This window comes from Salmo salar, chromosome 21 (genome assembly GCF_965601325.2).
Source record: "Salmo salar chromosome 21, fSalSal1, whole genome shotgun sequence".
NCBI classification, from domain to species: domain Eukaryota; kingdom Metazoa; phylum Chordata; class Actinopteri; order Salmoniformes; family Salmonidae; genus Salmo; species Salmo salar.
In genome coordinates this window covers 28,297,411-28,585,768 of record NC_138311.1, presented here as the reverse complement: position 1 = coordinate 28,585,768, position 288,358 = coordinate 28,297,411, and the positions used below count along the sequence as shown (strand labels likewise).

At 43.7% G+C, this 288,358-nt stretch overlaps 3 protein-coding genes across 10 annotated transcripts; all 3 read left to right on the top strand.

The window, feature by feature from the left end:
• Positions 1-21,600: 21,600 nt before the first annotated feature.
• On the top strand, positions 21,601-24,251 carry LOC106582128 (protein ABHD13). Its single transcript, XM_014164885.3, has 2 exons — positions 21,601-21,788; positions 22,880-24,251. The coding sequence occupies exon 2, from the start codon at positions 22,921-22,923 to the stop codon at positions 23,980-23,982; it is 1,062 nt and encodes a 353-aa protein (XP_014020360.1). The 5' UTR covers positions 21,601-21,788; positions 22,880-22,920; the 3' UTR covers positions 23,983-24,251.
• Positions 24,252-27,525: 3,274 nt separating this feature from the next.
• Positions 27,526-32,849, top strand: tn13b (Tumor necrosis factor ligand superfamily member 13B). 5 transcript variants are annotated; one of them, XR_001323232.3, is made up of 8 exons: positions 27,526-27,664; positions 27,904-28,184; positions 30,652-30,775; positions 31,352-31,408; positions 31,559-31,683; positions 31,762-31,912; positions 32,006-32,189; positions 32,315-32,849. XR_001323232.3 is itself a non-coding variant. In NM_001141760.1 (7 exons), the coding sequence occupies exons 2-7, from the start codon at positions 27,957-27,959 to the stop codon at positions 32,116-32,118; spliced, it is 798 nt and encodes a 265-aa protein (NP_001135232.1). In that variant the 5' UTR covers positions 27,634-27,664; positions 27,904-27,956; the 3' UTR covers positions 32,119-32,849. The 5 variants fall into 5 exon arrangements, 3 of the variants coding, with proteins under 3 accessions (XP_082823017.1, XP_082823018.1, NP_001135232.1); XR_014381980.1 differs by having other exon boundaries at positions 31,559-31,912; NM_001141760.1 differs by having other exon boundaries at positions 27,634-27,664; positions 32,006-32,849.
• Positions 32,850-47,856: 15,007 nt separating this feature from the next.
• LOC106582129 (unconventional myosin-XVI) lies at positions 47,857-273,627 on the top strand. Of its 4 annotated transcripts, XM_082967087.1 has the most exons (36): positions 96,999-97,356; positions 111,675-111,947; positions 127,694-127,764; positions 127,925-128,068; positions 139,722-139,830; positions 145,194-145,318; positions 145,777-145,902; positions 150,540-150,615; positions 154,842-154,992; positions 155,139-155,286; positions 155,461-155,571; positions 158,209-158,274; positions 162,837-162,964; positions 166,478-166,583; positions 167,868-167,985; positions 169,038-169,185; positions 170,401-170,521; positions 172,684-172,801; positions 179,166-179,237; positions 179,420-179,561; positions 181,858-181,930; positions 185,125-185,277; positions 185,553-185,753; positions 185,875-185,950; positions 188,925-189,112; positions 197,105-197,185; positions 205,776-205,981; positions 236,812-236,914; positions 239,597-239,693; positions 239,903-240,164; positions 251,739-252,118; positions 252,314-253,570; positions 254,910-255,065; positions 257,385-257,470; positions 260,238-260,326; positions 273,195-273,332. In XM_082967087.1, the coding sequence occupies exons 1-35, from the start codon at positions 97,329-97,331 to the stop codon at positions 260,283-260,285; spliced, it is 5,748 nt and encodes a 1,915-aa protein (XP_082823213.1). In that variant the 5' UTR covers positions 96,999-97,328; the 3' UTR covers positions 260,286-260,326; positions 273,195-273,332. The 4 variants fall into 4 exon arrangements, with proteins under 4 accessions (XP_082823212.1, XP_082823211.1, XP_082823213.1 ...); XM_082967086.1 differs by lacking the exons at positions 96,999-97,356; positions 260,238-260,326 and adding an exon at positions 47,857-48,087 and having other exon boundaries at positions 273,195-273,627; XM_082967085.1 differs by lacking the exons at positions 96,999-97,356; positions 260,238-260,326 and adding an exon at positions 79,320-79,464 and having other exon boundaries at positions 273,195-273,627.
• Positions 273,628-288,358: the final 14,731 nt, after the last annotated feature.

Sequence of the window (288,358 nt, the reverse complement as noted above, 5' to 3'; positions counted from 1 at the left end):
AGAAGAGGATGTCTTCCTTAATTGACCCCCATAAATGTTACGGACATATACCAGGAGCTGTGCCAGGTCCGCCACGTCTGTTGACTCATCCAGCTGTAACGCATAGAATTCACAGGCTTGTATGCAAAGCAGTAATTGTTTAAAAACACCTCCTGCCATGTCACTGATGCGTCGTGAAACAGTGTTGTTTGATGAAGGCATTGTCTGTATTATTTTTTTAACTTTTTCCCCCAGCATTGTCCCAGCCATATCCACGGTATGGCTGGGACAATGTCCTCCACAATAGTATGGGGCTTGCCTGTGCTAGCCACTCGATAGCTCACCATATAAAACGCTTCTAGACCCTTCTTATTAATGGTATCTGTGGCTTTATACATGTCTTACTACTTGAAAGTCATCTTAATTCTTGCTCAAAAAACTCCTGTGGCTTATTTTTCAAATTGGCATGTTTTGTTTATAAATGTCTGCGCAAGACTGAAGGTTTCATCGAGTTGTGAGATAGTACTTTTGCACATATAACACACTGTGGCTGAGGAAAGGCACTACTCCCAATTTAAGTGAACCCCAAATCAATGTAGTTCTCATCATATTTGCGCCTCTTTGATGGTCCAACTTCCCTGTCTGTTGTTCGGTGCTTTCCTGGGTAATGGGGCAGTAGCTCTTCGGCTGCATCAGATTCACAACTGGCAGTGTTCATGCTAGCTGAGCAAACAACAAATGAAGAATTACTGATGCTAGCATTGGATGTGCTCGTGGAAGCAGAAATACTTGTGTTGTCGACAGATGCAGGTGTAGTACTGCTGATAGTAGCAGCACTACCAGTAGAGCTGGTATGCGTCCCTACAGACGCGGGCCTTACCTTTTTTCCATTTATCAATTTTCGAGCAAACGGAATGAGCAGCAGCTACGTTTGGCTACATACAGACCGTTAGTGGAATTCCCGTGAGAGAGTATCGGTTAATGTGATTGGATGTTAATTATTTGACTAGGCTACCTGTATTTGACATTGTGTTGTTATTTCACTGAACACTAGATGGTTTAATTTTATTTTTGGCAGTGAAACGAGGCTACTCCGGCATTTGCGCGTACCCCTGGAAATACCCCTGGAGAAGTGGCTTACCCATACATCTCTGTTTTGGATAGATAACTTTTCGTGTTGTTGTTTGTTTAGTGTTTTCCAATTTTCCCAGAAGTGGTTAGAGTCTATGGATTCGTCAATTACATTGAGCTGATTTCTGACGTGCTGTTCCTTCTTTTTCCGTAGTGTATTTCTGTATTGTTTTATTGATTCACTATATTCAAAGTGTAGGCTCAGGTTTTCTAGCTCTCTATGTTTTTGGTTGGATAGGTTTCTCAATTTCCTTCTTAGGTTTTACGTTCTTCATCAAACCATTTGTCATTGTTGTTCATTTTCTTCGGTTTTCTGTTTGACATTTTTAGATTTGATAGGGAAGCTGAGAGGTCAAATATACTGTTTAGGTTTTCTACTGCCAAGTTTACACTTTCACTATTACAGTGGAACGTTTTGTCCAGGAAGTTGTCTAAAAGGGATTGAATTTGTTGACAAATTGTTTTTTGGTAGGTTTCCACATTAATTTCCTTCCATCTATAGCATTTAGGTTCCTTTGGCTTTGACGCCTCATGATTGAGTATTGCTCTGTTCAAGTAGACTGTGATTTTGCTGTGGTCTGATAGGGGTGTCCGTGGGCTGACTGTGAAGGCTCTGAGAGACTCTGGGTTGAGGTCAGTGATAAAGTAGTCTACAGTATCACTGCCAAGAGATGAGCTATAGGTGTACCTACCATAGGAGTCCCCTCGAAGCCTACCATTAACTATATACATACCCAGCGTGCGACAGAGCTGCAGTTGTGACCCGTTTTTATTGGTTATGTTGTCGTAGTTGGGGGGAGGGAATGCTGTCACCTCCAGGTAGGTGTTTGTCCCCCTGTGCGCTGAGGGTGTTAAGTTCTTGTCCAGTTGTGGCATTTAGGTCGCCACAGATTACATGTACATGTCCCTGTGCCTGGAAATGATTGATTTCCCCCTCCAGGATGAGAAGCTGTCTTCATTAAAGTATGGTTCTAGTGGGGGGATATAGGTAGCACTCTGCTGTTCGCCTCACTCTCTCAGCATTTCCCCCTCCCTCTCTCTGCTATTTCTCCTCCTTTTTTCACCTGAACCCCCCTCTCAGCCATGCCACCCCCATTGTCTCTGTCTTTTCCTCTCTCTATTTCTCTCACTGCCTCTCTCTCATGCTCATTACCTCCCCGCTCACTCTCTTTCTCTCTCACTACTTGTCTCCCACTCACCTGACCTGACTCTCTCTCTCTCCCTCCCTCTCTCTCTCTCTCTCTCTCTCTCTCTCACTCTGTTCGTCTTATCTGACTGACATTGCTGGAGGGGCGGGACCAGGCTTGCCAGTGTCTCTCTCAGGATTGGTCGGTGAGAGCCGACACCCTCCGGCCTCCTCCCGTCAGGAAGCGACATGGAAGAGGGGTTTACTGGCCGACTCCTCATTAACTGAGCTCCCACGGTGGATGGCAAATCTCTCTCTCACTTTCTCTCTCTCTTTCTCTCTCTATAATGCTCTGTCCTCTTTCCTCCCCCTTTTTCCCCACTAGGCTGTGTCTGTGACAGCTGAAGCATCATATTTTGTCTCCTATAGTAGTGAAATGAACTATCTAGTATTGTATTTTATTGCATGTTGTAATATGGTTATCCGATTCAGGCATTCAGAGGAGATATACTGGCCACGTTCCCATTCCGAGAATTCCAAGAATCCATCTCATTCCCATTCCGGGGAAGCTTCCCAGCAGAGGAGGCTGGTGGGAGGAACTATAGAAGGATATGGTTATTGTAATGCCTGGAATGGAATTAAATGGAACAGTGGGAAACACATGAAACATATGGAAACCACATGTTTGATTCCGTTCCATTTGTTCCACCAGCCATTACAATGAGCCCATCCAGCTCTTCCCACCAGATTCCCCTGCTTCCCAGGAAACATCCGGAATATCAATACCGGGAAGGATTTGGATTTGTAGATATCCATGTGGGAATCTCTCTGCCCTATAGGTATGACATGGATTCTTTAGGTCAATTAATTAATTCACACTCTGACTCAATCATGCATAAGGTTTGCAACATTCCAGTAAGCTGATTGGAGGATTCCTGGATTTCCTGGATATGCTACTTATTCCCTTCTGATTCTTGGAATCTTCCAACCAGTATTTTACCAGAATTGCTTTGTGTTACTGCAACTAATATCCCACAAAAAACAATTCAGTATTGTATCTAAAATAGGAATTCTTCCATGTCATGTTTTTCGAAATATTGATTTCAGTCCTATCAACGTTTGAATTAAAGTAATTTGAATTATTTGAATAGTGTTGGGGTATGTGCTGTTTGGTTCTGATATGCCTTGTGTTTATTGATTCATGTTTTTTTTCTGTCAGGAAGTATCATGGCCTCTTGGCTCACTGTCTTACACAGAATATAGAGAGACTCGGAAAACACTCTGCTTTGAAGTAGGCCTACTCCCTCACATATCTACATCCACAATATACCAATGTTTGCAAAAGCATGTGGAAATACAGCACTGAATGCCTACTGAAAGCCAAATGTGCCCATGTTCTCTCTCTCTCTCTCTCTCTCTCTCTCTCTCTCTCTCTCTCTCTCTCTCTCTCTCTTTCTCTCTCTCTCTCTCTCTCTCTATCAATCTATATACGAGCAAAGGTCTTGCCTTAGTGTTTCATCATGACTGCTTGAATCTGTGCATCCTCCTCTCACTCCCTCGGTCTCAGCTAGTCTCCAGCACAGGAGCTGGAGTAGACAAGTTAGAACAAAGGTGTACTAAAATGTGTACGTACGTGTGATGATGATGATGGCTATGATGATGTCAATGATCGTTGGAATATTCCTTTCAGAGTTGGCTTCAGAACATATTATAAAAGCTTGATCAAAAAAGTTATTTAATCAGCTCAATGATCTTCCATTAGTTAGATCAGAGCTTCCTTTGTTCGTGTGAAGAGGTCTTCAATTCAAACGGTCTCTTGAACATCACCATGACCACAAACATGAAGGCTGCCTATTCCCACTCTCCTTAGCCCCCAAACAACCACACACACACACGCACACGCACACGCACACGCACACAAACACCTCACCACCCAACATTCGCCCACACATACCACACCATACCACTCAACACACGTCCTTCTCTGCCAATATTCCCCAGGACGCCAGCCCCCCTGAGGCGGTGGTCTGACGTCTGATTCCCATCGTCCCTTCCCCCTCCCACCTCCACTCCCAGGTCCAGATGGAAGGAGCAGGCCCTTGCTAGCGGTAGCGTTAGCCCCAGTGTAAACAGCAGAAGGCTGGCGCTCCAGGGGCCCCAGGCTGAGACTGAGCCTCCATACCCCAGCAGAGATAGCTGGAGCCCAGCCCAGAGCTCTCAACCTGCCCCCCTCATATCCCCCGACCTCTAGCCTGGTGGCTCTCTGGAGATGTCACCTGGATAATACAAATAGAGTGCATCCACAATACATGACCAGTGAGGCAAGAATCAGGAAAAGATGGAAGGAAGGGGAACAGTATTTCAGCTTCTAGCGTGTAATCAACTACAAAATACAGTATTTTGTCAATGTATGCTGAAGACAACTGATCATGTTTAGACTTGTTTGACTTCCCACAACCTTTTTCAGTGGTCTTTACTTTTTCCATGAGCATGCTGTAATTTGAATTCTTGTCCTTATCACTGTTACAGTAGATTCTACCAATGCAGCGATTAAGAGGTAGATTTCTATCGTCGTGATTCAATTAAAGTTAAAACAACAACAGCAGTATAGCATTACATTCAATGAGCCATTTAAACAGAGTATAGTGAGTGAGTGCTTAGTGTGGGTAGAGATGATGGGCCAGTCTGTTCTAAATGCATTCCCCTCTCCCTTGCTAATCTGTTCTGTCAGAGAAAAGCCTGCTCTGATGAAAGGGAGATGTTTGCCTGCCCCTGGAACCAACACAGGAAACCCCACAGCACTGTCTTCGAAGGACTGGGAGCTCAGTCAAGTCCCCATGTTGCTAGCCTGGCTTAGCTAGCTGCCACCGAGCTACACTAGGATGCTACACTAGGATTCACCTCTCATCCAGTCCCAGTGGTAGAGTGGCAGTCACTGCCACCGGAATAAACACGCAACTAATTCCCAGATCTCGCCCGGGGCTGTGGTGGCTGGAAAGAGGCCAGCTCAGCTCCGCTCCGATGCTATGTCTGTCCCAGCCGGAGTGCCTTGCTGAGCTTCAGAACACTACAGACGATTCTCTTACCCCCGCAATCTCCCCCGTCGCCCCCTATTCCCGCATCTCCCTTTACCCGCAAGGCAGCCAGCAGGGGTACTGGCAGAGCTCCACCACCATTCCCTCTCCATCTCTCTCTGTTCTGTCTGTCTCTTTCTCTTTCGCTCGCTAACTTCTTCATTTTCCTATTCCTGCTCGCAAAGCCAACTAAACTACAAAAGAGCAGGAGTGGACGTGAGGTGACAACAAATTCGGTCAGAGTAGAAATAGTATATGGTGACTCTGGCTATGAATTAAAACATCTTCCCCAAGGCTGCACTTTACCCAACAACACACATCACAATCTCCTCTCCCCACATCTCAATGTTCCCATTCTCCTGGCCTGACACCTGAAGAGAGCGGTTAGCTCCTTGGCTGGAGGCATGTAGGTTACATCAGCATTTAGATGATCCAGGAACATTCTTCTTCTTGGTGTGTGTGCTGTGTGTGTTGACAGCGCAGGGGCTCAATACCTAGCCACTCACATATGCAGACCGAGTGTGCTTGTGTGCACATGGGCGTGTGTGAGTATAGCTGCATGTGCATTTGTGTGTGTGCTCATATATACATGCAGAGTGTGTTCTTGGTGCGAGCCTCAGTGGCATTGGTACTAGGCACCACAGGCAGGCCTCTGCATCAGTGACATCATCAGTCGAGGACTAGCTGGGTTGGTGACCTCAGATGACTTGGCAGACACAGTACTCTGCAGTCAGGGAGGGAGTCACGTGCACACCTCTGTCCCTGTGGTTGCCCATCATCTGACCTTAGAAGCTTCCATCAGACAGTTGTGCTGATTGATGGGGTCACGGCGGGGTCATGACTATGTGTGCTGAGAGACTCTAATCAGTCAGGGTCCTTCAGAGGGAGGGGTGCAGGGGGATGTAAATCGACCACTTGCAGTCATATACTGCTGAATATATGTGATAGTTTACAGACACATACACAGGCATGCATGTAAGCACCCTTGGGTATACACACACTACCATACAAACACCTATACACACTTCTCTCTTTTACCTTCAGGAGACACCTAAACAACAGTGACCATCACACATACTGTACCTTCTCATACACACTATTTATACACTCTACCTACATGTACATATTACCTCAATTACCTCGACTAACCGGTGGTTATTTTTTCTTAAAACTTCTTAAAGCATTGCTGGTTAAGGGCTTGTAAGTAAGCATTCCACGGTAAGGTCTACAGTACACCTGTTGTATTCGGCGCATGTGACAAATAACATTTGATTTGATTTGAACAGTAAGAGAGTCCTACACACATAGATACAAACAGGTGAGCACAGACAGACAGACAGACAGACAGACAGACAGACAGACAGACAGACAGACAGACAGACAGACAGACAGACAGACAGACAGACAGACAGACAGACAGACAGACAGACAGACAGACAGACAGACAGACAGACAGACAGACAGACAGACGCAGATAGGGCTCTACCTGTGCAGAACACATGCCCCTTTGCCCTTAATGTCTCCAAAGTGCCCTTTTGGGTGGTGGTATAATTTTAAAAAAAGCGTTTGCTACCCCCCACCCAGTCCGTTGGTTACGCCTGTTGATCTGCCCTGTACGGAGCTGTACGGAGCTCGTAGTAAACAGATAGTAGATGTGACAAAGAATATCAGTTTATACCAAAACTTCTGTTAATAATTAGGTAGCATTGTGTGGTTGTTGTTAGATGACAGATGTATCAATTCACTGTATCAGATTGCTATCAGTTCCGCTTTTCCCCAAGTGTGACATGTACGTGAGAAGCTATACGGACATGCCTGGTGCCCAAAACTGATGACGTACAGTATGTCATGTAGAGAGAGTTGAGTGGGGACAAACGAATTCGGTTCAGTCAGTTCAGTCTGTCGTCCTAATGAGCCCTTCCCAGCTAGCTAGTTTATAACAGTGGAGCTGAACAGATTGGGTTCAGTCAGTTCAGTCAGTTCAGTCTGTCGTCCTAATGAGCCCTTCCCAGCTAGCTAGTTTATAACAGTGGAGCTGAACAGATTGGGTTCAGTCAGTTCAGTCAGTTCAGTCTGTCGTCCTAATGAGCCCTTCCCAGCTAGCTAGTTTATAACAGTGGAGCTGAACAGATTGGGTTCAGTCAGTTCAGTCAGTTCAGTCTGTCGTCCTAATAAGCCCTTCCCAGCTAGCTAGTTTATAACAGTGGAGCTGAACAGATTAGGTTCAGTCAGTTCAGTCAGTTCAGTCCGTCATCCTAATGAGCCCTTCCCAGCTAGCTAGTTTATGCTTGTGGCTAGAAATTTCTATGAGAATTTGAAACTTGTCTGCCGAAGCTGGGACTTGGGAGACTCTCCAGATTTATTCATTTTTTATCTGATATTTTAACATTTTTACAAAAATGTACACATTAATGCCAAAGTTGTACATTTTCAGTGAAAATCACTACAATAAATGTGCTGTAGCGGTCACTCTGGCCTGATATTGGCTCCATAATCTAGCTACATTCCTCTCCTTACTGCAGGACAGTGCTCGGCATTAGTCGGCAAGCAGGAACGAAAGACACACTGTGCCCTGTGTTGTTGTGTTGCCGGCTCGCAGCGCAAACTCTCCCCAATGCGTATGTAAATGTGAAATGTAAAAAAAACTGTTTTTGCATTGTCATTATGGGGTATTGTGTGTAGATTGATGAGGGAAAAAATAATTGTATGAATTTTAGAATAAGGCTGTAATGTATCAAAATGTGGAAAAAGTTAAGGGGTCTGAATACTTTCTGAATGCACTGTACACACATACTTCTTCACATAGAGCGTTCGTTCATCATCAGCGTCCTCTGTGTTGAGTCCCCCCTTTTAACAGTGACATTAAAAGATGTCTCCCTGGCTCACATCTGCTAGTGTAAAGTGCCTTTTCATTAAGCTCTTACTGTGCCGGCCTCAGGGGGCAGTGTGTGTGTGTGTGTGTGTGTGTGTGTGTGTGTGTGTGTGTGTGTGTGTGTGTGTGTGTGTGTGTGTGTGTGTGTGTGTGTGTGTGTGTGAGAGAGAGAGAGAGAGCGAGAGAGTCAGGGGAAAGAGTGAGACGGGAGAGAGGGAGCAACAGAGGGAGGGGAGTGATATACAACTCTGATGTATGGGTTTAAATTCTTGTCTTTTAATCGCAGGGCTCCCTGGGCAGTAGCCATTCCACTGACTTACTGCCAGGTCATGGGGTCTGCAGGGGGTGGTGAGATATGGGGGGCAGACAGACAGCTACGCAAAGCTTGCATGCTGATCTGTCTCCATAGCTCTACACCCACTCTGTCTTTCTCTCTCTCTCTCTCTCTCTCTCTCTCTCTCTCTTTTCTTGACCTACCACACTCGCTCTTTCTCTCTCTGTATATTCTTTCTATTTTTCTCTCCTCTCCCTTCCCTCGTTTTCCTTCCCCTTTCTCATTCTTTACCCCCCCCACACACACCTTTCTTTGACTTTATCATATTACTCTCTCTTCTGATGAGATCATGCCTGCATTAGCCTATATGGATTTTTACATAAACATGATATTTACTTGAATAACCTCCTCACTACATGTTCTTCCCCATCTGATGAGTAGTATTCCAGGGTTGACTAGCTAGGTGGCTCACTGGCTGGTCAGTTGGTTAGTAAGAGCTTTCTGTCATTCTCTGTGTAGTGTGTAGTGAATGGGCCATATTGAATGGTTGATATGACTTGTTTACGCTGGTCAGCGGGTCGGCTGATTGGTCTGTTGGGCAGGTGATTGGTATGTTGGGCAGGTGATTGAATGTCTTATTGATTTGGTTGGATGAGTAACTGATCAATCAGCTTCCCTAGTTTGGTTTGGGAACTTTTTAATTGCTTATCTAGTGTCCCTAGTGATTTGTTTTACCGGTTATGTGGCTAACGGTTAACCAAATAGATATGTGATTGACAGAATAGTCCTTTACAGTAAAGTTTAACAACCATGGTATCGTGTGCCTTTATAGCCTTTATAGCCTGCCTTAATTCTATGCTATTACATACAGTTGAAGTCGGAAGTTTACGGACATCTTAGCAATTTAGCCAAATACAACATCTTAGCCAAATACATTTAAACTCAGTTTTTCACAATTCCTGACATTAAATCCTAGTAAAAATTCCCTGTCTTCAGTCAGTTAGGATCACCACTTTATTTTAAGAATGTGAAATGTTAGAATAATAGTAGAGAGAATTATTTCTTTCAGCTTTTATTTCTTTCATCACATTCCCAGTGGGTCAGAAGTTTACATTCACTCAATTAGAATTTGGTAGCATTGCCTTTAAATTGTTTAACTTGGGTCAAACGTTTCAGGTAGCCTTCCACAAGCTTCCCACAATAAGTTGGGTGAATATGCTTGGGGTAATTGTCCATTTGGAATACCCATTTGAGACCAAGCTTTATCTTCCTGACTGATCGCTTGAGATGTTGCTTCAATATATCCACATAATTGTCCTTCCTCATGATGCCATATATCTTGTGAAATGCACCAGTCCCTCCTGCAGCAAAGCACCCCCACAACATGATGCTGCCACCCCCGTGCTTCATGGTTGGGATGGGTGTTCTTCAGCTTGCAAGCCTCCCCCTTTTTCCTCCAAACATAACGATGGCCATACTGGCCAAACAGTTCTATTTTTGTTTCATCAAACCAGAGGACATTTCTCCAAAAAGTACGATCTTTGTCCCCATGTGCAGTTGCAAACCGTAGTCTAGCTTTTTTATGCCGATTTTGGAGCAGTGGCTTCTCCTTGCTGATGTAACAGTATAGCTTCCGTCCCTCTCCTCGCCCCAACCTGGGCTTGAACCAGGGACCCTCTACACACATCAACAACTGACACCCATGAAGCATCTTTACCCATCGCGCCACAAAAGCCGCGGGGAACAACTACTTCAGGTCTCAGAGCGAGTTACGTCACCCAATTGAAACGCTATTAGCGCGCACCACCGCTAACTAACTAGCCATTTCACATCGGTTACACTGAACGGCCTTTCAGGTTATGTCGATATATGACTCGTTTTACTGTGGATGTAGATACTTTTGTACCTGTTTTCTCCAGCACCTTAACATGTCCTTTGCTGTTGCTCTGGGATTGATTTGCACTTTTCGCACCAAAGTACGTTCCTCTCTAGGTGGACAGAACGCGTCTCCTTCCTGAGCGGTATGACAGCTGCGTGGTCCCATGGTGTTTATACTTGCGTAATATTGCTTGTACAGATGAACGTGGTACCTTCAGGCATTTGGAAATTGCTCCCAAGGATGAACCAGACTTGTGGAGGTCTACAATATTTTTTCTGAGGTCTTGGCTGATTTATTTAGATTTTCCCATGATGTGAAGCAAAGAGGCACTGTGTTTTAATGTAGACCTTGAAATACATCCACAGGTACACCTCCAATTGACTCGAATTATGTCAATTATCCTATCAGAAGCTTCTAAAGCCATGACAACATTTTCTGGGATATTCCAAGCTGTTTAAAGGCACAGTCAATTTGGTGTATGTAAACTTCTAACTCACTGGAATTGTGATACAGTGAATTATACATGAAATAATCTGTCTGTGAACAATTGTTGGAAAAATTACATGTGTCATGCACAAAGTAGATGTCCTAACCGACTTGGCAAAACTATAGCTTCTTAACAAAAAAAGTGTGGAGTGGTTGAAAAACGAGTTTTAATGATTCCAACCAAAGTGTATGTAGACTTCCGACTTCAACTGTTGTTGAACCCATCTTTCAGGTGGGTATTTTGCCAAGCTATGTTTCTATCTGTTTTCAGGCAAAACCATGAGCCAGGGCAATGCCATCCTGCATTATAGTGTGGCCTGGTAACACTTAGTGATAAAATGCTCCTCTCCTCCCCCATGGCACCAAATGAAGCACCAGTCTAAATGAATTAATGGCTATGATCAGCTAAAGAACACAGAACTCAGACCACAGCTCTGATGCACACACACACTGCCACACACTGCTGCTCTGCTCTGGATCGTCCTCTACCATTAAAGCAAAATGCCATGGTCTGTGTGTGTCTGTGGGTTTGTGTATGTGTCTATGCGTGTGCATGTGTGTGTCCCTGCCTGTCTGAGTGTTTCCCTGCCTGTGCATGTGTCTGATGTGTGTGTGTTTGTGTGTGTGTGTGTGTGTGTGTGTGAGTAATGATCTGAGCTGTGTTTTTTCCCTCCGTAATTTCTGTAAAAAGCCTTTGAGTGGAACTGCGCAGAACACATGCAGAACAGCAATTATACTGTGGTCAATTATTTCATTCAGATAAATGGATTATATCTCATCAACATGAAAGGAGTGGGGAAATCCAATATCACAAAACACAGAATGTGAGGTGAAAATGCTCAAACTCACATTCATAAGAATGTACAGCAACACATACAATATATAACATATAGACACAAGACAGTTTGCATGTCATAGACTGTGGGGCATCGTCCATTTTGCACACATGCGCACACACACGCAAACGCACACACACATACATAGTGATGAGTGATGCGAGATGGCATTTTATTCCACAGGGTAGCTCAGTAACCTTTAGTGTGGACTGCAGGCCTGTCCGTTACTACTGGAGACCAGAGTCTGTGTGTCCCCAGACATCAAGTCAATCAGAGGAGAAAAACACAAAACAACTCCATCCATCACTTATTATCGGGCTGAGTGACCTTCACAAAGTGACTTGCTTTGTCCGAATAACCATAATTGTGTTCTAAGTAGTAGGCATTTTGGGTTTTCGAAAATAAAAAGTTGTAAAAAAATGTAGTATGCTTTTAAAGCTGCAATATTTTGCTTTTTGGGAGATCAAACACAATTCACATAGAAATGTGAGTTATAGAGCTATCATTTTCATTGAAAGCAACTCTAAGAAGCAGTAGATCTGTTCTATGTGTGCAATTTCTATTCTTCCCATTTTTAAGTTTTGTTTTTGCGTCTTTTACTTTCATTTTTGTACACCAGCTTCAAACATCTGAAAATGCAATATTATATTATAAAATATTTCATAGCGGTTTAGATGGTACAATGATTTTGTAACATAAACTCAAATTTGCGAACTATTCACATTTTTGCCACCAGGAAGTCGCGGAGCGATTTCTGCATAGTGCATGTTTAATGACAAGATGTTACACTAATTTAGGGTTTTCATCTCGTATAGTTCGCTGCACACTATTGAGGAAGAGGATTTCCAGACCCATGTGTGTTTGACAACAGCTGATAATCAGAGACAAAGGTGATGCACTGTATCAAAATGAAAGAATGGTGGGAATCAATGCAATTGTTTATTAGATAACACATTCTAAGTATGGTTAAGCCTACTATGTTGATATGTGCTGCTTACTGCATTATTTTTTACTAAACAGTACGTTCTAAATAGTATGTAGTATGATTAGTACACAGTATGTAGTTTTAATAAGTAGTAGGCAAGACAGACGTGACCACGGCCACTGTGTCCTCAACAAAGTGACTCTATGTTCCATTTACATGACAGTAGACTGTGCATTGTATGAGATTACCATCCCAACTACACACAAAGAGATTATGCTCTACAGAATGAAATTGTTAACTTTGTAACACAAAGCTAATCATAAGTACAGTATACCATAAAAACAGTATGGATTTTACAAAAGCGTATGGATTTTTCACAAAGTGCATACCTTTCATGAAGTGAGTGGATGTGCCCTTCGCAAGTACAGTATCCTCCAAACACTCTTATTAGAGTGAGTATAATTCTCCACAGAGTCCACTCTCCACACAGTAATTAACTATGCCCTTAGCACACTGAGTGTCCCCTTCAAAAAGAGAGTATCACAAAACCCTACAAAACAGTACCATATCTTATCCTTTAATAAACATCCTAAACTCTAGTGTGGACTATAGAGCACCGGAGCGATCACGACTCGAAAGGTCAACGTGTAACGAGGTCATCTCTAATAGTGCGTGGGAGTGAAGAGATGATAATGATGGTAATGACAACAACTGTGATGGCACTATTGATAATGATGCTCGGGGATGTAAACAAAGCTAGGCTCCAGTCCAGACGAGAGTGGGACTGAGTCCAAGATGTTTAGTGACTGAAAAGGACCAGACCGCACATGCATGCTCTTGTGAATTCCATATTTATTTAGGTGGTAGGCCGAATCTGAAGAATGTGAAGTTGATTGATCCCCATCGAGGGAAGAGCTGATGTTTTTGTATATGACAGTAAAACATTCTAATGATGACTATAACATTTGTTGGTACCTTCAATTGCCGAAGTGCTAAACTTGGAACCAATCAGAACTACCCTACATACACCTCATGATGAAGGCAGCCAATGGCCTGCTTCTATCTAAGATGTAAACACAGCCTTAACTATGAAGCGGTAACTCCATTGACCACTTAGCCAATTTATTGAAAGCTAGCCAATGTTACAGTTTGACTAGGCTAGCCAGCTACTGTAAATGTAAATTTGCTTGCTCAGAAAACGAGTGTTTCATTAGCATACAATTTGTTGTATAAATACATTTTTGAATCATGTCTTAGCATGGTTATATGTCTCATTTCAAGTAACTAGCTGCAGGCATAAAGAAACATTCAATCATATAATTGGCGTAGAAACCCAAACAAAAGCTTGTAGATGGAAATATGTGGATGTATGCTAGAATGGAGGTTTAAAAACTACAGCTGCATATACGTATTAGCCGGCACGGCATATCCTACACATATACTGTACCTTGAAATACAATATTCTCTAAAAACAGCTGGGCAAAATGTATACAATGTGCTCTGCAATAAGATGACCACAGTTTGATTTCTAAAACAGATGACTTCTCAAATGTTAGCAGCTGCCCAATACCATGGTGGGCATGTATAATGTTGGATGCATTGGAATACAAGGAGAATGATAAAGAGCCTGCAGAATTATAGAAATTAATGTTTGAGTTTCAAAATACTAAATGTTCAGTGAATGTGATATACACTGCTCAAAAAAATAAAGGGAACACTAAAATAACACATCCTAGATCTGAATGAATGAAATAATCTTATGAAATACTTTTATCTTTACATAGTTGAATGTGCTGACAACAAAATCACACAAAAATAATCAATGGAAATCCAATTTATCAACCCATGGAGGTCTGGATTTGAAGTCACACTCAAAATTAAAGTGGAAAACCACACTACAGGCTGATCCAACTTTGATGTAATGTCCTTAAAACAAGTCAAAATGAGGCTCAGTAGTGTGTGTGGCCTCCATGTGCCTGTATGACCTCCCTACAACGCCTGGGCATGCTCCTGATGAGGTGGCGGATGGTCTCCTGAGGGATCTCCTCCCAGACCTGGACTAAAGCATCCGCCAACTCCTGGACAGTCTGTGGTGCAACGTGACGTTGGTGGATGGAGCGAGACATGATGTCCCAGATGTGCTCAATTGGATTCAGGTCTGGGGAACGGGTGGGCCAGTCCATAGCATCAATGCCTTACTCTTGCAGGAACTACTGACACACTCCAGCCACATGAAGTCAAGCATTGTCTTGCATTAGGAGGAACCCAGGGCCAACAGCACCAGCATATGATCTCACAAGGGGTCTGAGTATCTCATCTCGGTACCTAATGGCAGTCAGGCTACCTCTGGCGAGCACATGGAGGGCTGTGCGGCCCCCCAAAGAAATGCCACCCCACACCATGACTGACCCACTGCCAAACCGGTCATGCTGGAGGATGTTGCAGGCAGCAGAACGCTCTCCACGGCGTCTCCAGACTGTCACGTCTGTCACATGTGCTCAGTGTGAACCTGCTTTCATCTGTGAAGAGCACAGGGCGCCAGTGGCGAATTTGCCAATCTTGGTGTTCTCTGGCAAATGCCAAACGTCCTGCACGGTGTTTGGCTGTAAGCACAACCCCCACATGTGGACGTCGGGCCCTCATACCACCCTCATGGAGTCTGTTTCTGACCGTTTGAGCAGACACATGCACATTTGTGGCCTGCTGGAGGTCATTTTGCAGGGCTCTGGCAGTGCTCCTCCTTGCACAAAGGCGGAGGTAGCGTTCCTGCTGCTGGGTTGTTGCCCTCCTACGGCCTCCTCCACGTCTCCTGATGTACTGGCCTGTCTCCTGGTAGCGCCTCCATGCTCTGAACACTACGCTGACAGACACAGCAAACCTTCTTGCCACAGCTTGCATTGATGTGCCATCCTGGATGAGCTGCACTACCTGAGCCACTTGTGTGGGTTGTAGACTCCGTCTCATGTTACCACTACAGTGAAAGCACCGCCAGCATTCAAAAGTGACCAAAACATCAGCCAGGAAGCATAGGAACTGAGAAGTGGTCTGTGGTTACCACCTGCAGAACCACTCCTTTATTGGGGGTGTCTTGCTAATTGCCTATAATTTCCACCTGTTGTCTATTCCATTTGCACAACAGCATGTGAAATGTATTGTCAATCAGTGTTGCTTCCTAAGTGGACAGTTTGATTTCACAGAAGTGTGATTGACTTGGAGTTACATTGTGTTGTTTAAGTGTTCCCTTTATTTTTTTGAGCAGTATATTTAGGTGGTTTAAAGAACAGGCTAACTTTCCTACTAACCTTCTAAAAGTTGACAGTGCCAAATTATTGTCAATCCATTATTCTACTACTGACTGAGTGAGACGTTTCCCATAATGTATGTTTCATGCATATATATTAACAAAATGTGGAAAAAGTCTAAGGGTCTGAATACTTTCCGAATGCACTGTATAGAGAGAAGTGCCGTGGGTTGGAAAATCGTACAATGTTGTAGTCTATAAATGAGAGCTTTACCATCTAAAGTATTCAGACCCCTTGACTTTTTCCAAATTTTGTAACGTTACAGCCTTATTTTAAAATGTATTACACATTTCTTTGTACTCATCAATCTACACACAATACCCCATAATGACAAAGCAAAAACAGGCTTTTTGAATTTCCCTCACCAGAGAGCGATCATCTCGAAAACTAAAGCAGATACAAGGCTCTGGCCCACCGCCTACCTGTTGTGACGCATTTTCAGCACTGAGCTATTACCACATTAGCCATCACCATAGTTACAATCAGGTGCAGTTACAGTAACACAGAGAGGATTTAGTTAGACGGAGAGGATGATGATGGTGCTGTGTATGGATCACACAGAGAGTGTAGTGTGCTGCGACTTAGACTTTCTATGTTATTCTTCAGATGACTTTAAAGGTTCGGTTTGGGGCGTCCCTTTTATCTACCCTGAGGTCACCCATGCCCCCCCATCTCTCCTTCCCCCATCCTCGGGTTAAGGGAATGATATGTATTCATCTGCTCGGGTGGGTGAGGCGGGCTAGAGAGAGAGCTGGATGCTGGGATGCTCATTTGCAAGGGAAATGTAGCCTTTATTAGTTAATGTCTGCCTCTTCGCCACAGGAGGCCCTCTAATTGCCGCCTGAGACATGCAGCAATTTCCACCCAATTTATTCCTGGCAGGCATGGTGTGGAGCAGCCTAGTGGGCCCAGATAGGACCAGCTATTACTCTTAGCTATTAGGCCCTCACTGTACTGGACACACTGGCGTTAGCCTTCAGTGATTGGCGTTGAGAACAAAGACATCAGAGCAGAGTTGAGCAGCAGCTTCTGTTAATTATAAATCTGGAGAAAATGGAGGATGCACTTTACCGCTCTGATGTCTCTGTCAGGTGAGTTCTGTGTCATCCGCAGGTTGTCTCACACACACGTACTGGGCCTGGGGCTAGGTGTGGGCAGTAGTGGATGAAATTTCTAACTGAGTTGTTGCTATAGCTGTACTCTCTGACTCAATGCCATGCTCGTCTCCAAGGTGACCACTCGTCTACTGTACTATAGTCACAGACTTCAAATCTGTCACCTTGAGTATCACAACCAATGGCTGGGTAGTATCACATCAATAACACAATATTCAACATATAGTCATCTATACAAATAAGCAACAGCAATCAAGACCAATACCATAACATTTAAGCCGAAATTGTGTGATATGTGTGACAAAAATGGATAGAGGGGATGCTAAGCACATTCTATTACTTGAAAAGAAATAGAGAGTATTTCTTTGCTTGAAATATTTTTCACTCACTTGATTCAAGAGGCTGACATTTTATCTCATTCATTGCGTCCTACTGTATGGTCCAAGCACTCCTCTGAGTGACGTGAGGTGAATGACAAGCGTGTCTCTTGGTGTGATGCTATCATATCCCCAGCCAGCCCGTCCCAGCGCCTCTGTGTTATATTAACTGTTATTGAGCAGGGGGCCGCCGGCTGTTTAGACTGCTGCCACATCTAAAGTAATTGAGTCGTGGGATTGGGGAAAGTGCCCAGAAGAGTGTGTGTGTGTGTGTGTGTGTGTGTGTGTGTGTGTGTGTGTGTGTGTGTGTGTGTGTGTGTGTGTGTGTGTGTGTGTGTGTGTAATAGCTGTTTTGACTGGCATGACTAAGGTAATTGAGTCGTAGGTAGAAAAAGTGAACTTGCCAGCTGTCAATCTCTTATAAACTGCACCCAACACAATGTCAGTCTCCTATAACCCAAGACAAACATGTGTGTGTTGTGCATATATGCGCTTGAGCGTGCATGCATGCATGCGTGCATGTGCAAGCCTGCGCATACTTCGGTGGGATTGGGTGTGTCCTCATATGCATTTATGTTGTATTGTTGGCTTACTCATGTTAATTACTTTTCTTTGCCTAACAGTGAGGGCTATCTTGAATATATCTTTATAGCTTATACATTACTCATTACCCATTGACAGAAGTGAAGATATGCTTGGATCCATCTCTACTCTACCCTTGATGCCGATCGGGCAGAAACACACAGCAAGCAGCTTAGCTCTTCCCACGAGTCCATTTCAGTAAACAATCTAGACATGAGACTGTCTTTCAGTCCTGTGGATAAAGGACTTCCAATAGGGTAATGTCGACATGAACAGATACACCGTTTCCAGGAAGTTAATGTTGCTGTGAACACTGATCTTTGACCCCCTAGCTGTCATCCTGGAGTGACAGCTCCTGACCACTGGTGACCCCACCTCTTAGACACAGCTGGGGCCTATAGAGCGTGAACGACAGCAGGGAATCTTGTTGACAGGGGTGATTGTCTGTCTCTCCATGATTAACTTCTATGACTGTATGGTATCATGCTCTTCACACACCTCAGTATCAACAATGTCATGTGTTATTGAACATGTACTTTGATGCACATATCTAATTTACATGTTTTATTCATTTACTCAATACTATACCTTAAATCTCTCTCTTTCTGTCTCACATTCTATTCAATTTGTCTTACAAGATCCAGAGAAAACCGACTCCTTCTCAAGGATTCTGTTGTGAGTTAACATCTGTGAATCAGATAATCAGATAAATCAAGTTGAAGGACTGAGGAGCAGAGTGGTCAAGAGCTGTGTCTCAGTCTCTACACATCATCTGTCTGTCTGTCTGTCTGTCTGTCTGTCTGTCTGTCTGTCTGTCTGTCTGTCTGTCTGTCTGTCTGTCTGTCTGTCTGTCTGTCTGTCTGTCTGTCTGTCTGTCTGTCTGTCTGTCTGTCTGTCTGTCTGTCTGTCTGTCTGTTCCTTCCTATCAAGGTCCTCCTGCGGAGGAGGACTAGTTAGTAACATTAAACACACCAGAACCTACCCTCAGAGTCACCCTGTGTGTCTTTTTTGGGGGGGAAACAAAATGCTGTATGGTTGTTTTATTGTAAGTCCTGCTTTTATTGTTACATACATTCAGCTGTAGAACGGTAGCCTATTTATATGTTTGGTTTATTGAGCTCTCTGTGGCTAACCTAAACCTCTGGTATAAAAGCAGCAGAGTCACTCTTGCTAACGTTCTCATTGATCAGCAGAATATGGGGTGAGATGTGTATGCTGTGGGGATGCAGTTTATTCTTCTGTAGCTCTGCCTTTCATTACAAGGTCACTGGGGTGGGAGTCGAGAGATGGAGCAATTGATGTCAGCAGTAAACAACACTGTGCTGTTTCTCATCCATCACCATCATTTTAAATAATTATGTTGGATAGAAATTGATACCCTGTGTATGACACCGCTGTTTGTGTACTCAAATACGTGCTGACATAACCATGTAGTTGCATGTTTGTTTTTGTTTGTACAGTATATGTCGTTAGACACACACACCGCGACCCTATCGAATTTCCTCAGTGTCACTGTTTTTGAGGTGGATTGAGAATTAAGTGGTCATGATGTACAGTACCAGTCAAAAGTTTGGACACACCTACTCATTCAAGGGTTTTTCTTTATTTTTACTATTTTCTACATTGTAGAATAATAGTGAAGACATCATAACTATGAAATAACACATCTGTAATCATGTAGTAACCAAAAAAGTGTTAAACAAATCAAAATATATTTTATATTTGAGATTCTTCAAAGTAGCCACCCTTTGCACACTTGGCATTCTTTCAACCAGCTTCTGAGGAATGATTTTCCAACAGTCTTGAAGGAGTTCTCACATATGCTGTGCACTATTTGTCTGCTTTCCTTCACTCTGCAGTCCAACTCATCCCAAACCATCTCAATTGGGTTGTGGTCGGGTGATTGTGGAGGCCAAGTCATCTGATGCAGCACACCATCACTCCCCTTCTGGTCAAATAGCCCTTAGACAGCCTGGTGGTGTGGTTTGGGTCATTGTCCTGTTGAAAAACAAATGATAGTCCGACTAAGCTCAAACCAGATGGGATGGCGTATCGCTGCAGAATGTTGTGGTTGCCATGCTGGTTAAGTGTGCCTTGAATTCTAAATAAATCACAGACAGTGTCACCAGCAAAGCACCTCCTCCATGCTCATCCATTCACCTACTCTGCGTCTCACAAAGACACTGCAGTTGGAACCAAAAATCTGAAATTTGGACTCATCATACCAAAGGACAGATTTCCACCGTTCTAGGTAAAAATCTGTCGTTCTGCCCCTGAACAATGCAGTTAACCCACTGTTCCTAGGCCGTCATTGTAAATAAGAATTTCTTCTTAACTGACTTGCCTATAAGGTTAAATGTTGTTTTTTTAATAAAAAATGTCAATTTCTTGTGTTTCTTGGCCCAAGCAAGTCTCTTCTTCTTATTGGTGTCCTTTAGTAGGGGTTTCTTTGCAGTAATTCGACCATGCAGTCTCCTCTGAATAGTTGATGTTGAGATGTGTCTGTTACTTGAACTCTGTGAAGCATTTATTTGGGTAGCAATCTGACATGCAGTTAACTCTAATGAACGTATCCTCTGCAGCAGAAGTAACTCTGGGTCTTCCTTTCCTGTGGCGGTCCTCATGAGAGCCAGTTTCATCATAGTGCTTGATGGTTTTTGTGACTGCACTTGAAGAAACTTTCAAAGTTCTTGAGATTTTCCATGTAATGATGGACTATCATTATTCTTTGCTTATTTGAGCTGTTCTTGTCATAGTATGGACATGGTCTTTTACCAAATAGGGCTATCTTCTGTATACTACTCCTACTTTGTCACAACACAACTGATTGGCTCAAATGCATTAAGAAGGAAAGAAATTCCACAAATTCACTTTTGACAAGGCACACCTGTTAATTGAAATGAATTTCAGGTGACTACCTCATGAAGCTAATTGAATGTCAAGCGTGTGCAAAGCTGTCGTCAAGGCAAAGACCGTGTACTTTGAAGAATCTCAAATATAAAATATATTTTAAATTGTTTAACACTTTTTTGGTTACTACATGATTCTATATGTGTTATTTCATCGTTTTGATGTCTTCACTATTTTTCTACAATGTAGAAAATAGTAAAAATAAAGAAAAACCCTGCAATGAGTAGGTGTGTTAAAACCTTTCACTGTATGCTGTTCTATCATGAGATATTCTGACAACGTTTTAGTGCTGACACATTCTGCTTAAAATATTTTCAACTTCCACGGGGGTCCCATGATTCTGCTTTATCACCATCAGTCACTAGATATTTTAATTGTTTCTCAACCTTGCAGTTGATAGCACTACTGCTTTTCTACAATGTTTTATGAAAATAATAACTGAACAGAGGTTTTCTCTTACTTTGCCATAATTTAGAGGTTTTGCATTTTTCTAAATACATGTCTGCTCATTTGTTCTTCTTATGCCTGTTACAATGGACCATGGATTACTGTGAGATGCTCCAGTTTTGCATCACTCAGGGGGCCTTGGCCAGCAAAAGCCATATTCACACATTACCATCTAGTGGAGACCAGTGGAGCTACATCTGTTTTTTACACGTTTAAGTTAATGTGGAACCCTGTTCTTTGTTTGCCACGTTCTACACGGAATGTATCAAAGTGACATGAGTGAAGAAACACTATACAGGAAGTAGCTAGCTACATAGCTGCATTAGGTTGTCTGCCGGGTTGTTTATTTATAGCTGCTCATATCTGAATATACATTTTGTGTGAGCTTCTGGACCGAATGATATTCACTGCGTTTACTGTGCAATTTGTTTACCTCGCTGCATGCAGTTGAATCGAAAAATTATGAGAGAGAGGTAAGTGTGTAGCTCGCTAGCTATACGTGCCAAATTGTTGCTAGCTTGTTAGCCAACAACAAGGTGGCTAATTATGTGGCTAGCTAACTGGCATTTTCCACTGTGAATTGCAAATTGATGTTCACAAGGATATGAGCTGCATGCTTGCTTGCTTGCTAGCCAAGGTAATGTAGCATTTCGGTGCATACACATTTGCAAACTTGTCAACTTGGTGACTTTTACATAGTTAATGTTAGCTAGCTAACGCGTTAGCTAATGTTTCTGCATGCACTGCCTGGCTACCACTAGCCACCCATTTTCAAGTTAACTTAGTGTAGTAAATAGTTAACTAATTGTTCAAATAGTCTTTGTTGTTGACAACTACATGTCAACTTGTCTGACAATGATGATGTTGACAAAGCTGCATTCCTTATTTGATCCATTTGGCAGTTTGGCATGTCATGCCTCGAGTGTTTTCAGCTCTAAAACACCATCTGTTATGTGACATGGAGGGAATTTATCAGCAAATCTATGTTCTATTACAATTATTTATTCAGATGTGCATTAGAACCATCCATACCATATTTTGTATGGTGAAAGACCTGTGTCATATTTGCTAACCAATTCACAGTGGTGCTGATTCGCAGTAGCAACCAGGTTTTGTGTAACTGAGGCATGTTTGGTTCTAATCCGTTTAATGGCCTGGCAGATTAAGGCCAAACGTTGGAATGATGCAGGGAAAGTACTCTCTGCTCTCATATAGTCCATTGTTAATGACCCAAGGGTGAAAAGCCGTCAGCCTAATTCTCCAGTTTAACCACCACTGAGACTGGAGTTATTCCAAAGACACGCATACTTTAACATTGAGGCCAGGCAGCATATCGGCTGATTGATAGTGTCATTTTTTTGTGTGTTTTTCTCTACTGGTGTCTCTCATCTCTAAGGTTTACATTATTTATTTAACAACTTTGTTACCACCTGTGGTAGGCTGGCTAAGCTGTAAATTGTGAGAGAAGGTGAAGAACCTCAAGCGGTGTCGTCTAGTGTAGTGCATGTGTCACGACTTTCAATCTCTTCTCCCCCAATCCACTTCCTCCTCTCTCTCTGCACAGAGTGTGTGTGGTGGTGTGATCCTGTGTGTCTTCTCTGTGCCATGGAGAAGCCGTGGAGGCTGTGGGGCTCGGTGGAGCGCTGTGCCCTGGCCTTGGCCTCCTGGTCCTGGGGTGCCTGTCGCATCTCCCTCCTGGCCCTCATCCTCACCTTCCACCTCTATGGAGGCTTCTTCCTCCTGGCTCTCATCCTGGCCTCGGTGGCTGGCATCCTTTACAAGTTCCAGGATGTGCTGCTCTACTTCCCCGACCAGCCCTCCTCCTCCCGTCTATACGTGCCCATGCCTACAGGCATCCCTCATGAGAACGTCTACATCCACACCAAGGACGGCGTGCGGCTCAATCTGATCCTGCTCCGCTACACCGGTGGAGACAGCCTGGGCAACCCTGGGGTCGCCCCCGGCAATGCATCTAACCCCTGCTCCACGGCCCCACCCACCATCCTCTATTTCCACGGCAATGCGGGCAACATCGGGCACCGGGTGCCCAACGCGCTCCTGATGCTGGTGAACCTGAAGGCCAACGTGGTGCTGGTGGACTACCGGGGGTATGGGAAGAGCGAAGGTGAGCCCAGTGAGGATGGCCTGTACCTGGACGCCCAGGCGACTCTGGACTACGTGATGACCCGGCCCGACCTAGACAAGACCAAGGTGATGCTGTTCGGCCGCTCTCTGGGGGGGGCGGTGGCGGTACGCCTGGCCTCAGCCAACCCTCACCGCGTGGCGGCCATCGTGGTGGAGAACACCTTTCTCAGCATCCCCCACATGGCCGCCACACTCTTCTCCTTCTTGCCCATGAGGCTACTGCCTCTATTGTGCTACCGGAACCAGTTCTTGTCCTACAGACAGGTGGCGCTGTGCCGGATGCCCTCGCTGTTCGTGTCAGGCCTGTCAGACCAGCTCATCCCACCCGTCATGATGAAGCAGCTGTACGAGCTGTCGCCGGCGCGGACTAAACGGCTGGCCATCTTCCCAGAGGGCACGCACAACGACACGTGGCAGTGCCAGGGCTACTTCGCCGCCCTCGAGCAGTTTGTCAAGGACCTGATGAAGAGCCACGCCCATGAGGAGAGCGTCCAGTCCACTGCCAGCGTTACCATCATCTAGTCTAGTGGGGAGGGAGGAAGACTGTCTGGTCTAGAGAGAATCCTGCATTCCATACTCCCTAGGCAGTTGTGTAGATCGAAAACGATTGAATAAGTGTAATAAGCAAAATGGAAAAGCTAGGGCAAAATGCAGCCAACCACTACCATATTGCTTATACCTGTCCAGTTCCTTATGATCTACTTTAAGTACCTATGGTGGGTTATGGGTTGTTCCTGGACCAGGTCATGGAGTTGGTGTGATTAGTAGGATACAGGAGAGTGGGTATTGACTCCTCCATTTGAATGAACAGGAGTAACTAAACTGGGCTCAACTACTAGGGTCAGGTTGGACAGAATGTACATTTCTATGTTTTTTGGGGGTTTGGTTTTTCTATTATCTGTTTCCGTTGGTGTAATTGTACCAGATCAAACAATTGGGGAGTATTTTTGGAGGGGGACAGTGTTGGATGTGGGGGGATGATTAACATGGATATGCTTTTGTGTTTTAACTATGAATGCATGGGTGAATATGTACTTGTTATGGCCTTCTTTGAATGGCTTATACACACAACCATGTTCATACTGTCAGACACAACACAACCACAGTTTTTACAAAGAACATAACACAATTTCAGTAAATCAATACAAATGTTTGATAAGCGTAATAGTATTTCAGTAACTCAATAAGAAATGTTTGACAAATATGATAGCTTTTCACTAATTCAATAAAAGTTTTGCCTGTTGTAAGGACGTAAGACCCAAGATCTTGGCATTTTTTTTAAATGATATAATCTATGCTATTTCAGGACACGCTGTTTGAAGTTAAATGTGTGAGGCTCTTAAAGGCTTCGTAATATAAAATCATGTTCATATCAGCCAGTAGATTACCATATGGGCTGTATCATATTGGTTCTCTGTAGTCTGTGTGGCACATTGAAAAGCTGCATGCACAAACTGCAAGTTTCACTCCCAAACTGTTTTATTGTTATAAATCCCTAGATTATATTCCTTTTTCGCAAAGGTCCCGTTCTTATGTTCTCTGACAATAAATATAAACTCGGATGTGGCCGGAACTGTTTGTCAACTCTGCATAGTTTACCCATGACCGTTTATCTTGGTCGGCAACACTAGGGCTTTCAGTTGGATGTAAACTTCAGGTTCTGACGTGAGCCGTGTCTGTCTGTACAATACACATCTATCTGCAATGTTCCGCACACTATTAAAAATCAAAGTACACTCTCCCAAATGCCTGAAAAAACACCTGGCTGTATTTTATACTTCCTGTGAGCCAGGTACACACAGGCTTTGGTTAGATGGAGTGTGTGTTGGGTATGTAATGATTCTATTCTGATCCCTGTGTTATTGCCTTGAGACTTGAGTGGGACTAAGTTGTATTATTATTTTTGTTAATCTATTCTTCTCAACATAATTGTTCTGTCAAGTAGGCCATTGTCTCATCTCACCCCATGGCTCTTGTGGAGAAATGGCTTTATCCTATTGGAGTGCTTTCCACAAGCTAATTAACCTTTCTGGCATGTCTCCCAGGGACTGAAGGTGAGCTAGACCGGTGTTTCCCAACCCTGGTCCTTGAGTACCCCCAACAGTACACATTTTTGTTGTCGCCTTGGAAAACACTGCTCATTGAGGGCTTGATGATTAGTTGACAAGTTGAATCAGGTGTGCTTGTGAGCTCGACAAAAATAAACTCTTACTGTGCTGGGTACTGTTCATTAGGCACCAAACAAAAGGAAAGGTAATGAAACATGTCCAAAAAGAAATGCTAATGTTTAGTTGTCCATTGTAAAATATTTTGCTACGGTGTGCCCTAATGAATATGGCCCTGTTCTCAGCCTCAGTGCAGCATGCTGCAGTGCAGTTCTACAGTATCAAAGCCATTCTGACACACCAGACAGAGACACACTCAGCATCAGCAGACGTGTTGGCTCTAGAGTCTAACTTCAGACAACTCTTTCCATCACCGTGAGATGAAAGTCTCAGTGTTGGTGACGTTTCTGTTTTTAACTGTTTTAACTTTTATATAGCGCACTTATTTTACAATATATTGGCAATTACCTACTGAATGTGCAGTCAGTGTGGATGTGAGTTGACCAGTGTGCTTTACATGAAGAGAAGCTCTGTACAGTGAGATCCCCAGCATTATACAGCGTTATGTGGGACATTTTGTAACCCAACAAGGGGTGCATGCTTTGTCTGCAGTGGTTGGCTTGTTGTGTGTGTATGATGGACATACACTTTTACTGAGTCTGTGTTGATGCATTCGTGTTTATAGACCTCATAGTACCAGTCTACCCTCTCTGAGAGTAGACTGCCAAAATATTTCAATGGCAGGAACTGACTGGCTTGCTGCCATATCAAAGTGTGTGTGAGTGGAGTGTGTGCTGTGCTGTCACAATCAGACCCTGTCAGTTACACACACCACTACCTGTAGACAATGACCTGGCAATGTGCCATAAACAGTGGGAGTCAATACTCATTTCATTTAAATTACTGTAAGATAACTTGGACATGGTTAGACATTCGAAGAGTGCAATGCAATTTCTGAATTGGCTGGAATTGGCTCAGACTCCCACCAAAGTTGTTGATCGAGTTGATAGGCGCGGGACTTTTTTTCCAAATACTTTGCTGATAGAATCTTTGGCCCTGCCCAATTACCAACCACCGACGAGGTCCCAATGTGAAATCATTTAAAATTTAACTGAATGTTTTGTCTCAAAGCAATTGCTATTCTACATGTTTGCACTGGCATTGTGTAAAATAGCCTTTGTACAGTTATTTGATTATTAATGCTTCTCAGAATGGTGTGGGAGCTGACAATATGCAGGAGAGAAGGATGCATGGGTATTATTGATGAACTGAAGTGTTCATATGTTAACATACTGATATGTTGAAGCACTAAATGCATGATGATGATGGTGATGATGAATGTTCACTCTTCTCTGAACCGGAGGCTTATGGGTATTGTAGTTGAGCGCTCTGTACCTTTTCAATAACTGAATTTGTACTGTTCATCCATTCTGTTTAGGAAAATAACCATTGCACTCATTTCCCTACTCTAGTGATTATGTTTTTTTTTATATTCATTCTTCTTTTCTAAGTACACAATCTCACTTTCTATTCTCTGTACAGTAACATGCAATAACTGAATAAACCCAAGATTCTGCTAAACTGTCTGTGTAATGTTTAGACAAATGATTTTGTCTGTAAAATGTATGGTTCCATATTCCCTGAAAGAAGTTGGCTGCAAATACTTTTTGGTAATGCAGTTTAGTTTTGCTATGCAGGTTTTTAAGAGGCAAGGGTGATTTCTGCACTTCCTTTTTTACTTAGCCGTCTAAGAGTCATCATATTTGTACCCTTTCCTCTTCCACTCCACATTGTGTGATTTGACACATTTTAAAGCTTGGCATATCAGCTGTGACTTTAATCTGGATCAGATGTCTCTCCCCTGCTGTGCCCTTTCAAACTAATGTGGATGGAGCAAGCAGAGTTTGTCGTTTAGAGTGAGGAGGATGGACAGCGCGTAGACGGGTAAAAAGAGAGGGAGAGTGGTTTGGCTGGGCCGTCATCAGAGCAGGAAGTTCTGAGTGTGGTTAATCAAGCGGAACAGAGGAGGGAAGCTGCTGATCTACCCTTCCTTATACAACATTACAGTGCAGGGTGCAGACACTGAGACAGGAGAGAAGGTAAGACCGGAGAGAGAGTAACATTAACTAAAGGCTAAAGATCCAGCATTACTAACCCAAGAGGAGTGTTCTTGTTACTTTTTTCAACGTTTTTTTAGTTTAGTTTATTTAGTAAATATTTTTTTCTGTCTATTTCTTCAACTGCATTGTTGGTTAAGGGCTTGTAAGTAAGCATTTCACGGTAAGGTCTACATCTGTTCTATTCAGCACATGTGACAAATAAATGTGATTTGATTCAGAAGGCAGGTCATGCAGCCTGTTTGACTACAGAGGAGGCTGTCTGGGCCCTGTGATGGCGTCTGCAGGTCCAAATCCCGAGGGTGGTGGACCTGCTTCTGGGCAGGAGTCTGGGGGTCGGAGGCTGTCCTGGCTGGTACTGCTGCTGACTCTGGCAGCGGTCACCTCGTCTCTCTCTGCTCTGTCTCTGTACCACCTGCTGGCCCTTAGGGCCGAGGTTGAGGAGCTCCGGTCAGAGGTCTTCCGCAGGAGAGAGGAGCAACAAGAGGCTAGGCATGGAGAGGTAAGATGTTTACATGTTCATATCTGATGCTGTGGTCTGTAACCTATATACATACATAATATACAGTTGAAGTCGGAAGTTTACATACTTCGTTTGGAGTCATTAAAACTAGTTTTTCAACAACTCCACAAATGTATTTTTAACAAACTATAGTTTTGGCAAGTCGGTTAGTACATCTACTTTGTGCATGACACAAGTAATTTTTCCAACAATTGTTTACAGACAGATTATTTCACTTATAATTCACTGTATCACAATTCCAGTGGGTCAGAAGTTTACAAACACTAAGTTGACTGTGCCTTTAAACAGCTTGGAAAATTACAGAAAATTATGTAATGGCTTTAGAAGCTTCTGATAGGCTAATTAACATAATTTGAGTCAATTGGAGGTGTACCTGTGGATGTATTTCAAAGCCTACCTTCAAACTCAGTGCCTCTTTGCTTGACATCATGGGAAAATCAAAAGAAATCAGCCAAGACCTCATAAAAAAAATTGTAGACCTCAACGAGTCTGGTTCATCCTTGGGAGCAATTTACAAACGCCTGAAGGTACCACATTTGTCTGTACAAACAATGATACGCAAGTATAAACACCATGGGACCACGCAGCCATCATACCGCTCAGGAAGGAGACACGTTCTGTCTCCTAGAGATGAAAGAACTTTGGTGTGAAAAGTGCAAATCAAATCACAGAACAACAGCAAAGGACCTTGTGAAGATACTGGAGGAAACAGGTACAAAAGTATCTATATCCACAGTAAAACGAGTTCTATATCGACATAACCTGAAAGGCCGTTCGGCAAGGAAGAAGCCGCTGCTTCAAAACCGCCATTAAAAAAAGCCAGACTACGGTTTGCAACTGCACATGAGGACAAAAATCATACTTTTTGGAGAAATGTCCTCTGGTCTGATGAAACAAAAATAGAACTGTTTGGCCATAATGACCATCGTTATGTTTGGAGGAAAAAGGGGGACGCTTGCAAGCCGAAGAACACCATCCCAACCGTGAAGCATGGGGTGGCAGTGTCATGTTGTTGGGGTGCTTTGCTGCAGGAGGGACTGGTGCACTTCACAAAATAGATGGCATCACGAGGTAGGAAAATTATGAGGATATATTGAAGCAACATCTCAAGACATCAGTCAGGAAGTTAAAGCTTGGTCGCAAATGGGTCTTCCAAATGGACAATGACCCCAAGCATACTTCCAAAGTTGTGGCAAAATGGCTAAAGGACAACAAAGTAAAGGTATTGGAGTGGCCATCACTAAGCCCTGACCTCAATCCCATAGAAAATTTGTGGGCAGAACTGAAAAAGCGTGTGCGAGCAAGGAGGCCTACAAACTTGACTCGGTTACACCAGCTCTGTAAGGAGGAATGGGCCAAAATTCACCCAAAAAAGTGTTAAACAAATTCAAATATATTTTATATTTGAGATTCTTCAAATTAGCCACCCTTTGCCTTGATGACACTTTGTACGACTCTTAGCATTATCTCAACCAGCTACATGAGGTAGTAACCTGGAATGCATTTAAATTAACAGGTGTGCCTTGTTAAAAGTTAATTTGTGGAATTTATTTGCTTCGTAATGCTTTTCAGCCAATCAGTTGTGTTGTGACAAGGTAGGGGTGGTATGCAGAAGATAGCCTTTTTGGTAAAAGACCAAATCCATATTATGGCAAGAACAGCTCAAATAAGCAAAGAGAAACGACAGTCCATCATTACGTCAAGACATGAAGGTCATTCGATGCGGAAAATTTCAAGAACTTTGAAAGTTTCTTCAAGTTCAGTCGCAAAAACCATCAAGTGCTATGATGAAACTGGCTCTCATGAGGACCGCCACAGGGAACGAACACCCAGAGTTACCTCTGTTGCAGAGGATGAGTTCATTAGAGTTAACTGCAATGATCTTCAGTTAAAAAATGCAATTAGCTTAAATCAGGTGTGTTTGCTGGGGGTGGGGGGAAAGTGTGACACCAATCGGGCCCCCGAGGACTGGAATTGCCCTGGCCTGGGTGTTGTGGATGATTGCAAACATCTACCTTTGGTTCCAAAGGTTCCATGTTTGAATCCAGTGCTAGAGAGTTGTTTTTGATAATTTTGTTTTAAGCTTATCCCAAACCTTAACCATTACCCTTACCAATCAGAGTTCATGCCTAACCGTAAGAATTCTGAGTTAATGCCTAAACTTAACCTTGGAACGATACAGAGAAGTATCCAAACATTTAGAAATTTGACTTTGGAAAAACTTCGAAATTTGACTTTTCAGAAACATGGATAAATGTCTTCTGACAAACTGTGAAAGCTTGTTGCGATTTGAGAAGGGCGTTCCTCCCTCACTGCTTTTGCTTGTTTTTGTCACAGGCCGATAGCTTGTTGCATTTAATCGAACTCCCTCATTGTAAGACATATCACTCATTATCAGAGAACCTGGGTTACGAAAGTAACCTTCAGTTTCTGATGCATTACCAAGACACTGCAGCAGATGAGCAGCAGAGCCAGAAGGAGCAGCCCAGACCCTCCACACCCCCCTGACCCCCAGCCTGGGCTGTCTTTCGTCAGGAAGAGGAGTGTGGGCACAGGAACTGAGAACTCAGGCAAGACTTCCAATACTATTCACTGGGACTGTTTGTGTCTGTTTGACATGTTGAAGTGGGTCATATAGCACGTTAGAAAAATATGCACATGAAACTTATCTGGTGCAGGACAGAAGAACGTCTCAAAGAAAAAAGTAATGTCCGCAACTCTGGTATGATCCCATGGTGATTTAACCTGACGAAGATCCACCTCGTATCAAAACGTTGTCTTATTGTGCGTTTGATTAGATCACCATGGGACCATACTAGAGTTGTGGATATTACTTTTCTCTCATATAACACTTTGTCAGTGTCAATGCTGTGCTATTTTTAGCTCATATTCTGTGAAACGAGTCTGTTGCTTTGAACATTTGAACACTGAACTGAGTTATTTCTGGCAAGCTGCAAAGTTTCATGTTTCTAATCTTGCGCACTCTCTCGCTCACTCTCTCGCTCACTCTCCTCTCTCCTCTCTCCTCTCTTCTCTCCTCTCCTCTCTTCTCTACTCTCTCTCTCTGACTAGAAATAACTAATCTTGTACATGGTGAGGTTATTGAATCAATGCAAAACTGTCCCTCTGTCCTCCCTTCCCGCTAGTGTCTCAGCCTTGTCTACAGATGCTGGCAGATAGCAACAGGAAAACATTCCAGAAAGGTACTGAACCTGGAAATGCAGTCAGACACATTTTTTTATGTTTTTTACCAGAAATACTTAAGTTGATTGAAGGACATACAGTCTGAGGCTAGGTAGTTCATCATGTTAAGATTGACTGATGCATGGTGTGTGTGTTCTGGTGTTGTGCAGAGTTTGCGTTGGAGCCTTACACAGGGATCCCCTGGCAGGCGGGACTTAGAAGAGGCTCCGCCCTGGAGGCAGAGAGCGACAGCATCGTGGTCAGAGAGGAGGGATACTACTTTGTCTACAGTCAGGTGAGAGCTAGTCTCCTTCACGTGGAAAATAGGTGTATCACAGACAGCTCACAAGCCCCCCCCCCCCCCCCCATGCAGGTGTACTACATGGATACGACCTTTGCCATGGGTCATGTGGTGATCAGGAAGAAGAGGAACGTGGTGGGAGATGAAGCTCAGCATGTCACATTGTTCCGCTGTATCCAGAACATGAACCCTGTCTACCCATACAACACCTGTTACACAGGGGGTGAGTCTGTCTTTGTGGGTGCGTGCACATTTGTGTGTGTGCATGCGTGTGATGGTGTGCTGTTTCTGAGTGTGTTAACTGTGTTCTCTGTAGGTATAGTGAAGCTGGAGGTCGGGGACAGTGTGGAGCTGTTGATCCCTCGCTCTACAGCCAAAGTTTCTCTGGATGGAGACTCCACTTTCCTGGGTGCTGTCAGACTGGCCTGACCCTGACCAGGGGAGTTGGACTGGGGGCACTAGGAGATACAATTGCCATCATGTGGAAATGGACACTGCTGGTACTAGAAGTTTTGATCTTGGATATACTGGTGGTGGTGTACAAGATAATTATTTTAAATGAACTATGGCTTGTGGGTCTGATAGCTACATTATCTATTCTACTATGATGCCATCTGCTTTACAGTGAGACTGAGGGATGGACGGACAGACTCAGAATCATGGCCTATTACTGGAGAGCCTGGCTGATGATGCCAGTGATGATGATGATGATGATGATGACGTCAGTGTCAGCCTCTGTCACTGTGTGTGTGATCTGAAATGTTTGATGCTTATACTGTCAGGTGTCTCACCATTCACTCATAAACTTCTTAAATGTTATGATCATATACAATACATACAGTCAAGACACAGTCCCAGCCATGACTACACAGCCCCAGCCATGACTACACAGCCCCAGCCATGACTACACAGCCCCAGCCATGACTACACAGCCCCAGCCATGACTACACTTTGATGCCTTGATGATCATTTTGACCACCTGCATACTAGTAAAATAGGCCCTGTTGTATTTCATTGTGTTGTATCCTGTCTATAACAATGTTATTGAATGGTGCAGAGTGAGTTGTCATCATTCTACCAGAAGGGAGCAGCAGCACTCAATTAATTGGTTTCCCAAGCAGCACCTGACCATGTATTACAATAAATGCAGTTAATCACTATGGCTGGTGGTAATGATAGTGATATTATCCCATCCTGAGATGGGGTTAGTTGTACCCCGTGTGACCACCAGAGGGAAACGTTCCCACAGGAAACAGCAGTGTAGCACAGTACAGTACTGGTGCTTCTATGGTGCTTCTCGCTCAGATTCAGTGTTTAATAGTCACATGTACAGGGTTGCAGTTGTGATTGTCTTAGGCTTGTAGCTCCAACATGCAGGACTAAGTGAAATAAAATAACTAAAATTGTAATAAAAAAACTATAGAAACAGCACTATATTATAGCGCTCCCGAGAGGCTCAGCGAACAAGGCACTGCATCTCAGTGCAAGAGGCGTCACTACAGTCCCTGGTTCGAATCCAGGCTGTATCACATCCGGCTGTGATTGGGAGTCCCATAGGGCGGCGCACAATTGGCCCAGCATCGTCTGGGTTTGGCCGGAGTAAGCCGTTCATGTAAATAAGAATTTGTTCTGACTTGCCTAGTTAAATAAATAAAAAAATATGTATATGCATATTAATTGAGGCAGTGATGATTAAATACATTTCCATTGGTGTGGAGGCAGAGTAAAGATTGTTGAGGGAGTTGCTGTACCAGGCTGTGATGCAGCCCGACAGTATGCTCTCGACACCACCGCCTCTCTGTAGGCTGTCTCGTTGTTGTTGGTAATCAGGCCTACTACTGTAGTGTTGTCAGCGAACTTGATGATGGATTTGGAACTATGTGAGGCCACGCAGTTGTGGGAATAAAGGAGGGGACTGAGGAAGCACCGTTGTGGGGCCCCCGTGTTGAGGATTAGTGTCGAGGAGGTGATGTTGTTTACCTTCCCCCCCTGGGGGCGGCCCGTCAGGAAGTCCAGGACCCAGTTGCATAGGGAGGAGTTCAGACCCAGGGCCGTGAGCTTTGTAATTAGCTTATAGGGCACTTCTTTGACACGTGTAGGCAGGATGCAGGTCTGTATATAATAGAACACTCCCAAAAGTAGTGCTGTATCCACCGTGTGTAGTTAGAGTGAAACAAATTGACATGAAAGGACGTATGCCTGCACATGGTGCTGCCAGTTATGTTAGCCCGCTATGGCTGTATTATGATGTGCAAGGAGAAACTAAAGCACTTTAACTATGAATGTAGAGGTAGGCTACCACACTCCAATAACCTTCAATCTAGCTAGCAATTTCCTCAACTGCAATGGCAAGACACAGATGGAGAGATTACCATTTAAAATAGCTATCAGATCAATGTAGAAAAAGATGGGGGCAAGGTTATACCCTCTAGATGTAGCAGCAGTGTGTCTATAATAATGTAAAAAAAATATATATAATTATGCTGGAGGGTATAAGAGATGAGGAATCTAATTTGGTGTTTTACATAATCTGACATACACACAACGATAAGGAATAACAACATCCTAGAACCAGGAGGGAAGGAGACGCTTGCTCACTGTGTTGTTGTGCCCCCTAGTGGATTACACAACACAATGCTCCTAGGCGTTTCCATGTGGCCTAGTTCTGCGGTCTTTGGGGAGATTTGATTCACAAACATCACATTATCTATAGGAATATCCATACTGCTTTATGTTGAATTGGACTGGCCTTAATTCTGATGAAGTCTGAATTTTTGTACAGGTGTAAAAATAGTTTTGACTCTCAATAGAAACTGAATGACTGTAGCTGTACAGGAAGGGACATGGCTGCTGTGAAATCCCAAAGCACCACAGGTTCTGTTGAAAACAGGGGGAGTTAGTTGTAGTCTTATTCTGAGCGAGAATGTTGTCAGGACATCCTGAGAGTGGGAGAATAAGATACACAAGATGCACAGGAAAGACTGGACCTGTTGGTGGAATGTTATGTTCAGAGGATACAGTGGTATGCCTATTTGTTTAATTCACAGCACCTGTTTGCAAATAAATAATGTGGGTCTAGCTAAACAGCCCAAACAGACATGAGGCTACCCTTTCCAAATAAGACAGGGAGTCTTTCACCCCCCATAATTCATACATTCATTTGGATAGGACATCCTGTATCTACCACTGAACTACCATGTATACAGCTAGTGTATGATAAAGTTGTTTGTTCAGATAACGCAATTCCTAACAGAGGATTGTGACAGTGAGTGACTCATTAATTAATGTCTGTAGGTTACAGTATGTGTCCGAAAAGCCTCTGAAAAGACCTTGAGAGATTTCATTTGGATTTTTTTGGATCCCCATTAGCCGACGCCAATGGCGACAACTAGTCTTACTGGGATCCGACACATAACAAAAAGACATTACAGACAAAAGGCTTTACAATTTCCATACATTTAAAAACATGTAGTGTGTGTGCGCGCATCTATTAGTTACACACGCAGTACATTCACACAAGTAGGTCACATGGGTGAGAGGTGTTGTGCAGTGAGGTGTTGCTTTATTTGTTTTGAAACCAGGTTTGCTGTTCACTTGTGCAATACAGTGCATTTGGAAAGTATTCAGACCCCTTGACTTTTTCCACATTTTGTTATGTTACAGCCTTATTCTAAAATTGATTAAAATAGTTTTTCCCCCTCATCAATCTACACACAATACCACATAATGACGAAGCAAAAACAGGTTTAGAAAAGTTTCTTCCAGACGTGACGCTTGGCATTCTGGCCAGAGACTTCAATCTTGATTTCATCAGACCAGAGAATGTTGCTTCTCATGGTCTGAGAGTCCTTTAGGGGCCTTTTGGCAAACTCCAAGCGGGCTGTCATGTGCCTTTTACTGAGGAGTGGCTTCCGTCTGCCCACTCTACCATAAAGGCCTGATTGGTGGAATGCTGCAGAGATGGTTGTCCTTCTGGAAGTTTCTCCCATCTCCACAGAGGAACTCTGGAGCTCTCTTAGTGACCATCAGGTTCTTGGTCACCTCCCTGACGGCTCTTCTCACCCGATTGCTCAGTTTGGCCAGGCATCCAGCTTTAGGAAACGTTTTGGGGGTTCCAAACTTGTTCCATTTAAGAATGATGTAGGCCACTGTGTTCTTGGGGACCTTCAATGCTGCCTTGACACAATCCTGTCTCGGCTCTCTACGGACAATTCCTTCGACCTCATGGCTTGGTTTTTGCTCTGACATGCACTTTAACTGTGGGATCTTATATAGACAGGTGTGTGCCTTTCCAAATCATGTCCAATCAATTGAATTTACCACAGTTGAACTCCAATCAAGTTGTAGAAACGTCTCAGGATGATCAATGAAGACAGGATGCACCTGAGCTCAATTTCTAGTCTCAGAGCAAACGGTATGAACACTGATGTAAATAAGCTATTTCTGTTTTTTATTTTAGCACATTCTTTATCTTTACAACAGGAGTATAGCCTACCTGGCTGGCATGAAAATGAACCACGGGAAAAGTGTCCTCCATTCGCTATTTAAGTGCATAGATGACATGTATTTTTTCCCGCTGCCCCTGTTTCCAGACAGGTGCATGATAATGGTCCATTCTAAATAAATAAATGTCATGCATATATTATTTAGTATATTTAAAGACAAGATTAAATCAAGAATAGTGTGATGGGTGACAATATTAATCTATCACTTGTGAATGATATATTATCACTTATAGGCCTGTATGTTTATATTTTTTTACATTTTATTTAACTAAGCAAGTGAGTTAAGAACATATTCTTGTTTTCAATGATGGCCTAGGAACAATGGGTTAACTGCCTTGTTCAGGGGCAGAACAACAGATTTGTACCTTGTCAGCTCGGGATTTGAACTTGCAACCTTTCGGTTACTAGTCCAACGCTCTAACCACTAGGCGGTTGTTGTATCACAACTAAAGTGACCAAATAACTTCTTAAAATGAAGCACATTAATCTGCTTTACAAGGGATTTTCAGCCTAACTGGCATACATAAGCAGCGTGTGAGTTTCAAGTTTGGGGAAGATGATTTTCACCATAAAAATGCACCTTTATAATAAAAACATTACATGCATAATTGCATTTACGGTCACTTTTTATAATGCCGTTTTCCCACTAATGGAACATTCGCGCTCCTAACCTGCTTATAATGTGAAGAAATAGCCTAATAGTTTATCAAAATTTTAAGCTAAATGTTCTGATCTGTTGTGTCAGCCACATCGCATAAAAACGTTTTTTTGATGCTAGTGGTTGTATTAATGTGGGATCTATTGCATCCCACCACTGTCCCAGACTATGTTTGGAATATTTATTTCTTGCACAGAATAGAATAGGTAAACTTTTTTACTATCGGGGATAGTAGATTGACATAGGCTATTGTTTTTGCTGTTTGTTAAGGCCTACTCATCTTGTTGGCTGAAGAAAAGTAAATGTGGGCAGTTCTTTCAATATTTTCAATATGCACCTGGGAATTGGATAAGGAGGCGGGCAGTTGCGTCCCTGGTGTGTCTGGCTTCACTTGTAGCCTGTGAGAAAGACCCGATCACGTGATGGAGAGCCATGTGAGTGAGAAGTGATGGAGAGTGAGTGAGAGGTGCTTAGAAGCGTGCAGCACTCTGGGAGAAGGGCACAACGCAGCAATCCGGGCCCAGGGCATAATGACCAACGGCCGCAAAAGGAATGGACAAAAGGCATGGATTGTTTTTAGGATGCATTACGGCCACAAAGGGGATGCCACTGGGAAATTTGAGGGATTATCAAGTACTTGTCAAATTGTGAATCAGAGACTAATAAACTGTGTACAGCCTGCGCAAAAAAACAAAGCAGAGCTCATGCCTTTCAAGCAACTTTTTTCAAATCATCATTATAGTTGCATCATGCATCCTTACAATGTACAGTATCTCACAAAAGTGAGTACACCCCTCACATTTTTGTAAATATTTGAGTATATCTTTTCATGTGACAACACTGAAGAAATTACACTTTGCTACAATGTAAAGTAGTGAGTGTACAGCTTGTATAACAGTGTAAATGTGCTGTCCCCTCAAAATAACTCAACACACAGCCATTAATGTCTAAACCGCTGGCAACAAAAGTGAGTACACCCCTAAGTGAAAATGTCCAAATTCTTCAGTGTTGTCACATGAAAAGATATACTCAAATATTTACATAAATGTGAGGGGTGTACTCACTTTTGTGAGATACTGTATTAAATACCAAAACATATATAGCCCAACGTTTGTAGAACAACTAAAGTTACATTAATAACTCTAAATTAAGCATATAGGAATACCTATTTCTTTGTCAACTGCTCAACACAGAATATCCGCATGTGCACACTCCCTCATTGTTTTGAGAAAATAACTATATTTTTTCAGCTTTGTTCAATTGTATTCTTCATACTATAAAATAATGTAAAATAATGCCATGGAATTCTAAGCAAATCTTGTTTGCTAAATGACCTAGTGTAGCTCACAGCCATGTGGCATAGCCAGATCAGGACCTAACATAAGGACAACTCAGAGTATGCTATTCTTTGCTTCTGAAATAGACTACATTTTCTTCATATCATGCTTCTTTAGACCTGTCTAAAATAAATACTGGATTTATTGTGAAGGTGTAGGCTATATTACATGGATTTATTAGGCTTTTTAAAATGTAGATGTTCCAAAGGTCAGCATCAGTGGCTTGTAGCCTGTGTGTGGAAGCCAGCAGATGCTAAATGTGTTTGTGTTCATTTACAGTAAATTACCTTAAGACCAGCAGTTATTTGCTGACGAAATTTCGTGACCGCCACAGCCCTAAAGCGTTCAATGGTTTTCTCTCATAGAAGTATCAAAATGCCACAGTTTTCTCCTCTGAGACTGTATCATCATACTTTGTACGCCACCCTGGTTTGTCAGAAGAATTGGGTGACATTTAAACTCTTCTCTTCCTTATACCCTCAGCCAGATATATGTGACAGGAATTATGTCAGTGGTTTGGGCCAACTGGCCTGATTATACTGATAATGATGGTAGTGATGATGTTGAGTCATGTAACATTAGTAATATCAGTATGATATTGGTAATTTCTGTTTTTTATAGAGTCAATACTTTTACTGGTTTAGATTAATCTAACTGACTTTATCTATTTCCTCTGAATGCAAAATATATAGATCTTTTTCTCAGTATAATGTTTCTCAGAGTCATTATTTTTCACTTTCACAGACTGTCTGGAGAAAGAGAGATGTGCGGCATGCGTGCCTGCCAGGCAAATCGTAAACTCGGTTCCAGTGTCTGAGAGAGAGGAGAGAGAGGAGACATACCCCTAGGGAGAGGAGAGGGGTGAGAGTTAGGATATTACAGGTAGAGAAGAGGACAGTGACAATTTTCTGTGTGGCAGATGGCCACAGAGAGAGAAAGAGAGAGAAATACAGAAGCAAAGAGACGTGTCAGAATTATACTTACAGAATGTGCTGTATTGTTGTTTTATGTGTTGATTGTAGAAGCCATTGTAACAAACACGGCTCACTAAGTCCTCCTCAGGGATCAGAAAAAAGGACACACGGGTTGTATAACTATCTCTTCCCTGGTTCTAGCATTGTATCATAGTGTTTTGGATTTGTGTTGTAACCGTGATATATCTGCAATGATTTTGTCCCTTTCCAGTTCCAACTAATGTTGCCCTCCCTCTGTCTGTGAGGGCACCAGGGAGAGAGACACAAAGCACCCTGGTTAGTCACTTTTTAACTGGGCGTCCTGCCCCTGGAGTCTGGGCCCTGTGTCTCCCGCTCCCCTCCCCATCAGACCATTGGCATCGCGCCCAGCTACTACTACTGAGAGAGAGATTCACCATTTTAGATAAACAGAGCAATGGCGGTTAGTAAGCAGTGTGCGAGAGGGAGAGCTAGAGAGAGAGTGGTGGAGGCAAATCTCAAACAAATAAGGAGAGCTAAAGCTCTTTGATGGCTTTACAAACACCAACCGGCTGTGCAAACGCCAATGGAGGAGGAAGAGAAGGGGAGAGGGGGATCGGTCCTCCTAATGGGCGAATGTGTCAAGCAAGATGCTCCCCCTCCCTCTCCCCCAAAATATATTTCTGTAGCGCCATGGCAACGGCTGGTGTGTTGGCGGAAGCCGATTTTCAAAGAGAAATGAGTGGCAGGGTGGAAATCAGGAAATGAAACCTGCTGTGTACTTGCTGAGACTGTGTACACAAACACATACATTGAAATCAGTTTTACCTAATTTCTAATAGCATGTTACCTGTGCAACTAGAGGGGAAAAAAACTCTAGATCACCTTTACCCCAAACACAGAGACGCATACAAAAGCTTTCCCTCACCCTCCATTTGGCAAATCTGACCATAACTCTATCTTCCTGATTCCTGCTTACAAGCAAAACTCAAACAGGAAGTATCAGTGTCACGCTCAATTCGGAAGTGGCCAGATGAAGATAATGCTAAGCTACAGGGCTGTTTTGCTAGCACAGACTGGAATATGTTCCAGGATTCATCCGATGGCATTCAGTCAATGGCTTCATTAGTAAGTCCATCGACTACATTGTCCCCACAGTGACTGTACGTACATATCCCAACCAGAAACCATGGATTACAGGTAATATCCGCACTGAGCTAAAGGCTAGAGCTGCCGCTTTCAAGGAGCGGGACACCAATCCGGACACTTATAAGAAATCCTGCTACACCCTCCGACGAACCATCAAAAAGACAAAGTGTCAATACGGGACCAATCCTACTACACCGGCTCTGACTTTCGTCGGATGTGGCAACTATCACAGATTACAAAGGGAAATCCAGCCACAAGCTGTCTAGTGACACTAGCCTACCATACCAGCTAAATGCCTTCTATGCTTTGAAAGGCTGGTTATCATCATCCCAAACACCCTGGACCCACTCCAAATCGAATACCACCCCAACAGATCCACAGATGATGCAATCTCTATTGCACTGCCCTTTCCCACTTGGAAAAAAAGAACACCTACGTGAGAATGCTGTTCATTGACTACAGCTCAATACCATAGTGCCCTCCAAGCTCACCACAAAGCTCACAGCCCTGGGACTGAACTCTTTCCTATGCAACTGGATCCTGGACTTACCGACGGGCCGTCCCCAGGTGGTGAAGGTAGGCAAATTTACCACCTCCACACCGATCCTCTCCCTCAACGTCAACAAAACAAAGGAGCTGATTGTGGATTTCAGGAGGAACCAGCCTGGACACGCCCCCCACCGTGGAGATATTTATAATTGCTAAAGTTGTAAATATGTATTATTCATCCACTTCTCCCCCCTGTTGCTCCCCCTATGGACATTTCCTTCGGGACATTCTAATTCACTTCTCTTTTTGACCTGCACTGTTGCAGCTCGGAGAATAAGAATCTCACTGTACCCTGCGACTACATCTGCTACCCTGCTCATGTGACTAATAAACTCATCTAATCTCACACAGTTACAAAAACATAAGTGCCTCTGAGATTGCCCAAATTCTCTTCCACAGCCCCTTCCGTACCCAATCTATCTATGGTCTTTCCAAATCCATCTCCCTCTCTACCACCATTTCCATGTTTCCCACCCACCTCTCCCCCTCTAATTTACCCCCTTCTCCTATTGGTCATGTCTGGCTGATGATAGGGGCTAAAGTTGATTCCTGAATCTGGATCATACTCCAGCACGCTCTCTCTTTCTCCATCATGCTATCACACACACTCCACCATGCATCATGCATGACATACAAGCGCACGCAAGCATGCACACACACATACATCTACACACCTACAGTACACAAACGCCTCCCTACAACACCACACACACTCGCTCTGCACTACACTTGTATTTAGGCAGCTTTACTTTGATCCGAAGCAAATCACCATAATCAGGTTGATCCAAAGAGCCTCTAGCAGAACTGGCAGAGTGGAGTGTGGATTTTTGATGCAAGTGGGGCTTTGACTTGTTACCAACCAGACCGGTTAGAACTAGTCTGATTGCAAGTCTAAACACTGTGGGACTGTCCGGCAACTCTTACTATCATCATTATAGTGCCATTAACATTGCCTCTTCTGTTGTGATTTAATTTGATAGTATGGATACTAATTGATACTCGCCACAGCATGTGACTGATATGGTTGTTTGTTTATTTAGGAGCTATTTGTAACATTACCATTTCATAGAGTTCTCCAGACTAACTGCATGTTGGGATCTGTTCAAATAAGGTGATCTATAATTCATATGGCGCTAGCTGCATTTGCCTGGAATCCAACTGTGGAGCTGGAGAAACAAGACAAGCTGTGTGTGTCTGTGTCTGCGACTGTGTGACAGAAAAGTGGAACCAGATTATGTCCGTTTGATAAATAATGCTTTATATTCTGGCCTTCCTTCAAGGCCCTCAGCTTTTTTTGTGGTATAAACATCTCCACATCTGCTCCCCCATCCCTCTCTTCTCTTCCTCTATCTGCTCCTCCTCCTTCTTCTCGTCTGCTCTCTTCCCCACTCATACCTTCTCTCCCTCTCTTCCCCCCTTCTAGCTGTATCCCTCAATCCCCCTCTCTTCCTCTCCCCCCTCTCTTTCCCTCTCTCCCCTCTCTACATCCCCTGGTTTCTGTAGTCCTGTTTTAAGGGTCTACGCTAGAGAACTGGCAGATATACAGTAAACACATAAAAGCTAGTGGTCTGTGTATAGTTTAGTTGCTGGTGTCACATTGAAAGAGTTCCCCCCTGAGAGGAACTGGGGTTGGATTTTTCATGGTAGAGTCGATAATAGGGCAGTGTCTGACCAGCTCAAACTGAACATTCTGAGAGAGACAGCTGGAGATAGTTCACAAACGTTGTGTTTGGTACTTAGATTGAATTGATGTTGCTATGTTTAGTTTTACTCACACAAGTTTTAAACTGGTGTATATCTCCCCTCTCCTCCTCCAAACTCACTCACTCCTCCTCCTCCTTCCGTCATCTCTCTCTCTCTTAACCCCCCGCTCTCTCACTCCTGCCCTCTCTCTATTTAACCCACCCCCCCTCTCTCTCTGCAGGTCAGCCAGCAGTCTTTGTCATGTTGATGAAGACCAGGGAGGGCAGAACCAACAGAGAGAGGAGGAGAAAGAGACAAGGCCCCTGAAAGGAGGGAGTAAAAAGAGGAGGGGAGAGAGCAGAAGGGAGGAGAGCGTGAGGGGAGGATGGCATGATGAAGGTTCCTTTGGCTCATTACCTCTGTTGCACACACCTTTTGTTCTCCTATGTTGTGCTTTTCATCATTAGTTCAGTCCCTAACTGCCTCAGTTCCTGTGTCTATTGCTGTGTGTGTGCGTATGTGTGTGTTATTTTGTATGAAGATTTTCTGAGAGTGTTAGAGGCAGATCAGAGACTCAATATTAATGACAACCCCTGAGCCTCCAGACGTACTTAAGCATACACACACACGCTCACACACTCACACAAACACAGAATGTCGGGAAGTTCTGTCACTCACTCTCACCAGCTGCTTGTGGGCTTTAGATTTAGACTCCTGTTTTTCTGTCTCTCACACACAGACTCAAACAGACACTCTCTCTATTTAGCTCTCTCTCTCTCATTCAAATCAATTCAAAGGGGCTTTATTGGCATGGGAAACATATGTTTACATTGCCAAAGCAAGTGAAATCAACAAAAAACTATCAGAAATGAACAGTAAACATTGCACTCAAAGGTTTCAAAAAGGTAAAGACGTTTCAAGTTTTATGTTATTAGCTGCAGTTGAAGTCGGAAGTTTACATACACTTAGGTTGGAGTCATTAAAACTTGTTTTTCAACAACTCCACAAATTTCTTGTTAACAAACTATAGTTTTGGCAAGTCGGTTAGGACATCTACTTTGTGCATGACAACATCCAAAATGACAACATCCAACAATTGTTTACAGACAAATTATTTCACTTATAATTCACTGTATCACAATTCCAGTGGGTCAGAAGTTTAAATACACTAAGTTGACTGTGCCTTTAAACAGCTTGGAAAATTACAGAAAATTATGTCATGGCTTTAGAAGCTTCTGATAGGCTAATTGACATAATTTGAGTAAATTGGAGGTGTACCTGTGGATGTATTTCAAGGCCTACCTTCAAACTCAGTGCCTCTTTGCTTGACATCATGGGAAAATCAAAAGAAATCAGCCAAGATTTCAGAGAAAAAAATTGTAGACCTCCACAAGTCTGGTTCATCCTTGGGAGCAATTTCCAAACGCCTGAAGGTACCACGTTCATCTGTACAAGCAATAGTATTCAAGTATAAACACCATCAGACCACGCAGCCGTCATACCGCTCAGGAAGGAGACGCGTTCTGTCTCCTAGAGATGAACATACTCTTGTGCGAAAAGTGAAAATCAATCCCAGAACAACAGCAAAGGACATTGTGAAGATGCTGGAGGAAACAGGTACAAAAGTATCTATATCCACAGTAAAATTAGTCCTATGTCGACATAACCTGAAAGGCCGCTCAGTAAGGAAGAAGCCACTGCTCCAAAACCGCCATTAAAAAAGCCAGACTACGGTTTGCAACTGCACATGGGGACAAAGATCATACTTTTTGGAGAAATGTCCTCTGGTCTGATGAAACTGTTTGGCCATAATGACCATCTTTATGTTCGGAGGAAAAAGGGGGATTCTTGCAAGCCGAAGAACACCATCCCAACCGTGAAGCACAGGGGTGGCAGCATCATGTTGTGGGGGTGCTTTGCTGCAGGAGGGACTGGTGCACTTCACAAAATAGATGGCATCATGAGGGAAGACAATGATGTGGATATATTGAAGCAACATCTCAAGACATCAGTCAGGAAGTTAAAGCTTGGTCGCAAATGGGTCTTCCAAATGGACAATGACCCCAAGCATACTTCCAAAGTTGTGGCAAAATGGCTTAAGGACAACAAAGTCAAGGTATTGGAGTGGCCATCACAAAGCCTCGGCTGTCAATCCTATAGAAAATGTGTGGGCAGAACTGAAAAGGCGTGTGTGAGCAAGGAGGCCTACAAACCTGACTCAGTTACACCAGCTCTGTCAGGAATGGGCCAAATTTCACCCAACTTATTGTGGGAACCTTGTGGAAGGCTACCTGAAACATTTGACCCAAGTTAAACAATTTAAAGGAAATTAATTGAGTGTATGTAAACTTCTGACCCACTGGGAATGTGATGAAAGAAATAAAAGTTGAAATAAATAATTCTCTCTACTATTATTTTAACATTTCACATTCTTAAAATGAAGTGGTCATCCTAACTGACCTAAGACAGGGAATTTTTACCAGGATTAAATGTCAGGAAATGTGAAAAACTGAGTTTAAATGTATTTGGCTAAGGTGTATGTAAACTTCCGACTTCAACTGTATGTACTGTGTTTCAGCAATATGCAAATAGTTCTAGTATGTTAGCGGGGAAAGATGAATAAACAGTTAAGTATTGGTGGTATTTACAATGTTTTTTGCGCTCCATTGGTTGCCCTTTTCTCATCGCAACGGGCCATAAGTCTTGCTGCTGTGATCGCAGATTGTGGTATTTCACCTAACAGATATGGGAGTTTATCAATGTTGGATTTGTTTTCAAATTATTTGTGGGTCTGTGGGAAATATGTCTCTCTAATGTGGTCATATATTTGGCAGGAAGTTAGGAAGTGCAGCTCAGTTTCCACCTCGTTTTGTGGACAGTGGGCACGTATCCTGTCTTCTCTTGAGAGCCATGTCTGCCTATAGCGACTTCTTTCAAGAGTTTGTACATAGTCAAGGATTTTCTTAATTTAGGGTCAGTCACAGTGGTCAGGTATTCTGCCACTGTGTACTCTCTGTTTAGGGCCAGATAGAATTCCAATTTGCTCCGTTGATTCTTTCCAGTGTGTCAAATAGTTATCTTTTTGCTTTCTCATAATTTGGTGGTCTAATTGTGTTGTTGGCCTGGGGCTTTTGGGGTCTGTTTGTGTTTGTGAATAGAGCCCCGGAACCAGCTGGTTGAGGGGACTCTTCTCTAGGTTCATCTCTCTGTAGGCGAGGGCTTTATGGTGGAATGTCTGGGCATCGCTTCCTTTTAGGTGCTTGTAGAATTTAACAGCTCTTTTCTTGATTTTGATAACTAGCGGGTATATACCTAATTCTGCTCTGCATGTATTGTTTGGATTTTATTGTACATAAAGCATTTTAGCAGAATTCTGTATGCAGAGTCTCAATTCCATTTTGTGAATTATTGGTTGGTGAGTGGACCCCAGACCATAGAGGGCAATGGGTTCTATAACTGATTCAAGTATTTTTTTCCATATCCTAAATGAGATGTCCAGTTTTATGTTCCTTTTGATGGCATAGAAGGCCCTTCTTGCCTTGTCTCTTAGATTGTTCACAGCCTTTTGGAAATTAACTGTGGTGTTGATGTTTAGGCCGAGATAGGTATAATTATTTGTGTGCTCTAGGGCAACAGTGTCTAGATAGAATTTGTATTTGTTGTTCTGGCAGCTTGACCTTTTTTGGGACACCATTATTTTATTTCTTACTGAGATGCACTGTCAGGGCCCAAATCTGACAGAATCTGTACAAAAGATCTAGGTGCTGCTTGGTTGGGGACAGAAGCACCAGATCATCAGCAAACAGTAGACAGTTTATTTTCTGGTGCAGTAGGGTGAGGCCGTGTGCTGCAGACTGTTATAGGGCCCTCACCAATTCATTGATAAAAACGTTGAAGAGGGTGAGGCTCGAGCTGCATCCCTGTCTCACCCCACGGCCCTGAGGATAGAAATATTGTGTTTATTGCCAATTTGAACTGCACACTTGTTGTTTGTGTACATTGATTTTTTATAATGTTTTTCCTCCAACACCAATTTCAATCAATTTGTATAGCAGACCCTCATGCCAAATTGAGTCAAAAGCTTTTTGAAGTAAACAAAGCATGAAAAGACTGTTTTTGTTTTGATTCATTTGTTTGTCAATAAGGGTGTATACGTGGTCTGTCATATGGTATTTTGCTATGAAGCCAATTTGATACTTGCTCAATTTGACATTGTTTTCACTGAGGAAATGTTGCCGTCTAGTGTTGATGATACTGAAGAGGATTTTCCAGAGATTGCTGTTGACACAGATTCCACAGTAATTATTGGGGTCAAGTTTGTCTCCACTTTTGTGGATTTGGGTGACCAGACCTTGGTTCCAAATATTGGGTCCTAGAGATCCTAGAGCTAAGGTATAATGTTGAAGAGTTTAAGAATAGCCCATTTGAATTTGTGGTCTGTATATTTTATCATTTCGTTTAATATGACCATCAACACCACAGGCCTTTTTGGGATGGAGGGTTTGTATTTTTTTCCGTAGCTCATCCAATGTAATTGGATAATCTAATGGGTTCTGGTAGTCTTTAATAACTGACTTTAAGTTTTTTTATTGATTTAACCATTATTTTACAAGGCAAGTCAGTTAAGAACAAATTCTTATTTACACTGATGGCCTACCCCGGCCAAACCCTAACCCGGACGACGCTGGGCAAATTGTGCGCTGCCCTATGGGGTTCTGTAGTGACGCATCTAGCACTGAGATGCAGTATCTTAGACCGCTGTGCCACTCGGGAGCCCCCCATTTAGTAAATGATCATGTATAGGTTTTTGTTCTTTGTTCTATGGCCAAAAATGTTGGAGAAGTGGTTTATCCGTACATCTCCATTTTGGACAGTTATCTTTTTGTGTTGTTGTTTGTTGTGTTCCAATTTTCTCAGAAGTGATTAGATTCTATGGATTCTTCAATCACATTGAGCTGTTTTTTGACATGCGGTTCCATATTTTTTTCTGTTCTTTTTCTTACTGTATTCCTGTATTGATTTAATGTTTCCACATAGTAAAATCTCTGGTTTTCTGGTTGTCTGTGTTTTGGTTGGGAAGGTTGCTCGATTTCGTTCTAAGGTTTTTGCATTCTTCATCAAACCATTTCTCAGATTTTCTGCATGAATTTATATTTGATATGATATGCCTCTCTCTCTCTCTCTTTGGTACACCCTTCTGGTGCTCTCTCCTTCTGTCTATGCCCCCATCTTCCACACTCACCCACATGCTTACGGCTTCGCTCTCTCTCTCGCTCTGTCTCTATCTCTCTCTCTGCTGAGCGAGGGACTCTGATGGGTTAGTAGTGGAGGTTCTTAGCCTATGGGAGTAGATGCAGAGAGAGCTGTTACAGAGGGAGTTGCACTCTCTCTCGCTCTCTCGCTCTCTCACTCACTCACACTCTATTTCACTCACTCTCTCACGCACTGTCTCTCTCGCTCTTGCTCTCTAGCTCTATCGCTCTCTCACCGTGTTCATCTCTTGGGAGAAGCTACCAGCTAGTTCCTGGATTGTACTTCCCACCTGGAGAGAAGCATCGAGCAGCGCACGGATCTGTCACTATGAGGTATGTCAGCGTTCACCGCTCAAGATTGTGTGTGTGTGTGTGTGTGTCAGTGTGTGTAAGAATGTAGGCTCACTTCATTTGTTAACTTCATGAAGTGTACTAGATGGTCCCTTCATCAGCTATCTGAGCAGCTAACCGATCGCTGCAGCTGTACATAGCCCATCTGTAAATAGCCCACCCAATCTACCTACCTCATCCCCATATTGTTTTTAATTTACTTTTCTGCTCTTTTGCACACCAGTATTTCTACTTGCACATCACCATCTGCTCATCTATCACTCCAGTGTTAATTTGCTAAATTGTAATTCCTTCGCTACTATGGCCTATTTATTGCCTACCTCCTCATGCCATTTGGACACACTGTATATAGACTTTCTTTTTTTTCTATTGTGTAACTCTGTGTTGTTGTTTGTCACACTGCTTTGCTTTATCTTGGCCAGGTCGCAGTTGTAAATGAGAACTTGTTGTCAACATGCCTACCTGGCTAAATAAAGGTGAAATAAAAATGAAAATCATGCCTGAATGTAGTGAACATAATTGTTAAGAGTTTACGGAACATGATTTTGTAGAAATAGGAAATCTATTTGTTAATCGTTGTTCTGCATATCTCTATGAAAATCATCTAGTATTTACAGTATGTTGAGACCGTTTTTGTTGTTTTCTTTTCAAAGGGAGGGTTTTTCTCTCTTGTTTCAGACGTTTTGTTGTTGCTGTGTGCTGTTGTTTGCTCTGAGACCATGCCCGCGGCACCAGGCACAAGGGAAACCAGGTTTATTGGCACACACACACACACACACACACACACACACACACACACACACACACACACACACACACACACACACACACACACACACACACACACACACAGACACACCCCTCTGGCGGTACAACATTTGGGAATCCTACCATTTTCAGAGGTCCTTGGGCTGCTCCCACCCAGATGCTGAGAGAGAGAGTGTGTGTGTGTGTGTGTGTGTGTGTGTGTGTGTGTGTGTGTGTGTGTGTGTGTGTGTGTGTGTGTGTGTGTGTGTGTGTGTGTGTGTGTGTGTGTGTGTGTGTGTGTGTGTACCCTCTCTGGATGCAGTGCTTGGCTCTGCGCACTATGAGTGAAGTGCTGAAAGATTAATTTTTAGAAGCTCACAGGCATAGAAGTTGGTCAAATTAACCCGAAACTCTACTGAAGTGTGACTTTGTCCTGATGTTTCTTGGCTATTTACACAATTTTGTTCACACGTTAGGTTGTTTTTCAATGTTTGAGTTGGAAGCAACTGCTAGTGAAGAGACGTCTGAAATTCTTGTCTCTCATTCAGACACCACTCTGGCAGTGTTGCCAACTATTCCAGTGAGAATCGCTGTTGGCTCCTTGATTTGTCACTAGAAGACGTTTTGCCATTGCCACGATGATGTCATAGCACTAATTTGCTTGCTGCAGCACAACTGCGGTCCCCGAAGTAGCGTTTTGGCCCCCTCCCCAGCCGCACACCATCTCCCCTTGTCATTCTCTGCCTGTTTGTGCACCTTTGCTGTGACTTCCGTTGCACGGACAGCTTCTCCCACTCTAGTTTGCAGCAGAATTGAGTGGGAAAAGTCCCTAAATGCTATCAAAACCATAGATGTCAAAACTCCCCAAAGGCAGCCTGAAAAGTAACTGAATTTGTCACTAGCCTCTTTTACCAATAAACGTTTCTGGATGGGTCTGAAAACTCACTAAATATAGAGACACATTTTTTTCCCATCTTTATGTTTTTGGCGGGGATATCGTTTTGGTATTGAGTTTTGTATTACTTAACCTGGTATCAGTATTGAAGTCCAAATTCTGGTATTGAGACAACACTAGTTTGTGTGAGGGCTTGCTCAGATGTGTGCGAGTGCATGTATATTTGTGTGTGTATAGATTTGAGGTTGCTGGCGTTTAACCTGATTAGAATGGGCTGTATAATGTGGGCTGGTCTTGGAGAAGTTTCAGTAACTGATCCATCATGGTAACTTGATTTAAGAGGTCCTCTTTCACTGACAGCTCCCTTCTGCTATCTCCCTGTTGCCTCCTTTCAACAGGGAACTCCCCTTCTCAGTGTGTGTCCGTGTGTGTGTGTCCGTGTGTGTGTGTCCGTGTGTGTGTGTCCGTGTGTCCTTGCATGTGGGTGCGTGCGTGCTTGTGCGTCTGTGTGCATGTGTGTTGGGTGTGTGTACCCATCTGGCTGCTTGCTCAGTCCAGATTGGTTGAGGGTGGTAGAGGGTGTGGGCTTGTGGCACAAGCAGCACAGCATGGAGCCTCCTCGTCACCAGGGAGACATCACCAGCTCCACTCACTTACTCTCCTTCCTTCCTTCCGTCTGACTCTCTTTTCATCACATTCTCTTTATCTTCCTCTCTCTCTTTGACACCCATCTTTGTTTCTCCGTTCCCTTGTCACGTGTAGTCTACCCCCAGAGGAATAGTTTGTTTGTTTTTAGAAGTGGTAAGAAAGCAAGGGAAAAGCTTCTTATTTTTTCCCTGTCTGCATTTTGAGTGATCCCATACCATATATTTCCTAATACGTTTCTTCTAATATTCCATTTTTATTCTGAATTTTTATAGATGTTTCCGCCCAAAAGTCTGTGCCAACTGATGAGGTCCGAGTATAGCCAGCTTGAGGCTAATGGTGAGAGCTGTAGACCGTTCCCTCTCAGTCCACATTGTTCCTAGGCCCTCTTAGACCCTGGCTTAGGTCAGATGTTGGGACACATGTTGCCAAGTCTCAACCCCCTATGATAATTATGGGATGATTTATGCTGTTGGCTGTCCTGGAAACCGGATAGATAAGGACGGATATGTGACAAGGGTTCCCCAGAGGAAAGCTTGATGGATTGGCTGCCATTGGAACTCCAGAGGTGTTCACTTAAAATAATTCCCCCGTTGTGACATTATTGTAAAGTAGTTCTCCCATGTTGAGATGTTCACCTACCACAGTTAATGATCAGTATAAATTAGCTCCTTTTTTCATGATTGATTACGGCAGCAGTTTTTGAAGGATATGAGAAAAGTGTTCAGAAGTATGATACTTTTGGATGGATGGATGTGGCTTGGATCTACAGTATTTGGCCTCTGACTCTTGCTGGGTATTTCTCTAATCTAACTAGTCTGGGTCAAGATATTCTGGGTAGGGTTGGGTGATATCCAGAATTCAGCCACTTACTTAGATAACTAGCAGAGAAAAAAGATAAAACGCATAAGAAATGTCTTTCTGCGTTTTGTAAACGCAGATCTAAAATGCTTCTTGCGGTAATTTCTGCTCGGCACAGACACATTTTGTACTTCAGTTGCACTTCTCCACTCAGATGGGAATTCAGCAGACATTGCAGATTTTGTCAGCTGGTAATTGTCAAGCAAATAACTGCCGGTGTCATGGATTTGACCGTTAATTAACACAAACACATTTAGCATCTCCTGGCTTCCGTGAATAGCCTACAAGCCACTGATGCAGACCTTTGGAACATCTACATTTTAAGAAGTCTAATAAATCCATATAATATAGCCTACACCATCACAATTAATACATTTATTTTAGACAGGTCTAAAGAAACATGATATGAAGAAAATGTAGTCTATTTCAAAAGAACAAAATAGCATATTCTGAGTTGTCCATATGTTAGGCCCTGATTTGGCAATGCCATATGGTTGTGGGCTACACTAGTTCATTTAGCAGACAAGATTTGCTTATAATTCTGAGTCATTATTTTATATTATTTTATAGTACGAAGAATACAAATTAACATAGCTGAATAAAATAGAAAGGATATTTTCTCCAAACTATTTGAGGGAGTGCGCACATGCGGCTATTCTGTTTTGAACAGTTAACAAAGAAACAGGTACACCTATAGTTGAAGTCGGAAGTTTACATACACCTTAGCCAAATACATTTAAACTCTGTTTTTCATAATTCCTGACATTTAATCCAAGTAAAAATTCCCTGTCTTAGGTCAGTTAGGATCACCACTTTATTTTAAGAATGTGAAATGTCAGAATAATAGTAGAGAGAATGATTTCTTTCAGCTTTTATTTCTTTCATCACATTCCCAGTGGGTCAGATGTTTACATACACTCAATTAGTATTTGGTAGCATTTCCTTTAAATTGTTTAACTTGGGTCAAACATTTCGGGAAGCCTTCCACAAGCTTCCCACAATAAGTTGGGTGAATCCTGACAGAGCTGGTGTAACTGAGTCAGGTTTGTAGGCCTCCTTGCTCACACACGCTTTTTCAGTTCTGCCCACACATTTTCTATGGGATTGAGGTCATGGCTTTGTGATGGCCACTCCAATACCTTGAATTTGTGCTTAAGCCATTTTGCTAGAACTTTGACAGTATGCTTGGGGTCATTGTCCATATGGAAGACCCATTTGCGACCAAGCTTTAACTTCCTGACTGATGGCTTGAGATGTTGCTTCAATATATCCACATCATTTTCCATCTATTTTGTGAAATGCACCAGTCCCTCCTGCAGCAAAGCACCCCCACAACATGATGCTGCCACCCCCGTGCTTCACGGTTGGGATAGTGTTCTTCAGCTTGCAAGCCTCCCCCTTTTCCCTCCAAACATAACGATGGTCATTATGGCCAAACAGTTCTATTTTTGTTTCATCAGACCAGAGGTAATTTCTCCAAAAAGTATGATCTTTGACCCCATGTGCAGTTGCAAACCGTAGTCTGGCTTTTTTATGGCGGTTTTGGAGCAGTGGCTTCTTCCTTGCTGAGGGGCCTTTCAGGTTATGTCGATATAGGACTCCTTTAACCATGGATGTAGATAGTTTTGTACCTGTTTCCTCCAGAATCTTCACAAGGTCCTTTGTTGTTGTTCTGTGTTTGATTTGCACTTTTCTCACCAAAGTATGTTCATCTCTAGGAGACAGAACGTGTATCCTTCCTGAGTGGTCTGACGGCTGCATGGTCCCATGGTGTTTATACTTGCATACTATTGTTTGTACAGATGAACGTGGTACCTTCAGGCGTTTGGAAATTGCTCCCAAGGATGAACCAGACTTGTGGAGGTCTACAATTTTTTTTCTGAGGTCTTGGCTGATTTCTTTTGATTTTCCCATGATGTCAAGCAAAGAGGCACTGCGTTCGAAGATAGGCCTTGAAATACATCCACAGCTATACCTCAAATTGACTCAAATGATGTCAATTAGCCTATCAGAAGCTTCTAAAGCCATGGCATCATTTTCTGGAATTTTCCAAGCTGTTTAAAGGCACAGTCAACTTAGTGTATGTAAACTTCTGACCCACTGGAATTGTAATACAGTGAATTATAAGTGAAATAATCTGTCTGTAAACAATTTTTGGAAAAATTACTTGTGTCATGCACAAAGTAGATGTCCTAATCGACTTGCCAAACTATAGTTTGTTAACAAGAAATTTGTGGAGTGGTTGAAAAATGAGTTTTTATGACTCCAACCTAAGTGTATGTAAACTTCCGACATCAACTTTATATGCTTAATTTAGAGTTATTTATGAATCTTTCAGTGTGATACAAATGTTGGGCTATATGTTTAGATGTTTTATACATTCTAAGGCTGCATGATGCAACTCATAATCATTTCAAAAATGTTGCATGAAAGGCATGAGCTCTGCTTTGTGTTTGCGCATTCTGTACACACGTCATCGGTCTCTCATTCACAGTTTGACAAGCACCTGATAATGCCTCGAATTACCTGGCTGCATCCCCTTTGTGTGGTTGTAATGCCCCCTAAAAAAATCTATACCTATTGTGGCCAGTGGCCATTGTGGCCTTGGGCTGAATATAATAATTCTATTTCAATTCTCCCGGCTGTGTGCTGACACACCTTTCTGTCACAGGCTACAAGTGAAGACAGACATATCAGACACATGCTCTTCCTTGTCCAATTCTGAGGTGCATTTTGAAGATATTGGAAGAACAGTCCACATTTACTTTTCATCAGCCAACAAGATGAGTAGGCTTACTGAACAGCAAAAGCACTATCCTATGTCAATCTACTATCCCCCATAGTACAAAGTTAACCAATTGTCCTGTGTGAGAAATAAATATTCCAAACATAGTCTGGGATAGTTGTGGGATGCAATCAATCCCAAATTAATACAACCACTAGCATCAAAAAACCTATTTTAAGCAATGAGCCGGCCTCAACAGATGAGAACGTTTAGCTTAAAATATTGATAAACTATTAGGCTGTTTCTTCACATTATAAGCACAGCAATGCACACACAGCACGCTGTAAGCGTGAATGTTCCATTAGCAGGAAAACACCATTCTCAAAAGTGACCACAAATGTGATTATGCATGTATTGCTTTTATTATAAAGGTGTATTTTTGTGGTGTAAATAATATTCCCCAAACTTGAAACTCACGCGCTGCTTATACATGCCAGTTAGGCTCTACACCCCTTGTAAAGTTGATGAATGTACATCATTTTAAGAAGTTTTTTGGCCACTTTAGTTGTGATATGAACCTTATCAAAACATATAGGCCTACGGGCTAGGCTACATGAGGTGTGAGACTATGATTTGAAAAAACCGCAAAAAAATAATGCGCTGTTTTCCTTAAGCTGGGCATCATTCACAAGTGATTATATATAATTCACAAGTGATAGGATAATATTGTCACTCATCACACTATTCTTGATTTAATCTTGTCTTTACATGTACTAAATCGTATATGTGTAAAATTTGTTTTGATTTAGAATGGACCATTATCATGCACCTGTCTGGAAACAGATTTTTGATTACATTTGAATTGATGTCAGAGTGGTTAGAGGGACAATAGAGTGTGGGCAGTTAGCAAGTTTGATAGGCTACTAATGATCATCAGCAGCATCAGAGCTTGGAAAAGCCAAATTACCGTGATTAAACGGTCACGTGGAATTTTACTGCCGTCATGACTCTGGTGTTGTGGTAATATGGTCACCGTAACAGCCCTATAGCCTACTATTTTCTCTGGTAAAATGCAAGATTACCTTTAAGCAAAACATTAGAAATAATGTAACCAGCTACATTTCCTATGATAAACATTAGAAATATGATGTCCATGCATTGTTTTTGCAAAGAAATACCTTGCTTTTTCATTGTACTCTCATTTACTTGTGTGGCTGCCAGCCAAATAGCGTTGCACTTCTGTTGTCATCTGATGTAAATTAAGCTATTTTCTGCATAATATGTTGCGCTAATTTACTTTCTGTGGAAAAAAAACTATAGTTACACGCCCCTGATAACTCTATTGTATCAAAAAACCACTGTTGACTTTCAACCTAAAATGTGACCCCTGTCGATACACAGCTGGACTCACCTGCTCCCACTTTCTTCCGTTGTACTATTTCCAAACAAACACTTGACTGGCTCAACTGTTCTGGGGAACTACAGTAAGCTTCATAATGTAAAATAATGTGGCAGGTGAAATTAAGAACACGATCTGCTTTACATCCTAACATATTGCACATGTTGACTGCAGGTATTTACTTAAAAAGTAGCTACAAATATGACCATTTATTGAAAAACTTCAAAGAGATAGTTACCAGTATTGAAAAACCATCCTGTGGCTATTTCCAAATACCCCAGTATGCGGTATACCACCCAAGCCTAAGTCTGGGTCTACTGTATCTTAAGCCTGCCCAGTCTATAGTTTATTCTTAGATCAGACGGCTGGCAGGGTTAACCTACTTATTGGATTTCCTGAGAGGCTTGTCTAAAATCTCTGCAAAGACACACATGCACACACACACACACACACACACACACAAGAGATGGATCCATTTCATGTGGCTGATGTCAGAGGGCTGACAGCTGAGGGGACAGACAGACATATGAAATAAGAAGGGGAATAATGTGTCTGGAATACTGCCAGGAAAACCTGCACCTTACCCTGTGTTTGGACTGGGAATTCACATTAGCACATTATCCAGGAGTGATGATGATGATTATGTTGATGGATTGGATTCACAAGGGGCTTTTTCAAAGGGCTTTTTAATCAAATCAAATCAAACTGTATTTGTCAAATGCGCCGAATACAACAGGTGAGGACCTTAAAGTGAAATGTTTACTTACAAGCCTTTAACCAACAATGCAGTTTCAAGAAAAATACCTTAAGAAAAATAAGAAATAAAAGTAACATAATTAAAGAGCAGTAAAATAACAACACCGAGGCTATATACAGGGGGTACCGGTACAGAGTCAATGTGCGGGGGCACCGGTTAGTCGAGGTAATTGAGGTAATATGTGCATGTAGGTAGTTATTAAAGCGACTTATTCCTAGATAGTAACAGAGAGTAGCAGCAGAGTAAAACACGGGGGGGACAATGCAAATATTGTTCAGGAGTTTTATGGCTTGGGGGTAGAAGCTGTTCAGAAGCCTCTTGGACCTAGACTTGGCGCTCTGGAATGGCTTGCCGTGCGGTAGCAGAGAGAACAGTCTATGACTAGGGTGGCTGGAGTCTTTGAGAATTTTTAGGGCCTTCCTGTGACACCGCCTGGTATCGAGGTCCTGAATGGCAGGAAGCTTGTCCCCAGTGATGTACTGGGCTGTACGCACTACCCTCTGTAGTGCCTTGCGATCGGAGGCCGAGCAGTTGCCACATCAGGCAGTAATGCAACCAGTCAGGATGCTCTCGATGGTGCAGCTGTGGAATTTTGAGGACCCATTCCAAATCTTTTCAGTCTCCTGAGGGGGAATAGGTTTTGTCATGCCAATTTCATGACTGTTTTGGTGTTTGGACCATGTTAGTTTGTTGGTGATGCGGACACCAAGGAACTTGAAGCTCTCAACCTGCTCCACTACAGCCCCGTTGATGAGAATGGGGGCGTGCTCGGTCCTCCTTTTCCTGTAGTCCACTATCATCTCCTTAGTCTTGATCACGTTGAGGGAGCGGTTGTTGTCCTGGCACCACACAGCCAGGTCTCTGACCTCCTCCCTATATGCGGTCTCGTCATTGTTGGTGATCAGGCCTACCACTGTTGTGTGATCGGCAAACTTAATGATGGTGTTGGAGTAGTGACTGGCCGTGCAGTCATAAGTGAACAGGGAGTACAGGAGGGGACTGAGCACGCACCCCTGAGGGGCCTCCGTGTTGAGGATCAGCGTGGCGGATGTGTTGTTACCTACCCTTACCACCTGGGGGTGGCCAATCAGAAAGTCCAGGATCCAGTTGCAGAGGTAGGTGTTTAGTCCCAGGATCCTTAGTTTAGTGATGAGCTTTGAGGGTACTATGGTGTTGAACGCTGAGCTGTAGTGAATGAATAGCATTCTCACATAGGTTTTCCTTTTGTCCAGGTGTGAAAGGGCGGTGTGGAGTGCAATAGAGATTGCATTATCTGTGGATCTGTTGGAGCAGTATCCAAATTGGAGTGGGTTTAGGGTTTCTGGGATAATGGTGTTGATGTGAGCCATGACCAGCCTTTCAAAGTACTTCATGGCTACAGACGTGAGTGCTACGGGTCGTTAGTCATTTAGGTAGGTTACCTTAGTGTTCTTGGGAAGAGGGACTAGGGTGGTCTGCTTGAAACAAGTTGGTATTACAAACTCAGACAGTGAGAGCTTGAAAATGTCAGTGAAGACACTTGCCAGTTGGTCAGCGTGTGCTCAGAGTAAACGTCCTGGTAATCCGTCTGGCCCTGTGGCCTTGTGAATGTTGACCTGTTTAAAGGTCTTACACACATCGGCTGTGGAGAATGTGATCACACAGTCGTCCGGAACAGCTGATGCTCTCATGCATGTTTCAGTGTTACTTGCCTCGAAGCGAGCATAGAAGTAATTTAGTTTATTTGGTAGGCTTGTGTCACTGGGCAGCTCTCGGCTGTACTTCCCTTTGTAGTCTGTAATAGTTTGCAAGCCCTGCCACATCCGACGAGCGTCGGGGCCAGTGTAGTACAATTCGATCTTAGTCCTGTATTGATGCTTTGCCTGTTTGATGGTTCGTCGGAGGGTATAGCGGGATTATTTATAAGCTTCCAGGTTAGAGTCCTGCTCCTTGAAGCGGCAGCTCTACCCTTTAGCTCAGTGTGGATGTTGCCTGTAATCCATGGCTTCTGGTTGGGGGATGTACCTACAGCCATTGTGGGGACAACGTCATTGATGCACTTATTGATGAAGCCAGTGACTGATGTGGTGTACTCCTCAATGCCTTCGGAAGAATCCCGGAACATATACCAGTCTGTGCTAGCAAAACAGTCTTGTAGCTTAGCATCTGCTTCATCTGACCACTTTTTATTGACCGAGTCACTGGTGCTTCCTGCTTTAATTTTAGCTTGTAAGCGGGAATCAGGAGGATAGAATTATGGTCAGATTTGCCAAATGGAGGGCGAGGGAAAGCTTTGTACGCGTCTCTGTGTGTGCAGTAAAGGTGGTCTAGAGGTTTTTTTTCCCTCTGGCTGCACATTTAACATGCTGGTAGAAATGAGGTAAAACTCATGTAAGTTTCCCTGCATTATAAAGTCCCCGGCCAGTAGGAGCGCCGCCTCTGGATGAGCATTTTCCTGTGTACAGCGGTGTACAGCTTATTGAGTGCGGTTTTAGTGCCAGCATTGGTCTGCGGTGGTATGTAGACAGCTACGAAAAATACAGATAAACTCTCTCGGTAGATAGTGTGGTCTACAGCTTATCATGAGATACTCTACGTCAGGCAAGCAAAACCTCGAGACTTCCTTAGATATCATGCACCTGCTGTTGTTTTCAAGTATACATAGACCGCCACCCTTTGTCTTACCAGAGGCTGCTGTTCTATCCTGCCGATACAGTGTATAACCCACCAGCTGTATGTTATTCATGTCGTCGTTCAGCCACGACTCGGTGAAATTCTAAGATATTACAGTTTTGAATGTCCCTTTTGTAGGATATACGTCCTTTTAGTTTGTCCAATTTATTATCCAGTGATTGTACATTGGCCAATAGTACCAATAGCAAAGGAAAATTAGCCACTCGTCGGCGGATCCTCACAAGGCACCCCGATCTCCTTCCGTGATAACTTTTCCATCTCTTTCTCCTGCAAATAAGGGGTATGAGGGCCTGTTTGTGTGTCTGTAGTAAATCCCTCTCGTCCGACTAATTAAAGAGAAATTCTTCATCCAGTTCAAGGTGAGTAATCACTGTTCTGATTTCCAGAAGCTCTTTTCAGTCATAAGAGACGGTAGCAGCAACATTATGTACAAAATGAGTTACAAACAATGCAAAAAAACGAACCAAATAGAGTGCACTCAGCTGGACCCTCGTTCTGAACTGCCGTACTTCTTCATTTCTCTAAAGAAAAACATCAACCAATTTCTAAAGCATATTTCTATTGAAACGGGCTTACCATAGAAAACCAATGGAAAACAGATTGACCTCAACAACAAAAAATTCCCTTGATCGATTGTGCTCGGAGTTTTGCCTGCCCAATCAGTTCTGTTATACTCACAGACATTATTCAAACGGTTTTAGAAACTTTATATGCATATCCTAGGTTCTGGGCCTGAGTAGCAGGCAGTTTACTTTAGGCACACTTTTCATCCAGATGTGAAAATAGCGCCCCCAAGCCTAGAGAAGTTAAGTGTCCATAAAACGGCAGTCATCCCCTCCAGCGCCACCACTAATGTTTATGTCCTGGTGTTCAGTATGAAGGAAGTTAAAGGTAGTGCGAGCCAATGGTAACTGGTGTTAGCGCAATGACTGTACCTGCAGCCTTCCAGTTATTGCGCTAACACTAGTTAGTGTTGGCTTGTAAAACTACAACTTACTTCCTTCGTACTGCACGCAGAAACATGAAAATGGTGTCCACAAGTTCATTTGGTAAGTATAAAAACGTCTTAATTGCCTGAATCTCACATTATCCCTTTAATCACTGCCAAGTCAATATAACACATCAAAGGCTGCTACAGTCATGAATTTCACCCCCTCACAGTGAAAGAGTGGTTATTTTGAGTAGAACACTTCCTTGTTTGATCATCAGCCGCCTGTTCCTGCCACGTGATATGTGGACTTCCAGACTTTGTTTATTTTCCCTGGGCTTTAACTGGCTGCTGTGTCAGTGGGCCATGTGTCAGGGTCAATGTCTGGGCTAGTCAGGACCTGTGTGTGCTCGTGTGCATGCTCGTGTGCATGCGCTTGTGCATGAGCGTGTGTGTGTGCTCGTGTGCATGGGGTAAAAGTAGTGGTATTGGAAACAGGGTGGCAGAGAGCAACTGAGAGATAAGGTTGGAGTGTGTGGTGGTGTGAAAGAATAGGCTCCCTGAACATTTAATGTGTTGGAGGAGGACTGTCACTGAGTGTTAGGAGTGTTTGAGAGGGAGAAGTTTAGGGACTGTGGGGTGTGTGTGGCTGTTGGGATTGTAAGTGGAGTGTGTAGAATGGGGCTTGAGTGGGGTGTGTGTATCTGGGGGGGGGGGGGGGGGGGGGTGTTAAACACACACATGAAAGATAACAGCTGTGTGGGTGTGTGCAAGATTTCAAACATATCATGTCTAATATTAAACCATAATTAAATTTGGTCATTGTTAAATGATGCATGCTTTTCCCATGGAATAATATGATGATACAGTAAGGACCCCCACTGGTCGGGGGGGGGGGGGGGGGGGGAGAGCGAGAGAGAGAGAGAGAGAGAGAGAAGGGTGAAAGAAGAGAGTAAAGGTATGAGAGGAGAGGGAAGGTATGAGAGGAGAGGGAGTAGAACTAAGAGATGAAGATATTAAGGGGACAATGAAATAGAAAAAGAGGTGAGAGTGATCGAGAGAGGGAGAGAGACATGGTTTAAGAGTGGGAGTGAAAAAGGGTTGAGAGATGGGGATGGGAGAGGGGGATGAGGAGTGAGAGAGGTGGTGTGGATTATGGAGTGATATGGGAGAGCAGAACTGCAGAGGTGGGGAATCTGAAAAACTGAAGGGTTGTTCCATTTGATTTCAATCACTTTTTGACTGCACCCCTTTTAATTTGACTGAAACTGGTCAGAGTGGTCAAAAAGTGACTTTTTGAACCTGAATGACAAAACCTTCTGGAGATAAGAGTTGTCTTTATCACGGGAAAAGATTAACAGTTTAGACTGTTATCATTTAAAAGGTAACAAACCGGTTTGTCAAAATATTTTTTTATTTCATGAAAAATTGTGTTTTAATAAAAATATATAATTTTTTACCATTAACCCCGGTTGTCTTAACGTTTAAACTCAGATTTAGTTAATATTCACAAAGCTTCTGTCTTAGACCCTAATTAAAATAATCGGAGGTGCTTGTGTTGCGCCCAACATTGGTTGAGACACAGCATCCTCTTGAATAGAGGGTAGGTCATTTCAGTCATAGAAGTAGGATTTACAGAATGGATCTATCCCTTCAGACTCCTGCAATTTAGCTGGTACACCATTTACATTTTTAGTGAATTTAAATGGTAACTTCCAGTTACTACCACAAAGATGTCAACTTACATAAATAATAATTTATTGAACTTTTAAAGCACTTTTCATTACAGAATCTCAAAGCACATGAAAATCTGAATAAACGACAAGTAGTAATACATAGGCTTCACCTGCAGTTAGATCAGTTAGATCAAGTTGGTTTGAGTGCTTCTTGAAGCCTCCAGCAGACGGGTGGCCGCAGTCATGAGAGGATCTGTGAATGTTCTATTCTATTATCTATATTTCTATGATTTCAATAGGTTTCCTATGAAAGATTCACAGTATAATTTATAACAACTGATATTCCCATTCAAGTCAACATTCTGTGATGTGTGGACCTCCAAACCATCTTTGTGGTACCATTTGAAAGTAAAAATGTTAATTATATTCCCATTTTAGTATGTCTTTTTTTTGTTTTTATTTGAGTTTACACATTTTTAGATCATTGACATTAAAGTTATATAAAGAAAAAATGTTTTCTTCAGGAAATTATAAAACAGTTTGACATCCCTGTTGGTTATCTTTTCAATTATATCAAACTCAACGGTTTATCTTTTCCAGTGATGAAGTAATGAATGTCTCATGGTATGGTGGTCTATGCAAAATCTCTATATCCTCAATGTTTTGGCATTCAGGTCCAAAATGTCACTTTCTGACTGCAAATATGTATGGAAAGTTTTGTTCAAATCAGGGGTGCGGTCAAATGGAATGATCCTGAAGATTGACCTACTTAGCTACAGTATATAGAGGTAGTCATCGTCACTGATACATGGAACAAATAGGAGAGGGTAAAAAATGATGAAGAGGAAGGAACAAGGAGACTATGAGATGAAGACAGAGTGAGATAGGAAGAAAAGATGTAGGGCAAAACAGCCTGAGAAGGAGAGAGATTTGCATAATATTTTTCAGGTCACAGCAGGAGTCTGTTGGAAACCCACCAATTTCCAAACAATGGGTTTGAGTCCACTGCTGTTTTAATCATTTACAGACAAAGTTCTATTAGTGGCTCTTCACTAGTCAGGCCCATATATACAGATAACTACCCAGAAAAGGAAATAGCAACATAACGTGTCTTAATAGGGTGTTGGGCCACCACAAGCCAGAACAGTTTCATTGCACCTTGGCATAGATTCTACAAACGACTAGGAACTCTATTTGAGGGATGCGACACCATTCTTCCATGAGAAATTCCATAATTTGGAGATTTGTTGTTGGTGGTAGAAAACACTGTCTAAGGTACTCCAGAATCTCCCATAAGTGTTCAATTGGGTTGAGATCTGATTGATTAGTTGGCCATGGTATATGATTTGCATCGTTTTCATGCTCATCAAAACATTCAGTGCCCACTCGTGCCATATGGATGGTGGCATTGTCATCCTATGGGGGCATAGCCATGATAGCCAAAACAATGGCCAAAATAATGGCCTGCCCAGTATTTACAGTTGAAGTTGGAAGTTTACATACACTTAGGTTGGAGTCATTAAAACTCGTTTTTCAACCACTCCACAAATTTCTTGTTAACAAACTATAATTTTGGCAAGTCGGTTAGGACATCTACTTTGTGCATGACACAAGTCATTTTTCCCTAAATTGTTTACAGACAGATTATTTCACTTACAATTCACTGTATCGCAATACCAGTGGGTCAGAAGTTTACAAGTGAAATAATCTGTCTGTAAACAATTTTTGGAAAAATGACTTGTAGATGTCCTAACCGACATGCCAAAACTAGTTTGTTAACAAGAAATGTGTGGAGTGGTTGGAAAACGAGTTTTAATGACTCCAACCTAAGTGTATGTGAACTTCCGACTTCAACTGTAAATACAATACCTACTGTAAGCATGATGAGATGTTAACTGCTTAATGAACTCAGGAACCACACCTGTGTGGAAGCATCTGCTTTCAATACACTTTTTATCCATCCCCTTACGGAAAAATCATATGGCTTACATTACATTTTCACATGTTGTGCACATCTGAAACCATGTGTTTTTGGAACACTTCATGTTTCAGGTGATGATATTTCACTTGAAGTATTACATGTGGATTTTCACGTGATTCATTTTTTCATGAGATTTCACTGCAAACAAAAAGTAGTCATTATGATACACAAACTGTGCTTTTATCATTGCTTTCAACTTAAATATTTGACACATTTGGCCTACATTGCATATGTTTATTTATACAGTAATTATTTTTCTACATGTCCTTACCTGGGATTTTAACTAAAAACCTATTGGTTCACAGCATTCCAATCTTCCTGCTATGTCACCATGTCTGTGTCAGTAACTGATTTCGCCTGTATACCTACACTTTGGACCGCAAAGTAAGTGTCAGCCTTGTGAAAAATACACTCAAGAAAACCATTAGATTTATCATAGTGATTCAGGTGAATCATTAAAACAGAATAATATGCCCAACCAACATTAAACAACTCTACAGAAAATCAAAAAATTACTGAAATAAGTAAATTAAATCAGTGATTAGGGAATAGTTAGAATAACTGATAACTAAAATACCAGTGCAGATGGCACTCTTTTGCTAAGTGCAGAGATGTATTATACTGTATATAGTTCATGTTTTGGGGAGTGCTACAGAAGAAATATCAGTGTACCTCAAAACTAGAGGTTGTGAGTTTGCATCCCAGGAGATATCATAATTTAGCTGAACAACAATAACACATGGAATTGCGCATTTGAAACCATGATCAGATGTGAAGTGTTTCAAAAACACGTTTTCACATTTGAAATGTTCCAAAAACAAGTTTTCACATGGAAATATCACATGTAAAGTGTTCTAAAAACACATGTTCACACGTCACATGTGAAGTGTTCCAAAAAACTCATTTTGACATGATTTCATGTGAAAGTCACATGTAAAATGTTACATCAAATGCACCAAAAACAAGTTTTCACATGATTTCACGTGAAATTTCACATCACGTGTGAAATCTTGTGATTTTCCACATGTGAAATCATGTGGTTCGACGTGATTAAAATGAAACTACGCTGTTAGCCATTGCTGTTAATTGTGTGCTACATTTTACAGTCATTATAAGGTAAATGTCTACACTAATAGGATACTATCAATCGCAATGCACTTGGATACTTCTTGACCATCCTGCAAATTAACTTGGCATAGCTGACTTGCAATTGCATTTAAACTTATAGAATACTTTACTTTGCTTATGGCCCAAACTTAAAAAACCTTCCTGTACTTTTATTGTAATTTACCCTGGCTATTGAGTTGCAGTGAAAATAGTGGAACCAACTTTTAATGTATTTCTACAGCTGAACTGTATTTTGCCAGTAAATATACAACAACAAACTGTACTCAGGAAGTACACAAAAAATAAAATGTTGAATAGAATTAAAAGTAGGAGTTGGGTTTACTTTCTGAATTGACTGGAACTTAAATGGAATTGACCTCAGCATTGGTTAGCATACTTGGGACGCAACCCCACCTGGGATTTGAACTCTCAACCTCTTAGATGACATCAACCTGAATGTCCTGCTTCGCCACCAGGTCTATGGCCATGACAAAGATCTGCCACATATTTATTGGAAAGAATACATTTCTGCACTTTGCTAAAAGCTGCCCGGAATCAAGTCAATAATTGTGCGATTATCTGACAACACCAACAAAAAAGTAACAGTGCTCAGGGACACTTGACATTAAGGCCTAGATTCAATAAGAGTACCGTTACAGTACGGTGTTGTTTCCGGGTGTACAAAAAGGTCAAAGGTACACATAGGAACTCGCATGATACTGGTCGATACCGTTTAGGGTACATGTGCAGATAATCTACTATAATGGTACATTTTTCTACCCAATATATTAAATATAAATCTGTGTTCGTAACCATGTGTGTGGGAATTGATCAGTTGTGAAGTCATAAATACCAGTTGGATGCATTCACATACTTTGCAATTGTTGGGAAACACCAATTGGCTAATGGCAAACAAGCTGTGTCAACCATAAACTAAAAGTACATATATCATGCTTGTAAACAAGTTATAGAGTTCAGAAACCATACTAATAGATTGCTTTTCATAAATAATGTTTTGTTGTCACATTTAACTGCCGCAAATTCTGTTATGTAGGTAATTTCCTTAGTAGGTGATGTTAGACGTCAGCATGTGTGAGAAGTCTGAGCTCAGGGATAATGGACATGTTTCCCACTATTAATTACCAGTTGGAGACCTGTTCAAGTGGATTTTTTCCAGTCGTTTGTGGTAAATTCCCTCTTCTCACTTGGTTACAAACATAGCATTAGATACACTCATTAACACACTTTGAAATGTAAGTGTGGGCAATGTGCTGAAGGGGGTCATGAGTATATTTGTGGGCATTGTCTAAAATATGTTGTATTTGTGCCAACAGTCAGTGGAAATGTTGTAACAGTTTAATTGATGTTATGTTGATGAAGGTTGAGTTCCTCTTTTGACATTGTCAGGTCTGCAATCTTCGTTAAAACTTGTGACAATCAAGAGGTGCACTATTAAGAGGTTACTGTGCATTTTCCAGTAGCTTAATGGCAGCTGGTTAACAGGCAGTTCATATTTAATAGCTTACAGTCAGCTAGTTGCAAGTCGGTTATTCAAAAATTCACAGTAATGTACCGTAGCTGATCTATCATACACACTGACCTGATGGTCTGGCAATAAATTGAGTATTACAATTACATGGTGACTAGCTATAAATGTTAATAGTTAAATGTTAAATTGTTATTTGCTATCACATGCACATGCTTCATTTGGAAAAATTTTATTTAAAAAATGTCCTTTAAAAACAGTACATCATTTTTACACAAAAAAATGGCATAAAGGCATTAAAAACTGCATTTGAATATTACATTTATATTTGTTAAAAAGTACACTTTTATTTAAAACAATAAAACAACCATGAATAAAAGTACATTTTCTTGTAAAAAATCCAATCTGTAAAAGCCATTTAAAATGTGCTCAAATTATTTAACAAAGGTAAAACATTTTTAAGACATGGAAAACATGTTAAAAAGTAACTTTGTTAAAAATCTGTCTGGAAAATCTACAGGAATGGGGTGAGTCGTTATCAAACTTACCTCCTCCTGCTCTTCCGAATCAACTACCGTCTTGTCCTTCGGGGCCCAGAAGAGATCCCTCCCCTAGGCGCCGCAGCGCTGTCGGGCCGTGGCCGCTGGGACCTTGGGGTCGAGGCCCCCTTTCTTCTGTACCACCCCAGGGCTTCCATAGCTACCATGGCCACTGCCTGGGGGGAGGTCTCTACTTGATTCCCTACCAGCAGGTTGCAGGAAGACCACAGTGCATCCTTCAGGCACATGGGGGTGGGCCAGAGCTTGGTGAAGGCCTTCGGCCCACCCCATACAGCACGAGCTGGGGCATTAGGTCCTCCCCTGCTGGCAGACACAGGGAGATCAGGGGGCCTGCTTCCTCCCACAGCAAGTGCCTCACCGACTCCACTTGGCCACAGCCTGGTCGGTGTCATACGGATGTCCTTGCTATGCCACAGGAGTGCATAACGGCCCTGACCGGGAGGATCTCATGGGCAACCATCCAGGACCAGTCCCGCTGCCGATTCAGCAGAACAGGATGGGACACATTGGGCCAAACCGTTGTGGGCTCGGCTATAGCAAGCCCATGGACTGGACACACTGGTTCCCGCTCCTGCACAAGAGAGAAAAGAGAGAAAAGAGAACAGTGTTTAGTTAAAAAAGTGACTGATTATTTTTCCTGTTTAAAATGTCAACTTCTGGAGCTGGAGGTAGTGCATTTACATCAGCCTTTAGCAAGGTTGCAGAACTGACAATGTAGAAGCTTAATGTTTATGAATAGACCAGAGGAACTGGGATGACATTCCCACTTATGGGAGACCAAAAATGGCAAGCTGAAAGCCACACCTTGAATAAGCCACACCTGCAATCTTCTGATAGGCTGCCACAGTAACCCTAGACTGCCAATCAGCAAGTGATGTGCATCTTGACTACAGAAGAATCAGTGTCCTGTAAGTTACTGGCAACATTTAAAAATAACTTAATAACAAGTACTTTTAAATAACAAAATTACAAATTACCATTAAGTTACTTGAAGAAGCCCACTAACCTCTTCTTAGTGCATCTCATTACTGACACAATCTCTTAAGCTTGCAGAACAAACATTGTCGAAAGAGGTGCTTTACTTCTATTAGCATAACCATCAAACACTTCCACTGACGGTTGGCAGAAATGCACAGATATTTTGACCATCCCTCCAAATATTCTAATGAGCCCCCACCAGTACATTCAAAGCTCAGTGAAGATTGTACATTATATAAAAAATATTGTGAAGAAAGATTTTCCATTATACAAACAGGGTACCAGACTTTACCATGTGAGTTCATATGTGTACCTGTGAAGTGTACCCTTTTGATATTTGTTTACCCCAGGTAACAAACTGTAGTGTACCCTACCCATTTTAATCGTTCCAAGCAATAAGTATGTGTCTGTTGTCAATGCAGAAACATCGATGCACTCCCAACCAAGAAGTTCAAGTTCAAATCCCCAAAATAATAATGTATGCTCTGGGTCAAGTGTCCTTGAGCACTGTCAGTTTTATGTTGGTGGGGATAATTGTACAATTAATTACTTGATTCTAAGCAGCTCTTAGCAACGTTCAGAAAGGCATTCTTGCCAATAAGTCTTTGGCCATATCTCTTTCATGCTCACAGATCTGATGGTGTAGCTGCACTGTAGCAGGACATTTCAGGTTTCTAACGACCAAGAGGTTGAGTTCAAATCCCATTTAATAAGGCCTAAGTACAATATCTTACAGTAATTGAAATCAGAATACAGTAGAATACTGTCATTTTATAGAAATAACTTCAAGTTTGTGTACAGTGCCTTTGGAAAGTATTCAGACCACTTGACTTTTTCCACATTTTGTTACATTACAGCCTTATTCTAAAATAGATTAAATACATTTAAAAAATCCTCAGCAATGTACACACAATACCCCATAATGACAAAGTGAAAACAGAAATACCTTATTTACATAACTATTCAGACACTTTGCTATGGGACTCGAAATTGAGCTCAGGTGCATCCTGTTTCCATTGATCATCCTGGAGATGTTTCTACAACTTGATTGGAGTCCACCTTTGGTAAATTCAATTGATTGGACATGATTTGGAATGGCACACACCTGTCTATATAAGGTCGAACAGTTGACAGTGCATGTCAGAGCAAAAACCAAGCCATGAGGTCGAAGGAATTGTCCGTAGAGCTCCAAGATAGGATTGTGTCGAGGCATAGATCTTGGAAATGGCACCAAAAATGTCTGCAGCATTGAAGGTCCCCAAGAACACAGTGGCCTCCATCATTCTTAAATGGAAGAAGTTTGGAACCACCAAGACTCTTCCTAGTGCTGGCCGCCCATCCAAACTGTGCAATCGGGGGAGAAGGGCCTTGGTTAGGGAGGTGACCAAAGACCCGATGGTCACTCTGACAGAGCTCCAGAGTTGGTTGTCCTTCTGGAAGGTTCTCCCATCTCTGCAACTCTCCACCAATCAGGCCTTTATGGTGGCCAGATGGAAACCACTCCTCAGTATAAGGCACATGACAGCCCGTTTGGAGTTTGCCAAAAGGCACCTAAAGACTCTCAGACCATGAGAAACAAGATTCTCTGGTCTGATGAAACCAAGATTCAAGTCTTTGACCTGAATGCCAAGCGGCACGTCTGGAGGAAACCTGGCACCATGCCTACAGGGAAGCATGGTGGGGGCAGCATCATGTTGTGGGGATGTTTTTCAGCGGCAGGGACTGGGAGACTAGTCAGGATCGAGGAAAAGATGAACAGAGCAAAGTACAGAGAGATCCTTGATGACAATATGCTCCAGAGCACTCAGGCCCTCAGACTGGGATAAAGGTTCACCTTCCAACAGGACTACAACCCTAAGCAAACAGCCTAGACAACGCAGGAGTGGCTTCAGGACAAGTCTCTGAATGTCCTTGATTGGCCCAGCCAGAGCCCGGACTTGAACCCGATCAAATATCTCTGGAGAGACCTGAAAATAGATGTGCAGCAATGCTCCCCATCCAAGCTATCAGAGCTTGAGACTATCTTCAGAGAAGAATGGGAGAGACTTCCCAAATACCAAGCTTGTAGCATCACACCCAAGAAGACTTGAGGCTGTAATATAAACTGCTCAAAAAAATAAAGGGAACACTAAAATAACACATCCTAGATCTGAATGAATGAAATAATCTTATTAAATACTTTTTTCTTTATATAGTTGAATGTGCTGACAACAAAATCACACAAAAATAATCAATGGAAATCCATTTTATCAACCCATGGAGGTCTGGATTTGGAGTCACACTCAAAATTAAAGTGGAAAACCACACTACAGGCTGATCCAACTTTGATGTAATGTCCTTAAAACAAGTCAAAATGAAGCTCAGTAGTGTGTGGGCCTCCACGTGCCTGTATGACCTCCCTACAACGCCTGGGCATGCTCCTGATAAGGTGGCGGATGGTCTCCTGAGGGATCTCCTCCCAGACCTGGACTAAAGCGTCCGCCAACTCCTGGACAGTCTGTGGTGCAACGTGGCGTTGGTGGATGGAGCGAGACATGATGTCCCAGATGTGCTCAATTGGATTCAGGTCTGGGGAACGGGCGGGCCAGTCCATAGCATCAATGCCTTCCACTTGCAGGAACTGCTGACACACTCCAGCCACATGAGGTCTAGCATTGTCTTGCATTAGGAGGAACCCAGGGCCAACCGTACCAGCATATGGTCTCACAAGGGGTCTGAGGATCTCATCTCGGTGCCTAATGGCAGTCAGGCTACCTCTGGCGAGCACATGGAGGGCTGTGCGGCCCCCCAAAGAAATGCCATCCCACACCATGACTGACCCACCGCCAAACCGGTCATGCTGGAGGATGTTGCAGGCAGCAGAACGTTCTCCACGGCGTCACCAGGCTCTGTCACGTCTGTCACATGTGCTCAGTGTGAACCTGCTTTCATCTGTGAAGAGCACAGGGCGCCAGTGGCGAATTTGCCAATCTTGGTGTTCTCTGGCAAATGCCAAACGTCCTGCACGGTGTTGGGCTGTAAGCACAACCCCTACCTGTGGATGTCGGGCCCTCATACCACCCTCATGGAGTCTGTTTCTGACCGTTTGAGCAGACACATGCACATTTGTGGGCTGCTGGAGGTCATTTTGCAGGGCTCTGGCAGTGCTCCTCCTGCTCCTCCTTGCACAAAGGTGGAGGTAGCGGTCCTGCTGCTGGGTTGTTGCCCTCCTACGGCCTCCTCCACGTCTCCTGATGTACTGGCCTGTCTCCTGGTAGCGCCTCCATGCTCTGGACACTACGCTGACAGACACAGCAAACTTTCTTGCCACAGCTCGCATTGATGTGCCATCCTGGATGAGCTGCACTACCTGAGCCACTTGTGTGGGTTGTAGACTCCGTCTCATGCTACCACTAGAGTGAAAGCACCGCCAGCATTCAAAAGTGACCAAAACATCAGCCAGGAAGCATAGGAACTGAGAAGTGGTCTGTGGTTACCACCTGCAGAACCACTCCTTTATTGGGGGTGTCTTGCTAATTGCCTATAATTTCCACTTGTTGTCTATTCCATTTGCACAACAGCATGTGAAATTTATTGTCAATCAGTGTTGCTTGCTAAGTGGACAGTTTGATTTCACAGAAGTGTGATTGACTTGGAGTTACATTGTGTTGTTTAAGTGTTCCCTTTATTTTTTTGAGCAGTATATTTACTGCAACTTTAGGCAAAGTGTAGAAAATGTATTCTTGCCAATCTCCATTATGTCCACAGACCTTGTGGCGCAACAGGAACTTCAGGAAGCAAGAAATCAAATTCCAAGTGAGGTTGAGTCCCAAGAAATCAGCAGCAAACTGTCCTTTAACATTAATCCCTGAATTTAGCTATTAAAAATAGTAGTAACTAGTTGTAGATTAACCATATTTTCACCACAACTAGACACAAACCTCCAGGGGACCAATGTTCTTAGAATGTGCCAGGGGATGTGCCTGGAACAAACTGGGAGCTAGACAAAACATGTAGGGGATTATAAATGTTTAAATGTAATTAATGTAAATTATGCCTTTCAAAGTAAAATATTCATGTAGTATCATGGTATTACATTTTGACATTTTGCATCACCATGTTGTCACATTTACACTATACAGTACCAGTCAAAAGTTTGGACACACCTAAAAGCGTGTTTCTTTTTTTAAACTATTTTCTACATTGTAGAATAATAGTGAAGACTTCCAAACTATGAAATAACACATATGGAATCATGTAGTAACCAAAAAAGTGATACACAAATCAAAATATGTTTTATATTTGAGATTCTTCAAAGTAGCCACCCTTTGCCTTGATAACAGCTTTGTACACTCTTGGCTTTCTCTCAACCAGCTTCATGAGGTAGTCACCTGGAATGCATTTCAATTAACAGGTGTGCCTTGTTAATAGTTAATTTGTGGAATTTCCTTCCTTCTTAATGTGTTTGAGCCAATCAGTGGTGTTGTGACAAGGCAGGGTGGTATACAGAAGATAGCCCTATTTGGTAAAATACCAAGTCCATATTATGGCAAGAACAGCTCAAATAAGCAAAGAGAAACATCATTACTATAACCATCATTACTTTAACCTCTACGGGATCAGTGACACCCCCCACCCACCCACAGCAGGTTTAAGCTAAAGTGCGCTAATGTGATTAGCATGAGGTTGTAAGTAACAAGAACATTTCCGAGGACATATACATATCTGATATGGGCAGAAAGCTTACATTTGTGTTAATCTAACTGCACTGTCCAATTTACAGTAGCTATTACAGTGAACGAATACCATGCTATTGTTTGAGGAGAGCGCACAGTTATGAACTTGAAAATGTATCAATAAACCAATTAGACACATTTGGGCAGACTTGATACAGCATTTTGAACAGATATGAAATGCTTCATTGGATCAGTCTACAACTTTGCAAATACACTGCTGCTGTCTAATGGCATAAATCTAAATTGCACCTAACCTGCAATAACACATTGTGACCTTTCTCTTGCACTTTTACCAGATCTAATGTATTATATTCACCTACATTAATTTCACATTTCCACAAACTTCAAAGAGTTTCCTTTCCAATGGTATCAAGAATATACATATCCTTGCTTCAGGTCCTGAGCTACAGGCAGTTAGATTTGGCTATGTCATTTTAGGCAAAAATTGAAAAAATGGGTACGATCGTTGAAGGTCAGTCTGTCCAGAAAATGTCAAGAACTTTGAACGTTTCAAGTGCAGTCACAAAAACCATCAAGTGCTATGATGAAACTGGCTCTCATGAGAATCGCCACAGGAAAGGAAGACCCAGAATTACCTGTGCTGCAGAGGACAAATTAATTAGAGTTAACTGCACCTCAGATTGCAGCCCAAATAAATGATTCACAGAGTTCTAGGAACAGACACATCTCAACATCAACTGTTCAGAGGAGACTGTATGAATCAGTCCTTCATGGTCGATTGCTGCAAAGAAACCACTACTAAAGGACACCAATAAGATGAAGAGACTTGCTTGGGCCAAGAAACACAAGAAATGGACATTAGACCGGTGGAAATCTGTCCTTTGGTCTGATGAGTCCAAACTTGAGATTTTTGGTTCCAACCGCTGTCTTTGTGAGACGCAGAGTAGTTGAACAGATGATCTCCGCATGTGTAGTTTCCACCGTGAACCATGGAAGAAGAGGTGTGATGGTGTGGGTCTGCTTTGCTGGTGACACTGTCTGTGATTTATTTAGAATTCAAGGCACACCTAACCAGCATGGCTACCACAGCATTCCGCAGCGATACGCCATCCCATTTGGTTTGCTCTTAGTTGGACTATCATTTGTTTTTCAACAGGACAATGACCCAAAACACACCTCCAGGCTGTGTAAGGTATATTTGATCAAGGAGAGGGATAGAGTGCTGCATGAAATGACCTGGGCTCCACAACCACCCAACCTCAACCCAATTGAGATGGATTGGGACGAGTTGGACCGTAGAATGAAACAAAAGCAGCCAACAAGTGCACAGCATATGTGGGAACTCCTTCAAGACTGTTATAAAAGCATTCCTTATGAAGTTGGTTGAGAAAATATCAAGAGTGTGCAAAACAGTCATCAAGACAAAGGGTGGCTACTTTGAAGAATCTCAAATATGAAATATATTTTGATTTGTTTCACACTTTGTTGGTTACTACATGATTCCATGTGTTATTTCATAGTTTTGATGTCTTCACTATTATTCTACAATGTAGAAAATAGTAAAAATAAAGACCCTTGAATGAGTAGATGTGTCCAAACTTTTGACTGGTGCTGTATATACAAAAGTATGTGGACACCCTTCAAATGAGTGTATTCAGCTATTTCAGCCACACCAGTTGCTGACAGGTGTATTCATGAAATGGGTTTCCATGGCCAAACAGCCACACACAGGCCTAAGATTACCATGCGCAATGCCAAGCGTCGGCTGGAGTGGTGTAAAGCTCGTCTTCATTGGACTCTGTAGCAGTGGAAACGCGTTCTCTGTAGTGATGAATCACGCTTCATCTGGGTTTGGCGGATGCCGGGGGAATGCTACCTGCTCGAATGCATAGTGCCAACTGTAAAGTTTGGTGGATTGTGAATAATGGTCTGGTGCTGTTTTTCATGGTTCGGGCTAGGCCCCTTAGTTCCAGTGAGGAAAATCTTAACGCTACAGCATACAATGACATTCTAGACAATTCTGTGCTTCCAACTTTGTGGCAACAGTTTGGAGAAGGCCCTTTCTTGTTTCAGCATGACAATTCCCCCTTACACAAAGCGAGGTCCATACAAAAATGGTTTGTCGAGATCACTGTGGAAAAGCTTGACTGGCCTGCACAGAGCCCTGACCTCAACCCCATCGAACACCTTTGGGATGAATTGGAACGCTGACTGCGAGCCAATACTAATCGCTGAAAATCAGTGCCCGACCTCACTAATGCTCTTGTGGCAGAATGGAAGCAAGTCCCCTTAGCAATGTTCCAACATCTAGTGGAAATCCTTCCCAGAAGAGCGGAGGCTGTTAATAGCAGCAAAGGGAGAACCAAGTCCATATTAATCAAATTAAATCAAATTGTGTTAGTCACATGCGCCGAATACAACATGTGTAGACCTTATAGTGAAATGCTTACTTACGAGCTGCTAACCGACAGTGCAGTTTCAAAAAATATGGATAAGAATAAGAGATAAAAGTAACAAGTAATTAAAGAGGAGCAGTAAAAAATAACAAGATATACAGGGGGTACCAGTACAGAGTCAATGTGCGGATGCACTGGTTAGTTGAAGTAGTATGTACATGTAGGTAGAGTTAATTGAAGTGACTATGCATAGATGTCAACAGAGAGTGGCAGTGGTGTGGAGAGGGGAGGGGGGGCAATGTGAATAGTCTGGGTAGCCATTTGACTAGATGTTCAGGAGTCTTATGGCTTGGTGGTAGAAGCTGTTTAGAAGCCTCTTGGACCTAGACTTGGCACTCCGGTACCGCTTGCCGTGTGGTAGCAGAGAGAACAGTCTATGACTAGGGTGGCTGGAGTCTTTGACAATTTTCAGGGCCTTCCTCTGACACCGCCTGGTATCGAGGTCCTGGATGGCAGGAAGCTTGGCCCCAGTGATGTACTGGGCCGGACGCAATACCCCCTGTAGTGCCTTGCGGTCGGAGGCCGAGCAGTTGCCACACCAGGCAGTGATGCAACCAGTCAGGATGCTCTCGATGGTGCAGCTGTGGAACCTTTTGAGGATCTGAGGACCCATTCCAAATCTTTTCAGTCTCCTGAGGGGGAATAGGTTTTGTCGTGCCCTCTTCACGACTGTCATGGTGTGCTTGGACCATGTTAGTTTTTTGGTGATGTGCACACCAAGGAACTTGAAGATCTCAACCTGCTCCACTGCAGCCCCATCGATGAGAATGGGTGCGTGCTCGGTCCTTTATTTCCTGTAGTCCACAATCATCTTATGATTTTGCCCATGATTTTGGAATAAGCTGTTCGAAGAGCAGGTGTCCACATACTTTTGGTCATGTAATGTATTTCACATGAGATTATGTTTTCACATGTGCTCACATTGTCACGTGTAGTTTTATGTAATCCCATGTCGCTTCACATGTTGTCATATGTTATCACATTAACTTCACATTAAATCACATGAGATCTCATGAGACCACATGTTCACGTGGTTTTTCCTTAAGGGTAATTTACTCAAGTGTTTCCATTATTTTGGCAGTTACGTGTGTGTTGAACAAGTCTGAAGCTCTTCCATTTTGCAGGGTCAGAACTCTGACCTGTCTTTGCTATCTCTAGTCCTGAAATGTCATGCTTCTCATAGACCAAATTCCCAAGGTTAAGTACCCACTCAACCTTAATGTCTCTCTCTTCTCCTTTCTTCCCTTCTTCCCCTCCACCTCTCCATACCGCTCTTGTCTTCCTTCTCGCCACCTTCCCCCATCTCCCCTTCTCTCCAGTACGTGTTGTTTTCCAGGCATCCTGGTTTTTACGCATTTAATTGAATTCCATACCCTATATCCTCAAAACAGTAGAGTATGTGATAGTATTGAGTCTATCTGGAAAACAGACAGATAAATGTTCGATTAGTTCCCAATTTGTGAGATCTTGCCACCATGTCACAGCTATAGCTCCATGTGTGAGTTTAAGCTGTAACACGGACAGCATCAGGAATAACTGATCACACATAAGCTGTCAGTCAGAAGCGATTGATTAATGATGAGGTAGGGAGACGAAGGGATGTTGGATTGATTGAAACAATAAAAGAGAGATGGAGATGGTGAGAGATTCAGTAAGAGAAAGAGAGAGAAAGCTGATGAAAGATGTGACAGAGGAGATTCAATCAAACATTGTTTTGTTCCTTTATTTATCTGGATCTGTTATTCCTTACCTCCCTGCCCCCTCCCCTTTACTCTCCCTGTATCCCCTTTACTCTCCCTGTATCCCCTTTACTCTCCCTGTATCCCCTTTACTCTCCCTGTATCCCCTTTACTCTCCCTGTATCCCCTTTACTCTCCCTGTATCCCCTTTACTCTCCCTGTATCCCCTTTACTCTCCCTGTATCCTCTTTACTCTCCCTGTATCCCCTTTACTCTCCCTGTATCCCCTTTACTCTCCCTGTATCCCCTTTACTCTCCCTGTATCCCCTTTACTCTCCCTGTATCCCCTTTACTCTCCCTGTATCCCCTTTACTCTCCCTGTATCCTCTTTACTCTCCCTGTATCCTCTTTACTCTCCCTGTATCCCCTTTACTCTCCCTGTATCCCCTTTACTCTCCCTGTATCCCCTTTACTCTCCCTGTATCCCCTTTACTCTCCCTGTATCCTCTTTACTCTCCCTGTATCCTCTTTACTCTCCCTGTATCCCCTTTATTTATTTGTGTATCTCTATTTAACTAGGCAAGTCAGTTAAGAACAAATTCTTATTTACAATGACGGCCTACCAAAAGGCAAAAGGCTTCCTGCGGGGATAAAAAATAAATAATATATAGGTCAAAACAAACATCACGACAAGAGAGACACCACAACACTACATAAAGAGAGACCTAAGACGACAACATAGCATGGCAGCAACACAGCATGATAGCAACACAACATGGCAGCAGCACAACATGGTACAAACATTATTGGGCACAGACAACAGCACAAAGGGCAAGAAGGTAGAGACAACAATACATCACGCAAAGCAACCACAATTGTCAGTAAGAGTGTCCATGGTTGAGTCTTTGAATGAAGAGATGGAGATAAAACTGTCCATTTCGAGTGTTTGTTGGAGCTCGTTCCAGTCGCTAGCTGCAGCGAACTGAAAAGAGGAGCAACCCAGGGATGTGTGTGCTTTGGGGACCTTTAACAGAATGTGACTGGCAGAATGGGTGTTGTATGTGGAGGATGAGGGCTGCAGCAGGGATCTCAGATAGGGGGGAGTGGGGTCTAAGAGGGTTTTATAAATAAGCATCAATCAGTGGGTCTTGTGACGGTAACCAGAGATGACCAGTTTACAGAGGAGTATAGAGTGTAGTAATGTGTCCTTTAAGGAGCATTGGTGGCAAATCTGATGGCTGAATGGTAAAAAACATCTAGCCGCTCGAGAGCACTCTTACCTGCCGATCTATACATTATGTCTCCATAATCTAGCATGGGTAGGGTGGTCATCTGAATCAGGGTTAGTAATGGCAGTTGGGGTGAAAGAGGAGCGATTACGATAGAGGAAACCAAGTCTAGATGTAACTTTAGCCTGCAGCTTTGATATGTGCTGAGAGAAGGACAGTGCACTGTCTAGCCATACTCCCAAGTACTTGTATGAGGTGACTACTTCCAGCTCCATACCCTCAGAGGTAGTAATCACACCGGTGGGGAGAGGGGCATTCTTCTTACCAATCCACAATACCTTTATTTTGGAGGTGTTCAGAACAAGGTAATGGGCAGAGACCTTTGTTTTGGAGGTGTTCAGAACAAGGTTAAGGGCAGAGAAAGCTTGTTGGACACTAAGAAAGCTTTGTTGTAGAGTGTTTATCATATCCGGGGAGGTTCCAGCAGAGTATAGTACTGTATCATCTGCATATGAGAGCGCTTCCTACTGCCTGAGCTACGTATATTGTTGATGTAAATTGAGAAGAGCGTGGGGCCTAGGATCAAGCTTTGGGGTACTCTTTTGGTGACAGGCAATGGCTGAGACAGCAGATGTTCTGACTTTATACACTGCACTCTCCCTGTATCCCCGTAAACTCTCCCTGTTCCCCTTACTCTCCCTGTATCCCCTTTACTCTCCCTGTATCCCCTTTACTCTCCCTGTATCCCCTTTACTCTCCCTGTATCCCCTTTACTCTCCCTGTATCCTCTTTACTCTCTCTGTATCCCCGTAAACTCTCCCTGTATCCCCTTTACTCTCCCTGTATCCCCATCTATTTCTGTCTGTCTGTTTCTTCTGTCTGTTTGTCTGTCTTTGTCTGTATATCTTGAACACACATTTCTTATTTCTCTCCCTAATGCAATACCCCTCGCCAGGCCAGTACCCCTCAACTTGTAGATGAAGGGGTGGTCAGTGAATAAGTAACGTATGGACCGATATGTCTTTGGGTGGGGGGTGTAGGTCGTGTGTATATCGGGGGTAGATGGCTATAATTAAGATCACAGATTGGTCTGGGGGAGATGTTGGGGTGGGTGGGATGGCGGGGGCGGGGGCGGGGGCGGGGGCTCGTAATTAAATAACGGGTGGAACCCAGACTGGGGGTGGTGTTTGTGCGTGCGCTTGTGTGTGCGGCTGAATCAGGAGGGTCCCCAAGGGCAACATGAGGATTAACACAGGGAGTATAGTAAATATGGGGGAGGGGGATTACCATGAACTATTCATTAGTACCTGCGTTGGACTGACACAGGGCTACAATCAGACAACGCTGCAGGGTGTGTGTGTTCTTGTGTGTTTTGTGTGTAGGCAGTAATAGCTGTGGAAGAGACAGGTGGCACATGTGTTTCTTTGTTTCTTTGTGTCAGACATATACAGTATGTTCAGTATGTTAGTAATAATCCTTAGGACACAAGCACAGTTATCTGAGCCTCTAGTGAAGGTGACTTCCCCTTCCCTGTTCTGACTTACACTCCCATCCCTCCAAACCTGTACCCTTACCCCTGTCTAGGACAGGACAGAAATTATGAAGGGAGGGAGGCTTCTGGGTGGGACGTTTCTGCACCCCTCAGAATGGGTTGGAAGGGGAGGTGGGGGTTGGACAGAGAGATGGGGGAGAATAATGTAAAGAACCGACTCTCCAAGCGGCGGCTTTGCCATAGCAACGGGGAAACGGATGAATGAATGACATCATAGTGGTGGGGAGGTGAGAGAGTGTGAAATTGATTCGGTGAAAGAGTGTGGGAGGCGGGCGTTTCGTTCGTTTGGTGGACAGGCACGTTTTCTCTCCTTCCTTCATCCCTTGTTCCCCGTGGACGGGGTCCTCCGGTAGGGCTCTTGGTTTTCTTTTTCTTTCTTTCTTTCTTTCTTTCTTTCTTTCTTTCTTTCTTTCTTTCTTTCTTTCTTTCTTTCTTTCTTTCTTCTTTCTTTCTTTCTTTCTTTCTTTCTTTCTTTGATGTAAATGTTCCTGTGTTTCTCAGATCATGTAGGGTGAATGGTGGAGGTTATTTTATCTGTCTTTCTATCTTTCCGTCTTTCGTTAGAGCAAGTGTTTGGGAGTTTCTTAGAGAACATGCCGGACTAGAAGAGAGAGAAAGTGTGTGCATTAGTGTTCTGTGAGTCTGAACTGCAGGTGTGTGTGTGTGTGTGTGTGTGTGTGTGTGTGTGTGTGTGTGTGTGTGTGTGTGTGTGTGTGTGTGTGTGTGGTGTGTGTGTGTGTGTGTGTGTGTGGTGTGTGTGTGTGTGTGTGTGTGTGTGTGTGTGTGTGTGTCAGTGGGTGGGTGCTCCTGGCTATAGGGAATGAAAGGACAGGCAAATGTGTGTGCAGTTGTCATGGTTTTAAATATACCATGAAATACTAAGGATGTGTGTGCTGTGCAGAGTTTCCCCCAGGACTTTTTTCAGAAGCGGTGGGGGGCGGGTCTTAAATGTGCAATTTTAAAAGCGTGTCTATGCAGAAAAAAATAAATAAAAATGGAGGCCGCAATTAGATAGAGGGACACACAGATCAGTACATGGGAATCTGTTAGCAATTACACTGATTTAAAGTGTATAAAATGGGGTAAAATTAAGCTGGTTTACTGGTGCTTTGATGCATTCAACCCGCTGGCATTCAATAGCAACAACACCACAATGAGAGTTTCATTTTATATGGAGTCACTGACCTCCAAATGATGACTAGCCTGGCCTGCCTTGACCCCAGACGGACTGCCAATCAGGGTTATAGGTTAGGGGTTAGAGGTCATGGTTAAACCAATCAAAATGCTCAATATATTTAGGGGAAACACAACATGGCTGAGATGATGGAAACAAAACAGAAGGGACATCACAGCTGAAAGTCATCATACAGCCACTTGAACATCTCTGTGGGCTATTTTGGAATAGTTTTTAGTCTATACATTTCTCAGTGTATGTTATGCTATGCAGGAAAAAACATAGCATTCCAATGGTGTGCCATTTTCATGTGTTGATCAAATGCTATAATGTAAAGATATGCTATCAGCTTCAAGGGTTTTGATGCTTTTGTTTTAGGTTTAGGTTTCAAGAACATTCTGAAAAGCTTGCTATTATTATGGAACGTTATGGAACATTATGGGAATGTTCTAGAACCAGCCTGTGGTGGTGTTGATGTGCAAGGTGTGTGACGAGCCAGACAGATCTGTCCCGACTCAACCCCTAAGGGTTCTCTCATCCAATATTAATGTTCTGCATGAATATATACGGGCCATTTCTGGCAGTCTAAATTGAAGTTATAGCAGATAGTCCCAGTCAATGATAGGTACGGGTTAGGAGGGTGTGTCAAGTTCACATGAAGAGCCAGTAAGTGGTTAGGAGAAAGGTCCCGTTTGAAAGATGTATTTTGAATGACTATCTGGCTAGCTAATACAATTGAATAACTAAGAAGATGGTAAATGAAGAGAAAGGTGGTCTTTGAGGACAATAAAGTCTACCTATCTAAATCGGTGAGGAGAGGGCTGACTATGTGTGTCTCAGTGTAGTGGATGCCAGGTCTCTTCTTTCCTCCCTGCAGCCCAGCTCAGTGAGAGTAACCCTCCACACTCAGATACTTATACAGTTGTAGCACTATGCTCACACTAAACATTTATATTGGATTTCCAGAAGGATCAGAGGAGTAGGTAATTATTTAAGCTTTGCAACTTTGGCTTGCTCTCTTCCCCCCTCTCCTTATCTTGGCTTAACACTCTTTGCCTCCCTCTCTGTCATTCTGTCTCTCCTCTGTCATTCTCTCGCTGATCTCCCTCTCCATCTCTCTCTTCTTCTGTACTTCCCCCTTCCCCTGTCCTCTTTCCATGCCTGCTAAAGAGGAGATGGTTGTAGCTGGTTACTTAGCGACCAGAGAAGTCTGTTTACACTACAATGAGTTTAGCAGGGGTGGGATAAAGGAAAGATTTTGGTGTGTGTGTGTGTGTCATCTGGTCTGCATGGTTGTGGTCAGATGGATCCTCTGTCTCTCTGGAGACACACACACGCCAGTGGAGTCAAGCCTCTAATAGAGAGGAGCTGCACATTTGTGCTGTTGGAAAATGTGTGTTTGTGTTTACAGTGGGGGGAAAAAGTACTTGATCCCCTGCTGATTTTGTACGTTTTCCCACTTACAAAGAAATGATCAGTCTATAATTTTAATAGTAGGTTTATTTGAACAGTGAGAGACAGAATAACAACAAAAATCCAGAAAAACGCATGTCAAAAATGTTATAAAATGATTTGCATTTTAATGAGGGAAATAAGTATTTGACCCCTCTGCAAAACATGACTCAGTACTTGGTGGCAAAACCCTTGTTGGCAATCACAGAGGTCAGACGTTTCTTGTAGTTGGCCACCAGGTTTGCACACATCTCAGGAGGGATTTTGTCCCACTCCTCTTTGCAGATCCTCTCCAAGTCATTAAGGTTTCGAGGCTGACTCGAACCTTCAGCTCCCTCCACAGATTTTCTATGGGATTAAGGTCTGGAGACTGGCTAGGCCACTCCAGGACCTTAATGTGCTTCTTCTTGAGCCACTCCTTTGTTGCCTTGGCCGTGTGTTTTGGGTCATTGTCATGCTGGAATACCCATCCACGACCCATTTTCAATGCCCTGGCTGAGGGAAGGAGGTTTTCACCCAAGATTTGACGGTACATGGCCCCGTCCATCGTCCCTTTGATGCGGTGAAGTTGTCCTGTCCCCTTAGCATAAAAACATCCCCAAAGCATAATGTTTCCACCTCCATGTTTGACGGTGGAGATGGTGTTCTTGGGGTCATAGGCAGCATTCCTCCTCCTCCAAACACGGCGAGTTGAATTGATGCCAAAGAGCTCCATTTTGGTCTCATCTGACCACAACACTTTCACCAGTTGTCCTCTGAGTCATTCAGATGTTCATTGGCAGACTTCAGATGGGCCTGTATATGTATTCTTGAGCAGGGGGACCTTGCGGGCGCTGCAGGATTTCAGTCCTTCACGGTGTAGTGTGTTACCAATTGTTTTCTTGGTGACTATGGTCCCAGCTTCCTTGAGATCATTGGCAAGATCCTCCCGTGTAGTTCTGGGCTGATTCCTCACCGTTCTCATGATCATTGCAACTCCACGAGGTGAGATCTTGCATGGAGCCCCAGGCCGAGGGATATTGACAGTTCTTTTGTGTTTCTTCCGTTTGCGAATAATCGCACCAACTGTTGTCACCTTCTCACCAAGCTGCTTGGCGATGGTCTTGTAGCCCATTCCAGCCTTGTGTAGGTCTACAATCTTGTCCCTGACATCCTTGGAGAGCTCTTTGTTCTTGGCCATGGTGGAGAGTTTGGAATCTGATTGATTGATTGCTTCTGTGGACAGGTGTCTTTTTTACAGGTAACAAGCTGCGGTTAGGAGCACTCCCTTTAAGAGTGTGCTCCTAATCTCAGCTCGTTACCTGTATAAAAGACACCTGGGAGCCAGAAATCTTTCTGATTGAGAGGGGGTCAAATACTTATTTCCCTCATTAAAATGCAAATAATTGTATAACATTTTTGACATGCTTTTTTCTGGATTTTTTTGTTGTTATTCTGTCTCTCACTGTTCAAATAAACCTACTATTAAAATTATAGACTGATCATTTCTTTGAAAGTGGGCAAACGTACAAAATCAGCAGGGGATCAAATACTTTTTCCCCCCAATGTATGTGTGTGTGTGTTCATGTACATTTGCATGTGTAGAGTGTGTTAAGCAGGGAAAAGCTGTATATTTGGATGCCTGTAATGCTATGGAATGGCATGTAGGTCTGGCTGATTCGCAGAACAACTTGGACACAGTCCTGGTATTAGACTAGAGTCATTTAGAATGAAACCCACAGATCAGTTGGCTCAACAGCCCTTCTCCCTCCCTCCCTCCCTCCTCCCTCCCTCCCTCCCTCCCTCCCTCCCTCCCTCCCTCCCTCCCTCCGTTGTTTCATGGCCAGCTCTGATCTGACAGCTGAGTGAGCTGGGATGGGGGAAGTTTTGGGAATGTTATGACTTCAGCAGTAACAGCTGACATAGTGACCTCACAACATAACCAACATCATCTGCATTCCTGCCATGTGTAATTCTCACTGTGTGAGGGGCGATGTGCGAGTGTTAGACTTTGCTTGTGAATCAGTGTGTTAGTGGGGATATGTGGTTTTGTGCTTGCATTCGCTTGTATGTTCAAGAGTCGGTGTGTGTTTCATTGAGAGTGTGTGTCTATCAGTATGTGTGTGTGTGTGAGTGAGTGAGTAAGCATCAGTGGGTAGCAGCAGCGGTCATGGTTCTCAGTCTTAGACGAGCTGGGGCAGGGGAAGGTAAGTTGAGGAGGCCGCTCCACTCAGAATTCTGCATTGTGGGACTGTGTCAGGGGCTTGTGGGTTTGCGTTGTTCCTTTGTGTGGTTGGTTATTGATTGTCTCTGGCCCAGGATGTGTCACCTCCTCTATTCTATACTGTCCTTTGTACTGGCTGGCTGTTCATGGAGGGAGGAGGAGGATGGGGGGGGCAGGGCAGACAGAGAAAAATAAGAATGTGTGGAGAAAGAGTGTAACTGGTTGTTTACCCGGAGTGAGGTGAAGAAGGTAGAACGGAAAAGGAGCGATGGAGATAGAAAGATGGCTAGTTACTGGTGGGTGCTGCTTTAAAGTTATTTACAATTCTGGCTTTTCTGTCTCTTTCTTTCTCTATCTCTCTCTCTCTCTCTTTCTCTCATTTTCTTTCTCCCCTTTCCACCCTTTTCTCTACCCTCCAACCCTGACTCCACTCTCTCTCTCCCTCTTCCACCTCTCCCTCCCTCCCCTCTCCCTCCCTTCCTCCCCTCTCCCTCCCTTCTCTCCCCTCTCTCCCTCCCCTCAGCTATCAGTGGTAATGACCTGAATCATTCTCCTCTCTGTCATTGCTGCTCTGCTGCACTCTTCCCTGTCTGCTACACTACATATGGCCTGTTTCTGCTCCTGCTTTACCAGGCAGATAGTCACGTTAGGAAATTATAGACTTGATTTCCTTTAGTTGGGTTAGTATAGTTTGGTTTTGGAAGTCAGAGATGCTGTTTTTGCAAAATGTGTAAACTGTTTGGTTTCCAGGGCTATTTATTTAACAGTGGGATATCACCGGTTGATCCGTGTTTAGCGTAATGCTAACGACTTGAATGTAGCATTCTCACTCAGATTAGCATGATGCTAATAGTGGCACAATTTATGTATTTGACGGGGACAATGCACATCAATTAACAATTCTGTAAATGTGATAGGTAAAAAAAAGCATCAATCAGTCTCACATTCTCAGAATGTAGTGTTGGGTTTCAATTGACCTCTGAACCCTCTGTCAGGTTATATTTATAGGAGCCCCTGACTGTAGCTGATCATGTACTCATAGTGAGGTGGTCTCATCAAACATTCAGCAGCCATACTGGAGTGGAATGGAGATATATCTGTATCTGTGAGCTGTATCTGTCGCTGTTCCTGGCAGCAGGCTGGCAGCCTGCAGACTCCTAGCTGTCTACTCTGACATGGACAGGAATAATCAGGAATACTGGCCTAATTGGTTCCTCTGACGTCACACTGGAGACTGGCAGACTGGCACATGGTGTGAAGAAGCAGGGCACTTTCCTGGAGCACTTTATCAGACTGGAGTTACTGTATGGTTTGTGTGTTTAGGATGTGTGTGTGCATATTTGCATATCTGTGCGAACATGTTGGTCCTAATTTGTCGATGAATAAATATGAGTGTGTGTGTTCCTTTCCTCTAGATGTTGACCTATAACAGTCTACCTTGTCTCAACTGGGTCAATATCACCATTAGTTGAAGCTGTTATGTACTATTACGCCTATGATCTATTATTTATGCCTCCAGTTCAGTGGAACACAGGGTTGAGCTAGTCTTTTGGAGGGGAAGATGGAGGGATTATAGGTTGTAATCCAGGATGATACTGAGATTAAAACAGATTACACACACACTGAGGAGATCTGTGGATTTAGACCAGGTATCTGTGTGTGTGTGTGTGTGTGTGTGTGTGTGTGTGTGTGTGTGTGTGTGTGTGTGTGTGTGTGTGTGTGTGTGTGTGTGTGTGTGTGTGTGTGTGTGTGTGTGTGTGTGTGTGTGTGTGTGTGTGTGTGTGTGTGTGTGTGTGTGTGTGTGTGTGTGTGTGCGTGTGTGCGTGTGTGCGCATAAAAGTGTGTGCAGTAACAGTGTGTTCGACTGGCTTGGTTCTGTCTCTTGTCAAATGTGTGGGCAATTGGTGCTTTGCTGGAATTTGTTTTTCAGAGGAGAGCAAATGGAGGGAGCTAGAGGAAACTGAATGATTCTTCTGCCTGTTGTCCCTCTGCTGTGCTGTGAAGCGTAGCACGCTCTGATACAAGAACACTCTCTCCCTCATCTTAGACCAGGGAAAAACATCAATCCTTTAGTGGGCTCTCTCTTCCTTACATAGTACACACCCTCCAAAACACTCACTCACTTAGACATGCACTTGTACACCAAATATTCCACAATAACAGCCTCCTACACACACACACACACACACACACACACACACACACACACGGATATACACTGCATGACTTAAAGTATGTGGACACCTGCTTATCGAACATCTCATTCCAAAATCATGGGTATTAATATGGGGTTTCCACTAGATGTTGGAACATTGCTGCGGGGACTTGCTTCCGTTCAGCCACAAGAGCATTAGTGAGGTCGGGCACTGATGTTGGCCTATTAGGCCCGGCTTGCAGTCAGCGTTCTAATTCATCCCAAAGTTGTTCGATGGGGTTGAGGTCAGGGCTCTGTAAAGGCCAGTCAAGTTTTTCCACAACGATCTCGACAAACCATTTCTGTGTGGACCTCGCTTTGCGCATGGTGGCGTTGTCATGCTGAAAAAGTGAAGGGCCTTCCCCAAACTGTTGCCACAAAGTCTGAAGCACAGAATCGTCTAGAATGTAATTTTATGCTGTAGTGTTAAAGTTTCCCTTCACTGGAACTAAGGGGCCTAGCCCAAACCATGAAAAGCAGCCCCAGACTATTATTCCTCCTCCACCAAACTTTACAGTTGGCACTATGCATTCATGCAGGTAGAGTTCCCCTGGCATCCGTCAAACCCAGATTAATCCGTCGGACTGCCAGATGGTGAAGCGTGATTCATCACTCGAGAGAACTCGTTTTCACTGCTCCAGAGTCCAATGGCGGCAAGCTTTATACCATTCCAGCCGACACTGGGCATTGCTCATGGCGATCTTAGGCTTGTGTGCAGCTGCTCGGCCATGGAAACCCATTTCAAGAGTTCTTGTGCTAATGTTGCTTCCAGAGGCAGTTTGAAACTCGGTAGTCAGTGTTGCTACCGGTGGCATCCTATGACGGTGCCACGTCAAAAGTCGCGGACTTCTTCAGTAAGGCCATTCTACTGCCAATGTTTGTCTATGGATATTACATGACTGTGCGCTTGATTTTATACACCTGTCAGCAACGGGTGTGGCTGAAATAGCTGAATCCATTAAGTTGAAGTGGTGTCCACATACTTTTGTATATATATATAGTGTACTTTCTAGGACAACATGTTGTATGAAACAGACACTTAATGAACCCCATAAACCTAAACAAGATCACAAAATGACATCACCATATTATTACATCACTACATTAGGGCCCAGAATCACAAAACACTTCTTCCGCAAAAACAAGAAGCTTCTTATTAAAGAAAAAAATAAGAAGTTCATAAGTGCAATTTCTCAACAATATCTTATGATTTAAGGATTTTCCTACGAATTTCTCAAATATTTTCTTACGAATCTTTTTAAGATGTTTTTTGCTAGTCAACTGTTTTAGCTAGCTATCTGTATCTAGTTAGCAATGGCAATCATGTTAGCATATTTCCTACTGAGATTACTGTTCTAAAACATGTTATTGGGTTTAAATAATCAATACTGAAACTTTCAGATGAAGTTTGTGAGTGAATTAAACATGTTAAATTGCTTTCATTAGCTTATTCTCTCTCTGCCCTTAGTTTAAGACAAGGGTTTAGCTATCTTGGAATTAACAACATTTCCAGTAACTTTATTTTCAAAAATCTAATTTCTTCTTAACTTTTTTGCTTAAGGAGAAACAGAAGAAATTACAGATTTTTTTTTCCATGAACCTTTTTTGAGGATTAGCAACTTTGCTTAACTTTCTTCTTAAGTTTATAGTTAAGGGAAAAAATGACACTTAATAATACAATTATTCTTAAGGTTTTGTGAATCTGGGCCCAGCTTCTTATTATTACATCATCAGTTATCGCCCATTACGTCATCAGCATTGACATGCAGGCCTGATGATGCCCTAGGCCATCTTGCTCTACCATGTTCTCAGAATGCAGTGCACAGTGAGACTTATGAGAGCTTTGATATGGCCAAAGGGATACGTCAGGATTTTTGGCAATCAGGCCCTTTATCTACTTCCCCCAGAGTCAGATGAACTCGTAGATACAATTGTTATGTCTCTGTATCCAGTATGAAGAAAGATAGAGGTAGTTTCCCGAGCCAATGTTAGCAGTTGTGCTAGCACTAGTTAGCAACTTCCTTCAAACTGCACGCAGAGACAATAAACATGGAATCCACACGTTCTTCTGACTCTGGGGAAGTAGATAAGGGGCCTGATTGCTAAAATCCCAAAGTATCCCTTTAATATGACCTTCAATATGTAGGTGAGAGTGACGGAGAGTCAGTGACAGTGAGGAAGAGACGGGGGAAACAGAGGGAGAGAGGGGGGCATGATAAGAGAGGGGGGAAACAGAGGGAGAGAGAGTGGGATGATGGAGAGTGAGGAAGAAAGGGTGAAAACAGAGAGTGATGGAAAGTCAGTGACTGGGGAAGAGAGGGGGAAGATAATACCTAATCCAGTTAATAATAGAGCATTGGATTAGAGGGGTATGTGTGTGTGTTTGCATGTGTATGTATGTGTATGTGGAATTTCTCATTAACAGAGAGAGGCTCTAATCAGACCAGTCCAGATGGACACGAGAGAGAGTTTGTGTGAATACAGTATTAACCAGAAAGTGTGTCTTATTCTCCCTGAATTAGTTTTGAGGACACACCCCTGTATGTATTTCATTTTATATAAATTGAGATTTAGCCAATTGGTTCGTTTGCCAATCCGCAGTTCAAACAGCCAAACCCTAAAATATGGGAAATTTGGGTTGTAAAATAAATAAATATTTATTTGTGTAAATATATCACAACAAATGAATAATTCATTTAAGGAGGTCCCACCTCATGGTTAATTCATTAATGTAGCCCAACATTCCCAGAGCCACGGGAAGAAAGGGTTAACAGCGAGCGTTGGTTCAGGGCAAGAACACAATGTATTACTTGGCAACATTAATCTGTATTAGAGCTCATCTAACTTTTGAAATGACACATACACACAGGGCAGTGCACAGACCCTTGGTGGGCATGTGCTCAAACCCTTTTGTTTTTCTTCAGCAACCGTGGTCACATACTTGTTGAGCAATTATTACAAGAAGAGGGAAAAGCAGCACAATCTGATGAGGAAAGTGTTTTGCTAAACTATTTTGAACTGGAATAAATGCTGCACTCATAAACAATGACCAACACAATCCCAGTCAAAATAGAAAATTGTCAGAAATACTATAGCCTACCATGACTATAGCCAACCTAACTCCATGTGTTGCCACTATCATGTATCCCAGTGGTTTTCAAACTTTTTCACCTGCAATCCCCAAAAAGTACTGGTACAAAACTTGCAAGACCCCCGCGCAAACACATGCACGCATGCACACGTGAACATACACACACAATCTCAATGTAGCCTGTCATTCCAGCCATAAACGGTGATGCATTTTCAAAACGCAACATAGCTTACAAAAATAAACGAAGTCTTACACCTGCATTTCGAGCTGAAAGTCATTCATGTTAGCAGCCAATATCAATTAGGGATATATCTTGTCACTTCCCTGGAGTTCAGAGCAAGCAGAATCATACAGCCTCCTTGTAGCAGAGGTAGCAGGACCAGATGGAAAGCATGTTCTGTCTGCACAGCGCCATCACTTTGGAGGGCAGCCTGCCTGCAGAGTGCTCATGGCCAGCCAGATAGCCCTGCTCTTCCTCACAAATATCTTCATAAATTTGCCAGGATACGTTAAATTTTCATCCCAATATATTGAAGGAGGCACGAGTAGCCACCCAAACTAGTCCTATCTGAAATATATGAAAATGATCATCAAATCGCCAGGTAGCATATTGTTCTGGCAAAGATGAGATTGCTAAACTATATTTCATATGAATGATAAACTTGCCTGGCAAAACTGGTTATTCTGGTCACAAATCTGGATATGCGCACCTGTTTTTGGAGACTGAAAGGGCAAGGGGGCATGTACTCTGCACAGGTGGAGCCCTATCTGTTGTTGTCAGGATAAGGTTGTCTCAGTATTGATTCCCATCAGAAGGAAGGTGTCGATTGTGGTGATACTATGGTGATATTGATGTGTGTCAGCAGGAGCATCAGTTGACAGCTGGCTGACACTAAACCTCACTCCGCTTAGAAAGCATGCATTCTCAACACCACACACACACACACCACACACACACACACACACACACACACGCACACGCACACGCACACACACATACCCATGGCATAGTCTACCTATGTTTTACTGTAGTATTTCCATGCAATTGTGAGATGTGATTCTAGCTGGTTGATACAACACAGTAGGAGTCTCTGTCAGTACTTGACCTGATTACAGTCATGGAGATTGACTCAACATCAGGATGTGCCTGCATAGCAACACAGATTCATAGGTTAGTCTACTAGTAAGTTCTTTAAATTGGGACCAAATTTCACAATTTGTCATACTGTTAGAATTATTCTCACTGTCGTTGTGTTACTAACTCTACTGTGACATGGTGCATTGCTAGTGTTACGGTCACAAATACACATTAAGAAGATAATTATACTGTACATCTTGTACATGTTGGGGTCTTTTGACAGTACCACTAAAGCGTGTTATTGATGAATATCAGCATCAATGGCCAATGTAAAGGTTTGTGTGCGCTGTATTTGTTTGTTTGTGCTGTAGGCCTACTGCTTGTGTTGACCAAAGTAAAATGCAGTGGATCCTCATCAGCTTACTATGTGTCTGTGTGCTTGGGTGTGCGTGGGTGCGTGAATGTGTGTTGTGTATGTGTGTTATGTGTGTGTGGGTGCGTGTATGTGTGTTGGGTGGGTGTGTGTTATGTGTGTGTGGGTGTGTGTATGTGTGTTGGGTGGGTGGGTGTATGTGTGTTGGGTGGGTGGGTGGGTGGGTGGGTGTATGTGTGTATGTGTGTTATGTGTGTGTGGGTGCGTGTATGTGTGTTGGGTGGGTGTGTGTTGGGTGGGTGGGTGTGTGTTGGGTGGGTGTTGGGTGGGTGTATGTGTGTTGGGTGGGTGGGTGTTGGGTGGGTGTATGTGTGTGTGTTGGGTGGGTGAGTGTATGTGTGTTGGGTGTGTGTATGTGTGTTGGGTGTGTGTTGGGTGGGTGTATGTGTGTTGGGTGGGTGTTGGGTGGGTGTATGTGTGTTGGGTGGGTGAGTGTATTGGGTGTGTGTTAAGAGTGGAGGAGGAATAAAGAGTGTCAACAAACCAGGCAGGTCACCCATGATACAAGTCAGTGTTCGACGTCCATCCATGTCTGAGGACATTGGGAGTTGACAAGGAAACCCGCCACTAGCGGCAACAGTGAGTGTTGTTGACAGGGATGGCGAAAGGGTGTAAGCATCTGAATCCAAAGGTTGTATGTTCAAATCCAGCGATAGAAAGTTGTTCTTGATATTTTTGTTTCAAGCCTATCCAAAACCTTAAACTTTCCTGTGGTGTATTGAGAAATGTATTATCTGTTAATGAGTTTAGATTTGAAATGGTTGCAAATAGCCAATGGGATTTTTATGCAGGGGTTGAGTTATTTGAATAAACAAATGACAATGGGGTTTCCGTTCTTACATTGACGTGATTGGATTACGAGATGAAAGGGTGGTTAAAGCTCAAAACACTGTAGAGAGTAGTCAACTGGGATGTGTTAAGGAGAACATGAAATAAATCTGTTCTGTTTATTACAATCACGCTTCGGAGTCTTCAGTAAAAGAACCCATCATTTTAGGATGCAACACTTACCTTAACCATTTGGAGTTAATGCCTAACCTTAAAAATGTGTAGTTAATGCCTAAACGTAACCTTAAGCACTTTGACATTTTAAGTTTGAAACAAATATGAAATTTGACGTTTGTGAAACATGGATGAACGTCTAATTCTGACATGAGACTGTAAGAGCCAGTAGGAATAAACAGTGTCACCGTGGTGGCAAGTTGAGACATTCACAAGCGATCCGCGCCTGGTGTGAAGCAATGTGCCTTAGCCAATATCAATCACAGTGTGGCCTTTACACACATACAGACGCACAAACACACACAAACTGAATGACCTCTCTGGTTCTGGCAGAGAGGTGATGGTAGAGTGAATCCCAGAGGGAAAGTCTAGACATTGTTGTTACCATAAACACTGAGCTCTCAGCTGTCATATGCTGCTGTATAAATCAGAGAATAGATGGAAGGTTCTATTCCACACAATGGTAATCATTAATCATAAAAAAATTATATGACATACATGATGTCATGTTTGGATGACTGTGTGTAAAGATGCTTTGTGGTTATATGTAATATCTACTCCTTTATATGAGATAGAAGTGTATTGTTTGGATGCTTCTGAGTAAACATCTTCCATGGTGCGTTGTGTGTAGTAGTGTACTTCCTCCTCTGGGGTTTAGCAGTGACACTGGCCTCCTGTTAGAGTGTTTAGTGACAGGTACAGAGCCTTCCCCTGACAGCCGTCTACAAATCTGTACTCTACAGGACCATCGCTCACTGACGGTCAGGGGTCAATGTCAGCTTAGAGACTGACAGACGGACACACAGACAGTCAGAAAGACACTTCCTGAAAGGAGTCTCACACAGAGACAGAGCAGTCTATGCATCAAATTAACAGTGTATTTTGAAATGATAACCAAAGACAATCTCAGGGACTGTTCAATAAACCATACAACATTGTAGCCTTATTAGAATCCCCAAACAAGGTATTTTGTTTAAAAGTTATTACTACGTGATTCACTGCTTTTTTGAAATGGTAAAAACAGCTGTAGCCATGAGAAAAAATGATGACATTTCAGTGAGTAAAAATTATGACATTCTAGTTTTATCTGATAAGTGTCACACACTGACCTTAGAGAGTCTGTTTTATTCTCTATTTGGTTAGGTCAGGGTGTGACTTGGGTGGGCAAATCTATGTTTATATTTCTTTGTTGGCCTAGTATGTTTCCCAATCAGAGGCAGCTGTTTATTGTTGTCTCTGATTGGGGATCATACTTAGGCAGCCCTTTTTCCCACCTGAGATTGTGGGATCTTGTTTTTGCATTGTGCTGTCTAGCCCTGCAGAACATTATGTTCAGTTTTGCATTTTCTTGTTTTGTTGATGTTCATCTAATAAAGTAAGATTTACGCTTACCACGCTGCACCTTGGTCTCCTCATTCAAACGACGAGCGTAACAGAAGATCCCACCACAAACGGACCAAGCAGCGTGGTCAGGAGGAGAGGACACGACGGAAACCCGAGAGGCAGCCCCCAATTATTAATTTTTTTTTGGGGGGGGGGGGCAGATGACGTGGGTGTCGGTGCTGAGGGGTGAGTCTGAGACCGAGGAGGAGTTCTTGGATCCTTGAGCGAGGAGTGGTTGGCAGTGGAGAGGGACGAAAGAGCTTGGAGGGGTTGGAGTCTGGAGCAAGACAGTCGCTTTGAGGAGTGTGTGACTCTTCAGGCATCATGTTTTGCGGAGATATGCAATGTGTCTCCAGTGCACATCCATTGCCTGGTGCGTTCTGTGCCAGCTCCTCGCACATGCCGTGCGAAAGTGAGCATCCAGCCAGGACGGGTTGTGCCGGCTCAGCACTCCAGGTCTCCAGTACGCCTCCTCGGTCCAGGATATCCTGCGCCAGTGCGCCTTCACAGCCTAGTGCGTCCTGTGCCAGCGTCCCGCACTTGCTGGGCTAAAGTGAGCATCCAGCCAGGACGGGTTGTGCCAGTTCTACGCTCCAGACCTCCAGTGCGCCTCCACGGCCCAGTATATCCTGTGCCAGCTCCGCGCACCCGGTCTCCAGTGTGTCTCCCCAGCCCGGTACGACCTGTGCCTGCTCCACACACCCGGCCTCCAGTGCGTCTCTCCACCCTGGTACGCCCTGTGCCTGCTCCACGCACCCGTCCTCCAGTGCGTCTCTCCACCCTGGTACGCCCTGTGCCTGCTCCACGCACCCGTCCTCCAGTGCGTCTCTCCACCCTGGTACGCCCTGTGCCTGCTCCACGCACCCGTCCTCCAGTGCGTCTCTCCACCCTGGTACGCCCTGTGCCTGCTCCACGCACCCGGCCTCCAGTGCGTCTCTCATTTTCTTGTTTTGTTGGTGTTCATCTAATAAAGTAAGATGTACGCTTACTACGCTGCACCTTGGTCTCCTCATTCAAACAACAAGCGTAACAATAAGAGAGCAAATTAGTGATGTGACAAATGTACAATGTTAATGTTAAAAGTGCCATTTTTTATATTTTAAACAATAAGAAAAACTCAGAAAATGAAGTGAATTCACAATTCAGATATTATCCTGCGTATGAACGCTAGGGGGCAGTGCAGTTCAATCTATCACAGTCCTGGCAACTTACCAGACGCTGCTCACCTTCCTGCTGTCCCCCACCCACTCACCAACAATGGTAGTTAATATCATTTTAGGTTCTCTGCAGTGCCCCTCTCCTCCATGTTATCAGTTGTCAGCACATGGGACTTCTCATTAATGTGATGGATAGTTGCAGTGATGTATGACATGTTCATAGACGTCCAACAATCTGTTGTTAATGCCACATATGTTGTTTAAGAGCTGGCACTTTGTACTTACTTCCCTTTATGATGATGATCGGGACCTGTTAGTACTAGTTTTGTGATAACTGAACTGTGATAAAAAAAACATTTGGGTTAGGGATTTTGTCTAAATGTTAATGATCCCAATGTCATTCAAAGATTCACACCCCTACAGCGAATACATTCAAGCAGCATATCAAACTTGGATAATGTTGTAGGTTACACTGACAAGTATACAAATACATACCAGGGCATTTTATTTATAAATCTGATTATGGGGGAGATGTGGGAAACTAGAAGTCTAGCTTGCTTGCTTTTGTAGCCAGCTAGATAGCAAACTGCTAGCGGAGAAGCCTAAGGCAGGCACAAAATGAGGTAATGTAAAACAAACCTAAACTTTCATTACATGTAGCTATTATTACACAGCTGGAACGCTAATAATTAGAAAGTTTGCTCAGAAAACCAATATGCTCACTTCGATCTTTGACCATACGCCAATTACGATAAGTAGAGTAAGGTGTTAAAATGACTATTTTCATACTCGGCCTACTGCCATAATCAGTTTAATATTGAATGATTAGTGTGCATGTAAACATACATAGACAGGGGTTTCTTGGGGGGGGGGGCATGTTGTTACCCTCCAGAGAATCAGGTGTTCCCCGCTGGCCCTCTCTGTGGGCTGACATTCTCAACAGACAGAGAGTAGACCAGACAAACAGGGTTTCCGTCTCTCCTATATTCTTCCTTTCATCTCTATACCTTCTTATCCATCACTCCCGATTCCTATCTCTCTCTCTCCTTCTCTCTCTCTCTCTCTCTCTCTCTCTCTCTCAATTCAATTTCAATTTAAGGGCTTTATTGGCATGGGAAACATATGTTAACATTGCCAAAGAAAGTGAAGTCTCTCTCTCTCTCTCTCTCTCTCTCTCTCTCTCTCTCTCTCTAACTGGGTTGTTGATATTCATCATTAATTTACTACAAGCACAATGCACATAAACACATGCTACTCTCTAAGGGTGATGTGCTGGATGTTGAAGGCATGTTGTGGCTGCTGTTTTTGGCTCCTGTGTTGGAGGAGAAGGAAAGAGTTTGTGACCTGATTTCATATGACAGGATTTACTCTAGCATGTCTCAGATGCTTCCCCTCTCTCTCTCTCTCTCTCTCCTTCAGTCTCTTACTTTCTTTCTCTCTCTCTCTCTCTGTCGCTCCCTCTTTCCCTCTCTGTCTCTCTCTCTTTGTCTTGCTGTCTTTCTACCCATCTCCATTGTTCTTACTGTCACTACACTGTCATTCTTACTCCCCCTCTGTCCCTCTCTCTCTCCATCTGTCAGGTGTGTTACATGTAGTTTGGAGTAGCAGAAGTTGACAGGATGGTAGAAGAAAAACAATCACTCTCACGATATACCAGCCCCTGCGCGCACAAACACACACACAGAGAGAGAGAGAGAGATACACCAGCAGACCCTGTAGCACAGTGGCACAGATTCAAAATGTCAAAATCCAGATTTAGTCACACAATCCATAAACTTTTACGCTATTGAAGCTGCACACATACAGAGACACCTACACTGGCACGTACACACACACACACACACACACACACACACACACACACACACACACACACACACACACACACACACAAAGCCTCTTTGCTATGTTGCAGCTAACATATTCATACATGCAAATCAGTCTCTCCTCACCGGCTAAAAAAATCACACAGTCACATACATTATGAGGTAGCTGTATTCACAGTAAACGTACAGACACACTCACACAGACAGACACACTCACACAGACATACACACACACACAAAACACACTGCTTCAATGGTGCTGTGTGAGAGAGGGGGTGACAGAGGTATGATGGAGGGTGTGACCTGTTGTTAAATGGCAACCAGGCTTATCTAGAGCAAATTTGTGGCCAGTTAAAGAACCGTTGGTGGACACTTAACCTGTCACAGCACTAAGAACAGAGCAGAGCCGCACTGCTGCAGCTGAACATCCCTCTCTCCTCTCTACCTCTCTCCATCGTTTCCTCTCTAGCTTGCTTCCTCCCTCTCTCTTGCCATCTTTCTACCTATATCTCTCTCTATTTCCCCTTCTTTCCCTATTGTTTCACACTCTACCTGTCTATCCCTCTCTTTCTAAAGCTCTCTCAATTGCTTTCTACCCTTTGCTTCCTCCTTTTCCGTTCTCCCTCTTTCTCCTCTCATTATTTATCCGCTCTCTGTCTCTGTCTCTGTTTCTCTCTCTCTCACTCTCTCTGTCATTCTCCAGATTGAAGAGGCACAGCAATTCATTCCGTCTCTTTTGTTTTCAGCTTAGGAAAAGCAGTAGGAGGTGTGTGGGTGTGTGTGTCAGGCACATTGCATGTGTGTCTGTGGTGTGTATCTCTCTGAACGTGTGGAGCATTGCGTCAGGGGGGTGTGTTGCGCTGGGGGTGGGTCTACCATGCTGTCAGTCAGTGACGCACACTGAGCACGTTTGCCGGTCATGGTTGGGGAGAGGTTGTGTGGTGGTTATCTGGCCGATGGCTGGGAGAGCTGCAAGAGCTGCAAGCGTTGCAGCCCTGCGATGGTGTGTGTGCCTGCTGAGTGTGTCTGTGTGCTCTGCTGCAACCCGAGTCCTATAGTGAATAATGCAGAGCAGCTGAATGAATAATGCATTGTGCAAGTTTACTAGCACTGCTGTTAGCTTAACCCGAGCTGGAAGGAAGGAACCTGTGGCTGACTGTCTGTCTCACTCTCTGACTATCTGACTGACTGACTGACTGACTGGCTGGTACAAGGAGAACATGTCCCACTACCATTTTCTCAAATGCTGTAAGTAAGCTCTGGACAGCTGTCCTCCCTTTTCTGTCTCTCTATCTTTTTCTCTCTCTATTTGCCTAGTAGTTGCTACTGTTGTTAATGTCAGTGTGTAGCAGATGCAAGTGTGTGTGTGTGTGTGTGTGTGTGTGTGTGTGTGTGTGTGTGTGTGTGTGTGTGTGTGTGTGTGTGTGTGAGAGAGAGAGAGAGAGAAAGTGAGAGGTGTGCCTGTATTAGCTCATGCTCATGCCAGTCTTGTATCTATGAGAGCATGATGTGACTATCTCTAGCAGTTTATAATGTAACGTGCCTGTGTAACATTTGGTATGATAGTGTCATGCATAGTAATGGTGAGCCAACGTGTCTCTGATATTATATTCTGATGTAGCCAGCGTGTGCCATTTGTGTGTGTGTAGTTGTGTGTGGGAGAGAGAGTGGTTTTTGCCTGTGTGGGTGTGTGCAATTATGTTTTTGTGTGTGTGTCTCTGCAATGTGTTTGTGTGTGTGGGGGATGTGTGTTACGTGTGTACTGTGGGTGGGTGTGTGTGTGAGCTTGCTGCAGACAGAGTGCTGTAGCTGTGTGCTGTAGCTGTGTGAAGTTGACCGGTGAATGCGGCAGGTAGTGGGAGGCTCTGGGTAATTCAGCTAGAGTGACAGACAGAAAGGTAGAGCAGAACAGCAGGGAGAGAGATGGGAAAAGAGAGGAACGGCTGGAGAGAGTGAAGAGCGAAAGAGAGGGATGCCGAGAGAGATGAGAGGAGGAGTGAAAGAGAGGAATGGAAAGAGTAATCGAGAAAGCGGGAGAGGGATGGGAGAGAGGCAATATTGAGAGAAATGTGAGGATGGGGACAGGAAGACGAGACGTGGATGTAAGGAAAGGAGGATAAGTGACAGTTGAGAAAAGGAGAAAGAGGGACAGATTATGAGTCAGGGAGAAGGTGAATAAAGGAGATAAAAACGGATGATGGTGCATGACTAAGAGATTAGGAGACAGAGGGAGCCGGGGAGGTAAAGAGAGATGGAAGGAGATATATTTGGGAAAGCGGTAGAGGAAAAAGGCTGCCAGGGAAGGTGATTGGTTAGTCATTTCCCCGATCTATACCTTTCTCCTCTATTTCCCTGTTGTTTCTTTGCCCTGCTTTTTCTCCTTTCCTCCCTCTCTGAATTATTATTTTTTATTATTTTGAAATGTGAAATGTGTTGGTTATTTAACAAGTGTGTGTGTGCGCGTGCGCATGCACGTGCGCATGCTCGTGTGCATGTGCGTGAGTGTGTGTGTGTAAGAGAGACAGAGTCCAGATTAGGGTTGAAGGTGAACTCAAAGGGCAGATAGAGAGAAATGAATGGAAGAAAAAGGAGAGCGAGTGAGCGTGAGAGCGAGAGGGATATGAATGAGGCAGGTGTGTGGGTTCTCACGTTTGATGTGTGCTGAAGCAGACACATGAGTGGGCTCATAGGTCAGTGGAACAGCCCTGCCTCAACCCATCCTTACAGAACTGTGCGTGCATGAATAGACACTGGAAAACAGTTCATGTAAGTAATTTACTGGCAGCAATTGGCCAGGAAATTACTGTAATTTATTTTTACAGTACAGCTACTGTAATCCATTTTACGTTACCACATTTTTTACTGTAATATAATTTACAGTATATTACTGGCTACAGCAACGTATTACCCAGTATTCTTTGTAGGTTTTCATTTTTACATTTATATTTACATTTTGGTTATTTAGCGGTTGCTCTAGTCCTTAGCAACTTACAGTCCTTAGCAACTTACAACTTACAACCAAGGTTGATAAAAAAATAACATATTACAGTTATGGCAAGTAAAACATTTCTGTAAACTGTAACAGACAATTTTGTTGGAGTTCGTCCTTTCGAGTCGATCGCAATTAACATAATAAATATCCCCATCAAAATGTGTCTGTCTGAACGAGATATATCTATCTCAATCCACTGCATCCGTCGATGTTGGACTTCCACATCTGTGGTGGAAAGTGGCAGTGCTACAGCGCTGTTTGTCAGACCAGGATATATCCCCAAAATCAGTCTTCTGACGAAAACGTCTGTAAAGTCTGAATGTATGTCTATTTATTCTGGATCCCCATTAGCTGCTGCCAAGGCAACAGCTACTCTTCCTGGGGTCCAAAACGGTTTAGCCTACAAACTAATTTAGAAAGATGACACTCTCACAAACATGATGGTGTTTGCAGTTTTGCTCTACAACCCCCACAAGTGTCACAGGATTTGTTTGAAGGTAACCCGGTACCATTTAAAAAAATGAATGGAAGTATGGAAGTAGTTTTGTTACCAACACACTTTCTTATATCTTCTAGAAATAGGACTGACACTTTGCCTATGTTTTGCCATTTATGAATGTGCTATTCAATGTGTTTCTATGGGCTATAGTAGTAAAGGACAAATTCAATATTTTCTCAAATATTGGGGGGGATACCTTCAGGGGTCATAAAACTCTAAATCAAATAGCTAAATGAGCCATGGTGGGACCATCTTTAAACAATTCCATATGTTAGCTTAGTAAGGCTTACACTTTTAGGGGTTAAGAATGCATTGGTCTTCAAAGTAATTATAATTACAACAAGAGACATTGTCTTCATGTAACAGTATAGCTTCCATCCCTCTCCTCGCCCCGAACTAGGGACCCTCTGCACACATCGACAACAGCCACCCTCAAAACATCGTTACCCATCGCTCCACAAAAGCCGCGGCCCTTGCAGAGCAAGGGGAACAACTACTTCAAGTCTCGCGAGTGACATCACCGATTGAAATGCTATTAGCGCGCACCACCGCTAACTAGCTAGCCATTTCACATCGGTTACATTCAGAAAGTATTCATAGCCTTTGACTTATTCCACAATACAATTCAAAATGTATTAAAAAAAAATAATCTTTCACCCACCGACACTCAATATCCCAAACTGACAAAATGATAACTTGTTTTTAGACATTTTGGAAAATGTATTTAAAATGAAATACAGAAATATTTAATTTATATATGTATTCATACCCCTGAGTCAATACATGTTAGAATCACCTTTGGCGGAGATTACAGATGTGAGTCTTTCTGGGTAAGTCTCTAATTGGATTGTACAATATTTGCACATTATTCTTTAAAAATATTATTCAAGCTATGTCAAGTTGGTTGTTGATCATTGCAAGACAGCCATTTTCAAGTCTCGCCATAGATTTTCAAGCCAATTTAAATCAAAACCGTAACTAGGCCACTCGGAAACATTCAATGTCATCTTGGTACGCAACTCCAGTGTAGATTTGGCTTTGTGTTTTAGGTTATTGTCCTGCTGAAAGGTGAATTTGTCTCCCAGTGTCTGTTGGAAAGCAGACTAAACCAGGTTTTCCTCTAGGTGTTTGCCTGTAGTTAGCTCTATTCTGTTTATTTTTATCAACAACAAAAAATCCCTAGTCCTTGCTGATTACAAGCATACCCATAACATGATGCAGCCACCATTGTGCTTGAAAATATGAAGAGTGGTACTCAGTGATGTGTTGTCTTGGATTTGCCCCAAAGATAACACTTTCTATTCAGAACATAAAGTTAATTTCTTTGCCACATTCTTTGCAATTTTACTTTTACTTTGAAAACCTCCCTGGTCTGTGTGGTTGAATTTGTGTTTGAAGTGCACTGCTCGACTGAGGGACCTTACAGATAATTGTAAATGTGGGGTACAGAGATGAGGTAGTCATTAAAAAATCATGTTAAACACTAATATTGCACATAGAGTCCAGCTTATTATGTGACTTGCTCAGCAAATTTTTACTGTTGAACTTATTTAGGCTTGCCATAATAAAGGGGTTGAATGAATACTTGTTGACTTGAGACAATAACGCTTTTCATTTAAATGAATTTGTCAAAATGTATAAAAACATAATTCCACTTTCACGCAATGGGGTATTGTTTGTTGGCCAGTGACACAAAATTGCAATTGTATCCATTTTAAATTCAGACTGTAAAACAACATGTGGAAACTGTCAAGGGTGTGAATACCTTCTGAAGGCACTGTATCTTATGATATATCTCTGACTATTTCTGGATAGTGCCAATACAATACTGAGATATTATTAACGGTAACTTGATGCCAGAACAATGAAACACAGTATAACACAGTAAAAGTGACTATTAAACTGTAGTGAAGGGAAACCCAGGCTTTCTGAAGGCTTTGAAGCTTTTACCAAATTGAGCCGGAAAATGGTTCAATACTTGGAGCTTCATTTTTCGTTCACATCTGCTGTTCAGCAATAAATAGCAGCGTGTGATTATCAGATGCATTTTTTTCTCCACTGTTTTTGTCTGAACTCTGTGGCGCAGCATTAAGTCGATGGCTTTACCAGGTTTGCCTCTTACATCATGCTTCCCTTTTTTTCTTTAAGTTTACAATTTTTTTTTAATGGAATCTATGGCATTATTTAAGGGATTTGAGACAGAAGCTTATATTATACTAAATAAAAAAAATCTTTGAACAACAGTGCAGAAAGTGTGGTTTCGAATGAATAAAAAAATAATTGTGTGCCTTCAACAGGATTTGACCTCTAACCTCAAGTCCTTGAACGTTCCATAGTTCCCTACTCTACCTGCTAAGCTACAGGTCAGGTAAAAGTACATGTACAAAATCCTAACTGTATCTGTAAGTACAGTGTCCAGCAGAGGTTGGTGTTTGAAGGCAGCTTGGAATGGAAGAAAGCATCGGAACCACGGCGAAATCTTGCATTTTGCAACACACGGTTTGAAAAAGCACGTGATCAAACAAATCTTTAGACGTCATTGATGACGTACTTCTGGTAAAGTGGTACGCACATCAGCACACTACTTCAAATTTAGCTGCTTAGTGATTTCGACGCATGTCTTGACGTTCCGTTATCTAACGTAACGTCACTATTAAACTTTAAGAAAATTATTTCCACAGTATTTTACTGTAATTACAAGGGATTAGAGCAAGCAGGTTGACTGTAGTCATTTGCATATTACAGCATATTAATGAATACTAGGTGTTTTATATCACTTGTACTTCTTGAGGCCTGAACAAAGGCTTCCAAACCGGTTGTGATTACAGGGCAAAACAGATCAAATGGACATGGGTAAACACTCAACCATTAAAAGGTCTGATCTATTCCCTATATACATTCAATTAATAGGAACTACTACATATAACTTCAATTGGCACAGCACTCTCACTAATGGGTGCAACAAATACAGCCTCTAACAAGAGAAACAACAATGGCATGCACCCACTAGTGTTCAAAAGGTTTTTGGTGCTCCAAAAATCCAGTATGGTACTGTATTTTGAATTACTGTAAATTACTAACAGCAATTGGCCAGTAAGTTACTGCACAGTTTCAGGACAAGGTTTGTAAAATTCCTAAATTACAGTATATTACGGTATTCTGTGGGGTACACCATTCTCACTCACTGGTGCAACAAAATAGCCTCTTACATGGCACCCATAAAATATGTTAATGAGCCAGAAACTCTTTCCTTGCCCACAAGAGTTTCCCACAATGCACCATCATTGATACTGTAAAACACATTCAAAGTATTTTACTGTGCATTTTACAGTGTTTTACCTTTGAAATTACAGAAAGGTATTATAGCGTGCTGTAAAACAAATGTATGATATTTTACTGTGCATTCTACAGTAATCTACTGTATTTGGTTTATACAGCATTATACTGTTGATTAATGCAGTAAGTTACTGATAAAATTACAAAAACGTCTAACATTGTGTGCTAAAACATGTTCACACTCACATGATTGTGGTGGTCAACATGTCAAGCTGTGTGTGCATGTGTGTGTGTGTGTGTACAGTATATATACTCTACATGTGTGTCTATGTGGATGCTGCGGGCTAATTCACAGCCCAGTGCAGTGCTGTCAGTGTTAATAACTAGAGCCTATGAGGGATATTCCCCAGTAAATCAATATCTGACAGCCAGGAGATGGGAAAGCAGGAGCTTCTCAAGCATGACAACTATAGTATCTCTCTCTCCCCTGCTCTCTCCCTCCCTCCTTCCTACTCCCTACCTCCCTCCTACTTTCTCCCTCTTCCCTATATCTCCATCCTGACCTCTGCCGGTCCCTCTTGGTGTCTTTGACCTTTCCTGTCTGTCACTCACTCACTCACAATTTCCAGCTGTCCCTTTACCATTCTTTCTCTCTTTCTCTCTCACAAGAATCCTCTCTCCCTCTCTCTCACACAACCTCTACCGTTCACTTCATCTTTATTGTCTTGCTGAGCGGATATGAAGAATATGGTTTTACATTAGCATCACATTTCGAGAGGCTAGACTGCTCAGCTGGATCAGTCTGAGGTAAATCTTTATGGGTGACATATGTCAGCTGTGACACATGTGTGATATGTGTCATATAACGTGTGTTTATGGCCAGACAATGTTGCTGTTCCTCTGTCTGGCTGGTTATGATGCCTGATTTATAACGCTGACAACACAGTTAAATAGAGTCTGCTGGTGGCAAATCAAGTATTTTGGTAGAGGTGGAGTGTATGTGTGTGTGTATGTTTGTGTTATTGCTCATGGCTAGAGTGACAATGTTGTGTGTGTGTGTGTGTGTGTGTGTGTCACTGTGAGTTAAGACTCCTGAAGGAGGACTCATCAGTCCTGTGTCCCTCCTCCATGAAGTCAGTTATGATGTCTCCCTGAGTCTGCAATAAAGCTATCACAGCTGAGAACAGCACAGGGGGGGGGGGGGGGAGAAGCTGCACTTCCTAACCTCCTGCCAAATGTATGACCATATTAGAGACACATATTTCCGTCAGATTACACAGATCCACAAAGAATTTGAAAACAAATCCAATTTTGCTAAACTCTCATATCTACTGGATGAAACACCACAGTGTGCCGTTACAGCAGTCAGATTTTTGATCTGTGGCCTCAAGAAAAGGGCATCCAGTGAAGAACAAACACCGCTGTAAATACAACTCATATTTATGTTTATTTATTTTCACTTTTGTACTTTAACTATTTGCACATCGTTACAACACTTTATATATACATAATATGACATTTGAAATGTCTTTATTCTTTTGGAACTTCTGCAAGTGTAATGTTTACTGTTAATTTGTATTGTTTATTTCACTTTGGTTTATTATCTACTTCACTTGCTTTGGCAATGTTAACATATGTTTCCCATGCCAATAAAGCCCTTAAATTGAAATGCATTGAATTTAATTGAGAGAGAGGTGTGTGGGAGAGAGGGAGGGGGGTGTGGGGGAGAGAGAGAGAGGTGTGTGGGAGAGAGAGAGAGGTGTGTGGGGGGAGAGAGAGATTTGTGTGGGGGAGAGAGAGAGAGAGGTGTGTGGGGGGGGGGAGAGAGAGATGTGTGGTCAGAGAGAGAGAGAGAGAGAGAGAGAGAGAGAGAGAGAGAGAGGTGTGTGGGGGAGAGAGAGTTGTGTGGGTGAAAGAGCTCTAGGTCTGATGCTTTCAGAACCATGGGGAGCACCCCTCTCTCTCTCTCTCTCTCTCTCTCTCTCTCTATCTCTGGTTGGCTTTCAAAAGGATTGATGAAGGGTTGATGAAGTCAAGAATCAGTCTTCAAATGAACAATCCCTTGGGCTTTGACAACATTTATGATGCAACAATTATGTCAGAGGAGAGAATCTAATCGGTGGGCGCAACCTATTTGTTTCATTAAGATGTTTCCCTTTTAGTTTACAGTAGGCCTGTGATGCTGTGTCTGCAGCCTTTGAAGCAAAACAATAATACAGATAAGAGAGAGAGAGAGAGAGATGTCCCGGGGGAAGGGATAGAGTGGTAGGGTGTGATATAACGGAGTGGTACTAACGGGAATGAGGAGAGGAAGTTTTTCTTTGTTGCTGGATGCATATTGAGTTCAACTCCAGGTTCATATCTTTCCATGCTGTGTTTGTTATAGTTGGCACGCACGCACACACACACACACACACAAACCATTAAACTAGTGACTTTGCTCCACTTCCACTGATCCACTCTCACACTGTCTTTTACTACTCTCTATTTATTCCACTGTCTGAACTGCCTTCCCTCTTTTCTCCCTCTCTCCTCCTTTCTATTCCTTCCCTCTGTCTGTCATATACAGCCCCCCTCTCATCCCTCTAATATGCAGTCTCTCAGTGTGCCAATGTGTGATTGTTCTCAGTAGTGCCGCAGTCTATACCAAGTAGTGGTAATTATCCTTTGTTTCCTGTGTCCCTGGATGGAACTCTCAGTTTAAGCCACTTTGACTCAGCTAGCCAGTCCTAGGACAGATATACCCATCTATAGTCTATATACACATATATACTTAAGCAATAATGCACAAGAGGCAGTGCTGTATCATGAATATAGTCACAGGTAAATGGCGTTGTTTGGCCCGACGCGGTAGCACTGCCTCATTGCTTTTATAAAACTGTTACCAACATATTAAAATAGCAATGAATTTCATATTTTCATTAAAACTTTATTTATAAGTCAATTCATACAGTTTAATTCTTCCACCAGAAGATATAGTCTGGACAAAAATCTGCTAGTTAGTTCTTTTGGCCATGTTGCCACAGACAAGACCCAGTCTTTAATTATTTTTGCATAGTTGCTATGCAAAAGGACTGGTCGTCCGTTCTAAACAAAATGGTTTCTACGCAGGCAACGTTCTTGTCGCTGGCTAGCTAGCCAACTTTGGATTGACAGTACACCAGGTGCATTTTTGTTTGTTTTATATTCTTTTCTATTGGCATTGATGCGTGATTTGACTGGCTCAGTAAAAGTTGTCTAGTCTCGTCTGGGCACCGTTCACTCTATGTATGGTACTACAGAGATCTAAATTCAAAAGTGAAACATTGGCAGACAGCGAGGCTTGTATTAACCTCCTCAGTACCAAACTAAATGCTAGGCTGGAAGTGAGGGGAAATAATGTGCTAGTTGAGTACAAGAGATGATTCAACAACATGAGCATGATATTCTTGTGGAGGCACAGTGATCCCTTTCAGATGGAACCGTTAGCAGGCATAGTGTGTCTGTGACGGCCAATACAGCATGGCTTGGAATGCTGCTCGTCCAATCAGCATGCAGGATGCAAGCAACCAGTTTTATAACCAGCTATAGTCTATAGACACAGATATTCCCAGCTATACTCTATAGATAATCTACTGTCAGACTGGGCCAGCTGTAAAAACTAGCTAGCTAATCCAGTCCAGATATGGCTGAGATTTGTGCCTGTCAGTAAAGGGTTGGGGCTTGGCTTTGGATTAGGCTATGTGTAATTTGAACCGAAGGGCTGTAGTGTATATGCTTGTGTAATGTACAGTACATGTGCTCCGCTAGCTGCAGCACTTGTGTGGGTGTGTCCTGAGAAGAATGCACTCCTCCTTTTGTCACGACAGTGGTTGGCTGCACTTCTTTTCAAAATCCCCCAAGACTCAGGGGCAAGAGCTGGGACGATAAACCGCAAATGATCGACACCAACCATACCGATCCCTTATCACAGGCATTTTGCTCATTTCGTTCATTACAATAAGTAGCCTGTACTAGAGAAATTAAGTAAGTTTGCTAATATGTGTGATTGTCAATGGGACAGTCGTTGGATACGACCATCTCACCAGTAGTAGTAGTAGTTTAAAGGAGAATATAATAGCTGTGGTGCACATTCATGTTATAAAATGATCGTTCTATTTATTCGCAACATGGATTTTTGTCCATATCGTCCAGGTCCATCAGGGGTGTTGTGATACTTGACTTTGGAGAGAGTCGTGTTTGGGGGAGGGGGGATGGGGAGGGGGCAAGGCGGGCAGTGTAACTAGTTTCATGGTTATCACGGTGTATTGTCTCTCTAACTCTGCCTAGTCAGCTTAATAAGAGGCTGTACAAGCTAAGTAGTAGTGAATGGTATAGTGAGGTATAGTGGGGATGGTGGTGTGTGTACTGACACAGGGCTGGGCACACAGAGCAGGTCTGGGTTTAATAGGGTAATTGGTTTCTGCGCCTGGGAGCAGCTTACTTCACTGCAGCACTTCTAAAGTGTCTTTAATCTGCATCCTGGCTTATCAGAGCCTAGAGACAGGGTCAGGAGGGAGAAGAGGACGAAGAGAGGAAGGAAATAGAGGGGGTAAGAGAAAGTCAAAGGAGAAGGAGGACGTATAGTAGAGAAAGGGGTGAAAAAGGGAGCGAGAGCAGAGAGGGAGTACACACTCAAACGTGTGCACAATCATGTGCGTGTTTGTGTGTATATGCATGCGTGTGTAAGTACGAGCCTGTGTGTGTAGACCAGTACAAACCTGAGGCAGTTTCCCTAACTTAAAATGTTGAGGCAGACACCTGGTTTCAACAATATTCTAATCACCTCCCCATTGTCTCAAAGATCATTTTCATGTTGCCAGCCCAGGCCGATATCATACGGGCGTTTTGGCCCTACTGTCTGGGAGGCAGGCAGGTGTGTGGTTGAGTGTGTAGATGATTATCTAATGCAGTTAAAGAGACAGTAACATCACTCATCAGCCTGATAAGGATCTACAGCACATACAGATTCACATAAACATTGTCTCAAGTAGAGACAACATGCTGGGGGATAAACACCTCTCAATTCCCGTGCCATGTCCGCTATGGTTACAAATGTGTCTCTTTTTGGCATGTGTGTGTATTCAGGTCTGTGTAGGTGCTTATGGGTCTCTGAAGAGATTATAATGTGAACAGCGTCAGAGAAAAGACACACACACACACACACACACACACACACACACACACACACACACACACACACACACACACACACTGACACACTCAGACAATGCAGCTCTTATTTCCATAGCTGCATGACAAAGTGAACTGCAGTGATTCCTGCTCCTCTTTAAAAAGCGTAACAGGCGGAGAGGAGAGAAAAGAGAAATTAAGGGAGAGAGAAGAGAAAGTGAGAGAGATGGGCCATTAAAAAAGGCTGCAGTACTTCAAAGGCATCCCACTGTCAGTGGTTTAAACCTCACCAGCAGACTGCTGCACCAGTCTACTGAATCACACACACGGAGGGAGGGAGGGAGGGAGGGAGGGAGGGAGGGAGGGAGGGAGGGAGGGAGGGAGGGTTACAGGGGCGAGAGGAAGACAGACAGGCACATAGTTATGGGGCAGTGAAGGGACAGGGTCAGGAGACAGGAGGAGGAGGAAGAAAAGGAGGTTAAAGACCAAGTGAGAGTGATGTGGAGAGGGCTTAAAAGTAAAGAGACGGCGAAAGACAGTCAGACAGGCAAAGTGACAGAGTGAGGGCGAGGAGGAAAGGAGAGAGAGGGATGAGGAGGAAGTTAACCTGAAAAAGAGAATTAGAGTGGGTTAAAAGGAGAGGGAAGGAAGGCAGACAGATAGACAAGCAGAAACATAGACAAGCTGACAGATAGGCAAGCAGACAGTTAGGCAAGCAGACAGTTAGGCAAGCAGACAGTTAGGCAAGCAGACAGATAGACAAGCAGAAACATAGACAAGCTGACAGATAGACAAGCAGACAGATAGGCAAGCAGACAGTTAGGCAAGCAGCCAGTTAGGCAATCAGACAGATAGGCAAGCAGATAGATAGACAGATAGACAAGTAGACAGATAAGAAAGCAGACAGTTAGGCAAGCAGACAGATAGGAAAGCAGACAGATAGACAAGCAGACAGTTGGACAAGCAGACAGTTAGACAAGCAGACAGATAGACAAGCAGACAGTTGGACAAGCAGACAGTTGGACAAGCAGACAGATAGGAAAGCAGACAGATAGACAAGCAGACAGTATGACAAGCAGACAGTTAGACAAGCAGACAGTTAGACAAGCAGACAGTTAGACAAGCAGACAGTATGACAAGCAGACAGTTAGGCAAGCAGACAGTTAGACAAGCAGACAGATAGACAAGCAGACAGTTAGGCAAGCAGACAGATAGGAAAGCAGACAGATAGACAAGCAGACAGTATGACAAGCAGACAGTTAGACAAGCAGACAGATAGACAAGCAGACAGTTTGGCAAGCAGACAGTTTGGCAAGCAGACAGATAGGAAAGCAGACAGATAGGAAAGCAGACAGTATGACAAGCAGACAGTTGGACAAGCAGACAGATAGACAATCAGACAGTTTGACAAGCAGACAGTTGGACAAGCAGACAATTAGACAAGCAGACAGTTGGACAAGCAGACAGTTAGACAAGCAGACAGTTAGACAAGCAGACAATTAGACAAGCAGACAGTTAGACAAGCAGACAATGAGACAAGCAGACAGATAGACAAGCAGACAGTTAGGCAAGCAGACAGATAGGAAAGCAGACAGATAGACAAGCAGACAGTTAGGCAAGCAGACAGATAGGAAAGCAGACAGATAGACAAGCATACAGTTGGACAAGCAGACAGTTGGACAAGCAGACAGTTAGGCAAGCAGACAGATAGGAAAGCAGACAGATAGACAAGCAGACAGTTAGGCAAGCAGACAGATAGGAAAGCAGACAGATAGACAAGCAGACAGTTAGACAAGCAGACAGTTAGACAAGCAGACAGTTAGACAAGCAGACAATTAGACAAGCAGACAGTTGGACAAGCAGACAGTTAGACAAGCAGACAATTAGACAAGCAGACAGTTGGACAAGCAGAGAGTTAGACAAGCAGACAGTTAGACAAGCAGACAATTAGACAAGCAGACAGTTAGACAAGCAGACAATTAGACAAGCAGACAGATAGACAAGCAGACAGTTAGGCAAGCAGACAGATAGGAAAGCAGACAGTTAGGCAACCAGACAGATAGGAAAGCAGACAGATAGACAAGCAGACAGTTGGACAAGCAGACAGTTGGACAAGCAGACAGTATGACAAGCAGACAGTTGGGCAAGCAGACAGTTGGGCAAGCAGACATTTAGGCAAGCAGACAGATAGGAAAGCAGACAGTATGACAAGCAGACAGTATGACAAGCAGACAGTTAGACAAGCAGACAGTTGGACAAGCAGACAGTTGGACAAGCAGACAGTTGGACAAGCAGACAGTATGACAAGCAGACAGTTGGGCAAGCAGACATTTAGGCAAGCAGACAGATAGGAAAGCAGACAGTATGACAAGCAGACAGTATGACAAGCAGACAGTTAGACAAGCAGACAGTTGGACAAGCAGACAGTTGGACAAGCAGACAGTTGGACAAGCAGACAGTTGGACAAGCAGACAGTTGGACAAGCAGACAGATAGACAAGCAGACAGTTGGACAAGCAGACATGAATAGAAGAGGAGTATGTGAGAAAAATAGAATTGTCTGTAATTTATCTGCAAAGGCAGCCTTTCCAAAGTTCTGTTTCCCTCCCCTGTGGTCTAGCAGTGACCTGAATTACTGCACTAATCACTGCTGTCTTTGTCTCTGTCTAACAGACATACACACTCATTACAACACACACACACACACACACACACACACACACACACACACACACACACACACACACACACACACACACACGCACACACACACCATGTCATTGAAAACTTTCTGTATTGCATCCGGGGGCAGACTTTGGGTATTAGATTGTCTGGAATTCAATTCTTTTTGATTACTTTTTATGCCCTTGGAAGCATCATGGTCTCTGATTGCCTATGAATTGCAACTTTACTTCTGGTTGGTCTGATTTTCCAGCCTTCATCACTGAACAATGCTATGCATATTTACAATTTTATAAGTCTGGAACTATCTTCTTAAATAAGCATGGTTTGGTCCTGATGTGTCGTGATTCATTCCACTGCAGTCACTGAGGCTTAGCTCTGCTGCAGCAGCAGTAAGCAGACAGGCCGTAATAGGTTCAGAGACTGGGTAGTGAGCAGAACTCCTGGCTCTCTTCCACTGGGACAGACAACATGCTAAGTCATGATATTCACTACAGCCTTTGGGATGCGGAAGAGAAGACATTAAACAGTGTGTTGTTTTTTTCAAAACACCCAGAGGATAAAGGCAGTGCAAGTGTAGTCCATTATAAACACACACAAACACAAATAGACACACACACACTTGCTTGTGGGTGAAACAGACAGCACTGGTGTGCTTTATCATCCAAGCGTTGTCCTGTTCGCTCAATGTCAGACTATATTTAAATAAACATGGAGTGGTTCCAGTTATTTACTGTATCTAACAGCAGTGTCTGTGTCTCTCTCACACACACACACACACACACACACACACACACACACACACACACACACACACACACACACTAGCTGTTTTACTATGTTTAACATCAGTCTGTTTTCAACTTGTATGAACTGTTGAGACAGATTCTCATCACAAAACATGATATGCTAATGTTTTTCTCTCTCCTTTTCCCTTCTCTACCTCCCTCCCTCCCTCTCTCTGCAGGTTGTTTTCAGCTATGTAACGTGTTTCGTCAGAACATGGAGATCGACCAGTGTCTGCTGGAGTCTCTCCCGTTTGGCCAGCGCCAGCGGCTGGTCAGGAGGATGCGCTGTGACCAAATAAGGGAGTACTATGAGCGGGAGAAGACCCTGCAGAAACCGGGAGGAGGAGTCAAGGTAAAAGCCCCACCCACCAGCCACATGAAGAAACACCGCATTCGCTTCAGCCTCGGTGACATCATACAGGACGCCATCATACGCCACGACGACAAAGAAGGTTTGTGTTTACCTATGTCTCTGTGTCTGTCTAGCTGCATGTCTGTCTGTCTGTCTGTCTGTCTGTCTGTCTGTCTGTCTGTCTGTCTGTCTGTCTGTCTGTCTGTCTGTCTGTCTGTCTGTCTGTCTGTCTGTCTGTCTGTCTGTCTGTCTGTCTGTCTGTCTGTCTGTCTGTCTGTCTCTGCCTGCCTGTCTGTCTGTCTCTGCCTGCCTGTCTGTCTGTCTCTGCCTGCCTGTCTGTGTGTATGGGGGGTAGCTATAGAGATAAAGAGTGTGAGTATGTTGATGCTAGTATTTCCAGAGTGTAATGGCTATATTTCTGTAAAACTGTCTTAGATTAAATTCACAAACTGATGGCCTCATATCTGAGTTCAGTAGCACTTCATTTGAGCTATTGACTTCTGACAGTTTTATGAGCTTTGAGTCAGTTCAATCAGAATAGGCAGTGGGACGTGTTCAGTGTGTAATGAGTGGCATACATGAGCCCTACTCTTACAGCACTTACATCATTCTCTGCACGGCTGGGGACCATCTGAGTCCCTTTCAAATCACTCACACACATATACGGACATGTGTACACTGGCGTGAACAGACCTAGTCCACATGTTTTGGGTTTACCCTCTCCACACCCATCCCTACAGACCTATAGTAATGCAACAGACCTATTCCACATGTTTTGGGTTTACCCTCTCCACACCCATCCCTACAGACCTATAGTAATGCAACAGACCTCAAAACATTATCAGCATCCCAAAGTGGGTCTCAGTTGAAAGTGAACAGAAGACATTTAGTCAGTGCCTCCCACGGAGCGGTAAAAAAAGCCTCTCTCTATCTCTCTCTCTCTCTATTCCTTATTTTTCTCCCTTCCTCTCTTTGTATTCTGTTCCTCCTTCAATATTCACTCTTCATTCCCTCTCCAGAGTTTCAGCTGCTAATCAGTATTCTGCTTAGAGTGTGCGTGTGCGTGTACGTGTGCGTGTGCGTGTGTGTGTGTGTGTGTGTGTGTGTTTGTTAGTGCAGCAGTTGGGAAAAGACAAATGGATGTGGCAAGGGTGAGGAGTGGCCATTAGCTTTGCAGTATTAGCTCATCCTTCAAACTGATTACAGGCTAGTCAGGACACAAACTCTCTCACTCTGTCACACACACACACTTATTCATAAAAACACACCTAGCTAATATTCAGAGTTAAATGCAGCTCTTGGGAGACAAGCAGAAGTAATCTAATAAAGAAGGGGTTGTGCAGGACAGCACAACGATTACAGAGCTCAGAGATTTCCCCCATTATGTGGATGGAGAGGATGATATTAAGTCAACCAACAGCTGACCAGATTGACTGTGTGTGTGTGTGTGTGTGTGTGTGTGTGTGTGTGTGTGTGTGTGTGTGTGTGTGTGTGTGTGTGTGTGTGTGTGTGTGTGTGTGTGTGTGTGTGTGTGTGTGTGTGTGTGTGTGTGTGTGTGTGTGTGCGCACCTCCCTATTCTATCAACTGAGAGATTCCTCATTAGGGATTCTGCCTAGACCTCAGAGGGAAGAGAGAGAGATCTCTTGTGAGCCTGACTCTAAATCAACTGTTGCCCCCAGGCAGGGATCTGAGGGACTCTACCCTTAAAGCCACAGGCCCATACACACAGAGCTGCAGTCAAACACACTTTATGTCTTCATAACGTATCACTACTAGTGGATACTCTATACTCTATGATTGCTTTTACAATGGACATTTATTTATCTCACTATGGCCTCTTCTCTTTCTCCCTATTCTCTCTCTACCTCCCTTCCCTTTTTACTTCTCTGTCTGTCTTTCTCCCTCTTTCTCTCTCTGTCTCTCTCTCTCTCTCTTTCTCTCTCTCCATCCCTTCCTTATCTTTCTCGCCACCCATGCTCTTGTTTGCCAGCCGTTTGCCCAGCTGTCTGTGTGTATCTGTCAGACCTCCCTGCAGCCATTGCAGGTCACTATGCTAATCTCCCCCCTTTTGGCTGCCAATGATCTTCAGCTGGGGTACTTGTGAGCAGCTGGTGTACCCATGCAACTGCCTGACTAAAACCTGGTCCTTTGGCCGGGCATGAATCGCCACTGTTTACCCCTGAGTAGAAATCCTAATCGCCACCCATGCAACAGCATGGTACAGGACTGGCACAAGACTGTTACTGCCACTGGCTTTTGGTACGGTGGGCAAAATCAGCTGCCAACCATTGGTCTGATTAACTAGACTTGGAACTGTCAAGGCTCTGCTGAACAAGATGCTGTTGGATAGGATGTTGTTGGAGAAGATGTTGTTGGAGAAGATGTTGTTGGAGAAGATGTTGTTGGACAGGATGTTGTCCTGCAGATTTGATGTTCCATAGGCATGATACCGTGTAGATGGAGACATGATGATAAGTCTTATTTCACACCATCGGACTGAATTCCCTTCTTGTTATTCCTGCTATTACTGATTTGTTGCTTTGATGATCCCATGGTTAACTATCTAAAATTGTAGTCAGTAATGTGTCTTTTGGATTACTGTAATCTGATTACTTTCAGTTACTTTCTAATTAATTTCCCCTTAAGATGCAGAAGAAGACAAAAATAATTCTTTATACACATTTGGTGTGCCATCATAGTGGTCTCAGGCTAACTCAGGTGGAAAAATCGTTAACATTTTAAATGCTGAATTTAATGTAATTGAGAAAGCAGAAAGGTCTCAATGTGTTTTTTTCACTAACATCCTTTCTGAATTTAAGAGTAATCCAAGAAGTAATCTTATCGTTTTAAAAAGTGTCTGTAATCTGATACAATATTTTTGCTGGTAACGTAAGCGATTACATTTATATATTTTTTGTAATCAGATTACATGTAATCAGTTACTCCCCAACCCTGATCTTTGGCCTGTTGACTGTTTCTATGTCTCTGTGTGTGTAATGTTACTTGTAGGCAATGTCAGTTTCTGTGTATATGTGTATGTGTACGTCTGTGCCAATTACTGTGTGGGAAAATACAGTAATGCTCCACAGCATGTTTCTGTCTCAATTCCACTCCATTCCAAATCCATGTAGGAAACATGGTCGCCTCAGGCCTCCTTTATCCCAGGAGATATGTGGGAACATTTCTGGAATTGTATTCACAGCAAAATCCTTAATCATTTTTGAGAGGAGGAAATGTGTAAATACACCCGATGTCGAGAGACCTAGGGGTCCATCTGGGGGTGAGAGGGGGGTAATTTAGGGGGCCAGGGTGGGAATTGGGGTTAGTTCTGCCTGTACCAAGCTCCCCAAACCCTGGAAAACCGGACTCAGCGAGATCATGGGGATGTGTGGAAGGAAAATCAATGCTTAGTATTCCACAGGGATCTCATCTCAGCCCGCTGTTATTAGTGATGAGATCAGCTCCTCTGTTCTGGAGATAATGGAGGAAATACCACCCTCAAAGATTTATGTAGCAGATTGGGTTTTTTGCTTTGCTTTATCTTGTGAAGGCCTTATCTGGTGGTGAATCTCTCATTGAAGTGAAAAGCTATGAAATGAGAGTTATAGACTGTGTCCAAACGTTTATCTAGCTATAGCGAGGCATGTGGATATTATTCTGGATGACTGTGGAATGTCTGTGGCATGAACATCTTCTGTATTAGTTGTGTAAGGTATTCATAATAGCACCCAACCTCCCTCTGTAATTATTTATATGTTTTCATTTCATTTGTTCTTTGATTGATACAATAATGGCTATGAACCATTCAAGCTGAGAAAACAACACCTTGTACCATCATGACTCATTATCATTTAGAATGTTTGGCATCTCTCTCTCTATCTCTCTCCGTCTGTGTGTCTATCCTAATTCAACTTTGTCAGTATGGAGTTGGCTTTGGACACATATTCACAGATAAACTAGAAACACACTGCTGACGAGGCAGACTAGTAATAAGAGATGCACACACACACACACACACACACACACACACACACACACACACACACACACACACACACACACACACACACACACACACACACACACACACACACACACACACACACACACACACACACACACACACACACACACACACACACACACACACACACTTATCTTATCAGAAATCACTGGCAGGAAATCAGATCGAAGCAGAGAGGAAAATAGAGAGTGACGGAAATGTGGAGATGGGTAAAGAGATTGAAAGGAGAGGATAGAGGGCTATGTCATAAAAAAGTAGAAAGTGAGAATCAAAGAAAAAGAACAGGCAGGGAGGTGAATGGGGGAAAAAAGAGAGAATGAGAGACGAGAGAGACATGAGCCTTTTTCAGCTTGATTCCTCCCTGCCATATGTAAACTGGGACTTGCATTGATAGTGACATTTGGTGAAATTGCCTTTCTAAAGTAATCTCTTAACTTCATCAGTGGGAGGCACGGCTGTGACCGGAGCATCTGTTCCCTTCAAGAGGCGTGGAACCCAAAATCAATTCACAATACCATTCCAGAATGATGACATGGAATATTCCACACTGGGGAATGATTGGTATATACAGTAGCTGTGTTATTGAGGTGATATTAGATGTTACGTTCCCAGCAAAATCATATGTTTGATGAGATTGAGTCTACTATACAGTAGACTCAATCTCATCAAACATATGAATGATTTTTATTATCTTATATGAGGTTAGGGCTCTGGTAGACAGAGATATTACTTGAGTGTGACAGAGTGGCTCTCTGTCCAGTTGCAGTTCACAGCTGTTTGATAACCTGATAATCATAATATAGTTCTGTGTCTCAATGCCTAGGAAACCTGTTTTATATTAGCATCTGTCCATTATTACTCCGCATCTAACCAAAGTAGTGGGTGTTTTAATATCAGATTACTATACATCATGATATGATCATGTGACTTGTGTTGTGATTTAGATTTCATAACATATAAAATCAGAGAATGATAACGGTTGAGATTCTCTTTGACTATGAAACCCCTGTTTGTACTAAAATACTGTAGAGTAGCATCAGTATCAGTGGGTGGGTGCCCTGTCGTGCATACATTACACAATCAACTGAGACCTCCTGTCACTTAAGACAAGTGTAATTATATGTAGGAAAATCACCGTTCTCCTCCTCCTCTCTCCCTACTCGCTTCCTCCTCTTGAGTCTGTCCTCTATTGATCAGCAGTTATAGATCAGACAGACAGACAGACAGTGAATAGCCTAGCACCAGTAAAACCCTGTCTGTCTGTCTGTCTGTCTGTCTGTCTGTCTGTCTGTCTGTCTGTCTGTCTGTCTGTCTGTCTGTCTGTCTGTCTGTCTGTCTGTCTGTCTGTCTGTCTGTCTGTCTGTCTGTCTGTCTGTCTGTCTGTCTGTCTGTCTGTCTGTCTGTCTGTCTGTAATCAGCGCTCTCTGAGTTAAGGAGGTAGAAGCACTAATGGCCTCTGCTGTCATTGTTTCATGTCTTCCTCACCTCAGCGTTTAGCACCAAGCTCACACATATGCATGCAAGCACACAAGCAAGCACACACACACACACACACACACACACACACACACACACACACACACACACACACACACACACACACACACACACACACACACACACACACACACACACACACACACACACACACACACACACACACACACACACACACACACACACACACACACCTTTGTCAAGACGTCTACATACACAGTCAAGCTAATTGCATGCCTATGCCCAAAGCGTGAACACTGATCCTATCTGATCGGGTTCAGTATAGCAAGCTTGATAGTGTCTGTGTTGAAGATCGTCCTCACTCCCATACAGCTCTGGTACAGTTGTCTATCTGTCAGAGCTAGAAGCTCATTGTCAGTGCCACACATCAATCCCTTTCCCAGGGGCCTTTGCAGTGGAAGGTAGATGTCATGCTGTGACACCGTGCCAAATCCTCTCCGTTGATTGAACGAAGGAGTGAGAGAGAGCGAAACCAGCAATCTGGACACAATAACTGACTCTTTGTGATTATTGTGGCCTTTGTCCACCAAATAGGGGAACAGATCAATGTTTTACATTTTATTTCTTTATTTCGCCTTTATTTAACCAGGCAGGCCAGTTGAGGAGAAGTTCTCATTTACAACTGCGACCTGGCTAATGTAAAGCAAAGCAGTGCGACTAAAACAACAACACAGAGTTACACATGGGATAAACAAATGTACAGTCAATAACACAATAGAAAAATCTGTATACAGTGTGTGCAAATGAAGTAAGGAGGTAAGGCAATAAATAGACCAATAGTGGCGAAGTAACTACACTTTAGCAATTTACACTGGAGTGATATATGTGCAGATGAGGATGTACAAGTAGAAATACTGGTGTGCAAAAGAGCAGAAAAACAAAAACAAATATGGGGATGAGGTAGGTAGTTGGTTGGATGGGCTATTTACAGATGGGCTGTGTACAGCTGCAGAGATCGGTAAGCTGCTCTGACTGCTGACGCTTAAAGTTAGTGAGGGAGATATAAGTCTCCAACTTCAGTGATTTTTGCAATTCGTTCCAGTCATAGGCAGCAGAAAACTGGAAGGAAAGACGGCCAAAGTAGGTGTTGGCTTTGGGGGTAACCAGTGAAATATACCTGCTGGAGCGCGTGCTACGGGTGGGTGTTGCTATCGTGACCAGTGAGCTGAGATAAGGCGGAGCTTTACCTAGCAAAGACTTATAGATGACCTGGAGCCAGTGGGTTTGGTGACGAATATGTAGCGAGGACCAGCCAACGAGAAAATACAGGTCGCAGTGGTGGGAATTATATGAGCCTTTGGTGACAAAACGGATGGCACTGTGATAGACTGCATCCAATTTGCTTAGTAGAGTGTTGGAGGCTATTTTATAAATTACATCGCCGAAGTATCGGTAGGATAGTCAGTTTTACAAGGGTATGTTTGGCAACATGAGTGAAGGAAATAGGAAGCCGATTCTAGATTTAACTTTGGATTGGAGATGCTTAATGTGAGTCTGGAAGGAGAGTTTACAGTCTAGCCAGACACCTAGGTATTTATAGTTGTCCACATATTCTAAGTCAGAACCGTCCAGAGTTGTGATGCTAGTCAGGCGGGCGGGTGCGGGCAGCGATCGGTTGAAGAGCATGCATTTCATTTTACTTGCATTTAAGATCAGTTCGAGGCCACGGAAGGAGTGTTGTATGGCGTTGAACCTCGTTTGGAGGTTTGTTAACGCAGTGTCCAAGGAAGGGCCAGATGTATATAGAATGGTGTTGTCTGCGTAGAGGTAGATCAAAGAATCACCCGCAGCAAGAGCGACATCATTGATATATACAGAGAAAAGAGTCAGCCTGAGAATTGAACCCTGTGGCACCCCCATAGGTCTAGACAACAGGCCCTCCGATTTGACACACTGAACCCTATCTGAGAAGTAGTTGGTGAACCAGGCGAGGCAGTCATTAGAGAAACCAAGTCAAAAGTCTTGGCCAGGTCGATGAAGACAGTTGCACAGTACTGTCTTTTATCGATGGCGGTTATTTATATCGTTTCGGACCTTGAGCGTGGTTGAGGTGCACCCGTGACCAGCTCGGAAACCAGATTGCATAGGTGAGAAGGTACGGTGGGATTCGAAATGGTCGGTGATCTGTTTGTTCACTTGGCTTTCGAAGACTTTAGAACAGCAGGGCAGATGGATATAGGTCTGTAACAGTTTGGGTCTAGAGTGTCTCCCCCTTTGAAGATTGGGATGACTGTGGCCGCTTTCCAATCTTTAGGAATCTGAGACGATACGAAAGAGAGGTTGAACAGACTAGTAATAGGGGTATCTAACCCAATGTGAGAATTAAGCCAGAGATATTACTTGAGAAACCAGAGGAGCTTAAGAGAAACTTTAATAAGGAAAGCACATACTTATGAACTCATTTGTTGCTACTGAGCTTTGCTGAGTGCAAATGTAATTTAGATTCCATTCTTACATCTGCTGCAGAATATCTTGTAGCATTTTTTAATTAAGATGTCAAACCCTTGGGAAGCTTGTTCCAACAGACTACTACTAACTGAATGTCCTTCAATGCTTCAAGATTGTTTGGGAGAGAATAAACTTGATTAACACTTTTTATGATCCATCTGTCTATGCACACATAATACTGCATTTAATACATACTTGCTACAATCCTTAAAACATTTGTTTTAAGAGTCTATATGAATGCATAGCTTAATCACTCTAACAGAATTCATAAAGCATTACTCACAGAGATTCACAGGAAGTATTCCCCAAATGATGCGGTGGAATTACAAATCCCAAATCTCTCTAGATAACTTTTTTCTGCATCACAGATCCCATCAAGGAAGTCTGTGCTCTTAGGATTGTGTCTTGTCTGAGAACAGTGTATATTGTTTTTCCTGAAGGATGGAAATGGAGAGAAGACTCCAAAGCTCTTTTGGAAAACATAGAGCAGCCATGCAAGACGAGGGATTGTGGTGACTATGAATGTCTGATAAGAAGCACTGAGACAGAATAATTTACAGGGATGAGAATTTACAGTAGGTTTCATATTGGAGAGTTGGGATGAGGTATAGCGGAACACACATAGGGACTAATAATATGGATGGTGTACTGGTAAGGAATGCGAAAAAAGAGGTGATAGGTAATGTATGTCATGTTATTGAAGGGGCATTTGAAGATACATTCACAAGGATGGAGTTCTGGGATGAATAGAACAGAGAGAAACATTTAGAGAAAGAGAGAGATGGATCGAGTGGGATTTGAACAAGTGTATTTGGATTCCATCCCCTTATGGAGTAGCCTAGACACCCTCCACTCACCGACTATTTATTACTCCTTCTTCCCCTCTCCCTCTCTCCCTAGCGGTAAAGCTACAGTATAACTGTATACTTCTCTTTTTTTCTCCCGCTGCATCCATTGCATACGTCTCCCTGCCTAAATGCAATGCATGTCCGTGATGCTTTTCTCTAGGTGTCCATGTGTATGCAATGTATTCACATCATGTTCCTTGATGCCTGTATTTTTGCAGAATCATACCAGATTGACGCTTATCAATGATATCATGTTGGCATCACTTGCTTCCATTGTATATCATTAACTCAGCAGACATAGCTCTCAGGGCTGTAGTGGAGCATACTATAACTGTACACCAGCGACTCGATAATCATTTGGAGTGGCTACTGGTTAGTGACCTTGTACATAATGCAATTGACATGTTATGCAAGAGAGACTGGAGTGCCTCTGCCAGGTCTGACAATAGTACAAGGTCAGAGTGGAAACATGTTTCCCTTACCGGAATGTGTCTGACTTAGCATCTACAGAAATATGTCTGATCCGACTCCACTTCTATAACTGATAGGGAGACTCTGTTGAGTCATCAGGAATCTATTCAAGGTTGGCATTGGATTCATAGTGCATTCCATTCACTGTTTGCATTCTGGTTGCATCTGGCTAGAGTTTGGCTGCAGGGACTGTATGATAAGCAGTATGTGGTCATCTTTTGGACGGCTGAAGAGTGGAATATGCCGATGGGGAGGATAGGGTCATCTTTTATTGGAAGGGTGATTGAAAGACTTGAGTCTGTAGGGGAGTTCTGGGATGAACAGAGAACATCAGTCCTCTCTCTCTCTTTCTCCTTTCCTCTGTCATTATTCCTCCCGCCTCTTCTCTCCAGCTCTCGCTCTCTCCCTCCATCTCTCTTTCCCTCTCTCCACAACGGCTCCCATCTGGTTGCTATGGAAACTCCACATATGTCTCCCACAGCTGTTTTTCAGTTTACCCCAAAATGACAGCTGGTTGTTTTCTCTCTCTTTCTCGCACACTCTCCCTCTGTCTCTTCACGGTCAAACAGCCTGATGAAACAGAGCACACAGATAAACACACTAACACAGGGCAAAAGAGCAACAACCTGATTTGCATTCATTTACACTGCTGCCAAAATGCTCACTGCCTGAGTTAGCACTGATCAAATCAAGTCAAATTTTATTCGGTGCGTACACAGTTTTCATTAGGTATAAAAGGTGCAGTGAAATGTTTATTCATGAGCTCCCGCAACAGTACATTACAACAAAAATATAAATCATAATCAAGTAAAAAGTAAGTAAGAAGGTAGTATGCACAGTAGTAATAATAATGCTAATCATGAAGACAGGATATCCATTGGTTTTCCATGAGTAGTATATGAGCTAGGTGGCTGTATTGTGTATAGGGGATGGAAAAGACATGGTCTTAGAGTGTGTAGAGATGTAATGGTCCACAGCAATACTGGATAGTACCTGTCAATCATTTCAATAGAACAGAACAGTGGGTAGCATTGGCATATGAACCAATAGTAGAGCAGGACAGAGGACAGTGTTGACCTATGGACCAATAGAACAGCAGAACAGTGGGCAGTGTAAACGTATGGACTAATAGAGAACCACAACACCGGAAAGTGTTGTCATGATCCAATAGAACGGAAATGGAACACCAGCCATATGGTCCAGCATACATCACTTCTGTTTGATTGCCCTGAGGGTCAATACATACATAGCTCTTGACTTCTGACCTCTGTTCAGTCACGCTCAACAATGCCCTATAAAAACACATAGATGGGTACTTCTAGTGTGCGGAAGGTCAAACAGACCTGATGCCGTCCAGACTGATGCCTGACTGTATCAGTCTATTATTTCTGATGACTAGTGATTAAATTAATATATACAGTAGTGTTTAGATTGTGTGTGTGTGCGTGTGTGCGTGTGTGCGTGCGTGCGTGCGTGCGTGCGTGCGTGCGTGCGTGAGAGAGAGAAATTACTGTTTTGAATGACTTTAGGAAGGCTATGTTCTTCCTCATCAACCATTTAAGCTCCATTAAGCACCAAGAAGACTGTGTGTGTGCGCATATAAATGTGTGCGTGTGCATTAGTCATTTAGCAGACAATGTTATTGAGGGATATCCACCATTCTACTAAAGCACTGTAGGTGAGCCAACCACCATTATCCTTAATTACTAACCTAGGTGGGGTTATATTCCTGAGCTTTTAGGCGTGCGACAGAAAGGTGTGTGTTTGTGCGTGCGTGTGCATAGCATGTGCGTGCACGTGCGTGCATGCGTGTGTGTGCGTGTGAGAGAGAGATAATTGTGTTGATTGACTTTAGGAAGGTTGTGTTCTTCCTCATCAACCATTTAAACTCCATTAAGCACCAAGGACCATTAGAATGTAAATGTGCATGTAAATGTAAATGTGTGTGTGTGTTTCAGTGACTGTATACTCGTGTGTTCATAATACATCCACCCATAAATGACTAGGATCCTCCATTATCAAGACAAAGCAAAGATTGGTTGGTTGATAAGTGGGGTCCCTACGTATATGACCTAGAGGGAAATGAATGGAGCGGCCTGCACTACCTGAGGATCAGATTAATAATCACTAACAAGTGATGCCACTGGCTATACTGAAACACGCACTGCATGGTCAAACTATACTGAAGTAAAACTGTTACATCCTTGTTTCAGTGGTGTCATGTCCTAGCTCAGCTTGACATGTATATGCCCTTGTCATTATACACACATCTGTTTAGATAACGACCGCTGAGGTCAGCCATCCTCAATAGGCAGACAACGGACCCAGAATTAAAGTAAAACATTTCATTTTATGGAATCAAGTTGGGCTTTAAACTTTTTGCTGTTATTTGCGCAAGAAACTTAACCCTAATTTGCTACAAGGGCGCTGTACTACTATGTCTGAGTCTGTAAAACAACACATTTCACTGCATCTATCCGATGTATGTGACAATGAAACATATATACAGTTGAAGTCGGAAGTTTACATACACCTTAGCCAAAGACATTTAAACTCAGTTTTTCATAATTCCTGACATTTAATCCTAGTAAAAATGCCCTGTTTTAGGACAGTTAGGATCACCACTTTATTTAAAAAATGTGAAATGTCAGAATAATAGTAGAGAGAATTAATTATTTCAGCTTTTTTTTTCTTCTGACCCACTACACTCAATTAGTATTTGGTAGCATTGCCTTTAAATTGTTTAACTTGGGTCAAACGTTTCGGGTAGCCTTCCGCAAGTTGGGTGAATTTTGGCCCATTCCTCCTGACAGAGCTGGTGTAACTGAGTCAGGTTTTTAGGCCTCCTTCCTCGCACACGCTTTTTCAGTTCTGCCAACAAATTTTCTATAGTGTTGAGTTCAGGGCTTTGTGATGGCCACTCCAATACCTTGACTTTGTTGTCCTTAAGCCATTTTGCCACAACTTTGGAAGTATGCTTGGGGTCATTGTCCATTTCGAAGACCCATTTGCGACCAAGCTTTAACATCCTGATGTTGCTTCAATATATCCACATAATTTTCTAACCTCATGATGCCATCTATTTTGTGAAGTGCACCAGTCCCTCCTGCAGCAAAGCACCCCAACAACATGATGCTGCCACCCCCGTGCTTCATGGTTGGGATGGTGTTCTTTGGCTTGCAAGCCTCCCCTTTTTCCTCCAAACATAACAATGGTCATTATGGCCAAACAGTTCTATTTTTGTTTCATCAGACCAGAGGACATTTCTCCAAAAATGATGATCTTTGTCCCCATGTGCAGTTGCAAACTGTAGTCTGGCTTTTTTTATGGCGGTTTTGGAGCAGTGGCTTCTTCCTTGCAGGTTATGTCGATATAGGACTCGTTTTACTGTGGATACCGATACTTTTGTACCTGTTTCCTCCAGCATCTTCACAAGGTCCTTTGCTGTTGTTCTGGGATTGATTTGCACTTTTCACACCAAAGTACGTTCATCTCTTGGAGACAGAACGCATCTCCTTCCTGAGCAGTATGACGGCTGCGTGGTTCTATGGTGTTTATACTTGCTTACTATTGTTTGTACAGATCAACGTGGTACCTTCAGGCATTAGGAAATTGCTCCCAAGGATGAACCTGACTTGTGAAGGTCTACAATTTTTTTTCTGAGGACTTGGCTGATTTCTTTTGATTTTCCCATGATGTCAAGCGAAGAGGCACTGAGTTTGAAGGTAGGCCTTGAAATACATCCACAGGTACACCTCCAATTGACTCAAATGATGTACATTAGCCTATCAGAAGCTTCTAAAGCCATGACATAATTTTGTGGAATTTTCCAAGCTATTTAAAGGCACAGTCAACTTAGTGTATGTAAACTTCTGACCCACTGGAATTGTGATACAGTGAATTATAAGTGAAATAATCTGTCTGCAAACAATTGTTGGAAAAATTACTTGTGTCAAAGTAGATGTCCTAACCGGCTTGCCAAAACTATAGTTTGTTAGCAAGACATTTGTGGAGTGGTTGAAAAACAAGTTTTAATAACTCTAACCTAAGTGTATGTAAACTTCCGACTTCAACTGTATATATACTACCAGTCAAGGGTTTTCCTTTATTTTTTACTATTTTCTACATTGTAGAATAATAGTGAAGACATGAAAACTATGAAATAACATATATAGAATAATTTAGTAACCAAAAAAGTGTTTAACAAATCAAAATATATTTATATTTGAGATTCTTCAAAGTAGCCACACATTGCCTTGATGACAGCTTTGCACACTCTTGGCATTCTCTCAACCAGGTTCATGATGTAGTCACCTGGAATCTTTTTCAATTAACAGGTGTGCTTTGTTAAAAGTTAATTTGTGGATTGTCTTTCCTTCTTAAGCCAATCAGTTGTGTTGTGACAAAGTAGGGTTGGTATACAGAAAACAGCTCTATTTGGTAAAAGACCAAGTCCATTATGGCAAGTACAGCTCAAATAAGCAGAAACGACAGTCCATCATTACTTTAAGAAATGAAGGTCAGTCAATACAGAAAATTTCAAGAACTTTGAAAGTTTCTTCAAGTACAGTTGCAAAAACCATCAAGCGCTATGATGAAACTGTCTCTCATGACGATTGCAACAAGAAAGGAAGACCCAGAGTTACCTCTGCTGCAGACGATAAAATCATTAGAGTTAATTGCACATCAGATTGCAGGACAAATAAATTCTTCACAGAGTTCAAGTAACAGACACATCTCAACATCAACTGTTCAGAGAAGATTGTGTGAATCAAACATTCATGGTCAAATTTCTGCAAAGAAACCACTACTTAAGGATACCAGTAAGAAGAATAGACTTGCTTGGGCCAAGAAACACTATCAATGGATCTTAGACCGGTGGAAATTTGTCCTTTAGTCCTGATGAGTTCAAATTTGAGATTTTTGGTTCCAACCGCTATGTCTTTGTGTGACGCAGAGTAGGTGAATGGATGATCTCTGCATGTGTGGTTCCCACCGTGAAGCATGGAGGAGGAGATGTGATGGTGTGGGGGTGCTTGACTGGTGACACTGTCAGTGATTTATTTAGAATTCAAGGTACACTTAAAACGGCAAAATCTTATCTCCGCCAACAGGAGGAGTGTAAACAGTTTGGTGATGCATGGGTTGCGAGGAGGGGTTTGTTACTACACTAATAAATATAAATATCTATCCGGACCTTTGCCTCCTAGGAAATGTGTTTGACCGGACCTTCTCAAATAGTATTTGAGTACCCCTGACTTAGGTTAAACGACTCTGGGGGCTCCTCACTATCGTTACCCTTGGTAATTACAGTGGTTGTTACCCTCACTGCTAACGGCTCTGGTTAAGCGAGTGTTTGAGAGAGTCAGTGAGTTAGTGTGTGCACAGACGCTTTATAGGTGTGTGTGTGTATGATGGTGCATGTCAGTCTGTCAGAGGCTTGCGTGACAGAGTAGTTCAGTGTTCTGCTGAGGTAAGGTCTCTCAGTGTTTATCCAGCATCCATCTTGGCTTATCACTGTTGTTGAGGGAAAATAGGTCTAAAGACCTCCCCCCTCACTCCTTTCTCTCTCTTTCTCTGCCCTCAAATCTGTCCATCTCAGTCTTTTCTTCATTCTCTCTGTGTCTAATACTCTCCCTCTGTAATTTCCTTCTCCTTTTACCTCATGTAGAAGCATTATTGAGGGTAGTGGTTAGGGCAGATCTGGGTGAGTCTGTGAGTAAAGTGTCAGCAGTTCTGTGTTCCTTGTGAATAATAGATATTGGTGGGTGAGTACTGATCGTTGTAAAGCAGATCTATGTCTATGTGTGAGTACAGTAGAATGGTTTGTAGAGAATTACCAGGTAATCTGTGTCAGTATGTCAGTGTTGTGGATACTATATTTGTAGTGCCATCCACTGTGGCTCAGTAGAGCTGATGTGATGTGAGTGAGTGAGCCGTGTATTTCCAGGCAGGCGCTCCACCTCTCAGACCAACTACAGTGTTTCCCAACTCCAGTCCTCCAGTACCCCCAACAGCACACATTTTTGTTGTAGTCCCGGACAAGCACACTTGATTCAACTTGTCAACTAATCGTCAAGCCCTCAGTGAGTTAAATCAAGTCATTTTGTCTGGGGCTACAACAAAAATGGGTGCTTTTGGGGATACTGGATGACTTCTATAATAAACACTGACTGACTGACTGAGTGACTGACTGATTGACTGACTGACTGACTCCTGAAGGGCACACAGAGAACAAGTCACACACAGGGGGATTTTACTGGAGAGTAGGAAGCTGTCGTGTGTGTGCGTGTGTGTGTGCTGCATGTTGTGTGTGCATTTGCGCTTTTATTTTTATTGGAAAAATACACCGAGTTTTTGCTAATAAACCGTTGTCTACCTATGTTGTTTATCTGGTATATTTTCTCCTGATGTCCTGCCTATCTCTGTTACTACATCCACACGTGTTCACACAACAGGCTAGGCGTTTGTGTGGTTTTTCAATGTGTATTGTATCAATGGGACTAGTATTTCTCTCTCCCTGTTTTATGTTGCAGTGCTGCGTCTACTGAAGGAGAGAGCTGACCCCAAAACTACTATCTCCTCTGGAGGATCTCTTCTACACCTGGTAAGAATACACGTGCACACACACGTGCACAAACACACACACAACCACATCCACCTGCTGTTTTTCAATTGGCTCACCATTATCCGACCATGCCTCTCTCTTCCTCACTCTCTCTCTCTCTCTCTCTCTCACTCTCTTTCTCTCTCTCTTCATCCCATAGTGTGCTCGTCATGACAATGTGTTTGCGGCTGAGGTTCTGATCGAGCGAGGGTTAAACGTCAACCTGCAGGATGAGGACCTCTGGACAGCCCTGCACATAGCGTGTGTGTGTGACCACGCCGACATGGTGCTGCTACTATTGCTGGTGAGAAACACACACACACACACACACACACACACACACACACACACACACACACACACACACACACACACACACACACACACACACACACACACACACACACACACACACACACACACACACACACACACATATATATATACAGTTGAAGTCAGAACTGAAACTGAGTCAGGTTTGTAGGCCTCCTTGCTCGCACATGCTTTTTCAGTTCTGCCCACAAATGTTCTATGGGATTGAGGTCAGGGCTTTGTGATGGCCACTCCAATACCTTGACTTTGTTGTCCTTAAGCCGTTTTGCCACAACTTTGGAAGTATGCTTGGGGTCATTGTTCACTTGGAAGACCCATTTGCGACCAAGCTTTAACTTCCTGACTGATATCTTGAGATATTGCTTCAACATATCCACATAATTTTCCATGCTCACGATGCCATCTATTTTGTGAAGTGCACCAGTCCCTCTTGCAGCAAAGCACCCCAACAACATGATGCTGCCAGCCCCGTGCTTCACGGTTGGGATGGTGTTCTTCGGCTTGCAAGCCTCCCCTTTTATCCTCCAAACATAAGGATGGTCATTATGGCCAAACAGTTTTATTTTTGTTTCATCAGACCAGAGGACATTTCTCAAAAAATTATGATCTTTGTCCCCATGTGCAGTTGCAAACCGTAGTCTGGCTTTTTTATGGCGGTTTTGGAAAAGTGGCTTCTTCCTTGCTGAGTGGCCATTCAGGTTATGTCGATATAGGACTCGTTTTACTGTGGATATAGATTATTTTGTACCTGTTTCCTACAGCATCTTCACAAGGTCCTTTGCTGTTGTTCTGGGATTGATTTTCACTTTTCGCACCAAAGTACATTCATCTCTAGGAGACAGACCGCGTCTCCTTCCTGAGCGTATGACGGCTGCCTGGTCCCATGGTGTTTATACTTGCATACTATTGTTTGTACAGATAAACGTGGTACCTTCAGGCGTTTGGAAATTTCTCCCAAGGATGAACCAGACTTGTGGAGGTCCACAATTCTTTTCTGAGGTCTTGGCTGATTTCTTTTGATTTTCCCATGATGTCAAGCAAAGAGGCACTGAGTTTGAAGGTAGGCCTTGAAATACATCCACAGGTACACCTCCAATTGACTCAAATGATGTCAATTAGCCTATCAGAAGCTTCTAAAGCCATATATATATATATATACAGTGCCTTGCGAAAGTATTCGGCCCCCTTGAACTTTTTGACCTTTTGCCACATTTCAGGCTTCAAACATAAAGATATAAAACTGTAATTTTTTGTGAAGAATCAACAACAAGTGGGACACAATTATGAAGTGGAACGAAATTTATCGGATATTTCAAACTTTTTTAACAAATAAAAAACGGAAAAATTGGCTGTGCAAAATTATTCAGCCCCTTTACTTTCAGTGCAGCAAACTCTCTCCAGAAGCTCAGTGAGGATCTCTGAATGATCCAGTGTTGACCTAAATGACTAATGATGATAAATAGAATCCACCTGTGTGTAATCAAGTCTCCGTATAAATGCACCTGCTCTGTGATAGTCTCAGAGGTCCGTTTAAAGTGCAGAGAACATCATGAAGAACAAGGAACACACCAGGCAGGTCCAAGATACTGTTGTGGAGAAGTTTAAAGCCGGATTTGGATACAAAAAGATTTCCCAAGCTTTAAACATCCCAAGGAGCACTGTGCAAGCGATAATATTGAAATGGAAAGAGTATCAGACCACTGCAAATCTACAAAGACCCGCCGTCCCTCTAAACTTTCAGCTCATACAAGGAGAAGACTGATCAGAGATGCAGCCAAGAGGCCCATGATCACTCTGGATGAACTGCAGAGATCTACAGCTGAGGTGGGAGACTCTGTCCATAGGACAACAATCAGTCGTATACTGCACAAATCTGGCCTTTATGGAAGAGTGGCAAGAAGAAAGCCATTTCTTAAAGATATCCATAAAAAGTGTCATTTAAAGTTTGCCACTAGCCACCTGGGAGACACACCAAACATGTGGAAGAAGGTGCTCTGGTCAGATGAAACCAAAATCGAACTTTTTGGCAACAATGCAAAACGTTATGTTTGGCGTAAAAGCAACACAGCTCATCCCCCTGAACACACCATCCCCACTGTCAAACATGGTGGTGGCAGCATCATAGTTTGGGCCTGCTTTTCTTCAGCAGGGGCAGGGAAGATGGTTAAAATTGATGGGAAGATGGATGGAGCCAAATACAGGACCATTCTGGAAGAAAACCTGCAAAAGACCTGAGACTGGGACGGAGATTTGTCTTCCAACAAGACAATGATCCAAAACATAAAGCAAAATCTACAATGGAATGGTTCACAAATAAACATATCCAGGTGTTAGAATGGCCAAGTCAAAGTCCAGACCTGAATCCAATCGAGAATCTGTGGAAAGAACTGAAAACTGCTGTTCACAAACGCTCTCCATCCAACCTCACTGAGCTCGAGCTGTTTTGCAAGGAGGAATGGGAAAAAATTTCAGTCTCTCGATGTGCAAAACTGATAGAGACATACCCCAAGCGACTTACAGCTGTAATCGCAGCAAAAGGTGGCGCTACAAAGTATTAACTTAAAGGGGCTGAATAATTTTGCACGCCCAATTTTTCAGTTTTTTATTTGTTAAAAAAGTTTGAAATATCCAATAAATTTCGTTCCACTTCATGATTCTGTCCCACTTGTTGTTGATTCTTCACAAAAAATTACAGTTTTATATCTTTATGTTTGAAGCCTGAAATGTGGCAAAAGGTCGAAAAGTTCAAGGGGGCCGAATACTTTCGCAAGGCACTGTGTATATATGTATATATATATATATATATATATATATACACACACATATACACACACGTAGTACGTATGGATAAAAAAGAGCTGGTCCTATGGAGTGTAGGTCCTTGCAGTATCAAAGGAGTTTGGGTCAGGTCTGGTGTCTGCAGTATTAGACTATCATATGGGTTTGGGTCAGGTCTGGTGTCTGCAGAATTAGACTATCATATGGGTTTGGGTCAGGTCTGGTGTCTGCAGTATTAGACTATCATAGGGGTTTGGGTCAGGTCTGGTGTATGCAGTATTAGACTATCATATGGGTTTGGGTCAGGTCTGGTGTCTGCAGTATTAGACTATCATAGGGGTTTGGGTCAGGTCTGGTGTCTGCAGAATTAGACTATCATAGGGGTTTGGGTCAGGTCTGGTGTCTGCAGAATTAGACTATCATAGGGGTTTGGGTCAGGTCTGGTGTCTGCAGAATTAGACTATCATAGAGGTTTGGGTCAGGTCTGGTGTCTGCAGAATTAGACTATCATATGGGTTTGGGTCAGGTCTGGTGTCTGCAGTATTAGACTATCATAGGGGTTTGGGTCAGGTCTGGTGTCTGCAGTATTAGACTATCATAGGGTTTTGGGTCAGGTCTGGTGTCTGAAGAATTAGACTATCATAGGGGTTTGGGTCAGGTCTGGTGTCTGCAGAATTAGACTATCATAGGGGTTTGGGTCAGGTCTGGTGTCTGCAGTATTAGACTATCATAGGGGTTTGGGTCAGGTCTGGTGTCTGCAGTATTAGACTATCATAGGGGTTTGGGTCAGGTCTGGTGTCTGCAGAATTAGACTTTCAGAGAGGTTTGGGTCAGGTCTGGTGTTCTGCTGATTAGGTCCAGAGTGAGACAGGAACAGCTGTAAAGGAGGGGACATGAGCAGGCAGAGGTGGAAGCATGGAGGTTGGGCTGTGTTTGGTTTGGTGTTAGGTCCTATTCCGGTTATGTTGATTGGGTCTGGTGTGGTAGTGTGGCAGCAGACCCTGTATGGTGGGGTGGGCTTGAGATACACTCAGGGGAGATGTGGCTGTGTTTTAAGAGTTGCCAGAAAGAGCGAGAGAGAGAGTATGTGTGTCTGTGTATTCACCTCCCCTCTTCCTCTTTCTATCAGAGCAGTGTTTGATTTCCCTAAAGCAGTGCTGCAAGAGGAGAGCTGCATCAGTGGGTCTGTGTGTGATATAAATATGCCAAACACTACTCCTGCCAAGGGGACCACTTGAGTGAGAGAGTGAGAGAGACTCTAAATGTCTTCCATTCACTTTCAACTGAGACCCACTTTCTAGCTAATGAGGTCACATCTACAGTACTCACACAGGATTCAGCTTTACTGTCAGTCAGGAGAGAGAGAGAGGTATGGAATGTTAAGGTGAGAGAGGGGTAAGAAGAAAGATTTTCAAGCTACTGTAAACAAAATGATTATATGCCTCTTTAGCTTCCCTCTGGTAAATTATGAGGGAAGTGTGTAAGTGTCTGTGCGGCCTTGTGTGTGTTTGTGTGAGCAAGCTCAATGAAATAATGAATGAGATTCCCCCAAAAAATGTATGCCTGTGCGTGTGTGTATCTTTCTCTGTGTGTGTGTCCCTCTCCCTCTCTCTGTGTCTCTCTCTCTCCCTCTCTCTGTCTGTTTGTGTGCGTGCATGTGTCTTGTAAGTAAATGTCTTCCTCAGAGTAAGATAACATATATTACAGAATTATCAGAAGGGTACAGGAGGACGGCTGAAAGGAGAGCTGAGGCAGTGGCTGAGTAAAAATAGCTCTTTTTGAAGCTGATACAGCCTCTGTTTCCCTTTCTCTTTCTACCTTCCTGATACCACGTCTTCTCCAGCACTGAGCCTGCCAATGCACAGTCACCCTGCTCCGATCCCAAATAAGACCACAATCAGGGCATTTTGTTGATCATTCCTATGTAACTGGTAATAAACATGATAAACATAAAACTGATTTACACAATCACTGTTTTGTAGTGAGTGTTTACACTATTAGTGTTATGTTGCGCATTCTAAGGCATTATACAATTGTTGTAGATGCTCTTGAAATACGGTGCATTCGGAAAGTATTCAGACCCCTTCACTTTCTAACTATTTTAGTTACATTACAGCCTTATTCTAAAATGGATTGAATCGTTTTTCCCCCTCATCAATCTACACACAATACCCAATAATGACAAAGTAAAAACAGGTTTTGAGAAATGTTGGCAAATGTATATATATATATATATATATATATATATATATATATATATATATATATATATATATATATATTATTATTATTTTTTTAAATACCTATTTGTGTTAGTATTTAGACCCTTTGCTATGACAATCCAAATTGAGCTCAGGTGCATCCTGTTTACATTGACCATCCTTGAGATGTTTCTACAACTTCATTGGAGTCCACTTGTGGTAAATTAAATTGATTGGACAGGATTTGGAAAGGCACACAACTGTCTATATAAGGTCCAACAGTTGACAGTGCATGTCAGAGCAAAAACCAAGCCATGAGGTAGAACGAATTGTCCGTAGAGCTCATTGTGTCGAGGCACAGATCTGGGGAAGGGTCCCAAAACATTTCTGCAGCATTGAAGGTCCCCAAGAACACAGTGGCCTCCATCATTCTTAAATGAAAGAAGTTTGGAACCACCAAGTCTGGCTGCCCGGCCAAACTGAGCAATCGGGGGAGAAGGGCTTTGGTCAGGGAGGAGACCAAGAACCTGATGATCACTCTGACAGAGCTCCAGAGTTCCTCTGTGGATATGGGAGAACCTTCCAGAAGGACAACCATCTCTGCAGCACTCCACCAATCAGGCCTTTATGGTAGAGTGGCCAGACGGAAGCCACTCCTCAGTAAAATGCACATGACAGCCTGCTTGGAGTTTGCCAAAAGGCACCTAAAGGACTCTCAGTCTGAGAAACAAGAATCTCTGTTCTGATGACACCAAGATTGAACATTTTGGCCTGAATGCATGCGTCAAGTCTGGAGGAAACCAGGCACCTCTCATCACCTGGCCAATACCATCTCTGTGGTTAACCATGGTGGGGGCAGCATCATGCTGTGGGGATGTTTTTCAGCGGCAGGGACTGGGAGACTAGTCAGGATCAAGGGAAAGACGAACAGAGCAAAGTACAGAGAGATCCTTGATGAAAACCTGCTCCAGAGCGCCCAGGACCTCAGACTGGGGCGAAGGTTCACCTTCCAGCAGGACAACAACCCTAGGTACACAGCCAAGACAACGCAGGAGTGGTTTCGGGGAAAAGTCTCTGAATGTCCTTGAGTGGCCCAGCCAGAGCCCAGACTTGAACCCGATCAAACATCTCTGGAAAGACCTGAAAATAGCTCTGCAGCAATGCTCCCTATCCAACCTGACAGAGTTTGAGAGAATCTACAGAGAAGGATGGGAGAAACTCCCCAAATACATGTGTGCCAAATGTGTAGTGTCATATCCAAGAAGACTCAAGGCTGTAATTGCAGCCAAAGGTTCTTCAACAAAGTACTGAGTAGAGTCTGAATACTTATTTAAATGTGATATTTCAGTTTTTTTTTTTTCATATTGATTTGCAAAAATGTTCTAAAAACCTGTTTTTGCTTTGTCATTATGGGGCATTGTGTGTAGATTGATGAAGGAAAAAACTATTTAAGCAATTTTAGAATAAGGCTGTAACTTAATAAAATGTGGAAAAAGTGAAGGGGTCTGAATACTTTCTGAATACACTGTACATATACAGAATTCATATTAGGAAGTATTTCAGGGAATTTCCCAAACAATGTGCTGGGTCTAAAGTTGGGAAATGTAGTATTTTCAGAGTGATTCACCATATCAGAATGATTGACAGACTTACCTTTGATTGACATGTGAAGATATGCAAACAAAAATGTCCAGCTCATTCATGCAGTTATCCATTGTGTCATTCCTTTCATCTCCTCCTCCTCTCCATCCATGTCCTTGGGTTTCCATTCCTGCATCCTAAATAGAGGACAGTGTTTGTGCTGACAGAGATGACACAGTGGCTGTATTTGCTGGGATAGAGGAGGTAACATTATTGTCTCTCACACTCTCTCTCTGTTTGCTAGTGCTAATGCTAATTATCTTATCACCACATTGCAAACAGATGGTGTGGGAGGAAGCTTCCCAATTTTCCATGCACTCCCAATACCCATTCCCAACCCTGTTCCCAACCCCATTCTAAACCCCTATTCCCAGCGCCGGGTACTGCTCCGTCTCCCAACATCTTTCTGGCAGGATTTAGCCTGTCTGTGTGACTGCGAGAGGAGTGGAGGGGATTTTAGTCATAGAAATGTTCAGTTTGGTTATAAAACTATGATAGGAGACAATGGGCAACAACAGAGTAGTGTTCCTTCATGCTAAAGCTAGCCTGGCCTTACATTAAATGTGAGTTGGTTTAAATTTGAGTTAAAGACTGTGTTTAGACAGACAGGCCAATTCTGATATTTTTTCCACTAATTGGTATTTTGACCAATCTCATCAGATCTTTTCAAATCATATATTTTTCAGAGCTGATCTGATTGGTCAAAATACCAATTAGTGGAAAAAAATATCAGAATTGGGCTGCATGTCTAAATGCAGCCATAGTGAGGTATTCATCATTAATTTACAGCTCATCCATGTTGGTTCCCCGTATGAGGATACTTATCCTCGTTCGATCAAACACCCCCTATGCACAATAACAATTATGAAGAGATGGCATAATTGTTTCTATAGTCTAGTCTAGTTGAGTAGCAACCTCTGTTTATGTGGCATCACCATAGCTCCCTAATCAAAGCCTAGAACCCATCATGGCATCGGTCCGTTATCATATCTGATTTAATTTCACAGTACCAATTAGGGTCCCCTGATTTGCATGGCTATCGAGGGCCATGCAGGCAGCAATTAGATAAGTGATTCGTGATTAGGAGCTAATTGGCAGGTTGTCCTTATTCTGTTCTAACATTTCCCAGAGGAAGTGATTGGTCCAAATAAGGAAAAACATGGCGAAACAACAAGGTATTAATTTAACTCGTCCAATAAGAAACACTTGTTTTGGATTTACCGTTGCATGCCCTAATGAATACTCAGTGGTGGGGAAGCTACTCTGAAAATGTTGTTTTTACATTTTTTCTTTAACTAGGCAAGTCAGTTAAGAACAAATTCTTATTTGCAATGACTGCCTACACCGGCCAAACACAGACGGCGCTGGGCCAATTGTGCGCCGCCCTATGGGACTTCCAATCATGGACAGCTGTGATACAGCCTGGATTCGAACCATGGTGTCTGTAGTGACACCTCAAGCACTGAGATTCAGTGCCTTAGACCGCTGCGCCCTTCGGGAGCACTCTGGGAATTGGTCGTTTACCAAGCTACCAAGTACTTCACACTGGAAGAAGTTAAGCTACACCTAAGCTTCCCTTAAGAAACATATAGTCAAACAGAAAGGAAATTATTGCCTACTCTACTCATATTTTATTTTATTTTTGCAAAACAAATGGTGTGTAGTTCCAGAAGTTATCTACACCGCTACATGGCAAAAAGGTAGTTAACTACTGGAAACACTACCTAGAATTGAATTTAGTTAAACTACCACCAAGCTACAGCAAAATGTAGTTAAATTACTACTTCAACTACATGTAGTTAACTACTCCCCATCACTGTGAGTACTACCATGATATCAGTTCTCTCATGTCACTGTAATCCTGTTATATCAGAGGATCGTTGGTGGTTTCTCTGCCTCGTCTGTCTGCAGTGGTCCTCTGATGTGTCACTTTGAGTCTTTAACCGACCTCTCAAATACACTTTGTCTAAACACGTCTGAAAGTTATGAGTGAACCCTGAAGTTTCTGCTTACTATTGTGTAACTCCTGACTGTCTGTTGCTGGGTGTTGATGGTACGGCTTACAGCAATCATCTTAATATTACTGGCTTCATTAAACTCTTCATGGCTTAAGATGGGAGATTGTGATTAAGTGGTTCTCCTGAGATCTTCTGTTGTTATGAAACTTCCTTTTAGATAGGTTTAGCCTGAGTCGTATAAGTCCCTTTGAAACTACAGTAGAAGACTGACCCAGTTTTGGCATTTGAAAATATCAGCTTCTTTAGTGGAACTTAATATTATTTTCTGTCTAGATCCTGACTCCTTCCATAAATCTGAAAACTGTGATGTAATTTGTCTTAGCGTAGGGGACTAGTCCACATTGACTGTATAGCTAGTCCATTCTAAGATCATTTATCTAGCTTTAGGAACATGGTGTGTTTAGCTCTTCTCCAGTGGGCTGCTGTCCCTACAGCCGTCTCAGGGGACAGTCCTACATCTTAGTTTTGGTTGGTATTGATCCCACCGGGGGCACGTTATGGCGTCCTGTTGTTAGGGCGACAAACGCTGATCCATCATAATGCGGCGGTGAGAGCTGAGCGTGTTGCGGTCAGCTTGTTAACCCCTGCTGCACGTGTGGCGCCCGGGAGACAACTGGACGGCGCTTGTTTCTACGTGTCAGTGGTTATTATCTGTAAACAGACAGATGATGCTCTGTCTTGATCGATGGGATGCCCCAGGATATAGCAGTCATATCAAGGACAAGTCTAACATTGTTACTATTGCCATCTAGGATTACATTAGGATTAATGAGGTGGTCAAACTCATATTGCTCCTTGTATTATTATATACCATTACATTTGTCTGCCGCTATGTATTGACTGCAAAGTTTGACATAATGGTAGGTGTCAGCTAAGTATAAACTGCAATGAATAAATAACACAATGAATACATCAGAAACCATCCTCCAGAGGTCCCAATTGTTTTCCTCATGAGAACCAGTTCAGTGGGTATAGCAGTGTGTAGCCTACTGTAGTCTGACTGTAGAGCCAGACCAGGCTGTGCCAAGTGATGTCTTCATTAGGACAGTCCCCTATTGACCCGGGAGCTCAGAATGATAGGTCAGGGACACCACCTCTCCCCTATCTACTCTACACACACGCATGCACACAAACACTCATTGTTCAGAGTGTGTGTGTGACAGTCTGTGGATAAGTCAATAACTGTCCCTCCCCACTCTCTGGTTTTCTGAAACCTGCAGAAAGACTGTATGATTGGCATATCTGGGCTGGATGAAAAAAAGTCTGAAAATAGACAGGCAGTAGGTGCTCTCTCTCTCTCTCTCTCTCTCTCTCTCTCTCTCTCTCTCTCTCTCTCTCTCCCTCCCTCCCTGCTCTCCTTCTTACATCGATGAGCCCTTCCTCATTAATAGATACAAAGCACCAGCTGATGTTGAATGTTAGGTAATATATTCATGAACCCCTAACTAACCCTGCTAATGAGTGACAACAGCTCCTGCTAGACCAGACCATACCGATTGGTTGGCACTTTACCCAAAGAAACAAAGGGGCAAACTCCAAACGCAGACCGTTCCACTATTTAATAACTTAACAATAACATCAGTTGAACTAAATGAATTGTGTTTTTAATTGCGTGGCATTAATGACAGGGGTAGATTCATCATCTCTGATGTTTCCCTAGTGTTTAGAGATTGCAGAATGTTTTTCTTCTTGGTTTTTGAGGTTTGAATTTTAGGGTCCAGGGCTCTGAGATATAAGGGTTTGGACTTTCAATTTTGGGGATTGGTGTTCAGTATTTGCAGGTCGCTCTCTAGCCTATATCCATCTGCTTGGTCTTCCTCTTTCTCCGTTCTCTATCATCTGTAAAGCCCTTCCCCCTCCCACACACACACACACGAAGATACATGAACCCCCCCATGCGCGCACACACACACACACACACACACACACACACACACACACACACACACACACACACACACACACACACACACACACACACACACACACACACCTTTTCCCTGTCTGCTTGAAGACTAGCCCATTAATCTTGGGCTGCATCCTAACATGGTTGTTAGAATTCTATTAGCTGTAAATATTCAATAAGGAACCTCACTTAAAGGCCCTGTCCCTCTTATCAGCCGCAGCCCAGCCACGATCATTACACTGCAACCTCTTTTATTGTTTAGGCAAACGACAAGCAGCGATTTATGGGGAAAGACTGACAATGGTGACGTGAAAGGAAATGTGTTAGTTTAAGTATGTTATAGAGGGGAGGAGATACAGAGAGAGGGAAAAAGAGAGAGAAATAAAAGAGAGGGGGAGAAAAAAGGTAAAGAGAGGAAGTGAGGCAAGGAAGAAAGGAGTGATGTTACAAGAGAGGTGACAAATCACAGAGTAGTTCCCGAGGGTAGTGGTGGGAGGAATGTTGAATCCCAACCATGTTTTACTTGTGTATGTTTAGACAAACAGCAGTCATTACACAGTCCAAGTGTAGTCTGCCTGGGGGTATGTTGTTATCTCACACCCCAAGAGAAGGCAGCACTGGTAGGACTCTTCACTGTGTAAACACACACACACACACACGCACGCACGCACGCACGCACGCACGCACGCACGCACGCACGCACGCACGCACGCACGCACGCACGCACGCACGCACGCACGCACGCACACACACACACACACACACACACACACACACACACACACACACACACACACACACACACACACACACACACACACACACGTACGTCCCTGCCCTGGGGTCCCCACAATTCCATATGTAATGAGTTGTTTAATTCACTTCATTGAGTGTTCATGTCCCTGTGGCTCTCCTCAGGTTCACACTGCTGAGAGGGCCTGATAATTGGGCCTACTTTATCATCGATTCCTCTCTGATGAATGGCCTGAGAAACCACTCAATTTGTTTGTGTCTCCCTCCTCCCTCCCCTCCTCTATTCATTCTATGGTGGGTTTGATACGTTCCCGGGTTTTCTGGAAGACTGGGGTGAATGTTCTACTTCAGGATGTGAACGGAAACATTCCACTGGACTACGCCACTGAGGGAACCGAGAGCAGCTACATCCTCCGAAAACACCTAGAGGAAAACGGTAACACAATACTCCTCATATGATTTGATGTCTGTTTTATGTAGTGTGTCATGTCGTGTTGTGTTATATTGTAGGCCTATATGTGTTTATTGTGCAACAAACAGCCCTAGAAATGTTGACCTACACACTTTCACATTGTGAAAAATATTTTTCTTTTCTGAATAGTTTTTTTTTCAATCTTTGCCACTTTTCCACCCACACACAATTACTCTGGTTTAAGACCTGTCTATTATATCGGCAGTACGACATTTTGTTCTAGTCCATATAACATGTGTTAATATAATGCCTGCTTCAATGTTCATAATATTTTCACAGCAGTTAAAGGAGACTGAATAGAAAACTAAATAAAATGAGAAATTAATGAAAGAACATTTTTAATTTCATATGCATGAAATAATGGCTTAATTTGAAAAAATGAAAATCAACGGATCATAAGTTACGTCCACACACGATTATAATGTGAAGTGAGGAAACAGACTAAAATACTTAATTATAAGAAATGGTTCCATGGATGGTTGGCTGCCATATTGCCTGAGGGAAAGGTATTGATACTGTATATACAGTGATTTCAGAAAGTATTCAGACACCTTCACTTTTTCCACATTTTGTTATGTTACAGCCTTATTCTAAAATGGATTGAACACGTTTCCCCCATCAATCTACACATGATACAACATCATGACAAAGCGAAAAAAAAGGTTTTAGAAATGTTTTCAAATGTATAAAAAAATCAAAACCAGAAAAACCTTATTTAAATAAGTATTCAGACCCTTTGCTATGAGACTCAAAATTGAGCTCAGGTGCATCATGTTTCCATTGATCACCTGTGAGATGTTTCTACAACTTCATTGGAGTCCACTTGTGGTAAATTCAAATGATTGGACATGATTTGGAAAGACACATACCTGTCTATATAAGGTCCAACAATTGAAAGTGTATGTCAGAGCAAAAACCAAACCATGAGGTCGAAGGAATTGAGCTTTGAGATATGATTGTGTCGAGGCACAGATATGGGGAAGGGTACCAAAAAAATCTGCAGCAATGAAGGTCCCCAAGAGCACAGTGGATTCGATGATTCTTAAATGGAAGAAATTTGTTAACCACCAAGACTCTTCCTAGAGCTGGCCGCACGGCCAAACTGAGCAATCGGGGGAGAAGTACCTCCCCGACCCGATGGTCACTCTGTCCCAACCACAGCTACTACTACTACACTGTGTCCTCTCTGTCCCTCCCATGACTACCACTACTACACTGTGTCCTCTCTGTCCCAACCACAGCTACTACTACTACACTGTGTCCTCTCTGTCCCTCCCATGACTACCACTACTACACTGTGTCCTCTCTGTCCCAACCACAGCTACTACTACTACACTGTGTCCTCTCTGTCCCTATCATGACTACCACTACTACACTGAGTCCTCTCTGTCCCTACCATGACTACCACTACTACACTGTGTCCTCTCTGTCCCTACCATGACTACCACTACTACACTGTCCTCTCTGTCTCTACCATGACTACCACTACTACTACACTGTGTCCTCTCTGTCCCAAACACTACTACTACTACTACCACACTGTGTCCTCTCTGTCCCATCCACTACTACACTGTGTCCTCTCTGTCCCTACCATAACTACCACTACTACACTGTGTCCTCTCTGTCCCAATCACTGCTACTACTACTACACTGTGTCCTCTCTGTCCAAACCATGACTACTACTATACTGTGTCCTTTCTGTCCCAACCATGACTACTACTACTATACTGTGTCCTATCTGTTCCAACCACAACTAACTACTACTACACTGTGTCCTCTCTGTTCTAACCACTACTACTACTACTACTACTACTACTACCACACTGTGTCCTCTCTGTCCCATCCACTACTACACTGTGTCCTCTCTGTCCCTACCATAACTACCACTACTACACTGTGTCCTCTCTGTCCCAATCACTGCTACTACTACTACACTGTGTCCTCTCTGTCCAAACCATGACTACTACTTTACTGTGTCCTTTCTGTCCCAACCATGACTACTACTACTATACTGTGTCCTATCTGTTCCAACCACAACTAACTACTACTACACTGTGTCCTCTCTGTTCCAACCACTACTACTACTACTACTACTACTACCACACTGTGTCCTCTCTGTCCAATCCACTACTACACTGTGTCCTCTCTGTCCTTTACCAGTACCAATTCTACTACACTTTGTCCTCTCTGTCCCAACCACTACTACGTCCACTACACTGTGTCCTCTCTGTCCTAACTACTACTACTACACTGTGTCCTCTCTGTCCCATCCACGACTACTACTACTACACTCTGTCCTCTCTGTCCCATCTATGACTACTACTACTACACTGTGTCCTCTCTGTCCCATCCACAACTACTACTACACTGTGTCCTCTCTGTCCCAACCAGTACTACCACTACTACTACACTGTGTCCTCTCTTTCACAACCACTACTACACTGTGTCCTCTCTGTCCCATCCACAACTACTACTACACTGTGTCCTCTCTGTCCCAACCAGTACTACCACTACTACTACACTGTGTCCTCTCTTTCACAACCACTACTACACTGTGTCCTCTCTGTCCCAACCAGTACTACCACTACTACTACACTGTGTCCTCTCTTTCACAACCACTACTACACTGTGTCCTCTCTTTCCCAACCAGTACAACTACACTATGTCCTCTTTGTTCCTCTCACTTAATGTGCAGTACCAGTCAAAAGTTTGGACTCATTCCAGTTGTTTTATTTATTTTTTCTATTTTCTACAATGTAGAAAAAGTGTGAAGACATCAAATCTATGAAATAACACATTTGTAATAAAGTGGCTAACCAATAAAGTTTTTATATATTTTATATTCGAGATTCTTCAAATTAGCCACCCTTTGCCTTGATAACAGCTTTGCACACTCTTGGAATTTTTTTAATTTGTGGAATTTCTTTGCACCTTAATGTATTTGAACCTATAAGTTGTGTTGTGACAAGGTAGGGGTGGTATACAGAAGATAGCCATATTTGGTAAAAGACCAAGTGCATATTATGGCAAGAACAGCTCAAATAAGCAAAGAGAAACAACAGTCCATCATTACTTTAAGACATGGAGGTCAGTCAATCCGGACACTTTGAAAATGTCTTCAAGTGCAGTCGCAAAAACCATCAAGAGCTATGATAAAACTGCCTCTCATGAGGACCGCCACAGGAAAGGAAGACCCAGAGTTACCTCTGCTGCAGAGGATAAGTTCATTGGAGTTACCAGCCTCAGAAATTGCAGGCCAAATAAATGCTTCACAGAGTTCAAGCAACAGACACATCTCATCATCAACTGTTCAGAGGAGACTGCGTGAAGCAGGCCTTCATGGTTGAATGGCTGCAAAGAAACCACTACTAAAGGACACCAATAAGAAGAGACTTGCTTGGGCCAAGAAACAAGAGCAATGGATATTAGACCGGTGGTAATCTGTTCTTTGGTCTGATGAGTTCAAATTTGAGATTTTTGGTTCCAACCGCTCGTGTCTCTGTGAGACGCAGAGTAGGTGAAAGGATGATCTCCGCATTGTGTGGTTCCCACCGTAAAGCATGGAGGAAGTGTGATGGTGCTTTGCTTGTGACACTGTCGGAGACTTTTTTTTAAATTCAAGGCACCCTTAACCAGCATGGCTACCACAGCATTCTGCAGCGATATGCAATCCCGTCTGGTTTGGGTTTAGTGGGTCTATTATTTGTTTATCAACAGGACAATGAACCAACACACCTCCAGGCTGTGTAAGGGCTATTTGACCAAGAAAGAGAGTGATGGAGTGCTGCATCAGATGACCTGGCCTTCACAATCACCTGACCTCAACCCAATTGAGATGGTTTGGGATGAGTTGGAGTGCAGAGTGAAGGCAAAGCAGCCAACAAGTGCTCAGCATATGTGGGAACTCCTTCAAGACTGTTGGAAAAGCATTCCTCATGAAGCTGGTTAAGAGAATGCCAAGAGTGTGCAAAGCTGTCATCAAGGCAAAGAATGTCTACTTTGAAGAATCTCAAATATATATATGTATAAAATAGTAAAAATAATAAGAAAAACCCTTGAATGAGTAGGTGTGAATGAGTAGGGCTAAGTAGGGCTAAGACAGAGGAAGTCAAACACACACACACACACACACACACACACACACACACACACACACACACACACACACACACACACACACACACACGCACACACACACACACACACACACACACACACACACACACACACACACACACACACGCACACACACGCACACACACGCACACACACGCACACACACACGCACACCTCAGCCCCACCTGCCTGTGACCTGTGTTGGGAGAAGACATGGGTTCAAATACTATTTCAGATATTTCAATTACTTTTCAATACATTTTTTAAAAGTTTTCTTCAAATAAAGGTTGATGAATATTGGAAATGTATTTGGAAATACTCAGATACACTCCCATGCACCCAGATATTTGAAAATAGCATTTGAAATAAGTATTTGAAAATAATTTCAAACACAAATTAGTCGATTTATTGTTATTTAGTTGTTTTTTTTACAAATAACCGTTCAAAATACTCAAATAAAAGTACTTGTTTTTGGCTGTCTATTTGAAAATACTCAAATACGCAGCATAGTCCCTTGCTCCCCCATGGCATCACAGCCCCTCCCCTCATCCCAAATCGCCTATAGGTGGTCTCTATCCCCTCATGCTCACATCCAGCCAGGAGAGAGATCCTCTTCCTGCTGTGGCACACTCCCATGTCACACTAGAAGTCTATGTTGCCTTAGTAACATGGCTATGTTACCCTCCTCAAGTCTCTCTTACAATCTCTCGTACAGGGCACATGCCCTATGGACTCTCCCTGTCCATTCCTATATGCACTCCACTAATTAGAATTGAGCATACCGTATAAGACTCAACTGCCTATAGTAATCAAAGCCCAAGGGACAAAAATATTCTATATTACAGTGATCGTTAGAGAGAAACACAGACGATCTATAATATATAGCTAGTGTATCATTTCGGCAACCAAAACAATGGTCCCCTGTGAGTATTTGAGGGTGGAGGAGATCAGAGCAGAACATCGATCCCCTTTAGCCAGGGATAGACTGCACTGCTAGACCTTCGTCCTCTCTTAGACCTCTGTCTGTCTGTCAGTCTCCAAGACAGTCTGTTGACTTTGAAAAGGAGACTAAGGATTCTCAAGGAGACATTACACACAGAACCAACATGGCTCCCATGATAATTGTGATTGGTACAGACTACGGAGACATTGTTAATGTCGTGTGTGTGTGTGTGCTGTACTAACGTGTGTGTTTTGTTCTGTTGTTCCAGGTATAGATGTGTCGTCCATGCACACCATGCGTACCCAGAGGCCCAGCACCATGTTGTCTGATGTTCGACAGCTGGTCTCCAGCGGGGTCAGTCTCAACCAACGCAACAACGACGGGGTTACTTTGGTGAGTACCTACCAGTGGAGGCTGCTGAGGGGAGGGCGGCTCATAGTAATGACTGGAACGGAGAAAATGGAATGTACAGTATTTGATTCCATTACACTTCTTCCGCTCCAGCAATTACCACAAGCCCGTCCTCCCCCATTAAGGTGCCTCCAACCTCCTGTGGTGCTTACAGTACTCCTCTATTATCTACCTCTCTCTATCTATCTATCTATCTATCTATCTATCTATCTATCTATCTATCTATCTATCTATCTATCTATCTATCTATCTATCTATCTATCTATCTATCTATCTATCTATCTATCTATCTATCTATCTATCTATCTATCTATCTATCTTGCTCTCTGTCTTTTTTGCTCTCTCACTCTATTTTAATGGCTGTCTACAGTAGATGTGTCTGTGTAATATGTTTCTTTAACGCTCTCTCTCTCTCTCCTTCTCTCTCCATCTCTCTCTAGCTCCACATAGCGTGTGCTAGTGGCTACAGGGAGGTGGTGTCTGTGCTGCTGGAGGACGGGGCGGACCCTCAGCCCTCCGACAACGGCTATTGGACACCTCTCCACCTGGCTTCCAAATATGGACAGGTACTGTCATATCACTGTACATTCACATATCCAGTCGTGTCAGATCCACGGAGGGAAAGTGAACAAAACTTTGTTTAGCGAAGGAACAACTTTCTAAAATGATATTCAACCATAAAACGTACGGGAATGCATCAATAATGGCTAGTTTATAGACCAGTATTGGCTGGCTAGTTTATGGACCAGTATTGGCTGGCTAGTTTATAGACCAGTATTGGCTGGCTAGTTCATAGACCAGTATTGGCTGGCTATTTCATAGGCCAGTATTGCCTGGCTAGTTTATAGACCAGAATTGACTGGCTAGTTTATAGACCAGTTTTGGCTGGCTAGTTTATAGACCAGAATTGGCTGGCTAGTTTATAGACCAGTATTGGCTGGCTAGTTCATAGACCAGTTTTGGCTGGCTAGTTTATAGACCAGTATTGGCTGGCTAGTTCATAGACCAGTATTGGCTGGCTAGTTTATAGACCAGTATTGGCTGGCTAGTTCATAGACCAGTATTGGCAGGCTAGTTTATAGACCAGTATTGGCTGGCTAGTTTATAGACCAGTTTTGGCTGGCTAGTTTTTAGACCAGTATTGGCTGGCTAGTTTATTGACCAGTATTGGCTACTGGCTTTTTATTTGTTTACCTTGTCTAGTCTCATTTTGAGACCTATGGGAAGATAAGTTGTATAGCAGAAATCTCCTCTGTCTGTCTCTCTGCTGATAAACAGGTATTTTGGGAGCTATCGAACAGACTAGCTCAAAGTGCTGGCACGGCACTGCATGTATTCATTAATGCCTTTTAGATTAGCGATTTCATGGTGTTTCTCACAGGGAAGGAGATTGATTTCAGGATATGGATGGGGGGGAAGAGGGAGATTTGGGTAGACAGATAGGGGGCTTTGAGGAAAAGGGAAGCGATCGTGTTAAAATCTTGCTGACATGGTCCAATATGTAATTACATTTCTGGGGCAGCACGGTTGGGGTGCTGACAAAGAGATTTTATTCATATTAAGAACAGTTTTTTTCCTTATTTGTTCCTCTACTACCCCCAGGCCAGGTTTTTTCTCTATAGTGTGTTTTACAGTAAAGTCTTCCTTTCTGTTACCTCTCAACCGTCACTATCTCAAATGAAATTGTATTCGTCACATGCTTCTTAAACAACAGGTTCACACTAACAGTGAAATGCAGAGACAAAAGACAGTATTGAAAAATAAAAGCGCGAGGAATAAGTTGAAAAATAATAACACGAGGAATAAAAACACAATGAGTAATGATAACTTGCCCATATACACGGGGTACCAGTACCTAGTCGATATGCAAGGGGTACAAGGTAATTGAGGTAGATATGTACATATAGGTAGGGATAAAGTCAATAGGCAACAGGATAGATTATAAACAGTAACAGCAGCGTATGTGATGAGTCGAAAGAGATTAGTGCAAAATGGTCAATGCAGATATTCCGGGTAGCTATTGGTTAGCTATTTAACTAACTATTTAGCAGTCTTATAGCTTGGGGGAAGAAGCTGTTCCAGACTTGGTACATCGGTACCACTTGCCGTGCGATACCTCATCCCTCTCTTTCTCAAACTCCACAGTTTATCTGAGTGCATACATAAGTGAATTTGAGTGCAGAGTGACAGGGGAGGGGAGAAGTAGAGAATCGATTGGAGTCCTACCCGCTGGAGCCCTACCCGCTGGAGCCCTACCCGCTGGAGCCCACCGCTGGAGCCCCCGCTGGAGCCCTACCCGCTGGAGCCCTACCCGCTAGGCCCACCCGCGGCCCTACCCGCTGGAGCCCTACCCGCTGGAGCCCTACCCGCTGGAGCCCCTACCCGCTGGAGCCCTACCCGCTGGAGCCCTACCCGCTGGAGCCTAGCGCTGGCACTCTGCATACCAACTACACACTGACACATACTGTATATCTGCAGCATTGTCACTCACTTTAGCATCAACAGGCACATTCAGAGAGAAGGGAACAGCCTCATCTCTGCAACACTTTATATTACGAGTATGTTTTATAGGTTAAGTAAAATGGTTACGTAATTAGACTAGGTAAACTAATTAAAAACTCAAAAGGATGTAAAACTGTACCCTATAAGTACAATTGTGTTTCATGCGTCTCTTAACTCCACCTCTAGTACTGAACGGAGGTCAGTAGTATTCGGTTGTTTACGGGTCATACTGTTGCTAGGTGGTGTTTGCTTGAGTCACAGTAACATTAGCTCATACTGTCATACAGTAAACTCAGTGAACCCTGCGTAATCATAGCCGGTATTTCACTAGCACACGTAATAGGCTGTTATTTCGCTATCCTGGGTAAGTGACTCCCATGGACTGTACCCTATTACTGTTGCTTATTAGGCTTCAGTTTCTCCTTCACTCACTTTCACGTCTCCCTGACATTTCCCTGGTTCAATCTGACATTTTACCCCAGCCAGGGGGTCACTACCGTGGCGATAGTGACCTGATGGGGGAGCATTTATAAAGTGTTGAGTGGAGTATGTGAGGGTGTACCTTGTGGACAAACTGTGGCCTGTAACCTGGTCAGCTGTTACCAATGTGAATCCAGGTTACACTCATAGGTTACACTGTGGTAGAATATGCTGAGTCACTCTATACTTTACTCCAAAACTGATTTTATAGCATGATAGCAATAAATAGATAAAATGAGAGAGAGAGGTATATACATATCCTCTCTAGACAGACCATAAGTAATGTGTTTAATAAAAGACACACTCTCATGTACCTCTGATCTCTAGCAGTGCTGAGTGGGAGTAGAGGAGGATGTACTGTAGCAAGTCAGTATAGCACAGAGCTATGATGCACACTAATACAGGAGTTCGCTAACTTTTTCACCTGACCCCCACAACGACAACAAAAAATGAAATAAAAACAGGTTAGCTGACATGGGCTAGTTGATCTTGACCTTTCTGACAAGTTATAGATATCTCTCTAAGGTATGTAATGACTAACATGACAAGAGGAACTGATGATGCACTACTCAATTTATAAATTGCACCTTGCATTATGCTATTACAACTTTCAAGAGTAAGTTTGATGCCGGACTGAGTTCCTACGGGCCACACCCCACAGTTTGGGGACCACTGCTCTAACAGACCAGTGTCATTCTGATGCATGGCCATGTCTGAGAGCTTAGTCATTTTTATCTCATTGTGATTTTTTTTGTGTGTGCATGCATGCGTGTGTGTGTGTGGATCAGGCATTGACAGACAATCTCTCACATGCTGCCTCGGGCATGCCATCCACCACAAATCAACAATCACACACATTACCCACATTACATACATTACACACATCACAGACATTACACACATTACACCTACTTTATATAACACACACATACACAAATCACAGATCACACATCTCTAACCTCACATATCACACAGGTGTTGCTAGTCGCAACCCTGGGGAAGAGAAAAAGGAGAGGGGGAAAAGAGGGGAGGGAGGGAGGGAGGGAGGGAGGGAGGGAGGGAGGGAGGGAGGGAGGGAGGGAGGGAGGGAGGAGGGAGGGAGGGAGGGGAGGGAGGGGGAAAAAAGAGAGGGTGGAGATTAATAGGCTTTGTGAGAGACAGAGAGAGAGACAGAAACTCCAATATCTATTGGGTGAAATGCCACAGTTTTCCAACACAGCAGCAAGATTTGTTACCTGTTGCCACAATAAAAATGGCAACAAGTGAAGAACAAGCACCATTGTAAATTCAACCCATATTTATGTTTATTTATTTTCCCTTTTGTACTTTAACTATTTGCACATGGTTACAACACTGTATACAGTATAGCCATAACATGACATTTGAAATGTTTCTATTCCTTTGGAACTTTTGTGAGTGTAATGTTCACTGTTCATTTTTAATTGTTTATTTCACTTTTGTTTATTATCTATTTCACTTGCTTTGGCATGTAAACATATGTTTCCCATGCCAATAAAGCCCTTTGAATTGATTATAATTGAAATTGACAGAGAGCGAGACAGAGAGAAAGACAGAGTGAGAGAGACAGAGAGAGAGAGACCAAGAGAGGGAGACAGACACAGAGACAGAGACAGAGAGAGAGACAGAGAGAGAGATGGAGAGAGAGACGGAGAGAGAGAGGGAGAGAGAGAGCGAGAGAGAGACAGAGAGACAGAGAGAGGGAGACAGAGAGAGAGCGACAGAGAGATACAGAGAGACAGAGAGAGAGAGAGAGAGAGAGAGAGAGAGAGAGAGAGAGAGGGAGAGAGAGAGAGAGAGCGAGAGCGAGAGAGACAGAGACAGAGAGAGGGACAGAGACATAGAGAGAGAGAGACAGAGAGAGAGAGAGAGAGAGAGAGAGAGAGAGAGAGACAGAGACATAGAGAGAGAGAAAAGGGTGGAGAGAGTAATAGGGCTAGACTTGTAGTGAAATAAGTAACTATATGGGGCAACAGAGGAAAATAAAGAGATCTGAGGCAGAAAGACAGAAGGGTGAGACTGGGGGCGAGAGGAGATGATGACAGCTACATTTCAGACAGCTGTTTTTGTAGATATGGGCCACAGCAAGGACATTTGGGGAGGAAGGCATGCAAAATGTGATCTAATGCAGATCCATGTCTTTTTTTTTCTTTCTCTGAAATAATGAAGGTGTGTGTCTCTGTCTGTCCGTCTCTCCCTGCAGACAAGCATCGTTAGCCAGCTGCTGAAGCACAGAGCAGACCCAACTCTCCTGAACTGCAACCAAGACAAGCCTTCAGGTATAACACACTGACACACACACACATACTCAATTTAAGCATGTGGTATTGAAACAAATAAAATATTTTGATTGGTCCAGCTGAGCTGTCTGCCTAGCCTACTGTTCTAGTGATCACTCTGATGAAACGGAACCAACACACACAACCTAACCAATTCATTTCCACAAGACTGTGTGGTTGTGTGGTTGTGTGGTTGTGTGGTTGTGTGTGTGTGTGTGTGTGTGTGTGTGTGTGTGTGTGTGTGTGTGTGTGTGTGTGTGTGTGTGTGTGTGTGTGTGTGTGTGTGTGTGTGTGTGTGTGTGTGTGTGTGGTGTGTGTGTGTGTGTGTGTGTGTGTGTGTGTGGAGGTTATACAGTGCATTTGGAAAGTATTCAGACCCCTTGACTTTTTCCACATTTTGTTATGTTAAAGCCTTACTCTAAAATTGATTAAATTGTTTTTGTTCCTCATCAATCTACACAAAATATCCCAAAATGACAAAGCAAAAGCAGGTTTAGAAATGTTTGCTAATTTCTTAAAAACCTGAAATATGACATTTACATAAGTATTCAGACCCTTAACTCAGTACTTTGTTGAAGCACCTTTGGCAGTGATTGCAGCCTTGAGCCTTCTTGGGTATGACGCTACAAGCTTGGCACACATGTATTTGGGGAGTTTCTCCCATTCTTCTCTGCAGATCCTCTCAAGCTCTGTCAGGTTGGATGGGGAGCGTCACTGCACAGCTATTTTTTAGGTCTCTCCAGAGATGATTGAGCTCAAGCTCAAGTCCGGGCTCTGGCTGGGCCACTCAATGACATTTACGGACTTGTCCCGAAGCCACTCCTGCGTTGTCTTGTCTGAGTGCTTAGGGTCGTTGTCCTGTTGGAGGGTGAACCTTCGCCCCAGTCTGAGGTCCTGAGTTCTCTGGAGCAGGTTTTCATCAAAGATATCTCTGTACTTTGCTCCGTTCGTCTTTGCCTCGATCTTGACTAGTCTCCCAGTCCCTGCTGCTGAAAAACCACATCATGATGCTGCCACCACCATGCTTCAACATAGGGATGGTGCAAGGTTTCCCCCAGACTTGACTCTTGGCATTCAGGCCAAAGAGTTCCAACTTGGTTTCATCAGAACAGAGAATCTTGTTTCTCATGGCCTGAGAGTCTTTTGGTGCCTTTTGGCAAACTCCAAGCGGGCTGTCATGTGCCTTTTACTGAGGAGTGGCTTCCGTCTTGCCACTCTACCATAAAGGCTTGATTGGTGGAGTGCTGCAGAGATGGTTGTCCTTCTGGAAGGTTCTCCCATCTCCACAGAAGAACTCTGGAGCTCTGTCAGAGTGACCATCAGGTTTTTGGTCACCTCCCTGACCAAGGCCCTTCTCCCCTGATTGCTCAGTTTGGCTGGGCGATCAGCTCTAGGAAATGTCTTGGTGGTTCCAAAGTTCTTCCATTTAAGAATGATGGAGGTGACTGTGTTCTTTGGGACCTTTAATGCAACAGAAATGTTTTGGTACCGTTCGATCTGTACCTCTACACAATCCTATCTCGAAGCTCTATGAACAATTCCTCTGATCTCATGGCTTGGTTTTTGCTCTGACGTTCACTGTCAACTGTGGGACCTTATATAGACAGGTGTGTGCCATTCCAAATAATGTCCAATCAATTGAATTTAGCACAGGTGGAGGCCAATCAAGTTTTAGAAACATCTCAAGGATGGTCAATGGAAACAGGATGCACCTGAGTTTAATTTCGAGTCTCTTAGCAAAGGGTCTCAATACTTATGTAAATAAGGTATTTATGTTTTAGCATTTTAATAAATGTGCAAACATTTCTAAAAACCTGTTTTCGCTTTGTCATTATGGGGTATTGTGTGTAGATTGCTGAGATTTTTTAAAATATTTTATACATTTTAGAATAAGGCTGTAACGTACCAAAATGTGGAAAAAGTCAAGGGGTCTGAATACTTTCCGAAGACACTGTATGTCATTGCCCAATGAGGACAAGCTCATCCATAAACCAAACATAAAATGAACACTTCACACTCTACCTGATTCTTTCTCTGGACACACAAACACACACACACACACACACACTGAGAGAATAGAATGGAGGTGTTCAGAATTAATCATCAGAACTAATTTGATTCATTCCATAATGGGTATGAAGGTAGAATATCATTACTCAAGTGAATTATCTGTCATTTATGTATAGAAGCAGAAGAGACTATGAGAGTATGACCACACTAACATGATTCCTTCTCATTTACTCTAAATGTGTGTGTATGCATGGGTGTGTGTATGCATGGGTGTGTGTATGCATGTGTGTGTGTGTGTGTGTGTGTGTGTGTGTGTGTGTGTGTGTGTGTGTGTGTGTGTGTGTGTGTGTGTGTGTGTGTGTGTGTGTGTGTGTGTGTGTGTGTGTGTGTGTGTGTGTGTGTGAGGAGTTGAGAGACTGCTCCTTTTCACTATTTGCGATAACACACAGACACTAGAGCTCATTTGGGTTCTATCTTCTCTGTCTACAGAGATGTATCTATTAACAGACCCTTTCCTGCTGGTGCTGATGTTATGTCTTACCTGTCTTTTACCCTGGACTCCTTAGCTGAACAACACTAGCATACAACTCCTCAGGGAAAATAGACTTTGTTCTTTGGGCTGCTATGGACTAGGTCTGTGACGATACCATTTTCGCAATATATTTTATATGGCAAAAATGAAAACACGAAGCAGACCAATCTCAGAAGCCTGCTGTATATAAAATATTGTGTGCTTGGAATATACATAACTGATGTTTGTTTCCAACATTAGGGCTATTTTCCTGAAGAAGTGAAATCCGCTTTGTGTTTTGTTTCCTTGCCACGATGCTAACGATTATCGCAATATTGGTATCATTCCAGCCTTACTATGGACAACATACTACAAGAGGTGCTTCTTAGCAACCAAATGTGTTAGCAGAAATGCCACAGCAATGTTGAATTGCAATGTCTTTGAAACCCCCAGAGAATGGCTAATGAAACTTTGTAATTGTAGTGTGTAATGTAAAGACTGTCTCAAGCATTGAACATCAGTGGACCTCACTTATGGAAGCAGAGGAGAGAGACTCATGTTCTCCATACCAACCTCCCCATCATAGTGTGAGATACTGTAGGCCTATTGCAGCCCCCTCCTTACTCCATCCCCTCCCCTGGTCTAATCACACCACAGACTCTCTAGCAGTAATCTATAGTCCATTCTAACATGTAGGCTTAACTCAGGGATAGATGTGACACCACAGGGAGACAGAGAGAATCACATATTTCTCACTTAGACTCCCCCCCAACGTGTGTGTGTGTGTGTGTGTGTGTGTGTGTGTGTGTGTGTGTGTGTGTGTGTGTGTGTGTGTGTGTGTGTGTGTGTGTGTGTGTGTGTGTGTGTGTGTGTGTGTGTGTGTGAGAGGGGGGAATATGGGTGTCTAGGGGGTTGTCACTCTCTATGAAATAAAATAGGGGATATACAGTAGCCATACTCCTCCCCTGTGCCCTTTTAGACCTCATTAAAGACTGAGGGTATCTTCACTCCCCCTGTCTCTGAAGCTCAGATGGATAGGTCGTCCATGGGGTTTGCACTCTGCACAGGCACATCCATATGGATGTGAGGGGGGGTCAGTGGGTTAGAACGAGGCCCTTAGTGAATTAGCCTAGAATGATTCAGAGCTTTGGATGGTACGTCTATATTACTTGTCATTAATGTTCAGCGTATTGATCTTGGAGGACATTTCATGTGTCTCGTTGATTGGCTGGTGTTCAAAGTCAATGTCTACGCAACATTCCACATCTTTGCAAACTAGATATAGGCTAATTTAAAGCACTCTATGATTGAAAGCACTGAAAGTTACCATCAGTGACTTAAATGTCTTCTGACCACTATAATTAAAGTCATGCTCCAGAGATTTTAGCCAGTCATTTTGAAAGTAGTGTTCACGAGCCAAAACGAGTCCCCGACAATTCTGTACTACGTCATCCATTGCTTATATGTTACCTTTTTTTGGTGCAATTCGTATGAAATGTTACAAATTCAAATTTGTACAATAGGTTATGAATTTGTAAGTTCTTAAGATCCCGGACTGCTTCTTTAAGCAAGTTTAAATACCATAAACCTCTGATGTGCCTTATTGCTATTATAAACTGATTACCAACATTAATTCAACAGTAAACAAGTGGCTACCCTTAGTGGTTACTCTCTTAACCCCCTTTGCTCTCTGTCCTGGTTCCAGGCATAGCAGCATCTGACCCCATCATGGCTATGCTGCTGAGAGCAGAGGAATGCTGGGTAGAGAGACTGAAGGACCCCTCTGTGCCCCCGCCCCCTTCAGATGAGCACTATGATGGAGGTGCACACGACCACACCATCCCCGTCAAGAACCTGTGAGTTTTTATCAATTCATCAAATGATCATATGACCTCACTTATCTATATTATGCATTAATTATAGTTCAAGTGTGTTTCGATATCAGTATTCAAAAGCAAATGATACCCTTAGTAATCCTATTACCCCCACCCCTACCATGTAGCACCCCCCTGTCCATGTCCCTCTCTAAGAGGGACAGTCTGTTGGAGAAGTGTGCCATGTTCAGTGAGGTGGGAGGGGGGCTGAGCAGACAACCCTCTCTGGACAACAGCCTGGACGGACCTACAGAACCCTACAGCAAACTGGAGCAGGCAAGTACAATCAACATCTGCACTACAACTAAGTGTACACTCAATGTGTGCACTACTGCTATATACTTCACATCTCTACTACAGAAAAGTTTACATGTACAGTATGAGAAAGTGTGCACATGCACCAAATCCATGTGTGGTTACTATGGTAACCTGTCTGGTGTTGTGTTGCAGGTGAAGCTGATGCCTCCGGCGCCTAATGATGACCTGGCGTCTCTCAGTGAACTCACAAACAGCAGCCTGCTCTACGAGATGCAGAAACGCTTTGGCAATGACCAGATTTATGTAGGTAGAACACACACACAAACACACACACACACACACACACACACACACACACACACACACACACACACACACACACACACACACACACACACACACACACACACACACACACACACACACACACACACACACACATGGACACACTGACATACAATTGGAGTGATGTATGAGATGTCAGCTTGGACAATGGGCAGTCTTTCCCCTTGACTCTGCCCAGATTCAGAGCTGGGGAGGCGAACCAGCACCCTCCAGCCCAGCAGGCCAGTGACAGAGATGGGTGTTTTTGGCAATTGCTGGGACAGGGGAGGGAGTCCTGTTTTTGGTCTCTCTGTTGCCAGGCCAGGCAATGGTAACTGTGCTAGTGTGAGTTGTAGGGGTGGTATGTTCTTTGAGTCAGTCTTCCAGCTCTCTGTTCTGGGATAGTGGCTGTTGTGTGATGGGTTTGTGTGAGCTCTGGCCAGGGCCTGGTGTCTGGAAGGTGGCCCAGGAGACTCACTGTCTGCTGCTCAGGGACTTTGAGCCATGGCTGGGGGGATGAATATAACTACTAAGAGCCACATGTACGGATACACAGACACCCACATTAATGCACAAATTCACACAGACACACACACACACAAAAGAGACATTTCCTATGTTGGAAAATCAATGCTGGTTTGGTTCGATGGAAGAAATCCATGACTACATTTATAAGAAATACTGTACACCCCTTTTCCTTTCGGTTTCTGGTCATTTTAACCACCTTTCATTGTCCCAATCTCCCTGAGTCTATTGTCTGGTCTATAGCTCAGCATGAGAGACTGTGCTGTATAAAGACAGGAACCAGATCAATGTGGTTATTCTCATCACTGTGTGTGAAGAGGCTACAATAGCCTGTTGTTACTGAACTACAGATGGAGGGGAGGTAAGAGAGGAGGAGGTAGATTGAAAGAGAACAGAGAAGAGGGGGATAGAATGAGACGAGGAGAAGGGAAAGAAAAAAGAGATGATGGGAAAAGATAAGGAGATTGGGCGAGGAGGAGGAAGAAGAGGAAGAAGAGAGCATGGAGAGAGGAGGCAGATGAGAAAATGAGAGAGGAGCATGAGGTGGAGGAGGGAGAGAGAGAGGAAACCATGGAGAGAGGGAAGAGAGGGAGGACAAAGCCATTGTAATGTTCCATATGCTCCCCAGCAGGGTGGTCAGAGACTGGGACTTTGATGACTGGGCTCCAGCCTCCTGCTTTGTGCTGGGATGGAGGGATGGTACACAGCCAAGCCCAGGGACTGGAGAGGGTTGTGGGAGGGATGGATGACAGTTGGGAAGATTTGATGGTGGTTGTGAGGGAGTGGAATTTGAGTTTTGTTCTTGATGCTACTATACAAGATTGAGAGCATGTGATTAAGTGTAAGGGTCACAGTTAACTTGCTTTGCGTTAAAGTTCCCCTCTGGCACAGATCTAGAATCATCTAACCCTGCCATTAGGGGTTGAAATGCAAAACTGACCTTAGAACAGTGTCTGTGGGTAACTTTGAAACTCATTAACCTTCAGCCCAGGCCTGAGGATAGGCAAAGCAGCATGTTAGCGTTTTAGTGATAACACTTCCTATCCAACCCCAGCAGGGCACTCCTAGGGGACAGAGGGTTAGCGTTTAGCAATTAGCCAGCCTCAGGGTATTTGTGTGGGAGGTAGGGCTAGCAGCTTGTAACTGTACAGTAGTAGCTGTAAGGGTTAGGGTTTACTCTATGTCTCAGTCAGAGGAAGGGATTTTGGCAGTTAGTAGCCTATCTAAACAGCCTCAGGGTCTGTGCGTTGGAAGAAGGAATAGCTATTGAAATGGAATAAGAATACCTCTCTATCTCCATGCAGTTTTTGCTATTTGTGTTTATAAAAGGGGGTTTTGGTAGTAATGTTTTTTAAGTGATTTGCAGCGTTAGTTGCCGTTAAATGTCAAGTTGATTACATGTTGCATTGATTTTTTCAAACGTTGACAGGGTCTCATGTCCGAGCAGACCGCTATTTGGCAACATATTCTATTCATATGTCTCAGGCATATCCCGTGAACCCCTGAAGCTCATTACAGTAATATTGTTGACTATGTTTTCCCTGCATTTGAGTCATTTTAGTTATCATTAGAAAAGCCTTTCTTACCTCTATCACACTTCCTTGTTCGCCAAGGCGTACGCATGCCCCAGGAGCGTGTATTTGGGAATGAGCATATCCAACCCCGTGGCAGCGGGGGAGAATACTTTTGTGAAGAGTTTTGTAATTCTCATAATGGTGTTTGTTGTCATGTTTGCCATAGCATTAGTGCTGACACAGGCCTCTCCCATCCCTCGTTGTGTTTGGGGAAGGGATTTAGTTAGTGCTAAGTTGACCTTCAGGTTCCATGAAAGGGATGGGGCTTTGTGCTTCAACAATTAAGACGGTATGGCTCTATGTGAACTTCTGTGTTTACCCCAGGAGTTTAGTGGCTGGTAGTTTGACCGTGCTTCAGGTCAAGACAAGATGCCTCAACGCCAGTATATCAGGATGAGATGTATACCCCTGATGTTACAATATTTCAACTGTAATAATCCATTATTTTATTAACGAGATGCATTTCACTCACTGTATGTCTCTTTGGTTAAAGAAGTAATGCAAGTTATTTTTTCAGACCTACATCGGGCACATTCTCCTCCTGGTCAATCCTAACAAAGAGCTCCCCATTTACTCTTCACTGGTGAGTACACATTATACAGTAACCAACAAGATCTCATAGGGACCCTTCAACATTTGACATACAGTGCCTTGCAAACGTATTCATCCCCCTTGGCGTTTTTCCTATTTTGTTGCATTACAACCTGTAATTTAAATAGATTTTTATTTGGATTTTGTGTAATGGACATACACAAAATAGTCCAAATTGGTGAAGTGAAATGAAAAAAATAACAGTTTAAAAAAATTACAAAAAATGTCAAACGGAAAAGTTGTGCTTGCGTATGTATTCAACCTCATTGCTATGAAGCCCCTAAATAAGATATGTTGCAACCAATTACCTTCAGAAGTCACATAATTAGTTAAATAAAGTCTTCCCGTGTGCAATGTAAGTGTCACAGGATCTGTCACATGATCTCAGTATATATACACCTGTTCTGAAAGGCCCCAGAGTTTGTAACACCTGTAAGCAAGGGGCACAACCAAGCAAGTGGCAACATGAAGACCAAGGAGCTCTCTAAACAGGTCAGGGACAAAGTTCTGGAGAAATACAGATCAGGATTGGGTTATAAAAAAATATCCAAAATGTTGAGTATCCCACGGAGCACCATTAAATCCATTATTAAAAAATGGAAAGACTATGGCACCACAACAAACCTTCCTAGAGAGTGCCGCCCACCAAAACTCATGGACCAGGCAAGGAGGGCATTAATCAGAGAGGCAACAAAGAGACCAAAGATAACCCTGAAGGAGCTGCAAAGCTCCACAGCAGAGATTGGAGTATCTGTCCATAGGACCACTTTAAGCCGTACACTCCACAGAGCTGGGCTTTACGGAAGAGTGGCCAGAAAAAAAGCCATTGCTTAAAGAACAAAATAAGCAAACATGTTTGGTGTTCGCCAAAAGTCATGTGGGAGACTTCCCAAACATATGGAAGAAGGTACTCTGGTCAGATGAGACTAAAATTGAGCTTTTTGGCCATCAAGGAAAACGTTATGTCTGGCGCAAACCAAACACCTCGCATCACCCTGAGAACACCATCCCCACAGTGAAGCATGGTGGTGGCAGGATCATACTGTGGGAATGTCTTTCATCGATAGGGACTGTGAAACTGGTCTGAATTGAAGGAATGATGGATGGCGCTAAATACAGGGACATTCTTGACTGAAACCTGTTTCAGTCTTCCAGAGATTTGAGACTGGGACGGAGGTTCACCTTCCAGCAGGACAATGACCCTAAGCATACGGCTAAAGCAACACTCGAGTGGTTTAAGGGGGAACATTTAAATGTCTTGGAATGGCCTAGTCAAAGCCCAGACCTCAATCCAATTGAGAATCTGTGGTAGGACTTAGATTGCTGTACACCAGCGGAACCCATCCAACTTGAAGATGGAGCAGTTTTGCCTTGAAGAATGGGCAAAAATCCCAGTGGCTAGATGTGCCAAGCTTATAGAGACATACCCCAAGAGACTTGCAGCTGTAATTGTTGCAAAAGGTGGCTCTACAAAGTATTGACTTTGGGGGGTTGAATAGTTATGCACGCTCAAGTTTTCAGTTTTTTTGTCTTATTTCTTGTTTGTTTCACAAGAAAAAAGATTTAGCATCTTCAAAGTGGTAGGCATGTTGTGTAAATCAAATGACACAAACCCCCCAAAAATCTATTTTAATTCCAGGTTGTAAGGCAACAAAATAGGAAAAATGCCAAGGGGGATGAATACTTTCCCAAACCACTGTATTACGGATGAACGTCTATTTTTTATGTATTAATTCCACATGGTTACAGGTTTAATTCCACGTGGTTACAGGGTTAGAACAGAAACATCTCAAAGGTTAACAGTTTAGGCATTCATTCCTAGTGGTTAAGGTTAGGGCGATGGTTTGGGGAAGGCTCTGCAAATCAACTGACTTCATACCATTAAGTATCATCAAGTATTCTCAATATTTGCTGGAGCTTCGAAAAATGCCATAGTGCAGTGTGAGCAATCAACATTTTTGCCTAGGACATTATCAGGACCTTTTCAAACATCCAAAATAAACATATATTTCTAGTGGTTAGGCTGACACTAACACATACATTTTGTCTTTATTTTCCTCTAGCTAGGGTGTAGCTTTATGTTTTGTACTTGTATATCCTCTATAATGTATCTTGTTAATATAACACAGATAATATGTTAACAGTATGTGGTGTGTGTGTGTGTATTGAGTTTTCTGTTGTGTGTATAATTAGTTTATTATGAATGGATGAAATGGGCCTTGATGTGGTCCATTAATAATGTATTGTCTTCCTGTCAGTGATGTACAGTGGAAGGCTGACTCTGCACTATACACTAGCCAGGCCAGGGAGAGATCCTGTTCAGAAAACACACACACACACACACACACACACACACACACACCACACACACACACACACACACACACACACACACACACACACACACACACACACACACACACACACCCCCCCCCCTGTATATCTGCTGGGCCGTAGCCTAGACAGGCATTTATGTAATGCATACACATCTTACTGTATCAGACGTGCATTTACGTAACGCTGACAGAAACATGTCTCTTTCAGTCTTTACATAAAGAACACGTGTAATCCCTCTTAGTTATTTCTGACACAGGTTTAACCTATAGTAGGCTATGTTTGCCGTACCTCACGTGGTGTGTTTTCCATACCATGCCTTGTGTGACTACAATAGCAATGACAGCTGAATAGTCACATTAGTGGGACAATCTGTGCTCGCTGTCTGAAGAAATACAATATGACAAGATGACCACCATCACCATCATCACTCAGCTGCCCTCATGGCAGCTGAGAGATTGCCCATGAAACGGGGGTTTAGGAGGGGGTGGGGTATCCCTAGCTTGGTTCTGGACAGATGCCTGACTCCCCTGGCAGTTCCATCACCCCCCCATATCTGTACCTTAAATCTGGCAGAATTTAACACACACCCAAGCCTTGCACGCACACTCCACCTGAGAGAGTGAGAGAGACATATGTCACAACATGTGTGATCTGCTGCTAACAGGCTGTCACCCTCTGATGTCTGTCTACCCCTTCCACCAAAAACAACCCCCTTCCTCTCCTCCCCTCCAACCCCACTCACATCTGCTCTGTGATGGGGCAGACGTTTGGGGTTGGGGACTGCCTGGGGCTTGATTGAATCTGGCTTGAGAAAGGGATCCGAGGCTGGGTTTGGTACTGTGGCAAGGGCTGGGCAGAGTGGTGTGATATTTGGAGCTGGGTTTTGGGGCTTGCTGGACTGGGGAATGGGTTTTTAGTGGTTGGGTTTGTAGGGCTTGGCTGGGGTTGGGATAGGGAGCTTGTGGGCATTGTATGTAGTGTTTGATGCGTCTCAGGCTAGTACAGGAGTGGAGAGAAGCCACGCTGTACTGTACATGATTAGTGCCACAGAAACCCTTGAAATATAATAAACTAGGTGTGGGGGAGGATTTAATGGCTGTTATGTAAGGCTTCAGGGCAACATGTAGGTGTGTGTGTTCTCTCTGTATGGCAATCAAGTGACAGGGTGGCAAATTTCTCTTTTCTCCATTGCCCATCCCCTCCTTCTCTGCTTTTCCTCTCTCTGTATGTATTTTACACAAACTCAAACTCCGCTGCTCTGTCCTTCAGATGTCCTCCAACAGTCAGACAAAGCTATCTCTGCTCCTGCCCCTCCCTTCCCTCTCTTCCTCCCTTTCTCCCACTCTTTCTCCATCCCTTTTCTCTCTCCCCCATCCTTCCTTGCTGTGTACAACCAATCTCCCCATTGCCTCCATGCCCATCTGATCTAAGTGGCAGTCAGTCAGTCGGACACGGTCCAGCCCAGTGTCAGCATTCAGCTATTAGTCGGTTGGATGTTCTGCTAAATCAATGTGTTCAGTCAGTGGTACAGGCCGAGGCATGGCACACAATGTGTACTACTGTTTTCTATCTCTACAGTGCATCCTATGAGAATAGATAAGCTTAACACTAATAGACTAGCAGCATGAAACAGTCTTTGAAACACTGCCTTTTAAAACGTCACCTCAACACACTGAGTCAGACAGTTTCCACTAACCACTAATTGCTCTGTAGGTTTCTGACTGTTGGTTTACGTGGCCATAGTTCAGGACTGGTGAGTGGTAAGCCACACTTTGTTCCACACACACCAGAGGAGGCTGGTGGGAGGAGCTATAGGAGGACGGGCTCATTGTAATGGCTGGAATTTCAACGGTATCAAACACATAAACTTATGGAAACCACATATTTTACTCCGTTCCAGCCATTTCATTGAGCCCTTTCTCCTATAGCTCCTCCAACCAGTCTCCTGTGACACACACACTTGTAAAAGTATACACAGGTTAGATCTATGTAAGGATGAAACCAAGTGGTGTGTGCGTACATGCGTGTGTGTGCGTGCATGTCAGTGTGTCATGTAAGAATGGGCTGTGACTATTCTCTCTATGTAACTGTTAAGGATTATGACACGTATGTTTTCTCTCTCTCTCTCTCTCTCTCTCTCTCTCTCTCTCTCTCTCTCTCTCTCTCTCTCTCTCTCTCTCTCTCGTCTGTCTGTCTGTCTGTCTGTCTGTCTGTCAGGTGAGTCAGTTGTATCTGAGTTCTTCAGGGCGTCTGTGCTCCTCTCTGCCTCCTCACATCTTCTCCTCAGCAGAGAGGGCCTACCACATGATGCTGCAGGAGCGACGCCCGCAGTGCTTCATCCTCAGGTACACGCAAACACAGAAAGAGAAAAAACACAAACACTCACTAAACACATGCCAATATGGCCTCTGTGAGGAAGCATTAGTATTTCATTCAGATCTGAAACCCTGCCTCTTTGAAGAGTATCTTAAATCATTTTCACGCACCACCCCTTTGAAGAGTATCTTAAATCATTTTCACGCACCCCCTCTTAGAAGAGTATCTTAAATCATTTCCCCCCCCCCCCCCCCTTAGAAGAGTATCTTAAATCATTTTCACGCCCCCCCTCTTTGAAGAGTATCTTAAATCATTTTCATGCCCCCCCTTTGAAGAGTATCTTAAATCATTTTCACGCCCCCTCCCCCCCTTTGAAGAGTATCTTAAATCATTTTCATGCCCCCCCCCCCTTTGAAGAGTATCTTAAATCATTTTCAGACCTCCCCCCTTTGAAGAGTATCTTAAATCATTTTCACACCCCCTCCCCCCCTTTGAAGAGTATCTTAAATAATTTTCACCCCCCCCTTTAAAGAGTATCTTAAATCATTTTCACCCCCCCTTTGAAGAGTATCTTAAATCATTTTCACGCCCCCCCTTTGAAGAGTATCTTAAATCATTTTCACCCCCCCCTTTAAAGAGTATCTTAAATCATTTTCACCCCCCCTTTGAAGAGTATCTTAAATTATTTTCACACACCCCCCTCTTTGAAGAGTATCTTAAATCATTTTTACCCCCCTTTGAAGAATATCTTAAATCATTTTCAACCCCCCCTTTGAAGAGTATCTTAAATAATTTTTACCCCCCTTTGAAGAATATCTTAAATAATTTTCAATCCCCCCTTTGAAGAGGATCTTAAATCATGTTTACGCCCATCCCCCATATTTGAAGAGTATCTTAAATCATTTTCACGCCCCCCTCCCCCCTTTGAAGAGTATCTTAAATCATTTTCACGCCCCTCCCCCCTTTGAAGAGTATCTTAAATCATTTTCACGCCCCCCCTTTGAAGAGTATCTTAAATCATTTTCACCCCCCTTTGAAGAGTATCTTAAATCATTTTCACGCCCCCCCTCTTTGAAGAATATCTTAAATCATTTTCACGCCCCCTCCCCCCCTTTGAAGAGTATATTAAATCATTTTCACACCTCCCCCCCTTTGAAGAGTATCTTAATTCATTTTCACGCCCCCCCTCCCCTTTGAAGAGTATCTTACATCATTTTCACCCCCCCCCCCCCCTTTGAAGAGTATCTTAAATCATTTTCACGCCGCCTTCCTCCTTTGAAGAGTATCTTAAATGATTTTCACCCCCCCCCCCTTTGAAGAGTATCTTAAATGATTTTCACGCCCCCCCCCCTTTGAAGAGTATCGTAAATCATTTTCACGCCCCCCCCCTTTGAAGAGTATCTCAAATCATTGTCACGCCCCCCCTCCTCTTTTCCCACTAGCACTGATTTTGCTGATAACTTTGTTGAGGGAAAATGTACTTATTATGATTGCGATATGTTGTTGGGGACCAGTACGAAAAAAAGAAAATGTATGAAATGTATGCATTCACTACTTTAAGTCGCTCTGGATAAGAGCGTCTGTTAAATGACTAAAAAATTTTACAAAAAAAAAAATGTAGATGAATGCACTAATTGTAAGTCACTCTGGATAAGAGTATGTGCTATATGACTAAAATGGAAATGTAGATTGTTAACTCAGCATCAGTAAATGATTTAGAGTAGGTGAATGGTCAAGTGAGGACCACTGCCCAGTTTGTTCAAACCCACCCCTGCAGGTCAGTTAAATGCTCCCAGAGAGATTAATGAGCCTTAGTCTCAGCCCAGACCTGTTAAACGATCACAGAAAAATGAATGGCTTCAGGTGCCTGGCTGGATGGAGGCGGCTTCCTGATTGCAATTAAACCCGTTACGGCTCTCCACCAACGTTCACGCTGAGTCGCAGCGGATCTGGCAGCAAGTTAATGCATTTCGGCCGCTGGCTATTCATCACACACACCTCATTTGCAGTCTTCCATGCTCCACTGGGCTGGAGGCAGTCAAAATGTTAGGTGCCTCAAGGGCAGGGTACACACACCTACACAATCATATACATTCAGTACACATGATCCCTGGAGGCCAGTGTATGGACACATGCCCAGAAGCACAAAACGCCCTTAAACTCTAATAAAGCCCTGTAAATGAAAAGAGAAGTAAACTGCTGTGTTCATACTCTCAGCAGGGTCATTAATAGGAGGACAAAATCACATATACACACATACACACACACAAATACACACAGTGCTGTCATTAGTTGGGGCTTAAATTACCTCCTAAAGCAATCTGCCATCTGTGTAACGTAGCTGGTCTCTGCTCTCTCTCTCTCTGTGTGAGTGTGTGTGTGTGTGTGTGTGTGTGTGTGTGTGTGTGTGTGTGTGTGTGTGTGTGTGTGTGTGTGTGTGTGTGTGTGTGTGTGTGTGTGTGTGTGTGTGTGTGTGTGTGTGTGTGTGTGTGTATCCATGTTGTGTAGTTAGACAGATCTTACAGTATGTCCAACTGTTAGTTTAAGTCCCCCATGGAGCAGATGAGTGCAGTTCACCACAGTCAACCTAATCTGAATGATCTCAGTGAGATGAAAGTGGATGGATCAACCTAACCTGAATGACTTCAGTGAGATGCCAGGTGGATGGGTCGACCTAACCTGAATGACTTCAGTGAGATGCCAGGTGGATGGGTCGACCTAACCTGAATGACTTCAGTGAGATGCCAGGTAGATGGATTCATCTAACCTGAATGACTTCAGTGAGATGCCAGGTGGATGGGTCGACCTAACCTGAATGACTTCAGTGAGATGCCAGGTGGATGGATCAACCTAGCCTGAATGACTTCAGGTAGATGGATTCACCTAACCTGAATGACCTCAGTGAGATGCCAGGTGGATGGATTCACCTAACCTGAATGACCTCAGTGGATGCCAGAGGAGCAACTAGATGAAGAGTACATATGACCATGAGCTCCACTTGCCATCTCCACTAACCCAAAGAAACTTCCATAGGTCTTCACTTTCAGTGGCCTTCACTAGAATAAAGAAAGAAAATGAATGACAAAATGTTCCTAAAAAGTCACAGAGCACCCGCATTATAACCATAGGCTAGGTTGTTATGATAGTGTCCACTTGATAAACAATACCATTGTAATGACGAGTTGCAAGATTGTGAATGGGATGGGGGGATGAGAAAGAGAAATGATACCCCAGAGGAGTGATGTCAGGCGGGTGGAGGAGTTTGACAGATGTGACAGATAGGAGCCTGTGCTACACCCAGATGACTCACGCCGCACAACACACCCATTCACCTGAGACCAGGCACAATGTTGACACTCATGGATACACTCACAGACACAGATATTCACACCCTTGCATGGACACACACAGCCACACACATCTGTCTTTTTTTTGTGCTATGTATGTCTAATCACCCTTACTACATTAACAAGCCTCTATCTCTACCTCTATCTCTCTGTGTTTCTCTCTCACTCTGTGTGTGTTTCTCTCTCTTTCTGCAGTGGGGAGAGTGGTTCTGGGAAGACAGAGGCTTGTAAACACATAGTGAGACACCTGGCAGTGAGGTCCAGCCCCAAAGGCTTCTCTCTTGAGCCCAGGATGAATCAAGTGAGTCTGGCCCTGGTTGTCTTAAAAATATTCATCCACTCTTGGAGGACAATGGAAGTTGAATAGAACATAACAGACAGACTAGCTCAGTGGGTGTTCAGTCCACTGTTACAGAGTCCCTGTGGTGTAGTGATTTGAGATATGGATTCATGGACCAAATGATCTGTGTTAGCAGGCTGGCCTTTACATCAAACCCCTAGGTTGGTACAGGTTCCTTTATTTCCTTGATAGCCATCGCTAGGTTCTGTATGATGACACAAGCCCATTGTGTTTGTGATTGGCCCATTTGTCCCTGAGAGAAAGCCATAGCATCTAAATGCTGTCGATTCTCTTATTACTCCTCTCACCTTGGACAGTGAGAGGTGCTCCGCGATCGTTTCTAGCCGTGGATTCAAAGTATACTGGTGAGACCCATTGAAGGAGAACATAGAGGAGTACAATGGGACAGGAGATTACCATAGCGACCATTATATGAAAAACCATTATGATTAGGACATTGTGTGAGAATGTTTTATATGCAGTGATCAATTGCAATGATACTGTATTAAACCAGTCTTGAATTGGAAGCGGCGGATTAAAAGAGCCCTTTAGTAAGAGCAAGGACTACTGTCAGTGCATTTAACCTTACGTCGACATTTTGTCAGAATTCTAATGGTTTTCTTGTTGTCTAGCATGCTAGGGAAGTATTATTACACTCAATGACTGAAGATGAACACTTTCTTGCTATTTGATAGTCCTAGCAGTGCTCCTTATTACAAACCGAACACTTTTTCATTAGACTTTCTGTTATGACCTTAACAACTCAGAGGTACATGTCATTGTTGAACAGGGAGGAGAGAAAAACTCTTGCTTGGCTATAGTGGAACTGTATCTACACAGATAAAGTCATGGGTTGGTGCTAGATAACATATCTGGGTCAACACTTAGAGAGCACAGAGGGACAAATGAGTGTGACAACCAGTCAGTGGGGATATATTGTCCCCTGGTGGAGAGAAGTTGTATTGTGACAGTCAGAAGTCATTTTGCGGCAGGCGGTAATTCACACTCAAGCACCTGCTTCAGAAAACCTCAGTGAATCAAATTACCGAGGAATATTAGTTCACATTAACACAACTGTGTATCTATGAACATGCCATCACCAATGCATGTCTTAGCTGTATAAAAATGTATTCTCTAAAATAAATTATGAACATGTCCAGCCCAGAAAGTGACAGTGGATATATTGATGGTTGTATTGTACAGTATATTACACTGTCTCTCTCTATATTATGTGGTGGCTTGTAGGTGAACTGTATCCTGGAGGCGTTTGGTCATGCCAAGACTACCATGAATGACAATTCCAGTCGCGTCATCAAACTGCTCAGCCTGCAGTACTGTGACAAGAGAAAGACACTACTCAGAGGTACACACTACTACAACTTTACTCAGGGGGTTGTTCTATAACTAACAAAGGGACTTACTAACTACACTACTCAATGTCTACTCAGATTAATACACCACTACACCCTCATAGCAAATCATTTTATAACTAAACCAAGATAGACCACAGCCTGTCATTTCCAATGGGAACAAGTGAGTCATAGTGGGCAGAACAAACAAGGAGGTGGGTAGAGCCAAGCATGAGCTGGTGAGATCCTATTGGCCCGTTCTAGCGTATGTCTACATATTTCCGTTAAGGAACGCCTACTCTGTGAAGTGTGCTTGTGTAATAACTCAATTCGCCCTTGCACTCCTTCAAAAAGAATGAGATTATTCTAAACTTTGGCAAGGGTAAAATCTACAAAACTTGTATCTGATTCTAGTTTTGGGAACAGAAAACTGTATTGAGATAAAATATTTAATCAAAGACAAAATTAACAGAATGTCGGCCAAAATCCATCTCCTTCCATCTTCTCCCACTGCCGGTTACTGGGCTTCCTCTCACTACCATATTACCATATTTGGTAGTGAGTGGAAACGCCAAGCGGATGCTTCACATTTATCCATCTGATGAAATATCTGTCTCGTTGTTCTTGATGTATGGCCAACAGGGGGGAGTATAACTCTATGAGTAAACCTGTCAGGCTTCAATCTCTGTCTTTCCTACAGAACCACATTGAGATAGATAAATTGATTTACTCATACGTAATGGCTGTGTAAGAAAGATGAATTTGACTTAAGGACACTCAGGTTTTTTTGTTTGATAATTTGGTCTGTGGCCTGGGTTTAAGAATCTTGAGAGTACACATTGGTATCTTAATGGATAATTCTGTTAAGATTACAATGTGTGTGTGTGTAGGTTTATATAGGTGTTTTTACAGTAGGTGTGTTCCCCTACTACTGGTTACATATGGTTTAAAGTTTATTGACAGAGCATGTGTTATTATGTGGATTACATTTTTTTTGTGTGTGTGTGTGTGTGTGTGTGTGTGTGTGTGTGTGTGTGTGTGCGTGTGTGCGTGCGTGTGTGTTTAGCGCGGATATACACATACATGTTGGAGAAGTCCCGCGTGGCCTACCTGCCTCGTCAGCAACACAACTTCAACATCTTCTACCTGATGGCTGAGGGCCTGTCACCTGAAGAGAAGAGTGCCCTATACCTCAACAACGTCCTGTCTCACAGGTCTGTACCTCAACAACATCCTGTCTCACAGGTCTGTACCTCAACAACGTCCTGTCTCACAGGTCTGTACCTCAACAACGTCCTGTCTCACAGGCCTGTACCTCAAAAACGTCCTGTCTCACAGGTCTGTACCTCAAAAACGTCCTGTCTCACAGGTCTGTACCTCAAAAACGTCCTGTCTCACAGGTCTGTACCTCAAAAACGTCCTGTCTCACAGGTCTGTACCTCAACAACGTCCTGTCTCACAGGTCTGTACCTCAACAACGTCCTGTCTCACAGGTCTGTACCTCAACAACGTCTTGTCTCACAGGTAATAAGGCCATGCAGATTACAGTAACATAGGAAGATATGCTGAGTTTGTAAAATGTTTTAACATTTTGGGAAGGAAACTGGTTCAATCTGGATGAGAGGCAGAAATATGGGAATTCCCTCCCCCCCCAGTCACCTGCTAGCAAGATGAAGGGATGGTGTGCATGTTTAAATCTATGAGAGTGAGTGTTTGGGAACTCTTTCACTCTCATGCTGAGTTTGTAAAATGTGTGTGTGTGTGTTCGTGTGTGTGTGCGTGTACGTGTGCGCGTGTGTGTGTGTGTGTGTGTGTGTGTGTGTGTGTGTGTGTGCGTGTACGTGTGCGCGTGTGTGTGTGTGTGTGTGTGTGTGTGTGTGTGTGTGTGTGTGTGTGTGTGTGTGTGTGTGTGTGTGTGTGTGTGTGTGTGTGTGTGTGTGTGTGTGTGTGTGTGTGTGTGTGTGGTGTGTGATAGCATTCCTGTCTGATATCCAGTGACCTGGATGCGGGTTTTGGAGTCTGGTAGGCACGCTACAGCCTCTGATTTAATGCTGTGACTGCGTGATCAAAAGCCCTCCGACTCTAGCCCACTTGGGGACCCCTTCTCTCTCCCCCTCCCCACCCTCGCTTTCTCAGCAGGAGATTGCTCTGACTGGTTAAAAATCATTCAGCGTGAGAATACCTGCTCAACCACCATGCTTTAAATGACCTTTTGACATGATTTCTTTGTTTCAGGGAAAAATATTATTTCTTTAGTCCCTCAGTGATATCTAGTCAGTGCAGTATGTCTGTAATGTGTGAACTCTCTCTCTGGTTTCCCTCTGTCTGTGTGTTGTTACCTGCTGCTCTTCTCTGTACTGTAGTTGATCATGTCTGCGGTGTATAGTGTGATAGCTGTCTCTCACTGGTCTCTGTCTGTGTCTATCAAGGTACCTGAGTGCAGGTGTTCCCGCAGGAGACTCCCCTCCTGTGGCCTCAGCCTCAACTCAGAGTAGAGACCGTCTCACTGCAATCAAACAGGCCCTCAGAGCACTGGGCTTCAACAAACTGGTACAGTAACACACTGTGTGTGTGCGTGCATGAGTCTGCATGTGTCATTTGCCACACATATGGATGTGTGTATGTCTATGAGTCTATAGGGTCAGTCGGTACCAGAGGAGGCTGGTGGGAGGAGCTACAGGAGGACGGGCTCATTGTAATGGCTGAATGGAATTCATGGAATGGAGTCAAGCATGTAGTTTCTCCATGTTTGATGTGTTTGATACCATTCCATTTATTCAATTCTAGCCATTAAAATGAGCCCGTCCTCCTATAGCTCCTCCCACCAGCCAGGAGCTAGGAAGGCATAGCAAAGCAAGTGCCCAAATTACCACGGTAACTGCCTGTCCCTTAAAAGGGGCAGCTGAAAATGTTTCTCACACCTAATGATTGTGCTTGATTGAGCATGGATCACTCCCAAAAACTTTTATTCATGAACTTTTTGTAATTTCTTATAATTAAAACACTCAAATATTTTAATTGTTTTCCTAGATTCATCTGTGTGCTTCTACCTTTCTACTTAGGAGCATATCATGTACCCTTTCAAAAATGTCAGCATAGAGCCCTGAACTATAATAATAAATACGCCGTATCACTCAGCGTTTTGTGGCAGGGAAAGCACTTGTTGATTCTAGATGTTCAGTTGTAGAACAGTTTATATGTTTTAACTATTGTTTCTAAATGATTTCTTTTAACATACATTGGTTAAAATACGCAGATCATAAAAATGAAATGAAATGAAGCAATATATCCCATTACTTCTTACTAGTAATACTTTTCTTGTTGTAGAAACATTAGAAAGCATGCTCATCTGTTTTTCGTTGTTGTGACTTCGATGTAATTATGGCGAAAACAATATTTTGATTGGTAAAAAAAATATATATATTTTTTTTTATCTACCTGCCACAGTGGATGGTAGACCAAAAAGTACATTTTCCACCCTGCTTGTGAGCATGCTTGCATGTGATGGTCGTGTGGGCTTCTGCATGGTAGTACACTAGCTATATCTACAGACTGTACTGTGCTCTACCTTGTCTGGTGTGTGTGTACAGAATGAGTGTTCTCATCACATTATCACAGTCTATGTATAGGCTGCAGTCAGCATCTGTCAGCACTGAGTGACCAGAAAGTCAGCTTTTAATCCCTCCCACAGCCAGCAGCTGATAATGTAGGAGGGAGGAGAGGAGGGGCTGATGGGGGCAAGAGTACTTCCTGAGAGAGAGAGATAGACAGGCGTGATTGACATGGAGAGGGAAGGGGAGAGATGGGGATGAGAGAGAGAGAGAGAGAGCGAGAGAGAGAGACTACCCATCGGTGCCTCCCTACGCTCTCATTGGGAATGACTCATGAAGAACCTCAATCACTCCTTTCTCTCCCACTCTCTTTCTTCTCCTCTCCTACTGCAGGAATCTCTCTCTATATTGCATAGAGTGTCAGACAGAGACTAATAACAGCTCCTATAACACACACACGCAAACTGTCCAGTAGGGTTGAGGGATCAGAGTTGGGTAATGGGGGATACCATTAAGTGTCCTCTACTCAAGAACAGAGAGAAAGATAGAGAGAGAGAGAACACTGTATATATACATAATACGACATTTGTAATGTCTTCGTTCTTTTGGAACTTCTGTGAGTGTAATGTTTACTGTTCATTTTTCATTGTTTATTTCACTTTTGTATATTATCTACTTCACTTGCTTTGGCAATGTTAACATATGTTTCCCATGCCAATAAAGCCCCTTGAATTGAATTGAAAGAGAGGTGGGGGAAGGGTAGAGGCGAAACAGAGGGAGGAGGGATAAAGAGAGGATGGGAGGGGAAAGGAGAGGTTAGATAAGGAGATCGGAGAGAGAGGAGAGGTTAGATAAGGAGAGAGGAGAGAGAGGAGAGGAGAGGTTTAGGGATAAGGGGGAGAGGGGGATTCAGGGGTTTGGAGATCATATTTTAGCTCAAAAGATGGGAGTTGACTCTTTGGGAGGAGATGGGGGTTTGGAGTATATGTGTGATTTCACTACTTCATGAGTAAAAACAATAACAACTATTTTATTCTCTCCCCACCCCACCTCTCCCCTCCTCAACCCTCACTCTCTCCTTCTCCCTTCCCCCTCGGCACTCCCACATCTCTCTCTCTCTCTCTCTCTCTCTCTCTCTCTTTCTCTCTCTCTCTCCATCAGGAGATGGACAGTGTGTTTATGCTGCTGTCAGTGGTGCTGCAAGTTGGGGACCTCAGCTTCATATCACTGACAGACGCTGAGACCGCGTACCCCTCCAACATGCAGCTGCTGGAGCGAGGTCAGCATCCCCCCGTCATGTAACCTGGGCCAACACTATGCACTGACACCAGTTTGACAGCAGAGGGAGAGGGGAGAGAGGGGTGAGGGAGGGAGAGCTACGCAGTAGTAATTGTGTCACTATCCATCCTATTGTTTACATCAGCTTTGCTGCAGTCTCCTCCAGTCTCCTCCTTGCACTCTCCTCCCCTCCCCCCTTCTCTATCTCTCCTCCCACTCTCGCTCTCTATTCAATTTCAATTTAAGGGGCTTTATTGGCATGGGAAACACATGTTTACATTGCCAAAGCAAGTGAAATAGATAATAAACAGAAGTGAAATAAACAGTGTTGTAACAATGAGCAAATAGTTAAAATACAAAAAGGGAAAGTAAATAAACATAAATATAGGTTGTATTTGCAATGGTGTTTGTTCTTCACTGGTTGCCCTTTTCTTGTGGCAACAGGTCACAAATCTTGCTGTTGTGATGGCACACTGTGGTATTTCACCCAATAGATATGGGAGTTGCAAAAATGTGATTCGTTTTTTAATTCTTTGTCGGTCTGTGTAATCAGAGGGAAATATGTGTCTCTAATATGGTCATATATTTTGCAGGAGGTTAGGAAGTGCAGCTCAGTTTCCACCTCATGTTGTGGGCAGTGTGGACATAGCCTGTCTTCTCTTGAGAGCCCGGTCTGCCTTCAGCGGCCTTTCTCAATAGCAAGGCTATGCTCACTGAGTCTGTACATAGTCAAAGATGTCCTTCATTTTGGGTCAGTCACAGGGGTCAGGTATTCTGCCACTGTGTCCTCTATGTTTCGGGCCATATAGGATTCTAGTTGTCTCAGTTTTTTTGTAAATTCTATCCAATGTGCCAAGTAATTATCTTTTTGTTTTCTCATGATTTAAATAGGGGTCTAATTTTGTTGCTGTCCTGGGGCTCTGTGGGTTCTGTGTTTGTGAACAGACCCCCAGGAACAGCTTGTTAGGGGGCTCTTCTCCAGGTTAATTTCTTTGTTGGTGATGGCTTTGTTATGGAAGGTTTGGGAATTGCTTCCTTTTAGGTGGTTGTAGAATTTAACGGCTCTTTTCTGGATTTTGATCATTCGCGTGTATCGGCCTAATTCTCCTCTGCATGCATTATTTGGTGTTTTACATTGTACACAGAGGATATTTTTGCAGAATTCTACATGCAGAGTCTCAATTTGGTGTTTGCACCATTTTGTGATGTCTTGGTTGGTGAGTGGACCCCAGACCTCAAAACCAAAAAGGGAAATGGGTTCTATAACTGATTCAAGTATTTTTAGCCAGATCCTAATTGGTATGTCGAATTTTATGTTCCTTTTTGATGGCATAGAAGGCCCTTCTTGCCTTGACTCTCAGATCGTTCACAGCTTTGTGGAAGTTACTTGTGGCGCTGATGTTTAGGCCGAGGTATGTCGTTTTTTGTGTGCTATAGGGCAACGGTGTCTAGATGGAATTTTTATTTGTGGTCATGCCAACTTAACCTTTTTTGTAACACCATTATTTTTGTCTTACTGAGATTTACTGTCAGGGCCCAGTTCTGACAGAATCTGTGCAGAAGATCTAGGTGCTGCTGTAGGCCCTCCTTGGTTGGGGACAGAAGCACCAGATCATCCGCAAACAGTAGACATTTGACTTCAGGATATATTAGGATGAGGCCGGGTGCTGCAGACTGTTCTAGTGCACTCGCCAATTCGTTGACATATATGTTGAAGAGGGTGGGGCTTAAGCTGCATCCCTGTCTCACTCCCTGGCCCTGTGGAAAGAAATGTGTGTGTTTTTTGCCAATTTTAACTGCACACTTGTTGTTTGTGTACATGGATTATATAATGTTGTATGTTTTCCCCCAACAGGGCCTCATGCTAAATTGAGTCTGAAGATTTTTTAAATCTACAAAGCATGAGAAGACTTTGCCTTTGTTTTGGTTTGTTTGTTTGTCAAATAGAGTGTGCAGGGTGAATACGTGGTCTGTTGTACGGTAATTTGGTAAAAAGCATATTTGACATTTGCTAGGTACATTGTTTTCACTGAGGAAATGTACATGTCTGCTGTTTATTGATAATGCAAGGCTGATTGCTGTTGACGTGTATCCTACGGTAGTTATTGGGGTCAAATTTGTCTCCACTTTTGAGGATTGGGGTGATCAGTCCTTGGTTCCAAATATTAGGAATATGCCAGAGCTTAGGATGATGTTAAAGAGTTAAATTATAGCCAATTGGAATTTGTGGTCTTTATATTTTATCATTTCATTTAGGATACCATCTACCCCACAGGCCTTTTTTGGTGGAGGGTTTGTATTTTGTCCTGTAGTTCATTCAATGTAATTGGAGAATCCAATGAGTTCTGGTAGTCTTTAATAGTTGATTCTAAGATTTGTATTTGATCATGTATATGTTTTTGCTGTTTGTTCTTTGTTATAGAGCCAAAAAGATTGGGGAAGTGGTATATCCATACATCTTCGTTTTGGATAGATAAGTCTTTGTATTGTTGTTTGTGTTGAGTTTTCCAATTTTGAAAGAAGTGACTACATTCTATGGATTCATTCATTACATTGAGGGGATTTCTGACGTGCTGTTCCTTCTTTTTACATGGGTTATTTCTGTATTGTTTTAGTGATTCACCATAGTGAAGGCATAGACTCAGGTTTTCTGGGTCTCTATGTTTTTGGTTGGATAGGTTTCTCAATTTCTTGCTTAGGTTTTTGCATTCTTCATCAAACCATTTGTCATTGTTGTTAATTTTCTTAGGTTGTCTTCTTGAAATGTTGATATTTGATAGGGAAGCGGAGAGTTCAAATATACTGTTTAGGTTTTCTACTGCCAAGTTTACACATTCACTATTACAGTGAAACATTTTGTCCAGGAAATTGTCTAGAAGGTATTGAATTTGTTGTTGCCTAATTGTTTTTTGGAAGATTTCCTCACTTTCCTTCCATCTATAGCATTTCTTAATATTATTCAGTTCCTTCAGCTTTTATGCCTCATGATTGAGCATAGCTCTGTTCAAGTAGAGTGTTATTTTGTAGGGGTGTCAGTGAACTGACTGTAAATGCTCTAAGAGACTCTGGGTTGAGGTCAGTGATAAAGTAGCCTACATTTCTTCTGCCAAGAGATGACCTGTAGGTGTACCTACCGTAGGAGTCCCGTCGAAGCCTACCAATGACTATGTACATACCCAGCACCCGACAAAGCTGCAGGAGTTGTGAACCGCTTTTGTTGGTTATGTTGTTGTAGTTGTGTCTAGGGGGGCATATGGGGGAGGGAACGCTGTCTCCTCCAAGTGGGTGTTTGTCCGCCTGTGTGCTGAGGATGTCAGGTTCTTGTCCAGTTCTGGCATTTAGGTCGCCACAGATTAGTACGTCACTGGGCCTGGAAATTGTTGATCTCCCCTTCTAGGATGGAAAAGCTGTCATCGTTAAAGTATGGGGATTTTATTGTGGGGATATAGGTAGCACACACAAGGAAATATTTCTGTGTTGAGATCATTTCCTTGTAAATTTCTAGCCAGATGTAAAATGTTACTGTTTTGACTCATTTAATAGAGTGGGTTAGGTCAGCTCTATACCAAATTAGCATATCCCCTGAGTCTCTTCCCTGTTTCACACCTGGTAGTTTGGTGGATGGGACTCCCAGCTCTCTGTAACCTAGAGGGAAACCAGTGGGTCCATCTCCTTTATACCATGTTTCTTGTAGGATGACAATGTCTGTATTTCCAATTTCTTTGATGAAGTCTTGTTTCCTGCTCTTTAGGCCAAAGGCAGATGACCTCAGACCTTTGATATTCCAGGATGAGATAGTAAGAGCTTTGCGTTTCATAGTTTCTAGTGTTGTTTTTGTGTGGTTTAGGCACGGATCATCACAGTAGGTGTGAGCAGAGCATGTTGCCCATCTGATACATACCTCTTGGATCGCTGGATTGGTCTTGGGCGGGTGTAATGGGGGGTTGGGCCTGTTGCTCTGCTCACTGGCTGGCCATATGTCCTGCTGTCATGTTGAGGTCCTTGTAGCAGGGGTGGGGGAAATGGGGTGGGCAGAAGGGGCATAGTTCTGATATGGGGGGGCCAATATAAGGTGTGGCCAGGGTTTGCCTAGGGTGGTTTTAGCTGGTTGGAGTGTGGCTGGTGATTCTGTGGTCTGGGTGTAGGTCTTCTTGGCATGGGTTCTCTCGGTGCAAGTCCTTCAGGAGGGGGTCTTGCAGGTCTGGGAGTGTGTCTCGCTTTGTCTAGGCCTGTTGTCCGTTGCTCTGTTGATCCTGTGTGAGGTGCTGGGGCTACGGTTGAGGGTGAAATCCTTCAGGGTCCTGGCAAAAGTTGGGATTGCTGCCTTGTAGAGGTGGACATGGTCATAAAGGCTGTTCAAGTCCAGGATGGAGTGGTGGGCCAGGTATACAGGTTTTGAGGCACAGTCTCGCAAAATACTTGCATTCACCTGCTGTATGTGGCAGGGTGAAAGTATTTTCGTGGTAGCAGGGTGGAGACTTGTGCATTGGGGAAAGTGGAATAAGCTTTTTCAATCACTCCCTTGAGTGCTGTGGCCACTTTTTCCTGCTGGGCCCTCAGGTCATTTGTGCCTGTGTGAAGAGGGCTATCAGGGGAGCTGACAGGGGGGCTGTTAGGAAGGGGTGGGGTCTGTTGAGTTGGTGGGTCCTGTGTTGTCTGTCCCATTGTGGTGTTGAGGTTGTGGTCCGGGTCTGAAGTGAGCTGTTCTACTGGCTCCTCTGGGGGAGTGTCCTGCTCTCTGTCACACCTCAGCTGTCTCACCTCCTCCTTTAGTGCCATGGGTGCCTCTAAGTTCTCTCACCTCAGTCCGTAGAGCAGCCAGCTCTCCCAGACAGCTATCCATCTCCACCTTCTGCACTCCGGGTCTTGTTGGGAGGGATGTTGTTGTACTGGTCTGTTTTGTGGGTTTGTTCTGTCTGGATTGTGTGGACTATCTCTCTGAGCTCCACCATGTCTCTCTCCAGCTCAGTGAATGTATCCTATCAATGATGGATGGGCAGTGCAGTTGTGGGACCTGGGTGTGTTCAGTGCTGCGGGGGGTGACTATCCTTATCCATTTTTTTAGGACAGTTTGAAAAGGTGTGATCAGACTCCCTCAGGATGGGGGAGTCGTCACAGAGAGAGATCTTTTCCTGCTGTGCTCTCTCTTTGATCCTGTAAAAGTCCTGCTGGAACTGTATGAGGATGCCCAGCACCCTTACTGTCCCAGACTTCTACATGTTGACAGAGGTTGTTTCAATTTCCTCAATGTCTAGTATTCTGGGTTTCCACCCTGGGCCAATACCCTCTCTAATGACATAGGGGTAGTGTGCTCTTATAGCACTGTGCCATGCCAGGGGATGGTCTGGTTAATATAGCACTGTGCCATGCCAGGGGATGGTCTGGTTAATATAGCACTGTGCCATGCCAGGGGATGGTCTTTGTGGAAAATGAAGTTGCTTACGTTCCCCTCTTTTTAGCAGTCAGTCTCTGGATTGTCCTTGAGGACCTATTTTACTCTCTTTCTCTCTCTCACACGCATACACACACAGACTCTCTCCCATTCTGTCATGTATTTGCTGTTGGTGTTTCAGCCAGTCTGCTATAGTCACCTGTTTGGTGAGCCCCTGTTCCCTCTCATGCTGTTACCATTGTGAGAAGAGGACCCATTACTCCCTACATTACAAGACACAACTACACACGTGTTACCCTGACCTCACAGAGAGTGTAGACAAATTATGTCATCTCCCACACCAAAACAGGGCGCTCTCAAGGAGACGTGAGGTCATTGGGATTCTGAGTTCCTGTCACACTGTTTTTGTGCTAGTTCATATGCCCTGAGTCCAAGGATGACTAAGGGCTGCCAGCATATAAGCGGTGATGAGTTTTAGCGGAGATCGACTCGTCATGTCGGCTCAGTGATGTCAGAATGAATTAAGCAGGCTGGAGCGAGAAGTGTTGCTTTGATCAAAACAACTGGGAACACCGAAATATCCGACTTCAAAGTGTTCGAGACAACTGGGAACTCTGAAAAAAACGAGCTCCAACATGGAAAAATAGTTTTGAAAGGTCATCCAACTCAGAATTCCAGGTCGGAAACTCTGGCATCATTCTAGAGCTCTGACTTTCCGACCTGAAGATCACTGATGTTATAATTTGACCTCGTTTTTTCCCGAGCACCATCAGTACTTGTCAGAGTGTGACACGTCATATTTGAAACTGTTTTTGTCTCTCTGTGAGTGACTGAAGTTTAGGCTTGAACTGAGTATGACCTTTCCACCCACTCCCTATCTCTGTTTTCTGTTCTTTTATCACTTTACTTATTCACTTTCTCTTTTCTCTCTCTCTCTCTTACTCTCTTTTTTTCCCCTTTTCTCTCTCTCCAGTATCTGGAATGCTACAGGTGGGTTCTGATGACCTGAGTTCTGCCCTCACCTCAGATGTGCAATACTTCAAAGGTAATCACTCACCCTCTGTCCTCGTCTTTTCCCCAAACATTGACTGACTTCACAATGACTTCACAATACAAACATACTTCCCATCTGTAAGCTGAAAATAGGATTTCTATGGTAACCATTTGGATGTCAGACCCAGGTCACCATGGCGTGTACCCTCTTGTGTACCCTCTTGTTTCCTTCAGGTGATGTCATCACACGGCGTCACACGGTGGAGATGTCACAGCACTACAGAGACCAGCTGGCTAAAGCCCTGTACGGACGCCTCTTCAGCTACCTGGTCAACAACAGCAACTACTACCTACAGGGACAGGACGACAGCATGGGGTAGGGCAACGTGTGTGCGTGTGTGTGTGTGTGTGTGTGTGTGTGTGTGTGTGTGTGTGTGTGTGTGTGTGTGTGTGTGTGTGTGTGTGTGTGTGTGTGTGTGTGTGTGTGTGTGTGTGTGTGTGTGTGTGTGTGTGTGTGTGTGTGTGTGTGTGTGTGTGTGTGTGTGTGTGTGTGCGTGTGTGTGTGCGTATCGTAGGCATGTACATTTTTCATTGTAAACACTACAAGGAATTCATTGACAGCCAGCACAGATACCCATTAAAAACCTTCTGTCATATGTCCATCATCACAGACTCAACAATAGCACATGCAAGCCTGTCAGAAAGACAACAGTGATACTATCACCCATAACATATCGTTTACACTGGAGAGTTGGAATAGTTCGCATTTTACGTACTAACACACGCAGAGTTGACTTGGAGACCACACACACACAGCGTAGAGGTGGAGGCCAGTGGTCTTGGTGTGTTGATGTTTTTCAGCCTTATCGTCATGTTAGATAAGCACTATTATCTTCTGGAATGTGTTTTTTTGCATTGACCCTCTCACTCTCTCTCTCTCTCTCTCTCTCTCACACACACGCATGCATGCACGCACGCACACACACACACACACACACACACACACACACCAAAATATGCAATAACTAATATACAGTGCCGTCGGAAAGTATTCAGACAACTTTACTTTTTCCACATTTTGTTGCGTTACAGCCTTATTCTAAAATGGATTAAATAAAACTATTTCCTCATCAATCTACACACAATACCCCATAATGACAAAGCAAAAACAATTATTTTGAAATTTTGGCAAATGTATTTCAAATCAAAAACAGAAATACCTTATTTACATAAGTGTTCAGACCCTTTGCTACAGTATGAGACTCAAAATGGAGCTCAGGTGCATCTTGTTTCCATTGATCATCCTTGAGATGTTTCTACAACTTGATCAGAGTCCACCTGTGGTAAATTCAATTGATTGGACATGACTTGGAAAGCCACACACCTGTCTATATAAGGTCCCACAGTTGACAGTGAATGTCAGAGAAAAAACCCTGTCGAAGGAATTGTCCGTAGAGCTCCGAGACAGGATTGTGTTGAGGCACAGATCTGGAGAAGGGTGCCAGTTGCCTCCATCTTTCTTAAATGGAAGAAGTTTGGAGCCACCAAGACTCTTCCTATAGCTGGCAGCCAAGCCAAACTGAGCAACCAGGGGAGAAGGGCTTTGGTCAGGGAGGTGAACAATAACCCAATGGTCACTCTGACAGAGCTCCAGAGTTTCTCTGTGGAGATGGGAGAACCTTCCAGAAAGAAAACCATCTCTGCAGCACTCCACCAATCAAGCCTATATGGTAGAGGGGCTAGACGGAAGCCACTCCTCAGTAAAAGGCACATGACAGCCCGCTTGGAATTTGCTAAAACTCTCAGACCATGAGAAACAAGATTCTGGTCTGATGAAACCAAGATTGAACGCTTTGACCTGAATGCCAAGCTTCACGTCTGGAGGAAACCTAGCAGCATCCAAATGGTGAATTATGGTGGTGGAAGCATCATGCTGTGGGGATTGTTTTTTAGCGGGAGACTAGTCAGGATCAAGGGAAAGATGAACAGAGCAAAGTACAAAGAGATCTTTGATGAAAACCTTCTCCAGAGCTCAGGACCTCAGACTGGGGCGAAGGTTCTCCTTCCAACAGGACAACGACCCACAGCCAAGACAACGCAGGAGTGGCTTCAGGACAAGTCTCTGAATGTCCTTCAATGGCCCAGCCAGAGCCCAGACTTGAACCCAATCAAACGTCTCTGGAGAGACCTGATAATAGCTGTGCGAGAATGAGAGAAACTCCTCAAATACAGGTGTGCCAAGCTTGTAGCGTCATACCCAAGAAGACATAAGGCCGTAATCGCTGCCAAAGTTTCTTCAGCAAAGTACTGAGTAAAGGGTCTGAATACTTATGTAAATTCGACATCAGTTTTTACAAAAAAATTAAAAACCTGTTTTTGCTTAGTCATTATGTAATATTGTGTGTAGATTGATGAGGGGGGAAAAAAGTCATCAATTTTAGAATAAGGCTGTATCATAACAAAGTGTGGAAGTCTTCAAGGGGTCTGAATAGTTTCCGAATGCACTGTATATACTTCAGCGAACACACACACTATTCCATTCATTCTAGCCACACCATTCCAAATCAAACCTACACGAGCAGGGACACACACCAACATTGCCTCTGAGGAGCTGTCACACTGTTTGTGAATTCCTTCTCTGATCTTTCCCCCCCTCCACAACTCTCCCAAAGAGATCCTGCTCTTGAGATTGGAATCCTGGACATCTTTGGATTTGAGGAATTCCAGAGGAATGGATTTGAGCAGGTACGTTAATTTCACAACTAGGTTAACTCTTTGAGACCAGGACCACAGGGCAGTGTTTATTTTATGGTCCTCTGTAGCTCAGTTAGTAGAGCATGGTGCTTGTAAAAGCCAGGATAGTGGGTTTGATGATTGAACTTTGCTTTTGGATAAAAAAGCTGACAAAATACCTTTGACTCTGTGTCTCCCCTGGATTAGGCCCACAACAAATAGCCTGTGTGTGTGTTAATGATTCACAACAACATGTTATTGTCATTGCCCATGTCTTTCTTTCAGCCATCTCTCTCTCCCTCTGTTCATAAATCTTGTGTGTAAAGCCTTGGTCTCTAGGTCTTATGGACTTCTCCACTGTACGAACAAGGATCAGAGAGTTTAGCTGGAAGTCTCTATATCACTGTGTGTGTGTGTGTGTGTGTATGTGTGTGTGTGTTGGAAGTGGTAAGATGTCAATTGCTTTTCTCTCAGGATGTTCTTTAATCCGAGCGGAACATTGGAGGTGTTCAAGGAAATAAGTGCTTACCCATGCTGCCCTCGGCTTTCCCACACTCGCCTTGGGACCACCCCTGATCAAACCGTGTGTGTGTGGGTGTGTGTGTGTGTGTGTGTGTGTGTGTGTGTGTGTGTGTGTGTGTGTGTGTGTGTGTGTGTGTGTGTGTGTGTGTGTGTGTGTGTGTGTGTGTGTGTGTGTGTGTGTGTGTGTGTGTGTGTGTGTGTGTGTGTGTGTGTGTGTTGGAAGTGGTAAGACGTGAATTGCTTTCCTCTCAGGATGTTCTTTAATCTGAGCGGAAGAGGGGGATTCACAGATCTAACCTGACAAGGGAGTCTTAGAAAGAGAGAGAGAGAGAGAGAGAGAGGTGGAGAGAGGTGTAGGAGAGATAGATGGGTAAGAGTGGATGAAAGAAAGAGACGGGTAGACATTTATTGGGGATTAAACATCCCTCTTCCCCCGTTCTCCCCCTCCACCCCCATTCAACCGCTTCACCCCCATTCCTCCCTCATCCCTCCTTCCCCCAGTGTGTTTCCTGTGTTCCAGTGTTCAGGTCCATGTTTGAGGAGACCCTGTCTGTTATTGAAGACAACTAATCACTGGATTACACATTACACTCTGGAGAGATAGGGGAGGGGCAGGTGTCAACAAAACAAGCATGATAATTTAGAGTGTGCATGGCACACACACACACACACGATGCACACACAGATCAGGGTCATTAATGCGGCCTGGGCTTGTTAGAGTTTGTTCGTCAGAGCTGTATTGTACCTGCTCAGCATTTCCTTAATGAGCTCATGCTTTACAGACATCAACACCTGCTGAGACTGACTGACTGATGCTGTCATAGACAGCACTCAAGGACAAGAGAGTAGAATTAGTCTAAAAAAACAATTCAAGTTCAAAGACGACATCAAATGTAAATTAAATATCTCACAATTTAATTATTTCTGTTTCTTACATGTCATTGTGATGTCCAATACATGTTAAAAGGGAATGGAAGCATTTTACAATCTAAACAAACCATAAATGCATGTTCTGGGTGTTTGTCATATAGAAATAGCATCTTTGCATAACTTTGAATATTTGGATTTCGGATCCAATGCTTATTTGGGACTGGGCGCCACCATTAAAATTGGCATGGTAACGACACGAGCTGCAACGTCATGGACTGGACAGAAATATTTGGCACTTTGATTTGTGATTGCTTACAGTAAGGGACAGCTCTCCCATCCCAATATTAAGCAAATGAACTATGAAAAGCAAGAGATATTTGCGTTGAACCCTTAATGCCCATTGTGCAATATACAAGTAACTGCCAAAATAATGAAAACACTTTAATAAATGAGAGATACAAAGTATATTGAAAGCAGGTGCTTCAACACAGGTGTGGTTCCTGAGTTAATTCAGCAATTAACATCCAATCATGCTTAGGGTCATGTAAAAAAAATGCTGGGCAGGCCATTGTTTTGGCTACTATGGCTGTGCCCCCATTGGAGGATTATGCCCCCATCCACAGGGCAGGAGTGGTCACTGAATGGTTTGATGAGCATGAAAACAATGTAAACCATATGCCATGGCCATCTCAACCACCAGATCTCAACTCAATTGAACACTTATGGGAGATTTGGGAGCGTTGCCTGAGATAGCATTTTCCAACACCATCAACAAAACACCAAATGATGGAATTTCTCATGGAAGAATGGTGTCGCATCCCTCCAATAGATTTCCAGACACTTGTAGAATCTATGCATTGAAGCTGTTCTGGCTCGTGGTGGGCCAACGCCCTATTAAGACACTTTATGTTGGTGTTTCCTTTATTTTGTCAGTTATCTGTAGCTAAGCCCTGTTATTAAACTTCTAAGTAAACAATGGCACATTTTATTATAGCAGTACAATAGCTACAGTAGGCTATAGACATATAGCCGGCTCTTGGCTCTGGATTGGGGGCTCCATATCATGGAGAGGAGGCAGAGCTTTAAAGTGCCAATCAGCAGTACAATAACAAAGCATTCTTCCCACCCCTATTTCAGTAAAACCTGAGGGATGGGGCTGGAGAAATGTAACCACCCTCAGATTCATAGACAGAGCTATGGATGCAACGAATCCATGATATCCATGATATCAAAATTATAGTTTTAACCATGTTCTGAGGCTACATAGTCTTTGGTTACATTTACAAGCTTTACAAGCTTATATTTTGGGTTCTGATTGGATTAGGAAGTTAAACGATGCTCAAGAGGCATTTCTAAGTTATATTCTTCAAGAATTAATGGGAACATATACATTATTTATAATTTATATATTTATATAAGTCCGAAAATGGAAATAACATCTGCTCCTTAAATGTTATTATTCTTATTTCTCAACTCTTAAAGTTCTCTGTTCTAGCACATTTTTAACCAAAGTATTCGTACGGATTTGAGATAGGCATGTGAGCAGTGCGGGAAGTGCTGGTGAGCCATTTAAGGTGATTCATATGCCTATACATCGTTGCGTAGTAGCCTAGGCCTATGGTGAAACCATTGTTTAGGACATTAGGCTTACATGTTACTGTAGCCCTTATCAGACGGCATGAGTTTTACTGAGGGAGGTTGGGTAATGTAATTATGTGTACAAGCACAAGGACCACATCTGTAATTTTAGTCCTGTGTGAATTTGCCACACACCATTTACTTGCATGTTAACTTGTGTGTGTGTGTGTTCCCAGCTGTGTGTGAACATGACCAACGAGCGTGTGAGGCAGTATGTCTCCGAGGTGTTGTTCCAGCAGGAGCAGGCCGAGTGTCTACAGGAGGCCGTCACCATGGAGACGCTCCGGTCACCTGGCAACCAGCCTGCCATTCTAGACTTTTTCTTCCAGGTAATGTTTTGTTGTTTGTGGTCTCCACCACACCGCTGCCTCTTTAAGAACTATGATAACCTCTATAAAAATAACACATATCTCATTCTAGAAAAGGCTTTGGATTTGAGTGTGGTTATATTGATTTTGAGATACAAAGATCAGGTTACACTACCTCCAATCTTAACCTGAAACATTAAGGAGCTGAAAAATATTTTACCCTGCGTCAGTGCACAGTGTACCGTGGTTCTATGCATTCTATATCTGTCTGTGACCCCTGTCCTCCATCTTCCCAGAAGCCTCAAGGTCTGCTGTCTGTGATGGATGAGGAGAGTCAGTCGCTGAGGCCTACAGAACAGACGCTCTACAAGAGACTACAGACACACCTCGAAAACACACCCACACACGGCATCTCCCTGACAACCAAGGACGGCAATGGAAACCCCCCACCCATAGACCAGGGTCCTGCCTTCACTGTGAAACACTACGCAGGCCAAGTGAGTAGGTGTGCACTCACATACACGCACACGCACACAGCAACACACTCACATACAATGTAGACCAGGTGAGTGAATCTGACATTAACATGTTGTTGTATATCTGTTCTCTGATTGGTAGATGGCCTATGACCTCACAGGATCCCTGGTGAAGAACAAGGACTCCCTCCCCCAAAACCTGCTACTGGTTCTGAAGTGTAAGTATCACTAAATATACACACACATGGGTCGTTCCATTTAATTTCGATCAATTTCTGACTGCACCCATTTTGATTTTAAAGAAACCTTGACCATTTTGCGTACCCCACCCTACCATGAGATATTCATGTCTTCATCACTGAAAAATATAAATAGTTGAGTTTATTATCATTTGAAAGCTTACAAACAGGGTTGTCAAACAATTTGATTATTTCTTAACAAAAAAAATAAATCTTTACCTTTAGCATATATTAACTAAACACCCATAAGCTGTAGCTTAGACCCTATTTCACATCATGTGAGGTGTTTGTGTTGTGACTTGAGTGGAAATATCCATTGTTTTAAATTAAACTGTCAATCTTTCATAGGAAACCTATTGAAATCATAGAGATAAATAATAGAATAGACATTTCAATTCAAGATGTCATTCGATGGTGGTTGGACTGGTGGCCATCTTCCTGATAGTAAATTTCAACGGTGTACCAGCTAAATTGTAGTGGTCTGAAGGGATAGGTTCATTCCAAAATTATGTTTCTATGATTGAAATGACATTCACCCTGAATTCAAAAGAATGCTGTGTCTCAACCGATGACAGGCAAAACACAAACACCTCCGACAATGTAAAATAGGGTCTAAGCTACAACATATGAGAAAACATTGAGTTGGCACGTTTTTAGGTAAAACATTTAATACTTTTTTCAATAAATAATCAAATAGTTTGATAATCCTGTTTGTAAAGATAATATAATATCAAATTCAATCGTTTATCTTTTCCAGTGATGAAGACATGGCTGTCTCATGGTAGGATGGGGAATGCAAAATGGATCAACTTTGACCACCTCTATCTCCTGAAGGTTTTGTCATTCAGGTCCAAAAAGTCACTTCCTGACCACTTCTTCCAAACATCTCTGGAAGGGGTACTGTCAGAAAGTGATTGAATTCATATGGAACAACCCAAACACAGCAGTAGTGGGTATATAGTCTATTGAGCATGGCCAGACGTGTGCTGGTGTAGTTGTGAGCCAAACACAGCAGTAGTGGGTATATAGTCTATTGAGCATGGCCAGACGTGTGCTGGTGTAGTTGTGAGCCAAACACAGCAGTAGTGGGTATATAGTCTATTGAGCATGGCCAGACGTGTGCTGGTGTAGTTGTGAGCCAAACACAGCAGTAGTGGGTATATAGTCTATTGAGCATGGCCAGACGTGTGCTGGTGTAGTTGTGAGCCAAACACAGCAGTAGTGTGTATATAGTCTATTGAGCATGGCCAGACGTGTGCTGGTGTAGTTGTGAGCCAAACACAACAGTAGTGGGTATATAGTCTATTGACCATGGCCAGACGTGTGCTGGTGTAGTTGTGAGCCAAACACAACAGTAGTGGGTATATAGTCTATTGAGCATGGCCAGACGTGTGCTGGTGTAGTTGTGAGCCAAACACAGCAGTAGTGGGTATATAGTCTATTGACCATGGCCAGACGTGTGCTGGTGTAGTTGTGAGCCAAACACAGCAGTAGTGGGTATATAGTCTATTGAGCATGGCCAGACGTGTGCTGGTGTAGTTGTGAGCCAAACACAGCAGTAGTGGGTATATAGTCTATTGAGCATGGCCAGATGTGTGCTGTGGAAGTTGTGAGCCAAACACAGCAGTAGTGGGTATATAGTCTATTGAGCATGGCCAGATGTGTGCTGGTGTAGTTGTGAGCCAAGCATAGCAGGACACAGGCAGACTTTGTGTCAGAGCCAGGAGCAGCTAGCTTACCGTCTCTAGGGCTAATTACTGTGGTTTGCTGTAATTTACATGATGGGCCTAATCAAGGCTACCCCTTCAGAGTTGGCTTTTTGTACCTCTCTCTGTCCCTCTCTCTTGCTTTTGTTCCTTTGTGCACATACGCACAATGTACACACATAAAGATACACATGCACACACATTATGATACACACACACCTTCCTGTTTCACTCCTTTTGGACAGAAACATACATACCCACAAACACTTCCAGCTCAGATAATATGATACAGGCGGCCGGTTGCACCTTAATTGGGGAGGATGGGCTCATAGTAACGGCTGGAACGGAATACATGGAATGGTATCAAACACATCAAACACATGGTTTCTGTGTTTGATACCATTCCATTTACTCCATTCCAGCCATTATTATTAGCTCTCCTCCCCTCAGCATCCTCCTGTGGATACATCTCAGCCCCTCCTTCCCATCCATTTCCTATATACCAAAGGGTAAAGGTGAGTTTAGACTGAAGGGTGTGTGAGGGCGGGGGCTGAGGGTGGGCTGAGCTGTATGTATGGAGAGTGCCTTGTGGGCCTCAGTAGTCAGGTGGTGGGGGTGGAGGGGGATTATGATTACATAAATGAAGAGACAATTACCTCTGGAGCCCACAGTCATTACTCCCTACAACCAGTCTAGGACTCTTGTTAATTTTTCCTTTCAAGATCTCTCTTTCTTTCTCTCTCTCTCTCTCTCTCTCTCTCTCTCTCTCTCTCTCTCTCTCTCTCTCTCTCTCTCTCTCTCTCTCTCTCTCTCTCTCTCTCTCTCTCTCACACCACCACACACCACACACACTCCCCTCCCACACACACATGCCTCTCTCAAAGATCTCATTGTTTTCCAGGGCTGCTTCACGTGTTCTTTGGCAGCATGCTCAGCCTACTCTCTTATGGAGCTGATTGTTTACATGGCTATTATTGCTCCATTGCCTCCCCCTCACTTCTCCTCTTCCTTCCTTCCTTCCTTCCAACCATCCTCTCCTCTTAATCCCCTCATGTCTCCTGTCTGCTCCTTTCTCTCTCTCTCTCTCTCTCTCTCTCTCTCTCTCTCTCCCTCTCTCTCCTTCCTCCTCTCCTGCTCCCGCTGATCCTCTCCTCCAATCAACGCTCTCCAATTGTCTTCCTCCCTCCTTCCTCTGGACTCCATTCCCTCCCTCTCTCTCTTTCTCTCTCTGTGATTCTCCTGTACAGCCAGTGAGAGTGTGTTGGTGCAGCAGTTGTTCCAGTCCAAGCTGACCCAGACTGGGTCTCTGGTACCAGGCCAGGCCAAGATGGCTCTGAGAGGGCCCAAAGCAGCACTTCTCCTAAACAGGATGTCATCCCCCTCCACCTTGACCCCCGCAGGCCGCGAGCCTCGGAGGTACCTGGACCTCACCAAGGTACTGGACAATGGCTGGTAAACCATATACTGTGTAGCATACCGTACCGCATACACTCACCAAGGTATGGAGGACTAAGTGACATAACCATCACCTTAGCGAGTCACTCAGAGTGTATGCTATACAGTACATGTCATATGGTACATTAGCCTCGTTTTCTTCGGGAGAACTGTACACATTGGGCTCCTGTCACTGAAAACGACATCCCGTATCCCCAAAAACATATTCACCAGCCCTCCCATATATCTATTTCCAATAAACATTTCCCATCACGAAGGCATATCTATAATCTGGAATGCCTTGCCAGTTGGTAATTAAATGTGTGAAAATAAATGTTTTCCAGAGTTTACCAAATTCACTCCGCATCTCCCTAAAGGTGCTCGGGCATCTGAGATCACACGGTAATCTCGCATGGCAACTACTATGGAGTAGTGTGTTTGTGGGTATGTATGTTTCTGTCCAAAAGGAAAGAGACAGGAATGTATATGTATATCTCATTTATAAATAAACTGTATCGACTGGTAAGGCATTCCAGATAATAGATTCTCCTTCAGTGACGGAAATAGGTAAACCAGAGGCCTGGTAAATATGTTTTCGGGGATACGGGATGTAGTCTTCAGCGACAGGAGCAAAGAGGCTAACGTAACATATGACACGTACTGTATAGCATACCATATACAGACATACACTATTCGTGACTCATTAAGGTACATTAAACAAGAGGGTGATACCCCTAACTAAGAGTCATATCTAAACCACAACCTATCCAAACAGTCAGTATGGTATTCATTCAGTACTTATTAATGTCATTTTCCCAGGTAAAATCAATAAGACCCCAATAAAGTACCGCAATCAGTGTGGTAATACATACAAATGAATAAATAAATGATGTGTTCACCGTCATGAACAATAGAAATGACAGACAGCTCAAAGCATCCCTCCTCAGAACATTCTAAATATGGGCACCCCCCTCATGTTGATTGGTGGTTAAGGGAGGTGGGAATCACCAATGGTGAAAGCAGGCTGTGTCCATGTCTGTGACGCACTTAGTCGGAAGCTGGGTGTTCCAATTGGAAAAGCAGCAGCCAGGAGCAGAGGACTGATGGAAAAGCAAAGAGTGTGTGTTTGGAAAAAACATGTTTCCCAAATTAGGCCACTTCCCACCATACTGTTAAATATAGACCTCTGGGAATAGCTTTGTTTGTCCTGTACTGCCAGCTGATAAGAGTAAATGTACACACACACACACACACACACACACACACACACACACAGACACACATACACACAAGTATGTGGTAATATAGTGTCATCATAAATGTTTCTCATGACATTTTAAGGGTTCACAAACCACACACCCTTCTGCTATAAAACATTGTGTTCTCACAATTATGCTAGATTTTATAACTTCAGCTAGAACATCATTTCCCAAACTTGGAGTAAAAATGTGCTTAACAATTCACATAATAAGTTGCATGGACACACCCTGTGTGCAATAATAGTGTTTAACATGATTTTTGAATGACTACCTCATCCCTGTACAATACAATTAATTATCTGTAAGGACCCTCAGTTGAGCAGTGAATTTCAAAAAACAGATTCAACCACAAAGACTGGGAGATGAATACAACTTTCAGCAGGACAATAATCTAAAACACAAGGCCAAATCTATGCTGGAGTTTCTTACCACGAAGACAGTGAATCAAATCAAAATCAAATCAAATTTTATTGGTCACATACGCAAGGTTAGCAGATGTTATTGTGAGTGTAGTGAAATGCTTATGCTTCTAGATCCGACAGTGCAGCAGTATCTAACAGGTAATATCTAACAAATCCACAACAAAACCTAATACACACAATCTAGTAAAGGAATGGGATGAGAATATATCAGTATAAAATATCCGGATGAGCAGTGACAGAGTGGCTAAGATGCAATAGATAGTGAAGGATACAGTATACAGTATATACATATGAGATGAGTAATGTGAGATGTGTAAACATTCTTAAAGTGACATTATAAAAGTGACCAGTGTTCCATTTATTTAAGTGGCCAATGATATCAAGTCTGAAGGTAGGCAGCCACCTCTCTGTGCTAGTGGTGGCTGTTTAACAATCTGATGGCCTTGAGATAGAAGCTGTTTTTCAATCTCTCGGTCCCAGCTTTGATGCACCTGTACTGACCTCGCCTTCTGGATGGAAGCGGGGTGAACAGGCAGTGGCTCGGGTGGTTATTGTGCTTGATGATCTTTTTTACCTTCCTGTGACATCGGGCGTTGTAGGTGTCCTGGAGGGCAGGTAGTTTGCCCCCAGTGATGTGTTGTGCAGACCGCAGTTGCACAGGGCGGGGTCGAGACCCAGGATCTCAAGCTTAATGATGAGTTTGGAGGGTACTATGGTGTGGAATGCTGAGCTGTAGTCAATGAACAGCATTCTTACAAAAGGTTTTCCTCTTGTCCAGATGGGATAGGGCAGTGTGCAGTGTGATGGTGATTGCGTTGTCTGTGGACCTACTGGGGTGGTATGCAAATTGGAGTGGGTCTATGGTGACAGATAGGGTGGAGGTGATATGATACTTGACTAGCCTCTCAAAGCACTTCATGATGACAGACGTGAGTGCTACGGGGCGATAGTCATTTAGTTCAGTTACCTTAGCTTTCTTGGGAACAGGAACAATGCTGGCCATCTTGAAGCATGTGGGGACAGCCGGCTGGGATAGGGATTGATTGAATATGTCCGTAAACACACCAGCCAGCTGGTCTGCGCATGCTCTGAGGACGCAGCTAGGGATGCCATCTGGGCCGGAAGCCTTGTGAGGGTTAACACGTTTAAATGTTTTACTCACGTCGGCCACGGAGAAGGAGAGCCCAGTCTTTGGTAGCGGGCTGTGTCGGTGGCACTGTGTTGTCCTCAAAGCACTCAAAGAAGTTGTTTCATTTGTCTTTGAGCAAGACATCGATGTCCGCGACAGGGCTGGTTTTCTTTTTGTAATCCGTGATTGTCTGTAGACCCTGCCACATACGTTCGTGTTTGAGCCGTTGAATTGTGACTCCACTTTGTTTCTATACTGATGCTTTGCTTGTTTGATTGCCTTACGGAGGGAATAACTACACTGTTTGTATTCGGCCATGTTTCCAGTCAACTTGCCATAATTAAATGTGGTGGTAAGTGCTTTCAGTTTTGCGCGAATGCTGCCACCATCCATGGTTTCTGGATAGGGAAGGTTTTAATAGTCACAGTGGGTACAACATCTCCTATACACTTCCTTATAAACTCTCTCACCGAGTCAGCGTATACGTCAATGTTATTGTGTGAGGCTACCCTGAACATGTCCCAGTCCACGTGATCAAAGCAATCTTGAAGCATGGAATCCAATTGGTTGGATAGACCTAAGCACGGGCACTTCCTGTATTAGTTTCTGCCTATAGGAGGGGATCAACAAGATGGAGTCATGGTCAGATTTGCCAAAAGGAGGGCGGGGAGGGCCTTGTATGCATCACGGAAGTTAGAGTAGCAGTGGTTGAGTGTGTTACTCGCTCGGGGACTGCAATCGATATGCTGACAGAATTTAGGTAGCCTTGTTCTCAGATTAGCTTTGTTAAAATCCCCAACTACATTAAATGCAGCCTCAGGATATATGGTTTCCAGTTTGCATAAAGTCCAGTGAAGTTCCTTGATGACCGTCTTGGTATCCGCTTGCAGGGGGATATACGCGGTGGTGACGATAACAGAGGAGAGTTCTCTTGGGAGATAATACGGTCGGAATTTGATTGTGAGGAATTCTAGGTCAGGTGAACAAAAGGACTTGAGTTCTTATATGTTGTTACAATTACACCATGAGCCGTTAATCATGAAACATACACCACCGCCCTTCTTGTTACCAGAGAGATGTTTGTTCCTATCGGCGCGATGCACTGAAAATCCCGTTGGGTGTACAGCTTGTCCCCAGCTAGCAATGGCTCTGTAAAACAGAGTATGTAACAATACCGGATATCTCTTTGGAAAGCAACTCTTGTCCTAATTTCGTTGACTTTGTTAACTAGGGACTGGACATTAGTGTGTAATATACTCGGAAGCAGTGGGTGATGTGCGCGCATCCGAAGCCTCACTAGAAGACCGCTCCGGAACCCTCTCCTCCGACAGCGTTGTTTTGGGTCGGCCTCTGGAATCAGTTCAAATGCCCTGGGAGGTGCAGACAAAGGATCCGCTTTGGGAAAGTTGTATTCCTGGTCTTAGGGCTGGTAAGTTGATGTCTCACTGATACCCAATAGTTCTTCCTGGCTGTATGTAATAACACTTAAGGTTTTCTGGGCTAACAATGTAAGAAGTAATATATACCAAAAAAATAAATACTGCAGTTTCCTAAGGACTCAAAGCGAAGCTGCCATCTCTATCGGTGTCATCTTGCCGAGTTACAGTTTTGACTTAATCTACTTGAAAATGTATTTCAAGACCTGAAAATGGTTGTCTAGCAATGATCAACAACCAATTTGACAGAGCTTGAAGAATTTGGAAAAGAATAATAGGCAAATGTTGCACAATCCATGTGTGGAAAGCTCTGAGAGACTTACCCAGAAAGACACCTGTAATCGCTGCCAATGTGCTTTTACAAATTATTGACTCAGGAGTATGAATACTTACAGTGCCAGTCAAAAGTTTGGACACACCTACTCATTCAAGGACTTTTCTTAATTTTTACTATTTTCTACATTGTATAATAATAATGAAGACTTCCAAACTATGAAATAGCACACATGGAATCATGTAGTAACCAAAAAAGTGTTAAACAAATCAAAATACATTTTATATTTGAGATTTTTCAAAGCAGCCACCCTTTGCCTTGATGACAGCTTTGCACATTATTGGCATTCTCTCAACCAGCTTCATGAGGTAGTCACCAGGAATGCATTTAAATTAACAGGTGTGCCTTGTTAAAAGTACATTTGTGGAATTGATGTCCTTCTTAATGCATTTGAGCCAATCAGTTCTGTTGTGACAAGGTAGGGGTGGAATACAGAAGATAGCCCTTTTTGGTAAAAGACCATATTATGCCAAGAACAGCTCAAATAAGCAAAGAGAAACGACAGTCTATCGTTACATTAAGACTTGAAGGTCAGTCAATCCGGAAAATTTCAAGAACTGAGCGCAGTCTCAAGTCAAATCAAATTGTATTTGTCACATGAGCCGAATACAACAGGTATATAGACCTTACAGTGAAATGCTTACTTACAAGCCCTTAACTAACAATGCAGTTTTAAGTTAAAAAAAATAAAGAGCAGCAGTAAAATAACAGTAGCGAGGCTATATACAGGGGGTACCGTTACAGAGTCAATGTGCGAGGGCACAGGTTAGTTAAGGTAATACGTACGTATAGGTAGATTTAAAGTGACTATGCATAGATAATAAACAGAGAGTGGCAGCATTGTAAAATAGGGGTTGGGGGGGCAATGCAAATAGTCTCGGTAGCCATTTGGTTAGCTGTTCAGGAGTCTTACGGCTTGGGGGTAGAAGCCTAGGTACCAGAGCACCTAGACTTGGTGCACCGGTACCCCTGCTGTGCGGTAGAAGAGAGAACAGTCTATGACTAGGGTGGCTGGAGTCTTTCACCATTTTTAGGGCCTTCCTCTGACACCGCCTGGTATAGATGTCCTGGATGGCAGGAAGCTTGGCCCCAGTGTACTGGGCCGTACACACTACCCTCTGTAGTGCCTTGCGGTCGGAGGCCGAGCAGATGCCATACCAGTCAGGTCTCTGACCTCCTCCCTATAGGCTGTCTCGTCGTTGGCGGTGATCAGGCCTACCACTGTTGTGTCATCGGCAAATTTAATGATGGTGTTGGAGTCATACCTGGCCGTACAGTCATGAGTGAACAGGGAGTACAGGAGGGGACTGAGCACACACCTCTGAGGGGCCCCTGTGTTGAGGATCAGGTGGTTCCTTTTGTCCAGGTGGGAAAGGGCAGTGTGGAGTGTGCTTTTCTTTCAAAAACAAGGACATTTCTTAATGACCCCAAACTTTTGAACAGTAGTGTATATGTTTTTGCTGTTTGTTCTTTGTTATAGGGTCAAAAAGATTGGAGAAGTGGTTTATGCATACATCTCCATTTTTGATAGATAGCTCTTCATGTTGTTGTTTAGTGTGTTCCAATATTCCCAGAAGTGGTTAGAATCTATGGATTCTTCAATTACATTGAGCTGATTTCTGACTTGCTGTTCTTTCTTTTTCCTTAGTTTATTTCTTTCCTTTTTTCGTGTTTCACCATAGTGAAGGCGTAGGCTCAGGTTTTCTCGGTCTCTGTGTTTTTGTTTGAATAGGTTTCTCAATTTCTTCCTAAGGTTTTTTGCATTCTTCATCAAACCTTTTTTCATTGTTATTAATTTTCTTAGGTTGTCTGATTGAAATTTTTAGATTTAATAAGGGAAGCAGAGAGGTCAAATATACTGTTTAGGCTTCCTACTGCCAAGTTTCCACCTTCACTATTGCAGTGAAACATTTTGTCAAGGAAGTTGTCTAAAAGGAATCTGCTGTTGGCTAATTGTTTTGTGGTAGATTTCTACACTACTTTCCTTCCATCTACAGCATTTCTTAATAGTATGCAGTTTGTTCAACTTTTATACCTTGTGATTGAGTATTGTTCAAGTAGGCTGTGATTTTGCTGTAACCTGATAAGGGTGTCAGTGGGCTGACTGTGAAGGCTCTGAGAGACTCTGGGTTGAGGTCATTGATAAAGTATTCAACAGTACTGCTGCAAGAGATGAGCTGTAGGTGTACCACCACAGCAGTCCCCTCGAAGCCTACCATTGACTATGTACAGACCCAGCGTGCGACAGAGCTGCTTTACTTTTTTGTTTGTTTTTTAAGTTGTGCCTAGGGGGGCATATTGGGGAGTGTATTGTGGTCACCTCCAGGTAGGTGTTCCTCCCCCTGCATGCTAAGGGAGTCAGGTTCTGGCGTTTAGGTTGCAACAGACTAGTACATGTCCCTAGGTCTGGAAATGATTGCTCTCCCCTTCTAGGATGAAGAAGCTGTCTTCATTGAAGTATGGAGATTCTAGTGGGGGGATATAGTTAGCATACAGGAAGATATTTTTCTATGCTGAGATGATTTCCTTATTTATTTTTGTTGGTATTTCCAATTTCTTTCGTGAGGTCTGTGTTCCTACTCTTTAGCCCAAAGGCATATGAACTCTCTATGTCTCTCTGTCTCTCTCTCTCTGTCTCTCTCTCTCTGTCTCTTTCTGTCTCTCTCTCTCTCTCTCTCTCTCTCTCTCTCTCTATTTTCAGGTCAACTCTAATAGGGTAGTAACTAGTAGGACTCGCTGAGCGTGTGTCTGTGCATGTGTGTGTGTCTGTACAAGTATGTGTGTCTGTGCACGTGTGTGTGTCTGTGCATGTGCTTGAGTGTGTGTATGTGCACTATAATTGCCTCTGTATTGCATAACCTGCTGAAGGCTGAACCCAATGGCCCTCCTCATTAATCATATAGAGGAAAGGCTTACGCAAGACCTTCACTCTTTCCCTATGTTAACAAAGACCGTAATAATAACATGACGTAACGTTGCACAATATTACTGCACTGTAGTTAAACACTGCTATAAAGAAGCTCATGGATTTACATCCATCATCAAAGATATTATAATTCAGAATTGTAATAATGGTAATATGATGATATGGTACAGTACATTGTTGTATGGCACTGAATGGTTGAAGTAGAGGAGGAGGACATTGAATAGCGTATAGATGTATGACCGTAATGGAAATTGGCTTTATAGATCTTGCCATAAATGACCGTATTATGATTTGGCCGTATTCATAGGACTGCATCACATGGTGTCTCCAGAGCACGGGTCAACCAACTTGTATTGTGAATATTCACTATTCATAGCTCTCTAATAGCGCCATCCCCCTCCTCGTTTCTTCCCTCTCTCCCTCTCGCTCTCTCTCTCTCTTTCCCTCTCTCTCTCCCTCTTCCCCTCCTCCTCTTTTTCTCTCTCAGCTCTTGAAGAAGAAGGGAGCAACATCTTTCCTGCAGAGGCTGGAGAGGTGTGGTCCAGTTACGGTTGCTGTGCAGCTGAGGGTAAGCATTAAGTAGTAGCACAACAATGGACCAAACCACAACCATAATAACCCAAGCACTTTACCCAGTAGGGATCCTAACCCTAATCCTAACACTTACCTCAATCCAAAGACTAAAGTCATTCATTCTCTTTAGCTGACCCTGACCATGACCCTGGCTGCATGGAGTGCGCTATTTTCCTCTGGTGAAATGCAATGTACGCTATAGGGAATATGGTGCCATTTTGGATGCAACCCATGACCCATATCTCTGAACCATAACCAATTACAACGGAAGTCTATAAAATGTGGTAGTAATTCGTAGTTGATCCATATGAAACAACACTATTCATTTAGATGGATCTCTGCCCCACAAGTGTAAAACAAAGGCAGATCGCGTTCCAATGTCCACACCACTAAATCCAATGTGATGTGATGGTGGCTTAACATGGAAGTAGCTTTAGTGTGAGTGATGGTTGGTGGTTTGAATGAGGGCAGTGTGCTGCCTGCAGGCAGGAGTTGTGGTCTTACAAGGAATGGAGAGAAGGAGAGGGGGAGAAGGAGAGGAGAGAAGGTGAGGGTGGACTGAAGAATGATGCTGTATCCACCCAAGCATAAAGCCCTCTGAATGTATGAATGAACAATGAACAATGGGCTCCTCTGTGTGTGTGTGTGTGTGTGTGTGTGTGTGTGTGTGTGTGTGTGTGTGTGTGTGTGTGTGTGTGTGTGTGTGTGTGTGTGTGTGTGTGTGTGTGTGTGCGTGTGTATGTGCGTGTGTATGTGCGTGTGTGTGTGCGTGTGTGTTTGCGTGTGTGTGTGTGTGTGGGCAAGTTTCTGACGTCACGGCTCTCGGTACAGTAGCCTACTCACAAACATTTACAGTAGAGAGCCACGTCATTAGGCAGTGGTAAGAAGCATGATGGAGTGGCACCAGTGTATATCTGAGAAACACACTTTGACACTCTCTCACAGCCTTAGTCAGGACGGGTATTTGTATTGCTGGTCCGTACAGAGACAACACACCCTAACCAATCAGACCCCTTCATCACACGCATGACGTGACCTCACTCCTCACTCACTGTTGTCTTGGCGACCTCTGACCACATACAGTGAGGGGAAAAAGTATTTGATCCCCTGCTGATTTTGTACATTTGCCCACTGACAAAGAAATGATCAGTCTATAATTTTAATGGTAGGTTTATTTGAACAGTGAGAGACAGAATAACAACAACGAAATCCAGAAAAACGCATGTCAAAAATGTTATAAATTGATTTGCATTTTAATGAGGGAAATAAGTATTTGACCCCTATCAATCAGAAAGATTTCTGGCTCCCAGGTGTCTTTTATACAGGTAACAAGCTGAGATTAGGAGCACACTCTTAAAGGGAGTGCTCCTAATATCACCTTGTTACCTTATAAAAGACACCTGTCCACAGAAGCAATCAATCAATCAGATTCCAAACTCTCCACCATGGCCAAGTCCAAAGAGCTCTCCAAGGATGTCAGGGACAAGATTGTAGTCCTACACAAGGCTGGAATGGGCTACAAGACCATCGCCAAGCAGCTGGGTAAGAAGGTGACAACAGTTGGTGCGATTGTTCACAAATGGAAGAAACACAAAAGAACTGTCAATCTCCCTCGGCCTGGGGCTCCATGCAAGATCTCACCTCGTGGAGTTGCAATGATCATGAGAACGGTGAGGAATCAGCCCAGAACTACACGGGAGGATCTTGTCAATGATCTCAAGGCAGCTGGGACCATAGTCACCAAGAAAACAATTGGTAACACACTACGCCGTGAAGGACTGAAATCATGCAGCGCCCGCAAGGTCCCCCTGCTCAAGAAAACACATATACATGCCCGTCTGAAGTTTGCCAATGAACATCTGAATGATTCAGAGGACAACTGGGTGAAAGTGTTGTGGTCAGATGAGACCAAAATGGAGCTCTTTGGCATCAACTCAACTCGCCGTGTTTGGAGGAGGAGGAATGCTGCCTATGACCCCAAGAACACCATCCCCACTGTCAAACATGGAGGTGGAAACATTATGTTTTGGGGATGTTTTTCTGCTAAGGGGACAGGACAACTTCACCGCATCAAAGGGACGATGGACGGGGCCATGTACCATCAAATCTTGGGTGAGAACCTCCTTCCCTCAGCCAGGGCATTGAAAATGAGTCGTGGATGGGTATTCCAGCATGACAATGACCCAAAACACACGGCCAAGGCAACAAAGGAGTGGCTCAAGAAGAACCACATTAAGGTCCTGGAGTGGCCTAGCCAGTCTCCAGACCTTAATCCCATAGAAAATCTGTGGAGGGAGCTGCATGTTCGAGTTGCCAAACGTCAGCCTCGAAACCTTAATGACTTGGAGAAGATCTGCAAAGAGGAGTGGGACAAATTCCCTCCTGAGATGTGTGCAAACCTGGTGGCCAACTACAAGAAACGTCTGACCTCTGTGATTGCCAATAAGGGTTTTGCCACCAAGTACTGAGTCATGTTTTGCAGAGGGGTCAAATACTTATTTCCCTCAATAAAATGCAAATCATTTTATAACATTTTTGACATGCGTTTTTCTGGATTTTTTTGTTGTTATTTTGTCTCTCACTGTTCAAATAAACCTACCATTAAAATTATAGCCTTAGTTGAGGAACCAGGTCAGGTTAAGAAACTAACCCAGGATGAGTAACTATCCCAGTTTGAGGAATTTATACCAGGTTGAGGAACTATCCTAAGTTGAGGAACTCGCCCAGTTTGAGGAACTGGCCCAAGTTGAGGAACTGGCCCAGGTTGAGGAACTGGCAAAGGTTGAGGAACTGGCCCAGTTTGAGGAATTAGCCCATGTTGAAGAACTGGCCCAGGATGAGGAACTGGTGCAGGATGAGGAACTGGCGCAGGATGAGAAACTGGCCCAGGATTAGAAACTGGCCCAGGTTGAGGAACTAGCCTAGATTGAGGAACCACCCAGGTTGATGAACTAACCCAGGTTGATGAACTAACCCAGGTTGATGAACTAACCCAGAATGAGGAACTGGCTGAGGTAGAAGAACTGGCCGAGGTTGAGGAGCTGGCCGAGGTTGAGGAGCTGGCCGAGGTTGAGGAGCTGGCCGAGGTTGAGGAGCTGGCCAAGGTTGAGGAACTGGTCAAGGTTGAGGAACTGGCTGAGGTAGAAGAACTGGCTGAGGTAGAAGAACTGGCCAAGTTTGAGAAACTGGCCCAGGTTGAGGAACTGGCCCAGGTTGAGGAACTGGCCCAGGTTGAGGAACTAGCCCGGTTGAGGAACTGGCCCAGGTTGAGGACTTAGCCTAGGATGAGGAACTATCCAAAGTTGAGGAACTGGCCCAGGTTGAGGAACTAGCCCGGGTTGAAGAACTATCCAAAGTTGAGGAAATTGCCCAGGTTGAGGATCTAGCCCAGGTTGAGGAACTGGCCCAGGTTGAGGAACTGGCCCAGTTTGAGGAATTAGCCCATGTTGAAAACTGGCCCAGATTGAGGAACTGGCCCAGGTTGAGGAACTGTCCCAGGTTGAGGACTTAGCCTAGGATGAGGAACTATCCAAAGTTGAGGAACTGGCCCAGGTTGAGGAACTAGCCCAGGTTGAGGAACTGGCCCAGGTTGAGGAACTATCCCAGGTTGAGGAACTATCCCAGGTTGAGGAACTGGCCCAGGTTGAGGAACTGGCCCAGGTTGAGGAACTGACCCAGGATGAGGAACTGGCCCAGGATGAGAAACTGGCCCAGGTTAAGGAACTAACCGAGGGTGAGGAACCAGCCCAGGTTGATGAACTAACCCAGGTTGATGAGCTATCCCAGATTGAGGAATTATCCCAGTTTGAGGTGCTTATTTAGGTTGAAGAACTAGCCAAGGTTGAGGAATTTATACAAGGTTGAAGAACTATCCCAGGTTGAGGAACTGGCCCAGGTTGAGGAACTATCCCAGGTTGAGGATCTAACCCAGGTTGAGGAACCAGCCCAGGTTGAGGATGTAACCCAGGTTGAAGAACTAGCCTACGGGGATGAACCAGGTCAGGTTGAGGAACTATCCCAGGTTGAGGAATGTATACCAGGTTCAGGGACTATCCTAAATTGAGGAACTGGCCCAGGTTGAGGAACTGGCCCAGGTTGAGGAACTAGCCCAGGTTGAGGAACTAGCCCAGTTTGAGGAACTATCCTAAGATGAGGAACTGGCCCAGGTTGAGGAACTGGCCCAGTTTGAGGAATTAGCCCATGTTGAGGAACTAGCCCAGATTGAGGAACTGGCCCAGGTTGATGAACCAGCCCATGTTGAGGATCTAACATAGGTTGATACATTTATATCAGGAGGTACTGGCCCATGTTGAAGAACTGGCCCAGGATGAGGAACTGGCTCAGGATGAGGAACTAACCCAGGGTGAGGATATGTAAGAGGTGAGGTGAGGATATATAAGAGATGAGGAACTAGCCAAGGTTGAGGAACCACCCAGGTTGATGAACTTACCCAGGTTGATGAACTAACCAAGAATGAGGAACTGGTCGAGGTAGAGGAACTGGCCAAGGTTGAGGAACTGGCCCAGGTTGAGGAACTGGCCCAGGTTGAGGAAATGGCCCAGGTTGAGGAACTGGCCCAGGTTGATGAAGCAGTCCATGTTGAGGAATTAACATAGGTTGTGTAATTTATATCATGTTGATGAACTATCCCAGGTTGAGGAACTATCCCAGGTTGAGGAACTAACATAGGTTGAGGGATTTATATCAGGTTGAGGGATTTATATCAGGTTGAGGAACTATCCCAGGTTGAGGAACTGGCCCAGGATGAGGAACTAACCCAGGCTGAGGATGTAACCCAGGTTGAGGAACTAGCCTAGGTTGAGGGACCAACCCAGGTTGAGGAACCAACCCAGGTTGAGGAACTAGCCCAAGTTGAGGAATTTATACCAGGTTGTGGAACTATCCCAGGTTGAGCAACTAGCCCAGGTTGAGGAACTGGCCCTCTAGAGCAGTGGTTCCCAAACTTATTTTAGTTCGTACCGCTTCAAACATTCAACCTCCAGCTGGGTACCCCCTCTAGCACCAGGGTCAGGCCACTTTCAAATGTTGTTTTTTGCCATCATTGTAAACCTGCCACACACACACTATACGATACATGTATTCAACATAAGAATGAGTGTGAGTTTTTGTCACAACCCGGCTTGTGAGAAGTGACAAAGAGCTCTTATAGGACCAGGTCACAAATAATAATATTATAATAATCAATAATGTTGCTCTTTATTTAGCCATCTTACATATAAAACCTTATTTGGTCTTCAGAAATTGTGAATAACTCACCACAGGTTAATGAGAAGGGTGTGCTTGAAAGGATGAACATAACTCTGCAATGTTGGGTTGTATTGGAGAGAGTCTCAGTCTTAAATCATTTTCCACACCCAGCCTGTGCCTGTACTTAGTTTTCATGCTTGTGAGGGCTGAGAATCCACTCTCACATATGTACGTGGTTGCAAAGGGCATCAGTCTTTACAGCGCGATTTGCCAAGGCAAAAAACTCTGAGCGCAGCCCTATCCAGGAATCTGGCAGTGGCTTCTGATGAAATTACATTTTCACAGAACCGCTTCTTGCAATTTCGATGAGGCTCTCTTGTTCAGATATTAGTAAGTGGACTGGAGGCAGGGCATGAAAGGGATAACGAATCCAGTTGTTTGTGTCGTCCGTTTCGGGAAAGTACCTGCGTAATTGCGCAGTCAGCTCATTCAGGTGCTTCGCTATATCACATTTGACATTGTCCGTAAGCATGAGTTCATTTGCACACAACAAATCATACAATGATGGAAAAACCTGTGTGTTGTCCTTGTTAATGCAGACTGAAAAGAGCTCCAACTTCTTAGCCTCAATTTTGTCCCACACATTGAATATAAACTCAGCAAAAAAAGAAACACCCCTTTTTCAGGACCCTGTCTTTCAAAGATAATTCGTAAAAATCCAAATAACTTCACAGATCTTCATTGTAAAGGGTTTTAACACTGTTTCCCATGCTTATTCATTGAACCATAAAAAATAATGAACATGCAACTGTGGAACGATCTTTAAGACATTAACAACTTACAGATGGTAGGCAATTAAGGTCACAGTTATGAAAACTTAGGACACTAAAGAGGCCTTTCTACTGACTCTGAAAAACACCAAAAGAAAGAAAAAAGAAAGAAAGCCCAGGGTCACTGCTCATCTGCGTGAACGTGCCTTAGGCATGCTGCAAGGAGGCATGAGGACTGCAGATGTGGCCATGTCCGTACTGTGAGACGCCTAAGACAGCGCTACAGGGAGAAAGGATGGACAGCTGATCTTATTTGCAGTGGCAGACCACGTGTAACAACACCTGCACAGGATCAGTACATCTGAACATCACACCGACGGGACAGGTACAGGATGGCAACAACAACTGCCCGAGTTACACCAGGAACGCACAATCCCTCCATCAGTGCTCAGACTGTCCGCAATAGGCTGAGAGAGGCTGGACTGAGGACTTGTAGGCCTGTTGTAAGGCAGGTCCTCACCAGGCATCACCGGCAACAACGTTGCCTATGAGCACAAACCCACCGTTGCTGGACCAGACAGGACTGGCAAAAAGTGCTCTTCACTGATGAGTCGCGGACATCCTCCTCCCTCATGTGGTACCCTTCCTGCAGGCTCATCCTGACATGACCCTCCAGCATGACCATGCCACCAGCCATACTGCTTGTTCTGTGCGTGATTTCCTGCAAGACAGGAATGTCAGTGCTCAGCCAAGGCCAGCAAAGAGCCCGGATCTCAATCCCATTGAGCACGTCTGGGACCTGTTGGATCGGAGGGTGAGGGCTAGGGCCATTCCCCCCAGAAATGTCCGTGAACTTGCAGGTGCCTTGGTGGAAGAGTGGGGTAACATCTCACCACAAGAACTGGCAAATCTGGTGCAGTCCATGAGGAGGAGATGCACTACAGTACTTAATGCAGCTGGTGGCCACACCAGATACAGACTGTTACTTTTGATTTTATTCCCACCTTTGTTCAGGTACACATTATTCAATTTCTGTTCGTCACAGGTCTGTGCAACTTGTTCAGTTTATATCTCAATTGTTGTATCTTATGTTCATGCAAATATTTACACATGTTAAGTTTGCTGAAAATAAACGCAGTTGACAGTGAGAGAACATTTCTTTTTTTGCTGAGTTTAGTCGTGGCGAGTGCCTGTAATCCTAGATTCAGCTCATTCAGGTGAGAAAAAACATCACCCAGATAGGCCAGTTGTGTGAGACAAGTGAAAATGATGGTCAGAAAACTTTAAGCTCGTCTCTCAATTCAACAAAAATGCTTGTAAAAGCGTTACATGGTTGCTGCCCATATCATTGCATAATGCAAAAAATACACAAGACTTCCTTGGCCTTGCTTTAACAAAGTTAACCATTTTCACTGTAGTGTCCAAAACGTCTTTCAAGCTGTCAGGCATTCCCTTGGCAGTAAGAGCCTCTCGGTGGATGCTGTTGTGTACCCAAGTGGCGTCGGGAGCAACTGCTTGCACACGCGTTACCACTCCACTCTGTCTCATGTCTCTCTGTCATGGCTTTTGCGCCATCAGTACAGAAACCAACGCATCTTGACCACCAAAGTCCATTTGAGGTCACAAAGCTAACCAGGGCTTTAAAAATATCCTCTCCTGTTGTCCTGGTTTCCAGTGGTTTGCAGAAGAGGATGTCTTCCTTAATTGAGCCCCCATAAACGTAACGGACATATACCAGGAGCTGTGCCAGGCCCGCCGTGTCTGTTGACTCATCTGTAACGCATATAATTCACTGGCTTGTATGCAAAGCAGTAATTGTTTCAAAACACCTCCTGCCATGTCACTGATGCGTTGTGAAACAGTGTTGTTTGATGAAATCATTGTCTGTATAGTTTTTTTTGGCCTTTTCCCCTAGCATTGTCCCAGCCATATTCGTGGCAGCAGGAATAATTAAGTCTTCCACAATAGCATGGGTCTTACCTGTACTAGCCACTCAGTAGCTCACCATATAAGATGCTTCTAGCCTTCTATCTGTTGCTTTTACACGTCTTACTACTCGAAAGTCGTCTTTATTCTCGCTCCAAAAACTCCCGTGGCCTATTTTTCAAAATGTCATGTTTCATTTCTAAATGTCTGTGCAAGAGTGAAGATTTCCTGCAAAAGAGTAATGGTTAATGTGATTGGATGTTAATTATTTGACTAGGCTACCTGCATTTGACATTGTGTTGTTATTTCGCTAAACACTAGATTTGGGCAGAGAAACGAGGCCACTGAGGCGAGAAAAAATCCTCACCCAAATGTATAGCCCAGTTGGAAAATATAAAGCTACTGTTTGAAAATGTGAAGAATATTTTTTGTTGAAAAATGTGAATCACATTTTCATTTGGCATTCCCCCGACGGCATTCTGTGTACGCCTGGGGGAATACCTGCTCTAGAGGGATAAATGGAACCATGTTGCCATGAAGCTGATACCAACACCATTGCTGTGTTAATGTGGCAAGGGAGTGAGGAATTGGGTCAATTCAAATGCTTAAGGAACATGAATTTTAACATGAAACGCTCTTTCTTTCCCTCCATCTCTCCCCCCTCACCCCTCCTCCTTTCAGAACTCTTTGTCAGATGTGGTCAGTAAGCTACAGGCGTGTACCCCTCACTTTGTGGAGTGTGTGCGCCCCAACAGCAGGGGCACGGCGGACTGCTTTGACAGTTTCCACGTGTCTACCCAGATGCAGTATGTAGGGGTGCTGGAGATGGTCCGGATGATCCGCTATGGCTACCCTGTACGCCTGCCCTTCAACGGCTTCCTCACCAGGTAGGTGGCACAATACATTACAGGCTGCTGCTGTTAAACTAGACATAGTACAAAATATATTACAATGATGCATAATGGATTTATCTTGGCCTCTGTGGTGTGATTCCATTTAGGCCCCTATCCGATCTCTTTAGATCTCTAAACAACGGGGATTGGGAAATTGTCTGAAAATCGTAATAAATCTGATAGTTGAAAACAAGATGGTTATGGGTCCACCTTGCCTTGCTATAGGACTTGGGTAGCTTCCATCATATGCTTCCACCTATCCAATATTTACAGATCTGTGAAGACTAAAGGGGTAGAGGCTAGGGGAAGGGGCTATGGGCTGAAATGGAACCAGGCCTGTGAGTGTGGTGGGTCACTGTGGCCTCTGTGTAGGGGTCTGTGTGATAGGGGGGATGGGAAGCACCATAGGGAAGATCTTAAAGACTCTGCCTTCTCTCTGCCTTCTCATTTCTAATGGGCCTTTTACGGCACACATTTTACTGCTGTTGGGTTCCCCCCCACACAAACACTCATGCACACACGCACACAGACACACAATGGTCAGGTGGAAGTGATCTACTTAATGGTTCTTCAGGTCTGTGTGACCTGGACAGAATTACAGTCCATCTTTACATAGAGACAACATGTCTCTCTCTCTCTCTCCCTCTCTCTCTCTCTCTCTCTCTGGCTCTCGCTCTTTCATAGCTAACTGACAGGTCACTGTGATCCTTAATGTAGCAAGCACAAAGTGGTCTCAATCAATAACACTAATCTCATACAGGATGTCTTGAGGAGATGGGAAACAGTGTGTGTGTGTGTGTGGGATGGGTGCAGTGTACATTTTGTCGACAATAACTATGATGAAAAACACTCATCAACTACCTCTTTTTCCTGACGAAAATGTATGACGATAACGAGACGAGATGCATTGAAAAGAACAATAATTTTCATTTTAGTTAACGGAAAGACAAGGATTCCACGTGAGAGTAAAGGTCATTAAATTTGACGTTAAGCTCCATTTCATAAGTTTTGTCCAATCATAAGCATGCATCTCTTTGCAGAATATAATGCAATCCTCTCATTGGCCGATAACTTCTTTCTGTTGCGCAGGCTGATTTAGTTAATCTGGCTCTCCCACACAGATTCAATCAATCATCTCAGTCTCTCTTTTGAACTGATGCACAGCCAGAACACTTCAATTGTAACAAACTAACCTCAATTACAAACAATAATGTCTTTGATAATCTTTGCTTTTATATCGGTTATTTTTGCTCTGATCACATCAGAAGCTCTATTTTGCCATGTGAGCTGTCATCTGTTTGGCCCTCTTGCTGTTAGCAATAGCAAGTTGTTGATTTTTTTCCAATAGGAAAAACAAATGCTTTTTGCTGAACATTAGGAGTGTAGAAATACTTCTGGTATTGTTGGAAAGCTAATATTTTCCCCTTTTCAATGGAATCACTGTTATTTACCACCCTCTGACAGTTATAATGGGGAGAAAATCAGAGCTATATTGTTTAACCTGTAGGATGTACAGTTGAATTCAGAAGTTTACATACACCTTAGCCAAATACATTTAAACTCAGTTTTTCACAATTCCTAACATTTAATCAGAGTAAAAATGTCCTGTCTTAGGTCAGTTAGGATCACCAATTTATTTTAAGAATGTGAAATGTCAGAATAATTGTAGATAGAATGATTTATTTCAGCTTTTATGTCTTTCATCACATTCCCAGTGGGTCAGAAGTATACATACATTCAATTAGTATTTGGTAACATTGCCTTTAAATTGTTTAACTTGGGTCAAACGTTCCGGGTAGCCTTCCACAAGCACTCCACAATAAGTTGGGTGAATTTCGTCCCATTCCTCCTGACAGAGCTGGTGTAGTTGAGTCAGGTTTGTAGGCCTCCTTGCTCGCACACGCGTTTTCAGTTCTGCCCACAAATTTTCTATAGGATTGAGGTCAGGGCTTTGTGATGGCCACTCCAATACCTTGACTTTGCTGTCCTTAAGCCATTTTGCCACAACTTTGGAAGTATGCTTGGGGTCATTGTCCATTTGGAAGACCCATTTGCGACCAAACTTTAACTTCCAGACTGATGTCTTGAGATGTTGCTTCAATATATCCACATAATTTTCCGTCCTCATGATGCCATCTATTTTGTGAAGTGCACCAGTCCCTCCTGCAGCAAAGCACCCCCACAACATGATGCTGCCACCCCCGTGCTTCACGGTTGGTATACTGTTCTTCGGCTTGCAAGCCTCCCCCTTTTGCCTCCAAACATAACGATGGTCATTATGGCCAAACAGTTCTGTTTTTGTTTCATCAGACCAGAGGACATTTCTCCAAAAAGTACGATCTTTGTCCCCATGTGCAGTTGCAAAACGTAGTCTGGCTTTTTAATGGCGGTTTTGGAGCAGTGGCTTCTTCCTTGCTGAGCGGCCTTTCAGGTTATGTCGATATAGGACTTGTTTTACTGTGGATATAGATACTTTTGTACCTGTTTCCTCCAGCATCTTCACAAGGTCCTTTGCTGTTGTTCTGGGATTGATTTGCACTTTTTGCACCAAAGTACAATCAACTCTTGGAAACAGAACAAGTCTCCTTCCTGAGCGGTATGACGGCTGCATGATCCCATGGTGTTTATACTTGTGTACTACTGTTTATACAGATGAACATGTTACCTACAGGCGTTTGGAAATTGCTCCCAAGGATGAAACAGACTTGTGGAGGTCTACAATTAATTTTCTGAGGTCTTGGCTTATTTCTTTTCATATTCCCATGATGTCAAGCAAAGAGGCACTGAGTTTGAAGGTCGGCCTTGAAATACATTCACAGGTACACCTCCAATTGACTCAAGTGATGTCAATTAGCCTATCAGAAGCTTCTAAAGCCACGACATCATTTTCTGGAATTTTCCAAGCTGTTTAAAGGCACAGTCAACTTAGTGTATGTAAACTTCTGACCCACTGTCACGTCCTGACCAGCAGAGGGCGTAATTGTGTTCGTTTTGGTCAGGATGTGGCAGGGGGTTTGTGTGTGTTAAATGTTGTGTGGGTGATTGGACTCCCAATTGAAGGCAGGTGTGTTGAGTTGCCTTTGATTGGGAGTCCTATATAGTAGTGTGTGTTTTTCTTTGGGGTTGTGGGTAGTTGTTCTTGCATTGCATTTTGTGTGCCTGCAAGACTGTTCCTGTCTTGTGTATTGTTTTTGTTCGGTGGATGCTTTACTCCTTTTTGGAATTAAAATATGAGTATCCACATGGTCCATTTTTGAAGACAGTTGTTACAGAACTACCCACCACAGAAGGACCAAGCAGCGGAAGAGGAAGGAGCATCGGGTGGATGAATGGACATGGGAGGACATCCTGGACAGCAAGGGAGCCTACACTTGGGAAGAGATCCTGGCCGGAAGGGATCGCCTCCCATGGGAACAGGTGGAGGCACTCAGGAGAGTGGAGGCAGCAGGACAGAGGAACCAACGGCAGCGGTATGAGGGAACACGGCTGGGTAGGAAACCCGAGAGGCACCCCCAATAAAAAAATTTGGGGGGGGCACATGGGTAGTTTGGCCAGGCCAAGGAAGAGCCGTAAGCCAGCTACCCATGATTACAGGGAGGTGCGTATGAGGTGGAGGGCGCCATGTTACGCTGAGGTACGCACCATCTCGTCTATACATACGCACAGCCCAGTCCGCCCTGTACCAGCGCCCCGCATGTGCCAGGGCGAGGTGAGCATTGAGCCGGAAGGGGTGATGCCAAACCTGCGCCCAAGACCGCCAGTGCGCCTCGACGGTCCGGTGTTTCCCGCTATACGCACTAGCATGGAGGTGCGTGTCTCCAGGCTGGCACGTCCAGTACCAGCCCCACGCATCAGGCGCCTAGTGCGTCAGCCTAGCCTCGCCAGTCAGGAGTCGCCAGAGCTGCCCGCCAGTCAAGAGTCGCCAGAGCTGCCCGCCAGTCAAGAGTCGCCAGAGCTGCCCGCCAGTCAAGAGTCGCCAGAGCTGCCCGCCAGTCAAGAGTCGCCGGAGCTGCCCGCCAGTCAAGAGTCGCCGGAGCTGCCCGCCAGTCATGAGTCGCCGGAGCTGCCCGCCAGTCATGAGTCGCCAGAGCTGCCCGCCAGTCATGAGTCGCCAGAGCTGCCCGCCAGTCATGAGTCGCCAGAGCTGCCCGCCAGTCATGAGTCGCCAGAGCTGCCCGCCAGTCATGAGTCGCCAGAGCTGCCCGCCAGTCATGAGTCGCCAGAGCTGCCCGCCAGTCATGAGTTGCCAGAGCCGCCCGCTAGTCAGGAGCTGCCAGAGCCGCCCGCTAGTCAGGAGCTGCCAGAGCCGACTGCCCGGAGCTGCCAGAGTGGCCCGACTGCCCGGAGCTGCCAGAGTGGCCCGACTGCCCGGAGCTGCCAGAGTGGCCCGACTGCCCGGAGCTGCCAGAGTGGCCCGACTGCCCGGCTCAGTTAGAGTGGCCCGTCTGCCCGGAGCTGCCAGAGTGGCCCGCCTGCCCGGATCTGCCAGGGTGCCCCGCCTGTCCTCCGGCCCAGCCCGAGTGGCCCGCCTGTCCTCCGGCCCAGCCCGAGTTGCCCGCCTGTCCTCCGGCCCAGCCCGAGTGGCCCGCCTGTCCTCCGGCCCAGCCCGAGTGGCCCGCCTGTCCTCCGGCCCAGCCCGAGTGGCCAGCCTGTCCTCCGGTCCAGCCCGAGTGGCCCGCCTGTCCTCCGGCCCAGCCCAAGTGGCCCGCCTGTCCTCCGGCCCAGCCCGAGTGGCCCGCCTGTCCTCTGGTCCAGCCCGAGTGGCACGCATGTCTTCCGGCCCAGCCAGAGTGGTCCGTCTGCCAGGGTCAGCCCGAGTGGCCCGTCTGCCCGGCGCAGCTATTGGCGCCACCGAAGTGGGCGACGCCGAAGGTGGAGCGAGGTCCACGTCCTGCACCTAAGCCACCTACAGGATAGGTGGGTTGGGGAGGCAGGGTGTAGCACAGTGCCGTCGGTGATGGCAGCCACCCTCCCTTCCCTCCCTTATTGTTTAGGGGGATATTTTTTGTTGTTTGGGGGTTTGTTTTTTCTTTTAGGTGCATTCCGGGGTCTGCACCTTGAGGGGGGGGGGGTACTGTCACGTCCTGACCAGCAGAGGGCATAATTGTGTTAGTTTTGGTCAGGATGTGGCAGGGGGTTTGTGTGTGTTAACCTCTTGGGGCTATGTGGGACGCTAGCGTGCCACCCGTGGTGCACCCTATCAACAGCAGGTGCATTTCAAGAGCGGCAAATTTGAAACCAAATAAATGTCAAAATTCAAATTTTTCAAACATACAACAATCTTACACCCTTTGAAAGATAAACATCTCCTTAATCTAACCACGTTGTCCGATTTCAAAAAGGTTTTACGGCGAAAGCATAAAGTTAGATTATGTTAGGAGAGTACATTGACAATAGCTGTGTGTAATGTTTTGTCAATTCAAAGACAGGCGTCACCAAAAGCATAAAACCAGCTAAAATGATGCACTAACCTTTGACAATCTCCATCAGATGACACTCCTAGGACATTATGTTAGACAATGCATGCATTTTTAGTTCTATCAAGTTCATATTTATATCCAAAAACAGCGTTTTACTATGGCGTTGATGTTCAGGAAATCGTTTCCCGTCAATAACCGGCAGTCAAGTCAGCACCACAAATTAAATAATTAAAATTAGAAAACATTGGTAAAATATTATATTGTCATTTAAAGAATTATAGATTTACATCTCTTGAACGCAATCGACTTGCCAGATTTAAAAATAACCTTACTGGGAAATCACACTTTGCAATAATCTGAGCACTGCGCCCAGAAAAATACGCTTTGCGATACAGACAAACGGCCATGTTGGAGAGATCTAAAATCGAAAATACTATGTAAATAATCCATTACCTTTGATTCTCTTCATCAGATGTCACTTCCAGGAATCCCAGGTCCATAACGAATGTAGTTTTGTTAAAAAAAGCTCATAATTTATGTCCAAAAAGCTCTGTGTTGTTAGCACATGATCTAAGCCCGCCGGACTTCACTTCATGAACGAGGGGAAAAAATATATTTACATTCGTTCAAACATGTCAAACGTTGTATAGCATAAATCATTAGTGCCTTTTTTAACCAGAACATGAATAATATTCAAGGTGGACGAATGCATTCTCTTTTAAAACGAATTGGAACGAGGGTACCCAACATGACCTCGCGCGCCAGAGTCTAATCGGCCATCACCGTTCCAAGGCTCTTGTTCGGTCAGATCTCATAGTAGAAGATTCAAAACACTTTGTAAAGGCTGGTGACATCTAGTGGAAGCAATAGGAAGTGCCAAAACATTAATCAGCCCCTGTGTGTTTCAATGGCATAGGCTTAAAGGTAATTCAACACATCAGGTATCCACTTCCTGTCAGAAAATGTCTCAGGGTTTTGCCTGCCAAATGAGTTCTGTTATACTCACAGACACCATTCAAACAGTTTTAGAAACTTTAGGGTGTTTTCAATCCATATATAATAAGTATATGCATATTCTAGTTACTGGGTAGGATTAGTAACCAGATTAAATCGGGTACGTTTTTTTTATCCAGCCGTGAAAATACTGCCCCCTAGCCCCAACAGGTTAAATGTTGTGTGTGTGATTGGACTCCCAATTGAAGGCAGGTGTGTTGAGTTGCCTTTGATTGGGAGTCCTATATAGTAGTGTGTGTTTTTCTTTGGGGTTGTGGGTAGTTGTTCTTGCATTGCGTTTTGTGTGCCTGCAAGACTGTTCCTGTCTTGTGTATTGTTTTTGTCCGGTGGATGCTTTACTCCTTTTTGGAATTAAAATATGAGTATCCACATACCCGCTGCGCCTTGGTCCATTTTTGAAGACAGTTGTTACACCCACTGGATTGTGATACAGTGAATTATAAGTGAAATAATCTGTGTGTAAACAATTGTTGGAAAAATGACTTGTGTCATGCACAAAGTAGATGTCCTAACCGACATGCCAAAACTATAGTTTGTTTTAACAAGAAATATGTGGAGTGGTTGAAAAACAAGTTTTAATGACTCCAACCTAAGTGTATGTAAACTTCCGACTTCAACTGTATATCCTATAGCCTATGGTTAATTAGGACTGGCATTCGTTAAATAAAATGTTGCCAGCTAAGATATGCTAAGTGATAGCAGGCCTAGTTGTACAAGTCTATCTGAGTGTGCACATGTTTAAATCAAGAGGTACAGTAACAGTCAAAAGTTTGGACACAACTTTTAATTCCAGGGTTTTTCTTTATTTTGACCATTTTCTACATTGTAGAAAAATAGTGAAGACATCAAAACTATAAAATAACAATTATGGAATCATACAGTAACCAAAATAGTGTTCAACATATTTATATTTGAGGATGTTCAAAGTAGCCACCCTTTGCCTTGATGACAGCTTTGCACAATCTTGGCATTCTCTCAACCAGCTTTATGAGATGGAATGCATTTTAATTAACAGGTGTGCCTTGTTAAAAGTCCATTTGTGGAATTCCTTTCCTTCTCAATGCGATTGAGCCAATCAGTTGTGTTGTGACAAGGTACAGTAGAGGTGGTATACAGAAGATAGCACTATTTGGTAAATGACCAAGTCCATATTATGTCAAGAACACCTCAAATAAGCAAAGAGAAATGACAGTCCATCATTACTTTAAGACCTGAAGGTCAGTCAATGCGGAACATTTTAAGAACTTTGAAAGTTTCTTCAAGTGCAGTCGCAAAAACCATCAAGCGCTATGATGAAACTGGCTCTCATGAGGACCGCCACAGGAAAGGAAGACCTTCTGCTGCAGAGGATAAGTTCATTACAGTTACCAGCCTCAGATATTGCAGCCCAAATAATTGCTTCACAGAGTTCAAGTAACAGACACATCTCAACATCAACTGTTCAGAGGAGACTGCGTGAATCAGGCCTTCATGGTCAGATTTCTGCAAAGAAACCACTACTAAAGGACATCAATAAGAAGAAGAGACTTGCTTGGGCCAAGAAACATGAGCAAGGGACATTACACTGGTAGAAATCTGTCCTTTGGTCTGATTAGATTTTTGGTTCCAACTACTGTGTCTTTGTGAGACTCAGAGTAGGTGAATGGATTATCTCCCCATGTGCGGTTCCCACCATGAAGCATGGAGGAGGAGGTGTGATGGTTTGGGGGTGCTTTGCTGGTGACACTCTGTCATTTATTTAGATTTAAAGGTACACTTAACCAGCATGACAACCACAGCATTCTGCAGAGATACACCATCTCATCTGGTTTGCGCTTAGAGGGACTATCATTTGTTTTTTAACAGGACAATTACACAAAACATCTCCAGGCTGTGTAAGGGCTATTTGACCAAGAAGGAGAGTGATGGGGTGCTGCATCAGTTGACCTGGCCTCCACAATCACCCAAACTCAACCCAATTGAGATGGTTTGGGATGAGTTGGACCGCAAAGTGAAGGAAAAGCAGCCAACAAGTGCTGAGCATATGTGGGAACTAATTCAAGACTGTTGTAAATGCATTCCAGGTGATCTGGTTGAGAGAAGGCCAAGAGTGTTCAAAGATGTCATCAAGGCAAAGGGTGGCTACTTTGAAGAATCTCAAATTGAAAAGATATTTGGATTTGTTTAACACTTTTTTGGTTACTACATGATTCCATAATGTGTTATTTCATATTTTTGATGTCTTCACTATTATTCTACAATGTAGAAAATAGTAAAAATAAAGAAAAACACTTGAATGAGTAGGTGTTCTAAAACTTCTGCCATCCGACTCATCCCAAACCATCTCAATTTGGTTGAGGTCAGAGGATTGTGGAGGCCAGGTCATCTGATGCAGAACTCCATCAATCTCCTTCTTAGTAAAATAGCCCTTACACAGCCTGGAGGTGTGTTGGATCATTGTCCTGTGAAAAACAAATGACAGTCCAACTAAGCCCAAACCAGATGGAATGGCGTGTCACTGCAAAATGCTGTGGTAGCCATGCTGATTATGTGTGCATTGAATTCTAAATAAATCGCAGACAGTGTCACCAGCAAAGCACCCCCACACCATAACACCTCCTCCTTATTGTTTTACAGTGGGAAATACACATGCTGAGATCATCCGTTCATCCACACCGCGTCTCACAAAGACACAGCGGTTGGAACCAAAAATCTCAAATTTGGACTCACGATCAAATGAGAAATTGCCACCGGTCTAATGTCCATTGCTCGTGTTTCTTGGCCCAAGCAAGTCTCTTTTTCTTATTGGTGTCCTTTAGTAGTGGTTGTTTTGAAGCAATTTGACCATGAAGGCCTGATTCACACAGTCTCCTCTGAACAGTTGATGTATTTGGGCTGCAATTTCTGAGGCTGGTCGCTCTAATGAACTTATCCTCCGCAGCAGAGGTAACTCTGGGTCTTCCATTGCTGTGGTGTTCCTCATGAGAGCCAGTTTTATCATAGTGCTTGATTGATTTTGTGACTGCAAGTAATGATGGACTGTCGTTTCTCTTTGCTTATTTGAGCTGCTCTTGCCATAATATGGACTTGGTGTTTTACCAAGTAGGGCTATCTTCTGTATACCACCCCTACCTTGTCACAACACAAATAATTGGCTCAAATGCATTAACAATAAAATCAATTCCACAAATTGACTTTTAAGAAGGCACACCTGTTAATTTAAATGCATTCCAGGTGACTACCTGAGAGAATGCCAAGAGTGTGCAAAACTGTCAAAGGGTGGCTATTTGAAGAATCTCAAATATAAAATATAGTGCTGTGAAAAAGTATTTGCCCCCTTCCTGATTTCTTTTTTTTTAACATTTGTCACACTTAAATGTTTGAGATCATCAAACAAATGTCAATATTACACAAAGATAACCCAAGTAAACACAAAATGCAGTTTTTAAGTGATCATTTTATTTATTAAGCGAAAAAAGCTATCCGAACCTTCATGGCCCTATGTGACAAAGTAATTGCCCCACTTGTTAAATCATGAATTTACTGTGGTTAATCACATTTTTTGGAAAGCTGAGTTCGATTTCACTAGCCACACCCAGGCCTGATTACTGCCAGACCTGTTGAATCAAGAAATCACTTAAATAGAACCTGTCTGACAAAGTTAAGTAGGCCAAAAGATCTCAAAATGCAAGACATCATGCCGCGATCCAAAGAAATTCAGGAACAGATGAGAAACAAAGTAATTGACATCTATCAGTCTGGAAAAGGTTACAAAGCCATTTCTAAAGCTTTGGGACTCCAGTGAACAACGGTGAGAGCCATTATCCACAAATGGAGAAAATTTGGAACTGTGGTGAACCTTCCCAGGAGTGGCCGGCCTACCAAAATTACCCCAAGAGCGCAGCGACGACTTATCCAAGAGGTCACAAAAGAACCCACAACAACATCTAAAGAACTGCAGGCCTCACTTGCCTCAGTTAAGTTCAGTGTTCATGACTCAACCATAAGAAAGAGACTGGGCAAAAATGGCATCCATAGCAGAGTTCCAAGGCGAAAACCACTGCTGACCAAAAAGAACATAAAGGCTCGTCTCACTTTTGGCAAAAAACATCTTGATGATCCCCAAGACTTTTTGGAAAATATTCTGTGGACTGACGAGACAAAAGTTGAACATTTTGGAAGGTGTGCGTCCCGTTACATCTGGCGTAAAAGTAACAGAGCATTTCAGAAAAAGAACATCATACCAACAGCCAAATATGGTGGTGCAAGTGTGATGGTCTGGGGCTGCTTTGCTGCTTCAGGACCTGGACGACTTGCTGTGATAGATGGAACCATGAATTCTGCTCTCTACCAAAAAATCCTGAAGGAGAATATCCGGCCATCAGTTCGTGACCTCAAGCTGAAGCGCACTTGGGTTCTGCAGCAGGACAATGATCCAAAACACACAGCAAGTCCACCTCTGAATGGCTTAAAAAAAACAAAATGAAGGTTTTGGAGTAGACTAGTCAAAGTCCGGACTTGAATACAATTGAGATGCTGTGGTGTGACCTTAAAAAGGAGGTTCATGCTCGAAAACCCTCCAATGTGGCTGAATTAAAACAATTCTGCAAAGAAGAGTGGGCCAAAAATCTTCCACAGCGATGTGAAAGACTCATTGCGAGTTATCACAAACGCTTGATTGCAGTTGTTGCTGCTGAGGGCGGCACAACCAGTTATTAGGTTTAGGGGGCAATTACTTTTCACATAGGGCCATGAAGGTTCGGATAGCTTTTTTCCCTTAATAAATAAAATCATCACTTAAAAACTGCATTTTGTGTTTACTTGGGTTGTCTTTGTGTAATATTTACATTTGTTTGATGATCTGAAACATTTAAGTGTAACAAATGTGCAAAAAAATAAGAAATCAGGAAGGGGGCAAATACTTTTTCACAGCACTGTATATTTTGATTTGTTTAACACTATTTTGGTTACTACATGATTCCATATGTGTTATTTCATAGTTTTGATGTCTTCACTATTATTCTACAATGTAGAAAATAGTCAAAATAATGAAAACCCTTGAATGAGTTGGTGTTCTAAAAATTTTAACTGGTACTGTACACGTGCAAGTCTGTAACATGTCAGAGTAACTTTCTGAAGAGGTTCATAGTGTCCTCCAGTAAACTTGATCATTATATCTCTCTTTTTTTCTTCCTTTCCCTTTTATTTGTAATCCCCTTCATCCCTTCTATCACACCTAATCTCTCAGTTATTACTGGGTATTCCTGTCTGCTTCTGGGATATACTGTACATGTATTTTAGTCCTTGTGAAAGAGGGAGAGAGTTTTTCTACCATTCGCACCTCTTTCTTTGATTCCCAGAATCATTCCTCAATACTGAGAAGAGGTATATGTTTGAGCTCCCTCCATCTCTCTTTCTCTCTCTCATCCACCTCTCTCTCTCTTTCTGTCCCCCATGTCTCTCTATCTCCCTCCTCCATCCTCTCCCCATCTCTCCCTCACCATATCAATACAATTCAATTCAAAGGGCTTTATTGGAATGGGAAACATATGTTTACATTGCCAAAGCACGTGAAATAGACAATAAACAAAAGGAAAATTAACAAGGGAAATAAACAATCAAAAATTAACAGTAAACATTACACTCACAAAAATATTAAAGAGTATAGAGATTTAAAATATTAAATTATTGGCAATGTTGTTACATTGTGCAAATAGTTGAAGTATGAAAGAGAAAATAAATAAACAGATAAATATAGGTTGTATTTACAATGTTGTTTGTGCTCTGCTGGTTGCCCTTTTCTTGTGGCAACAGGTCACACATTTTGCTGGTGTGGTGGTACACTGTGGCATTTCACCTCATACAGTCCATTCGGAAACTATTCAGACCCCTTGACTTTTTCACATTTTGGTACGTTACTGTCATGTCCTGACCAGTAAAAGGGGTTGTTTGTTATTGTAGTTTGGTCAGAGCGTGGCAGGGGGTGTTTGGTTAGTGTGTTTCGGGGTCTGTTGGGCAATGTTCTATGTTAGTCTATTTCTATGTCTGTGTCTAGTTAGTCTATTTCTATGCTTAGTTTATTGGTTTGACCTTCAATTGGAGGCAGCTGTTTCTCGTTGCCTCTAATTGAAGGTCCTATTTAATAGGGGTATTTTGTCCATGGGATTTGTGGATAGTTGTTCCAAGTCTAGCTGTGTGCCTCACAGGACTGTTTTCTCGTCGTTGTTTTTGTTTAAGTGTTTGTTTTGGTTTTTCATCTTAATAAAGAAGATGAGTATTCACATTCCCGCTGCGCCTTGGTCCCATCTTTACGACGTATGTGACAGTTACAGCCTAATTTTAAAATGTATTAAATGTTTTTTTCTTCGCTCATCAATCTACACACAATACCCCACAATGACAAAAGCAAAAACAGTTTTTTTAAACATTTTTGCTCATGTATAAAAAAAAACCCCGGAAATATCACATTTACATAAGTATTCAGACCCTTTACTCACTACTTTGTGGAAGCACCTTTGGCAGCGATTACAGCCTTGAGTCTTCTTGGGTATGATGCTACAAGCTTGGCACACCTGTATTTGGTGAGTTTATCCCATTCTTCTCTGCAGATCCTCTCAAGCTCTGTCAGGTTGGATGGGGAGGGTCGATGCAGATGTATTTTCAGGTCTCTCCAGAGATGTTCGATCGGGTTCGGGGTCTGGCTGGGCCACTCAAGGACAGTCAGAGACTTGTCCCGAAGCCACTCCTGCGTTGTCTTGGCTGTGTGCCTAGGGTCGTTGTTCTGTTGGAAGGTGAAGCTTAGCCCCAGTCTGAGGTCCTGAGTGCTCTGGAGCGGGTTTTCATCAAGGAACTCTATGTACTTTGCTCTGTTCATCTTTGCCTTGATCCTGACTAGATTCCCAGTCCCTGCCGCTGAAAAACATTCCCACAGCATGATGCTGCCAACACCGTGCTACACCATAGGGATGGTGCGAGGTTTCCTCCAGATGTGACGCTTGGCATTCAGGCCAAAGAGTTCAATCTTGGTTTCATCAGACCAGAGAATCTTGTTTCTCATGGTCTGAGAGTCCTTTGGGTGCCTTTTGGCAAACTCCAAGCGGGCTGTCATGTGCCTTACTGAGGAGTGTCTCCCGTCTGGCCACACTACCATAAAGGCCTGATTGGTGAAGTGCTGCAGAGATGGTTGTCCTTCTGGAAGGTTCTACCATCTCTACAGATGATCTCTGGAGTTTTATCAGAGTGACCATCGGGTTCTTGGTCACCTCCCTGACTAAGGCCCTTCTCCAACGATTGCTCAGTTTGGCCGGGCTGCCAGCTCTAGGAAGAGTCTTGGTGGTTCCAAACTTCTTCCATTTAAGAATGATGGAGGCCACTGTGTTCTTGGGGACCTTCAAAGCTACAATTTTTTTATGTACACTTCTCCAGATCTGTGCCTTGACACAATCCTGTTTTGGGGGTCTACGGACAATTCCTTCAACCTCATGGTTTGGTTTTGGACTGTGGGACCTTATATAGACAGGTGTGTGCCTTTCAAAATCATGTCCAATCAATTGAATTTACCATAGGTGGACAATCAAGTTGTAGAAACATCTCAAGTATGATCAATGGAAACAGGATGCACCTGAACTCAATTTCAAGTCTCATAGCAAAGGGTCTGAATACTTATGTAAATAAGATATTTCTCTTTCTTATTTTTAATAAATTAGCAAAAAGAAAAAAACAATGTTTTAGCTTCGTCATTATGGGCTTTTGTTTGTAGATTGATGAGTAATACAATTAATGTAATCAATTTTAGAGTAAGGCTGTAACGTAATGAAGTGGAAAAAGTTGAGGGGTCTGAATACTTTATGAATACACTGTAGATATTGGAGTTTATCAAGATTGTATTTGTTTTCAAATTCTTTCTGGGTCTGTGTGATTTCAGAGAAATATGTGTCTCTGATATGATCATACAGTTGGTAGGAGGATAGGAAGTGCAGCTCGGTTACCACCTCATTTTGTGGGCAGTGGGTATTTAGCCTCTTGAGAGACAGGTCTGCCTACAGCTGCCTCTCGCAATAGAAAGCCTATGCTCACTGAGTATGCACATAGTCCAATCTTTCCTTCATTTTGGGACATTCACAGTGGTCAGGTATTCTGTTACTGTGTAGTCTCTGTTTAGGGCCACATAACATTCCAGTTTTCTTTAGATTTTTGTTGATTATTTCCAATGTGTCAAGTAATTATCTTTTTGTTTTCTCATGATAGGTTGGGTCTACAGTGAGGGAAAAAAGTATTTGATCCCCTGCTGATTTTGTACGTTTGCCCACTGACAAAGAAATTATCAGTCTATAATTTTAATGGTAGGTTTATTTGAACAGTGAGAGACAGAATAACAACAACAAAAAATCCAGAAAAACGCATGTCAAAAATGTTATAAATTGATTTGCATTTTAATGAGGGAAATAAGTATTTTACCCAGAAAGATTTCTGGCTCCCAGGTGTCTTTTATACAGCAAACGAGCTGAGATTAGGAACACACTCTTAAAGGGAGTGCTCCTAATCTCAGTTTGTTACCTGTATAAAAGACACCTGTCCACAGAAGCAATCAATCAATCAGATTCCAAATTCTCCACCATGGCCAAGACCAAAGAGCTCTTCAAGGATGGCAGGGACAAGATTGCAGACCTACACAAGGCTGGAATGGGCTACAAGACCATCACCATGCAGCTTGGTGAGAAGGTGACAACAGTTGGTGCGGTTATTCGCAAATGGAAGAAACACAAAAGAACTGTCAATCTCCCTCGACCTGGGGCTCCATGCAAGATCTCACCTCGTGGAGTTGCAGTGATCATGAGAATGGTGAGGAATCAGCCCAGAACTACACAGGAGGATCTGTCAATGATCTCAAGGCAGCTGGGGCCATAGTCGCCAAGAAAACAATTGGTAACACACTACGCCGTGAAGGACTGAAATCCTGCAGCGCCCGCAAGGTCCCCCTGCTCAAGAAAGCACATATACATGCCCATCTGAAGTTTTCCAATGAACATCTGAATGATTCAGAGGACAACTGAATTGGCATCAACTCAACTCGCCGTGTTTGGAGGAGGTGGAATGCTGCCTATGACCCCAAGAACCACATCCCCACCATCAAACATGGAGGTGGAAACATTATGCTTTGGGGGTGTTTTTCTGCTAAGGGGACAGGCCAACTTCACCGCATCCAAAGGACGATGGACGGGGTCATGTACCATCAAATCTTGAGTGAGAACCTCCTTCCCTCAGCCAGGGCATTGAAAATGGGTCGTGGATCAAATCAAATCAAATCAAATGTATTTATATAGCCCTTCGTACATCAGCTGATATCTCAAAGTGCTGTACAGAAACCCAGCCTAAAACCCCAAACAGCAAGCAATGCATGTGAAAGAAGCACGGTGGCTAGGAAAAACTCCCTAGGAAAAACTCCCTAGAAAGGCCAAAAACCTATGAAGAAACCTAGAGAGGAACCAGGCTATGAGGGGTGGCCAGTCCTCTTCTGGCTGTGCCGGGTGGATATTATAACAGAACATGGTCAAGATGTTAAAATGTTCATAAATGACCAGCATGGTCAAATAATAATAATCATAGTAGTTGTCGAGGGTGCAACAAGCACGTCCGGTGAACAGGCACAGGGTTCCATAGCCGCAGGCAGAACAGTTGAAACTGGAGCAGCAGCACGGCCAGGTGGACTGGGGACAGCAAGGAGTCATCATGCCAGGTAGTCCTGGGGCATGGTCCTAGGGCTCAGGTCCTCCGAGAGAAAGAAAGAAAGAGAGAAAGAGAGAATTAGAGAGAGCTTATTTAAATTCACACAGGACACCGGATAAGACAAGAGAAATACTCCAGATGTAACAGACTGACCCTAGCCCCCCGACACATAAACTACTGCAGCATAAATACTGGAGGCTGAGACAGGAGGGATCAGAAGACATGATGGGTATTCCAGCATGACAATGACCCAAAACACACGGCCAAGGCAACAAAGGAGTGGCTCAAGAAGAACCACATTACGGTCCTGGAGTGGCCTAGCCAGTCTCCAGACCTTAATCCCATAGAAAATCTGTGGAGGGAGCTGAAGGTTCGAGTTGCCAAACATCAGCCTCGAAACCTTAATGACTTGGAGAAGTTCTGCAAAGAGGAGTGGGACAAAATCCCTCCTGAGATGTGTGCAAACCTGGTGGCCAACTACAAGTAACGTCTGACCTCTGTGATTGCCAACAAGGGTTTTGCCACCAAGTACTAAGTCATGTTTTGCAGAGGGGTCAAATACTTATTTCCCTCATTAAAATGCAAATAATTTTATAACATTTTTGACATGCGTTTTTCTGGATTTTTTTGTTGTTATTCTGTCACTGTCTCTCACTGTTCAAATAAACCTACCATTAAAATTATAGACTGATCATTTCTTTGTCAGTGGGCAAACGTACAAAATCAGCAGGGGATCAAATACTTTTTTCCCTCAATGTAATTGTGTTGCTGTCCTGGGGCTCTGTGGAGTCTGTTTCTGTTATCTGCCGAAATTCTGTTTGTGTTTGTGAGCGGAGTCCCCATACCAGCTGGCAGAGGATTCTTCTCCAGGTTCACTTCTCTGTAGGTGAGGGCTTTGTTTTGGAAGGTTTGAGAATCACTTATTTTAAGTGGTTGCAGAATGTAATTGCTCTTTTCTGAATTTAGAAAATTAGCTGGAATCGTCCTAATTCTGCTCTGCATGCATTATTTGGTATTTTACGTTGTACACGGAGGATGTTTTTGCAGAATTCTGCATGCAGAGTCTGAATTTGGTGTGTGTACCATTTTGTTCATTCTTGGTTGGTGAATGGACCGCAGACCTCACAACCATAAAGGGACATAGGTTCTATAACTGATTCTATAACTGAAGTATTTTAAGCCAGATCCTAATTCGGAGGTCAAATTTTATGTTCCTTTTGATGGTATAGAACGCCCTTCTTGCTTTGTCTCTCAGATCGTCCACAGCTTTTTATTTTTTTTATTTCACCTTTATTTAACCAGGTAGACAAGTTGAGAATAAGTTCTCATTTACAATTGCGACCTGGCCAAGATAAAGCAAGCAGTTTGACACATACAACAACACAGAATTACACATGGAGTAAAACAAACATACAGTCAATAATATAGTAGAAAAATAAGTCTATATACAAAGTGAGCAAATGAGGTGAGATAAGGGAGGTAAAGGCAAAAAAAGGCCATGGTGGCGAAGTAAATACAATATAGCAAGTAAAACACTGGAATGGTAGATTTGCAGTGGAAGAAAGTGCAAAGTAGAAATATAAATAATGGGGTGCAAAGGAGCAAAATAAATAAATACAGTAGGAGAAGAGGTAGTTGTTTGGACTAAATTATAGATGGGTTATGTACAGGTGCAATAATGTGTGAGCTTCTCTGACAGCTGGTGCTTAAAGCTAGTGAGGGAGATAAGTGATAAGTGTTTCCAGTTTTAGAGATTTTTGTAGTTCGTTCTAGTCATTGGCAGCAGAGAACTGGAAGGAGAGGCGGCCGAAGGAGGAATTGGTTTTGGGGGTGACCAGACAGATATACCTGCTGGAGTGCGTGCTACAGGTAGGTGCTGCTATGGTGACCAGCGACCTGAGATAAGGGGGAACTTTACCTAGCAGGGTCTTGTAGATGACCTGGAGCCAGTGGGTTTGGCGACGAGTATGAAGCGAGGGCCAGCCAACGAGAGCGTACAGGTCACAGTGGTGGGTAGTATATGGGGCTTTGGTAACAAAACGGATGGTACTGTGATAGACTGCATCCAATTTATTGAGTAGGGTATTGGAGGCTATTTTGTAAATGACATCACCGAAGTCGAGGATCGGTAGGATGGTCAGTTTTACGAGGGTATGTTTGGCAGCATGAGTGAAAGATGCTTTGTTGAGAAATAGGAAGCCAATTCCAGATTTAACTTTGGATTGGAGATGTTTGATGTGAGTCTGGAAGGAGAGATAACAATCTAACCAAACACCTAGGTATTTGTAGTTGTCCACATATCCAGAGTAGTGATGCTGGATGGGCAGGCAGGTGCAGGCAGCGATCGGTTGAAGAGCATGCATTTAGTTTTACTTGTATTTAAGGGCAGTTGGAGACCACGGAAGGAGAGTTGTATGGCATTGAAGCTCATCTCTAGGGTAGTTAACACAGTGTCCAAAGAAGGGCCAGAGGTATACAGAATGGTGTCGTCTGCGTAGAGGTGGATCAAAGACTCACCAGCAGCAAGAGCGACATCATTGATGTATACAGAGAAAAGAGTCGGCCCAAGAATTGAACCCTGTGGCACGCCCACAGAGACTGCCAGAGGCCCGGACAACATGCCCTCCGATTTGACACACTAAACTCTATCAGAGAAGTAGTTGGTGAACTAGGCGAGGCAATCATTTGAGAAACCAAGGCTATTCAGTCTGCCGATGAGGATGTGGTGATTGACAGAGTCGAAAGCCTTGGCCAGGTCAATGAATACGGCAGCACAGTATTGTTTCTTATCGATGAGCGTGGCTGAGGTGCACCCATGACCAGCTCTGAAACCAGATTGCATAGCGGAGATGGTGCGGTGGGATTCGAAATGGTCGGTTATGTTTGTTGACTTGGCTTTCGAAGACTTTAGAAAGCCAGGGTAGGATAGATATAGGTCTGTAGCAGTTTGGGTCAAGAGTGTCCCCCCCTTTGAAGAGGGGGATGACCGCAGCTGCTTTCCAATCTTTGGGAATCTCAGACGACACGAAAGAGAGGTTGAACAGGCTAGTAATAGGGGTTGCAACAATTTCGGCAGATAATTTTAGAAAGAAAGGGTCCAGATTGTCTAGCCCGGCTGATTTGTAGGGGTCCAGATTTTGCAGCTCTTTCAGAACATCAGCTGACTGGATTTGGGAGAAGGAGAAATGGGGAAGGCTTGGGCGAGTTGCTGTGGGGGGTGCAGTGCTATTGACCGTAGTAGGGGTAGCCAGGTGGAAAGCATGGCCAGCTGTAGAAAAATGCTTATTGAAATTCTCAATTTTAGTGGATTTATCGGTGGTGACAGAGTTTCCTATTCTCAGTGCAGTGGGCAGCTGGGAGGAGGTGCTCTTATTCTCCAAGGACTTTACAGTGTCCCAGAACTTTTTTGAGTTTGTGTTGCAGGAAGCACATTTTTTCTTGAAAAAGCTAGCCTTGGCTTTTCTAACTGCCTGTGTATATTGGTTTCTAACTTCCCTGAAAAGTTGCATATCACGGGGGCTGTTCGATGGTAATGCAGAACGCCACAGGATGTTTTTTTGTTGGTTGAGGGCAGTCAGGTCTGGAGAGAACCAAGGGCTATATCTGTTCCTGGTTCTAAATTTCTTGAATGGGGCATGCTTATTTAAGATGGTGAGGAAGGCATTTAAAAAAATAAAAACAACCAGGCATCCTCTACTGAAAGGATGAGGTCGATTAGAAATGCCTGCAGCGAGCGTTTGACAGTGATGAATGGAGGTCGTTTGACCGCTGACCCATTACGGATGCAGGCAATGAGGCAGTGATCGCTGAGATCTTGATTGAAAACAGCAGAGGTGTATTTAGAGGGCAAGTTGGTTAGGATGATATCTATGAGGGTGCCCGTGTTTACGGCTTTGGGGTGGTACCTGGTAGGTTCATTGATAATTTGTGTGAGATTGAGGGCATCAAGCTTAGATTGTAGGATGGCTGGTTCCAGTTTAGGTCACCTAGCAACACGAGCTCTGAAGATAGATGGGGGGCAATCAGTTTACCTATGGTGTCCAGAGCACAGCTGGGGCCGAGGTTGGTCTATAGCAGGCGGCAACGGTGAGAGACTTGTTTTTAGAGAGGTGGATTTTTAAAAGTAGAAGTTCAAATTGTTTGGGTACAGACCTGGATAGTAGGACCGAACTCTGCAGGCTATCTCTGCAGTAGATTGCAACACCGCCCCCTTTGGCCATTCTATCTTGTCTGAAAATGTTGTAGTTAGGGATGGAGATTTCAGAGTTTTTGGTGGTCTTCCTAAGCCAGGATTCAGACACGGCTAGGACATCCGGGTTGGCAGAGTGTGCTAAAGCAGTGAATAAAACAAACTTCGGGAGGAGGCTTCTAATGTTAACATGCATGAAACTAAGGTTATTACGGTTACAGAAGTCATCAAAAGAGAGCGCCTGGGGAATAGGAGTGGAGCTAGGCACTGCAGGGCCTGGACTCACCTCTACATTGCCAGAGGAACAGAGGAGGAGTAGGATAAGGTTACGGCTAAAAGCTATGAGAATTGGTCGTCTAGGACGTCCGGAACAAAGAGTAAAAGGAGCAGGTTTCTGGGGGCGATAAAATAGCTTCAAGGTATAATGTACAGACAAAGGTATAGTAGGATGTGAATACAGTGGAGGTAAACCTAGGCATTGAGTGATGATGAGAGAGATATTGTCTCTAGAAACATCATTGAAACCAGGTGATGTCATCGCATGTGTGAGTGGTGGAACTGAGAGGTTGGATAAGGTATAATGAGCAGGGCTAGAGGCTCTACAGTGAAATAAGCCAATAAAGACTAACCAGAACAGCAATGGACAAGGCATATTGACATTAAGGAGAGGCATGCTTAGCCAAGTGATCAAAAGGGTCCAGTGAGTAGTGACGTCGGTTGCGGTCACGGCGATTCAGACAGCTAGCCGGGCCATGGGTAGCAAGTTACCAGAAGATGGTCTGTTTTTAGCCACCTTGTGCGTTTCCGTCGGTAGATTAGTGGGGTTCCATGTGGTAGAGGGGACCAATCCAATTTGCAAAATAGTTATAGTTATAGTGGCCCAAGAAAATTGGCCGATAGACCTATTCTGATTGCAGCCAATAAGACAGCTAACGATTAGCTGGCCGCAGATGGGCGCTCAGGTTACATCGCGACGGAAGGGCCAGTGGGATAACTCCCTCGGGCAGATAACGTCGGTAGTCCAGTCGTGAAGGCCCGATGGGGCTCCGCATCGGCAGTAAAACGGGTCCGGATAGGTGATTGTAGCACAGGAGTGGCTGATGGAACTCTTCAGCTGGCTAGCTCCGGAGTAATTAATGTTAGCTCCGGGACCGACATTAGCCAATAGTCACTCGGATAGCAGCTAGCTAGCTGCAAGATCCAGGTGTAAATGTCCAGAGCTTGCGGTAGAAATCCGGGGATATGGAGAGAAAATGGGTCCGGTATGCTCTGGTCTGAGTCGCGTTGTACAAAACTGGCGATAGCTTTTCGAGCTAAGGGATAGCTGATGACCACCAACCGTGGTTAGCTGAATTCCAACGTTAGCTAGTGAACTGGCTAACTTCTGGCTAACTTCTGTTGTGGATTTCAGATTTGAGGCAAATAATATATATCTTTTTTTTTTATTGGTGAGGCGGGTTGCAGGAGAGTGTTTTGAAGTTGAGTTTTTAGAAAAAAATATATGAAAAGATATGCGAAGAAAATATGTAAATATATATATACACGGGACACAACAAGATGAGGACAAAGGACGTCTGACTGCTATGCCATCTTGGATGGTATGTGGAAGTTACCTGTGATGCTGATGTTTAGGCAGAGGTAGGTATCGTTTTTGTGTGCTCTAGGGCAACAGTGTCTAGGTGGAATTTGTATTTATGGTCCTGGCAACTGGACCTTTTTTGGAACACCATTATTTTTGTCTTACTGAGATTAACTGTTAGGGCCCAAGTCTGACAGAATCTGTGCAGAAGATCTAGGCAAATATCACTCCGTGTCCCTCTCTCTCCCTCTCTCTCTCTCTCTCTCTCTCTCGCTCTCTGAGGATAAAGAGATTACCGCGTACATTCCTGCCAGATAATGAGAGAGGACACACACACACTGGTCACATGACCTCTCAAGTTTCCACTACCCCTGACGGAGTAAACACCATTGTGCTCTCAGAAGTCCTGCCAGGACACACTTATACCCTCACACACACAATCCATGCACACACACACACACACACACACACACACACACACACACACACACACACACACACACACACACACACACACACACACACACACACACACACACACACACACACACACACACACACACACACACACACACACACACACTCTTTTCTCTCTCTCTCTCTCTCTCTCTCTCTCTCTCTCTCTCTTTCTACTCTCTCGTGCATGCAGACACACACACTTTACACCCTGTCTAAAGTAGTAACACTGTGGACACATAATTCATTCTCAACCAAGTTTGATACAAGCGCACATTTCCCCTTGGTTTGTAATGGTGGGCTGTTAGTCTTTGATGATAGACTAGGTTTTCCTCTTAAAACTGTGGAAGGCTAATTAGCTAATGATTACTGCCAGATTAACTCAGTACGTTATTACTTATAAATAAGTGTCTTATTGTTAACTCATTTTTATAAACAATGTAATACGCTAATGACATGTTTAAACACTCAAGTCACGCTGAGTTGAGGGACAATAGAAAGAAAGGCTGGTTGATTGGATTTTTTATTTATTTAACTAGGCAAGTTAGTTAAGAACAAATTCTTATTTTCAATGATGGCCTAGGAACAGTGGGTTAACTGACTTGTTCAGGGGCAGAACGACAGATTTTTACCTTGTCAGCTGGGGATTTGATCTTGCAACCTTTCAGTTACTAGTCCAACGCTCTAACCACTAGGCTACCTACCGCCCCTGGATGAGCAGTGAATGGATATGGATGCTGGGATAATAGACAGATCTGTATGCAGCCAAACTCTACTCTGTACCACCAGAGTTGTTTTGATGGAGGTCCATTGTAGAGTCTAATCTGTTGTTGGCAGAGTTGTAATTGAATGATGCCTGGTGTGTGTGTGTGTGTGTGTGTGTGTGTGTGTGTGTGTGTGTGTGGGTGTGTGTTGTTTGTGTTGCACTGGTGTTTGTAAAGAGGGGTGTGATTGTATGAAGAGCAGTGGGTGTAGGGAGACATGGGATACAAAGTGGTGTGTTGCTTGTTTTCATGGGACTGTGTGTGTGTGTGTGTGTGTGTGGGGGGGGGGGGGTGATTGGGTGTATGGTCGACGGTTAGGTTAGCATCACAAAGGGGTGCCAGCCCCCCGGTGAAGTTGGGTTGTCTGGCGCTGGGGTGTGTCTGAGTCTGTGTGTTGGTGTCCGGCGTTGGTGGTTGGTCAGACTGATTGTGATGGTAATATACTAGCCTTTGGCTGCTTGTCTGAGCGCCAGGCCAATTTGCATGACTTTTGTGTTTGGCTCTGAATAACCTGTTTGCTCTGTATGTTAATCATCATTCTCAATCCCTCTGTGCGTGTCCGTGTGTGTGTGGGTGCATGTGTGTGTGTGTGTGGGGGGGGGGGGGGTTGGGTGTGTGTGTGCTGTGCATTTGCTCATACGTGCGTGTTGTGTGCATGTCTATTCATGCTTGTCTGGGTTTTCAGTCTGTTGTGTATGTCTGTTAATGTATCCCTGAGCAGATATGTAAAGTGGGCTCTGAAATTATTGACAACCTTGATAGATGACCAAAAATTATGATTATTTAATACTAATACAATTGCTCAGAGTAATAGATTTTGTTTAGCAAGTAATACTTTTTATTTTTCTTAAAAAGGTTAGGATCAAAATGGTTGACAACACTGTTTTCAATAACTTTCAATACCTCACCTTGTGAGGATAACGGCACTGAGCCTTTTTCTCAAGGGTTTTATGAGTTGGAGAACACATTGGGAGGGATCTTAGACCATTCCTTCATACAGAATCCTTCCAGATCCTTGATACCCTTCATCTGTGCTTATGGACTGCCTTCTTCAAATCAAAGTCTGGAGACTGATATGGCCATTGCAAACTGTTGATTTTGTGTCCAATTAACCATTTCGTTGTTGATTTGGATGTGTGCTTGGAGTTATTGTCTTACTGGAAGATCCACTTGTGGCCAACTTTCAGCCTCTTGGCAGAAGCAACTGGGTCTTTGCCTAAAATATCCAGGTACTGGGTAAAGTTCATGATGCCGTTGACCTTAACAAGGGCCTTAAGACCAGTGGAAGCAAAATATCCCCATAACATCAAAGATCCTCATCGACCTGGCCAAGGCTTTTGACTCTGTCAATCACCGTATTCTTATCAGCAGACTCAATAGCCTTGGTTTCTCAAATGACTGCCTCACCTGGTTCACCAACTACTTCGCAGACAGAGTTCAGTATGTCAAATCGGAGGGCCTGTTGTCCGGACTTCTGGCAGTCTCTATGGGGGTACTACAGAGTTCAATTCTCGGGCCGACTCTTTTCTCTGTATAGATCAATGGTGTCGCTCTTGCTGCGGGTGATTCCCTGATCCACCTCTACGCAGACGACACCATTCTGCATACGTCTGGCCATTCTTTGGACACTGTGTTAACTAACCTCCAAACGAGCTTCAATGCCATACAACACTCCTTCCGTGGCCTCCAACTGCTCTTAAACGCGAGTAAAACCAAATGCATGCTTTTCAATCGTTCGCTACCCACACCCGCCCGCCCGACTAGCATCACTACCCTGGACAGTTCTGACGTAGAATATGTGGACAACTACAAATACCTATCACAGTGCCATCGGTTTTGTTACCAAAGCCCCTTATACCACCCACCACTGCGACCTGTATGCTCTAGTCGGCTGGCCCTCGCTGCATATTTGTCACCAGACCCACTGGCTCCAGGTCATCTATAAGTCTATGCTAGGTAAAGCTCCGCCTTATCTCAGCTCACTGGTCACCATAACAACACCCACCCGTAGCACGCGCCCCAGCAGGTATATCTCACTGGTCATCCCCAAAGCCAACACCTCCTTTGGCTGCCTCTCCTTCCAGTTCTCTGCTGCCAGTGACTGGAACGAATTGCAAAATTCGCTGAAGCTGGAGACTTGTATTTCCCTCACTAACTTTAAACATCAGCTATCTGAGCAGCTAACCGATCGCTGCAGCTGTACATAGTCTATCTGTAAATAGCCCACCCAATCTACCTACCTCATCCCCATATTGTTTTTATTTACTTTTCTGCTCTTTTGCACACCAGTATCTCTACTTGCACACCAGTATCTCTACTTGCACATCATCATCTGCTCATTTATCACTCCAGTGTTAATCTGCTAAATTGGTATTACTTCGCTACTATGGCCTATTTATTGCCTACCTCCTCACGCCATTTGCACACACTGTATATAGACTTTCTTTTTTTCTATTGTGTTATTGACTTGTTTTTTCCATGTGTAACTCTGTGTTGTTGTTTGTGTCGCACTGCTTTGCTTTATCTTGGCCAGGCCAACTTGTTCTCAATTAGCTTACCTGGTTAAATAAAGGTGAAATAAAAACATTTTAAAAATCTACCACCATATTTTACAGTAGGTATGGGGTTATTTTCTGCTCATTCTCATTTCGACACCAAACCCACCACTGGTGTCCTGTTTGGAACTCAGGAAGAGTAGCTGCTAATGGGGATCCCAATAAATACTAATACTGGTGTGTCTGGCTAAAGAGCTCTATGTTCATGTCATCCAACAAAGCAAATGTCTGGAGTTCAATATGAACTGGTGCTTTGGTCAGATGACACAAAAATAGAGCTGTTTGGCCACAGACACCAATGGTGGGTTTGGTGTCGAAATGAGTACGAGCAGAAAATACCCCCATACCTACTGTAAAATATGATGGTGGATCTTTGATGTTACGGGGATATTTTGCTTCCACTGGTCTTGAGGCCCTTGTTAAGGTCAACGGCATCATGAAATTTACCCAGTACCAGGATATTTTAGCCATAGTCCTGGTTGCCTCTGCCAGGAGGCGAAAACTACGCATCAAGTAGATCTTCCAGCAAGACAATAACCCCAAGCACACATGAAATCCACAATGAAAAAGATAATTGGTCACAAAATCCAGTATTTATTTGGACAGGGAAGCTAAAATGTTTAATTTGGCTCTATACTCCAGTATTTTCGATTTGAGATCAAATATTTTGAGGTGACAGGGTATTTTCATACATATCTGTTTTACCATTTAGAAATGAATGGACTTAATGTATCTAGTCCCTCCATTTGAAGGTGTCATTAGTATTTGGACAAATTCACTTGGAAAAGACAGAATAAAGTCTCCAGGACCTGATTTGGAAGCTCCTCTATTCCTGCTGTTTGTTGTTTTTTGAGCATGTTTGTGCCTGTTTAGCTGTGTGTGTGTGTGTGTGTGTGTGTGTGTGTGTGTGTGTGTGTGTGTGTGTGTGTGTGGTGTGTGTGTGTGTGTGTGTGTGTGTGTGTGTGTGTGTGTGTGTGTGTGTGTGTGTGTGTGTGTGTGTGAATGTTTTTGTGTGTCTGTCTTTGCGCACGTGTGTTTACACTCCAAGGCCATGTTTACTTAAACATAGAAAGAGGAGTCTGCCAGTCACAAAGAGTCCATTCACTCTGTCTGTCTGTCTGTCTGTCTGTCTGTCTGTCTGTCTGTCTGTCTGTCTGTCTGTCTGTCTGTCTGTCTGTCTGTCTGTCTGTCTGTCTGTCTGTCTGTCTGTCTGTCTGTCTGTCTGTCTGTCTGTCTGTCTGTCTGTCTGTCTGTCTGTCTGTCTGTCTGTCTGTCTGTCTGTGTCTCTCTCTCTCTCTCTCAGCATACATACGTTTAGAATTAATGGATGGATACAGCCATGGATGGAGGGAGGGATGTCGAGTGTGGGATGGACTACAATGCAGACTTCAGAGATCTCTCTCATTCTTCTCTCTCTCTCTCATTCTTGGTTTTTCCCTATCAGTGTTTTTCTCTAATCTCTTTCTCTCTCTCTCTCTCTCTCATCCTCTCCTCTGCCTCATTCTCAGTTTTTCTGTCTTTCCACTCCCTTTCTCCCTCTCATCTTCTCCTCTCCCTCATTCTCTGTTTTTCTGTCTTTCCTCTCCCTTTCTCCCTCTCTCTCTCTTCTTCTTCTCCCTGTTTACCCTGTTTGTCTTTTTATTCTGTTTCCTCTCTTCTTTTCTCCATCTTTCCCTCACTCTCTCAAGGCCCTGGCCCTTCAGTAAACCAGATGACAAGTTTATAAATCAATCATTGATCCTAAGGCCAACATGCCATCACACACAAACAAACAAACACACACACTTACATACATTCTTCTTCTGAGTCATGCAGGTCGCACCACTAAGTCGCAGTGACCGCCAGAGGCCAATTGCATTAGACTAGACTGCTCAGCTGCAGTGATTTATGGCTAAATCAATTTTATTGTTGCTTTTATTTGTCGTTTATGATAAAGTATGTGTTTTGTGGCCAGATTTCTATTCCAGAACTGTGTAAGGTCAGGAAACACCAATTGAACTTGTAAACCCTCCCCGTTTCGTGGATGTCGTTGTTTTCCTTTCTGATATGTTTTTACTAGCAAACACTTTCTCAGGTCAGGAGTTAGATCTTAAAATGTGGAAGTAAAATTTCTATTACTGGATATACTTTAGTCTAGCTGTCCATATTTTTTCTAGGGTTTCTGGTTGAAACAACAATCAGAACATAGCGCTATTGTCTCTTTGCGTAATTGGTGATCAATATCATTAAATTCCAACTGAACTCACTGTGGATGAAGAACTCTTGCCAAGTAAGCAAAGCCTGTAAGCTACACTGATGTCATGTGAAGTGTCATGTGATTAATGTGACCAACCATTAGGGCTTCAGAGAGGAAGAGAGTGGGTTAGAGTCCAGAAATCACCATCCTGCTTTTATTCCCTTTGTGACAGTTAACATTTGGGGGCCGCTGAAGGGCCCTTGGTCATGTAGGAGCCCCCCGGCCCCATGTTTAAACTTTTATCAGAGGTGCTATTTCACTTCGTTGACTCCATATGACACAGCCCCCTGGGTATTGTAAAATTGGGGGCCATCAATAGTTTTCATATTCTTACAGGAGAGGTTGTGAGTTTACAGAGATCCTTTGTGTTTTATGGGTCCTGTGGGACACCGTAGCACTGTCTGTCGGCCTGGACATTAGCTTACAGAGAGAGGGTTAGGTAGAGTTCAGAGGGAACCCACTTCTCTAAATCAAACACACACTAAAATATACAGACCAACACACGCGCACACAAACACACACACACACACACACACACACACACACACACACACACACACACACACACACACACACACACACACACACACACACACACAGTATAGATGTGTACACAGCAGGTTCGTCTCGACAGGACCTCTCCAGACTATTCTAAACTGCCCTATGCCGCTCTTACACCCCCCCACCCCACCCCCCCCCCCCACACACACACACACACACACACACACACACACACACACACACACACACACACACACACACACACACACACACACACACACACACACACACACACACACACACACACACACACACACAGTATAGATGTGTACACAGCAGGTTCATCTCGACAGGACCTCTCCAGACTATTCTAAACTGCCCTATGCCGCTCTTACACCCACCCACACACACACACACACACACACACACACACACACACACACACACACACACACACACACACACACACACACCACACACACACACACACACACACACACACACACACACACACCACTAGCAACACGAGTGGTTTATATCTCTGACCATCTGCTCATTAGATTTGCCTCATTTAACAGTGATGCTCTGTGACATCATTACACAGGGACACTCTGTCTGTCAGTCTGTCAGACTATCAGTCTGTGTGTCTGTCTGTGGACTCTTGATCACACATCAGATGGAGGGGAAGCAGAGAGAAGCTCTCAGTACTTCAGATCACACAGAGAAGTCAGACGAACAAAGATTTGTAATTGGATAAAGGCTCCTATTAACCTTTCATTAGACCTTAGGGCCTACACTAGTATATAGCTCTGACCTGGACAATGTGCTCTGGGTAGAAGTCAACCTTAACCACTGATCTAGAATTATCTGAGCTTACCTTTATTACATCTTAACTTTAGGGGAGAAAATGCAAGACTGACCTAAGAGCAGTGCACATGGGTAACTATCTGATTCCGAACAATGCATAACAGCTGTTTATTGCTGGAATGATTACCACACATCTGTTGAGTATTGGTATGCACACCCTTTTCTGTGGTCTTTTCCACAAATTATTGAACACAGAAGTTATTCCTGTATACCGTCCCACGTTATTCAAGCCAATGTTGATGTACGTTATTCATGTTGTTAAAGTTGTCCAGACATCTCTTACCAGCGTTCACTCCACCCAAACACAAAGGATCAAAGACTGTGCCTCTAACCACACAATGGAGCTCCTCTTTGACAAAAACAACCCCTCCCCCTCTTCCAACTGACCTCTCACAGAAGCGGTAGCCCCTGGCAACACCAATAGGAACAGATGCTGTGGTGCTGGCCCGCCTTTTGACCCCCACTGACTTATGAACCCTCTTGTTTGTGAATGGGCGGGTCATCCAATAGGCCCCACCAGAACCATATAGAGTTTCTGGGCCTGACAAAAAACGCCTGAGGTAAGGCTCGTTTTGAACCACAAATCTAGGATCAGATTGCCCCGGCCCCAATCCTAGCTTTACCATAAATGGTATTATGAAAATCACTGTCCTTATGGAAAAACCACATGATTTCACATGTGAGAAATCACATGATTTCACATGTGAAATTTAACCATGTTTTGCACATGTAAAATTGTATTTCACGTGAAATTTCCCCAAAAGATTGTTATTAGGATGTTCCTGGAATGTCACACATATTTGACACGCTATTATACATTGTTTATATGTTGTTTATACATTGTTTATATGCATTTTATATATTTTATATTTTACATATTGTTTATGTGTATTTATACAGTAATCATTATTCAACATGACCTCACCTGGGATTTTAAATCACAGCATCTTGGTTCACGGCATTTCGATCTTCCTGCTACTCTGATCAAGAACTGATTTCACCTGTATTCCTACCCTTTGGATTTCAAAGGAAATATCAGCTCTGTTAAAAATACACTCAAGGAAAGTTATTATACTCTTCAGGAGTAACGTTAAAACAGAATAATATGCACCAACAACATTAAACAACTATACAGAAAACCCCAAAATTGTTGAAATAAGAAAATGAAATCCATGATGAAAGAATAGTCAGATTAACTAATAACTAAAATAGCAGTGCAGATGGCACTCATCTAACTCTCATATATGGAATTGCGTTTTCACATGTGAAAATCGGATTTGCAGTATCACATCAATAACTTTCACATGTGAAAATCTAACTCTCAGTTACATGTTTTCACATTGACATCACATAAAATCACGTGATCAAAAAAACAAATGTGTATTTTTTTCTGTAAGGGTGGCCGGGGACGTTCAGCCTACTTCTTACAAATACAAAGACCGTGTCACACTGAAATCCTTTCCCTCCATATGTTATGGATGTATTGATCCGATGTAATAAGATGTGTGCTGATGGTTTCTCTATTGTTTGTGTCTCAGGTACAGAGACCTAGTGGACACCACTCTAGCTGACAAAAAGAAGCTGCCCTCGGAGGAGAAATGTCGCTTTGTTCTGCAGCAGTGCAAACTCCAAGGATGGCAGGTGTGTAGCGGTGTCACTGCTCCCCTATTTTCACTCTCTCTTTCTCTCTCTTTCTCTCTCTCTCTTTCACTCCCACTCTCACTCTCTCTCTCTCAATTCAATTACATGTAAGGGCTTTTGATGCCATAGGAAACATATGCTAACATTGCCAAAGCAAGTGAAGTAGATAATAAACAAAAGTGAAATAAACAACAAACATTAACAGTAAACATTACACTCACAGAAGTTCAAAAAGAATAAAGGCATTTCAATTGTCATATTATGTCTATATACAGTGTTGTAACGATGTGCAAATAGTTAAAGTACAAAAGTGAAAATAAATAAACATAAATATGGGTTGTATTTACAACGGTGTTTGTTCTTCACTGGTTGCCCTTTTCCTGTGGCAACAGGTCACAAATTGGGTTTGTTTCAGAATTATTTGTGGATCTGTGTAATCGGAGGGAAATATGTGTTTGTAATATGGTCATGTTAGCAGGTTAGGAAGTGCAGCTCAGTGTCCCCCTCATTCTGTGGGCAGTGGGCACATAGCCTGTCTTCTCTTGAGAGGGTCAGTCACAGTGGTCAGGTACTCTGCCACTGTGTACTCTCTGTTTAGGGCCAAATAGCATTCTAGTTTGCTCAGTTTTTTTGTCAATTCTTTCCACTGTGTCAAGTAATTACCTTTTTGTTTTCTCATGATCTGAGCAGAGAGTGGGAGAGAGAGTGGGAGAGAGAGTGGGAGAGAGAGTGAGAGAGAGAGTGAGAGAGAGAGAGAGAGAGAGAGAGAGAGAGAGAGAGAGTCTAACACAATTAGACCCAATCTCTCTCTCTCTCCACTCTGTGCTCAAAAACAAAGTATGGGAAGATAAATAATTTGAGCCCAGAATGAAGTCCCATGGACTCCTCATTAAACCCTATTACAGCTGCCACCCAAACAACCCCACTAGCCTTCACACACACTAGAGTCCTGCATGGGTCAGTTTTTTTGGAGCCGCACCCACCCCGCGTTGGCCACATCAATTCTGAGCCCCACCCAATACCCGACGTCAGGACAGATTTTTCTCGCAACCCGTCACACAAGCATGGAATTGTTTTAAGAGCCGATCTGTATGACTAACATCAATTTATTGAATTGTTTTCATGATTCCTGAGTAGTGGTCTATGTTTCCTTTGCCTGCATGAATTAATTTGTCTGCATGTCTATTCAACATTTGGATAAAAGTAAACGATGCCATGAATTAAAAACGACAGGCTATCTTTTTATTTTCACAATACAATGCGTCACATTGACAACTTAAATCGATTTGAGAAAAATAACCTTCTTATTAGCCTTCTTACCTAATGATATTTAAAGATGATTTACATTCAATATTGTTTAGATAATCAAAGTTTAAATTCAATATGAATAAACTATTCCCAGAATAGCATAAAGGGCTACTCAAACTTTTACCAGCCGCACCGGTTTAGACTTTATATGGCCTGCTATGGTCTAAATGAACGAAAGCCTGAATAATGTAGGCTAATAATTAACTGATAATGAACTGAATTACATATCATAAATAAATACCTGATTGCACTTTTTGCAGGCTGTGTTGTTGTCCTTCCAAACTGGGGATTTCACTCATGCAGCACCTGTTTCCAAAATGGTATAGCCTATTCCACCATCATAACCTCTCTTTTGATTTCTCTGGCTAGGCCTACATTAACCATTTTTACCTGAGGTAGGCTAGCCAGGGAAAGTAAACTTGGCTACGTGTCGTTGCCTATTCTCATACAAGGGGAAGGAACATAAGCTCTCCACATGCACAATTAGAATGTTTCAACACACACAAATAATGGACAGTTTCCTGCTCCACGCTCTCGCAATACGTGCGTTGCTGTAACCTTGCCCCTCACAGAATGGAATTTGCAACACAACAAGCTCCTCAGTTTTTAAAAAGTGTAGGCCCTATTATCTTGTTTTAAAAAATGTCCGACACGAAATGTAATTGTTCTGAACCGCGAGCCGACCCGTGGTTTAAATAATGTTTTTATTCCACTCGCCATCTGATTTCTTTGCGGGTGACGCACAGGGAACAGTGGGTATCTGACCGGATGCAGGACTCTAACACACACACACCAATCAGCAGTCTGGAGCGGCCAATGACATCTCCCCCCTCCCTTCCCTGTGTGTGTGACCTCTTTGTTTCACGGTGACTCCCGGCTCACACACGCACACGCTCTCTCACAATGCCTCCCAGACACTTTGTCACACGCACCCAGGCCCACACACATACATTTCTGAGAAGTAGTGTGTATAGGAATGAATAGTCTGGGTGTGTTGGAGCATATCAGCCCCTTGGCCTGTGCACCTGTCAGGACACATGGATAACTACAACAAACTTAATGAATCCTGAAACTGACTGAACCTCAACCCTCCACCTCTCTGTGTCTCTCTCTGTGTCTCTCTCTGTGTCTCTCTCTCTCTGTGTCTCTCTCTGTGTCTCTCTCTGTGTCTCTCTCTCTCTGTGTCTCTCTCTCTCTGTGTCTCTCTCTCTGTGTCTCTCTCTCTCTGTGTCTCTCTCTCTGTGTCTCTCTCTCTGTGTCTCTCTCTGTCTCTCTCGCTCTGTCTCTCCCGCTCTGTCTGTCTCGCTCTGTCTGTCTCGCTCTGTCTGTTTGTCTGTCTGTCTGTCTTTCTCTCTCTTTCTCTCTCTGTTTCAGATGAGCAGTAGTAAGGTGTTTCTGAGGTACTGGCAGGCTGACCAGCTCAATGACCGCTGCCACCAACTACACAGGAAGATCATCACCTGCCAGAAAGGTACAACACAACTTGCATCCGTGTGTGTGTGTCTGTGTGTGTCTGTGTGTGTCTGTGTGTGTCGTGTGTGTGTGTGTGTGTGTGTGTGTGTGTGTGTGTGTGTGTGTGTGTGTGTGTGTGTGTGTGTGTGTGTGTGTGTGTGTGTGTGTGTGTGTGTGTGGTGCGCGCACATGTATTATTAACCCCTCTCTCCCCCTATCCTCTGTCAGTGATCCGTGGCTGGCTGGCCAGACAGCGTGTGCGTCATAGACTGTCATCTCAACAGACTGAGGACTGCAGTGTCCAGAGGTTCCTCCAGGGGGCAGAAGACCAGGGCCTGCACACCTACGACCACCTGGTCATCCAGAACGCCTCCGACATCGCCCGTGAAAGCGACCACCAGCGATCCCATGGCAACGGGTCACACGGCAACAGCCCGCCCCTCGGGGAGAGGCCCGAGCCAGTTGGGAAAGAGGAGGACACACCCAAGAGGTAAGAGACCAACCCTTTCAACCCTCGTGGAGAAGTCGCTCATGGTGGTTTTGTGTTTCTTCATTGGTTTGAAGCTAATTGTATCATGAAATATAATGATTTAGACTATGTTATGAAGCTGTTGCATCAATGTAGGTAATTCTAAACCAACACAGACACTATAAGGATTTCAAGGTCACAAGGTTTGTGTGTGTGTGTTATATGTGTGTCTATGTGCCTGTGTGTGTACAATGTTTGTGTCATGTGAGTAATGGTGTCATTGAGCCTGTGCTGGCTGGTGGCTTTAATTGCATATGATGATTGATAGTAGTGTAATGAGATAAACCATCAGCATGTGGTAATGTTTCAATGCTGTCGCCGTGATGACACTCTGGCCTCCTTGTCTTATAGCTGCAGCGCATTATACAGCTTTTATTTGGCATCGTTTGAAATATAAGACAGTCCCAAAATGCTTGGTGGCCATCTTTTCAAATGTAGGCACTAGGGAAGGAGAGAAGCTGTCATTTTAGAATGTATTCTAAAATGAGATGGCGCCGAAGAACGTGGCTGACGTTCTACATTCTCCCAACCAACTGGGCTCTTTCATTCGTTTTTTTTGCATTTTGTGTAACTTTTTTAAAAACCTATTGTGTACATAGTGTTGCTGCAACTGTCTGGACATCAGAACAGCGATTACTCACCGTGGACTGGAAGAAACTTCTTTCTTTTACGAGTCCGACAAGAAGGATATCCTGCTTTCACTGGAACAGGCCCGGATCCCCGCCTTTTGCGTGAAGAAAAGACGCAGGAAAAGGGGCCACAGATTGGGCTTCCTTCTGAAGATCCATAGGCAAGCGATTAAACTCCCACTGCCATCTGTTCTTCTTCCTAACGTGCAATCATTGGACAATCAAATTGATGACCTACGATTAAGATTATCCTACCAACGGGACATTAAAAAGTATAACATCTTATGTTTCACCGAGACGTGGCTGAACGAAGATATTGACAATATAGAGCTAGCGGGATGTTTCATGTACCGGCAGAACAGAGACGTTACCTCTGGTAAGACGAGGGGTGGGGGTGTGTGTTTATTTGTCAATAACAGCTGGTGTGCAATGTCTAATATTAAAGAAGTCTCAAGGTATTGCTCGACTGAGGTAGAGTACCTTATGATAAGCTGTAGACCACACAATCTACCAAGAGAGTTATTTCTAGCTGTCTATTTACCACCACAGAACGAAGCTGGCACTAAGACCGCTCTCAACCAACTCTATAAGGCCATAAGCAAAGAAGAAAATGCTCACTCAGAAGCGGCGCTCTTAGTGGCCGGGGACTTTAATGCAGGCAAACTTAAATCAGTTTTACAAACTTTTTACCAGCATGTCACATGTGCAACCAGAGAAAAATAAATCCTAGACCACCTTTACTCCACACACAGAGATGCATACAAAGCTCTCCCCCACCCTCCATTTGGCAAATCTGACCATAATTTTATCCTCCTGATTCCTGTTTACAAGCAAAAACTAAAGCAGGAATTACCAGTAACTCACTCAATACGGAAGTGGTCAGATGACGCGGATGCTACACTACAGGACTGTTTTGCTAGCACAGACTGGAATATGTTCCAGGATTCATCCAATGGCATTAAGGAGTACACCACATCAGTCATCGGGTTCATCAATAAGTGCATCGACTACGTCGTCCACACAGTGACTGTACGTACATATCCCAACCAGAAGCCATGGATTACAGGCAACATCCGCATCGATCTAAAGGCTAGAGCTGTCACTTTCAAGGAGAGGGAAACTAATCAGGATGCTTATCAGAAATCCCGCTATGCCCTCAGACGAACCATCAAACAAGCAAATAGTCAATACAAGATTAATATTGAATCCTACTACACCGGCTCTGACGCTCGTCGGATGTGGCAGGGCTTGAAAACTGTTACGAACTACAAAGGGAAACCCAGACATTGGCTGCGCAGTGAGGCAAGCAACACTGAAACATGCACGAGCGCACCAGCTGTTCTGGATTACTGTGTGATAACGCTATCGGTAGCCGATGTGAACAAAACCTTTAAACAGGTCAACATTCACAAAGCCGCTGGGCCAGACAGATTAACAGGACGTGTAGTCAAAGCATGCGCAGACCAACTGGCAGGTGTCTTCACTGACATTTTCAACCTCTCCCTGACCGAGTCTGCAATACCTACATGTTTCAAGCAGACCACCATAGTCCCTGTGCCCGAGGAAGCAAAGGTAACCTGCCTAAATGATTACCGCCCCGTGGCACTCACGTAGGTAGCCATGAAGTGCTTTGAAAGTCTGGTCATGGCTCACATCAACAGCATCCTCCCGGGCACCCTAGACCCACTCCAATTCGCATACCGCCCTAACAGATCCACAGATGATGCAATCTCAATTGCACTCCACACTGCCCTTTCTCACCTGGACAAAAGGAACACCTATGTGAGAATGCTGTTCATTGACTACAGCTCAGCGTTCAACACCATAGTGCCCATGAAGCTCATCACTAAGCTAAGGACTCTGGGACTAAACACCTCCCTCTGCAACTGGATCCTGGACTTCCTGACGGGCCGCCCCCAGTATGCAACAACACATCTGCCACACTGATCCTTAACCTCTCTGGGCTACCTACTCAACAGCCAGTTGAATCCCGTGGCGCGTTATTCAAATCCTTAGATATGCTATTACTTCAATTTTTCAAAAATATGACTATTTTACACCATTTTAAAGATAAGACTCTCGTTAATCTAACCACACTGTCCGATTTCAAAAAGGCTTTACAACGAAAGCAAAACATTAGATTATGGCAGCAGAGTACCGAGCCAGAAATAATCAGACACTAACCTTTGATCATCTTCATCAGATGACAACCCTAGGACATTATGTTATACAATACATGCATGTTTTGTTCAATCAAGTTCATATTTATATCAAAAACCAGCTTTTTACATTAGCATGTGACTAGCATGTGACTAGCATTCCCACCGAACACTGCCGGTGAATTTACTAAATTACTCACGATAAACGTTCACAAAAAGCATAACAATTATTTTAAGAATTATAGATACAGAACTCCTCTATGCACTCGATATGTCCGATTTTAAAATAGCTTTTCGGTGAAAGCACATTTTGCAATATTCTCAGTAGATAGCCCGGCATCACAGGGCTAGCTATTTAGACACCCAGCAGGTTTAGCACTCATCAAAGTCAGATTTACTATAAGAAAAATGTTCTTACCTTTGTTGTCTTCATCAGAATGCACTCCCAGGACTTCTACTTCAATAACAAATGTTGGTTTGGTCCAAAATAATCCATCGTTATATCCAAACAGCGGCGTTTTGTTCGTGCGTTCTAGACACTATCCTAAAGGCTAAATAAGGGTGACGAGCATGGCGCAATTCGTGACAAAAGAATTCTAAATATTCCATTACCGTACTTCGAAGCATGTCAACCGCTGTTTAAAATCCATTTTTATGCCATTTTTCTCATAAAAAAGCGATAATATTCCGACCGGGAATCTGCGTTTAGATAAACAGACAAAGGAAAAGAAACCATTCGGTCGAAGCGGGCACACGCCTAAGCCCATAGTACTCTGAGTGGCCACTTGCCAAAAGCGATAAAGTGTTTCAGCCAGAGCCTGCCTCGATATCGTTCAACGTTTTCCCGGACTCTGAGACCCTTTGGACGACGTAGGAAGTGTCACGTTATTGCACAGATCCTGAGTCTTCAATAAAAAGAGCCAAGATGAAACACTACTTCTCAGACAGGCCACTTCCTGCTTGAAATCTTCTCAGGTTTTGGCCTGCCATAGGAGTTCTGTTATACTCACAGACACCATTCAAACAGTTTTAGAAACTTTAGGGTGTTTTCTATCCAAAGCCAATAATTATATGCATATTCTAGTTACTGGGCAGGAGTAGTAACCAGATTAAATCTGGTACGTTTTTTATCCAGCCGTGCAAATACTGCCCCCTATCCCCAACAGGTTAACAGTGGGGCCCCTCAGGGGTGTGTACTTAGTCCCCTCCTGTACTCCCTGTTCAGCCACGACTGTGTGGCCAAACACGACTCCAACACCGTCATTAAGTTTGCTGACAATACAACAGTGGTAGGCCTGATCACCGACAATGATGAGACGGCCTATAGGGAGGTGGTCAGAGAACTGGCAGTGTGGTGCCAGGACAACAACCTCTCCCTCAATGTGAGCAAGAATAAGGAGCTGATCGTGGACTACAGAAAAAGGCAGGCCGAACAGGCCCCATTAACATCGACAGGGCTGTAGTGGAGCGGGTTGAGAGTTTCAAGTTCCTTGGTGTCCACATCACCAACGAACTATCATGGTCCAAACATACCAAGACAGTCATGAAGAGGGCACGTCAAAACCATTTACCCCTCAAGGGACTGAAAAGTTTTGGCATGGGACCCAAGATCCTCAAAGTGTTCTACAGCTGCACCATCGAGAGAATCCTGACCGGTTGCATCACCGCCTGGTATGGCAACTGCTCTGCATCTGACTGAAAGGCGCTACAGAGGGTAGTGCGAAAAGCCCAGTACATCACTGGGGCCAAGCTTCCTGCCATCCAGGACCTATATAATAGGCGTTGTCAGAGGAAAGCCCATAAAATTGTCAGAGACTCCAGTCACCCAAGTTATAGACTGTTTTCTCTGCTACCGCACGGCAAGCGGTACCGGAGCGCCAAGTCCAGGACCAAGAGGCTCCTCAACAGCTTCTACCCCAAAGCCATAAGACTGCTGAACAATTAATAAAATCGCCCCCGGACAATTTACATTGACCGTCCTTCCTTTTGTACACTGTTGCTACTCACTGTTTATTATTTATGCATAGTCCCTTCACCCCCACCTACATGTACAAATTACCTCAACTAACCTGTACCCCCGCGTACTGACTCGGTAGTGGTGCCCCCTGTATATAACCTTATCATTGTTATTCTTATTGTGTTACTTTTTTATTAGTAGTTTTTGTTTTTGTCTACTTGGTAAATATTTTCTTAACTCTTCTTGAACTGCACTGTTGGTTAAGGGCTTGTAAGTAAGCATTTCACGATAAAGTCTACACTTGTTGTATTCGGCACATGTGACAAATCAAGATTGATTTTATTTTATTTTATTCCTGTATTTCTTCTGAACATGCTAATAAGACAGCGATAAGCCTCCAGTTGGCCTGTCTGATTGTGTTTGAAAATACAATTTTATTATTATACCTTTATTTCAACAAGGAACACAGACTGAGACCAAGGTCTCTTTTACAGCTGGGCCCTGTGTATACATGTTTACACATACAGTTTAGGTACAATGATTAAGAAACTACACAAGACAAACAAAACGATCACAGATAACACAAAAAATACAGCAGCAGATTGTTACATTTACACATAGGTTATTCCCCTAACAGCACAAGAACTTGCATTACCAGAAACAGTTACAAGCAATACAAAAATAAAAATCCTCCAATAAATATTTAAAATGGGCAAGGGGGACAAGAGTCTCAAGTTTAAGTTTAGTCTGAAGGCTATTCCATAGGCAAGGAGCGTAACAGGAAAAGGCAGCCATACGCAACTCTGTGGAAATCGCATGGGCCTCAAGTGTAATCCATGCTTGAGACCTGGTTTTAGGAATTATAATTCTAATGTTGATGAGTGATGATAAATAAGAAGGTAGTTTATTCAGAAGTGCTTTATAGACAAACACGAGAGCATATTGTTCTCGTCTCATGGACAGCGAAGTCCAACCCACATTTTGATATAGAACACAGTGGTGAGTTCTGTAGCTAGCACCCGTAATAAACCTAAGTGCGCAATGATAAGTAGCATCCAGCGATTTAAGTGTGGATGCCGTAGCAAGCATGTAGATAATATCCCCATAATCTATAACAGACATAAAAGTAGCTTGCACAATTTGACTTCTATTTGTAGAGAACAAACATGTCCTGTTTCTATAGAGGAAGCCTAGCTTGATTTTTAGCCGTTTACAAAGTTCGTCAACATGCATTTTAAAAGACAGTTTATCTTCCAACCATATCCCTAAGTATTTATATGCAGACACCTGATTCATTTGAGAGCCATCTGAGTTCGTAAGTGCAAGTGTATTTTCAACCAACTTTTGAATCTATTAAAAATCATTAAATGTGCTTTCTTTGCATTTAAAACAAGTTTCAGCTGTATAAAATACCCTTGTAATATCTTAAAATCTGTCTCCAATAGTGATAATGCTTGGTCAGCCGTTGAAGCGATAGAGTACATGACAGTGTCATCAGCATACAATTGAATTTTACACTTTCTTATCTCATCACCGATATTGTGTATGTAGAGAGTAAACAGTAATGGACCAAGTATAGAACCTTGTGGGACCCCTTTAACCTACTCCAATGGCTCCGACTGGATGCAGTCGACTCTAACAGCCTGACCTCTATCCTTTAGATAGTCATGAAACGAACGACAGACAACCGATCCCAGTCCTATTAATGACAGCTTACCCAAAAGTATCGCATGGTCTACAGTGTCAAAAGCTTTATACAAATCTATGAACAAGGTGGCACAGTACTTTCTATTATCTAGGGCATTAGTAATATCATTTACAACATGTACAGTGGCCGTAGTGGTACTGTGTTTAGGTCTGAAGCCAGATTGATTGCTAGAAAGAGTATTAAGTATTGTTAACAGTTAAAAAAGATTGTAGTTGCCTATTCACCAATGGCTCTAGAATTTTAGCCAAACAGGAGAGATTAGAGATGGGCCGATAATTATCCAATTGACTACCATCCCTGTGGGAGTGTACCATGCCAGATTACTACGCTACTCCCACTTTTACCAAAGTCGGTAACCTCTTCAGACACACAGACACACAGACACACAGACAGCCCCCCCCCCCCCCCCCATGGTCACAGATGGCTTCCCCCGGATTAGAGAAGGAAATATCAAATTCCAGAGTGAATATCATATTACAGCAAGTCAATTAGATTGAAACAATTAAGAGCAGAAGCAATACATTGGGTTTCTTCATCCCCCATATTGACCTCTTCAGCACATATTTGTAGCATGACAGATGATGCAGACATACTGTCACGTCCTGACCAGTGAAAAGGGTTATTTGCCATAGTAGAATAGTCAGGGCGTGGCAGGGGGGTTGTTTTGTGTGTTTTGTTTTTTTTGGTTCTAGGGGAATTTTTTAGAGTTTTCTATTTCTATGTTTCGTTTTCCATGTTTGGCTGAGTATGGTTTCCAATCAGAGGCAGGTGTCTTTCGTTGTCTCTGATTGGAAGCCATACTTAGGCAGCCTGTTTTCCTTTGGGTTTTGTGGGTGGTCGCTTTCTGTTTAGTGTGTTAGTATACCTGACAGAACTGTTTGGCTGTCGTTTGTTTTCTTTGTGAAGTGCTTTGATTAAAAGATGAGCACTCACGCTGCGCCTTGGTCTAATCCTTTCGACGCCTGTGACACATACATTGTGGATGGATAATTATTAACTTGTATTTAACCAGGAAAAAACACATTGAGACCTAGGTCTCATTTGCAAATGTGCCCTGAGAACAATACAGAAAATACAATTGTACATAATTTAAAACACAACATTAAATAAATAGCAAATAGTATATACACAATAAACAATAAAACATAAAAAACATTTATAAATATAAAAATCCCTAGCCTTTCTCCTAAACTGACCCAGAGACAACAACGCATCCAAATGAAATGTTACTTGGAGATTATTCCACATGATAGAGGCCTTGTAGGAAAAGGTAGATTTACCCAGCTCTGTGGATACACATGGAGTCTCCAGCATTAACCGACCATGTGACCTAGTGTTGTAATCCCAGTTTCTATATTTGAACAATGGTGTTAAGTAAATTGCTAGTTTATTGAGTAAGGCTTTATAAACAAAAACAGAATAATGAAGTGACCTACGTGTTTTTAGCGAGGTCCAACCAACTTTATGATAAAGGATGCAGTGGTGAGTGTCAGAATTGTCAGATGTTATAAAACGAAGTGTGCTATGATAAATTGTGTCCAAGGGTTTCAAAACATTGGTAGCTGCATTCATGCCATATTCTATAACAGGATTAAATGTAGACTGAATGATCTGTTTTCTACTATTTAATAAAAAGCAAGCCCTCTGCCTATAGAAAAAGCCCAACTTAATTCTTAATTTCCTGACTAAATCGCCAACAAGCTTTTTAAAAGATAGCTTTACGTTAATCCAGATGCCCAGATATTTATAGGCGGGGACACGATCAATGGGGGCACAATCTAACATACTTAAGCACAAATCACCAGTTACATTATTACATGATTTAGAAAATAACATGTAATTGGTTTTAGCAGCATTTAGTACCAACTTCAGGTCAACCAATGCTTTCTGCAAGGTAGTAAAAGCAGATTGATGAGTCAACAGATCCTGAGCTGCTGTATGGGCAGTAGCGTATACAACAGTGTCATCTGCATACGGATGGAAGTTACAGTTTTGTACAGATAGATTTGGATAGAAAACACTCTGAAGTTTCTAAAACTGTTTGAATGATGTCTGTGAGTATAACAGAACTCATATGGCAGACAAAAACCTGTGAAAAATCCAACCAGGAAGTGGGAGATCTGAGAATTGAAGTTCTTCTTTTGAATCCCTATCGAAACTACAGTGTCTGTGGGGTCACGTTGCACTTCCTAAGGCTTCCATTGGCTGTCAAAAGCCTTCAGAAAGTTTTTTCATCATTCTCCTGTAACCGGGCAGAGAATAGGAGCTCAGTCAATGAGTGGACTGCCTGGGGACCAAGGACTTGGTGATGCGCGAGAACGATAGCGCGCCCCTCCTTCTTTTTCATCTGGAAGGAATACGCTATTGTCCAGTTGGAATATTATCGCATTTTTACGTAAAAAATACCATAAAGATTGATTGTAGACAATGTTTGACATGCTTCTACGAATGGTAATGGAACATTTTGACTTTTCGTGTCTCGAATTACGCTCGCGCATTATGCCTTTGGATAGTGACCTGAACGCATGAACAAAATGGAGGCATTTGGACATAAATATGGATTATAAAAAAAATAAATAAATAAACATTTCTTGTGGAAGTAGCAGTCCTGGGACTGCATTCTGACGAAGATCAGCAAAGGTAAGAGAATATTTATAATACTAATTCTGAGTTTAGGTGACCCCAGAACTTGGCGGGTGTCTGTATAGCTTGCTTTGATGGCGAGCTATGTACTCAGAATATTGAAAAATGTGCTTTCGCCGAAAAGCTATTTTAAAATCTGACACAGCGATTGCATCAAGGAGTACTGTATCTATAATTCTTAAAATAATTGTTATGTATTTTGTCAACGTTTATGATGAGTATTTTTGTAAATTGATGTGCTCATTCACTGGAAGTTTTTGGTGGGAATACATTTTCTGAACATCACGCGCCAATATAAAATGCTTTTTTTGGATATAAATATGAACTTTATCGAACAAAACATACATGTATTGTGTAACACAATGTCCTAGGAGTGTCATCTGATGAAGATCGTCAAAGGTTAGTGCTTCATTTAGCTGTGTTTTGGGTTTTATTGACACATCTCCTTGCTTGTAAAATGGCTGTGTGGTTATTTTTGTCTATGTACTCTCCTAACATAATCTAATGTTTTGCTTTCGCTGTAAAGCCTTTTTGAAATCGGACAATGTGGTTACATTAAGGAGAAGTGTATCTTTAAAATGGTGTAAAATAGTTGTATGTTTGAGAAATTGAAATTAGGATATATTTGCTGTTTTGTATTTCGTGCCATGCTATTTCACTGGCTGTTGAATAGTGTGGGACGGTCACGTCCCACCTAGCCCAGAGAAGTTAACCTCTCTAGGGGAGGTGGGACGAAATCGTCCCACACTATTCAACAGCCAGTGATAAATCAGCGCGCCAAACCACACAGCCATTTCCAAGCAACTAGCATGCATCACAAATACCCAAAACACAGCTAAATGCAGCACTAACCTTTGATGATCTTCATCAGATGACACTCCTAGGACATTATGTTATACAATACATGCATGTTTTGTTCAATCAAGTTCAATTTTATATAAAAAAACAGCTTTTTACATTAGCATGTGATGTTCAGAACTAGCATACCCACCAAAAACCTCCTGTGAATTTACTAAATTACTCACGATAAACGTTGACAAAATACATAACAATTATTTTAAGAATTATAGATACAGAACTCCTTTATGCAATCGATATGTCCGCTTTTCAGCGAAAGCACATTTTGCAATATTCTGAGTACATAGCTCGGCCATCACGGCTAGCTAATTTGACACCCACCATGTTTGGGACAACCTAAACTCAGAATTACTATTAGAAAAATTGGATTACCCTTGCTGTTATTCGTCAGAATGCACTCCCAGGACTTCTACTTCAACATCAAATGTTGTTTTGGTTCCAAATAATCCATAGTTATATCCAAATACCGCCATTTTGTTCGTGCGTTCAGGTCACTAGGGTAATGCGCGAGCGCATTTTGTGACAAAAAATGTCAAAATATTCCATTACCGTACTTAGAAGCATGTCAAACGCTGTTTAAAATCAATTTTTATGCTACTTTTCTCGTAAAATAGCGATAATATTCCAACCGGGCAACGTTGGATTCATTCAAAGACTGAAAGAAAAAAATGTAGAAGTCTCGTGAACGCGCATCTCCAGTCTCACTGTCCCCAGGCTGACCACTTACAAACTCTGCTGCTGCACTTTGCCCAGAGACAGCAGACACCCCATTCCACTTTCTGGCGGCTTTAGAGAGCCAATGGAAGCCTTAGAAAGTGTCACCTTACAGCACAGATGCTGTAATGTTGATAGAGATGCAACAGAAGGACAACAAATTGTCAGACAGGGCACTTCCTGCATGGAATCTTCTCAGGTTTTGGCCTGCCATATGAGTTCTGTTATACTCACAGACACCATTCAAACAGTTTTAGAAACTTTAGAGTGTTTTCTATCCAAATCCACTAATGATATGCATATTCTAGTTTCTGGGCAGGAGTAGTAACCAGATTAAATCGTGTACGTTTTTTATCCGGCCGTGAAAATACTGCCCCCTATCCCAAAGAAATTAACAACTTTTCAAGTTCATAACTGTCCACTCTCCTCAAACAATAGCATGGTATTCTTTCACTGTAATAGCTACAGTAAATTGGACAGTGCAATTAGATTAACAAGAATTTAAGCTTCCTGCCAATATCAGATATGTCTATGTCCTGGGAAATTTTATTATTACTTACAACCTCATGCTAATCGCATTAGCCTACGTTAGCTCAACCGTCTCGTGGGGGACCCACCGATCTGGATTTGTATTAGATGAAAAGTAATTATATTATGGTTGTCACTCTAGAGAAAAATGCAGTTTATTATGTTTGGTTGGAACCAGGATCAAACATCACCAGAAGGTGTGTTGGTCCATGGTGAGGAGAAGGAGAGAGAGGAGGAGAGAGAAATTGAGCAATAGAGGGAAAGAGAGGAATGGGGTTGAAAATTGTCAAATGTTCATTTATTTATCATGTGGATATTATTTCCTGCCCCCTCCTATAGGGTTGTGGAGAAGATCAGAAGAAACCAAGATGGCTCCGTTAGTGGGGGGAGCCGGACTATCCGCCACTTCCGCTCCAGCTCAGTGCCCATCCCCCTGGCTATGGAGAACTTGGTACATTCCAGCCCTGGCCCATCCATCAAAACAGCCCTGCAGCAGGTGGCCTATAACAACGAGGATGGGGGAGGAGTGGGGGGGCTGGCGTCGCCAAGGAAACAGCCTCCCCCCAAACCCAAGAGGGACCCCAACACTCGTTTGAGTGCGTCGTACGAGGCGGTCAGTGCCGGACTGACCCTGGGACCCTCGAGAGAGAGTCCTACCCCCGAGGGCTGCGGGTCACCTGCAGGAAGCCCCCCAAAAACACAGCTGTCACCTACGGATGGTACACACAATTATGATATACTTCTCAACTATCATTACCTCAGCCTTTATGTACCCCAAAACACTGCTGTCTCCTATGGATAGTGCATATATAGGCCACAACACCCCAACTATTATAACCTAAGCTTCTTTGAACCCCAAAACACAGCTGTCAGTGGAACTGTTGTGAACTGCTTCTCCTCTCATCTCTCCCCAGCTCTGTCCAAGCCGCGGCCCCACAGTGATGACTACACCACCATGAGGAAGGTGCCTCCTCCCAAGCCCAAGAGGAGCCCAAACACCAAGCTCACGGGCTCCTACGAAGAGATCAACGCTGCCGGCATTAACCTCCTCCAGCTACGCCCTGCCGACGTCAAACTGGCCCTGCTGTCCCGCGCTGGGGGACTGGGGGGGGTGATGCGGCACACAGCGTCTGTGGATGGCCCACAGGGGGTGACACTGAGCCTGCACCATGACCAGGATGAGGAGGATGTGTACATAGAGATGGTGGGGGCTCATGCCAGGAGTTACAGTCTGGGAGGTGGCCACCAGGACCCCCCCGACAGCCCCCAGCAGGGAGATGCCGAGGCCGTCTACGAGGAGATGAAGTACTTCCTGCCCGAGGAGGTGGGACTTCCGGTGGGAAGCACGGTTGCCATGGCGACGGCCGCTGGAAAGTTGGAGGTCTTAGGATTGATGTTAGGGGGGTTAGGGTTGGGCTTGTCTCCCTCTCAGAGTGGGGAGGGGAAGAGGGCAGGGCTGGGGGGTCTAGCCACCACTATGGAGGCCCAAACATCCGCCACAGGAGGGGCCAGCAATATCCCTGCACCCTTCCCCAACCTTCTCCCACACCGCCCCCCTCTCCTGGTGTTCCCCCCCTCCCCCGTCACCTGCTCCCCTGCGTCTGACGAGTCACCCCTCACCCCTTTGGAGGTGAAGAAGCTGCCTGTGTTTGAAACCAACCTGAACTACGCCGGCCCAGACAGCCCCCTCTCCCCCCAGTACTCCCGCCAGCGTGCTGACTCCTCCCCCTCTCTCTCCGTCCTCCTCCCAGACAAGCCCACTCCTCCTCTCACCCCTCCTCCTCCTCCCCCCATTGCCCTGCCTCCCCCCTACCGCCCCCCCTCCCACTTTCCTTTCCCCCCAGAGTCCAGCATCCTCTCCCTTACCCGGGCTGCTTCCGTCACGGGAGGTGGCAGCTCGGACTCTCCCAAACCCTCCTACTCCTCCTCCTCTTCCTCCTCCTCTCATAGGGCTGGAGGGGAGAAGCCCCCTCCCTACTCTCCGGCCAAGTCCACCCGTCCAGAGCCACGCCGTTCCCACTCCTGCTCCTCCTCGCCCCTGCTGTTCAACCCAGCCAACGGGAGACCCCTGACCAGCCCTCAGCCAGCCGTGGATGAGCTCAACACCCTGTTCAGCTCTGGACGCAGCCTGCTCAAGAAGACCTCTACAGGACGCAAGATGAGGGAGGGAGGTGAGTCACAATGTAACACACACACACACCCTCAAGGTCTTTCCATTGCTTCTCACACTTCTCCTGAGCCTAAAAGGTAGCTACATAACTTAGAGTGTATCCCAACAGTTATTTAACAGCGAGAAGCTCTCCCTGTCCCTCTCTCCTCTCTGGTCTCTTGGCGTTAACCTTTGTTTTTCATTAAAGATGCTCCATCACTCAGATTTAAGAGGCAGCATTGGGCCGACCATGACCACGCCTGGACACTGCCTCCACCGTAGGGAAGGGAGAGGGGAGGAGGGCAGACCGATTATCTCTCTATGTGATCACACTGTCTCATACACATACATTGACCTGAATGGAGATGCCTGTTATAGTTATTATTTCTCTGTGGTCACATGATTACTTCTGGTAGTGGTCTACATTAGGGCCCTAATCCTTCATCTGTCCAGTGAAACCCCTGGCGTCATGGAAAGAGTCTGCATGCCAGAGGAGGCTGGTAGTCAGGGTCTTGACCGCTGTGTTATTTTGAGGGGTGATAGCGGAGGGATCTGAGAACGGGAGATGCTGCCGGGCTTAACGGGACAGCCTGCTTCCGTTCCCTCCCCGGCGCTAAACAGTTATCCGTGACACCCGATGCTCCGGGGTGGCCCGCGGATTAGGGGAAGTATCCCAGCCATGCCGGTGATGAGCAGCCTGCTTCTCCTGTGGGATACGGGAATGCTGCAGGAATGTCATGGGGAAAGGGCAGGTGGCGACATTGCATTCCCCCAAAAAACTTCTGTCACAGGAAAAGCATTCCCTTTGATTTATGCACACACTCACACACAATTATACAAACACATACCATTCTTTCATTTACATTTTCACACACATAAAAAACCCTGTTCATATCTCTCTCTCTCTCTCTCTCTCTCTCTCTCTCTCTCTCTCTCTCTCTCTCTCTCTCTCACTCTCTCACTCTCTCACACACACACACACACACACACACCCACAGTGGCTCCTGTTGAGTGGGAGAATTCTGGTGGTTATATTTAGTCCTCTTGTGACCAGGAGTCAGGCATTCCTGATATAGGACGGCAGAATTCCCATCACACAACACATACAAACACAACACACACACATTCTGTCTGAGAGGGTTCTCTGAGCTGGTGGGCCTGGTAAGGGGGCAGGTGATTCAGGATTATCGTCCCAGGATTCTTGGAAGCAGAAGGGGCATCGCCTTTTGGGGGGCTTTTAGACACGACTAGACTTACAGTTTAATATTAGACATTTAATTCAATGTATGGAAACAAACCTATGGCATTAACATTGTAATGTGCATTCCTGTGTGTGTGTGTGTTTGCGTGCCTCCTCCCAGGGTTCAACTCCAACATCAACCTGCCAGGTAGAGAGGAGCACCCAGGCTCCACCCCCACCTCCTCGTCTCCGCAGCTACAGGACAAGAACGCCAACAACCACGCCACCCCCTCCCCAAGCCCCACCCCCATTGAAAACGGCAACAGGCTGTCCAACGGTAAGAGCCGATGTAGGTGTTGGGGTCAGGTGACGCGTTGAACGATAGGGGGTAAAGAGGTAGGAGGAGAAGAGAAGAGAGGAAACGATCCCAATGATTCCTTTGGTTCCTCCTCGTCTCTTCTCCTCTCTCCGTCATGATCACTGAGGGCTGATACCAATATGACTTCTGTCACCTACATTAGCCAGCAAGGTCACATCAGTGATCCCACAGGGACATAAGTGGGCACTTTAAGACTATTGGGACATGACCACCAGTCTTTTTCAGGATGTGTAGTAGCGTACTAAATCACATATATCTTACATTATTGCATATTGCTTCTATCACATATGGCCATATCAGGCCTCTCAGACCGGTGATAACCATGAAGAAGCGATGAGGAGAGAAATCTGTTAAAAATACTATTGGGATATGACCCGGGGGTTTGAGGGGTGTAGAAGGTAAGAGACCATAGACATACATCGGATATGATGAGTAGGAGGTCTAGGCCATTCTAGACACTAACTCTGGAGTTCTGAGTGTGATGAAGCCACCAGCCCACCTGGAGTCTGTAATGGAAGGGGGATGGAGGGAGGATGAAGGGAGGAGGGTGGTTGTTTATAAGAGACAATTGAGGGTCATATGATCACTGTGTTTAACCTTGAGAGAGAGCGAGAGAGAGAGATTGCTCTTTATGGTTGTGAGGTCTGCAGTCCGCTCACCAACCAAGAATTCACAAAATGGGACTTTGCATGCAGAATTCTGAAAAAAAACATCCTCTGTGTACAACGTTAAACACCAAATAATGCATGCAGAGCAGAATTTGTTCGATACCTGCTAATGATCCATAACAAAGCCATCACCTACAGAGAGATGAACCTGGAGAAGAGTCCCCTAAGCAAGCTGGTCCTGTGGCTCTGTTCACAAACAGAGCCCCAGCACAGCAACACAATTAGACCCAACCAAATCATGAGAGAACAAAAAGATAATTACGAGACACATTGGAAAGAATATATATATTTTTAAGCAAACTAGAATGCTATTTGGCCCTAAACAGAGAGTAAACACTAACAGAATAGCTGACCACTGTGACTGACCCAAAATTAAGGAATGCTTTGACTATGTACAGACTCAGCCTTGCTATTGAGAGAATCCGCCGTAGGTAGACCTGGCTCTCAAGAGATGCTATATGCACACTGCCCACAAAATGAAGTGGAAACTGAGCTGCACTTCCTAACCTCCTGCCAATGTATGACCATATTAGAGACACATATTTCCCTCAGATTACACAGACCCACAAAGAATTAAAAAATAAACCCAATTTTGATAAACTCCCATATCTATTGGGTGAAATACTACAGTGTGCCATCATAGCAGCAACAGTTGTAACCTGTTGCCACAAGAAAAGGGCAACCCGTGAAGAACAAACAACATTGTAAATACAACCCATATTTATGTTTATTTATTTTCCCTTCTGTACTTTAACTATTTGCACATGGTTACAACACTGTATATAGACGTAATATGATATTTAAAATGTCTCTATTCCTTTGGAACTTTTGTGTAATGTTTACTGTTCATTTTATATTGTTTATTTCACTTTTGTTTATTATCTATTTTCCTTGCTTTGGCATTGTAAACATATGTTTCCCATGCCAATAATGCCCTTAGAATTTAAATTAGGAGGAGAGAGAGTGAGTGAGTGAGTGAGTGAGTGAGTGAGTGAGTGAGTGAGTGAGTGAGTGAGTGAGTGAGTGAGTGAGTGAGTGAGTGAGTGAGTGAGTGAGTGAGTGAGTGAGTGAGTGAGTGAGTGAGTGAGTGAGTGAGTGAGTGAGTGAGTGAGTTAAAAAAGGCAGGAGGGAGAGGGGTGAAAGGAGAGGGTGAGAGGAGCAATAGAGTGGATGCCAGGAGATGAAGAATGAAAGACAGGCAGAGAGACAGGCAGAGATGAAGGGAGGAGATAGATACAATAGAATAGACAGGAAGTATTAAATGGGTTGACCCAGAAACTGAGAGTGATTCAGTATTACAGTGCAAGTCTAGAGTGACAGAGTACTTTCCTCCCCTCCACTGCAGGGCTTTTCCCTTCCTCGGGTACTCTGGTTATCCATCTCTCCACTTCTGTCTTTCATAGTGGCTCCACTGGTTGATATCTTCTCCCTCGTGTGTGTGTGTGTGTGTGTGTGTGTGTGTGTGTGTGTGTGTGTGTGTGTGTGTGTGTGTGTGTGTGTGTGTGTGTGTGTGTGTGTGTGTGTGTGTGTGTGTGTGTGTGTGTGTGTGTGTGTGTGTGTGTGTGTGCGCTTTCGTTTGCTTGTGTGTGTGTACTTGTTTTCTGTTCAGGGTCAATGGAAGATGAGGGTCACACCAAGTCAAACTCTTCCAGCTCATCGTCTCTGCACAGGCATATGGACAGCCATCACACTCAGGTAAATACACACACACACACACACACACACACACACACACACACACACACACACACACACACACACACACACACACACACACACACACACATACACACACATATACATATATACATATATATATATATATATATATATACAGGCACAGACACTCTGTCAGTGAGACTGTGTTGGTGGTTCCAGTAGCCCTGGCCCTCTGCTGTGTTACCTTATTTAGACCAGGTTGCCTGACCTCTCTAAATAGTCTTTTTAGAGTTGAATCTCTATGAATATGCTGACATTACAGCACTGCCCTTTCATTGTGGAGAGTGAAACTGACCTGCCTGCCTGCCTGCCTGCCACACACACACACACACACACACACACACACACACACACACACACACACACACACACACACACACACACACACACACACACACACACACACACACACACACACAAGGATGTGTGTCAGGCCCGCTCATCTGTTTTGGGTGTTGTTGTTTTTGCGTTAAGACTAAGAGTAGCAGTATTGAACGCTACTTTTCACTTGTGACGTGATCTTCCCCTAGTTCCCAAGACACTCAATGCTTGTGGTCTATGGTTACAGGACAGGATTTCATCCTCCCCCCCATCACACGGTCCCATGACTGCGTCATATAAGGCCGATCAAGGTCAAATGACCAAGTTGAAACCATGAAGCTCCTTGACACACACAGAGTATATCTCAGTTGATAAACACACAAACACACAAACACCCACACACACTTGCGCTGTGAGCCTTAATAATTAAAGTAGGGCATGAAATATTCACTTGGACAGAATCAATCCCCCTGCGAGAGACGTTTGCAACACCAATAACACCTCGGCAGCAAAAGAGACACAACCCTACACCCTGACACCAGATCCTGAACTAACTCTCTTCTCTACCACCACAACTATCCCAAACCAGTTCTCTTCACACACACACACACACACACACACACACACACACACACACACACACACACACACACACACACACACACACACACACACACACACACACCAACCACCACCACCACAAACTAGTAGAGGATACATGTCTTTTTCCTGACAATGTAAACCTGACCAGGGCCCAGAGATTTTCCTGATCAGGTTACATGTTCAGGAAAAACTCTTGGCTCCACATAACCCTAATCACTGTAACTGTCCTCTCTGACTGACTTCTCACATAGCCAAGGTCAAATCCATAGGCTAGTATAGAGCAGGTCTCAAGTTATAATGACAAGATTTCAATTTAATATAATGGACACCAGTTAAAACCGACCAATATTTCCTCTGGTTTACCCTGACATTATCTGTCTCAACCTGTCCTCAACCTGTCCTCATCAGGAGATTCCAGGATGTAACCGCTCCCCATAATCCACATTGTTAAAACACAGGGAAAATCATTCTTCATAATTATTGATTGGATCTGATAGGGATTCAAATGTGAGTTAAGATGAGGAACATGTAGCTACAGTAGGAAGTGAACAAGAACATTCCTATCGCCGTTCCGACCGGCTCAGGGGACAGTATTCCCATGAGTATGGGTGCTCCATCAATCAAATTACAATCAATCAAATGTATTTAGAAAGCCCTTTTTACATCAGCAGACACTATACAGAAACCCAGCCTAAAACCCCAAACAGCAAGCAAAGCTGTTGCTTATAGACACACACAGAGGATTACTCCTGAAAAGGCTGGAAGACGCCCTCTGTCTTGTGTGAGAGAGGGATGCGAGTTTTGTATGGCCGAGAGGCAGGGGGATCACTGAGTAGTTCTATGGAGCTCCTTAGTGTGTAGTGTTAAAGATTGATGTTCCAGCACATTCTGTTAAAACAGCTGTTCAAACAATAACAAGGAAAAACCTCCCCGCCCATGTTTTGGTAAAAAGCTGAGGGATGGACTGGAGAAATGTAACCACTCTATAATTCATGGACAGAGCTATGGATCCAAGGACTGACCATCCAGGATATCACAATTCTACTTTTAACCATGTTTGTTTCCATTTCATTTGTTTATAAACATTGGAGTAAAACAAGCTTATATTTTGGGTTCTGATGGGGTATGACAGTTGACCTAAGCTCAAGAGACATTTATTTACAAGTTATATTCTTCAAGAATTAATGGGTACATATCATTCAGTCCAAAAATGGATGTAGCAACTGCAGATTGCCCCTTTAAGGACAGGCCTAGTTATTCTTACTCTGGCTTAGAACAGCTCCTGACAGAGTAGCACTCTCTAGACAGGTTCATTCTGGAAGTACTCTCTTTCACTCTCTAAGTTACTCTCTGGTGTCTCTAAACATGTGTTCTTTCCTTCTCTGAACTTTTAATGCCTCCCTTACATGGTATCATGTGGAATATGCATTCCCTTTTTTATGACTGGAATATGCCATGGTACGAATCCACTGAAGCATTCCATGACACCAGCATGTGATAGTCAAAGAACACGGTATGGATTCAGGGTATGTCAGGTGCCATGCAGTGCTTATTGATCTTCCTGTATGTTCTCAATGGGTCTTTGGCCCTATTGAATCTTAACAGTAGTGTATTGGGGAATTCTGCTCTCTCTCTCTCTCTCTCTCTCTCTCTCTCTCTCTCTCTCTCTCTCTCTCTCTCTCTCTCTCTCTCTCTCTCTCTCTCTCTCTCTCTCTCTCCACTCACTCACTCACTCACTCACTCACTCACTCACTCACTCACTCACTCTCTCCTCCGTACTAAAGGATATGGCTGTCTTTCTCTCTTTATCTTCTTCCAGAGGGGTCATCTCAACTTCTCGCCCTTCGGTGCGGGGGCTGCACTCTAAGGCATGGCGGGCGCGGGAGCACCCCTCACATTAGGGACGGGGTGAGTGTGGTTGACCGTATCATACCCTAGCTCGATGCTCTCCCTCCCTTCCACACTTCCTCTTCTTGTTCAGTCCACTTCCTGTATCCTGTCACCCTGCTCCTAGGAGAAGTTACCCCTAACCACAGATCTAGGATCAGATTGTCATCCCTGTAATCCTAAACTTAACCATTAGGAGGGGAAAACTGATTTTGGATCCACGTGTATAAGAGGCAACCTCATTCTACCCTCTTCCGCTCATCGCTCAGAAAGGAAACTGCAGCTCTGGGTTTGACTCTGTGCTCCACTCTCTGGTCTGACATTCAGCTAAGGGGTGGGGGGAGTGATCCCTAGTTAAACCCCTAACCCTCAGTCACCTACTACAGGTTGTTCATCTGAAAGGATTGGACAGGTATATGCAATATGGCGAAAACTCCACCAAGCCAACAGGAGGGAAAGCTAAAGCAATAACTGTATTGTTCATTCCATGAAATGTCTATGGGGGAGGGGGTAAGTTATTACTTATGTTTTAGGCCATGAATTAGAGAAGGAAGTGTGTAGAGTCAGGTGGAAAGATGAGCTAGAGTCAGACAGTGTGCAGTACAGAAGTGTGCAGAGAAGTGGCCTGTAGTGGGTAAAGTGTATAGGGTAAGTCAGGAAAGTGCAGTGAAAGAGTTAATGGTATACATACTCCCAGTTGGTTAGGTGGGGTTAGATTGTTAGGTGGTGGAGGTAAATGGCTAGCGTTAAGTAGAGTTTAGATGAGGTAGTTTGTCAGTGAGTGGTTCTCTCCTGTGGAGCAGCTCAATGAGAGTTGGGGTGTAAACCAACCTGTCGTACGGCTCAGTGGAGTGACCCCGGGCTAACCTCAATATAAGTAGCTTAGGGAGCTACCTCCACATAATCACAGCCTGGACAGGCCCCACTCAAAGACGGACATGTTTGGAGAACATTAATCACATGTTTGGGTGCAGACCTTGGTTCTCAGCTTCTTTGTCAGACGTCCTTGGGTGAGAGATGCTCTTGGAGGTTGTCCTTGGACCACACACACACGCATAAACATGCACACGCACGCCCACGCAGACGTGCGCACACACGCATGCGCACACATGCGCACACACACAGAGGCAAACACACACACACGCGCACACGCACACACACACACACACACACACACACACACACACACACACACACACACACGCACACACACATACACACGCACACACACACACACAAGCACAGACAAACACACATAGACTCATTCACAACAGTGTGCTAAAAGTGGGTGTATATTCATGTCCACGTCTGTTATCTTCTCAAACAAAAGAGAGCTGCAGTTTTTTTACACTGTTTTTTTCTCCGCTCATCTGCTGGATTGTTTATATTTGTACTGAATTCATGGCGCCCATCCCCTTTTCCTTCACATTGGCATTCATCAATCAATTAATTTTCTTTGACTATGATTGAAAAACAATTGTTGAAAGGATCGGCATAGATTATTTAATGAAGGAAATTGCTTGTGATTGCTACATTGCTTCCATGTGACGGAGGTGATATGGAGGACCTTGACCTATATCTGCATCTCTTTGATAACCCTTGATTTCTGTTTTAGTCAAACAAAAATGTAAAAGTTTGCTGCAATTCACGCAAATGAGCGCCAAGATGGATGTAGGGCGACTATGGAAAAATGCATTGTGATGGAGAATTTAGTTATACTGTATATCTCAAAAGACAGCCTAGCATTGTTCCCGGGATCATGAAACATCCATAGTGAATTTCCATTCAACATTAAAATGTAACAGAGAATGGTACACCACAGTCCCATAGTTATAGATTAAAGTAACTCCTATATCCTCCATGAATATCCCTCAGGGCACCTGCTGTCTTTGTAACAACACAACAAAAGATGCATTCAGCATTGCCCTGAAAAAGCCCTTCATTTTGAACCTTGGGAACTCATTATTCTTATGATAAGTTAACTGGTGTTGAAAACTCAATAGGGACTGAAGTGACTTCATTCTCCGTCCCCTATCTAATCAGGCCTGCCTCTCTGGATGGTTGGAACCCGGTCCCAGTTCCATTATGATGAGTTCATTGAAGAGGTGCGAAAGACTCCGCGACCCAGAATCCCATTCTATTAGCCACATTCCAAACTGTGTTTATGTGGGATTAGTAGATCAGAAGAGCGGGGAAAGAGAAGGAGGGATGAATGGGGAAGAGAGGGAAGAGGGGGATGGATAGGTTTTAATTGGCAATGAACGGGTGGGCTTTAGTGCATGTAGACAGTGGTGCTCTGCACTGATCTCATAAGGAAACACATGATTGTTTGTTTGTTTTTTCCCATTGGCCAGTTCAGTAGAGTGACTGCTGAAGGACCCAATTGTGCCACAATGCCAGAGGGAGGCAAGAAAGGGATTAGGGGGCACCCAAAGGGTACTCTGGTTGTTCTCCTAAGGCATGGAAATGGACAGAAATGAGGGGAGGAAGAATAGAGAGAGGGATAAAGAGAGTGATTGAAAGAGGTATGTAGAGGACGGGGCTGGGTGGAAAGGCGTGAGAGCTTGTCTCCCCACATCCAATCCACTCAGGATAATCCCAGTCTTACATGAGAGTGTGTGTACACAATGTGACATACGTGTTTGTGTTGTTTGTCTGTGTATGTTCGTGTGTATATGCAGGTCTGGTGTTGTTGACCTGTCGCACACAGAGCCTTCTCAGAATTGAAGCGTGTGTGTGATTTTGTCCTGCTGGGTTTCCTGAAATCTCTCTTTTTCCCTAAGCCATGCGTGTGGAGCAGGGAGGCCACACATCTAGGTCATTAGCGGTCACTCCTTCTTTCTCGTGCTTTCTCTCTTGTGTGTATGTGTGTGTTATTTAGAGAGAATATCAGCAAGGTCCTTATCTTTTCCTTTATTAGGATTATTACCCTGGGACACAGTCTGTGTGTGGGTCAGTGGCGGTCAGTGCCATTTATGATGAGGGAGGACAATTGTTTTTTTCATGAGCAAGGCCTTATTTCTATTACAGCATGTTGGATGACTTTATTTCATATTCCATTGACCCAGTTCAATATAACATCGATAGGTTTAGGTTACAACATGATGCTAAAATTTCCCCTATACCCATCATGAGTTTGCTACAACCTAGCGGATGAATGAAAGTTTACAGTGTGGGTGCACACAGGTCAAGAGAAAAATTTGAGATAACAGACAGTGACACATGGACAGACCGTGACACATTCAATACCGCCTTGCACACTCTTGCCTGCATCGGTGTAATCATTAGTCCAACAGTTGTAAACAAGAGTTTCTATCGGACACATTCAGGTATTTTTATCCCCGTTTCATTTGCTTCCGTTTAAGAAATGTTTTTCTCCAGAATCAGTGGAAGGAATCAAGCATAAACACAGTTCACTTTCATGAGCAGCAACGTTGAATTCCTTCTCTCTTCTATGCACTTTCTTCCTCTTACCTTATCCCTTTGTTTGTGGACTTCAATGAACAACACATCAGCTGTACTAGGCGAAAAAACCTTTCCAAGCCAAACCATGTCATAACTGCTACACACAGCCTACATAGTTGTCCACATATTACAGTAGCTAAAGTAAAATCCCAGTCAACATAGCTAATAGAACTAATGCGTTAGTAAACCCGCTACAATCCTGCAGTAACGTTACAGTCAGTAAGCAATAAATTAATACAACCAAAAGCTTTACCTTGACTTGGAAGAGTTCCAGTGTTGTGTTGGATAGTCGTAGCCAGTAAGCTAACATAGCATCCCTCTGTTTGAGCCGAGTGTTTGTGTAACTAAACCGGCTAGCTGCATTTGCTAGCTAAGTAAGTAACACTGAAAGTGAAAAAAAGACGACATCTCTCTCTTTCTCTCTCTCTCTCAATCTCTTGCTTCTCCTTCATTTTTGAAGAAATTAATTTGTTGAAAATTACCTATTTTCTTTCTCTATCTTTGAGTCTACTACTCACCACATTTTATGCACTGCAGTGCTAGCTAGCTGTAGTTTATGCTTTTAGTACTAAATGTATTCTCTGATCCTTTGATTGGGTGTCAGTTCATACTACAAGAGCTCTGATAGGTTGGAGGACATCCTCCGGATGTTGTCATAATTACTATGTAAGTCTATGGAACGGTCTCTTGAGTTGCGCAGCGGCCTAAGGCACTGATCAGTGCTAGAGTCGTCACTACAGATCCAGGTTCGAGCCCGGGCTGTGTCGCAGCCAGCCGCGACTGGGAGACCCATGAGGCGGCGCACAATTGGCTCAGTGTCGTCCGGGTTAGGGGAGGGGTTTGCCGGCTGGGATGTCCTTGTCCCATCATGCTCTTGCAACTCCTTGTGTGGGCTGGGCGCATGCACACTGACTTTGATCGTCAGCTGTACTGTGTTTCCTCCGACACATTGGTGCGGCTGGCTTCCGGGTTAATCGAGCAGTGTGTCAAGAAGCAGTGTGGCTTGGCGGGGTCGTGTTTCGGAGGACGCATGGCTCTCGACCTTCGCCTCTCCCGAGTCAGCATGGGAGTTGCAGCGATGGGACAAGACTGTGACTACCAATTGGATATCATGAAATTGGGGAAATTAAAAAATAATAAGAATAACTATGGAACGGGCTGAGAACCAAGAGCCTCCTAGGTTTTGTATTGAAGTCCACAGTTAAACACAGTTACATCCACAGTTAAACGAGTCCTATATTGACATGACCTGAAAGACCGCTCAGCAAGGAAGAAGCCACTGCTCCAAAACAGCCAGAAAGAAGCCAGACTACGGTTTGCAACTGCACATGGGGACAAAGATCGTACTTTTTGGAGAAATGTCCTCTGGTCTGATGAACCAAAAATAGAACTGTTTGGTCATAATGACCGTCGTTATGTTTGGAGGAAAAAGGGGGAGGCTTGCAAGCCGAAGAACACCATCCCAACCGTGAAGCACGGGGGTGGCATCATCATGTTGTGGGGGTGCTTTGCTGCAGGAGGAACTGGTGCACTTCACAAAATAGATGGCATCATGAAGACGGACAATTATGTGGATATATTGAAGCAACATCTCAAGACATCAGTCAGGAAGTTAAAGCTTGGTCGCAAATGGGTCTTCCAAATGGACAATGACCCCAAGTGTACTTCCAAAGTTGTGGCAAAATGGCTTAAGGACAACAAAGTCAAGGTGTTGGAGTGGTTGTCACACAGCCCTGACCTCAACCCTGTAGAACACTTGTGGGCAGAACTGAAAAAGTGTGTGCGAGCAAGGAGGCCTACAAACCTGACTCAGTTATACCAGTTCTGTCAGAAGGAATGGGCCAAATTCACCCAACTTATTGTGGGAAGCTTGTGGAATGCTACATGAAATGTTTGACCCATGTTAAACAATTTAAAGACAATGCTATCAAATACTAATTGAGTGTATGTAAACTTCTGACCCACTGGGAATGTAATGAAAAAAATAAATGCTGAATTAAATCATTCTCTCTACTATTATTAAGACATTTCAAATTCTTTAAATAAAGTGGAGATCCTAACTGACCTAAGACAGGGAATTGTTACTAATATTAAATGTCAGGAATTGTGAAAAACTGAAAAAAAAATCTTACCTTACGAGGTCCGGAGCCTGCTGGTTTTCTGTTCTACCTGATTGTTAGTTGCACACACCTGGTGTCCCAGGTCTAAATCAGTCCCTAATTAGAGGGGAACAATGAAAAATGCAGTGGAACTGGCTTTGAGGTCCAGAGTTGAGTTTGATAGATATAGATATATACGGTATACCAAATACACATCAAGGATTTTTTTTTAAATAAAATGCAATAAACTGGATTGATGTCATTGTTTCATTCTAACATCAGATTATTAAAATATGTAATATAAATCTCCAAACTTCTTTTTGTTTTGTTTGATAGCACTATGTAATGCGTCAGGGGTAATTTCGATAGCATTTTGGTATGTTTTTCTAGATTCATAACATAAAACAACATTCATAAAGCAATTATCCCCTGGTTCTAGCACAGCAAATACTTCAATAGTTGCGTATGTTGCAGAACAGTGATTGGAATGTTTATTGATCGTAGGGGTGTTAGCAATCAGTGACAGAGTTGACAAACCTCTGATTGAGTTGACAACTGATACTCAAAACAGATTTTTGCCTCTAAAAATACGTTTATTATAAACATTTGGAAAATTTGGAAAATTATTCATTTAAAAAATCCCCAATAAGAATAACCATTCTACCAGATTTTACAGCACTCTGACGGAGTTGACGTTAGACTAAATCTTACAGAGTTGACAAATTAGTATCAATTTAGTTTTTCGTCAGTTGCTTTGACTCTAAAACTTAATTAAATGTAATATATCTGAACCATAAATCATATTCTATCTTAATCTATAAGGATGATTGGAGTTGACAGATTATGGTTGTGACCATGGTGATTTCAGTATTGTTTGTTTAAATCAATCAAAAGTAGAGGACTTTCAGGACCATGCATTGTCTTGATGCGCTACATGTAATCAGGAGATGAAGAACAGGTTGTTATACTATAGCTGACCCTGCATATTTTTGATTCATTTAGGATTTTAGATCAATTTGAAGCTGTTGACCAAAACTCCGGACACATTTTTTAGGAATCACAGTTTTGAGGAAATTATTCTTTATAGTCAGAGAGGGCTATTGCAAGAAACTACATGAGATCCTTTATTCTTTTTTGACAGTTTTTAGAATTTTAAACACTTTTTGGGGGAGTTTGAAATTGTGATCCTTTGCTCTGGACAAGTGCATTTCCTGGCACAGAGCCGACATGGAAATGAATAATATTGAAAATATTTTGAAAATTACAACAACAGCAAAAAAAAAAAACATATATATAAATATTCCCCTAAATATACATTTTAAGCAAAAATTATGAATTTTTTCAACTATAAAAATAAAGTTTCCCTGCCGGACAATGATTTTCCCAACTTTTAAGAATCCCTGAGATACAAGTACAAATAAAATGGCTTAGTAAATAAAAAACACTGTTCATCCTATTTTACTGTCTTCACTATACCCTCTCAGTTGATGTGTACTGGTCTATGTTGTTCTTTCTGATTTCCCCCCATGGCTTTTCTGTTCTATCTGCTTCCCCAGTGTTTTATCCCAGTGGGAGTTGGCCACCCCTAACCTTTGATTGACAGCTGAGAATAACCACTGTTCATCCCAGATTATCATTTTATTACCATATCATTACCATACTATTACCATATTGCTTTATACCCGTCTCTCGCTAGGGGAGGAGTCATTTAAGAGAGCAAGAGAGAGAAATATAGAGATAAAAAGAGAGAGCGTGTGTGTGTGTTCGTGCGCGTGTCTGTCTGAGTGTATGGGTGTGTATTCGATTTAACATGTTTGTATGTGTGCTTGCCAGTATTGGCGATTGATCGTTTGTCTCATTTGAAAAACTAAACTACTTAATATTCTATCAATAGAGTGAATGAGTTGTCTGTCTGTCTGTGTTGGCTGTGTGTAGGGGAAATTAATTGCATCATCTTTACCATGGCTACTGTAACATCAGACTACCAGATGTGGTTGATGTTACTCATTAAGGAGTAGAGAGAGTCATAGAATCACAATCACTCACTGTGGACTACTGAATGTGTCTATGTGAATAGCATAATGTCATTGGGTTTGTTTGTCTGTTCATGTGTCTCCATGCATCTCTATCTTGTGTGTGTGTGTTGTGTGCACATGCGTGCGCATTAGGGCGGGGTGGTATACCGTAATTTACTATATATCGGTATTGATGCACAGACCGGTTTGAGTTTTTTTACTTTAACTTCTATAATGGTATTTCAATGTTTGGTTTGTTAAATGTGATACGTTACTTCGGTGCGTTTAATATCCATTTTTATTGTTTACTTTGTTTGCTGCTACTAGTCATCTCTCTCCCTCTCCTCCTGCTGCTGCATGCCGCTAACCACACCAAGCCCTGCCCCCTCTCACTTAAGGAGAGAGCAGTTGCTTGATCACTGAGTCACAAGCCCTTTCTTGCCGTTCACTCTCCATGGTCAGATGAATGTAACAATGTTGGTGACATGCTGCTTTCCACAAGCGTTCTATACACTATTCGTTTGTGTCTTACTGACTGCAAACTACTATCTGCTAGTTTGTCTTTTCTTAGCAAGGTGTTGCTAAAATAGTTAGTGTTAGCCGCTAATGCTAATTGCTAGTTAGTTTCTAAATGTACTAAGTCAGCGCAAACGTAGCTAGCTAGCTAATGCTGCCTGGTACCAGTGCTGGTGTAGGCCTAGATAAGCATTTTTGTGCAACATTATCTAATCAGAGAGGAATAGGTGAAACATGAATATGTTGGCTAGCTAGCTAGCTAACTAGCTACATGAAGTAAGAAAACATGTCATATAACATCTAATTAGGGTCACCTGGAAACACTGACTAACACTTTGGTTTTCACCCTGTCTGTCACGTCCTGACCAGTAAAAGGGGTTGTTTGTTATTGTAGTTTGGTCAGGGCGTGGCAGGGGGTGTTTGTTTAGTGTGTTTCGGGGGTTTTTGGGCTATGTTCTATGTTAGTATATTTCTATGTCTGTGTCTATTTAGTCTATTTCTATGTTCAGGGTTTTTGGTTTGGCCTTCAATTGGAAGCAGCTGTTCTTCGTTGCTTTTAATTGGAGGCCATATTTAAGTAAGGGGTTTTTGTCACTGTGTTTGTGGGTAGTTGTTCCGTGTATAGCGTGTTGCCTTACAGGACTGTCTTCGTCAATTGTTTGTTATTTTGTTAAGTGTTCAAGTTTCCTTCTAAATAAAAGAAGATGAGTATACACATTCCCCCTGCGTTTTGGTCTACTCCATACAACGAACGTTACAGAACTACCCACCAACAACAGACCAAGCAGCGGAGGAAGGAGCAGCAGAGGTATCTGGAGTCGTGGACATGGGAGGAAATTTTGGACGGGGCAGGACCATGGCACCAGACTGGGGAGTACCGACGCCCTAAGGAGGAGCTGGAGACAGCCAAGGCGGAGCGGCACCGTTACGAGGCATTATACGCGCCGATTGGCAAGTGCGAGAGGCTTGTTTTTTTGGGGGGGAGGGGCACACGGGGAGTGTGGCTAGGTCAGGCAATAGACCTGAGCCAACTCCCCGTGCTTATTATGGGGATCGTTTGGAGGTGAGAGCGCCAGTCTATGCGGAAGTGCGCACGATCTCGCCCATGCGCACTCATAGCCCGGTGCGCTACATTCCAGCCCCTCGTAAGTGCCGTGCTAGAGTGGGCATCCAGCCTGGGAGAAGTGCGCCGGCACAATACATCTGGCCACCAGTGCGTCTCCTGGGTCCAGGCTACCCTACGCCTGCTCTATGCACGGCAGCCATCAGTACTCTGCACAGCCCAGTTCGCCCTGTGCCAGCACTCCGCCCGTGCAGGTCTATTGTTACAACCCAGCCAGGACGGGTTGTGCAGGTTGTGCGCTCCAGACCTCCAGTGCTTATTCATGGCCCAGTGTATCCAGTTCCTGCTCCTCGCACTAGCCTTGAGGTGCGTGTCCCTAGTCTGGCGCCTCCAAAGCCAGCACCACGCACCAGGCCTCCAGTGCATCAGCCCAGTCCAGTACGTCCTGTTCCTGCTCCTCGCACTAGCCCTGTGGTGCGCGTCCCTAGTCTGGTGTCTCCAAAGCCAGCCCCACGCACCAGGTCTTTAGTGAGCAGTCCCCGTCTAGAGCTTCCGGCAACAGTGCCCCGTCTAGAGCTTCCGGTGACAGTGCCCCTTCTAGCGCTTCCGGCGACAGTGCCCCGTCTAGAGCTTCCGGCGACAGTGCCCCGTCTAGAGCTTCCGGCGACAGTGCCCCATCCAGTGCTTCCAGCGACGTCCTACAGTCCGGAACCGACAGAGACGGCCCACAGTCTGGAACCGACAGAGACGGCCCACAGTCCGCAAACGACAGAGACGGCCCACAGTCCGGAACCGACAGAGACGGCCCACAGTCCGGAACCGACAGAGACGGCCCACAGTCCGGAACCGACAGAGACGGCCCACAGTCCGGAACCGACAGAGACGGCCCTCCAGTCCGGAACCGACAGAGACGGCCCTCCAGTCCGGAACCGACAGAGACGGTCCTCCAGTCCAGAACCGACAGAGACGGCCCTCCAGTCCGGAACCGGCACATCCAGAGTCGCCCTCCAGTCCGGAACCGGCGCAGCCAGAGTTGCCCTCCAGCCCGAGGTCTCCAGCGACGCGCCTTAGCCCAGAGACTTCTGTAGGGGTATACAGGCATGAGCTTTCAAGGGGGGTGGGCAGGCTAGTATATGGACCTAAGCCAGAGCCTGAGCCACCTCCGTAGTAGGAGGATTGGGGAGGGGGGGAGTAGCACAAGAACCATCAGTGACGGTGGCCACCCTCCCTTCCCTCCCTTTAGTTTGGGATTATTTTTGTTTTGGGGTTTCTTTTTGTGTTTTTTTTGTTTGAGGTGCATCCGGGGTCTGCACCTTTGCAGGGGGGTACTGTCACGTCCTGACCAGTAAAAGGGGTTGTTTGTTATTGTAGTTTGGTCAGGGCGTGGCAGGGGGTGTTTGTTTAGTTTGTTTCAGGGGTTTTGGGTAATATTCTATGTTGTCTATTTCTATGTTTGTGTCTATTGTATCTATTTCTATGCTTAGTTTATTGGGTTGACCTTCAATTGGAGGCAGCTGTTCCTCGTTGCCTCTAATTGAAGGTCCTATTTAATAGGGGTGTTTTTCCATGGGATTTGTGGTTAGTTGTTTCCTGTTCCGTGTATAGTGTGTTGCCTTACAGGACTGTCTTCGTCATTGTTTGTTATTTTGTTTAGTGTTCACGTTTCCTTCTAAATAAAAGAAGATGAATATACACATTCCCGCTGCATTTTGGTCTACTCCATACGACGAACGTGACACTATCAGTTAATTCCTCCCTTGTTTATAAATTTGTTGTAATTTCAAACAACAATGTGTTCAAGGTGCTGCCCACTATATTCTAACTGTAGAATTAGAATAATCATTGTATTTCCATGATTCGAACAGCTAACAATTAACTAGGCCTATATTTTTTGCCCACATCATGCTGCATGTCACAGTGTTGAAATTATAATAAAAGTACAGGAAATGCAGAAATTGATGAAAAAATAAAAACATGTTTTTCTTTGGAGTTGGATTGAACACGATAAATGGAGAAAACCCCATTGAAGTCACTTATAATTTATGTGTTGCCACCCTAGTGTCATGAACTACTCATAAAGCATATTTAGAACTTTTATTATTCAAAGACATAAAATACCGACAAATACCGGCATACCGTCAAAACTGTCGTGATATGATATTTTGTCCATATCGCCCAGCCCTAACGTGCATATGACAGTAGGACACGGTGTGCATGTCTACTGTTCCAGTAGCCAGTGTTCCTGGCATCATGGCTCAGAATAGCCTGGCAGGGATGTGTAAATTATAGATTAGGTCACTGAGCACTGTGCTGGTACAGGCTATCAATGTATGTGTGTGGATGTGTCTGTCAATGTGTGTGCGCATTACTGTGCATTTGTGTGTGCGTGTGTGTGTCTGCGTTTGTGCGTGTGTGTGTGTGGCCTGGATTCCTAGAGTGCGTCAGTGCTGTACTGTGTGCTTGGCGTAGTGCAGGGAAAATGTTGTGGTATGAGTCCCTGCTGTGGTTTTATTTAGCCGTGACGCTCTGCTCCCCTTCTGAACAGAACAGAGATGGAAAACACAGACAGGAATCGCCATCCCCTCAACATCATCAGCATAGCAGCAATAGCTTAACCACAACACAGACTGTGTGTGCATGTCTGTGTCTTAGCTTCTGTTTACTGCAGTAACGCAACAGGTTCACTTCTATACCCAAGTCAGTGAAACAGGGGAAAGGGGTTAGACCAACCATTTTTGGACACCTCTCCACTACATTGAAAACCCTTATACAGTGTTAAAGCTATATGAGGACTGAGTTTCAGTTTCTGCCCTAGCAACAATCAGTTGGTCGCTGATCGGTCGCTGGCATAAAGTGGCTGTGGATGATTGGAATTCTTGTCTGACTGATCTGGCTGGTGACTGATGACGTGCTGCACAGACACTGATGGGAGGCTGGGGGGGATATGGGTGAAGCAAGTGTGTGAGGGGTTGCTGCTTCATGCCACCATCCTGTCAGAGCCCATTGCCAGCTCACAAACACACTAGCACACACACACACACACACACACACACACACACACACACACACACACACACACACACACACACACACACACACACACACACACACACACACACACACACACCACACACACACACACACACACACACACCTTCATCCCTGTTAGTGTTGATATATAGACTCTCCAGAATCAGGATATGGAAATGATATGTCATTAAATCTTTTCATCAAAGTGGGCCACAGTTGATGAGCACAGGTTTATTTCCTCTGCCTCCGTTCTAACGGGCCTAGAAGGGAACTGGCCCACTGAGAGTAAACAGAGAGGGAATCAGCTCAATGATTATGGCTCCTTTCAGAATGATGGATCAGGCCCAGATTACTCTTGCGGTGTGACCTATTTCTCTTCAGCTGATGTGGAGGCTTGCGCCAACCAGATCATGATCAGAATATGAATATGATAGATATATCAGAGGTATTCCTCCAGCTCTTTTAGAGACCCATTGAGATATGAGAGAAAATTAGGTTTAGTGATCTTTCCTATCCTCCTCCATTACCCCACTGCTGGCCATTATAGACCACTCCGCATCTTACTCATACTCACCCTGGCCATATGTACTGTTCTGTATTGTACTCTATGCTGTTTGTTTATTGCTTTCTCTAGGATGAGATTGATAGGAGATCATTAGTACATTTTTACATGATTTAATTAACCCCTCTCCTTCTGCCAGGTGATCCAGCATCTGCGTGGATGTGGGGGGGACGAGTCCGCCACCCTGGGGGAGTTGCTCCGCTGGCGCAGGGCGCTGTGTGAGGGGCGGGCCGACTGGAGGCACCAACGGGATGTCAACGGAACACCACAAACCCCACCCACCACACTGGTCAGGGCTAATAGGAAGTCTTCTCCATAGTGGGAGGATGTCCAACCTGAAATTCCCACTCTCCACGCCTCACACTGCCTTTCTTGTCTGCCTCCTGCCACGCCCTCCTGCCCTTGTCTGCCACCCCATTCGGCAAAGGACAGGTCTGAGAGAGAGGCATTTCATTGGCTAGGACCGCCCAACCCACAAGAGCATTAACAGATAAAGGAGGGAGAAAGGGAATAGAGCAGCAATCAGGATCCATTTAATTCTCTCTCTCTCTCTCTCTCTCTCTCTCTCTCTCTCTCTCCTCTCTCTCTCTCTCTCTCTCTCTCTCTCTCTCTCCTCTCTCTCTCTCTCTCTCTCTCTCTCTCAAGCTGGATGTAGGCTAACAGAGGAGAGGACTGTACATACAATAGTTGCTATGTGGAATGAGGTTTGCCTATGTGTTTTCTGTCTGTAGTAAATCTGGTGCACGTTCTCTCTCTATCAAAGCCTACCATGCTGTTACTGCTTACGCAACATCTCCCAGCCCAAACCCCAAAACATGGTGCTGATGTCACTCTGTGTGATGTCATATGTGTCAGGTGTGTGATGCACACTAGGATGAAGCTGCCCCGGTCTAGACACTGATCCAGGGTCTGTTTTTGTCTTTCCCCTCTGACGCTCATGGGGAAGGTAAGTTGATCCTAGATCTGTGCCTATGGGCACAACAGAACATGTGTGTACCCTCCCCTCCAGACATGTCTGAAGTTTACAAGCGAGCCAAGGCCTTTAAACATCTCCTCTGTTGAACCTCACTGCTCTGGCTTACAGACCAGTTATCATCTCTAGGACCAGGAGGTTTTCCTTACCATGTGATCTGACCAGGGAAAACTCCTGTCTCTAGTCTTCTGGACTCCTTCAGGTATCAGCTACCGCTTTAGCCTCACGCTACAAGGTGCTTTTGGTGCTTCTGTAACCCTGGCAACAATAGCTCAGAGTTCAGGGGTCAGGGAAACCTCAGCGATATCCCATGGTGCACTTGTTTCATCCCCAGCTAGCCAACGGCCTTTCGCTTTAGAGCAAACTGAACAGAACATCCACAACAGTAAAAAAACAAAACACTGTACAGATATTACTGACTAGGCAAGACAATAGCAGGGCTGTATTTTACAACGATGGCCATAGTAGCTAGTTCATGTAGCTAGATCACCTGTGATCAGACTGTATCAATGTCCTGTAAGGTTTTTACTGGGCTTAGTGCCATACAACGTGACTCTAGGCCAGTCAACCTCAGCTATGGCTGATGTATTTTACTGATGTGTTTGTGTAGAGCACACAAACAGACTGAATAAAGAACAGTGTAGATGACCAATGCACAACTATCTGTCGCAGTCCCTCAATTAACTACTTATCTAGATTTATTCTACAAACATCTCAGAGAAATAAGCTCTAAACCACAATGGTACTTTCTTCATATTAGCGTCTCATTTGATATGTTCTATCTTGTGTAAATCAATGTTAGGAGCCTGTACACTTTTCTGTACAATTCAAGGATGCAACTGGAGCACAACAGAGTTCTCATGCAGTGGCGGTTCTAGACCATTTCAACTGGGGGGGGGGGGGGGGGGGGGGCAAGCTGGGGCCAGTTGTACTGTTAGAAAGGCCAGTTACATTAGACGTTATTGTTGTCATATCGTTTTCTTCACTGCATTGCAGGCATTAGCAGGCAAAAGACCATATTCATAATCGTCATCGTTGCCACTGTCTACTAACGGATGTAAAAAAAAGAATGATATCAAAAATGTGTAAAAATTATTTCATACTCCACATTTAGGGGGGCCACAAGGGGGTCCAAAATTGTTGTCACAGGGGCATTGACCCCCCCCCCCCCCCCCCCCCGCCAGAACAACTAGTGCTCTCATGTAAAGCTACCCCATCCTCCTCAATCACTCCCTTTATTTCCCTCCCAAACCCTGCAATATCCCCAACACCCCCTCCAAGATGCTGTAGGGGTCAGAGGGCATTGCCAGGGTAACCTCCCTGTAAATAATGGCCTATGTTTCATTGTCAAATGTTTTAATTTACTATAGCAGAATAGCACAGAAATGGGAAGATGGAAAGGGAACTGGAGAATTGTCTATATGGCAGATGGAGAATTATATGAATGTCTTGGGTTTAATGCAATGACTGAGGCAAAGAGAAGAGGTTTATTTTATAATGTGAACACCTTTTTTGCGGAATGATTGTCTACTACTATGAAACTTCTTTATACTGTATTTATTTTGTTTGTTTGTTTGTTTCCCTGCAACACCATTGTAAGACAATATTCCAGTGGAGAAAGACTGATGTTTCCATCATTTGTCTGATGGTTGTTTGGATGTTAAATTGCACAATATTGATGTGTGGTGTGGTGTCCACATCGTAAAGGAGTAGCTAGAAGTTGCCCCTAACCACTGATATAGGGTCAGATATTTTAACATCCCCCTAATGGTTACGGTTATGATTTGGAAGGGTAATCTGACCATGGTAATTGGATGGGTGTGCCTCTGCAAGCCGTTTGATCTTAGAAGATTGGTTTGACTGTAAAAGCCAGGAAGTATCAATAGCTCTGATTGATTTCTCATTTACACTGATCACCCTTCAACAGTCTGATTGATCCTGAATTAGAAATTAGCAGTGCCATCACTAGCGCGTCCCTGGTTGTTGATTGAGCCGTGTGTGTGCGTGTGAGTGTGTGTGTGTATGTGATAAGAAACACTACATTTTCTACAGAAATTGGGCAAAGACCACATCAAACATTGACTAGGAGTGAGCCACTTAACCAGACCTTCTGAACACCCAAGCTCTGCTAACGACAATGGAATACAGTATTTCAAAGTGATAGTGTTAAGATACCATGTCTATATGTGATTGGACGATGCTTTAGGATTGGAACAGAGGTGAAACAACACGTCTGGATAGAACAATACAGTTGGTCATACTGTAGTTCTACATCATGTACATATGACTATTGGACAGAGCTGCCACAGTGCACACAGTATACACTACTTACATTGAGACAGTACCAGTCAATACCAGTTTCCTACACACAAAATAAATCACTTCATATAGGTAGGTGTACCACTCCTACTCCGATGTGCTGAGGTCCACCACTAAACAGGGTTAAGGTTCGTCCTGTTTGTATTGTGTCTATTTATCCCATACTACTATGAATGATTTAGTAAAGCAATGAAAACGTGATGAGGATGAAGAGGTATGGATACTTTTTTAAGGCATTTTAGACAGGATGTTAGTTCTTTGTCTCTCTGCATGATCTGACCACTCATCATTTCCTCTTACCCACATGCACGGCAGTTAATGCTTGATAGTTGAATATCCTTTTACCCTTTACACTGTGAATCACTGCACTGTCTCACACTGCCATGTCACACTGCCATTTCACACTGCCATTTCACACTGCCATTTCACACTGCCATTTCACACTGTCATTTAAGACTGCCATGTCTCCTATGTGCTTGTCACCCTACGATGTTTCCCCTTCTAAAGGAAACCTTAAAATACAGTAAAAGCTACACACATATGTCCCCCAACCCCGATCCCCAATGTGTTTTCTGACTTCACAACTGACCTAAACAACTAGATACTGCCATTTTTCATTCATAGTCAGGTCTCCCTTTGTCATGAGGTTCCTAGACCAGATGTCTGGTGCTAAAGCCAGTGCAGAAGGGGCATTTTACTGTTCTCAGTCCATGTTCAGTATTCCAATGACACACTGTATATTTTAGCACATAGGCATATCACAGCCTTGTTTTCATAGTTGTTGTTTTCTTCCCCCTCTTTTTGTCAGACATACAGTATATTTTACCTGTATACATTGTGTTTGTTGAAAATCAGAATTATATATGCGTTGTTTCATGTTTTGTTTCCAATGTTTTATAAATGCCTGTACAGCAATAAAGCACAATTGTGCCCATTCCCTTGTCCTCTATATCTCTGTGTGTGTGTGTGTGTGTGTGTGTGTGTGTGTGTGTGTGTGTGTGTGTGTGTGTGTGTGTGTGTGTGTGTGTGTGTGTGTGTGTGTGTGTGTGTGTGTGTGTTTCAAGTTTTAAAGTACAGGGAAATGCCTTTATAACCCTAAAAAGGCTGTAATCAATAACAATGTAATACTAAAAATAGCGTAGAACAAAAACACACGAGATATAAAAATAAGAAATAAGAAAAACATGATACAGTAAGTCAGCATACTATATACAGGGTCAGGTCCAGTACCATATATACAATGTGCAGGGATACTGGATCGATAGAGGTGACTAGGGGTAAGGTGACTAGGCATCAGGATATATGATAAACAGAGTAGCAGCAGCGTATATGATGATTTTATTTGAGTTGGTGTGTGTAGAGTCTGCATAAATGTATCTGCATATTATGTGTGTGTGAGCAAATTAGTGTTTGTATGTGTGTTGGAGTATTGATGTGTGTAGTGTATAGGGCCTGTGAGTGTGCATAGAGACTACAATACAAAGATCAACTCAGATAGTCCATGTAGCCATTTCCTTAGCTATTTAGTTAGCAATTTAGCAGTCTTATGGCATTGGGATAGAAGCTGTTCACCCTCTGTAACACCATGCGATCGAGGGCGGTGCTATTGCTATACCAAACAGTGATGCAGTCAATCAAGACACTCTCAGTGGTACAGCTGTAGAACTTTTTGAGGATTTGAGGGCCCCATGTCAAACCTTTTCAACCTCCTGAGGGGGAAGAGGCGCTGTCGCCCCTTTTTCATGACTGTGCACGTGTTTCGACCATTTTAAGATCTTAGTGAATTGGACACTGAGGAACCTGAAGCTCTCGATCTGCTCCACTGCAGCCCCGTCGATGTGGATGGGGGCGTGCTCACCTCCCTGTTTCCTGTAGTCCACGATCAGCTCCTTGGTCTTATTGACTTTGAAGGAGAGGTTGATGTTCTGGCCCCACACTGCCGTGTGACTGACCTCCTCCCTGTAGTCTGCCTCATCTTCGCTGGTGATGTCGCTGTTGTGTCGTCAGCAAACCTGAGGATGGCATTGGAGTTGTGCGTGGCCATGCAGTTGTGGGTGAACAGGGAGTACAGGAGGGGACTAAGAACATACTGCTGTGGGGCCCTTGTGTTCAGGGGCAGCATGGCAGATGTGATGTTGCCTACCCTCACCACCTGGGGTTGGCCCGTCAGGAAGTCCAGGATCCAGTTGCAGAGGAAGGTGTTCAGTCCCAGAGTCCGAAGCATGGTGTCGAGCTTGAAGGGAACAGCATTCTCACATAAGTATTCCTCTTATCTAGGTAGGTGAGGGCAATGTGGAGTGCATTTGAGATTGTGCCGGCTATGGATCTGTTGGGGCGGTATGCAAATTAGAGTGTGTCTAGGGTGTCTGGGATGATGGAGTTGATGTGTGACATAACCAGCCACTCAAAACACGTCATGACTACAGATGTGAGTGCTACAGGGCATTAGTCATTGTGGCATGAAGCCTTAATGTTATTGGGAACTGAAATAATGGTAGTCATCTTAAAACGTGGGGATTACAGAGTGGGACATTACCGTGAATATGCCTGCCAGCTGTTCTGCTTATGCTCTGAGAAGGCGCCCTGGAATACCATTGGGCCTTGAGGGTGTTGACCTGATTAAAGACTTTACTCACGTCGGCCTCAGAGAGCAAGATCACCCAGTCTTCTGGGTCGGTGCTAGTCCTCACACCCAGTATGATGATGTTATTGTCAAAGCGTGCATAAAATGCATTGCGTTTGTCTGGTAGAGAGGCATCATTGGGCAGATCACGGATGGGTCTTCCTTTGTAATCCATAATGGACTGTAGCCCCTGCCACAAGCTGCGGGTATCTGAGCCTGTGTAATATGATTCCAGTTTATTCCTATATTGTCCTTTTGCTCGTTTGATGACTCTGCGGAGGTCATAGCGGGACTTCTTGTATTAGTTCCTGTCCTCAACCGTAGCCTCAGGGTTGTGTGTCTGTGTGTGTGTGTGTGTGTGTGTGTGTGTGTGTGTGTGTGTGTGTGTGTGTGTTTGGGTGTTGCTACATATGTTTGTGTACTGTATATCTATGAATTCTCTAAGGTGTGGGTGTCTGTGTGCGCGTGTGCACCTGATCCCTTGTTTGAATCCATGTACTTATGTTTGTGTGTGTGTAGGCAGACCCTCTACCATGAAAATATTAACCAGCTCATTGTTGTGTATACATTACAGAAGGTGAAAGACAGATTAGCATGTAGTGACACAGCCACCAGCATGCAAGCCATTTGTGGTTTTTGGCAGGTTACCGGGGGTTACGCCATCAGCGTCATTACCCGTTAGAGATTGCCAGAAATACACACTCAGTTACACACACACTCACGCTGTCACACACGCACGTGCCCACATTGCCATCTCTCCTCAGGTCAAGTCAGGCATTGCCTCAAGTATTCATGGGAGCTTAACTCTGCATTGAAAACTGTTCAAAGAACATCAAAGGCAGCCGTGTATTTACAGTTCTGTAAACAGGTACACATATTCACACGCCCACACACAGGTACAAACACACACACATACACACACAGCCTGACTAGGCAGTGATAACAGAGGCTGTTTGTGGTGTAGCTGCTTGTGTAATACAGGTCCTTACTGTCCGGGAGCGTAAATATGAGAAAAACAAACAAGGTTGTGAACTGATCACCTGTTTTCTCACAGCACGTCTCACACACATATAAAAGTGTGTGCATGTTCAAATCAAAATCATTTTTATTTGTCACATGCTTTGTAAACAACAGGTGTAGACTAACAGTGAAATATTTACTTACAGGCCCTTCCCAACAATGCAGAGAAAGAAAAAAGAGAAATGGTAGTATCAGTACCGAATCGATGTGCAGTGGTACGAGTTAATTGAGGTAGATTTGTACATATGGGTAGGGATAAAGTGACTAAGCATGTACTCTACATCTGCATTACTTGCTGTTTGGGGTTTTAGGCTGGGTTTCTGTATAGCACTTTGTGACATCTGCTGATGTATGCTTCTAGCATGCGTATTGTACATAAATGCATTTGTATGTGAAGCCTATTCATGGGTTGCGCCTCTTTGCTATTGTTATCAACTTTCTACAGACGCCGCAGCCACATTGATGTCCAAAAGTACAACAGAGGCGAATGACTGAACAGAAGCTACAGTATGACTGTTTTGACTAAATTACACTATAGTGGCTTGGAAATACAATGACTTTGCTAAACAACTTTGCCATCATCATCATGTCGTCAAATTTACTTCAGACAAATGACAATGCGGTCATTAGCTAGCAACAATAGCTAGAAATCCTAACTTTAGCTATCTAAAAACTGGTTGTCTCCTCTCAGTCTTAACTAGCTAGCTAACGTTATAATGCAACTAAAGTCAATCTAGTGACATCGAAATTATGAAAAAAGGTTTTGCTACTAATAATTTACCTTCTTTAGAAATGGCATTGTGTTTTCAAAGCACAGTAATGCACTTTAGACCAAATCTTCATCAGCGCTTACTAAGGATGTACTAAGTAGAATGTTCAGTTGGCCGTCAGTCCGAAAACGAACGTTCTACGCAATATTGTGATGAAACGCGCAACCCATGAATAACAGAATGAGAGTGAGAGAAGGGAGACATAGAGAGAGCGTGCTCTGTATATTTGCTCAGAAGGAGCTGTTTTCCCTGCGATTACGATGGAAAGAAGGGATTTCCCATGCAACACATTAATTCACAGATTACTATACATGACATTTGCCTGAGTAGCCATCCCTCTCCCCCAGCTGCCAGGCTTCTATACTATCAGCATTGCCTGGAGAGTCTCTCTTTCTGATGGTGACATTTACAGGGATAAGTGACTGACCTGCCAGGTATTTGAGATGCAGGTAGTTTCTGTAGCACATTCAGGTCACAGCAGGCAAGTGGGAGAGACTGTAGTTTGCTTCCCACATTGAGACTTATTTGCATATCTCAGTACACTCTTAGAAACAAGGTTATTCGGCTGTCCCCATAGGAGAACCCTTTTTGGTTTCATGGAGAACCTTTTCGGTTCCAGTAGAGCCCTTTTGGGTTCCATGTAGAACCCTCTGTGGAAAGGGTCCTACATGGAACCCAAAAGGGTTCTACCTGGAACCAAAAAGGGTTGTTCAAAGGGTTCTCCTATGGGGACAACCGAAGAACCCTTATAGATTCTAAATAGAACCTTTTTGACTAAGAGTGTATATGCAAACAAGCAAGAGTAGCGTGGAAGGAATGTGAGTATTACTCTACCACGGGGCAACAGCTCAGAGTGTGTGCAAGTCTTTGTTTGCGCTGTGCTGTCCTAAAGGTGTTTTTTTACAAGCGAAGAAACCTCTGCCGGTGTTTACCTTCAGGAGCAGTGGGCAGATGACATTTAGAGGAGTGTGTGGAAGCGTGTGAGTGAGTGTGCGTGTGCGTGTGCATGTGTGTGTGTGTGTGTGTGCGTGCGTGTGCGTGTGTGTGTGTGTGTGTGTGTGTGTGTGTGTGTGTGTGTGTGTGTGTGTGTGTGTGTGTGTGTGTGCGCGTGCGCGTGCGTGTGCGTGTGTGCGTGGGAGGGGTAGGGTCAAGTGGGGTTAGTTAAGTGTCTAGCTGTTGTTTTCTTTGTTGTTCCCTGAAGAGAGGGAGAGAGACAGAGCGGGGGAGGGAGGAAGGAGGTAGCATTTGATGTACTGTTCAGGGACACACTGAATGAGGGTAAACAGGAAAAGTACCTGTAAAAATCCATAAACCTTTTTTTAGGATATCATTAGGAACACACAAACACGCAGTCTCTCTCTCACAAACATACACACACACACAACACAGGAGGCTGGCGAGGGGAGGACGGCTCATAATTTCTGGACTGGAGTGGTATCTCACACAAGTACTTACCCTGAGCACTGAGAGCTAAAAACACCAGACATTTGTCTGCTGTATTGACATTGAGGGGGTGGGGAAGAAGAGGAGGGGAGAAGGGCCGGAACACAATTCAGCCCTCCATCTAACAAGGATTGTGACCTATGCTTGTCCCTTCACCTTCATTTGACCACAACATCAGCAAGCAAACACACACACACACACACTATTCATCAGCCTCCCCTAATACTATCACAAAAACATTGTCCCAAACACACATACTGTTTACCCCCCTCCAGGCCCTAACCCATATCCTCTCCTCTAGCCCAGAGCTGACGCCTTATGGGCAGGCTTCACCTCCTGATTTATCCCCAGTTTGATTATGGCAGAGGAGTCATCCTCTGGAGTCTGGATGACTAAATGACTGGAGAGTGACAGAGGGTGGGGGTTACAGACCAAGTGCGTATTCTTGCATGTCGGTCATCTTTGCCATACATTCCCCAAATCCCCTTGGTCACTCCATCACTCCCAAGGACTACTTTGAGGAGTAGTTTTCACCCAGACCACGCTGGTGTAGAAGTGTGTGTATAGGTTGTATAGGACGGATGGCCCACTTTGGCCTGGGAGTGACGAAGATGATAGTGATGTTTGTGACATGACACCACTCAGGGTAATAGGTGTGTGGTGAAAAATGTCCCTATTGTATCATCACTGTGTCACAACAGGGCCATCCTTTCCCCTTAGAGAGGACCACCCGCAGATGGCCGTGCCCCCCCCCCTCCCCCCACACACACACACACACACACACACACACACACACACACACACACACACACACACACACACACACACACACACACACACACACCACACACACACACACACTACATTACATTACATCTTCATGTGAGAATAGAATAGCACACAAATGGAGCACATAAATATGCCCTTCTCAGATCCTATGGCTCAAGCATCACAGAGGATCTATTATGCACTTTGTGAGGTTTGACTGGAGAAATGACTTCCCCAAGAGGATTTCCCCAGGAAGAAATGTTACATATTTCTAATGGCTTTTAGATGTACCTGAGGCAGATTCAATGAAGAGCAACAGTTGCCACGTACCTTGTCAGAAATCACTATGCTTGCATGCACATGGTAAGCACAGGGAAACTGTGGGATTCACACTTGCCATATTTGCATAACGTGTTTCTATCCTGTTTGATTAAGAAGTGTATTCTCTGACTAACACGGATGCTGGATCAAAACAAGTCTGTTTTCCTTGAAACATAATTAAGGAAATGGCCGTGGGGGGGCTTGGTGCAAAGACAGGAGGAAGAGATGAAACAAGACAGGGGAACAGATACTGATCATATGCTCCCTGTTTCAGTCTATAAACAACCTTTACTAATACTTCTCTCCAGAGACCACAAGACATACAGATATACAGGTCATTGACAACAAAGGAAACACTAAATGAGGGATACAAATTATATTGAAAGCAGGTGTGGTTCCTGAGTTAATTAAGCAATTAACATCCTATTATGGATGGATAAAAATGCCCAGTTGCCCATAATAATTTTGGCTTTGACTTTGAAAGAAGCATAAAGGGTGTGCATTTGTGTTTTTTTTTATTTAACTAGGCAAGTCAGTTAAGAACAAATTATTATTTACAATGACGGCCTACCCCGGCCAAACCTGGACAACACTGGGCCAATTGTGCACCGCTAACCCAGTTCTCGTTTCTTCTCTTCCCATTTCCCCAAATCCTACGGGCCACCTAGTGTGTTGCTTTGGAGAGCAGCGTGGTGGAAATCAATCATTTTATCTCACCACTTTCTCAATTTTCAACTAGAGACTAGCAGGGCCGTCTCTCCCTAGCAGGGCCGTCTCTCCCTACCAGGGCCGTCTCTCCCTAGCAGGGCCGTCTCTCCCTACCAGGTCCGTCTCTCCCTAGCAGGGCCGTCTCTCCCTAGCAGGGCCGTCTCTCCCTAGCAGGGCCGTCTCTCCCTACCAGGGCCGTCTCTCCCTACCAGGGCCGTCTCTCCCTAGCAGGGCCGTCTCTCCCTAGCAGGGCCGTCTCTCCCTACCAGGGCCGTCTCTCCCTACCAGGGCCGTCTCTCCCTAGCAGGGCCGTCTCTCCCTACCAGGGCCGTCTCTCCCTACCAGGGACGTCTCTCCCTACCAGGGCCGTCTCTCCCTACCAGGGCCGTCTCTCCCTACCAGGGCCGTCTCTCCCTACCAGGCCGTCTCTCCCTACCAGGGCCGTCTCTCCCTACCAGGGCCGTCTCTCCAGACAGATCCATCACCCCGGACCAGACTGCTACAGTACACACAGAGGTGCAGACACATACAGACAGACACAAGAAGACACTTCCCCCCGACACTCTACACACAAACAGACTCACGCACTCCTCCAATATCCCCTCCCCACACTCAGACATACCCTTATAAAACACACCCTTCAACATTCTACACACACACTCCGTCCACCCTCACACACACATGTATCCCCTAACTGCCTACACACCCATCAACACAAATCCAACCCTCCCCTCCCCCCGTCTTGATATACTGTATGTCAATGCAGAGCTTTCTTGTGCTTTTCAGATAGAAAAACAGAGTGATAAATCAAAGACTGCACAGTGGAAACAGATGAACCCGTGCTACACTCCTAACCTCGACTGAAATGGTAGAACCACAGCAAATACTCCTCTTTTCATCCCTCCTTCATTTGGTCAGCAGGTCTGGAGACAGAGAGGTCTGATGCTGAAGCTAATTAACACAGCAATTAACGAGATTCTATACTGCTGACCAGGCGGACAGGCACACACACACTAATGTCTCAAACATGCACACACACACTACGAACCCTGTGATGCTAAAATATGACAGGAGAATGTTCCTGTGATTGCAGATACATACTTGTCTGAGACAACACCTGCAGCTGTCTAGTACGGTCTGAGAGAGAGAGGGAGAGAGAGAGAGAGAGAGAGAGAGAAGAGAAGAGAAGAGAGATGTGTGTTTGATGTGGTTGATGCCATTCCATTGACTCCATTCCAGCCATTATTATGAGCCATCCTCCCCTCAGCAGCCTCCAATGGCCTCTACACTGTCAAGCTAAAATGGTTGCTGAATAAAAGGGAATGTCTCAGGTAGTCAGCTTCCTCCTGGTTTTCTGTTCAGAGTCAGGACATTGGACTCCATGGAAAAAAACTGCTCTGGGAATCATAATAAATCATGTCAATAACAATATGATTTCCTTGGCAACTGGAAGTATATTGCGTGCTGTGTAGCCTTTGTATAGCAATGTTGTTTTTCTTTCCCATGGCATTTCAGTATATGGACTTACTGTATATCATAATGGTATATCATAATGAACACACAAACACACCGATACACACTCACACGGTGCTATATTCCATGTCCAATATTCCAAAGGAGTATTCCTGGCGGAAATTCAATAAATCATTCCAGATTATACATTTTCAGCAGGGTATTGTAAAGAAAAACATAGCAAGATTTTACTACAGTAGAACCCATGGATTGGAAATATGATTCATTGTGCATATCTTTGCCGGATTTGTTCGATAAAATCATGGTAATGAGGAAACGCTTTGCAAGCAAAACAGTTTGTCAAAGAAAGGACACAATTAAGATCTTCGTGCTTCTGTATAGCTTCTTTAAATACTCTTTCTACATTCGTCTACACTGTCAGATGTAATCTGAAAGGTTTGCTCTTACATCAACCATTGTACACTGTCAATCATGAGTTGGGGCAGTGGAGTAATGTTGATATGAGATTTAGATTAGATTATTAGATTAGATCAGTGTATTAGTCACATGCACAGGGTCGCAGATGTAATCGCAGGGCACAGTGAAATGATTGTGCTCCGAGATCATACAGTGCAGGTAAAAAAAATAGGGGTGTAGAATGTCTATAGGGGGAGCAGCAGGGGGGAAGTGAATGAAACAATAATACAAAATAATAACATACATATTTACAGCTGTAACAATGATAAATGTCAATTGGTGGTGGGGGCAGGGTAAATGTTTTGTTGGGAGGAGGGGGATAGAATATCCATAAGGGAACAGCAAGGGGGAGCGAGGGAGCAGGTATGTGCCTAGTGGCTATTCAGCAGCCTGACGGTCTGGGTGTAGAAGCTGTTGGCCAGTCTGACAGTTTTTGCCATGATAATCCTATACTGCCCTGGTCTGAGTGATGGATGCGGGGAGAACAGGCTGTGGCTCAGGTGACTGAGGTCCTTGATGATATTTTTGGCCTTCCTGCGACACCTAGTGTTGTAGGTGTCCTAAAGGGCAGGCAATGAGCATCCAATAGTGCATTCGGTTGAGCGCACCACCCTCTGTAGAGCCGTGATAAAGCCCAACATGATGTTCTCGATGGTGCTCCTGTAGAACACTGGGGGCCCCTGAGGACAGGTCGAATCTCTGCAGCCTCCTGAGGGTTTAGAGTCACTACCGTGCCTTCTTCACCATGGTGTCCGTGTGGTTTGACCATTTCAGCTCATCGGAGATGTGTACACCTAGGAACTTGAAGTTTTTGACCGTCTCCATATTGCCCCCGTTGATGAGGATGGGGGCGTGCCCAACCTGGTTCCTCCTGAAGTACACAATCACCTCATTTGTTTTGCTGATGTTGAGGGAGAGGTTGTTTACCTGGCACCACACCGTCAGAGTGCCTACCTCCCTGTAGGCCGTCTCATCAGGGTTGGTAATCAGGCCTATTGCTGTCGTCTCATCAGCGAACGGATGATGGAGTTGTGACTGTGTGAGCCCATGCAGTCGTTGATATACAGTGAGTACAGGAGGGGACTGAGTACGTACCCTCATGGGACCCCCGTGTTGAGGGTCAGTGTGGAGGAGGTAATGTTGCCTACCTTCACCACCGGGGGAAGGCCTGTCAGGAAGTCCAGGATCCAGGTGCATAGGGAGGAGTTCAGACCCAGGGCTGTGAGCTTTGTGATGAGCTTAGAGGGCACTATGGTATTGAAGGCCGAGCTGTAGTCGATGAACAGCATCCTCACATATACATTCCTTTGTCCAGGTGGGTAAGGGCAGTGTGCAGTTCATTGGAGATTGCGTTGTCCGTGGATCTGTCAAGGTGGTAGGTGAATTGGAGAGGGTTGAATGCGTTGGGGGGAGAGGAGGGGATGTGGTCTTTGACTAGCCTCTTGAATCACTTCATGATGATGGAAGTGAGTGCTAAGGGTCAGTTGTCCTTCAGTTCAGTTACTTTCGCTTCTTGGGCAGGTGGGGATAATGGCCTGAGCTAGAGAGAAATATTTTTTTTCTTCAGAAAACACAACAGCTAGCTGGTCTGCTAGGGATACCGTCTGGGGCATCAGCCTTGTGAGGGTTAACATGCTGGTCTGCACATGCTCTGAGGTCGCTGCTAGGGATACCATCTGGGCCTACAGCCTTCCGAGGGTTAACATGTATGAATGATTTCTATACAGCGCATTCAGAAAGTATTTAGACCCCGTGACTTTATTCACATTTTGTTACATTACAGCCTTATTCTAAAATTGATTAAATTATGTTTTTTCCTCATCAATCTACAGACAGATTTCTATCATTTTTTTGAAGTCCCTGCCACATACGCTTCGTGTCCAACCCATAGAATTGCTGAATTGCTCCTTCACTTTGTCCCTACTACGTACTTGTATTTGTACTGTTTCACCATACAATTGTCCCCGGTCTCCTTGCCGTGTTTAAAAGCAGAATCTCTCTCCTTCAGTTTCCCGACAAGACTGCCATCAATCCACATTTTCTGAGATGAGGAAGGGAAATTTGTGGGAAACACCCTTGCATTTCCTCTGGCACATTCTAGATGTATAGACGTTGGGTTTGATAAGGCCTGTCTGACTGGATTAGAACAGGCTCTATATGATTGAATGAAGCTCCATCAACGAACACCTTCCCCAACATATATAATATGAAGATCCACAGATCTCCAAGATTTTAATCAAGCACTTGCCAGCTAATTAAATCTCCTCATTTTCCCAGCTAGGAGTCGTGAGGGATCTAATTAACAGTCGAGGCAGTGTCTTAATGAGAAAGTAGAAGAGAGGAGAGATAGGGACTGATTGGAGAGGAAGAGAGAGAGCAAAAGAGAAGAGAGAGAGTGGGGTAGTACACATCCTTTTGATTGCTGGCCA

Coding starts and splice junctions, on each gene's coding strand:
- tn13b (XM_082966891.1), top strand. CDS start 27,957: ATGGCGTCTGCAGGTCCAAATCCCGAGGGTGGTGGACCTGCTTCTGGG. Junction 31,409..31,558: donor CAGGAAAACATTCCAGAAAG/GTACTGAACCTG, acceptor GGTGTTGTGCAG/AGTTTGCGTTGGAGCCTTAC. Junction 31,913..32,005: donor CAACACCTGTTACACAGGGG/GTGAGTCTGTCT, acceptor TGTTCTCTGTAG/GTATAGTGAAGCTGGAGGTC.
- LOC106582129 (XM_045704630.2), top strand. CDS start 97,329: ATGTCCCACTACCATTTTCTCAAATGCT. Junction 158,275..162,836: donor TCCCCATTTACTCTTCACTG/GTGAGTACACAT, acceptor TCTGTCTGTCAG/GTGAGTCAGTTGTATCTGAG. Junction 166,584..167,867: donor TTGAGCCCAGGATGAATCAA/GTGAGTCTGGCC, acceptor GGTGGCTTGTAG/GTGAACTGTATCCTGGAGGC.
- LOC106582128 (XM_014164885.3), top strand. CDS start 22,921: ATGGAGAAGCCGTGGAGGCTGTGGGGCTCGGTGGAGCGCTGTGCCCTG.